At 42.4% G+C, this 224,634-nt stretch overlaps 1 protein-coding gene, 1 long non-coding RNA gene, 3 other non-coding genes and 4 pseudogenes across 7 annotated transcripts; 1 reads left to right on the top strand and 8 right to left on the bottom strand.

The window, feature by feature from the left end:
• Positions 1-3,257: 3,257 nt before the first annotated feature.
• Positions 3,258-7,226, bottom strand: LOC132344974 (large ribosomal subunit protein uL22-like; annotated as a pseudogene).
• A 559-nt stretch (positions 7,227-7,785) lies between these two features.
• Positions 7,786-7,859, bottom strand: TRNAG-GCC (transfer RNA glycine (anticodon GCC)). The gene has a single exon. It is a non-coding gene; the product is annotated as a tRNA-Gly (tRNA).
• Positions 7,860-16,097: 8,238 nt separating this feature from the next.
• Positions 16,098-30,571, bottom strand: LOC100139603 (eukaryotic translation initiation factor 4E type 2-like; annotated as a pseudogene).
• A 2,408-nt stretch (positions 30,572-32,979) lies between these two features.
• LOC132344975 (uncharacterized) lies at positions 32,980-52,677 on the bottom strand. The gene is made up of 2 exons (XR_009494075.1): positions 48,928-52,677; positions 32,980-45,013 (listed from the first exon to the last, which is right to left on the bottom strand). It is a non-coding gene; the product is annotated as an uncharacterized lncRNA (long non-coding RNA).
• On the bottom strand, positions 44,836-44,918 carry MIR101-1 (microRNA mir-101-1). The gene has a single exon (NR_031123.1). It is a non-coding gene; the product is annotated as a microRNA mir-101-1 (primary transcript).
• Positions 52,678-52,996: 319 nt separating the features above from the next.
• Positions 52,997-224,316, top strand: AK4 (adenylate kinase 4). Of its 3 annotated transcripts, none has more exons than XM_059884469.1 (5): positions 52,997-53,095; positions 188,595-188,714; positions 213,878-214,050; positions 216,847-216,965; positions 218,251-224,316. In XM_059884469.1, the coding sequence occupies exons 2-5, from the start codon at positions 188,606-188,608 to the stop codon at positions 218,363-218,365; spliced, it is 516 nt and encodes a 171-aa protein (XP_059740452.1). In that variant the 5' UTR covers positions 52,997-53,095; positions 188,595-188,605; the 3' UTR covers positions 218,366-224,316.
• LOC100848757 (large ribosomal subunit protein uL30-like) lies at positions 135,760-136,497 on the bottom strand (annotated as a pseudogene).
• On the bottom strand, positions 145,609-145,681 carry TRNAE-UUC (transfer RNA glutamic acid (anticodon UUC)). The gene has a single exon. It is a non-coding gene; the product is annotated as a tRNA-Glu (tRNA).
• LOC783339 (large ribosomal subunit protein eL19-like) lies at positions 148,158-149,014 on the bottom strand (annotated as a pseudogene).
• Positions 224,317-224,634: the final 318 nt, after the last annotated feature.

Genomic DNA, 224,634 nt, shown 5'->3' with positions numbered 1-224,634 from the left:
TCTCTTCTCTGTGTCCATGATTCTATTTCTGTTTCACAGATAGGTTCGTTTGTGTCATATTTTAGATTCCACATATTGAAACGTAAAATATCATGTATGAAACGAGATGCCAGTCCAGGTTCGATGCACGATACTGGACACTTGGGGCTAGTGCACTGGGATGACCCAAAGGGATGGTATGGGGAGGGAGGAGGGAGGAGGGTTCAGGATGGGGAACACATGTATACCTGTGGTGGATTCATTTTGATATTTGGCAAAACTAATACAATTATGTAAAGTTTAAAAATTAAATAAAATAAAAAAAATAAAATGATATCATATGGCATTTGTCTTTCTCTGTTGGACTTCACTCTGTGTGGCAATCTCTGGTCCGTCCAGGTTGCTGCAAATGGCATTCTTTTGTTCTTTTCATGGCTGAGTAGTACTCCACTGTATATGTACACCACATCTTCTTTATCCACTCATCTGCCAATGGACATTTCGGTTGTTTCCATGTCTTGGCCATTGTGAACAGTGCTGCTATGAACAGAGGGGATGCATATATCTTTTGGAATTAAAGTTTTGTCTGGCTATATCCCCGGGAGTGCACTGCATCCCTGAGTTCTAACCAGAGCCTCGCCTATGCCACCATGGAGCAGCAAGCCAATTACTGTTAACAAGGACCCCTTTTCTATATATTGGCTCTATGGCCTGAGGAACCCCTAAGGACCAGTCAGCTTCCACTTCATGGGTACCATGTCTACTATACTTTATATTTTTCATATGAAGACACTGAAACCAAGAGAACTTGAGATACTTATCCAAGACTGTGTAGTTAGTGTAAGAGCTAAAGCTCAAAAGCTCAGCATCCTGACTTAAGATTACTTTGTTTCCCACACACTGAAGGAGTACATCTGTGTCTTATCACTGTAACAGGTGGACATGGAAAATAGGAGTAACATAACGTTAGACTGTAATAAAGGGGACTCATGGGAGGGAGAGTACATAGTAGCAGATGGCTCTAAGTATTAAGGCACCATAGGGAATGGCAAGACATTTGTCATCCCGCTGTCTCATCGTGCCAAGCTCCAGCACTGAAGATGTTTTTGCCGTGTTTTTCCAAGCAGGGCCTTTTCCAAAACAATTCAGTGTGATGACTACTCAAGCACATTTTAATGTGTTTGCTAATGAATTTCCTTGGTATTGGAAAGTAATACCATTTTTCTTTTGTAATATCTCCTTTCCATTCCCCCAAAGGAATTCACATTTTCTTTTTCTTAAGTTACAGAAAGTCCATACTAGTGAAGCAATAGAGATTGTTCTGATCCATAAAACCATGAAGCACCATTAACCATTAATATAGTCCTTTCAGTAAACCCGCAGGGATTTCCGGAATCATGGTGGGCAAGTTTGTACGTGACTCTGCAGTTTAGGATTTCCATTGTCTTTCGGGGTTAACTAAACTGATTAGTAGGTAGTAAGTGATAAGGCATAAGGCTGGGATGTGGGATGAGGAAAAGAAAGAATTAAAGGAGTCAGAATGAGTTACCCAAAATAGAAACTTACTTTGTAAGGGTTGGTGGCTCTTTACCTGAGTGATCTGAAGATGGTAATCACTATTTTATTGCTTTCATTATCTTTTTAATTTCTGAATTTTTAAATAGAAGTCACCTGCTCTCTTGAGCTACGTTTGGTGAAATTAAGAATGCTGTCACAAAAATTTTTAAGAAAGGACTGGAAGTTGGAAAGTAATGGTTTATAAATGTTCTCCAGTCTATGATGAGGGATGAGGCCTCGAGTAACTTGGTCACCTTAGTCAGGAGTGGGTTGAGATGACTCCCTAAGAAGGAGGAGAAACAACCTTGCAAATTAATCCTGCATTAACACAGTCATTGGGGGAAATTTAATATAACATGTAATCTATCACTTCAATGCTTTATATTAAAGGAAAAATGGAGGGGTGCAGTCCATTCTTAAGCTGGTGGGGAAAGATGTTTTTGGATAGAAGAACTTTTCATAAATATCAGATCACGTTAAGTCTGGTGGATGCTTTTTTTTCCCTTCATCAGAAATGAAAAAGCAGGAACTTCCCTGGTAGTCCTTCTCACTTTCTCACTTCTGTCACTATAGGTTAGTTCTGCCTGCTCTTGGATTTCATATAAATGAATCACACCACACACTATATTATTTTAGGTCTGGTTGCTTTCATTCAGTGTACTTCTAGAGTCATTCATGTTTTCGCATGTATCAGTAGCTCATTCCTTTTATTGCTGAATATTTATTAAAAAGCAGAGACACTACTTTGACAACAAAGGTCCATCTAGTCAAAGCTATGGTTTTTCCAGTAGTCATGTATGAATGTGAGAGTTGGACAATAAAGAAAGCTGAGCACCGAAGAACTGATGCTTTTGAACTGTGGTGTTGAAGAAGACTCTTGAGAGTCCCTTGGACTGCAAGGAGGTCCAACCAGTCCATCCTAAAGGAAATCAGTCCTGAATCCTCATTGGAAGGACTGATGCTGAAGCTGAAACTCCAATACTTTGGCCACCTGATGGGAAGAGCTGACTCATTTGAAAAGATCCTGATGCTGGGAAAGATTGAAGGCGGGAGAAGGGGACAAGAGAGGATGAGATAGTTGGATGGCATCACCGACTCGATGGTCATGAGTTTGAGTAAACTCCGGGAGTTGGTGATGGACAGAGAGGCCTGGAGTGCTGCAGTCCATGGGGTTGCAAAGAGTTACACATGACTGAGCAACTGAACTGAACTGATTCCTTTGTATGATTATATCACAACGTGATTATCCATTTCCCGTTGATGGGTATTTGAATTGTTTTCTATTTTTTAAGCTATCATGAGTACAATTGTTATGAACATTCTCATCCAAGGCTTTTTGTAGACATATCCTTTCATTTCTCTGGGGTATATAAGGAGAAGTCAAATTGCTGGTCACATGGTAACTTTATGTTTAATTATTTGAGAAACTGCAGAGTATTTTCCAAAGCAGCTGCATCATTTTACATCCCCACTGGCAATGCACACAAGTTTCAATTTCTCCATATTTTTGGCAACATTTGTTACTGTCTATATTTTTGATTGAAGCCACCCTAGGAGTTGTGAAGTTATATCTCTTTGTGGCTTTGGTTTGCATTTCCCTAATGACTAATGACACTGAGCATCTTTTCAAGAGCTTATTGGCCATTTGTTACACCTGCTTTGGAGAAATGTCTGTTGTCCTCATCAATTCAGAATGTTATAACAGAATACCATAGACTGAGTAGTTTATAAACAACAGAAGTTTATTTCTCATAATTAAGGAAATTGGGAGATTCAAGATCAGGGCACAGGCAGATTTGGTGTCTGATGAAAGCATACTTCCTGGTTCAGAGAAGGCAGTCTTTTCAGGTGTTCTTACATGGCAGAAGGGGGAAGGGACCTCTCTGGGGTTTCTTCTACAAGGGTACTAATTCCAGTCATGAGGGCTCTGCTGCAATAACCTAAAATCACCTCTCAAAGACCCTACCTCCTAATACCACTACATTGGGGGAATAGGTATCAACGTATGAATTTAAAGGGAATATAAATATTTAGTCTGTAGCATCTATTCAAATCTTTTGCCCATTTTTAATTTGGTTATGAGTCCTAACTGACTTTAACAGTGGTTAAATTTAGCTGAGGAAGTCTGTTGTATCAGGGGCACCTCTTTCAATTAAAACTAGCAGAAAATACAGCCTATACCTAGCTTAAATATAAACAGAATTTGTCGTATCACAGAACTGACAGATCTTGGGGGCAATTTTGGCTTCAAGAATGGCCTGATCCAGTGGGGGAAAAATGACAACAAAACCGCATTTCTCCCTATTCATCTCCTGGCTCTGTTTGTGCTATGTGAGCACCATCCTTGGACAGACTCTTCAATAATAGCAGCAGTGCGGCTCCAGCAGCTCCAGTCTACTTTCCCCCAGGTTTAGATGAATTGGGAATGAGTGCTTGCTTTTCTCCCAGTAGCTTTGGCAAAAGACTAGTTGGTCCTGACTACAAATGAATCAGTAGAAGTAGCCAGGGGAATAGGTACACGCATAGTTCTAGGAGGAGTCACAGGCTCCATTCTTGAAGCCAGAGTTAGAGTCCAACCAAAGCTCATGGACTGCAGTGAGGGAGGGGAAGTTCACCAGAGAGGAATTAGAATACTCTTTACCAAATTAGAATACTCTTTACCAGCATCCACTTTCCTCTTCTTTACTAAAAGAAGGGGAAAATAAATGTTGATATGTCACAAACTAGCAAATGCTCATTACAGTGCTTCCTGGGACTTCCCTGGTAGTCTGGTGGTTAAGATTCCACGCTTCCAATACAAGGGGTGCAAGTTCGATCCCTGGTCTGGGAATAAGATCACACATGTCTTGTGGTATAGCCAAAAGATTCAAATAAAACAAACAAACAACATATCATACAGTGCTTCCCCACCATGGTCATGGTCTGACTGAAAGTTGACATGATTTTATCAAAGCAACTAAGCCAAGAGATGTGTCTACAAGATAAACTTTTTTCTTTTCTTGGCCGCACTGCTTGGCTTGCAGGATCTTAGTTTCCAACCAGGGATCAAACCTTTACCTCCTGCAATGGAAATGCACAGTCCTAACTATTGGACCACCAGGAAATCCCCTGTTATTAATATTAATAGAGGCATATTTATAAAGGCAAGAGAACAGTTAGTAGTAAAATCATGGAAAAAAATTACAATGTTTGGAGTTGGAAGACCTGGTTTGAAATTCTAGCTTTGATATTTGCTAAGCACTATGATCTTGGAAAAACCACTTAACCTTCCACACCACATTTTTCTAAGCTTAAAATATGATTCTGACATCACAGGGTGGCTCCAGATATACAAACACATGGCAGCACCTGGCACGTAAAGGGGATTTACTCTTTTTCACCGGCCCTCCATGTGACCCCAGCCCAGGGTCACTTCTTTCCCAGTGAGTGTTTGCTTTCCTGAGGGATTTTAGAGATTTCCCAGAACATCTTTGGATTCATTGCCTGATTGAGCCCTAAACTGCAAACTCAGCTCCATGATTAGAGTATGATTCACTCAACTCTGAGAATGGTTTCTGGTTGGAATGTCATTGGAGTACAATGAGCTAGATCCAAATGGTGGCCTCTGAGTATAGCCTACCGTGGAAGACAGGGATGCTCTTCTTAGCTGGAGGCCTAGGAAATGTCAGACTCCCATGGTTTGATTTCCAGCAACAGAAAGGAGTGCCTCCTTCCTCCTCTCTGAATGCATGCTGCCTCTTCGGATTCTAGTTTGGTAACTGAGCAGTAGGAGCCTCATTACTCCCAACTGGGTTAAGAGTTTGGAACTTGTCTGTTGGTAACTCCAGAATTTCTATATAAGAAATGCTTAGGGACAGCAGTCCTGACTGAAGTGAGTATCTACAGGAATTGCTTTTGAAATCATTTGCATTTTAATGAGTGGAGAGTTTTACTTGGACTGCATACTATTTAAGATGGCTTTTGGTAGGGCTGATGGCAATTACCTGGAAACTTTGGTTATCCCTTGACACCACCATGGACTGTACTCTTTCCTCATCTCCATGATGCTGTACCTGACTTATGTAGGGAGTGGAGCTATTGCAAAATTTCCTCATGGGCATTTTTGTTCTGCCTCTGTAAGTCTGAATTCTCTAGAAAGCAGACCGACATGAAGATGGCGTTAGAAGTAAAAGCAATTTATTGGGAAACTTTGTGCTTGATTGTATATATTCCCTCTCACCAAAATCACATATATACTGACCTTCCCCTGTCTCTTTGGAGTGGTCTCTCAGAGTTAATCTGAGGTGCTGTCTCCTGGGTTGCAGTCCTATTTTTGCCCCAAATAAAACTGAATTCACACACACACAAAAGAAGTAAAAGAATTTAAGAAAAGAATGGCATGATATATTTAAAGTGATGAAAGGGAAGAACCTCCAACCAAGAATACTCTACCCAGCAAGACTCCCCTTCAGATTTGACAGGGAAATCAAAAGCTTTCCAGACAAGCAAAAGTTCAGAGAATTCAGCACTATCAAACCAGCTTTACAATAAATGCTAAAAGAACTTCTCTAGGCAGGAAACACAAGAGAAGGAAAATACCTACACAAAATTAACCCCAAACACCTAAGAAAATAGTAATAAGATCATAAATATCAATAATTACCTTAAATATAAATGGATTAAATGCACAGCAAGAGACACAGGCTGGCTAGGCCGATGAAAATGTGCATGTATGCACTTCCACTTACCACATCGCTCTACTTAACCCCTCAAATTGCATGTAATTATTTATATTGCTAGGTTAATCATGTTCCCATTATGGCTCGCAACTGTAATTATCTTTTATTTTTTATCTATTGATTATGAAACTGATAAACATCTTTTTCTATTGTGATTATGTAACTATTAGTCACTTAATACCATTGTATTATGATTGGTCAACAAAAAATAAAAGAATTCTATATCACTAAAACTATCATTTAATAGAAAAACCTGTAATCACTTTTTTTTTTTTTTTTTGCTAACACTTGAAATACATTTACTAATTAAGACAACCAACACTTTTACTTTTATTTGCATTTATTTTTTGCGGCATTTATTCCTGGACCATAAGTTTTTGTTTCTTCAGTTTCTTCTGGGATTCTTTTTCTTCTGTGCAACCTCCTCTTCTGGTTTAGGAATAATCTGTTCTTCTTCAGGAAGGATCATCTCAGTGTGGCAGGGAGAGCTCATGCAGGGGTTGATCTGACCATGAGCTCTGTAAGTCCTGCGCCGCATCCTGGGGGCTTTGTTCACTTGGATGTGCTCAATGACCAGGGGATCTACATCTAAGCCCTTAAGTTCAGCATCAGTCTCTGCATTGTTGAGCATGCGTAGTAAAAATTCAGCACTCTTTTTGGGCCACCGACCCTGCATCCAGCCCCGCTGTTTGGCCCGTGCACACCTACCATCTCCACCGTTGTAACGACGGAATGGCACACGGAATGGCACACGGAATGGCACACGTTGCTTCTTTAAAGTGACATCCTTCAGATACTTGGTGGCTTTTCGGATATGCATACCCTTTATGGCCTGGGCAGTTTCCGAGTGTTCTTAAAGTGAACACGAAGATTTGAACCTCTTGATTTGCATGATTTTGTGGGGTTTTCTGGGTCAAGTGAATAGCGCACCATTTTTAGGGGTCACCTCAGGCCGCTTACTGGAAAAAAAGCTGTCATCACTTTTTAAAATCCAGAAGTAAAAGCTACTTGTTGGGGGGTAATGTCGGGGAAAGGCAAAAGGAGGAGGGGTAGGAGTGAGCAGGGAAAGACTTTAAACCATGATGCAGGGCTGATCCTGGTGCAAGGAGGAGAAGGAAGCGTGCTTTAGTAGGTAGAGCTTCAGACTGTGGTGTAGCTCTGGAAATCTCACAGGCAGCCTAACAGGGAGCCTGGCACCAGGATTGCCCTTCAAGCAGTCCCATACTGCACGGCCATGGTCACACCCATCTTTACCAGGCTCAGTCACTGGCTGACAACTCAGTGGGAAAACACGTTGCATTCTGGATGCTGGGGTAGATGTAGAAGGTGCTACAGCTGGAGGCTGTCAGCTCTCTGTGCTCCCTGAAGCATGTTCCTTTTTCCTTTTTTAAAAAATAGATGTCTTTTAAAAAGTATATTTATTTATTTATTTGGCTGCAGTTGTGGCACACAGGATCTCCAATTTTTGTTGAAGAATGCAGAGTCTTCAGTTGTGGCAGGGGAACTCTTTGCTGTGACCGGTGGGATCTAGCTCCCTGACCAGGGATTGAACCTGGGCCTGCTGTATTGGCAGTGCAGAGTCTTAAACCACTAGACCACCAGGGAAGTCCCAGCACACTCTTGAAGAGAGGTCTGAGCTGTAGCTTTTACAGTGGCCACAAGCCCTCACCTCCAGCTGGCCATTCTGCTCGTGCCTATATACACACTTAGAGGAGGGAGGTGGCGTGTTGCTGTGCTCCACAGAACTGCCTTAGCTTCCTTCCTGATTCCCTTGGCTGAACCATCAGTAAGTCATCCTCTACCTTAGATTTCTTCTCTTTGAAAGATTCCCTGTGCCTGGAATGCTTCTGCTGCACTCACCCTAATAACCAGCTCTGGCATCTCCTTCACGTCTCTGTCCCCATTTCAGTGAATTCTTCTCTGACCATCTAATAGAATAGCAACCCCCTCACAATCCTTATTTCCCTTCCTGGCTTTATTTTTTTTTTTTCATAGCACTTATCATGCACTATCGAAAAAGTCTGTTTGTATATTTATCCTCTGTCTTCTTTGATTAAAAATAATTGATGTCAGCTCAGCAAATTGTATTTGCTGCACCATCTCTAGTGCCTACAATGGTGACTGCACATAGCAAATGTCATTCAGTATGTGACAAAGGAAGGGAAAGAAAGAGGAAGATAGGAAAAAACTGATAGACCCACATGAATGTTCTAAAACTTAGTAAATACCTCTAAACCTTTCTCTTTTTGATGCAGACTTTGTATCTAAGAAGCTCGTCTAACTTCTCTGTGCATGTCAAGCATCTAACTTCCTGAAAGTGAAGAAATTTGCAAAAGTGGGTCACTTAAAGGTGGAATTTTAAATTAAAGACAGGTACTGCTTTCCTCGGAGAAGGCAATGGCACCCCACTCCAGTACTTTTGCCTGGAAAATCCTATGGACGGAGAAGCCTGGTAGGCTGCAGTCCATGGCGTCGCTAAGAGTCGGACACGCCTGAGCGACTTCACTTTCACTTTTCACTTTCATGCATTGGAGAAGGAAATGGCAACCCACTCCAGTGTTCTTGCCTGGAGAATCCCAGGGACGGGAAGCCTGGTGGGCTGCCGTCTATGGGGTCGCACAGAGTCGGACACGACTGAAGCGACTTGGCAGCAGCAGCAGCACTGCTTTCCTATATCAGGCACCATGTTACATACCTTCACATACATTATCGCATTTATTGCTCCCACTCCCAACAACACTTTTGAAATAGGCCTAAGTCATGCCTATTTTACAAGCAAACAGACTGAAGTCCAAAGAAGGTATTTCATGTCACACACACAACAGGAAGTACGGAATTTAAATCCAGATTTGTTTAACAGCAACAAATGAGAAACAGTCTTTAGTGCTAAACAAGAGGAGAGTGACCAAATTCCCAAAGCATTTGACAGTAGAAATAAGAATAAAATTAAAGGGTTATATTATAGAGAATAGAGTAAAGAATCATTTTTACTAGACATGGGCTTTAACTTTCACTATCAGAGTTACCTAGCCCAAGAGAGACACTCAGTTCAGCTCAGTCACTCAGTCGTGTCCAACTCTTTGTGACTCCATGAACCACAGCATGCCAGGCCTCCCTGTCCATCACCAACTGCCAGAGTCCACCCAAACTCATGTCCATTGAGTGGGTGATGCCATCCAACCATCTCATCCTCTGTCGTCCCCTTCTCCTCCTGCCCTCAATCTTTCCCAGCATCAGAGTCTTTTCAAATGAGTCAGCTCTTCACATCAGGTGGTCAAAGCATTGGACTTTCAGCTTTATCAGTCTTCCCAATGAACACTCAGGACTGATCTCCTTTAGGATGGACTGGTTGGATCTCCTTGCTGTCCAAGGGCTCTCAAGAGTCTTCTCCAACACCACAGTTCAAAAGCATCAAACCTTCAGCTCTCAGCTTTCTTTATAGTCCAACTCTCACATCCATACATGACCACTGGAAAAACTATAGCCTTGACTAGATGGACCTTTGTTGACAAAGTAATGTCTCTGCTTTTGAATATGCTGTCTAAGTTGGTCATAACTTTCCTTCCAAGGAGTAAGCATCTTTTAATTTCATGGTTGCAATTACCATCTGCAGTGATTTTAGAGCCCCCCCCCAAATAAAGTCATCCACTGTTCCCCCATCTATTTCCCATAAAGTGATGGGACCAGATGCCATGATCTTCGTTTTCTGAATGTTGAGCTTTAAGCCAACTTTTTCACTCTCCTCTTTCACTTTCATCAAGAGGCTTTGTAGTTCCTCTTCACTTTCTGCCATAAGGGTGGTGTCATCTGCATATCTGAGGTTATTGATATTTCTCCCAGCAATCTTGATTCCAGCTTGTACTTCCTCCAGCCCAGCATTTCTTTTTTTTTTTTTTTTTTAATTTTTTATTCCTTTATTTCTCATGTGTTCCCCATCCTGAACCCTCTTCCCTCCTCCCTCCCCATACCATCCCTCTGGGTCGTCCCAGTGCACCAGCCCCAAGCATCCAGCATCGTGCATTGAACCTGGACTGGCATCTCGTTTCATACATGACATTTCACATGTTTCGATGCCATTCTCCCAAATCTTCCCACCCTCTCCCTCTCCCACAGAGTCCATAAGCCTGTTCTATACATCAGTGTCTCTTTTGCTGTCTCGTATACAGGGTTGTCGTTACCATCTTTCTAAATTCCATATATATGCGTTAGTATACTGTATTGGTGTTTTTCCTTCTGGCTTACTTCACTCTGTATAATAGGCTCCAGTTTCATCCACCTCATTAGAACTGATTCAAATGTATTCTTTTTAATGGCTGAGTAATACTCCATTGTGTATATGTACCACAGCTTTCCTATCCATTCATCTGCTGATGGACATCTAGGTTGCTTCCATGTCCTGGCTATTATAAACAGTGCTGCGATGAACATTGGGGTACACGTGTCTCTCTCCCTTCTGGTTTCCTCAGTGTGTATGCCCAGCAGTGGGATTGCTGGATCATAAGGCAGTTCTATTTCCAGTTTTCCAAGCATTTCTCATGATGTACTCTGCATATAAGTTAAATAAGCAGGGTGACAATATACAGCCTTGACGGACTCCTTTTCCTATTTGGAACCAGTCTGTTGTTCCATGTCCAGTTCTAACTGTTGCTTCCTGACCTGCATACAGGTTTCTCAAGAGGCAGGTCAGGTGGTCTGGTATTCCCATCTCCTTCAGAATTTTCCATAGTTTCTTGTGATCCACACAGTCAAAGGCTTTGGCATAGTCAATAAAGCAGAAATAGATGTTTTTCTGGAACTCTTGTGCTTTTTTGATGATCCAGCAGATGTTGGCAATTTGATCTCTGGTTCCTCTGCCTTTTCTAAAACCAGCTTGAACATCTGGAAGTTCATGGTTCATGTGTTGTTGAAGCCTGGCTTGGAGAATTTTGAGCATTACTTTACTAGCATGTGAGATGCGTACAATTGTGTGGTAGTTTGAGCATTCTTTGGCATTGCCTTTCTTTGGGATTGGAATGAAAACCGACCTTTTCCAGTCCCGTGGCCACTGCTGAGTTTTCCAAATTTGCTGACATATTGAGTACAGCACTTTGACAGCATCATCTTCCAGGATTTGAAATAGCTCAATTGGAATTCTATCACCTCCACTTGCTTTGTTGATAGTGATGCTTCCTAAGAGAGACACTATCTTCTTACAATGGGGATTTGTTTTTTCTTTATGAAGCCTATTATGGATTGAACATTTGTGTCCCCCCTAAATTTATTTACCTAAGCCCTAACTCCCCAATGTGATGGTATAATGAGCTGGGGCCTTTGGAAAGTAATTACTTTTAGATGAAATCACAAGGGTGGCCTGGAGAAGGAAATGGCAACCCACTCCAGTTTTCTTGCCTGGAGAATCCCATGGACAGAGGAGCCTGGAGGGCCACAGTCCATGGGGTCTAAAGAGTTGGACACGACTTAGCGACTAACCACCACCATCATGAGGGTAGAGACTCCATGGTGGGATTAATGCCCTTATAAAAAGAGTGAGAGACGTCAGTGCACCGCCTCCACCGCATGAGGATACAGCGACAAGGTGGATGACTGAAGCCACAAAACGACCTCGCATCAGTTACTGAATTGGCTGTCACCATGATCTAGGACTTGTTAGCCTTCAGAACTGTGAGAAATAAATTTTTCTTGTTTAAGCCACCCAGTCTATGACATCTAGTTATAACTGCCCTAACAGACTAAGACAAAGTCTCAGAAACATATAGCCTCCAGAACCACCATCAGTTCAGTTCAGTTCATTTCAGTCTCTCAGTCGTGTCCGACTCTTTGTGACCCCATGAATCGCAGCATGCCAGGCCTCCCTGTCCATCACCAACTCCCGGAGTTCACTCAGACTCATGTCCATTGAGTCAGTGATGCCATCCAGCCATCTCATCCTCTGTCGTCCCCTTCTCCTCCTGCCCCCAATCCCTCCCAGCATCAGAGTCTTTTCCAATGAGTCAACTCTTCGCATGAGGTGGCCAAAGTACTGGAGTTTCAGCTTTAGCATCATTCCTTCCAAAGAAATCCCAGGGCTGATCTCCTTCAGAATGCTGCTGCTGCTGCTGCTGCTGCTACTAAGTCGCTTCCGTCGTGTCTGACTCTGTGCGACCCCATAGACAGCAGCCCATCAGGATCCCCCGTCCCTGGGATTCTCCAGGCAAGAACACTGGAGGGGGTTGCCATTTCCTTCTCCAATGCATGAAAGTGAAAAGTGAAAGTGAAGTCGCTCAGGCGTGTCCGACTCTTAGCGACCCCCTGGACTGCAGCCCACCAGGCTCCTCCATCCGTGGGATTTTCAAGGCAAGAGTACTGGAGTGGGGTGCCATCGCCTTCTCCTCCTTCAGAATAGGGCCCAGTAATTCCACTCCTGGGTATTTATGTGAAGAAAATGAAAACACTAATTTGAAAAGATATCTGCACCCCTATGTTTCATTACAGCATTATTTTCAATAGCTAAGATTTGGAAACAACCTAAGTGACCATCAATAGATGAATGGATAAAGATGTGGCATATATGTGCAATGGAATATTACTTAACGATAGAAAGGAATGAAATCTTGCAACATGGATAGACCTAGAGGCTATTATGCTAAGTGAAATAAGTCAGACAGAAAAAGACAAGCACTGTAGATTTCACTTACATGTAGAATCTGAAAAACAAATGAACAAATGTAATATAACACAAACAGACTCATATATACAGAGAACAAACAGGTGGTAGCCAGAGCGGTGAGGGGAAGAGAGAAATAGGCGAGGGAGACTAGAAGGTGTGAACTTGCAGTTAAAAATAAATGAGTCACAGATATGAAATGCTCAGTATGGGGAATAAAGTCAATAATTATGTAATATCTTTGTATGGTGACGGATGAAAACTAGACTTATCATAGTGATCAGTTTGAAATGTATAGAAATATTGAATCACTATGTTGCATACCAGGAACTAAGTGTTTTAGGATGATTATACTTCAAAAAGAAACAGACCAAAAACTCATAGAAAAAGAGATCAGATTTGTGGTTACCAGAGATGGGGATGGGGAGGACTGGATGAAAGTAGTTAAAAAATACAAACTTCCAGTTACAAGACAAATAAGTACTAAGGATGTAATTACAACATGATAAGTGTAATTAACATGGCTGTACATTATAAATGAAAGCGGTTAGAGTAAATCCTGAGTTCTCACCACAAGGAAAAAAATTTTTTTCTATTTTTTAAAGCTATATCTATATGATATAACGGATGTTCACTAAACTTATTGTGGTATCATTTCATGATGTATGTAAGTCAAATCATCATGCTGTATACCTTAAATGTACATAGTGCTATATATAAATTATAACTCAATTAGACTGGAAGGGAAAAGAAAAATACATAGCCACACAGCATCAGAAAATCTCCTTTAGGAGGGAAGCCTGTCCTCACAGTAAAAGGGCAACTAATGAAAATAGAAGGGACTTCCCTGGTGGTCAGTGGTTAAGAATCCAGCTGCCAATGCAGGCGACACGGGTTTGATTCCTGGTCTGGGCAGATTCCACATGCCGCAGAGCAACTAAACCCATGCACCACAACTATATGCTCTAGAGCCCACACACCACAACTATTGAAGCTGGAACACCCTGCAGCCCATGCTCCACAAGAGAAGCCACCACAGTGAGAAGCCCATGCACCACAACTGCAGAGCGGTTCCCGCTTGCCACAGCTAGAGAAAGCCTGCACGGAGCAATGAAGACCAGGCATAGCCAAAGATAAATACATAAAAAGAAAAGAGAAGGAACAATGGACGTTCCAGATTAGAGACATGACAACCAAATGCAATACATTGTCTGAAAATGGATGCTGGCTTGGGAAAATAAAATAGCTATAAAGGACATTAAAGGCTTCCCACGTGGTGCTAGCGGTAAAGAACGTGCCTGCCAATGAAGGGGACACAACAGATGCAGAATCAATCCCTGGGTCGGAAAGATCCCCTGAAGCAGGGCATGACAACCCACTCCAGTATTCTTGCCAGGAGAATCCCCATGGACAGAGAAGCCTGGTAGGCTACAGTCCATAGGGTAGGACACAACTGAAGTAACTGAGCATGCAAGTGACTGAGCACACACACATGAAGGATGCTATTGAGACAATTAATGGAATTTGCCTATTGGATCATACATTATGTAACAGTATTACATCAATATTGACTTCTTGTTCTGATCATTTTGTTGTGGTTATATAAATCATTTTTTCAGAAAATCTTCTGAAATATTTAGGGGTCTCTTAACATATGATATCTCTAATTTACTCCCGAAGTTTCTGGAAAAAAAATCATACCTACATACTATAGAAAAAGAGAGGGGGAGGAGTGGGGAAGAGAGACAGAATGATAAAACAAATGGGTCAAATTATAAACAATTGGTAATGCTGTGTATAGGGCTTACAGGTGTTCCATGTATCATTCACTCAAACTTCTAAATTTGAAAATGCATATCAAAATTTTAAGTTACAAAATGTGCTTTTAATCTCAAACAAGACTCTCTCTGGATGTTAATCAGGGGGCTAGTGAAACACTTCAGGTAATTACCATAGATTTTTTCTTTAAAGCATTTGAATTATTTTACAAGTCAAAATGAGAAACTCAAAAGACAGTTGCGGAAATGCATAGCACTAATTTCTTTTGGAAATATAATCTACCCTTTTTCTCTAAGTGCTCATAAGATATGCCTGAGTTCTGGTCATTTTGTTAGAAGTGATGGTTTGCAATGAGTCCTTTTGCAAAACAGAACATTTTATGATTCCAATTTCGTAAATGGAAATAAAATGTATGCAAAGAATAAAGACTGAAAGAAACAACCATGAATCTACTCAAAATAATTTGAAATGACTTGGCCTCATTTTCTTAATCTTGATGTTAATTTTTTAAGCATTCCATACAGGATGCCTGAATAACAGCAGGGTTTTTTAGGGAGAAGACAGTGGGTATTTTGCTTTTATAAAAATATTTATAAATTAGAAATCGCATGTGGCTATTGTCTCTTCAGTTTCTTCATTTATCAGTTTTCTAAATCATCTTTTTCCACTCGCTATTTCTCTGCATTAAACTGTCCACCAGTGGTTACTGAGCACCATTTGGTGTTCAGTTCAATTCAGTCGCTCAGTCGTGTCCAACTGTTTGTGACCCCATGAATCGCAGCACGCCAGGCCTCCCTGTCTATCACCAACTTCCGGAGTTCACTCAAACTCACATCCAACGAGTCGGTGATGCCATCCAGCCATCTCATCCTCTGTTGTCCCCTTCTCCTCCTGCCCCCAATCCCCCCCAGCATCCGAGTCTTTTCCAATGAGTCAACTCTTCGCATGAGGTCGCCAAAGTACTGGAGTTTCAGCTTTAGCATCATTCCTTCCAAAGAAATCCCAGGGCTGATCTCCTTCAGAATGGACTGGTTGGATCTCCTTGCAGTCCAAGGGACTCTCAAGAGTCTTCTCCAACACCACAGTTCAAAAGCATCAATTCTTCGGCGCTCAGCCTTCTTCACAGTCCAACTCTCACATCCATACATGACCACAGGAAAAACCATAGCCTTGACTACACGGACCTTTGTTGGCAAAGTAATGTCTCTGCTTTTGAATATGCCATCTAGGTTGGTCATAACTTTCCTTCCAAGGAGTAAGCGTCTTTTAATTTCACGGCTGCAGTCACCATCTGCAGAGATTTTGGAGCCCCCAAAAATAAAGTCTGACACTGTTTCCACTGTTTCCCCATCTATTTCCCATGAAGTGATGGGACCAGATGCCATGATCTTCGTTTTCTGAATGTTGAGCTTTAAGCCAACTTTTTCACTCTCCACTTTCACTTTCATCAAGAGGCTCTTTAGTTCTTCTTCACTTTCTGCCATAAGGGTGGTGTCATCTGCATATCTCAGGTTATTGATATTTCTCCCGGCAATCTTGATTTCCAGCTTGTGCTTCTTCCAGTCCAGCGTTTCTCATGATATACTCTGCATATAAGTTAAATAAGCAGGGTGACAATATACAGCCTTGACGGACTCCTTTTCCTATTTGGAACCAGTCTGTTGTTCCATGTCCTGTTCTAACTGTTGCTTCCTGACCTGCATATAGGTTTCTCAAGAGGCAGGTCAGGTGGTCTGGTATTCCCATCTCTTTCAGAATTTTCCACAGTTTCTTGTGATCCACACAGTCAAAGGCTTTGGCATAGTCAATAAAGCAGAAATAGATGTTTTTCTGGAACTCTCTTGCTTTTTCCATGATCCAGCGGATGTTGGCAATTTGATCTCTGGTTCCTCTGCCTTTTCTAAAACCAGCTTGAACATCTGAAAGTTCACGGTTCACGTATTGCTGAAGCCTGGCTTGGAGAATTTTGAGCATTACTTTACTAGCATGTGAGATGAGTGCGATTGTGCGTTAGTTTGAGCATTCTTTGGCATTGCCTTTCTTTGGGATTGGAATGAAAACTAAATAAAAGAAGATGGGGACATGGGTCTCTGTAGAGACCACTAGTTGCCTGTTCAACATTCATTTCTTTCTCGAAAACAGACTACACCTTCATTATTCGGTGAATTAGTGTACTCAGCTATAAAATATTTCCCAGGATTCCTTGCATATGTGGTGCCCAATGAGATATAAACAGAAGCTGTCTGTTTTCCCTTTTCCCTTCATCTTTTCCTCCACCTTGCCTGGAACAAAGATATGATGGGTGGACTTCCAGATGCCATTTTATAAACAAAAGGACAAGGTTCACATCCTGGGGATGGCAGAAAGTGAAAGTGTTAGTCAGTCAGTCATGTCCGGCTCTTTGTGCCTGTGGGGCTTCAGCCCACCAGGCTCCTCTGTCCATGGAATTCTCCAGGCAAGAATACTAGAGTGGGTAGCCATTCCCTTCTCCAGGGGATCTTCCCGACCAAGGGATCAAACTCCAGTCTCCTGCATTGCAGGCTGATTCTTTACCGTCTGAGGCTTCCTTGGCTCAGACGGTACTTTCCTTTTACCTCAGGAAAGAGGTAAAAGAAGCTAGGACCATAATGCTCCCTTAGGGTCCACGTCATCAGTCCCAGCTGACCTTCTCTGAACTCCTTTTAAGTAAGAGAAAAATCAACATATATCTTATTGAAGCCATCATTACTCTGAATCTCTGCAACTAGCAGTTGGATACAAGTTTTAAATTATATAACCCCTGATTTTAAGAGACAATTCAGGAGAGAAGACTAGCACACATAAAACACTTAGAAAACACACGAAGCAGCATGGTATTAAGACACAGCTTAAGTGTAAGAGTGAGAGCTTTAGAATCTATCTGTCATCCCTGCAGTTCTAGCCTCAGCTGAGCATTTTAGGATGTGTGACTCTGGGAAAATTATCTAATCTCTCTGAATCTTGGTTTCCTCTTTTATAAAATTAGAATGACAATAACTACCTTGTGTATTCAGTGCATTCTGAAGGAGATCAGCCCTGGGATTTCTTTGGAGGGAATGATGCTGAAGCTGAAACTCCAGTACTTTGGCCACCTCATGCGAAGAGTTGACTCATTGGAAAAGACTCTGATGCTGGCAGGGATTGGGGGAAGGAGGAGAAGGGGATGACAGATGGCTGGATGGCATCACTGACTCGATGGACGTGAGCGTGCTGCAATTCATGGGGTCACAAAGAGTCGGACACGACTGAGCGATTGAACTGAACTGACCTTGTGTAGTTGTAATGAGGAATAGAGATAAAGGGACTGTCACTTAATAGGTGCTCAATAAAAGATGGTAGTAATTTATAAGCTATACAAACTCACAATAGAATGAAATATATATAGGTTGAAATTGTCAAGAAAACCTTAGCGAATAAGTTGGGTTTTGGCGGCAGTGAAGGGACTGAAATGTTCAGGATGGATAAAGGGGAAAGGTACTCCACACAAGTCAAGGAAGGGCATGACTAAAGACATAGGGATTGCTGAATATAGCATACTTGAGAGTTACAAGGAAATCAGTATACCTGGTACTGTTGCATTAAGGAAGGTAGAGCAGTGTTGATAGGGTAAGATCAGGACAGGACAGATGGGGTGAGATACCAGGTTGAAAGCCAAAGAAGAGATATGTGACTTGCTATGAAAGGGCATAGGAGAATCCATAAGTTTCATACAAAAAGAATGATTAGAACAGACACAATAAAATCTCATCACACTAAGGTGTTCAGTTCTCCTGAGTGATTTTCTTTTAGAACAAGTGACAAGGAAATGAGCCTGAGTGCCAAATGGAAGATAAGTACCTAGCCCCAAAAGTGGCCATTAATTTAATGGAAAAACTGCCTAATAGCAAACATCAGTCTAGTTGTTAGAAAGGTGCTATGGGGTAGCTTGAGTCCACACAAGCTTTCTTCCTGTAGTTTTTGTTTAAAATGAAGACTTTTTATAAGACTTTTGGTATTTGGCAAAGGCATTTTTCACTAAAATATTTAATCAAGCCAATCAGACAAAATATGTTTCTCTGTACAAACCATAAGATACCAGCAGACACTCACCCATTTTGCTTCTAATGGTGACTTTTTCACTATCTCATTTTGAAAAGTCTACTTAGGAGTGCCATTTGTTTCCATCAGATATTTCAGCACTTTCTCAAAATAAAAGTTAAGAGATTCATTAACCAGTCCTTCCACTCTTTGGCTTTCACAGAATCACATTATACGATATAAAGTTAAATTATTACTGTTTTTCCTATATGTTAAGATGTAAACTAAACCAGCTGACAGACTTCTTGTAGGCCAGTACTTCCCAGATGAAACCCACCCACAAGTTCCAATTCGAAATTCTTCTCTTCTTTCTCGTAAGTTGAAATAGAATATGTAATAAGAACTAAAAACAAATGGGTATAAAGCTTGGCTGAGTAATCACATCTCTGAGATGTCATGGAAAAGGCATGAACTTGGAGTGAAAAAGACAACACTGAGTCCTGACTCAACAAGAAGATTGGAGAAGCTGAGCAATTTAGATTTCCTGAATCTCAGTTGGGTCTCCTGTAAAATAAGGATTATAACCCCTTCCTACTCCAAGAAGCCCTTCCTTGGGAGGACTGCATAAAATAATCATGTAAAAGTGATCTGTAAGGCTTAAAGAGTTGTATCAATAAAAATGTGATATTTTCAGTAAATACTTAAGAGTGTCTATTCACTATGTTCCTATATTCATGGAGCACCCCAATCATACCCTTTCAAAGGGTGGACCCAAGCAGTTATATATGAAATACATGTAACAGTGATAATTTAAAAACAAAATGAAAAAGTTCTAGGGATGGATAGTGGTAATATGTATGTACATTCAAACATCCGTATGTACTCAGGAATTCCCTGGTGGTCCCGTGGTTAGATGCTATGCTCTCACTGCCTGGATCCCAATTTGATCTCTGGTTGGGAATTAAGATCCCACAAGCCAAGTGGCACTGCCAAAAAAAGTGTGTATGTACTTTTGTCTCCTCGTAGGTTTATTCTAGGTGTTTTATTCTTTTTGCTACAGTGGTGGATGAGATTGTTTCTTTAATTTCTCTTTCTTATTTTTCATTATTAGTGTATAGGAATGCAAGGGATTTCTGTGTATTGATTTTGTATCCTACAACTTTACTAAATTAATTGATTAACTCTAGTAATTTTCTGATCGTATCTTTAAGGTTTTTCACGTATAGTATCATGTCAGCTGCAAATACAGTTCTATTACTTCTTTTCCCATCTGGATTCCTCTTCTTAAAAAAAAATGTGCATGTAGTTAATGCCACTGAATTTGGTACATTTAAAATGTAAAATTGTACATTTAAAATGTAAAATGGTAAATTTTATGTGATGTATATTTTTCCACAAAACAAAATTTTTTAAAAAACAACTAAGAGCTAACACATATTGAGGACTTAGGACCTTTCTTAAATCCTTAACAAGGATTGTTTTATTTTATCCTCATAATAACATCATGCAGTAAGTGGCAGAGCTACCCACATTTTACAGAGAAGCAAACAGAGACACAGAAAAGCCAAGAAACTAACACACATCTACATGGCTAGTAAGTGGTAGAGCTCTATTTGAATCTGGACAGACTCCAGAACCCTGCCACCACTACCAAGCCTTTTTCCCTCCACCAATCAGAGGAGAGCTCGGGTCACAAAGTCTGAGGCCCGTGGCTTAGCAGACTCTTGCTTGGGAATCTGACATAAGAGATACTGAAATTCTGATCAGATAGTGGTTGGCTCTGGACTCATTTGATAAAAACCTGAGGTCTTTGGCTCCAAGGCATGTCAAAGGCTCACATGAACCAGTTATAAGGGAACAGGAAACCAGGAATAGGCAAAAGGAAAGACAATCTAAAGAAAACAAGAGCCCAGGGAGGGGAGATGGGGTGTGCTGGACACCCCTTTCCAGTTCCTACGTGTGTCTTGTGCTTTGTATCTTTGTGATTGCTCTGTATGCTTATCAACAAACCTCTTTTACTTAAGCTGCTCCAATGAGCTGTATAATTTGCAATCTAATGAGCTCTAATTATTCTAATAGAGTATTTCAAGAGGGAAGAGAAGGTGCATATGCAAAAAATCTAGAGCATAGTTCTTTATAATAATTAAACATTGCAAAAAACAAAGCCACCCAATAACTAGGAAATAATAAATTATACTATGTCCATTCAGTGAAATATTATATAATCATGAAAATGCATAGACAGAAAAACTGCATCTAAGCAAAATAATCACAATAGGAAAATATGTGAGGATGAGATGGCTAGATAGCATTACCAACTCAATGGACATGAACCTGAGCAAACTCCGAGACAGTGAAGACAGGGAAGCCTGGCATGTTGCAGTCCATGGGGTCGCAAACAGTCAGACACAACCTTAGCGACTGAATAACAACAACAAAACATGTGAAAAGCTGTGAATGCAGGAAAGAACAGTATGTGTGTGTGAGTGTGTATGTGTGTTCTATATTGTTCAAAAACTGCATTAAATTTTTGAGAAAAGCTTGAGGGCTCTTAAAAACCTACTTTTTTAAAATATTTGCTAGAGGACTTCTCTGGTGATGGAGTGAATAAAAATCCACTTGCCAATGCAGGGGACACAGGCTCGACCCCTGGTCTGGGAGATTCCACATGTCATTCAGCAACATGCCACAGAACAACTAAGCCTGCGTGCCGCAGCTGCTGAGCCTGTGCTCGAGAGCCCTTGAGCTACCACACCCTGGTCTGGGAGGTTCCACATGTCATACAGCAACATGCCACAGAACAACTAAGCCTGCGTGCCGCAGCTGCTGAGCCTGTGCTTGAGAGCCCTTGAGCTGTACTACTGAGGCGCATGTGGCTGGAGCCTGTGCTTCACAACGAGAAGCCACGGAAGTGAGAAGTCCAGGCGCCACAACTAGAGAAAGCCTGTGGGCAGCAATGAAGATACAGCACAACCATAATACAAAATAAATACATTATTTAAAAATTTGGTGGCTTCTCTGGTGGCTCAAACGGTAAAGAATCTGCCTGCAATGCAGGAGACCCAGGTTCCATCCCTGGGTCAGAAGTTCCCCTGGAGAAGGGAATGGCTGCCCACTCCAGTATTCTTGCCTGGAGAATTCCATGGACAGAGGAGCTTGGCAGTCTACAGTCCACGGGGTCTCTAAGAGTAGGACACGACTGAGCAACCATCATACACCAGGTATCAGAAGTAGAAATAATTTTAGGCATTTAGCACAACTCTTCATTTCTCCAGAATCTGAGCACCTGCCGTGATGAGGAGTCGTCTGCTCTCCAGCTCAGTGGTTGCTTACCTTCTGCCTGAACACTTCTGGGGACAGAGGTGCCAAAGTTTCTCCTCTCTTTGGTTGGCTTATTACAAAGCTCTCCTTTATGTTATGCCTGCAGTTTCTTCCCCTTAGTTTGAGTTGTCTCTATTGGGGTCAAATCTGTTGCTTCTTTTTTACCCTCTGGCATGTCTACTATCACTGCAGTAGACAATTCCTCTCAAAGTACAATCAGCTCTCGTCGCAGACCCTGCTCCCTCTCCTTTCACTGGCAAATACTTGGATTTCACCTTGGAGCGCTGTGGACCACACAAGTTTCTCTCCAGGTAGAAAACTGTTGTCCCAGGAGAAAAAGCACACACGCATGAACAGAAAACTGGAGAGAAAAGAGCCCTGGAGGAAAGTGAAGGCCAACTACAAATGGAAAAACCCAGCAAAGGGGTCATGGGAAAAGAGCCAAAGTAGAGACCTACTTCCAGTCCCCCAGTGACCTTCTTCCCTTGATTTCTAGAACATGTGATGATATACCCAAAGCTGTGTCATATCTCATCATATCAGAGGCCCATGGAGTTAAAATAAATGGGAAAAAAACCTTTCAAGCTAGTCTGAAAAAATAGATCATTTGAACATATTGACTATTTAACCCCTCATTTAAATCTCCTAGGCGGAGTATCTCTGTGAAGACTGCAGGTAAGATTCTGCCTAATAGAGATATAACCCTTTGTTCCAGCCAACATAGAGTCAGTAAGTTTTTGATAGAAAAAGTTAACTTTTAAATACTTCAATGACAAAGAGAAAAGGGAAACAGGAGCAGCTCTAGAAAATATAAGAGATTAAAAAACCTTGGGGGAGACATGGATTGGGGTTAGAAGATGCAAATCATGATATATAAGATGAGGACTTCCCAGGTGGCTCAGTGGTAAAGAATCTGCCTGCCAATGCAGGAGATGCAGATTCAATCCTTGGGTTGGGAAGATCCTCTGGAGGAGGAAATGACAACCCACTCCAGTATTCCTGCCTGGGAAAATTCCATGGACAGAGGAGTCTGGTGGGCTACAGTCTATGAGGTCATAAAGAGTCGGACACGACTGAGTAGACAGACATATATATAACTGAATCTCTTTGCTGCACAGCAGAAATTAACACAACACTGTATATCAACTATACTTCAATTTTTAAGAAGAGATTCAAAAAGCTTAAACAAATGAGACCAAAAAAGGCAAAAAGAAGAAAAGGACAATGTACACAAACACTTGGTCTGATAAGACCCTCACTCATTAAACATTCTACACATGTGCACCCATCCATGCACACAAATCTCTGCTCTCTTCGGAATGTCCACGGTAAATCTCAGTTTATATAAAAGTGAAGACCTCCCTGGGATCTAAATAAACCTCAGGAAGTGGACTGTGTTTCCTATTTTAGCCAAAGTTACTCCTGTATTTGTCTGAGCCCTCCACAAACAGTGATAATTAGAGAGTATTCAGAAGTTGGAAAGTAAGAAGAAAGTGATCTACACACAATAAGGAAATGCCTGTCACTCTCATATCTTTCTCTGAGACCAGGTGGCTGAGGACCCTCCGAGCCTTCAAGGATATGGTTTAAAGAAAGACTTAACTCAAGAACTGCAATCCTCACTCACAAGAATCAGATAAAAGCTACTTTCAGGTTGATATAGGACTCTGATTCATTACTTATTTGAATTCTAGGTGCTCTGATGAAAGGTCATTTTAAAAGCGTGTCTGCATTAACCTTTAAGAGGTTTCTGTCTGGGCATCCTGGATCATCCTGGTATTTAAATCCTGGGTTTAACAGGTGATGGGGACTGAAAGGTTTACCAGCCACTACAGTCAGGCACAGCCACACACACGAAGCCATTCATCAAGGCCACCTTCTCTTCAGATGTCCCACTTTCAGGATCACAGAATTTACCATACTAAATGTTAACCCATTTCCCTTCCCCAAAGAGGGGCATGCAAGAACCCACAGAAATAGTCTGGACACACAGGCCCTGCTCATCTGGGAAAATAATTACAGTCACGGTCTTTGGCTCCAGTTCCCACCCTTGGAACATGCATTATAATCTAACTCCTAAATCGAACTAGATTCTGCTCCAGTTTAGCATCCTTCCCAACTGCCTCAGTCAAACTGGTGCAGCCCCTGGATGGAGTACTAAGTACAGCTGTGGCTCAGAAGAACGAGAGCACCACAGGAGGGAAGGAGGGAGGGAGGGCAGAAGCAGAAACTAGACAAAATCAGAAACACATTTTAGAACGGTGGGCTTGGGGGGAGAGGGGAAATACATTAACAATATGTCCCAGTAATTTCACGGCAGAGCTAGAAGAGAGCACTTAGAGCTATCCCAGCACTCTCCAACAGAAAGCATTCCCTGGATGCACAGACGTCCACAACACTGACAAGCCTCAGGTGGCAGTTCTGGCTCGAACTTGTGGTCACAATGTCACAGCATGAGAAGAACACAACAGAATGCCCAAGAGGCATCTAGGCGGCAGAGAGCAAAACAAAAGGCTGAACTCCCCTCCACAGAACCCCATTAAAAGACAAAGTGTATCTATTACAAAGTCACATTTTCCATTTTTCTGCTTTATAAAGTCAGCAATGCTGGAGGGTAGGAATGAGTGCAAAAGTGTTGGAGCATGAGGCTCACGGATATCCCTTAGTGAGCAAAGGGAAGGACTGGCTGGAGAATTCCCACCCGTTTTAAACACACAGATGTCCAGTTTGGGGCTGTGGATGCTAGGTCACTTGCAGTCTTATTCTACATTGAAATAATGTCTTTCTGAAACCACACAGAGAGTGCAGGCGCCCACAGAGTTCCTCCACAACCGTGAACTAGTCCCCTAGCAAAGCCAGGATGAGATTCTGCCAGCAACAGGATGCCATACCCTTCCATAACAAAATAATTCACTTGCCACCATTTTTATCTGCATCATCCTCCAGATACGACTAACTCCTTCTTTGAGAAAGTTACTGTGGCCTGTCAGATTCCAGGGAGCTACCATGCTGCTGTAAAACCTTCAGGACTGCTCTATACAGGCAAAGGCATTGATACTCTGTTCAGAGCCTTGTGAGTGGGTGGGATGGCCAGGGATCCTCCTGGAGTACCAGAAAGCGGAGCTGGGCCGCAAGGGATGTTCTCAGATCTAGGACAACAGCCTTCCTCTTGCTGATGCTCTGACTTCTGCCCCATTCTGATGTTTCCTCCTCATCATGTTTCCATGTGCTGTTTTCTTCTTTCCGATTGTGATCCCCACTGTCATCACCTTCCAAAGCCTTGAACGTGTTCACTTTCTTGCAGCTGTCATTACCACGGCCTCACAGTGAGGCCATCACTTTTACATGATATTACTTTTACATGGTGATACTCAAGGTCACATCGTGGGTATGTGAACTGTGGAGCAGGGCCCTGTGCTCCTTCAATGTTCTGTTGTTGTCATTTTGAAATTCCTAATAATTTTCTGAGTAAGGGAGTCCACTCATGTAACCAGTCCTGAAAATGTTTCAAGAGCTTCATGTGAAACCTCTCCATTTAGCCATTCTTTTTAAATTTTGTTTGTTTATTTTTGGCTGTGCTGGGTCTTCACTGCTGCGTGTGGGCTTCTCACTGCAGTGGCTGCTCCCGTTGCTGAGCACAGGCTCTCGGCGTGCAGGTTCAGTAGTTGTGGCACATGGGCTTAGTTGCCCCAGAAGTAGGTGCAGTCTTCCCAGACCAGGACTGAACCCACGTTCCCTGCATTAGCACGTGGAATTTTAACCACTGGACCACCAGAGAAGTCTGGGCCTTCTTTTAAGAGAACTCAATTTGGGGTCTTTCAGCCATCCTAGTTGTTGTTCTCAGGCTTTTGTCCCCAGAACACACCACAGACTCTGAAAGTGAAAGTCGCTCAGCTGTGTCTGACTCTTGGGAACCCCATGGACTGTAGACCACTGTGACCCGCCAGGCTCCTCTGTCCATGGAGTTCTCCAGGCAAGAATACAGGAGAGGGTTGCCATTCTCTTCTCCAGGGGATCATCCCAACCCAGGGATCGAACTCAGGTCTCCCACATTGCAGGCAGATTCTTTACCATCTGAGCCACCAGGGAAGGCCAACCACAGACTCTGCATATGACTCAGTTAGTGAGGAATATAGGGATACCTCAAAGACCTTTGTTATAAACAAGATCGTATGCCTATTTGCAGTAACAGCAGTTTCTGTTTACTATGTCACTGGCATTATGTTAAGGACATTATATGTATTATGTAATCCTCACACCAACTTTCTAGTTAAGAGACAGATTTATCCCTAGTTTGCAGATAAGAAAACTGTGGCTTAGAGAGGTGACATAACTTGCCGAAGACCATACAGTTATAGGAGGCAGAGAACTCAAACCCAGGTCTGACAGACCCTTTTATAGTAACTCTACTAGGGCATTTCCCAAGTTCTTGGAGACATTCATCACTTGGGAGGCTAGAGGCAGCACACATGGACCTAGTAACTAATTCTGATCATATTTTGCTCTATGGTGACTCAGCTGGGAACGTCTCTTTGGATGCTTGCAAGCTATTCCCACATGGCCATCTCCTTTTCCAAGTTCATGGCTTTCATTAGGCTCTTTCCACTAAGCTTAGCCTCTATATTAGTTTCCAACTGCTGCTGTAACAAATTATCACAAATTCAGTGGGCTTAAAACAATACAAATATATTGAATTGGCCAAAAAATTTCATTCTGGTTATTTTTATTTTTTCATAAGATGGTAAGTTATCCTACAGTTCTGGAGCTCAGAAGTCTTCAGGGCCTTCCAGGGCTAAGATGAAGGTGCTGGCAGAGATGCGTTCATTCTGGGGGCTCAAGGGGAGAATCCTTCCTTGCTTCTCCCATCTTCGGGTGGCTGCCTGCGTTCCTTGGCTTGTGGCCATATTACCCCAGTCTCTGCTTCTGTTGTCCTGTCTTCTGCTCTGACTGTGACTGTTCTGCCTCCCTCTTATAAGAACCCTGTGATTACACTGGTCACCTGGATAATGCACAATAATCTCCTGACTTTTAAGTCAGCAGGAGAGTAACCTTAACCCCATCTGCAATTTTTAATTCTCCTTTGCCATGTAACATATTCACAGCTTCCAGAAATTCAGACATGGACATTTTTGAGGGTCCATTAGTACGTCTACCACAGACTCCCAACACACACACACCCCTACCTAGTTCCTCTTGTAAACTGGACTCCAAGGTCTTCCCCTTCCTATGGATCCTGTCCACCTTCCTAGGCATTCTGGTTCTTCTATGTTCAGTCAATAAACATTTACCAAGCACGTAATACAGACAAGGCATTTTGCTCAGGGCAGGGGAGACCAAGAAAAAAAGATATTGTTGCTGCCTGAAAGGTGCTCATTTTAGTGAAGCTGACTGGAAAATCATGAAACAAAATGTGGCAATTACAGGGATAAAAAAGAAGCATGGGGTGAAGGGGCACTCAGGACTTAGGGTCTGGGGTGGAGAGAGATATGTAAAGATATATCTTATGATTCCTATTCTTATCAAGATTCACAAAATGAAATAACAGTAGGTAGGATTCATCATGAAAAATGAGGATGTGTAATCTGGTCTCAGGCATCATGTCAGTGCCCGGCGATTCCAGGCAGGGCTGGGCTGTCCAGAAGCTGAGAGGCGCAGGAGCACACAGATCTCCCTCTGTGCTTCTGAAGGCCTCGCTTCAGCCTGGGGTCAGTGGCGGCCAGCAGGAATTACTCACTACCAAGGTGAGCGGGACCTCTTCCCAGTGGAACAAGCTTCTTACAGTCTTCAAGTGGGATGGGCTCATCCCAGGGTGGGTGATGCTCTCATTTCCTCAGGCTCTGCCTGATCTAAGCAAAGGTCTTATTTTGGGAAAGTTGAAATGGGGGAAAAAAAATGTTAAATATACAGAGATGTAGTTTAGCTCCCCTCTGCATCTCAAATGTGGAGTCAAAAGAGCAAGAACTTGTAAGCTTTCAAGGATTTATGTTAGTTTTAGATACTGTTTCAAAGCCCAGGACCCCGGATGTGCCTGGACTGACCTTTGTTCTTACTTGATGGCCACTTTGTAACTGTTACCATAAGAAACTGGAAGTTATCATGGGAGTCTGTAGTTCCCGCCCACAGACATTTCACAGGAAGCTGCTGGCTTTGTTTCCAGCTCTATACTGAACTCTGCTGTCCCCTTTCAGAAACACAAACAAGTGTGTGTTTGTTTTCATTTTCCTGTTTAACCTGCACAGTCATGGCAAACCGAGGTCTCTCAGTTTTTTAAAAAATAACATACACACAGGGAAATTTCCTTTCTAGTGGCACGTAGCTTAAATGCTACTTAGATGAAACTGAGTTCATGTAAAATCAAGAGACTTTGTGAAATTGCTAGTATTTGTATCGGGCTTCACAGTTGGCCAGAGGTGTTCTTGGCCATTGAATTTTGCTCCTTAAAAACCCTGTGAAACCCTGTCCCCGATGGGGTCCCGTTAAGCCTTAAGGACCTTTCAAATCCAGAGTCCCTTCTGAGCAGATGACTAAACAGGGACTTTTTATGTTTTACTCTGTTGAATAAAATACATTTGCCCATCATCTACAAACTGTACCCTCTGCTGAGTCCCACACCTGAGAACACAGCCATTGGCTCACCCTGAATGCCTCCGGTGACGTGGGCGTCACCTCACAAGGCATCTCTGCTTGTTTCTGACGGATGGCACACAGACATTGACAGATTCCCCTAGGATGTCCACAAGAGGGCCTGGAGGGGTTTGGTGTGGGCCCGGTTCAGGTTCTTTATATTGGAAATGGCCAACCAGCCATTTAGATCTTCCAGATAACATGAACGACAGGGGTCACACAGAAAAGGTGGTCCTTCTGCCCAAGACCTGCTCTTTATCCCCATCACGGATGGACTGAGTCAGCAGGAAGTGGCACACACTGTAACTTCAGCTACAGATTTTAATTAAACACACACACACACAATCTAAGTGAATTTTCAAAAAATTAATTAAACTTAAGTTTGAAAAATTCTTAATGTATGGACTTTAGGTGATAAATAAAAACAAAAATATGTATCATGATTTGGATGAATATCCAGGGGATTATCAGATCAGATCAGATCAGTCGCTCAGTCATGTCTGACTCTGCGACCCCATGAATCGCAGCACGCCAGGCCTCTTTGTAGAAAAAAGCCAATTCCAAAAAGTTACATACAATACGAATCTAATCATAGAAAGTATCCAAAATGACATTTTAGAAGGGAAGCTAGGTTAGAGATAGGACAGGGTGTGGGTGGGTGGTCAGCAGGCTTTGACTCTGAGCTGGGTAGTGTGGAGACCACTGTCTCTGCCCACTGGTCAAGGGCAGAGTGAGTTTCAGGTCAGATGATCTTCACTGAGCCAACCCACAGAAAAGCCTTGACTTCCAGGGCAATTTCTCAGTTTACTGTACACCCTAAAGACACCAAGTGAAGCTTAAGTTTTTCAAATGGGGAGTATGACATTAAAACACAGGTACTTGCTTGGGGAAAAAGAATATTTGTGGCAGCTTAGGGCTGCAGACTCAACTGGATTCCCAAGTGACAGCAAAGACTGATGATCACCTGTAAAGCATCGCATCTGTTCTGTGAGAAGTCACCCAAGAAGGCTTGGGAAGTGAAGCCTGAGAAAGAGCAGGCCCTGCTTGGTCTAGTGAAGCTTGGTCTGAGCCGGTGACTGTTCACAGTTAGTGGGTCAATGGCAAGGGCAGAGATGGACAAGACAGAGTGAGAGAGTAGTGAAAAGAGAAGGAGCAACGGCGTGCAAGGGCAAGGTTTGCAGCTGATCAGTGTTTGGCCTCTGCCCGAAAGATTGTGAGGCTCTGAGCCAGGCTCTGAGTCTCTCTGAATTTGATTCCTATTTGTAAAACAGAACATTGAGCCCCTACCTAGCCTTTGTTACCAGGTTGGTGGGAAGAACAAATGGAATAATGTAAGTAAAAAGCATTTTATGAACACTTGGATTCTCTGCAAAGATCAGTCATGAGATCTGGCAAGATTCTTACTAGTGGCCCCTAAATTTCTGGACCTATGATTTGGCAAGTAAATTAATTCAGTCCGAAGGCTGCTGGGTCCATGGGCCTGAAGTGAGCATCACTTAAGTGATCAGGTCTTGACAGCAGCGGCTGCACTAACTATGGATTTCTGTATGGGGTAACATCATTGGAGGAGGAAGCATGACAGGCCACATCTAAGCTGAACTCTAACAACTTCAGCTGGCTCCTCACTTTGCTGCTAGGGCTGATCCTTGGCCCAAAGACAGGATCAGCCTATGTCTTGGCTGATGACTTAGGCTTCAGCCTTTAATAGTGAGTGAAAGCTCATCTAATTTGTAAGGCTTTTTCCCTCAATTCCCACTTAAGTAATTTGGTAAGTCAGTAAGTCTCGAAATGCTGGCCAGGAAAGGGGAGCTCATCAGAGAGGATGGCAGTCTACTGAGAGACCCTCTGGGAGGGAGGCAGTTAGGGCTCACTTGAAAATCTTCTCTGAGAAGTGGCAGAGTGTGGCAGAAAGCATGTTGGCTCAGAGCTCAGGGAGCTGTATGAATAACCAAGCTTTATCCTGAGTCTGTTTGCTCCCCAGTCAAATGGTAGCAACAAGCTCTCCCTTGGTGGTCCAATGGTTAAGAATTGCTTTGCAATGCAAGTGTGCGGATTCAATCTCTTCTGAGGGACCTAGGATCCCACATGTCAGAGTAACTAAGCCCGAGCAGCCACAACTGCATGTTGCAACAAAGACACGATGCAGCTAAATTTAAAAATATATTTGTTTACAAACAGTAGTAACAACAGTCCTCACAGAATTGTCCTAAGGACTGAAAGAAAGAAACAGATCTGGAACAACTGGCAGAGAGTAGGAACACAATAATTTAGATCTTTTCCTTTTTCAAAAGACAGGAAGAAGATATCACAAGCCCTTTAAAATATCTTCCTGCGCATGTTTTTCAGAGAGAAAGAAACTAGGAACCTTGGTTAGCTAAGCCTACTCTCTTTGTAGCTCCTGGAAATGTATCTTATCAAGTTTGGGATTTGGTTCAGACAGATTCCTATTCATGCTCTGCTAATTAATGGAGCTAATGTGATCACAAGCTATGTGAGCCTAAGGATGTTAATCTCCCCTAATCTCTGTCAAGCGCAACACAGAGTTTCATAATACCTATGACCATGGCTGTTTTGAAAGTTAAATAGGAAGTATCTGCAAAGTGACTAGCACCATGTCTTCTTGTTGTTGCTGTTTAGTCATTGAGTTGCGTCTGGCTCTTTTGCAACCCCATGGACTGTGTAACTCACCAGGCTTCTCTGTCTGTGGGATTTTCCAGGTAAGAATATTAGAGTGGGCTGTCATTTCCTTCTCCATGGGATCTTCCCGACCCAGGGATGGAACCCGAGTCTCCTCGATGGCAGGCGGTTTCGCTACCAGTGAGCCACTAGGGAAGCCCAGAACAGTGTCTTATGCACAGTCAAATGCAACGAATAGTTGTTCTTATTATAACTGTCTTAGGTGTGGCAGAAGTGTCAGAGAAACAGTGGAGAGAGTATCGACAGACATCACAATTACTTTTCATAATCACCAATAAAATTCTTAGTCCCATCTGTGCAATGCTTTCTTCCCACTTGAGTTCAACAATAGTTCATATTCAAAGACTTCAGGGGTGTGAATGAGTCAACTGGGTGATGCGGCTGCCAGAAAACACCAGACGTCATCCCGACACCTCACGTGGAGCACTGGAGAACACGATTCAGTTGGGTCTGAACAAAGCCAGAGAGCATGCCAAAGGGAGCAAGTGCAATGGGGAAATGGCTAGAAGGATGCTCTGAGAAAGGTCTGAGAAACTGGGACAAGAGAAACCTAAGGCGGAGTACAAGTAAACTACTATCTGAATGGCATGGCTGATGTGTGAAATGATGATTTCATTTATTCTGTCATTCCCTGGAAAGCAGAATGCAGACCAATGGGGAGAAATTACCTGGAGGTTCACTTCAGCTCAGTACAAAGACTTTGCTGACAATGCGGCCATCCAATGACAATACATCTGTCCATCAATGGAACAGGTTGTCCTGTGAAGGAGGACCTGAGTCCACAAACTGGTGTCTTGGAGGGGAGAGCTAGGGAGGCTGGCCAGGACATCTCCCAGGCCCTTCCCAACTCTGAAATTCTATCTCATGAGAAGCCCACAACGGCTTCAACAGCAGCCATCTTGTGTTAGCGAGCATTCATCAAAGGACAAAGCTTGTCCTCCACTCTTTTATAAAACTTGGGGGCACAATAGGGTACAATAAAAGGATGTCTGATTTACTTTAACAGTAGCTATAGTTACTACTGCAAATGTATCTATTTAACAAACACACACCGCTTATCTGCTCTAAGGAGGGTACTGGAAGCCAATCCGACCTCCTCTTTTGTGTGTTACAATTTTCATTCCATCAATGTAGCGGAGATAGGAAGCTACTACCACTAACATTTAAAAACTGATTTTGAAGTAAAAAGGAATAACTGCTTCCAATTTAAGCACATCATTTAATATCACAAAACCCAGTTTGTGATGACAGTGATATTTACCTCTAAGGGCTGTTCATGAAACAGGTATTTGAGCACTACATACTATATATACAGTATATACCAAGCCTGGTTCTACTAGCTGGGGACTTCTATCATTGAGCTCAAGAGACACACCGCCTGCATGGAAATTACATCCTAGTGGGGGAGAAGTAGCAATAAGTAAAGAAAGTTGAAGTATGCTAGTGAGCAGACTATGCAAAAGCAGTACATGAAAATAAGCCAGGAATTCCCTGTGGTCTAGTGGTTAGGACTCCATGCTTCCCCTGGGGCCTGGGTTTGATCTCTGGTTGGGGTATTAAGATCCTGCAAACCTTGCAGCCCACAAAAATGTTATTAAAAAAAAAACTATGCACCAATATAAAATATAGAGATTTTAAAAAACATTTCTTTTTATTTTAAAATTTAAAAAACAAAAGAAAGCAGACATAGGGATACGGAGAAGGAGGTGGTTTCTGTTAAAGGATTAAGTAAGAGAATGAGGGTAAAAATTACTGCATGGACAGGTGATGCAGAAAGTCTTTAATCAATGTTAGCTTTTTATTACCATGGGGGCTTCTGAATTCTCAGGACTCAGAATTACATGTGCATCATTCCACTCCTGAATTATTGAATAGGTAATGTGTATTCAAAATCAAAACCAAAAGGTCCCAACAGTGTTTACAGGTAGAAGAAAGGAATCAATGAAAATATTATGACTTTGGGGTTCTAGCACTGCCTCACTTGTACAAGGATGCTGATATGAATCTGCAGTAAATATAAGGATGCAGAAGCTGAGGCTTGAACAAGTTAACTCAGGTAAGTGACCACATTTTTCTAAGCCTTAGTTCCCCTGCCCCCGCCCCCATTTGACCAGGGCTGTTGGAACAGTTAGCATGTAAACACTAACTGAATACATATGCAGAACATAATACATATGTAGAATACTGGGCACACAGCAGGTACAGTTAGCTTACATTATTACCACTGTCCAAACTCATTTGAATTTTCAGAGATTTTCAGTGTGTTCACAATGAAAAAAACAAAGCATGTTCCTCAGGAGGGAACATTCCACAATCGTGTGTTGCGAGGAGTTGGACGAAGGTCACTTGTTATGAGCACAAACCAGGGAAACATAAGGAAGTGTTCAACTGATTAAATGCTCAGTACAGGGCTCAGCCTTGCTAACTCCTTGGCTCAGTCTTCAGGATTCCAGAAGATGCAAACAAAGACACACTGATTCACTCAAAACAGTTCTTCGTACAAATCTGAGGATGTAGCCAAAAATCAGTCCATCAGGATTTATGAAGTGTGCTCCCTCCACAGAGCCTGCAAGTCGAGGAGATCCACAAGCTCCCTTTAATCGGCCCTCTCTTCCCAGAGACCGCTGCAGCACCGTCCTTCTGCTGTTACCACTCTGATGGAGAGTCTTGGGAAATGAGAATTTAATTTGTTCTGTGCTGAACTTTTTCTCATGGGGCAACTTTACAAGGAACGAGCTCTCTCTGCTCTCCCAGAGGGGAAAAGCGTCCCCATCAGTCCCACTTCCTCAAGTTCTGAAATAAATGAAAGCTTTGGGGTATTAATTGACAACAGGGCCTTTTCTGCTAGTCACCCCAAGATAAGGGCAGCTGTTTCTAGAATCGAAGTCCCTCGTTAACTGTAGATATCACAGTAACCCGCCTCTCTGCTGTTAGGGGGCTTGTGTCCAGCAATCTGCCCCTTCCAGAGGTAACTATGACCACCTGGCACTTCAAAATGACTACAGATGCCTCAAGGGACAAAGCTTGTTGGCTTGGCTGGGTCTAAGTCAGTGCTTCTCAAACTATCCATGGTGGAGAACCACGTTTGACCTTATTTCTAATCCATCATGGACTAATACTTTCATAAAACACAATGAAAATGAATTGCTAGAAAATTGTTTATTAAAGACATAAAATGCAAGCCAATGCTTTTATTACTAGAGTAATCAGACCTAAAGTTACTCTGTCAAATTGCTATAAAAACTTTAAATGTTAACTCACCATTTCTGTATCTGGTCTAGTCACTGTTCAACCATGAACATTTACTTGAAACAAAACACAATACCAACCAACCCCTTTTCCCTATGAAATAAGATGATGTATTTAACACAGTGGTTGGCACATAGTAATTGCTCACTGAATATTAGCTATTACTTTCGCTATTCTCTCTAGGCTGGTGAGAAGAAGGGGAAACATTACCCAAGAGACTGAGATGCACATTCGAATTCCTCCTCTTTTCCTACTGACCCTGGACAAGTGTCTTCACCATTCTGGGCTTTAGTTTCCAAAATTTGCAATACATAGTGAGATGATCTAGAATCTCACATCTTGACCAACAACTTATGAACTGAACTGAAACCCAGATAGAAAAAAAAATTGGGGTCCCAGTACACACTCATAAGGGCTTCCCAGGTGGCTCAGTGGTAAAGAATCTGCCTGCCAATGCAGGAGACTCAGGCTCAATCCCTGGTCCAAGAAGATCCCATAGAGAAGGAAACAGCAACTCACTCCAATATTCTTGCCTGGAAACTCCATGGACAGAGAAGCCTGGTGGGCTACTGTCCATGGGGTTGCAGAGTCAGACACGACTTAGTGACGGAACACCCCTCCACACTCACAAACATACACTGAAGCAGGCAACGGCAAGGTTTCATGGAGTAATATTACTTTACCACAAGCTATGCACTGCTATTTTCTATTGTTTTATATTTATTGATTTTAAATAATTTTTAAAGATTATTTTAAAAATCTTTATTGAATTTGTTACAACATTGTTTGTTATGTGCTTTTTGGCCTCGAGGCATGTGGGACCTTAGCTCTCTGACCAGGGATCAAACTTGTATCCGCTGCACTGGAAGGCAAAGTATTAACCACTGAACAACTAGGGAAGTCCCTCGTTTTATTTTTTAAATGCTGGTCAACACACATTTCTCCAGTACTCTTGCCTGGAAAAGCCCATGGACCAAGGAGCCTGGTTGGCTGCAGTCCATGGGGTCTCGAAGAGTCAGACATGACTGAGAGACTTCACTTTCACTTTCATGCATTGGAGAAGGAAATGGCAACCCACTCCAGTGTTCTTGCCTGGAGAATCCCAGGGATGGGAAGCCTGGTGGGCTGCTGTCTATGGGGTCGCACAGAGTCAGACACGACTGAAGCAACTTAGCAGCAGCAGCATCAACACACATTTAATCGATTTCAAACCCACGGTGTTTGAAAAATGGTGGAGTAAATGAGCTCCTGGGTTCCTATCCTCAACAGTACACTGATTGGGCTAACAACTAGGAAGAAGGTCCCTGTCAGTCTATGACTTGGTCTATAGGTAGGATGAGTACGCTTAAAGGCAGGTGCATCTGCAAGTTTTTGTTTTTTAAGCCAGCTGGTTCTGCACTGAGATATTCTTAGTCAATCTATCAGGCACAAAGAAGAACGGTCAAAGATGTGGACTCATACCACTGGGTAATTACTTAACATACTGGTAACACGGAGTTAACTTCCATCTACCCTCATGCTCGGCACCTTCAGGCAAATGTGCTAGGAGGTGGGTTACTGGGAAATGTCCTTACTGGATTCTGCTTTTTGGAGAAGAGAGAGGAGACAGTAGTGGGAGCTAACAGGCTGTTGGAAGTGTTAGGACTGAACTAATATACCCAACTCCTTCAACATGGTATAAGTGGCAGTGAGGGGGCTTATTAGGGAAAGAAATATCAACATGCAAACTTCTATCTAAAGGGGCACTTTATAGCCCTTTCATCCTTTTAATGAATAATTTTAACTATTTTGATTTTCAAATCAGTGAACATGAAACTTTTATGTCCAGTATCTTCCACTTTTGTGCTCTGAAAACCTCCCCCTTCCTTGTGAGTAGTAAGGGCCTCAAATTAACCTCTTACCAAGTTGAGCCACCAAGCATTTCATTTTGATGAAGATTTCAATAATCAGTACAAAGCTCTGTACCTTCTCCAGCTAAGGGGAGGCCTAAAGCTCCAGGGGGTGGGCTGGAAGAGTCAGCCCACTACCTTCCCATGCCCCGGCCTCACCTCTTCTCCTTGAGCTTCCTTTCTTGGTTGGTTCCTTTCATGACTCCTGACAGTGAACCTGAGAGCAGGTTCTGCTCAAATGACATCTTTCCAATAAGCTCTGCATCAAATGGGGCTCAGAAGTTTCAGAAAGGGTTCCCACATGGACCACCCCACCTTGCTGGGGGTGGGTTTTCTGACTGGCCAGAAGCTTATCCTTTGGGATACCATCCACAGCCTGGTTCACTCCTGGGACCCACTCATAGGATGTGGGGGTGGCTCTCCTGCAGGGCATTAGCCAGAAAACGTAAGTCCCAAGCTGCCTTCTTTATTTTGGTTGCACTGGATTTTCACTACGGTGTGAGGGCCTTCTCTAGTTGCAGCATGCAGGTTTCTCTAGTTATGGTGCTCAGGGTCAGTTGCCCTACAGATGTGGGATCCTAGTTCCCTGACAAGGGACTGAAACCCACATCCCTTGCATTGAAAGGCAGATTCTTAACCCCTGGATCACCAGAGGTCTTCCCAGCCACAACAGACTCACGTGCACTGATCATGGAGTCCAAGAAATTCACACCCTTGTGCCACCCAGTTTGCATCTCTCCTTTCCTCCTCCTCCCCCCACCCCTTCTCTCAGCTTTGCAGAGTCTGGGTGTGGGGAGCTCTTTATGGCACAGCTGGTGGCTCACCAACTTTCAGACAAAAGATGAGCTCCAAGGGCAACTCTGCTCTGAACGAGGCTCTCTCCCGCTCCTGGTCCTCTGTTTACAGGGATGGGTGTGAGCGATCAGGGCCATCTGAGAGCCGCTTCTGTCAAATGGCACCTTAAAGTTTCACAGAAAAATGCTTGTCACAGAGCTGCAGTTCTCTGTTCACAGAAAAGTGGGGATTTTAAACACGTTTTTAACTGTGGACTCTTCTCACTCACTCTTAGAAAACAGGAAGGACCCCACTTGGCAAATCATACCACATTAGGTTTCTACTGAGTCACATAGCAGGTTCTGGGCCAGGCACTGTGAACACAGCAATAGATACAGCCATGGTCCCTGCCCTCAAGGAACTCACAATCTAATGACATGTAACACACACACACACACATACCCTACATGTGCATTTATGTAGTTCAGCTCTAACAAGTACACTGAAAGAAACATACAGAGTGCCACAGGACTGGACACAGATGGGACTGTCAGGAAGGGTTCTCTGAGGAATTAACTAATCAGAGACTAAAGGACAAAAGATAACCAGGTGAAGTGAATGGTAAGGGTGCCTCAGGCAGAAGGAAATGTACCACGGTTGGAAAGAAGCTTGATTCCCCAGACAAAGGATGGGCCAGTCAACTGGGTACAAGACATGGGACCAGAGAGGTAGGTGGAAACCAATTTATATATAAGGAATTCAAGCTGAGAATGTTCCAGGCACACACTCTCATACTTGGCATTCCCTTCCAATAGGAATCTTCAGTAACGGAGCTTGCTAAGGCCAACAGTCTTGATTTCAACAGCATCAAGGAAGCCACTGGAGGAATTTAAAACATGTCATGATCAAATTTTTTTTAAAGAGGCCATTATAGGTAACAGCAGCCATAGTGGATGGGGGAAGGTGCTGTGACATATGCTGGCTTCCTTTTCAAAGGCTCATTTACTAATCTACACTCGAGCAAAGAAGGTAGGATTAATATCTATTAGCTTAGTTTCTCACAGTTTTGTTCTAGATTCATACCCCTACTCTACTACTTACTAGCTTTGTGTGCTGAAGATCTTCTGTGAGCTTCCTCAGGTTCTTCAAATATGAAAAGTGGAGAACTCTTTTACTTTGAAGATTTGAATCCGGATGAAACTGGAGCCTTGGTATACGCACATTCAACATACACTGACTCATCCTAAGCAAATAATCCTGACAACTTTAAAAAAAGGAAGTCCTCTTCTAGCCTATTAGACCTAATTACTTACACAAAGTTCTATATATATAAACCATACAAGACTGCTTAAAATGCATTTACTAAAATGTGGCAAATTTTATAGTATTAATTTTGCAGGAACCAGTGAATGATAAAAAATGAGGAAGATTTATGTTGACATAATTCTATACATTATGTAGTAGACATGCTAATTAGATGCCCATGATGCCCTCCCCATATAAAGGGTGTTTATATTCCCAATGACATAACTTCCCAGAAATCTAGTGTATCAATCTAACTTTGAGAATGTCTGCCTTCCCAGAGGATCTAAACCTCTGTATTAAAAATACTGTGATAGCTGGAAAGGTGTCAGCAATGTACCCCTGCATCTCAGTCTGATGCCGATGACAGACACTGAGAGCAGACCACAGGTAGACATGACAGGCGGTTACAGCATCCCTTTCTGTGGAACACTGGGGCTTGGGGCTTCCCTGATAGCTCAGTTGGTAAAGAATCTGCCTGCAATGCAGGAGACCCTGGTTCGATTCCTGGGTTGGGAAGATCCACTGGAGAAGGGATAGGCTACCCACTCCAGTATTCTGGCCTGGAGAATTCCATGAACTGTATGGAGTCCATGGGGTTGCAAAGAGTTGGACATGACTGAGTGGCTTTCACTTTCTTTTCTATGGAACCCAGATGTGGCCTCTAAAGTCTTCTCAGCAAAGTGTTCTAGGCGGTACCCCCACTGACCCTAAGATACTCCTGGTCCAAAGATACTCAAAGTGGGGGGAAAAAAAGCAAGCAATGGGAGTCTAAATAATATGTCTGGAATTTCATTTACAAAGAGACTGGCAGAAAATGAAAATGATTTCTCACCACACTGGATCTGTCCTCTACAGCTTCCCACTTTTCAGCATCACTATCCATCTCCTCATAATCTCATGAAAAATAAAAATACAGTAACAGTCCAAATGCATAAAACAAGGCATCATCAGCTTACTTTAATCCATTTCAATTATGTGAATTGTTTCAATATATATTACATTAGGGGCATTCATTACAATGCAAACCCCCTTCAACCAATTTAAGTATAAGAAACTCCAGTGGAGAATGTTCCAGGCACACACTCTCATACTTGTCGTTCCCTCCCGACAAGAATCTTCACATCATGTTTTGAATATGGAAGAATAAAACAAAGTGGTTTTTGATGTCTCTATTACTCCTGTAATTGCTGAATTAAAAACCTGTGTAGTAAAAGACTCTTACGGTAATGGTGAAAATCAACTCTTTGGTGAGGATTAACTGTAAATATGAATCCAGTGTTATAAGGGAGCAATTTTTCGGGGGGAAAAAACTCTGCATGAAATATAACACAAGAATCTTGCTGCCTCAATAAACAATTGATTTGGAAGAAGTCAGTTTAATGGTAGTACAACAGATGTGCGGTGCCTTTACAGTTGGTTGGTTATTCAGAGAAGCTCAGAATGGATTATATGAGGCACAGCAAAATACCTGAAACTGGCATGGCAGAGGTAAGAGCTAACTCTCTGCTCCAACTTTGGATGATATAATCAAGGGTTGGGGTCTACACTGGATCTGGTGGAGGCCATTCTTACCATCAAAATCTGATTTCCAGAGCATGAATCCAAGTGAGAGCTTTGTGAGGATGTGGATGCAGTCCACAAATGATGCCTTTTACTGAAGGCTAATAACACATGCAATCACTTAGGGAAGGGTTTTACTGTCTACTTTTAGTCTCTTATGATTTTACTTCTCTTATTTTCAAATTTAAACACATAATAACAAATAGGAAAAATATTTCATGATGGAAAGCAAGCTATAGAATGCTCCTTTTAATCAGGCTAAGAAGAGCTGAATGACAAGTCCAGTTAGGATTTTATTAAAACTTTATTTTAAAATATTAACTCTATTCTTTTCAGACACTACTTCTACATCTTGAGAATAAGAAATAATGCCTAAATGTTTCTTTGGTCATCAAAATGATCATACACACACACACAAAATGCATACAATACAAACTATAAACACACACATAAAATTTCATCTTTACCATGACTCCAAAGCAGACGACAACTGAGGCAACTGGAGCACAGAAAGATCCGGTGAATGCCACTGCTGGGCGTACACCGTGAGGAAACCAGACTTTAGAGAGACACGTGTACCCCAGTGTTCACTGCAGCATTATTTACAATAGCTAGGACATGGAAGCAACCTGGATGTCCGTTGGCAGATGAATGGATAGGTTGTGGTATATACACACAATGGAACATTACTCAGTTATAAAAAGGAACGCATCTGAGTCAGTTCTAATGAGGTAGATGAACCTGAAGCCTATTACACAGAGTGAAGTAGGTCAGAAAGATAAATACTGTGTATTAATGCATATATATGGAATTTGCAAAGATGATACTGATGATCCTACATGCAGGGCAATAAAGGAGAGACAGATGTAGAGAACAGACTTTTGGACTCAGTGGGAGAAGACGAGGGTGGGATGAGAGAATAGCACTGAAACACGTACATTAACATATGTAACATACATGACTAGTGCAAGTTCGATGCATGAAGCAAAGTACCCAAAGCTGGTGGTCTGGGACAATCCAGAGGGATAGGGTGCAGAGGGAACTGGAAGGGGTTCAGGATGGGGCGGGCGGTGACACATGTATACCTATGACCAATTCATGTTGATGTATGGCAAAAACCGTCACATTATTATAATTATCCTCCTATAATTAAATTTTAAAAAGTGATCTGAAGTAGACAGTGACAATGGTTATATGAATTTATGAATATACTAAAAACCACTTCATTGTATACTTTAATGGTGGATTTTATGGCATATGAATTTCATTTCAATAAGTATATTTTCCTGAGTCTGGGTGAACTCCGGGAGTTGGTGATGGACAGGGAGGCCTGGCGTGCTGCGATTCATGGGGCTGCAAAGAGTCGGACACGACTGAGCGACTGAACTAAACTCAACTGAAAAGAACTGAAACGTAAAAAAGAGAAAAAAGAAAAGGTGTGGTGAGTTGCTCAATTTCACCAGAAAAGACATAAAAGCCAGCAAGAGGTGCACCCTCATCTGCCTACTTGCTGAGGCCTTTTTCTCACTCTGCTTTCAGCACTCTGTTATACTTCCTTTTCTTTATATTTTACAAAATTTTAAAGCTATGCTATGTCAGAAACTCTGGAAATATGTCTAACAGTCTACAGATTAGAGAACTTTAAATGCATAAAGACATGGGAATTACATTTTAATTGCTTATTTGAAACAGCAATTATCTTCACACTGAAGACTGTCTAAAGAAGAAAGCAATCAACTCAGTCCTGTCATTGGCTGCAACAGTGCTATTACGTAGGCTTTTTTTTTTTTTTTTGGTGGTGGTGGTGGTAAAACTGACATAAAATTTACCATTTTAGCCATTTTAATGTGTACAGTTCTGTAGTATTAATAAGTGCATTCACATTGTGCAACCACCACCATTCATCTCAGAATTTCTTCATTTTCCCCAGTAACTCCGTTAAACATAAATTTCCCATTTGCCCCTTCCTCCAGGCCCAGGCAACCATCATTTCCCTGGCTTTATGAATCTGACTGCTCTAGGAATCTCACGTAAGAAGAGCCATACCCTATTTGTCCTTCGGGGTCTGGCTCATTTCACGTAGCTACCATCAAGGCTCACCCATGTTGTAAGTGTCAGAACCTCCTTCCTTAATAACATTGAATAATATTCTGTTGTACATACACACATTTTACTTATCCATATGTTCGTCAACAAACACTTGGGTTGCCTCTACCTTTTGGCGATTGTGCATGCTGCTGTGAACACAGGTGCAAAAATGTCTGATTCCATTCATTTGGGTGCATAACTGGAAGCAGAAATGCTGCATCATACGCTACTTCTATGTGTAATTCCAGGGTTCCCATTCTCACACCTCAACTGAAGAATACAATGAAAACACCAACCAAACACACTTTGTATCTATGTTTCAAATAAAGCAGCAGAAAAACACCATTAGACTTCTCTTGCATCACTTCTTGCCTAACCTGTTGGGAACACCCTGCATCTATGAACTGCCCCTAAATGCCAAGGACTTCTCGGGTAGGCCCTCTGTAGTTCACATCTCAGGCTGAGCTCAGGCTTTCCTGTTGACAGGAAATAGGACCCAGTAAGGTTCAGTCTGTAGAAATGCAGGAGTGATTCCAAACTACACCCAACACTCAGCTCCGTAACAGCCCATGGGTGTGGACCCTGGGGTCAAGGTCCGCTAAGTATAAAATCTGAATTTTTCTAAAACCAGTAATGGGAAAACAGGAAGATCAAGGAAGGTGGTGAAATCCCCACTAAGGCCAATGATTGCACAACACATCACTCCCTGAAGCACTTTTTTCCACCTGCTATAACACTAAAAATTGGGAGTGCTTTGTTACTTGAGAATTCACCAATCCCAGAACTTTCCTTTCTTAGAAGTTCTTCCAGGGTTTCTGTCAGAAATTCCTTTTCTGTTTAAGGGAGCAGGACACTCCAAGGAATTTCAGAACTGGTAGTATAACACACAATCGGGCAGAACTGTCCCTCCCTGTAACTAATCAAAACCACAGTCAGTGTGCAGTCTGAAGAAACCCTGAGTGTATGCAGACGTGGAGGTCGAGGGTCAGACGGTGGTCAATGCCACATGGAAAGCAATTCAGGGTCAATCAGGTGTGGCTCAAGGGGTTCCTCCAAAAACAGCGCCTCTGGTTGGGGAAGAGGAGGGTCAGAGGACTGTGTGGACCAGCAAAGGAGCATGGTGACCAGCAATGTCTGACTGTAGGGTGGGCAGGAAATGGAAGCTCTTAGGCCTCTCTACTCGCTCCCAGTCACCTTTCTTCTAGCCTCTGTCCCACTGAAGGACTTGATAATAAAACAGGCTTAAGACATCAACTTGGCTATGCTGCATACTGGGTAGTTTCTGTACATTAAAGAGTCACATATATAATTTTTCCTTCCCTGGCTCTTCTTGACCTGTGGTAGCAGGTCTTAACCTCAGCAGACTCTATATTCTCTCTTTGCCCACTGCTTTGGTTTCTATACTAGGCAGTTATCCACGGAGTGGGAAGGTTAACAGGTACAGATGTGAGCCTAGGAAGATATTAAGAGGTTTCTGTTTAGGACACTGAAGCTAAACTACATGAAATTACCTGAGCCTTACAACAGACTATGACGTAACTAACACATAATCAGGTCATGTACTCTGATCCTTGTCTGCTGCTGTTCCACGTGTACAGCTTCCTTGAGAGTCTTCAGGGAGAGGGATATGAGAAAATCTAGGTTCTCCAATAACCCCACCTCGCACCCCAGAAGTACTCCAGGATCCAGGCTGAAGATGTGAGCTCTGTTCAATGTCCTAGTCTTTTGTGCCCACCCGACGCTGGGCTGATATTCAGACCTTCACAGCCCTGAAACTGACATATTCTAGATGACACTGCAGGGTACTCCTTAATTATTTGATATAAGTAAAATTATTTACATTTTATTTTCATGTAAAGATGACAGCAGAGGCTTCCCAGGTGGCTCAGTGGTAAAGAATCCACCTGCCAATACAAGAGATTGGCAGGAGACAGGAGTTTGATCCCTGGGTCAGGAAGATTCCTCTGAAGTAGGAAATGGCAACTCCAGTACTTTTGCCTGGAAAATTCCATGGTCAGAGGAGCCTAGCAGGCTACAGTCCAAAGGGTTGCAGAGAGTCAGGCATGACTGAGCACACACGCCCACAAACGCAAAGGTGACAGCAGCCATAACATGCGCGTTCAACACGTATTTTCTGAATCAGAGTAGATCTTAAAAATTCCTTAAAGACAAAGATGGGATTTTATTCATGCTATAATGTGAATACCATTCAACACGTAGGACTTTTTTCTCCGTTTAAGCTAAATTTCATTTTGAACATCCAATACTGACGACATCAAGCTAATTTGATTAGGTAACTTTTATGTCTATAAAAGTGGCACAAATGTCTCTGATACTAATCCACACTCAGCACTTACCTAGCATCAGTCTCTTAAATGTTCCAGAGATCTTAATGATATGTCCAATCAGTACCACAGAACAGACTACTACCCAACTCCTCCTCAGCCTCGTATCATGAAACAAGGCAAAGACAGATGGACTACCCCCTGGCTCTAGGGAAGGACCAATGCAGGGACAGGGTAGCGGGCTTCTGGGTCCCGCCACTGTTTCACAGGCCATCCTTCGTCTTCTGTCTTCCTCCCCAGGCACGGTGCGGCTCTTCTGATGGAAGGCAAGATGGCTGCCATCCTTCAGTTATCACAGTACTGTACCTTTAGAATGGACAGCATCAGCACTGTGATAACTGAGCCAGGGCAGCCTGTCAGTCTCTGCGTCGGCCGGCAGCATCCTTTCCGGGTGGCTGCAGGACTCCCTCTGAAGGCTCCCCAGGAAGTGAAGGACTAAAAGATCCCCTTCTGGAAGGTGGGGAAGCAGAAGAAAAAACAGGGTCACAGCCCAGTAACTGGTGAGGCTGAAATAGTAAAAGGGCCGGCTAAATTATATTAAGATGAATGATGAACATGTGATTTATACATATTAATAATGAACAACCACGAATACATCAAACATGCTTTCTGGCTCTATGTGACAGCGTTACCTCTACTGAGCATGGATTCACTGATTCCATTTTCCTGACCTCAATCATTCATGCAATAAAAACTTACTGAAGGTCTACTATGTTTCCAGACATCTTCTGGATGTCCAGGAATTGAAGGTAAATAAGAAACAGTCCTTACCCTCAAAGTGCTCATAATCCAACATGGCAATAATACTTCACATCTATTGAACATGTAGTAATTTTCTATGTGCATTCTGCTTTGGTTTTCACAAGAACCCTATGGGATTGTCAATGAATCACTCATTAATTCATCACAAAAGGATTCTGGAATAGGTTAGACTTCATTACCCCATTTTACAGAAAGAGAATAAAAACCTAAGAGAGGTTAGGGACTTCCCTAGCAGTCAAGTAGTTAAGAATGGGCACATTCATTGCAGGGAGCACAGGTTCAATCCTCAGTCAGGAAACTTAAGATCTCACATGCTGTGCAAGAAAGCCAAAAAAGAAAAAAAAAAAAACCCGAAAACTGAAGAGAGGTTAGGTGATTTACCTGATCACACCACTGGTTACACTGAACCTGAGTTCAAACCCATGTCAAACGATGGAAGCTGGTGCTTTTTTCTCTGCCCTAACCCAGCCATTCAACTCCATCAAGTGGGTGTTCAGTTTACACAATTTACGCAAACAGAAAGATTCTGAAAACGTCTACTTTCAGGTTAAAATTTTTAGTTTTCTCAGTGTCTCAGGTCATGAAGCAGGAGCTTGTGGGAGTTTATGATTTAAGAAGAAATACGCATCAGCCCCCCACCCCCTCCCGCAGAAAGACTTCTATTGTTCTTGCTTTGAGTGCTAAGAATGTACTCAAATTGATGACACTAATGATTACATATTTATATCACACCTACAGGGTGTTTTTCACTATAGTTAATGTCAATTCTACAGTTATGGTGAAAGATTGCTAACATCCTTTGGAATGCCTTCTAAAAAAATCAACATATACACATCACTTGCTTTGAAACTACCTATTACCTTTAAGACGTACCCTGAAGTCATCTTCAGGGATGATGTATTTTTAATAAGAAGTACAAAAAGATTCTCAAACTGGAATTCAAGCTTCAGAATAGTCAACTCATTAAAGCCATGATTCACTCATTTTTTTTCCATGTCAGTCATTAAGTTCTCAAGTTATTTCACTATGAGTGGAACTTGACAGATGTTTGAAAAATAACTGTGTTTTCAATTAGGCATTTGCTTGGTTTCAAAGACTCCATTATATGCAAATTAGATATCAGCACTGTACTTCAAATAAGTCAAAGAGATGAATCAACTCTTTAGATCAGCAGAGGTCAGAAAACAGTAGAGTACAGTGAGCCAGTTCAACTGCTAACTTTATACACTATGAAACCGACTATATTTTCAGAAAAGGAATATCCAATGAAATAATCCACCTGCATACAAATTAAAACAACTCTCTAAAGTGCAGAAATATCTAAAAGTTAAAGAAGTCATTGCCTAGGTCTTAGCCAGCTGACGCAATACAGAGTTGAAACAGGAGAGGGCAACGAAGATTAAAAAAAAAAACCTGGATTCCCTTACCCTAAGGTTACTGGAAATAGTTGCATATTTTCACCCAAATTATAAATATCTGTTACATGAACAAAAATATTGTGATTATTTGAGAATAAAATTTTAGATAGCTGATACATCAAAGAAGATAAAAAGATTACCACCTAATATTTCCCAGCCACAGTTCTGGTGCTGTCGGCTTTGGAAAACATGAATACTTCCTCTGAGATACTGGAGGGTAGGTAAAGATGGGAACGCACAAATAACTCTGATATACTTAGTAGTTACTGGACCATTCTTTGCAAACAGAGTGGTAGTGCAACTGAAAGTCTAAATATGAAGTCGACAAGTATAAACTTAAAAGTCTATAACGGACTGCAAAGTTGAAATTCACTCTATTAGTCATGACCAAAAATTAGACAACTAAAGATTTTTGGTGCAAAAAGTAAAGAGTATTTCCTATTTCCTTATTTTTCCTCTCATTTCTTTTTCACCTAAATTGGGTGGAAGGGGCAGGGATACAGCAGGGAGCCAAGGGATCAAATAATAATAAAAAGCAAACTACCATTAAACTGTGAATCATTAAATTAATATTTTCTCAGAATAATTCTAAAGCAGTTTCAAGGAAGCAAAAGTATGAGTTTTCAAAATTGTATTTTATAAATACTAATAAACACTTAAAAATGTTTTATTTCTCTTGGAAGTTATTTCTTCTACATGTGCATTTAAAAAAGCTAAATCTACCAAAAACATTTGTCAATAGATACTTCTTTAAAAAAATTGAATTATTTTAATTTTAAAACAAGTGATGGCAGGTGCTCATGTTACAGTACAGAAGTTTACTGCACAGTAAGAGGGAGAAAGGAAAAGTAAAACGCGTTCCCCCAAAGATCAACCTGGTTTTAAACTCAGTTCTTCTATGCTGAAAATGATACAACTGAGAACAATTTCTTCATGATGAATGCACCATTACCATCTAGAAAGTACTACTGGCAAACTGGTATACTAAAAACACGGTTTTAGACCTCACGGAACACAAAAAATATGTCATGTCTCATATCAACGGAATGAAAATGAAAACACGATGATTTTGAACTTTTAAGTATCTGATTATATATTAAATAAGTGAAGGTACCATGAAACGAGCTGCTGGCATGCAAAATATTTGACAATACTTAAAAACTAAAATAGTTCAAATAGATTGCTTAATTTAAATCCACCCGTCTTTTACTGATTGTTTTCCTTCCCCAACTTGAAAACTACCATCCAACTTGGTGACATTACAAAATGTGCAAATTTGACCCAACTGTCAAGATGTAAAAATGTACTGTCAACAGAAGATGCCAAATGTCAACTACTGCTTTGTCTGGAGGAGAGAGAACGTATATTTGTGTTTCATGGCAAAGCTTTGCTGTTAAGAGTGTTTAAAAACTAAAGTGGTGTCAAGATTAGTAGGAAACCTGGAATGAGGAGGCTACATATTTTTTTTTCTTTCTTTAGGAGAAATAAATCAGCTAAAACGTCAAGGAAAAGCCAAGGACAACTGCCTGGTGCCAAGTCAGCCCCAATTCTCACAGAGAAGCATTAACTGGGACTAATTACAGAGGGGGTGACATTGTTTTAGCCATTCCAAGCACTGGACTCCAAACAGTCACGCTCCATAACCTCAGCAGGTCACGTAGAAAAAAGCTAACACAGAAGCTCTATATTCGGTAATGTTGAGACAGAAAGAGGAATGAAATGATAGGGATTTTAGCCCCCAAAGTTCCAGGAGACTAAGAATCTATAAGCAGCTGGACCATCCTGCTTAATGTTTGATAGAATATAGTATTCTATTCTATGGGTCTTTCCCCTTTACACATGTACTCAGCATACACACTTGTAGTCCAACTATCAACTTAATTCACTTTTGGATTTTGCTTAAGATTTAATTTTTGCCCCAGATTTTGGATTTCAGTCTGCTCACAAGTCAGCTTTACTTCATTTCACCTTTGTTATCATATTTTTTTAGAATAACTAGTTAGAAATATACCAGCTAACTTCAACATGATCCACCCCTAGCTAACCATCTCTAAAAACTCTGGTCATCTTCTATTAATCTGTGATTTAGCAGATTCAGCACTGCATTTAGCAATGCTGGGTCTTACTTCTCAAATTCCCGTAACTGACAGCTGAAGGGGGGCCATACCAAAGGCATGCACTGACCTCCACTTCTAGAGCCTTGGGCTGGTGCGGAAACACAAGCACAGTCCTCTCCTGCAGAGTCCACCACTCAGAGCTTCTATTCCTACATCTGGAAAAGGAACACATTTCTACTTGTAACACACGGAAAAGGAACACGTTTCTACTTGTGACACAGGGGTACTGCACTCATTATGACGTGCTGGATCTTAAACTGTGATTTACTTTGGTTCTGTTTACATCTGATTTCCTCAAGTCTACCGTCCTGTTCCTGAAGTCAGAGACTGTTCTCTTCATGTCCCTTCACAAAATTAATCACAGTCCTTCCCACAAAGTGCAAGCTCAACAAATACTTGACTGATTCATGGACAAACTTCTTCATTTTTCAGGGATTCTCTAAATAGGTTATCAACAAAAGTATATACTGAACTCCTCGGTCTATATGTCAACAGGCAAGGTACTTGAAAGTTTGTCATCTGTAAAATGAGGGGATAGTACTAAACGCCCAAGTCCCTTGCAGTGTCTTTACTGAACCTCAATAGATAAAACCAAACTCCAAAGATATCAACATTCCATTCAGGTCAACATTATACTTTTTTTGAGAAAAGGGGTCAGCAACTTTGTGAGCTTGATTCCCACCAGTGGAGCTATGATGCGGGGGCAGAAAGTAAAAGCAGAGAAAGAGAAAATTTTTAAAAAGTGCGTGGCATCACTAAGATGTCACCAGGTGTCACAACTGTAGCACCGAGTGCCACACATGCTTCCCTGGTATAGTTTTGTATTCCCAGAAACCTTTTACAAAAGCAGGTCTGGCCCAATATGTGGGTCTCTACATTTTCTCATGATACCCCTAACCAGCGCTTCCAATACCCTGGACATTTTTACAGACCTTCCTGAGCGGGGCATGCCTCCTGCAGAGAAATCTGCAGGGCCGCCACTATTATACTGTACTTGTACTATTTAACACTTTCTTGTACTATAATAGTAACTCTTGGGGGTCCCCAAATCCACATGAAAAATAGCAGGGCAAAGTAAATGGTTGACTAACATGAAATAACTGTATTTCCTGCAGTCACCTCTTTGGAAATTAAAACCAAGAAAAAAAGGAGTGATATCATGGACCAGTGCTGTCCCAGATAAGCAAAAAGCAAGTCATGTTTGCAACCTTAGATACTCCAGTAGTCACATTAAAAAAAAAAAACTAAAATATAAACAGGTTAAATGACATTAACAACATATTCTCTTAACACAATACACCCAAAGTATTTTCATTGGAACATGTAAACAATATAAACATTATTAATGAGACATTTTACTTTTTTGTACTAAGTCTTAGAAATCCAGGGCATATTTACACTTAACACATCTCAATTCAAACACTAAAATTTCATCAGAAATAATCTGTAGATTTCATAAAATTCACAGCTTAAAAAGTAGACACATACGCCCAACTTCCAAACATAATGAACTTTTCCAAAAAACTGAACACCAATTTTTAATTTAAAAACCAGTTCCTTATCACCCTAGCCAGATTTCAGGTGCTTGACAGCCACACGTAGCTAGTGGCTACTGTACTAATACAGTTACAGAAGATCCTGTCACCTGGATTTTTTAAAATCAGAACCCTTCACCCAGCAAATCACTCTACAGCACTCACTGGTTACTCAAATGATGTCAGGTATTTTCTGCCCTCCTAATCTTTAAGTTGTTAATACGCCAGTGATGATCACTTATTAAGAAGCCCCTTCTAAAGAATGAACAACTCTTTCAGCTCTGAGAATTCAGGGAAAAATAAAAATGGAAACATCATGATTCAAAGATACCAAGTTAACTTTCAAGGTAAAGGTGGAAAATCCTGCCATCATTATTTCTTTGTCCAGGATATTAGTCACCCTGTAAAAGTTACAGGCCTTGTTTATAGTAAGCCTCTCAACTTCCATACTCACCGCAGCTGTCACTGCATCCTCAGATTCCTTTCCTTCAAGTGTTCCCTCCTACCCCCCACCAACCTCCTCTCTCTCCAGTAAAATCCCTGAAACACATTCTAGGAGCCCCTCTTTAATTCATTCCAAAAAGTACTTGTTACTGTTGACATACTGAAACACATGAATAATTCAATAAATGAATCTCAAACTATTCAATTAATCATTCATCGGCTTAGGTACTCAACTTATCTTGGGAAAAGCTTTTCTGAATACACATGGAAAGTATCGCCAGACCCTTCCCCAAAGGAACCAATTACAAACACTGCAGCTTTCTCTCTGCGTGTCAAAGTTCAGTGTTTCTCCTGCAGCTGACTTAAAAGTTGATCTTCTAAAAGGAGCTGGATTCCTAAGGTAGTTCTATTTTGAGCCTTCTTCCTGTTCTGAAGCTAAAGTTGGAAGGGCTTAGGTGGTGATGTCATGGAAGGGAGACTGCTGGCTTTCATTGAAGGGTCTCCTCCAGCAACTCTGGGGGATGCTCATAAAGGGGACCTAAGGGAGAATGTACACCTCTCATCGCTTTCTCCCCCTCCTTTTTGAGTCCCAGCTATTCATTAGCCAGCAAGAAAACAAGTTCAAATAAGCGTGCAAACATATTTACATATTTTAATTGTTAAGCATCTCAAAAATGGAAAGACTGAGAATGAAAATGTCTCACACGAGGGAAAAGGGGTGACATCTCTTTTTCCACACCTCCATCCCCACCTAAATATCTATCATAGGACTACAGGCAAAAATGGGGAGCAGCTAATAAGAAGAATAAAGAGATTATAAATGCTGGAGGGTTGAAGAGGAAACTGCTGTTGGGGATACTCAGGACAGAAAGAAGACCCCTGGGTCCCTTCTCTTCCACCGTTTCCTCCTCCCTTTTGGAATGGTTAGATTTAGGGCAGGGTGTGCCTTCTGCTTGGGAGGCGTATTTGGCTCCGGAGAACCAAGAGGGGCCAGGGTGGGGCCCAGAGAAAGAGAGCCAGAAACTGGTTACTCAGGCCAGATTCTAGACTAAGCTCTTAGCGAAAGAATAGAGGTGGCAGATTCCATCGTAAGACCCACTGGGGAACGAAGAACGCACACTAAACCCAAGGAGATCACTTCTTTCTGTCTAAACCCAGCAGTTAGTTGCTGGTTGTGAGCTGCAGGTCCAGAGGCAAGAAAAAAATCCCGATACATCTGTAGACAACTTGCAAGGGTGGGTGGGGGGATGGATGTGGCCAGCGCAATCGGCAGGTGAAAGCAGCACTTTCTGGCCAATTCTGGGACAGGAGGGCTGGTTAACAGCTTTGGGAAAGCTGGTCGGTTTTTCAGCTCACCTCTCCTCCAAAGCGAGGAATAAGCACAGGTGTGGTCCTTCTCCAAGAAGGTGGCAGCTGGCCTGCGGGTAGCTGAGGGAAAAGATTCTTCGGAAGGGGTAAGGCAGGGGTTACGCCCATGGGGTCAGCTACGGCCGGGAGCAGGCGATCTTCGCCAAGTCCCCTCCCCCTTCTTGAAAAGCGACCGAGACCGGCATAAATTACAGCCACGCACCCCTCCTTCCCCAATAATGCTTCTAATAAAAGGAACAGCCTCTCATGCCTACACACAAAAAAAACAACTGCAAGCTCTGGTTGATGGAAATAAACAGGTGAGCCCCGAGAGGAAGCGGGAAAAGATCGGGGATGCGAGCACGAACGTGCGGAGAAATCAAGGCTTCCCCGCCCTCCCCGCACACCCCTCCCCTCTCGCCCCGGAGAATCTGCGTGGCAGGTTGTAAGCTAAAAATGCCACTCAGACAGACCCCCTCATCTCCCCGCCCCGCGCCCACTTTCCCTCCTACCCCAGGGTCCGGCGTCCCGGCCTCGTGGTAGCGACCAGTGCCCGCGCCGCGCGGGGCTCACCCTCGCCCCGGACCGCCGCCGCGGGGACTCCGGTCTTCCTCTCTCCTCCCTCCCTCCTCCTCCTCCTCCGCCTCCTCCTCGCAGACTCCTCCCGCCGGATCCTTCATGTAAACAACATCCAGGCTCTATTTACAGTCGCCGCCGGACGGCAAGGGACCCACGCCAGCTGCCTGGAAGCAGGCGGGGGTGGGGGAAAAGCGAGTGCGCAACATTTACACACACCCGCCCCGCCCCTCCGCGCCACTGCCCCGCCAGGGGGCCGGAGCGGGACACCGGGGGTCTCCCCGCGCCCTCGTTCAACCTGCGCCGGTCTTGACACCCCAGCGAGAGCCAGAGGTAAACCGCGGAAATGCCGTTGGGCGAGGTCGCCCCCCGCCCGCCCCGCAGGGGAAGAAAAAAAACCAAAAACATCCCAACCACAACAAAACCAGCCCAGCAACACCCCAAGTCCGTGCGGGGTCCCAGCCCGCCCCGAGCCTCCGCCCCGGCGCCCCGCCGCCTACCCCGAGGTGGCGAGCTGCGTGCAGTCCCCCGCGGAGGCTGCAGGGCGGGCGCCGGGCAGCGGCGCGCCCTCAGCCCCAGCCGCCGCCGCCTGGCCCGCCCCCCGCGCGGCCGCTGAGCCGGCCGAGCCCCGCGGCGGCGTGTGCGTGTGAGGGTGCGCGCGTCGCGGAGGGCCTCGCCGGAACCGCTCTCCTAGCCCCCCGGCTTCCCGTGCCCTCGGGCGGGCGGGCTCGGGCGCAGCGAGACCCGGCCAGGAGCTGCCCGGCCAGCGCTCCACCGCGCCGCAGGGGCGCGCACACGAACGTAGACACTCGGCGCACCGAGCCCCGCGCGACCGCACGTCTCCCGCCGGCGCCCGGCTCGGCGCGCGCCCCGCCGCCCCCGCGCCCGGCACGCCGCCCCCACACCCACCTGCGCCCCCGGGGGGGTCCTGGACCCCCCCTTTCCTTTGTTCTTCCCGCTATTTGCATGAGGATTATCTAATGACGCAGCAAGGATACAACGTGCTCGCCACAACGTGACCGTCGCCATTTTTCTGTTTTTATTCTATCTCTGCCATGTGATAGATGAGGGGGGGTGGGGGTTGGAAAAGAGAGAGACTGGATTTAAAAAAAAAAAAAAAACTTCCGGGTCTCTTGACCGGGAAGGGAGAAAAACAAAAGGGAGACGAGACACAACTCCACGGGAAGGATGTTTGTGTTTGTGTGTGTGTTTGAGTGTGCACGCGTTTGAGCGCCCTTCCTTCTGTTCGGAGAAGGGAGGCTCCCGGGGCGGGTCCGGAGCATCCTCCCACCTAGGGAGCCCTCTGACATCGGTTGGTCCAGATCGACCCCTCTAGCCTTGGCGATTGCGGGTCGCGGTCCCACACCCTCAGCCAACGCTCTGCGAAGCTGTCAGCTTGGTCCATTCTGGCAGCCTCCACTTGCTGGTCCACCCCAGAGCTCGCGCTCTCGCTCCCAGGCGGGTGTACCTTTCTGGGTTAGGTGCAAAGAAGTCTCACTAACATGAAGGAAGAAACGATCAAATTTAAAGGCTACCGTATTTCCCAAGTTTTAAAATAGTTTGCATCCCTGCTGTTGTGCACAACAACCGCGTGGCAACACTAGGCAGAATCTAATATCAGTTTGAATCTTTCCTTCCTCTCTTTCTTTACCCCCTTTTCTCTCTCATCCCGAAGCGGAACACACCCTTGTGTGGTGTTCCGAGGGGTTTGTCAGGAGGGGACCGACCTTTCCTCGTGGATTGACTTATTTAGAAAGAAAATCTTAATAAATGGTTGTTCGGGGTCACGGAGCATTGTTTAAGAAGACGGTTGCATGGAGCAAGGTGGATTCGCGTTACACTCATGTCATTCACATTCAGAGGGCGTGATAGTTCATTCTCTCCCAAGTCTCGTGTTCACGGGCTGCTGAAAAAAAGTATTTTGGAACTCTGCCACATTTTTCAGTGAGATAGAGAATTTTGTGCTTTTGTTTACTATTGTATTTCCTTTGGGCACTTTCACTTTTGTTTCTCTGGAGTTTTCCTTTCTGGTTTCTTGTACTGTTCTCAATTCAGAGCAGAAATGGACTAGAGCGGACAGGGTTCCTCACTTCTCAGGCAAAGACACTGAGGCTCTGAGTAGTGACGGGAGTTGCTCCAGGTCACACATTTAATTCGAATAATTGAGCCCTGCTCACCTGATGTATCCGTTAGGGGGGTGGCGACGGAGAGTGGGGGAGGGGGGAGTTGACGACGTAGAGCAGCAGTTCTGCTTTGTGAAATTCGTATCCTAGATATTAAAGATGGAGAACACTTACCAGATCATTCACGTCTTAGGACTGCTGTGAACTGATTGCTTCTTCAAAACCCCTTTTCTTGTTCCTTGACTCCTGTTTATCTGTTCATTCAGGTTCTGCTTCACCTTTTCATGGGAGAGTTTGCTATCTCACTGAACAACCTTACATGATTGCTATGAATTCACTTTATTAGAATCACAGAGATGACCACTCCTTTGGGCACCCACTGTGTCCTTTTTATATTTATTTCGTGATTCCTTTCACATTTACTGTACAGGACAGCTGATGTACTTCTCTGAGCAAGAGGGTCAGGACCATGCTCCTATTATATCTCCCATGTTTAGCACCCTGTCTGGCAATGATTGAGCATATAAAGGTCTGAAGAGGATTTTTTCCATAATTACATCCTGACCATTTCTAGGAAATTCCTTCCGTGTTTTTGGTGAAAGCAGAACACTGGAGGTGCTTTTTGATGCTTACACCTCCACGGACCATTTTTGGGCAAGCAAATCATTTGCTATCTAAATTTTTTAATTTAGTTATTAAAAAAAATTATTTATTTGGCTGCACTGGTTCTCTTTGCTGCGGAAGCTGTCCTCTAGGTGTGGCAAACGGGGACTTCTCTCTAGTTGTGGTGTGCTGGCTTCTCATTGCAGAGCCATGGGGCTCTACGGCCCTGGGACTTCAGTAGCTGCTGCATGTGGGCTCAGTACTTGTGGCTCCCAGGCTCCAGAGAAGGGCTCAATACTTGCGGTACAGGGGTTTAGGTGCTCCGAGGCATTTGCGATCTTCTCAGATCAGGGATTGTACCTGTATTGGCAGGCAGGCTCATTACCACTGAGTCACCAGGGAAGCCCTCAATTAAAAAAAAAAAATCAACTCTTATCTCCCCTCTTTTTAACGTATTTGGTTCCTCATCGTCAGATTCTATCCAATTAATACAGTTAATTATGCCAACACTTTGAATTTTGCTTTCATAGACTGCAAATGTTGGTGAAGTTCAAACTGATTTTACCCTGCTCAGCCTGGAATTAAATGATCAGAGGCAGCATTCTTTATGAGACTCTGATTCTTCCTGGAACCCAGTGAACTAAGTGAAGAGGCTGGGTTGAGCACACTGAAGAGGGCTGCTCAAAGATGTCAGTACCTGGACAAAAAGTGCATATTTGCAACTTTAAAGGATTGGAGAATAGTTAGTGTATGTAATTATACTTACAGCTTGCAGGAAGGTCCAGACTGTCACAACCGAGCTCAGACGAATCTAGACTGATGAGGTTCCTTTGCATATCTGAATATGAACTGCACGTGTTCATCTGGACAAGACAGAGAAGTTGGTATTACTGACTGTAACAGCTAAAGTTCGTATGTTTCAATGGGTGCTTCTGTATTTAGAATGGCTAACCAACAAAGGCCTACTGTATAGCACATGAAACTCTGCTCAATGTTATGTAGTAGCCTGAATGGGAGGAAAGTTTGGGGGAGGATGGATACGGGTATATGTATGGCTGAATCCCTTTGCTGTTCACCTGAAACTGTCACAACATTGTTTATCACCTATGTGTGCCTGTGTGCTCAGTTGTGATCAACTCTTTGTGGCGCCATAGACTGTATCTGCCAGGCTCCTCTGTCCATGGCATTCTCCATGCAAGAATACTGGAGTAGGTTACCATTTCCTCTTCCAGGAGATCTCCCCCACCTAGGGATTTAACCTATGTCTCAGGTGGATTCTTTACATACTGGGTCACCTGGGAATCCCTTCATTGGGTATACCCCAATACAAAATAAAAAGTTTTAAAAAATAATAAAGTTTATATGTTTCATCCCAGATAATATGTATGATAATAATTTTAAGGGCAACAGTATCAACTTCTAGCAAGGTGAAGGTAAAGCCTAATTACATGTAAAGGCACATGCTCACTTAAATACAAAGTTAAACAGGAAAAAGGAGCACAGCTCAAAAACATAAGAAATACCTCTATATCTCTTGTCTTCCATATCCATATGTTCACATCATTATACTCTTCATCAAACTTAAATCCTCTGGGATAACTACATAGCTGCTGATTAAAGAGAGCTCTTATAGGCACTCCAACAATTTTCTTTCATTTCTCTAAATACACACTTGAAAAATGGCAGTTCTTGGTTTGTGAGATGAACTTTGGAATCGGGTACTAATCTCAGCTCTGCCAATCTATTAACTGTGTCATCCTGGGTAAATTATTCATCAGTTTTGATTCTCTATTTGTTTACATATAAAATGACAATTACAACACCTACCTCAAAGAGGAGTTTTAAGATTAAAATTTAATCAAATTGTAATATATGCAAAGACCTCACATGGTACTTGGAACAGAATTTTTAATAACAAGTATCTGTAATAATTTTGTTACTGTATTTGTATTTACCCGATACACTTTTTAGAATTATTCCATCCCTTTTGGCTTCTTGCTCTTGGCCCTTCAACAAACCTGCTATTGATGAAAGTCCTCTGACTATGAAGGTAAATAAGCCCGCTTTCAGGTTCACACGTCAGCCTTGGAAAAGATCCGTATGCCAGTAACTATCCTGATACTGGAGAACTGAAGACAAATACTTGGTTCATACCACTTTATGATGATCTACCTGAGAAATATTTAATTAAGATCTAATTTATTAATATCCAGGCAATGACAATACTTGTGGAAGCAGTTAGGAAGATGCCAAAAAGCAAAAACAAAAACCCAAGACAAAAACATCTCAAAAGAAAACTCCACACATCTTCACATAAATGAGGAAGATTACATTTAAAACTCCATCTAATCAGCATCAGATTTTGAAAAGCTTTCTGCAGATTTTGAAAAGCTTTCTGGTCCAGTAGAAAAGGCAGTCTTCTTTTGCATTCATGTGAAAAATATGCCAGGTTGTACCTTTGAAGTAATGTTAGACAAATGTAGTTAATAGGAAGCACTTCAGGTTGTTAATTAATTAGATCACTCTAATCAAGAACTATTTTCTGAGAAACTTATTCCCAGCCTTGGGTCAGATGCTAAAGAAACAAATATGGTGAAGATAGACTTTGCCCTTAAGAAAGTCATCCAACAAGTGTTTGTTGATTACCTATGAGATAATCAATGGTGAGCAAGACATGAGCTAACTAGTGGGAGACTGATATATATATATATACATATCTTTCCAGCCTCCTCAAGAAGGATGTGACAGATACAGGGTTTGAGAACAATAAAATATATATTCCCTTCCCCACTTCGAAAGGTGTTTTTTATTCCTTGAAACAAAGAGTAGCTCTTGAAAGAATACATTGGTCTCTGTAGTCCATGAAAACCTGGAAATCTCGCTAGCATTAGGGAGAATTGTGAAGTGAGCAAAGTTATTTTCAGTTCTCAAACCCAGGCTATTTCAACAGCTTTCTGGTCTCTCAGTTCCTATCTTTCTGAACTATTTTGTTATTCAAAGGACTACTATAATGGTGATTCTAAAATATAAATCCAATTATATTATTCCCATGCTGAAAATTTTTCTTGGCCTCCTATTATCCGCCAAGCATGGCACACAGAATTCTTTAAGATCTTGTTCCGTCAAGCCTTCTAGCCTCATCCTCTCTAAGACCCACATGTAGGGGTACCAGATGTAGTAAATAAAAATACCGTCTGCCAAGTTAAATTTAAATTTCAGATAAACAACAATTTTTGGTATAAATGTGTCTCCAATATTGCAAAAGACACACTTACCTGAAAATATTCATTGTCTATCTGAAATCCAGGTTTCAGTGGGGCATCCTGTGTTTAATTTGGCAGCCCGCCCTACTCATGCCAGACAGATGAATTAACTTGCTGTTCCACACTGGTCTCTTCATGCCTTCATCAGTTCTTGAGATCTTCTCCATCCTGCCCCTTATCCACATGATATTCTGCTGCTGCTTCTTGAAAAGCCAGTTGTGGGCTCTGGAATTCTGCAAGTATGAGCTTAGAATCCAGCAGTATGCTGTGGATGGGCCTGGCCACCTGTGTGCCTTGTTTAATATCTGGGCTTTTGTCCCAGTTCCTCTTCATCTTTTCCATTCTCCCTCCTGAAACTGGAGTTCTGCCCTGAACCCCAGTTTACTTGGCTAGGACCCACACATGGTTTTTCAACCTTGCCAATTTTCTCCCTGGGGCTGTGGGGCTAGATCCTTTCTCCCAGCTGCTGGCTGGACTCCTGACTAAACTAGATGGATCACTGAAACCTGTCTCAGATGCTGTCGCCTTCCTGTCTTGCCTACTACAAAGGCTGAATAAGAGCCTCAAATAAGATGAAGTTTGTGAAAGTGCTTTGTAAATTATGAAGTCTCTAGGATGGTAATTTAGATTGGAGACGACTTGCAAGCTCTTTACCTGGTCCTACACAGGAAAACTTCTCTCTAAAGTGCTCTGGATTTCCTTTGTGTCTGCTCATGCCTGGTGATATATAACGCTGAATACGATGTGGAAATTTTCCAAATGTCCTCTAATTTTGATGAGTGCATTCAACCACTCTGGGTATTATATTATAAATGAATCTAGAGCAGTGGCTTTAATTTTTAAAAATTTAATTTTATAATCCAAGATGCACTTCTTCATAACAGAAGCCAAAGTCTCATGAACTGTGTCATACTTGGAATGTGTGTACTGAACTCTGGTATTTTCTGCTCTATTTCATTTTTTAAAAAATTGGTTGTGTGTGTTGTCAGTCACTTTAGTTGTGTCCAACTCTTTGTGAACCCATGGATTGTGGCCTACCAGGCTCCTCTGTCCATGGGATTTTCCCAGCAAGAATACTGGAGTGTACTGCTATGCCCACCTCCAGGGGATCTTCCTGACCCAGGGATGGAACCCATGTCTCCTGCATCTCCTGCATTGCAGGTGGGTTCTTTGCTGCTGAGCCACCAGGGAAGCCAAAAATTGATTAACCCACCATATTAATTCCATAACCCACTAATAGGTTGTGACTTGCATTTTGCTAAGCACTGATCTGCACAAGTCACTGAGGTTTCATGTATTATCCAACTGACCAGGACAGCTGTCAAATGTCTACCTCATTTGGTGCAGTCTCCAATAGGAAAACCTTGCCCACAAAAGGAGTTGAGGTGACCTCACTGAGGTAAGTCAGAGTTGCCCCTTTTTATAAGATCAGTAAGCAAAGTACTGCAGCTGGATTTTTTAACCTTCCTGGGGTTAATATACAAAATTTCTGGCAAGGCCAATTATAAAGAGGGATAGCTCAAAATTATTTCAAATGGCAACAACATTCATCTTCAAATAAAAGGATATTGTTCGGGGGTGGGTGGGTGTGTGTAATTCTTTCTCAAACTAAAAAAAAAATATTTCTGGTTGGGCAAAAGAGACTGTTACATGTCTGAGATTCCACACTGATTTTTACAGTTAAATGTAAATGAGCACTCTCCCTCTCTACTATGATTTTTAACTCTGCTGCTGCTGCTGCTGCTAAGTTGCTTCAGTCGTGTCCGACTCTGTGCGACCCCATAGATGGCAGCCCACAAGGCTCCTGCGTCTATGGGATTCTCCAGGCAAGAGTACCGGAGAGGGTTGCCATTTCCTTCTCCAATGCATGAAAGTGAAAAGTCAAAGTGAAGTCGCTCAGTTGTGTCCGAATGGTGAGCAGGTTAATCTGATGTTCAGAAACTGCACAACAGTAGATTCCAGAGAAAATAAATACAATGTATAGAAAGGAAGTATTGTTCAAATGGTGTAGAAGGAGACAGTTTACCTAAGGAATTCTTATGATATAGGTAGTCAACCCAGCTGCTAGAATTTAGAACTTTGTCCCACCTACCCACCCTCTTCTTTTACTAAGATTGCCTCTTTCATGCTTGTTTATGGTAGGGTTTTATTTTTGTCTGTCTTATTGGCCTTGAAAATACCAGATCAATGGTGGCACAAAAACTGGATGGGAGAGATTTTAAGAGAGAACCGGAGAAGAGGAATTGGAGAAGGAAATGGCAACCCACTCCAGTGTTCTTGCCTGGAGAATCCCAGGGACGGGGGAGCCTGGTGGGCTGCTGTCTATGGGGTCACACAGAGTCAGACACGACTGAAGTGACTTAGCAGCAGCAGCAGCAGCAGTATAGACAATGGCAACCCACTCCAGTACTCTTGCCTGGAGAATCCCATAGACAGAGGAGCCTGGTAGGCTGCAGTCCACGGGTTGCTGAGGGTCAGACACGACTGAGCGACTTCACTTTCACTTTTCACTTTCATGCATTGGAGAAGGAAATGGCAACCCATTCCAGTGTTCTTGCCTGGAGAATCCCAGGGACAGCGGAGCCTGGTGAGCTGCCGTCTCTGGGGTCGCACAGAGTCGGACACGACTGAAGTGACTTAGCAGCAGCAGTAGCAGCAGTGTAGACAAGTGTTTGTCCACAAAAGCTTGGTTTAGTTGCTAAGTCGTGTCCAACTCTTGCGACCCCATGGACTGTAGCCTGCCAGGCTCCTCTGTCTATGGGATTCTCCAGGCGAGAAAACTGGAGTGGGTTGCCATTTCCTTCTTCATACAAAAGCTTACAGAGAAGTAATTTGGTAATCAAATAAGGGAAATCAGGTCAAGGGGTGGTTTTTACTTGCTTGTCTTCAAAGTGCTTGAAACAATTCATACACTGATGGAAACGATCCAGTAGAGGGAAAGTTCATGACGTAGGTTGGAGGGAGGATTTGCTGGCCTGGTATTCTAGAGTCCCCTAGGGGAGGGCGAGAATGTATAAGTGGAAGCTTTTATATAGGATCTCTGAGTGTGCTATGAGGGCAGGGTCTAACCTGGTACACCTTTGTGGACATGTGGATTCTGACTCCAGTTTTCTCAAAAAAGAAGCACAGTCACGAGCTGAGTGTGAAGATAGGGGGAAAGAGGCAAGAGTGTAAAACATTCCAGTTAGCAGAAAGCGAACGTATGACTGTAGGGTGCAGGAGAGTGAGCAGATCAGGGAGTCGGCAGATGTTAGCTGGGAAACAGTAAGGGCTTCTTAAGTGACAAGCTTTGGAGGAGGCAGTGGCAACCCATTCCAGTATTCTTGCCTGGAGAATCCCATGGACAGAGGAGCCTGGTGGGCTATAGTCCATAGGGTCCCACAGAGTCAGACATGACTAAAGCAACTTAGCACACACAAGTGACAAGCTTAAAGTGAGACCAGTGTGGGTGGAAAGTTGAATTTGAACAAGGTTGTGATTTTCCCAATGAGTGTGACAGAATTAAGGTGACTGAGGGAGTTTGGGGAATTTTAGGCTGAGTGAAGAGGGAATGGAGGACCTCGAGTGGTAAGGGACAATGAAAAAAATGGTGCCTAGGATGCTCCTCCCTCTGGTCTTTGCATGACTGGCTTCCTCTTGTGGTTCAGCCACTCTCTGATGTCACCTTTTAACTCTCTTCTGAGTACTTTAAGAATTTTCTTTTTATGCATAACTTGGAAACACTGCAAATTAGGTTCCCGACCACCTTAATAACCGGAATATCACAAAAAGGTAGTATCAGCATAAAATAAGTGACATGAATTTTTCAGTTTCCCAGTACATATAAAAATAATGTTAACACTATACTTCAACCTAGGGCTTCCCTCATAGTCAGTTGGTAAAGAATCTGCCTGCAATGCAGGAGACCCGGGTTCAATTCCTGGGTCAGGAAGATCCCCTGGAGAAGGAAATGGCAACCCACTCCAGTATTCTTGCCTGGAGAATCCCACGGACCGAGGAGCCCGTCAGGCTACAGTCCATAAGGGTTGCAAGAGTAGGACACGACCACCACCATACTGTAACCTGTTAAGTGTGCAGTGGCATTGTGTCTTAAAAAATGTACAGACCTTAATTTAAAAGTACTTTAGTTCTTTTAAAAAAAAAAAAAAAAAGCTAACCATCATCTGAATCTTCAATGAGTTGTAATCTTTTTTCCTGTGGAGAGTCTTGCCTCAGTGTTGATGGTTGCTGAATGTTGAGATGACTGTGGCAATTTCTTAAATAAAGCAACAATGAAGTTTGCCAAATTGATTGACTCTTTCCTTCACAAAATATTTTTCTGTAGCATGCAGTGCTGTTTGATAGCATTTTACTCACAGTAGAACTTCTTTCAAACTTGGAGTCAGTTCTCTCAAACTCTTCCACTGCTTCATCAATTAAGTTTATTTAATATTCTAAATCCTTTGTTGTCATTTAAACAGTCTTCTCAGCATCTTCACCAGGAGTAGATTCCATCCCAAGAAATCACTGTCAAGCTTCCCTGGTGGCTCAGTGGTGAAAAAAAAAAAAAAAAAAATCCACTTGCCAATGCACGAGACACGGATTTGATCGCTGATTCCAGGAAGATGCCACATGCCTTGGAGCAGCTAAGCCCGTGTATACTACAGCTGTTGAGCCTGTGCTCTAGAGCCTGGGAGCTGCAACTAGTGAGCCCACGTGTCACAACTACTGAAACCTTCACGTCCTGGAGCCCAGGCTGTGCAACAAGAGCAGCCGCTGCAATGAGGAACCCGAGCACCACAGCTAGAGAAAGCCCTTGGGCAGCAATGAAGACCCAGCACAGCCAAGAATCAAATACATAATGAAATAAAATTGTTTTAGAAAGAAATCACTTTCTTCCCTCATTCATAAGAAGCAACTCTTCACCCACTAAAATTTTAAATTGATGTTACAGCAATTTAGTCGCATTGTCAGGCTGCATTTCTAATTCTGCTTCTCTTGCAGTTTTCATCACATCTGCAATTACTTCCTCCACGGAAGTCTTGAACTCCTCAAAGTCATCCATGACTGTTGGAATCAACTTCGTCTAAACTCCTGTTAATGCTGATATTTTGACCTTTCCCCATGAATCACAAATATTCTTAATGGCGTCTAGAATGTTGAATTCTTTCCAGAAGGTTTTCAATTGATTTTGCCCAGATCCATCAGAGGAATACTATTTATCACATCTATAGCCTTATAAAATGTGTTTCTTAATAAAACTTGGAAGTCAGAATTACTGTACTCCTTGACCCATAGGCTGTAGGATGGATGTTAGCAGGCATGAAAACATTTATCTCATTGAATGTTTCTATCAGAGCTCTGGGTGACCAGGTGCATTGTTAATAAATATTAATATTTTGAAAGGAACCTTTTTTTTTTTTTCTGAAACATAGGTCTTAAGAGTAGATCTCAACACTGGGCTTAAAATATTCAGTAAATCATTTTGTCAGCAGGTGTGCTATCATCCAGGTTTTGTTGTTCCATTGATACAGCCCAGGAAGAGTAGATTTAGCATAGTTCTTAAGGACCCTTGGGTTTTCAGAATGGTAAATGAACATTGGCTTTAACTTAAAGTCACCAGCTACATCAGCCCCTAATAACAAGTGTCTTTGAAACTTTGAAGCCAAACATTGACTTCTCCTCACTAACCGTGAAAGTCCTGGGTGATATCTTTTCCCTAGAGAAGGCTGTTTTGTCTACATTAAAAATCTATTGTTTAGTGTGGTGGTGGTTTAGTCGCTAAGTTGTGTCCGACTCTTATGACCCCATGGACTGTAGCCTGCTAGGCTCCTTTGTCTGTGGGATTCTCCAGGCAAGAATACTGGAGTGGATTGCCATTTCCTACTCCAGGGAATCTTCCCGAACCAGGAATTGAACCCAGGCTTCTTGCATCACAGGCAGATTCTTTACCAACCGATCTACAAGGGAAGCCCTAGATTGTTTAGTGTGGCTACTTTCATTAATTATTTAGCTGGATCTTCTACATAACTTGCTGTAGCTTCTGAGCCTCAGCACTTGCTGCTTCCCTTTGCACTTTCATGTTATGGAGATGGCTTCTTTCCTTCAACTTCATGAACCAACCTCTACTAACTTCAAACATTCCTTCTGTAGTTTCCTCGCCTCTCTCAGCCTTCATAGAATCGAACAGAGTTGGGGCTTTGCTCTGGATTAGGCTTGCTTCCCTGGTGGCTCGAAGGGTAAAGCATCTGCCTGCAACGTGCAAGACCCAGGTTCGATCACTGGGTTGGGAAGATACCCTGGAGAAGGAAATGGTAACCCACTCCGGTACTCTTGCCTGGAAAATCCCATGGATGGAGAAGCCTGTAGGCTACAGTCTATGGTAGGCTACAGTCTATGGGGTCACAAAGAGTCGGACATGACTGAGCGACTTCAGTCACTCACTAAGAGGATGTGGACCACTGAAACTGTCTTCATATCAGCAATAAGGATGTTTTGCTTTCTTATGATTCCTGTGTTTGTTGGAGTGGCACTTTTAACTTCCTTCAAGAGCCTTTCCTTTGCATTCACAACTTGGCCAACTGTTTGGTGCAAGAGGCCTAGTTTTTAGCCATTCCCAGGTTTCAACATGCCTTCCTCATTAAGCTTAATCATTTCTAGCTTTTGGTCTAAAGTGAGAAATGTATGACTCTTCCTTTTACTTGAGCAGTTAGAGACCATTGTAGGGTTAGTAATTGGCCTAATTTCAATATTGTTGTGTCCCAGGGAATAGGGAGGCCTATTCTTTGGAAGGAATGATGCTAAAGCTGAAACTCCAGTACTTTGCCACCTCATGCGAAGAGTTGACTCATTGGAAAAGACCCTGGGATGGGGTTGGGAGCAGGAGGAAAAGGGGACGACAGAGGATGAGATGGCTGGATGGCATCACGGACTCGATGGACGTGAGTCTCAGTGAACTCCGGGAGTTGGTGATGGACAGGGAGGCCTGGCGTGCTGCGATTCATGGGGTCGCAAAGAGTTGGACACGACTGAGCAACTGAACTGAACTGAACTGAAGGTGAGAAAGAGAAATAGAGGAAAAGCTGGTCAGTGGAGCCATCAGAACACATACGTTTAAGTTTGCCATCCTATATAGGCACAGTTCACGGTGCCCCAAGACAATTACAGTAGTAACATCGAAGATCACTGACCACAGATCACCATAACAGATATAGTAATAATGACAAAATTTGAAATATTGCAAGAATTACTAAAATGTGACACAGAGAGATGAAATGAGAAAATGCTGTTGGAAAAAATGGTGCTGATAGACTTGCTTGACACAGAGTTGCCACAAATCTTTAATTGTAAAAAACGCAGTATTGGGACTTCCCTGGTGTTCCAGTGGTTAGATGCACACTTCCACTGCAGGGGGCACAGTTTTATCCCTGGTCAGAGACTACATGCTGCAATTAAGATTGAAGATTCCATGTGTAACAACTAAGATCTGGCACAGTCAAACAAATTTAAAAAAAGAAAAAGAAAATCAACATATAATTTAAAAAATACAGGACATGAAAAGTGCAGTAAAATGAGATAAGCTTATACTTTCTTTTATTAATCATCTACATATGTATCTATATAGTATCTATCTCTGTATCTCTATACCTATCTATAGCTCTACTTAGCTTTCTGTCATCTATTTATCTGTCTCTGTATCTATTCATCTATCTGTCTATCTATCAGCTGATGTATGATCTGTTTCATACAACTAGAATATAAGCCCCCAAAGAGTAAGGACTTTGCCCATAATGTTGATTATTTTATTGCCACAGCACTTACCTGGCACAGAAAAGACCAAAAAGTATATACTAGAAGAACAATGAATAGCTAGAATATGATTTTAAGGTCTTCGCCATCCCAGTCACGCTTTTCTACTTGTGTTCCTGTTTGTTAATTTTCTCCTTCTAACTTCTACCAAGACAAAGAAGATCCCCACCCACCGTAAGATTAGTACTGCTTGCTAGACCATCCACTTCTGGTCTCCTATGAGGCTTTCTGAGGGTGTAAACAGGAGAGCACAAGGAAAAATTTACAAGAGTTATGCAGAGCTATGCAGGCACTGCAGTGGTAAGCCCAAAAGTTTGTCTTGAAGACACAATAGCTTTCTGTTTTGTTTTGTTTAAAACAGGCTTATTTAGTTTAATTTAGATGCCATAAAATTCACCCATTTTAGTGTAAATCTTGTTGAGTTTTAGTGAGTTCATATAACTATTCAGCCATTGCCACAGTTCAATATTACAATACTTTCATTACCACAAAAAATTCCCTTCTTCCTATTTGCAATCCATCTCTGCTCCCACCTTCAGTCTTAGGCAACCACTGATCTTTCTGTTTCTATAGTATTGCATTTTCTAGAATTTTCATATAAATGGAATCATACAATATGTAGTCTTTTGGGCCTGCCTCCTTGCATTTAGTATAATGCTTTTATTGTGTGTAGTACACTACGCTATAGATATACAACATCTCACTTACTGACAGGCCATTTGGTAAACACTGTTTCCAGTTTGAGGGCTGTTGTGAATAACAGGGCTCTTTTGTGACCCCATGGAGTGTAGCCCACCAGGTTGCCCTGTCCATGGGATTTCCCAGGCAAGAATGCTGGAGGAGGTTGCCATTGCCTTCTCCAGGAGGTCTCCCTGACTAAGGTATCAAACCTGCGTCTCGTGCATTGGCAGGTGGATCCTTTACCCCTGAGCCACCAGGCTATAAATGGTTTCCCTGGTGATTCAGTGGTTGAGAATCCTCCTGCCAATGCAGGAGATACAGGTTTGATCCCTTGTCCAGAAAGATCCCATATGCCATGGAGCAAATAAGTCGGTGTGCCACAGTTACTAAACCTGTGCTCTGGAGCCCTTGAGCCGCAACTTCTGAGTTTCGTGCTGCAACTACTGAAGCTTGCATGCCTAAGGCCCGTGCTCCACAATGAGAGAAACCACTGCAATGAGATCATTGCACAGTGATCTAGAGAATACCCACCACTGCACAATGCAACTAGAGAATAGCCCATGCAGCAACGAAGACCCAGCACAGCCATAAATAAGTAAATAAAAATAAATCTTGTGGCTCAGTGTGGGAGACCTGGGTTCGATCCCTGGGTTGGAAAGATCCCATGGAGAAGGGAAAGGCTATCCACTCCAGTATTCTGGCCTGGAAAATTCCATGGAATGTATAGTCCATGGGGGTCACAAAGAGTCGGACATGACTGAGCAACTTTCACACACAAATCTTAAAATACTGCTATAAATATTTGCATACAAGTGTTTTTGTGGAGATGCATTTTCATTTCTCTGGGGTAGATACTTAGAAGTTGAATTGTTAGGTCAAATGATTAGTGCAAGTTTAACTTTTTAAAAGTGCCAAATAGTTTTCCAAAGTGGATGTCTTAATTTATAATCCCATTAGCAGTGTGTGTGTTTCTTCGAAACTTCACCAATATTTGGTCAGACTTTTTAATTTTAGCCATCCCATCAGGTATGTAGTGTCATGTCCTTTTGGTTTTAATTTGCATTTCTCTAAAGAGAGAGAGAGAGATTTAATAAAAACATATTTAAGGTTCCAAATGAACCAGCACCAATTACATGAAAGCTTAAAACAAAGTTATGAAGCAGTTTAATTTTTATTTTCTATTATTATAAAGTGATCAAAGACTTGAAGAGAATATACAAAGCTGTTAAACAGTATTTTATAAAAGTCCACAAAGTACAATAAGACAAATGTTTCAAATCATTTTTTTTTTCTATTTTGGACTTGTCAGAAAGTGTATCTTCAGGTTCTAGATCTAATTCAGCGTTTCATCTTCCTAAGAGAATCTTAGTAGAAGAATAGAAAGAGAAGAGCAAGAAATTTAGTGGCACATGGTAAACCCTTAAATTTTTTAAAAGATATAATCTTGAAACATATGAAGCTAGAGAAACAGTAAAATAAGCAATTTTAAATATAATCTTCCTTCTTTGCAGTGACTGAATTATAAATGGAATCAAACAGTATGTACTCATTTGTGTCCTGCTCAGTATAGTTTTGAGATTCATCAGTGTTAATATGAGTATCAATTTCTTGTTTTTCTGATTCTTATTGTGCTTTTAAAAACAAAAAAAAATTCACAATTTGTTTATCTTTTCTCCTATTGGCAACATTTTGTTTCCAGGTATTATTATTATGAATAAAGTTGCCATAAATATTGCTATAATGATTTTTTGTGTACATACATTTTCATTTCTCTTGAGTAGATGCTTGAAAGGGGAATTCCTGGACACAGAGTAGGTATATTCTTTACAGTAAACTCCCAAACAGTTTACCAAAGTGGTTGTACCATCTTACCCCCACTAGCAACGTACACAAGTTGTAGGAACTCCATCTCACTGCTAACACTTGATATTTGTCATTGTCTGAATATATAGCCATTCTAGTGGGTGAGAAATTGTATCTCATGGTTTTAATTTGCATTTCTCTGATGAATAATGAGGTGTTCATACAAATGTACATGGTATTTACATGAACACTGATAAAAACTGTTTTGTGTTTGTACTTGTGATTCATATATTTTCTTTTTTGAACTCTTTGTTTTGAAATCAAGTCTTTTCTGTATTTTTAAAAACTGGGTTTTCTTTTTCTTATTGATTTGGAGGAGTTCTTTAGTTGACTTCTGTTTGAGCTACACTATACCTGCTTTTGTTATTCTTATACAGTCAGTAAGCATTTGTAACGTGTAACTGCCCAGTGTTAGTATTGCTAAGGAGAATGAGGGAGAGAGAATGTTGGCGTGCAGGGGTGCAGAGGGGCAGACAGAGCTTTCCTTGGAGGCTTGAGAGTACACTGGATGGTCAAGAGGAGGCAAGCTGGTAGCGGGCAGGCTGAGTGAGTCATGGGAAGAGACCTACAGCCACTCTCTCGGAAGGAGTTCCCCAAAATGGGGAGGTGCTGGACTTTCACATAGCTCTGAGAACAGAGACTCAGATTAAACATATATCTATATATATGTGTATGTATCTCTATTATACATGTATATGTATTATATATATAGTATAGCCAGAATAAATATACATATATATATAGCCAGAGGCTGGTGTACTTGGATGCTTATGTGTCAAAGACACAATTCAGGCCCTTAAAAAAGATTTTTTTTTTGCTTTATTGAAGTATAGATGATTTAAATGGTATGTTAATTTCTGTTGTACAGCAAAGTGATTCAGCTATTCATATATATATATATAATATATGTATTATTTTTCCTATTATTTTCTATTATGGTTTGTTACAAGATATCAACTATAGTTCCCTGTGCTATACAGTAGGAACTTGTTTTTTATCAGGCCTTTTTATAAATGACCTAGAAAACTAATATGTGACCCAACTTCTGCCTCCCTGTGAACTCCCCAAGGAGGGCAACAAATTCTTTTCAGAGTTTTTTAGAAGAGAGAAAATTTAACTGTGATGCTATAGAACATTGGCGCCTCTGTTGTGTTCTCGGTTCTCCTCTCAGAAGTTGCTTGCTTGGGTTACAGGTACAATTAGCAAGCTAAGTCTTTCATGTATGGATAGATAAAAAGCTAGTGGAGGTGATGGAATTCCAGTTGAGCTATTTCAAACCCTGAAAGGTGATGCTATGAAAGTGCTGCACTCAATATGCCAGCAAATTTGGAAAACTCAGCAGTGGCCACAGGACTGGAAAAGGTCAGTTTTCATTCCAGTCCCAAAGAAAGGCAATGCCAAAGAATGCTCAAACTACCACACAATTGCACTCATCTCACGTACTAGCAAAGTAATGCTCAAAATTTTCCAAGCCAGGCTTCAGCAATACGTGAACCGTGAACTTCCAGATGTTCAAGCTGGTTTTAGAAAAAGCAGAGGAACCAGGGATCAAATTGCCAACATCTGCTGGATCATGGAAAAAGCAAGAGAGTTCCAAAAAAAAACATCTATTACTGCTTTATTGACTTTGCCAAAGCCTTTGACTGTGTGGATCACAAGAAACTGTGGAAAATTCTGAAAGAGATGGGAATACCAGACCACCTGACCTGCCTCTTGAGAAACCTGTATGCAGGTCAGGAAGCAACAGTTAGAACTGGACATAGAACAACAGACTGGTTCCAAATAGGAAAAGGCGTACATCAAGGCTGTATATTGTCACCCTGTTTATTTAACTTCTATGCAGAGTACATCATGATAAATGCTGGACTGGATGAAGCACAAGCTGGAATCAAGATTGCTGGGAGAAATACCAATAACTTCAGATATGCAGATGACACCACCCTTATGGCAAAAAGCGAAGAACTAAAAGAGCCTCTTGATGAAAGTGAAAGAAGAGAGTGAAAAAGTTGGCTTAAAACTCAACATTCAGAAAAGTAAGATCATAGCATCTGGTCCCATCTCTTCATGGGAAATAGATGGAGAAACAATGGAGACAGTGAGAGACTTTATTTTTGGGGGCTCCAAAATCACTGCAGATGGTGACTGCAGCCATGAAATTAAAAGACACTTGCTCCTTGGAAGAAAAGTTATGACCAATGTAGACAGCATATCAAGACGCAGAGACATTACTTTGCCAACAAAGGTCCATCTAGTCAAAGCTTTGGTTTTTCCAGTAGTAATGTCTGGATGTGAGAGTTGGACTATAAGGAAAGCTGAGTGCCGAAGAACTGATGCTTTTGAACTGCAGTGTTGGAGAAGACTCTTGAGAGTCCCTTGGACTGCAAGGAGATGCAACCAGTCCATCCTAGAGGAAATCAGTCCTGAATATTCATCGCAAGGACTGATGCTGAAGCTGAAACTCCAATACTTTGGCCACCTGATGTGAAGAACTGACTCATTGGAAAAGACCCTGATGCTGGAAATGATTGAAGGCAGGAGGGAAAGGGGACGACAGGGGATGAGATGGTTGGATGGCATCACCAACTCATGGACATGAGTTTGAGTAAGCTCCAGGAATTGGTGATGAACAGGAAAGCTTGGCGTACTGTAGTCCATGGGGTTGCAAAGAGTCAGACATGACTGAGCAACTGAGATGTTCAGTCACTCAGTCGTGTCCAACTCTTTGCGACCCCATGAATCACAGCACGCCAGGCCTCCCTGTCCATCACCAACTGCCAGAGTTCACTCAGACTCACGTCCATCGAGTCAGTGATGCCATCCAGCCATCTCATCCTCTGTCATCCCCTTCTCCTCCTGCACCCAATCCCTCCCAGCATCAGAGTCTTTTCCAATAAGTCAACGTTTTGCATGAGGTGGCCAAAGGACTGGAGTTTCAGCTTTAGCATCATTCCTTCCAAAGAAATCCCAGGGCTGATCTCCTTAAGAATGGACTGGTTGGATCTCCTTGCAGTCCAAGGGACTCTCAAGAGTCTTCTCTAACACCACCGTTCAAAAGCATCAATTCTTCAGCGCTCAGCCTTCTTCACAGTCCAACTCTCACATCCATACATGACCACAGGAAAAACCATAGCCTTGACTAGACGGACCTTTGTTGGCAAAGTAATGTCTCTGCTTTTGAATATGCCATCTAGGTTGGTCATAACTTTCCTTCCAAGGAGTAAGCATCTTTTAATTTCATGGCTGCAGTCACCATCTGTAGTGATTTTGGAGCCCAGAAAAATAAAGTCTGACACTGTTTCCACTGTTTCCCCATCTATTTCCCATGAAGTGATGGGACTGGATGCCATGATCTTTGTTTTCTGAACGTTGAGCTTTAAGCCAACTTCACTCTCCACTTTCACTTTCATCAAGAGGCTTTTTAGTTCCTCTTCACTTTCTGCCATAAGGATGGTGTCATCTGCATATCTGAGGTTATTGATATTTCTCCTGGCAATCTTGATTGCAATCAATCTTCCAGTCCAGCGTTTCTCATGATGTACTCTGCATAGAAGTTAAATAAGCAGGGTGACAATATACAGCCTTGATGGACTTCTTTTCCTATTTGGAACCAGTCTGTTGTTCTATGTCCAGTTCCAGCTGTTGCTTCCTGACCTGCATACAGATTTCTCAAGAGGCAGGTCAGGTGGTCTGGTATTCCCATCTCTTTCAGAATTTTCCACAGTTTCTTGTGATCCACACAGTCAAAGGCTTTGGCATAGTCAATAAAGCAGAAATAGATGTTTTTCTGGAACTCTCTTGCTTTTCCCATGATCTAGCAGATGTTGGCAATTTGATCTCTGGTTCTTCTGCCTTTTCCAAAACCAGCTTGAACATCAGGAAGTTCACGGTTCACATATTGCTGAAGCCTGGCTTGGAGAATTTTGAGCATTACTTTACTAGCATGTGAGATGAGTGCAATTGTGCAGTAGCTTGAGCATTCTTTGGCATTGCCTTTCTTTGGGATTGGAATGAAAACTGACCTTTTCCAGTCCTGTGGCCACTGCTGAGTTTTCCAAATTTGCTGGCATATTGAGTGCAGCACTTTCACAGCATCATCTTTCAGGATTTGGAATAGCTCAACTGGAATTCCATCACCTCCACTAGCTTTGTTCGTAGTGATGCTTTCTAAGGCCCACTTGACTTCACATTCCAGGATGTCTGGCTCTAGGTCAGTGATCACACCATGGTGATTATCTGGGTCGTGAAGATCTTTTTTGTACAGCTCTTCTGTGTATTCTTGCCACCTCTTCTTAGTATCTTCTGCTTCTGTTAGGTCCATACCATTTCTGTCCTTTATCGAGCCCGTCTTTGCATGAAATGTTCCCTTGGTATCTCTAATTTTCTTGAAGAGATCTCTAGTCTTTCCCATTCTATTGTTTTCCTCTATTTCTTTGCATTGATTGCTGAGGAAGGCTTTCTTATCTCTTCTTGCTGTTTTTTGGAACTCTGCATTCAGATGCTTATATCTTTCCTTTTCTCCTTTGCTTTTCGCCTCTCTTTTCACAGCTATTTGCTGAACTTAGAGACTTATTATTATTACCGGCTTTAATGTGACTGTGGCTTAAGTCTTATTATTTTTGGACTTCAGTCTTTGCTGTCATTATTAGATCTGCTGATCATCAGTCATTTCAGAGCCAAGACCAATAAAACACCAGAAACTGGAATACAAAGGACTGTATAATCAACTCTGTTATTCAGGGATTCATCAATCCAAGCCCCCAATTTAGAATTTATTAGAATTTCCCCATTGTATATGCATTCGAGTTTAACTCTGTTGTGTCAGTAGCAAAAGATTTGGCAAAGCAAAATGATAAGGTTGCAAGAAGAATGTTCACTCAACTAAAGAAAACAGTAGGATGAAACCATTGGGAACTCATTAGAGGTTTCTATGTACTTGAACAATTAGAAGCATGCACGTGTTACACAAAGGTATCACAATCTATTTTGTCGATTTAGTTTCCTCTCTGTCTCCTTCATTAGACAGCGCTTGGTTGAGGGCAGGAACAATGCTCGTACACAGAGTAGATACTTAGCAGGTGTTAGCAGGTTCTTCCATGTGGCATGGATGGCTCATGTGTTATTCAGACTCATGGATCCCTTTATGTGTTTATGTGTGTGTGTGTGTGTCTGTGTGTGTGTATAAAACTGTCTCTGTAGGGTTCATTGAGCTGTAGTTGGGAGTGCAAGAGGTTTGTCAGAGATAACATTTGTAAAAGATAACAGAGGGGAAGAAGCAGAACTGTGCAGGAAAAGCCTCAGAGCCTGATCTGAAAGTGTGTCGGATGACTGGCTGGGAAGCTCTAGAAACAAGACTGTCCCTTAGAAGAGGGCCCCATAGGGCAAAAACCACCAGGCTCCGTCTCCCACCATGCTGAAGTGGTTAGCCAGGGGCTGCTGAAAAGGAGCAGTATGTCCTTAGCTCACAAGATTATCCCAAGACAGATCCTGAAGATGCTAACTGGAGGCTGTCAGCTAACAGAACTCTATGCAACCAAGCAGCCTCTTCTTTCTTGAAGGGAGATCTGGGTGATGAACCTCTGTGCTTGCCGCAACATACCAAGATCATGACTCCCCACCAACTTTGCAAATTCAGATATGAGGCAATTGACCCTGTTCTCAGAACATCTCAGAACATCTCCCCACATTTCCTCTGACGAGGTGTATATTGGGAGACAGGGAGCTCCATTTTGCAAGGGTTCCCAGTGTCCCCGGTGTTGAGTTTACATTATGAGGGTCAGTCAACCAGTTGGAAGAGTCTATGAATTGCCACTGTGGTCCACCACCAGTAGGAAGTGCCAAATCCCAGCCAGGGCAGGGAAGATTTGAATGGCATAGAATCTCCGCAAATCCCCTGGCTGGCTGATCTGGTTTGCCCTGGTCATTTCAGTAGCCTCAGAATACCAAGGCCTCACATTTTATACAAGAATTTTATGGCCACACCAAGATAGGATTTTATTGTATCTTTATTTTCAAATATAAAAGTCAAATGTGGCTTTTGTAGAAAATTTACACAACCTATCCTAGGGACTAAAGCAAAAATCATTCATAATATCACCTCCCAAAGGCAATTATTAGCAATTTTGTGTTTTCTCTTTCAGTCACAAACATAAAACATTCCCCATCCCCTTGTTTGTCAAATGTCATGTACATTTCTCAAAGACAGACCATTCTTGCACAGTTTTTAACACATCCTGAGACTGGACTGAAAAGTTCCCAGCACTAGAGACAGATGGCAGAGTGGCTTAGAGGAAAGACTGTGGGCTGAAGGCGGTGGAGCAGTCAACTTCCAAAGCTGTATTTTACTTTGAGCTCCCTTTGAGGGTAGAACTGAGGGCCCAGGGGCCTCATCATGAAAGGGCTTCTTTCCTCTCTTTGGCATGGAGTCAGGTTGGGCCTGTGAATGTTTTACAGGTTTTGGAAAAACATGGGGGTAAGGCAAACTCAATGCTTTAGGTCCATGCATGTGTGTCTGACTGTCAGCCATGCCATCATGCAGAATGGCAGACTCACTCATCTAGCGCTTTTACTAAGTGCTTACTGTGTGATTGAACGTGTTTCTTGCCTTCAAAGAGTATAAAGTCTAGTGATGGAGACAGAAAAACTGACCTTAAAAATATATCCTGTTAACCACTAAGTAGGGAGAGGTACATGGTACCATGAGAAAATAAAGGAGAGGGTGTTTATCTGCACATAAGTGTCAGGTCTCCATGACTGTGAGAAAGAGGCAGTCCAGGATGAGACAAGACCATGTAAAGCACAAGAGTGGGATGCATGCTTGGGGAAGATAGTGATGCTTAGTGAGATCACAAACTGCCTGCGAAAGGGATGGGGGTCTGCTCTATTAGTTTCACTGAATTAATAAAGCAATGACTAGGAAGCATTCCATATTTTTTGCTCAATGAGGACCAGCAGTGGGACAGCCAGGGCACCAGGCATGTCATCCAGTTACATTGAGTGGCTGAAGGGCATGTCCCTGCTAGTTAGGGCCTGACAAAATGTGGTCCACTGGAGAAGGGAATAGCAAACCACTTCAGTATTCTTGCCTTGAGAACCCCATGGACAGTATGAAAAGGCAAAAAGATAGGACACTAAAAGATGAACCCCTCAGGTGGGTAGGTGCCCAATATTCTACTGGGGTAGAGTGGAGAAATAGCTACAGAAAGAATAGAGAGGCTGAGCCAAAGATGACATCACTGACTCACAGGATGAGTTTGAGCAAACTCAGGGAGAAAGTGATGGACAGAAAAGCCTGGCGTGCTGTAGTTCGTGGGGTTGCAAAGAGTCGGACACCATTTAGCGACTGAACAACAATAGCAGTAAGAAACTTCACTGGTGCTTCAGTGGCTAAGACTCAGGCTCCCAAGTCAGGGGGCTCAGGTTCACCCCCTGGTTAGGGAACTAGATGCCTCATGTCACAGTTAAAGACCCAGCATGGCACACCAAAGATCGAGGATCCCATGCACTACAACTAAGACCTGGCACACCCACATAAATAAATAATGTTTTTAAAAAACAACGACTGATTGCTTGTTTGGTGTTGAGCTGGGATGTTAAATAAGATGGAATCTTAAGTCAAATCTTATTGAAAATAAACCAGGAAACATTGACCGAGACCTAGCAGAATCTGTACTTCTGGGAGTTCTACTATGGCAGTTCTCAAAGTCCAACTCAAGCCAGTTATAATAGTCTTAGTAATACCAAATTCTTGGTCTTCCCGTCCAAGAGAAGCTACATCTGAAATAGAAAAATCAACCAAATAATTTAGCTTTTAATACCTTTTAAACAAACTCTTTCAAGAAGGTGTAATTTTAAAATGTTTCTAACTCATTGGAAAAGACTCTGATGCTGGGAGGGATTGGGAGCAGGAGAAGGGGACGACAGAGGATGAGATGGCTGGATGGCATCACCGACTCGATGGACATGAGTTTGAGTGAGCTCCGGGAGATGGTGATGCACAGGGAGGCCTGGCATGATGTGATTCGTGGGGTTGCCAAGAGTCGGACACGACTGAGCGACTGAACTGAACTGAATGCACATATATTGTTGCAAGCTGAATTGTGTTCTCCCCCAAGTTCATATATGGAATCTTTAACCCTCAGTACCCCAGAATGTGACTAGAATTGGAAATAGGGCCTTTAAAGAGGTGATTTATAAAGAAAAAGATGATTAAGTTAAAATAGGCTGTTAGAGTGGACCTTAATCTGATCTGACATGTGTCCCGTTTTTTAGTTTTCTTTTTGCTGTGCTGGGTCTTCACTGATGCATGTCATGGGCTTTGTCTAGTTGGGACGCTCAGGCTTCTCATTGCAGTGACTTCTCTTGTTGCCAAGCACAGGCTCTAGGGTGCTTGGGCTTCAGTAACTGCAGCATGTGGGCTCAGTAGTTGTGGCTCTCAGGCTCTAGAGCTCAGGCTCAGTAGTTCAGCACCCAGGCTTGGTTGTTCTGCGGCATGTAGGATCTTCCTGGACCAAGAAGCGAACCTGTGTCGCCTACTTTGGCAGATGGATTCTTCACCACTGGACCACTAGGGAAATCCTAACATGTGTCCTTTTAGTAAGAGGACATTTGGACACAAAAAGAAACAGTAGGAACATGACCTCACAGAGGAAGGACCATGTGGAGATCACAGCTTGAAGGCAGTCATCTGTAGACCAAGGAGAGGGGCCTCAGGAGAAACCAACACCTTGATCTTGAATTTTCAGCTTTTGTTAAGTCACTCGGTCTTTGGCATCTGTTAGAGCAGCCCTGGAAAACTATATTAGTATATATTATATATGTGTGTGTATATATACACACATATATATATATATATGATCTGGCAGATGTGTACCTGCATTTTAAAATATATTTTTGCTTTTTTGTGTGGTTAAGAGTACTTCATCCTGTACAAATCAGGAAACTTGCAGAATTTTTGAGCAGAGTAGTGACAGGATCAGATTTCTGTTCTAGAAAGAGAATTCTGATGTCAGAAAGGAGACCGGACTAGAAAGGAGCTGGAAATCTAATGAGGAGGTTGTGGTTCTCAACCACCACAATGAGAACCCTGAGCACCATAACCTGAAAACAGCCCCTGTTTGCCACAACTAGAGAGAAGCCCTCGCAGCAACAAAGATCCAACACAATCAAAAATAAATAAAAACCAAAATTATATATTTTTAAAAAGCTGGTGATTTGCTTAGGGCTTTATCCTCCTTTGGTTCTTGATTTACCCATCTGTAAAACGGAGAGGGGAAGAAAACTAATATTAAGAGTTACTCTGTCCTGTTAGGTATAAGACACTATATATTCATATACTCATTATCCTATTCAATACTCCAAATAAGTCTGTGAAATGTTACTCCACCTGTTTGACAGATGAGAAAAACTTAGTTTATCCAAGAAGGCAGGGTTTAAACTTGAGTCTAAAGTTTCATGGCCCGTGATTTCTAAGGTGCCTTCCAAGGCCAAAATGCTATAATTAGTGTGTCTGAAACATTTGTTTAAATCAACACTGATGACTTATCAAGCTGCACTAGTTAAGACAATAGATTCTCCAGTGATTACTAAGCGGGTCCGGAAGAACCACTCACCCTTCAGGCAAATGTGGTTTCTCACTGGAAGAGAATGTAGCACATAAAGGGTGGCCAACAATCAGTTTCTGCGCAGCAGATGGCATTTTCTTAGGTTGAAATTATAGAAATCTTGAATTTGGCAAATGCTCTAGGCATTGTGAATAACGAATACTCTGAATCTCTGATTGCTTTAGGAGTGGAACAGGGTTGTTAGATCCCCAGGTAAAGGGGCATCTTTCTTTATCGCTAATTTTTTAAATATTTATTTTTTATTTATTTAGCTGCGTCAGGTCTCAGGTGCAGCATGCGGAGTCTTCAGTCTTCCTGTGGCATGCAGAATCTTTAGCTGCAGTATGCAACTGTTCCCTGACCAGGGACTGAATCTAAGCCCCCTGAATTGGGAGCGCAGAGTCTTAAGCTGCTGGACCACCAGGGAAGTGCCAAAGGGGCATCTTTTGATGTTGCTGCTAAAAAGATCGCCTTCTATATTGACACAAAGCAAAGAAGAATAATCCAGGTCCCCCAATCCCGAGGCTAGTGCTCTTTCATTGTCCTCAAGTAGCTTATATGCAGGTTGGAAAAACATGTACAGTACATACCTGTTCATTCGTTCACTCAGTGACTCAGAAGCGCTTTGGGGGCACTTTTGATGTGTCAGCCCAGAGTTGTACATAGGGATATAAAAGTAAGGTTTCTTATGGGTTCGTTGTGTGCCTCCCAATTCGTATGTTGAAGCCGTAATCCCCGCACCTCAGAATGTAACTGTATTTGGACATAGGATCTTTAAGGAGGTGATTATGTTAAAATGGGGTCCTTGGGGACATGTATGACTGTTGTCCTACAAAGAAAGAAATTAGGGCACAGACATATAACAGACAGAGGGATGACCATGTGAAGATGCAAGGTGGTGGCCAACTGTAAACCAGGGAGAGAAGAAACCAACGTTGCTGACAATTTCATCTTGGTGTCCAGACTGGTGAGAAAATTAACTTCTGTTGCTTAAGCCCACTAGTGTGTGGTATTTTGTTACAGCCGCCCTGGTAGACTAATAGTCTCTCTGCTTTGAGGAACGTTCAAGGAAATGAAGAAAGCATTAAGCCACAGAGGGGTGCCCAGGAGGCATGGCGCCCAGAGGTGGGACTTCCGCTTCAGACTGCAGAGGGCGGGGGTCAGGAGACAGTGTCTAGACAAGCATCACTGCAGCGGAGTCCTCAAAGATTTGTAGGACGTAACCAGGAGTCAGTGTGAGCAGAAGGAGAGGGGACCACTGGAGACAAGAAAGAACACGGCACCTGTAGGGAACAGCAGGTCCTTCAAGATGGAACGATGGGAGAATATGTGAGTGTGATTGTGTGGTTCTGACACAAGCACACTAGGAGTTCAGAGACAGGAGGCATTACAACAAGGATAATATCTTATGTTTTTATAAGCACTTTACAGTCTGTAAAATACCTTCTCAGACCTTCTTTCTCAGTGGCAACAGGAGAGTTGAACCATTTTATACTCCTGGCAAACGAGGGTCAAGAGGCTGAATGGCTTGGCTACAGCCTTACAGGAAGTTAGTGGCAGAGTCAAGTCTAAAGTTCAGGGCCTTTTCCTCCCAAGTCCAGGTGGGGTGTCAGAGGGCCAAGCTGAGCTGTTTGCTTGCCTCTGACTTTGTTCATAGAGTTGCACACAGAGCAGCCTGGGGAAGGAGACACCCAGGTTCAGTGGGTCCTACGGAATGGGAAGAAAGTGGAGCAGAGCCCCACAACACTTAACATACCACCGCTGGGGGCAGAGAAGACAGCGCTGGCCTGTGCTTATTTTCTCACTCATCCTGTCCCTCCTGAAAGGGTGTCTAAGGTCCAGTGGAGACGAGGAATGACATGCCCATCACCTCTCCCTGCCCTGCTTGGCTCTCAAGCAGGACATTTTGTAACTCCAGGAACCCCATCTAGAGATGGACGGTGTGCAACATGGCAGGAAAATCCCCTTAGGATTGATGTGATAGGTGAAAGGAGACTCAAGAAGTGCTAGGTGTTTTACAAATACGAGGGAATATTTTTATCTGTTTGGGATGGCTTGTGTTTAGGCCCCTGAGAAGGGGAGAAGGAAAGGTTCTGAGCACTCATTTCTCTCCCACTCCTTGCCTGCTTTCCTGGAGTAATGCTGTAGGCATTCACCCCCACCCCTACCTCCCCCATCTCTTGGCTTTAACTGCTTTCCTGGTTCTGGCCTGAATATCAACTGTCAGTGCCTGGGTTTCTTTGGCAGAGGGCGCTCTCCAGAGGAAGCCAGGCGGCTTCCCAGGTGGCTCAGTGGTAAACAATCTGCCTGCCAGAACAGAAGACTCGGGTTCAATCCCTGGGTCAGGAAGACCCCCTGGAGGAGGGCATGGCCGCCCGCTCCAATATTCTTGGCTGGAGAATCCCGTGGACAGAGGAGTCTAGTGCGCCACAGTCCATGGGGTTGCAAAGAGTCAGACATGATGGAGCATACAAGCACAGGTTTCTCTAGACTCTGGTAACCTTGGTGCCCTTGCCTGCTGCAGACTGGGACTTCAGGGAGTTCATGCCCCCTGGGAACAGCTCTCTACTGTCCTCTAATGGAATCTGGTGGATAAGCACCCAGCTCCTTCCTCTTGTAGGGTAACTACACTGACTCCCAGAGTTCTCCAGCCAAATAAAGCACTGTTTGTCCATAGTAGCGACTTAATATCACAACAGTTGTGGGTGTCTGCTTCTTTCCTGTCTCAGTTCCCATTCCTCTACCAGTGTCTCTCAGAATTGCCTTTCAAACAGACCGCTTGCATTCCCATCTGTGTCCCATGGTCTGCTTCTGAGGAAACCCAAAAAAGGACAACCCTCCCTGTCGGACAAGTTTTTTGCTGCTTTGGACATTGTGAAAGGGGATGGAGAAGCAAAAAAGGCAGAGATGCAGACAAATCATTCATTCATTCAACATTCTTCATTTAGCAAATACATATTAAGCATTGATCTCATGCCAAGCACCGTGCTGGGGCCAGCTGGAAACCTCATCTCCTCAGGCTCTGAGGAACTGTCCTTTACTCACATCCCAGTCCGCAAACCCAGGCCAACACTATCTGGATTGGAGGTGGGAGTGGTACCAGGAGAGGCTTCATGTGAAGGGGATGGGGGCTCAAAAGTGGGAGGAGAACTTCTCCGGTGGTCCAGTGGCTAAGACTCTGCTCTCCCAAAGCAGGGGGCCCAGGTTCCATTGCTGGTCAGAGAAATAGATCCTGTATGCCACAACTAATAAATGAAAATACATACATATTTTTTTAAAAAGTGGGAGGAGGAGAAGACAGATTTTGGGAGCCTGTGCTGCAAGGAAGAAGATGATATGTGTAAATGAAGACCAGTGGGTGGGAATTAAAGTCACTTCCCCAGGGGGCAAAGGCTCTAGGTGAGTACGTATGTGTGGGCTTGGTGAGCACCCGATTCTTGGAGTCATGAACTGCCAGGGCCGGGAAGGGCCTCAGGGGTCACAGGCTGATCTTCCTCATTTTACCCCCTTGCAAACTGAGAACCGAAGAGGAGAAAATGGTTTCCTCCACCCTTCGTGCTGTAAGTGTTCTTTCTGTGGCGAGAAATGGGCTAGGTCAATGTTTCTTTTTTTCATTATAGCCCAGGAACCTTTTCAGGCATTTTTCCTAATCACCCCCTCCAATGAAATCTCAATATCACAGATAGTTGGCTATCTGCTGTATACTATAGGTTTGTTCATATGTTATATACATACAAAGAGCAACATTTTTTGGACTCCCAAGAACCAGTATTTGCCCCCATGGGGGCGATATTGCCCTTGTTGAGAATGCATGAGACAGAGACCAAATGTGACCAGGTTACCTAGGTCTGGAATTCAAGCTGAGACACTGGATTTGGTGCAGTAAGCAATAGGGAGTCAGTAGTTTCTTGAGTGGGGAGATAGAGTGAGGAAAGAGGTGGAGAACTTAGCCTATGTGGTAGTGTCCGTCAGACACTCTGTGCCAGGTGGTCTGCCAGCGCCGCAGATACTAGGAAGAAAAAGGCCAGGATTGATATATACACACTGCTACTTATAAAGTAAAGCTTCCCTGGTGGCTCAGATGGTAAAGAATCTGCCTGCAATGTAGGAGACCCGGGTTCAATCCCTGGGTTGGAAAGAGCCCCTGGAGAAGGCATTGGCTACCCGCTTCAGTATTCTTGCCTGGAGAATTCCATGGACAGGGGAGCCTGGTGGGCTACAGTCCATAGGATCGCAAAGTTGGACACAACTGAACAACTAAGTTCTATATATAAAATAGATGACTAATAAGGAACTGCTGTATAGCAAAGGGAACTCTATTCAATACTCTGTAATGGCCGATATGGGAGAAGAATCTAAAAAAGAGTGGACACATGTATATGTATAACTCATTCACTTTGTTTTACACCAGAAACCAGCACAACATTGTAAATCAACTATACACCAATAAAAATTTTAAAAAGAAAAAAAAAAGCCCATTATGGCCCTCATATGCCCCCCAAAGCTAGAGAAAGACAATGTTAAATATAAACACAGTAATTAATTTATTAGAATTGTAATGAATATTACAATCAGTTGTATTTTTGTTTTGTTTAACCAACATTGATATAGTCCTTGTTGTGTCCCAGAAACTATGCTAAGCACTATATTAATATTAGCTCATTTAATCCTAGGACAGAGGTATAGTTATTATACCCATTTTACAGATGGGAAAACTGAAGCAGAGAACGTGCCTTGCCTCAAGACACATGGCTTTTAAAGGTAGAGCTGAGATTCAAACCCAGTCTGGCTCCAGAGTCAGTGTTATAAATGACCATACTATAATCTGAAAAATATGGTACATATGTGTAACTATAATTCAGGTCAAACCAGACATCTTGTGATGTCAGTATAGATTGAAAGACTTCTAATGGAGCCAAAGGCTGAAAGTTGGAGATGGGTGGACTAGAAGACATTTAATATCTGCTTGACTCTAAAGTTCATTATCCCAATAGAATTTGAAAAACAGGGTGAGAGTTAAGACTCTCCCAACTTGGCTTGTGTAACCAGAACAAGTCAGTTGACCTCTGGCTCCCTTCTCAGCAATGAGTAGAAGAGGCACACACCTTTGCACCATATGCAGAAGAAAGATAACACTGGGCTGTGACTAAGTCACATACATGCGCCTTCAGTGAAGGACATGTGTGCCCTGGACTTAAAACTGGTGAGGCAACGAAGCCAAAAACATGTGCTTATGCTTTACTATTCAATCACCTCTAAAACTCTTCCTCCACTCTTTTGGCCATTTGAATGAGATTTTTAAATGATAATTTTAGCTTACATAGGACTCATATACCTCCCATAGTCTAAAGTTTCTTCCTTAATTAAAAGAAACTGTTTTCCCCGATAGTCTTATCCTACTGCTCTAGAAGGGAGTCCAAGATACCAGTTTGAAGGACAGTGAGCTAAACCCAGAAGAAATCCCTCTCTAAACCTATCTTCTTGTTGCTCTCCTGTCTTACTTATTGAACGCCTACTACATGCCAGGCACTGTGCTGAGGGGTGCAAATACAGAGGTCAACAATTCATAGTCTTACTCTTTGGGCACTCACAGATGTGTAGGGGAGACAGATAAGAATAGAAGTCATTGCATTGTAGGGGATGTGTTAACATATATATACATATACCACATGCTCCACAATGGTTTTTTAGATTTTATTTATTTATTTTTCGGTTGTGCAGCTTGTCATGTGGGATCTTAGCTCCCTGACCTGGGATTGAACCCGTGTCCCTGCAGTGAAAGCATGGAGTCTTAATCACTGGACCACCGGGGAAGTCCCTCCATGATGTTTTTATCCCATAGATTTTGCATTTGTTGTTCCCAGGGCTGGGAGTGTTTTCTGGGCATTTTGGCAGGCTTTTCCTATGGGGATAGAGCATAGAGCAAGCATCCCTAACGTAATAGAGAGACATCAGAGAAGGCTTCCTGGAGAAGAAAGTGTGTGTAGGTTGAGACTTACAGGACTGGCATTCAGATCGGATGTCATCATCTCTGATTAGTCTTCCTAACCTCATTGGCTGAGTGAGGTGTTCCTCTTTTGTACTCCTTAAACTCTGGCTCAAACCCTTATTCCAGCAAACATATTTGTAACTGCTGAATAGATAACACTTATCAATATCTTGTGGGCTTCCTAGGTGACTCAGTGGTGAAGAATCTTCCTGCCAATGCAGGAGACTCGGGTTCAATCCCTGGGTCAGGAAGATACCTTGGAGGAGGAAATGGTAACCCACTCCAGTATTCTTGCCTAGGAAATCCCATGGACAGAGGAGCCTGGTGGGCTATAGTCCACGGAGTCATAAAGAGTCGGACATGACCGAGCATGCATACAATGGGGCAATGGCAATATCTTGTAATTGCCTGTAGACTAGTTATCGTCTCTGTAGGACTGTGATCTCTCTGAGAGAAAGGGACATATAGATTTACTTTTATCTCCATCAGTGAGGAGAGGTCTTGCCATGGTAAGCCCTTAGTAAATGTTTGCAGATTCCAAGATGGATGGAGGTGTGGATGGATGGATGACCAGTAGGTAGATGGGAGCATGGAGGAGGGAGTAAATAACAGTGCTTGTATAGAGGTAAGTGAATAAGTTGGATGGAAGGATCAATAACATTTTCACAGAAGTGATGACTTTGAGTTAAGCCCTAAGAATAATCTAGTGTGGTGCTTTTCAAAATGTAGTGCATTTATGAATCACCTGGGGACCTTATTAGATGCAGTAACTAATTCAGCAGGTCTAGGGTGGGGGCACTTCATTTTGCATTCCTGAGAAGTTCCAGGTGATACTGCTGCTGGCCCTCAGACTGGACTCTGAGTACAAAGTATGCTTGGGGAGTATGGGTTTGGGGATGGAAATAAGACGGGAAGAAGAAAAGATGATCCAAGCAGGTGTACTGTTGGGAACTATGCTGGCTCTGCCATGGTAGAAGCAGGGACCCCAGTGCACAGGCTGGGGAGGAAAGTGGGGGAAAGGGATGGCATGGGACTGGTGAACACCCAGAACTGTTTTTGAGGATATTGTTACCAAAAACTGGGTTCACCTCTTGGTTGGTGTTGACCCAATGGACACACCTGAACCAAGAGGGAAGGGGGGAGGGCACAACTTTTAAAAGAGTGACATAGCCCCAGGACACAACATAAAGTGGCCTACAACAGTGGACAATGACAAATAGGCCCAAGATGGCAGACAAGTCAACTTCCACTAAACCTTGAGCCTCAGTATACACTCATCGCTCATTGGAACACATCAGTATGCTAAATAACACACCCACAAGTGCCATGACAGCTCCAAGGCTGACCATAAAGATCAAAAAGTGTGCAGAGGCCCAATTCCTAGGAATCGTTATCCCTTCCCCAAAATATCTGGAATACTCCTACCACTCATTAACCTATGAAATTGTTGTTATTGTTCAGTCGCTTAGTTGTGTCCATCTCTTGTGACTCTATGGACTTCAGCACACCAGGCTTCCCTGTCCTTCACTGTCTCCCAGAGTTTGCTCAAATTCATATCTATTGAGTCCATAATGCTAACTATCTTATCCTTTGCTCCCCCCTTCTCCTTTCGCCTTCAATCTTCCCCAGCATAAAAGATTACCCACCCCTATAAAAACTAACAATCCCATGCCCTGGGGCCACTCTAGCCTTCTGAGATAGCCCATACTCTGTGGAGTGTGTTTTTCTCTGAATAAATCTACCTCTTACTTTTCACCTTGTCTCTCATGGAATTCTTTCTTTGACAAGACCTCAAGAACCTGAAATTCATTAAGTCCTGAGACCAGGTATGATCTCAATTAAAAGTCTGTGGGTTCAAGTCCCAGTGTGAGTTATAAGGTTTCACAACCAAGCCAAAGATTAGAAGCAGGAAGGACTTATTATGACTTACAGGGAGTAAGAGAACACCAGGGATCTTCCCCAAGGTATTGTTGCCCCAACAGCAAAATGGCGAAGATTTAAGCATGTTCATGAAGGGGTTTGCACAGAGGAGAATTCAGAATAGAACTGGGGCAAAAGTCAACAGAATCCATGCTTTAGTTGATTAAAGTCAGGAGGGTCAACATCATTCCATCCTCCACCTGGGTGGTGGCCTTAGTTCCTGTTCCAAAATACATTCCTATGTATATCCTTTAAGGATCCAGAACCCTGCCCCAAGGCTACACTATTGTTTCTTGACTGCTCCTCCCTTGTTCCCTTGCTTCTCTTATGATCACTACTTACTGAGACCTGTTCAAGGGTGAGCATTATGACCAGGCTTAGATCCAAAACGGCTTAGGCCAAAACGGGTTCTCTCTCTTTTTAAAAGTTTTTAAAAATTAATTAATTAATTCAGTTCAGTTCAGTTGCTCAGTGGTGTCCGACTCTTTGAGACCCCATGGACTGCAGCACACCAAGCTTCCCTGTCCATCACCAACTCCTGGAGCTTGCTCAAACTCATGTCCATAGAGTTGGTAATGCCATCCTACCATCTCATCCTTTTTCATCCCCTTCTCCTCCTGCCTTCAATCTTTTCCAGCATCAGGGTCTTTTCCAATGAGTCAGTTCTTTGCATCAGGTGGCCAAAGTATTGGAGTTTCAGCTTCAACATCAGTCCTTCCAATGAATACTCAGGACTGATTTCCTTTAGGATGGACTGATTTGATCTCCTTGCAGTCCAGGGGACTCTCAAGAGTCTTCTCCAACACCACAGCTCAAAAGCATTGATTCTTCAGCTCTCAGCTTTCTTTATGGTCAAACTCTCACATCCATACATGACTACTGGAAAAACCATAGATTTGACTAGACGGATCTTGGTCAGCAAAGTGAGGTCTCTGCTTTTTAATATGCTGTCTAGGTTTGTAATAGCTTTTCTTCCAACGAGCAAGCATCTTCTAATTAATTAATTAATTTTTGGTTGCACTGGGTCTTTGTTGCTGCACACTGGGTTTCTTCAGTTGAGCAGCGGCTAATCTTCATTGCGGTGTGCAGCTTCTCATTGTGGTAGCTTCTCTTGTTCCAGGCATGGGCTCTAGGCGTGCAGGCTTGAGTAGTTGCAGCACACAGGCTCAGTAATTGTGGCTCGTGGGCTCTAGAGCACAGGATCAGAAGTTGTGACACATGGGTTTAGTTGTTCTGGGGCATGTGGAATCTTTCTGGACCAGGGATTCAACCCATGTGCCATGCACTGGCAGGCGGATTTCTATTTGCTGCTTCACCAGGGAAGTCCCAAGATGGGTTCTCTTATGTCAAGAAAGTGATGTCTGGTTCTCTTTCTTCTGGGATCCACTAACCTACCTGCTTACAGTATCGGAAAGTCACTGTTTCTTGGAGACGCAAGGAGGCTGGAAGCAATGACCATGATACCCAAAGCTGAGATGAGGGAAAGGCAGGCAGAGAAGGGAAGTAACGTTTCATAAATATCTTTGTATCTTTATCTGTATCCTGATCTATAGCCATACCTGCATCTATAAATCATACTCATTTTGTCCTCACGTCCATCTTGAGAAGATGCAGAAAATGGTGACACTTTTCTTTCCTTCCTTCCTTTCTCTCTCTTTCTTCCTCCCTCTTGCCCTCTATCCCTCCCTCTTCCTTTCTTAGTTCCTCTCTCCCTGACTCCTCTTTCTCTCCTCCCTTTGCTCTCTCTTCTTTATTGTTCTTTGTGTTTAAGTTGGTTATTCACTATAGCTGCTGCTGCTAAGTCACTTCAGCTGTGTCCGACTCTGTGCGACCCCAGAGATGGCAGCCCAGCATGCTGCTCTGTCCCTGGGATCCTCCAGGCAAGAATACAGGAGTGGGTTGCCATTTCCTTCTCCAATGCATGCATACATGCTAAGTCGCTTCAGTCATGTCCGACTCCATGTGACCCCACAGACAGCAGCCTACCAGGCCCCTCCGTCCACAGGATTCCCAGGCAAGAATACTGGAGTGGGTTGCCATTTCCTTCTCCAATTCACTATAGCATCTTTCTCTTAATGAAACATAGGTTGCAGATTCAATTCCCATTGTAAGTCACACAGAAAAACTATCTTTTTATTATCTCAGTTTATTCTATTGATCACAGGGGAAGAGAAGCATGAATCTTAAGCATTGAAAATAAACATTATAATATTTGAAAAAATATTGAATTAAACAAACAAAAAAAAAAATGGAGATTCAGAAAGCTTAGGTTACTTCTTCAGATTTTACAACTAGTGACAGAGTTGGGATTCCAGCAAGGGCTAAGTAGGATGTGAAGACCCAAACAAGTAGATGGAAGTTAAGGAACGAGCTCTCAGCACAGAGGGGAATTCACATATAAATAGGAAATCTGCAGTCCTCATGCAGTGGCAGAGGCTACATGAGTAAATCAGAAGACTGGAAGTGTGGGATCTGAGGATGGTGAGGGTGGGAGCCCAGTGCACTTAGTGGATTCAGGGAGTAGTGCAATTCCAGATTCCCTGACTCCGGGAAAGCAAGAGCTGAAGTTGGAGGAGCCGCTGCTGTCTGGGGGGCTAGAGGATTCCACGGCGAAACCTATGAGAGAAGAAGCCATGGCGGAGAGTGGGGAGGCCTGGTGAAGACAAGGGAGAGGGAATGAGGACTATTTTATTAACTTGGTTAACACAAGGATGGGAGAATCTAGAAGGGAAGTAAGAGCCTTACTTAACTTTATTTTTTTTTTTTGGCTGTACTGCACGGCATGTGGATCTTAGTTCTCTGACTAGGGGTTGAACCTGTGCCCCCTTCAGTGGGATTCTGGAGTCTTAACCACTAAATTGCCAGGGAAGTTGCCCCAACTTAACTTCTAACAGTGTTCTTGTCTTTTGTCAAAATTGTTGAGTGAGTCCTGCCCCAAGGCCACAGGTACGAGACCTTGTATCAAGGCCACAAAAAGCAGAGTCCAGAACCAAGGTCACCTCCGAAGCAGACTGAGTCCCTTTGTAACTGTTGCCAAAAGCCCTCTGCTCATCACTAACAAGCTTCCTGACTCCAAATTAGGCAAAGATGCCCACTCCAGTACTCACCCTACAGTGAGTACAGCAGGAATTCTCTTTGTCTTGAGGCTGTAAAAATTGGCCACTAACCCACGAAAAGCATTGGCTCTCCCCTGGTCTGTCAGGAGGTCAGCCCCCTGTGCTTACAGTGCCCACATTATCTCTGCTCTTTGTTCTTAACAAGCTCACTCCCTTCTGAAATGCTCTATGTCTGGAAATTCTTTTCCAGCCTATGCTTGGACTACCTCAACAATAATAAAATCACAACCTTCTTAAGATGTGTATAGATTCTTTTCAGGCTGCACAGTGCAAGGCTCTCTCTACCCATTCATTCATTTAATGTTAAATAGACACTACCCATTGGAGTAGGAAATGGCAACCCACTCCGGTATTCTTGCCTGAAAATTCTATGGACAGAGGAGCCTGACAGGTTACAGTCCATGGGGTTGCAAATGGTCAAACACGGCAGAGTGTGCGTGCACACACGCACAAACACACAGACATTACCCACTTAGTCTCTTCTGGCAACTTTTAACTAAGAAACATTTAAAATATGTTTATTTAGAAATGAAATTGATTCACTTTATTTGTAATGAACTCTGTTATCCCAACCCACTCTGTAATGACCCATTTAGAACCTTTATCAGAAAAATGGAAGACGTATTTAGAAATCAATTATTTTTTTACATAGTTCTGTATACATTAGGGACAAGTAGGAATTTCCGAAGTGAACATAAAAATAAACTGCATTTCGTCAAACATCAAAATGACAGTGTTTAGAGTGTGACCCATGCACATGAGCCCTCCCAAGTAGGATATAGAACATGAGAAGTCATGGATGAAGAGACCAGGACGCTGGAGGAATCATATATGTGCATAAATCACAAGAATAATGATGGGAACAGTGTTGGGGAGGGTCACAGAGAATCAGGAGTTAAGGCAGGGACCCAGTGTTGGTAGATGACTGCAATCAGAAGGGTATTAGGCAGTGTAGTCTGATGATATGAGATTCACTGCTGAGGCTTATAGGGTTCTTGAAAGATCCTTTAATTCCTTTCACTCAGAGGCTGAAAATAGGAACCTGGTGACAAACAATTGGTGGCTCAGACTGTAAAGCGTCTGCCTACAGTTCGGGAGACCTGGGTTCAATTCCTGGGTCAGGAAGATTCCCTGGAGAAGGAAATGGCAACCCACTCCAGTACTCTTGCCTGGAAAATCCCGTGGACAGAGGATCCTGGTAGGCCACAGTCCACGGGGTCGCAAAGGGTCGGACACAACTGAGTGACTTCACTTAACCTTAACCTTATTTCATTTTATTTAACAGGTGTATAATGCTTATTATTATTATTTAGAAAGTTAATAATAGAGAGTTTGGCATTCAAACTCTTAGTTGCTGCATGTAGAATCTAGTTCCCTGACCAGGGATCGAACTCAGGTCTCGCATTGGCAGCACAGAGTCTCAGCCTGTGGACCATCAGAATAGTCCCTACAGTACTCATTATGAATCATGCATTGTTCTGAGAACTTTTACAAATACTAAACCAGTCCTATGAGACAGCTATTATATACTATTTTACAGACGAGGAAACTTAGACATACAGAGCTCTTAGGTTACTACTTGAACCTTAAGAAACATGTAAACCATTCAACTAAGCCCAAAGAAGTGGAAATATTTGTGCAAAGCCAAAGAGTAACAGGAAAGGATTAGAACTCCTCTCTTCTGAGCGTCAGCTTACCGCTTTTTAAGTACAGCATCTTGTCCACTGTTCACATGTAAGATTTTAGGAACAGTTGTGTCATTTCTTTGACAGCCTTTACAGTCCTTTGTAGCTCTACCAGACTTTCAAATACCATCTGTGCACCTACCCCATTGTACTGTGGATATTCAGTTTCTTGTCTTTTCCTACCAGACTTTTCGTACCAGCAACCACCAGTTGCTGCTGGTGGGCAGCAACTATGTCTTTCTCTTTTCTGAATGGGCAGCACTGAGCATAGCAACCAGCTAGTGTGAGATGCTCTGTAATATTTATTGAATAAGTGAAAGGATTAAAATCCCAGAAAACCCATCTAATTATTTCCTGCTCCCTTGCATTGGATTTATCTTTCTGCGGGAACCTGGAAGCGTTAGGATATCACCTGCCTTACCCGATGCCTCTCCGTCCCATCAATGTTTCATGACTGCAGATTGTGTGTTGTGTGTTCTTCTAGGCCTGGCACTATGCCAGGGAGGTAGCTCCCTGGTCTTCTGCAGAGCAGTCTTGATCTATTTTCCAGATATTTTGGTTCTTGGATCTTGTTTCCTTCACAGAAGCACCAGGAGTGTCTCATATTCATCTTGGCCTCAGCTTGTCAGACTTTGCCATGTCCTTGAGTGACGAAGTTACATATGTAAATGTAAGAATTAAGATAGAAAGTAAAATTAAATTTAAAAATTAAAATTAAATTTATTTTAAGTAAATTAACAATCTATCAGGTTTTGTTTTGTGTCTTAGGTACTTTGCATCCATTATTTCATTTAATCCTCAGAAAATTTCTATGGATGAGGTGTTATCATTCTCCTTTTGCAGATTTTGAAAATGGAAGTTCCAGGGACTTCCTTGGAAGTACATTGGTTAAGATGCAGCGTTTCCATTGCAGGGGGTGTGGGTTTGATCCCTGGTCAGGAAATTAAGATCCTGCACATCTCACAGGGGAGCAAAAAAATTGGGAAAAAAAAATGGAGGTTCCAAAGTGATGGATCCAAGATTATACATTCAGTAAATGGTGGTGCCCAGATATGTATGTGGCCAAAATTATGTTTTTTGTTATATTGTCTCAGGTGGCATATTGTCCCGGTGGTAAATAATTCACCTGCCAATGCAGAAGACATAAGAGATACGGGACATGGGTTTGATCCCTGGGTTGGGAATATCCTCCAGAGGAGGGCATGGCAACCCACTCCAGAATTATTGCCTGGAAAATGTCATGGACAGAGGAGACTGGTGTGCTACAGTCCATGGGGTTGCAAACAGTCAGATATGATTTAGTGACTGAGCATAGAAATGGTAAAGCCCAGATATATATGTGGCCAAAAACTATGTTCTTTCAGCATATTGTCTCAGGAGGCAAAAAATTAAAGCCTATTTCACGAAAACTGTTTGGGGAAGACCTGCCTGGCTACTTGCCTGTATTTTTGAACCTCTGTTTTTGGCTGCACCCTGTGGCATATGGGATCTTTCCTGAACCCGCGCCCTCTGCTGTGGAAGCCCAGAGTCTTAACCACTGGACTGCCAGGGAAGTCTGTACCAGTATTTCTTTCAGAAAGCCTCAGTGATGTGAGGGACGGTGAACTCTGGGTGAGTTGTCAGCTTTGGGGTGGGGGGACTTCTAGTAAAGCTAGCAGTGAGCTGGACCGCATTAGCCAACTTTGACAGCATACAGCATGAGTGTGCTTAGTTGCTCAGTCGTGTCCGACTCCTTGCAACCCGGTGGACAGTAGCCTGGCAGGCTCCTCTGTCCAGTCCATGGAATTTTCCAGGCAAGAATACTGGAGTGGGTTGCCATGCGCTTCTCCATGGGATCTTCCCAACCCAGGGATCGAACCCAGGTCGCTCGCATTACAGGTGAATTCTTTACCATCTGAGCCACCAGGGAAGCCCATACAGCATGAGAGTCTTGCTCTATTTGGTGAACAAGACAGACACATTCTCTGCCATCTGGAGTTCTCAACTGGGTAGTTTTCTTTGTTTATTTGTTCATTTGTTTGTTTTTCAGCTCTGGCCGTGACAATTAGATTAGGAATCTGACAAGCAAGAGAACATATAGAGAAGACAAGAATAGTAAGAAACATTCCTGTTGAATAGTTAAAAGCACTAAGAAGAGATAACAGAGAAGACCTACAGATTAGATATATTCTGAGTATGGCGAGCATAAACAAAGACAGCCAGAATTAAAAAAAAAAAAAAAAAAAGAACATCCTCATAATTAGCAATGGACCATTTCTAAAAATAGCAAGCGTCCCATTACTGGAGGCGTCCAAGTAGAGATTGTAATCATGTTTCAGTGACATCTTTTTAAAGAATATTTATTTATTTTTGGCCACACCAGGTCTTATTGGGACATGTGGGAGCTTCGATCTTAGTTGTGGCATATGGGATCTTTAAGTTGTGCCATGTGGGATCTAGTTCCTTGACCAGGGATTGAATCCAGGCCCCCTGAATTGGGAGCACAGAGTCTTAGCCATTAGACCACCAGGGAAGTCCCCAGTAACCAGTGTATCTGGGGCAAAGAGCGTGGAATCGGGAAGTTGATAGCCTGGTCATAAGTTCCTTAGCCTATTTCTACTTCTGTCAGCTGGAACAATGAAGCCCCTTCTTCCTAGGAATATTCCAGTGACAGAGCATATAGCTGATAATAAACCCTCAGAAAACGGTGTAAAGTGGTATTAGTGATAAGTGTATTGGTAGCAGTGGGAGATGGCCATTAAGCGCCGTCCAAGTGTACTGATTCTGTGGTTCCATGTTTATTCCAAGTGAAATTTTCCAAAACAATTTCTGAACGTCCATGATCCCACCCAAGCACCGTGGCTGGGAGAGAGCAGAAGAGGTAAGGGGCCAGAACCTCCTGTTGTGGGCTCTCAAGTGCCCCCGAAGCTGCCGACACAGTTCCTTTAGTGAGGTAACAGAGAAAAATGTCTGATTCTTTGGGAGGATGTACGTTTCCTTGCTGAACCAATAGTTCTTTTGCACTTTATCAATGGTCACGTGTGGCAGTTCTCTATGACATTTGCGTTTTAGGGAGAAACACCTTCAAAGTTGGAAGCAAAAAGAGAAGAGAAAGAGAGAAAAAAAAAAGGAAAGAAAGAAAAGATTTCTAATTGTGAAAATCAAAGTATGACCCAGTGAACACGCTCCTGTTATGAACAGCAAGGGCCCCAAGATCTTCCTGAATAAATAGGGCTCTCCCTGTAGGAAATGTGATCTGATTTTTCCTCTTCCTTTGCCATGAAAAAATTCCACTCCCACCGCTAGCAGCTCCTTTGGCTAAGAGCCAAGAGGCAATCAATCTGCCTTTTTTCTACTTTTCTCCTTCCCTAGAACACAGAGTTCTGATGGATGATTCCAGAGCTTGGGCTTCCACAGTCCTCAGCTCAGCAGGCTGGTCAATTAAAAAAAAAAAGATTTATGCAGCCTAGCCAGAGGGTTTTCGTCTCTTTTTTCTTTCTTCTCCAGGTGTACTGCTTTAACAAGCTAACCAGAGAGACTTCAGGAGAAGTCAAAGAGATCCTGCTTGTTGAACTGTGTTTTAGATTTAAAGCACCAGTTGAGTACTTTAAAGTGTGTGTATGTGTGTGTGCTGGGAAATTTGGGGTTTTCACTTTGAAGTACAAAGTAATGCCAACTTGAGGCAACAAATCAAACAGTACCACTGTGTAAAAGAGTCAACAATATCCCCTTCTGCTGAATCTGCCTTTCCCCCACCTCCCATCATAACAAATATGAACATTTTGGTACTTATCTCTTCATGTCCTTATCTATGCATATTATACACACACACTTATCTGTATACAAGTAGTTGAAAAAGTGTTAGTCGCTCAGTTGTGTCTGAGTCTTTTCAACCCCATGGACTGTAGCCCATGGAATTCTCCAGGCAAGAATACTGGGGTGGGTAGTTAGTCCCAGCCCAGGGATCAAACTTGGGTCTCCTGCATTGCAGGCAGATTCTGTACTGTCTGAGCCACCAGGGAATCTTATGTATGTATGTATGTCTATATATAAATATATATCCACATATTTAGGGATTTTTGTCATATTCTTTCAAAATGGGACTTATAAACTCATAAAAATCACTTGTTTTTTCTTACCTCTATTTCATTCAAACCCCTCCAGGAAATACATATAGACTTAATGTTATTTTTATACATAATATCCATAGTTTGGATAAACCATATTTTATTTATATATTCTCCTATAATAAATGCCCAAGTGGTTTCTAGTGTTTTTGTCTTGTGCCACTTCAAATAACATTTTGTGTAAAATATTCATATATCTATCTTCTTACTTATTCATACTTTAAGTAGAAGAGACTTTGAATTTCTGGGTTCACCTGAGGATTTTAGATATTACTAGACAGAAGGATTCAGTGCCTAGCAAAACACATAGCCCTTTGGCGACAGCTTTTTCCTCTTTGTTGGGAAAGAAGCCTGGAAAAATAATGTCCCTTTCTCTTCCTTCCCCACACCATTATTCTCCTGCAGTAGAATGGGCAGGGATAATATGTCCTTTGTAATTCAGCAAGGAATAAGAATTACCCATTTGCAGGGCTATTAGAGGATACAAGAGAAGCCCAAATTAAACAACCGCATATTCCTCCAGTAAGTCTTTTGTTCCTTTTTTCTCCTTCATGAAAAGGCAGAGCATATGAAAGAGGAGGCAGGGAAAGATTGTGCATTTCTGGGCTTTAATAGGCAAATAGTTAAATGATGGCACCTGCAAAACCATTGGCTTATTCCTCGTTCAGGGTCTGAATATGTCTTTCTTCTCTTTGCAGACCAGAGGAGAGAGGGAGTGAGATGAATGAGATGAATCACAATCAAAGTCCTCTTTCACTATTATTTTTGAGTTTTCTCATCTCAGACACATCAGAGCTCAAGGTTGGAAGGGGCTTTAGGTCATCTGCTCTGTTCTTCACATTGTATGTGGGCTCATCTTTTCCTAGTTTCTGCATTTCTCCTTAACACAATTGTGTTATTTCTTTCTTCCTCCCTTGGCCCTTCAACAGTATACTTACTGAAAGCTTCCTGTGGGCTAGACCCCAAGCTAGGCTCTGGGGACAAAGAGGAAAGACACTGACCCTAGCTTCAAAGAGCTCACAAATAAGGAGAAGAAAAACCAGTAGGCTTAAAACTGTAAAGGAATGACAGAGATAGGTGCAAGTAGGGCAACACAGAACACAGAGGAGAAGCACTTAGCATAGCTGTAATAGCTCGGAAGATGGGCAGTGACAAGAGGTTGGTAAGCTTAAGTTTATGGAATAGAAGTTTGCCAGTGTAAGCAGATAGGAATGACATTCTTGACGTAAGAGAATAAATTTTGACCTAAGATATTTGGTGATCTAAGCCTAACCTTAATGCTTACTCTTGAACAGGTCTCAGTAATCAAAGATCTTAAGGGAACAAAGGCATGCAGGAACAGAGAAAAGGCAGTCAAACAATGCAATGATAAAGCAGAGTCCTGGAAACTGCCTGGCAGTCTAGTGGTTAAGACTCTGTGCTTTCAATGCAGGGGTTGTGTGTTCAATCCCTGGTGAGGGAATTAAGATCCCACATGTGGCATGGCCAAAAAAAGAAAAAGCAGAGTCCTAGTTTCTCCTTAAGGAAGGGCTATACATAATAATATATCTTTGAGTTCTGCAGGAACTAAGACCCCCACCCAGATGGAGGAGGAAATGATGACGTTGACTCTCTTAACTTCAATCAACTAAAGACTTGGACTTTGTGGACCTTTGCCCCAATTCTATGCTGACCTTTCCTCTGCTCAGGTCCCTTAATATGCATGTACCTTTAGCTTAAAACTTCCCCAGTTCTGCTGTGTGGGGAGACACTCCTTTGGGAAAGATCCCTGGTGTTCACCTTACTTGCTGTAAGTAATAATAAATTCTTCCTTGTAATAATAAAGCCTTCCTGGTGGTCCAGTGGTTAAGAATCTGCCTGCCAATGCAGGGGACATGGGTTTGATTCCTGGTCTGGGGAGATTCCACATGCTGTGGAGCAACTAAAGCCTGTGCACCACAACTACTGAGCTTACACTCTAAAGCCCACGCTCCACAGAAAGAGAAGTCACAGCAATGAGAAGCCCTCACACCAGAATTAGAGAGTAGCCCCTGTTCCCCCAAACTAGAGAAAGCCTGAGTGCGGCAACAAAGACACAGGAAAGCCAAAAATAAATTTAAAAATATAAACAGATAAATCTTTGAGGGAAAAATTCCTTCCTTTTCTGGATATTTGGCTTGGTTGTTTCCATTGGCTTGACACCCACCAAGAGGCCAACCCAGTTTCTGGGTTCAAGAAAAGAAAGATATACATCTCACCCATCTCAGTTTACTTTGGTGCTTTACAATGGGATGTGAAAATATCCAAGCAAAGGGGCAGTTTAAAATATCGGTGAAGGTGACTCTACCTACTGGGTATCACTTCCTTTTCAAATCAGATGATTTCTAATATTGGTTTTCAGCAAAACTGAAGGAGAACCTAATCAAGTTGATAGTCAATAGGTCATTAACATTTTTTGATGAAATGTAACTATGTGATTCTTGATATGAAACCAAGCAGGACCCTGTGGGGTTCTCCTGGGTACAAACATTTTCCATGGCCCCCATTTCTTGTTTGTAGGAAAGAGGCTTCATTCAGACTCTTTGACCTTCCCTGAGTTCCAAAGGGCAGGTTCAAACAGTTGCTAGTCAGGAAAGGGAGTGACTACAGAAACAAGGGAGAAGTAGTCAAGAAATAATAGCGTATCGTTGGCCCAGAACTCTGGTTCTCCTTCTATCTTTGCTGTATCTTCAAAGATGTATAACAACATCCTGAGCTCTTCTGCAGTGACTAAGGCCCTCACCCAGGTTGAGGACCATAACTTCAGGCTGAGTACAAGATTCCTAGAACACTGCCCTGTTACCTCACCGCCAGCCAATTAGAAGAAGAAAGTCTGCACACAGTGGAAGATAACAAAGACTCTGACAACCTCCCCCACAGATGAAAGTGAAAGTGAAAGTGTTAGTCACTCAGTCGTGTCGACTCTGTGACCCCATGAACTGTCCCCAACCAGGCTCCTCTGTCCATGGGATTCTCCAGGCAAGAATATCAGAGTGGCTTGCCGTTACCTCCTCCAGGGAATCTTCCTGACCCAGGGATCAAACCCAGGTCTCCTGCATTGCAGGCAGAATCTTTACCAATTAAGCCACCAGAGAAGCCCCCTAGATAATTCTCCCTTTAAAAACTTTCATAGTTGGGCTTCCTTGGCAGCTCAGTGGTTAAGAATTAGATGGGTTCCATCCCTGGCGCAGGAAGATCCCACATGCTGAGGAGCAACTGAGCCTGTGCACCAAAATTATTGAGCCTGTGTTCTAGAGTCTGGGAACCGCAACTACTGAGCCCATGTGCCACAACTGCTGAAGCCCACTTACTCTAGAGCCTGTGTTGCTGTGAGAAGTCCTTGCTTTGCAACTTAGAGTAACACCTGTGGAGAAGACTCTTGAGAGTCCCTTGGACTGCAAGGAGATCCAATCAGTCCATCTTAAAGGAGATCAGTCCTGGGTGTTCATTGGAAGGACTGATGTTGAAGCTGAAACTCCAATACTTTGGCCATCTGATTCGAAGAGCTGACTCATTTGAAAAGACCCTGATGCTGGGAAAGATTGAGGGCAGGAGGAGAAGGGGATGACAGAGGATGAGATGGTTGGATGGCATAACCGACACAATGGACATGGGTTTGGGTGGACTCCGGGAGTTGGTGATGAACAAGGAGGCCTGGCGTGCTGCGGTTCATGGGGTTGCAAAGAGTCGGACACGACTGGGCGACTGAACTGAACTGAACTGAACTGCTTGGTGCAACTAGAGAAAATCCTGAGCAAAGTAATGAAGACTTACTCAAAAGTAAATAAGTTATTAAATAAAGTTGTATATATATATAAAACTTTCATGGTTGAGCAGAATCTTTGAATTTGGTTTTAGAACACAAATTTGCTTTATCCCCAAGTTGCCATCCTCCTGAATAAAGCAGCCTTTCCTTTCCAACTAACACTTGTCTCTTGAGCACTGGCTTTGGAGAACGAAACCTGAGTTTGGTAACATATACAACTCAGGAATTCAAAGAACTGAGCGACATGCTCAGTGACACCCACTCCCATCTACCTATTTATCTGTCTATATTTTAATATTTATTTGGCTGTGCCAGGTCTTAGTTGCAGCACATGGGTCTTTGTTGCAACATGTGGAATCTAGTTTCCTGACCAGAGATTGAACTCAGGCCTCCTGCATTGAAAGCCTGGAGTCTTAGCTACTGAACCACCAGAAAAGTCCACCCATCTATATTAGGAATAAAATTGGAATGCAGTCTTTATTCTACCAATACCAACCAATTCTACCCTGGATTTATGAACTAACTGAAAACACAAAAATTGAACTAGCTCATTGAAAGATGGATTTCCAAAACAATTTTCTTTTAATATGTAATGATTGTTTATCAAAATTTCAACACACTTTTTTTTAATCAGTGAAATTGGCTTATTTTTGTTTAACAAGATATTTATGGCTTTTCTTGAACTGGTTATTTTATTAAGATAGAACATCAGACATGAAAAATTTTAAAAGACCCATATGGAAGGGTGATCAACAAATGACTTTCATGTATAAAATAAATCGCAGTAGAATACAATTTTGAGGGAGAAATGAAAAAGAGAAATGAGTCCAAGGACAGAAGGGAATAAAGCAAAATTTCTAGCCATTATACACCTGTTCATGTATTTTTTAAAACAGATTATCTGGATACAAACTCACTTTTGGTTTTAAATTCTATGGGTTATATCTTCAAAAGTGACTCAGCCCTTCCTCTCAGTCCCTCTTCCTCTAACTTGGGTTAGAAGAGGCCAGTTAGGTCTCAAAATGGAAGTAAACCCTCTGCCCAGGTGCCCCACCCAGACTCCATCTGCTACTAGAGGGACAGGACCTGTTGGATGCCCGAAAACCTGGTACCCAGCTAACAGTAAAGAAAAAAATAGGTTGGTAGTATTAAAGAAGAATAAATTTTGAGAAACTATTTTGAAAAGAATGGTAAGATTGAAACCACAGAAGCTATGGAAGACAAGCAGAGTGAAAAAGAGGATGTGGCAACTTCATAAGTCCTGGAGAGAACTTAAGCCATAGTGGTAACTTCACTGGAGTCAGCTAATAGAAGTGGTGGGAGCACGGATAGTTATGAAGGGCATAATGGTAGATACACAGATTTGCAGGTGATGGTGGCAGCTGTGGAAGACGGTAGTAGATGGGACTATGGACCAGGACGTGGAAACCAAGGTGGAGGATAGAATGGTGGCAAAGAAAGAGAAAATTTTGGCAATGTTAGCTATTGTGGTGATGGGAACTATGATTTGGGAAATTATAATGGACAATGGCAATGAAATTATAGACCAATGAAGGGGGGCAGCCTCAATGACACTGGATCTGGATCTGGATCTGGGGGTAGAAGTAGTGGATATGGTAGTAAAGGTTCTAAAAGTCTGGCATAAAAGGGCTACATTTTAGCAGGAGAGAGAACAAGGAGTTATCAGGAAAGTTGCAGAGTACTCTGAGACAAGGTACTAGAGGAACTACAAAAATCTGCCATAAAAGGAAAGATGAATGATGCCCTTCCATAGTCACAAAAGTTACTTGAGCTTAAATAGGAGACACTGCTTGTTTAGGGTTGTCATAGTCAGTTGGCAATACACTACACTAACTGACACTACATTATATTAATGACTAATGTAATGTAGTGTCAATTAGATGTACATTCTTGAGCTCTTTTAACAGTCACAGCTTTTCCCTTTTCTTTTTATTGCATCAGGCACGTGGCCCCGACTTCCAAATTGTGGAAGCAGTACCAGAAATTTTTTTTTTAATTTAAGGAAATTTTAACTACATCCCTACCAAAGAAAGGTAATGAAATGTTTTTAAAATGTCAATATTTATAATACTGAGAAAATTATAGCCTTTGCAATTATTTCAACTCGTGGTAAACCATTCTAGATGTCAACATGGAAAGGTACAAGGGGCACAAAAATATTTAAAGACCACAGGTACAGAGATAAGAGTACACAGGCTTTGCTGGGAGGAGAGACTGTCAGGTGTGTGTCCTTGGGCAAGTGACTTTACCTCTGTTCAGCTTTCTCCTCTATGTAGGCAACCGTAACAGGGATTTGATAACAGCATACCTCATAGGAGGATTAAGTGAGGTAAGATACATAAAAGAGCATCAAATGCGGTAGATAATAAATAATACTTCCTTCCTCCTCACAGCAGCACTGCAGGAAGGTATTGATTGATTCATTTAACAGTTTTTTTAGCTCCCATGTGTCAGTCCCTATTCCAGGTATTCTAGGACCTGCAGACACTAAGGTAAACAAAGTCCCTTGGACATGGATAAGAGTGCGCTCTTGGAGCCAGATTGTCTGGATTTGAATCTACTCTTTACCAGCTGTGTAATCATTGACAACTTAATTTGTCTTGGTTTCATGACCTGCAAAACATGGATCATAATAGTACCTCAAAGGGTCATTGTTTTGAATCACAAAGAGCTGACAATGTGCCTGGCACATGGTGAACCCCTCAGTAAATGTTAGCTGTTAATGTGATTCTCCACACGAAGTTTGCAGGCTCATGTAGAGAGAAGGGGGGTGAGAATACTGGTCTGCATTTTATAGATAAAGAAACTGAGGGTCAGAGAGGTTAAGTAAACCACCTAAGTCAAATAGATAGCAGGGTGGAGGTGAGACTTCGTCCTCTGTTCCATCAGACTTCAAAGCCTACGTGCTCAGCTATTTCTGTCTGACTGACTGAACTCTTTCATGGCCTGTCTCCTCTGGGACATTCCCCTTTGCAAATTCCATTGGTGTGGGCAGGAGTTTTAAAGAGTTTTCAATGGAGGACTTAGAAAAATCCAAGAACACAACTTGTAAACCTCCAGAGCTCTTCATTATCAGATCTGTCCACTGCAAAGTCTAGCTTCCGTCCCTTTGGATAAAAGAGCATCAAACAAGTCCTAAGGAAGAAATTCAGAGTAAGTGTTAGGAAACATGCCATTCATGGTGGTGGTAATTGCCTGAGATGTGATACTGGTCTCAACTACTGGTCTTCTGCTTGTCTGTTTTAAATTTTAAAATGGTGCCATGTTCCAGGCACTTTCCAACATAATGAGGATATCAAGTCACATACAACAGTCTCTGCCTCTTCACAGTACTTGGAGTACTGTAGGGGAAACCAGAAATCCTTGCACAAAGTGCTGTCTCCTATGATAATGATGATGGGAAAGCCAACAGCAGGACTCCTGAGAAGGAGTGAACGATAGGGCCAGGTGAGACTTCAGAGGAGGCAGCATGTAAACTGGATCTCGAGGCATGATTAGGTTGAGGAAGGGGAAGCATTATAGAATATTCTGGGATCTGAATAAAGATCTAAAGACAAGGAAGGAGAGTTAGATTAAAGTGGATGAGACACATGGTGCAGGAAGATTCTCTTGGTGGCAAGGGAAGAGGATGCAGCACCATGATGGCAGGGCCTGCTCTGATGTCTCAGATGTTGCTTGATACATGGCTCAATTCAGTTCAGTTCAGTCGCTCAGTTGTATCCGACTCTTTGCGACTCCATGGACTGCAGCACACCAGGCCTCCCTGTCCATCACCAGCTCCAAAAGCTTGCTCAAACTCATGTCCATCAAATTGGTGATGCCATCCAACCATCTCATTCTCTGTCATCCCCTTCTCCTCCTGCCTTCAATCTTTCCCAGCATGAGGGTTTTTTCCAAGGAGTCAGTTCTTCGCATCAAATGGTCCAAGTATTGGAATTTCAGCTTCAGCATCAGTCCTTCCAATGAACATTCAGGATTGATTTTCTTTAGGATGGACTGACTGAATCTCCTTGCAGTCTAAGGGACTCTCAAGAGTCTTCTCCAACACCACAGTTCAAAACCATCAATTCTTCGGCACTCAGCTTTCTTTATAGTCCAACTCTCACATTCATGCATGACTACTGGAAAAACCATAGTTTGACTAGATGGACCTTTGTTGGCCAAATAATGTCTCTGCTCTTTATTATGCTGTCTAGGTTGGTCATAGCTTTTCTTCCAAGGAGCAAGTGTCTTTTAATTTCATGGCTGCAATCACCGTCTGCAGTGATTTTGGAGCCCAGAAAAATAAAGTCTCTCACTGTTTCCTTTGTTTCCCCATCTATTTGCCATGAAGTGATGGGACTGGATGCCATGATTTTAGTTTTCTGAATGTTGAGTTTTAAGTCAACTTTTTCACTCTTCTCTTTCACTTTCATCAGGAAGCTCTTTAATTCTTCTTCACTTTCTGCCATAAGTGTAGTGTCATCTACATATCTGAGGTTATTGATATTTCTCCCAGCAATCTTGATTACAGCTTGTGTTTCATACAGCCTGGCATTTCTCATGATGTACTCTGTATATAAGTTAAAAAAGCAGGATAGCAATATACAGCCTTGACGGACTCCTTTCTCTATTTGGAACCAGTCTATTGTTCCATGTCCAGTTCTAACTGTTGCTTCTTGACCTGCATACAGGTGTCTCAAGAGGCAGGTCAGGTGGCCTGATATTCCTATCTCTTTAAGAATTTTCCACAGTTTGTTGTGATCTATGCAGTCAAAGGCTTTGGCATAGTCAATAAAGGAGAAATAGACGTTTTTCTGGAACTCTTTGCTTTTTAGATGATCCAATGGATGTTGGCAATTTGATCTCTAGTTCCTCTGCCTTTTCTAAATTCACCTTGAATATCTGGAAGTTCACAGTTCATGTATTGTTGAAGCCTGGCTTGGAGAATTTTGAGCATTACTTTGCTAGCATGTAAGATGATTGCAATTGTGTGGTAGTTTGAACATTCTTTGGCATTGCCTTTCTTTGGGATTGGAATGAAAACTGACCTTTCTAGTCCTGTGGCCACTGCTGAGTTTTCCACATAGGCTGCCATATTGAGTGTAGCACTTTCACAGCATCATCTTTTAGGATTTGAAATAGTTCAACTGGAATTCTATCTATCATCTCCATTAGCTTTGTTCATAGTGATGTTTCCTAAGGCCCACTTGACTTCACATTCCAGGATGTCTCGCTTGGGTGGGTGATCACACCATTGTGGTTATCTGGGTCATGAAGATCTCTTTTGTATAGTTTTTCTGTGTATTCTTGCCACCTATTCTTAATATCTTCTACTTCTGTTAGGTCCATACCATTTCTGTCCTTTATTGTGCCCATCTTTGCATGAAAAGTCCCCTTGGTATCTCTAATTTTCTTGAAGAAATTTCTATTCTTTCCCATTCTATTATTTTCCTCTATTTCTTTGCATTTATCTCTGAGGAAGGCTTTCATATCTTTCCTTGCTATTCTTTGGAACTCTGCATTCAAATGGATATATGTTTCCTTTTCTCCTTTGCCTTTAGCTTCTCTTCCTTTCTCAGCTATTTGTAAGGCCTCCTCAGACAATCATTTTGCCTTTTTGCATTTCTTTTTCTTGAGAATGGTCTTAATCACTCCTGTACAGTGTCATGAACCTCTGTCCATAGTTCTTCAGGCCCTCTGTTTATTAGATCTAATCTCTTGAACCTATTTGTTACCTCCACTGTATAGTCATAAGGGACTTGATTTAGGTCATACCTGAATGGTCAAGTGGTTTTCCATTTTCTTCAACTGAAGTCTGAATTTGCCAGTAAGGAGTTTATGATCTGAGTCACAGTCAGCTCCCAGTCTTGTTTTTGCTGACTGTGTAGAGCTTCTCCATCTTTGGCTGCAAAGAATATAATCAATCTGATTTTGGTATTGACCATCTGGTGATGTCCATGTGTAGAGTCTTCCCTTGTGTTGTTGGAAGAGGGTGTTTGCTATGACTAGTGCATTCTCTTGGCAAAACTCTGTTAGGCTTTGCCCTACTTCATTTTGTACTCCAAGGCCAAATTTGCCTGTTACTCCAGGTATCTCTTTACTTCCTACTTTTCATTCCAGTCCCCTATAATGAAAAGGACACTTTTTTGGGTGTTAGTTCTAGAAGGTCTTGTAGGTCTTCATAGAACTATTCAACGTCAGCTTCTTCAGCATTACCTGGTTGGGGCATGGACTTGGATTACTGTGATACTGAATGGTTTGCCTTGCAAAAGAAGAGAGATCATTCTGTCATTTTTGAGATTGCAACCAAGTACTGCGTTTCATATTTTTGTTGACTATGAGGGCTACTCCATTTCTTCTAAGGGATTCTTGCCCATAGTAGTAGATATAATGGTCATCTGAGTTAAATTTGCCCATTCCAGTCAATTTTAATTCACTGATTCCTAAAATGTTGATGTTTACTCTTTCCATCTCCTGTTTGACCACTTCCAATTTGCCTTGATTCATGGACCTAACATTCCAGGTTCCTATGCAATATTGTTCTTTACAGTATTGGACTTTACTTCCACCATCAGTCACATCCACAACTGGTTGTTGTTTTTGCTTTGGTTCTGTCTCTTCATTCTTTCTGGAGTTATTTCTCCATTCTTGCCTAGTAGCACATTGGGTACCTACTGACCTAGGGAGTTCATCTTTCAGTGTCCTATCTTTTTGCCTTTCCATACTGTTCATGGGGTTCTCAAGGCAAGAATACTGAGGTGGTTTGCCATTCTTTTCTCCAGTGGACCACATTTTGTCAGAACTCTCCACCACGACCTGTCTATCTTCGATAGCCCTACATGGCATAACTCATAGTTTCGTTGAGTTAGGCAAGGCTGTGGTCCATGTGATCAGTTTGATTAGTTTTCTGTGATTGTGGTTTTCATTCTGTCTGCTCTCTGAGGGATAAGGATAAGAGGCTTATGGAAGCTTCCTGATGTCAGAGACTGACTATATGGGAAACTGGGTCTTGTTCTGTTGGATGGGGCTATGCTCAGTAAATCTTTAATCCAATTTTCTGTTGATGGGCAGGGCTGTGTTCCCTCCCTGTTGTTCGACCTGAGAGCAAACTATGGTGGTAATGAAGAAAATGGTGACCTCCTTCAAAAGGTCCCATGCACTCAGTGCTGCTCAGTGACCATGACCCTGCAGCAGGCCACTGCTGACCCTTGCCTCTGCCAGAAACTCCTGGACACTCACAGGCAAGTCTGGGTCAGACTTGTGGGGTGACTTGTGACTCTTGTGGGGTCACTGCTCCTTTTTGCTGGGTCCCAGTGCACACAAAGTTTTGTTTGTGCCCGCTAAGAGTCTGTTTTCCCGGTCCTGTGTAAGTTCTGGCAGCTCTATGGTGGGGTTAAAGATGACCTCCTCCAAGAGGGCTTATGCCACACCCAGGTCTGCTGCACCCAGAGCCCCTGCCCCTGTGGCAGGCCATTGCTGACCCATGCCTTCACAGGAGACACTCAAACAGTCAAAGACATGTCTGGCTCCATCTCTGTGGGGTCTCCTAGTGAACACAAGATTTTGTTTGAGCCTTCTGAGCATCTCTGATGTTTGGGGTTTGATTTTATATGTGATTTTGCCCCTCCGACTGTCTTGCTGGGGCTTCTCCTTTGCTGTTGGATGTGGGGTATCTCTTTTTTTGGTGGGATCCAACATTCTCCTGTCAATGGTTGTTCCGCAACGAGTTGTAATTTTGGAGTTCTCGCAGAAGATGAGCGCATGTCCTTCTACTCCACCACCTTGGAGTGGTATTACATGGCTAGTGCGCATTAATTACCTATTAGTTAACTGAATGCTAAAACACTGTACCTACTTCAAGAGATTCTGACTCAGTTGATCAGGGGAGAACCACGACACATATGTTTTAAGAATTCCCCAGGTGATTCTAATGTACTTCCCAGTTTAGTAACAAACTGAATGAATGACCTGAACCAGTGGAGATGAGAAAATTTGTGTTTGTAGTTTTCTGTGAGTCAGAAGTCTTACTCCTTGAAAACACCCTGGGTGAAGGTACAGTGGTATTTTTCTGTCTTATAGAAGGGGGAAATGTAAGCTTTCAAAGATTTGTTTAAAAAATAAGCCTGGCTGACTATTGAGCCTGTGCTCTGGAGCCTGGGAAGTGAAACTACGTGAACCACAACTACTGAAGCCTGAGTGCCCTGGCGTCCGTGCTCTATAGCTGTATAAGCCACCACAGTGAAAAGTCTGTGCACCACAACTAGAGTAGTCCCTGCTCACTGCAGCTAGAGAAAAGACCCATCACAGCCAAAAATAAATAAATGAAAAAAAAAAACAAAAAAAAAACAGCCTGGCTGATATGGTAAAACATTCATGGAATCTAGATATGTAGCTGGGTGTATATGATTTTTCAATTTAGATGCTTTCAATTTTTTTCTTAATAAAATATTGGAAAAATTAGCCTGAACCAGAGTAAAAAAGCATGCTAATTGAGTGAGTGTCACTCAGTCCAGCATTTTATGAGGAGGCAGAGAAGCCTCCCAGGTAGGAAGGCAGTGGTGCTGGGATGGTGTGTTGGTCCACTTGGCTGGAGCAGAAGCAGGGAGCTCTGCTAAATGAACTCAGGAATGTTGATTTGACTGGTTTCAAGTGACTTTAGGTAATTGATGTGATGTCTCTGTACCTCATCTGCTACATGAGAGTCATATTAATAGCTCTTGTATGTACCAAACTCACAGAGCTGTTATGAGGGACAAATAATGTACATGGTATAAATCTAGTGGTTTTCAAAGACAGATACAAAGACTTTCCAAGGGATCTGATGGGCACAGGGAATGTTAAGGGAATCAGTTTCCAGATCTTGATTTCCGTCTATAATCCACCAGAAAGGATTTCTCTGAGGAAATGACAAGTGTTATGTCAGTTTTCTGTTCCCCACTCCCCTTTCATAATCACAGTTATCCCATCTATAAAATAAAAAGATATTGTTGTCCCCAGCTTATTATGTTACCTTGCACTGGATAAAAACCTCCAGGGCTCCAAAGAGATTAAATTACTAGGGTAGCCTGAAAGTGAAAGTGTTAATTGCACAGTCGTGTCCAACTCTTTGGCTCCTCTGTCCATGGGATTTCTTGTCCAGGCAAGAATACTGGAGTGGGCAGCAATTCCCTTTTCCAAGGAGTACTTCCTGACCCAGGGATTGAACCTGGGCCTCCTACATTACAGGCAGATTCTTTACTATCTCAGCCACCAGGGAGCAGTGGCTTAAGGACAGGTTGCTGCTGCTGCTAAGTCACTTCAGTCATGTCCAACTCTGTGTGACCCCATAGACGGCAGCCCACCAGGATCCCCCGTCCCTAGGATTCTCCAGGCAAGAACACTGGAGTGGGTTGCCATTTCCTTCTCCAATGCATGAAAGTGAAAAGTGAAAGTGAAGTCGCTCAGTCGTGTCCGACCCTCAGTGACCCCATGGACTGCAGCCTACCAGGCCCCTCCATCCATGGGATTTTCCAGGCAAGAGTACTGGAGTGGGTTGCCACTGCCTTCTCCGAACATGATGGCAATTATTATTTAATAACCTCAGCCTTCCTATCCCCTGACTATTGTTAAAGAATTTATCACTTCTGACAGAGTCTTGTGACAGCAAATAAATGGGGGAGGAGGGTAGAGGCACATTGATAAAAAAAAATATCAACATTAAACGGGATTTTTTTCTTTTTAAAAACAGGTCATTTTTAATTGAAGTTTAGTTGATTTGCAATGTATTAATTACTACTGTACAGCAAAGTAATTCAGTTATACATATATATATGCATTCTTTTTTCATATTCTTTTCCATTATGGCTTGTCATAGGATATTTTTTATATTTACTTTTTAACTGGAGTATAATTGCTTTACAATATTGTGTTAGTTTCTGTTACAACAATGTGAATTAGCTATATGTATGCATATATCCCCTCCCTTTTGAGCCTCCCTCGCACGCCCACATCTCACCCCTCCAGGTGGATTATTTCATCTAAGAACAAATTCTCAGCAAGATCGCGTCTCTCTCATTTTGAGTTCAGAAGAGAGATGGTTGTCATGAGGATGCGTTTCAATATGTTTATTTGGATAGAAAAATATAGTCAGATCTTTTCTGACTGGAAAAAAAAGTCTTATTTGGCTGGTTGGTTTGACTGTGAGGGCTGACTTTGCCAGTTAGCTGTTAGGCAGATATTTCCATAAATCAAATGAGCTAAAAATACAGCAATTACTTTATTTAAGAGAGAAAAATTCCTTGTAAATTTTATTCCTAATAAAATTCAAAAACTTTATTACCTAAGATATTTTGAAATTAATAGTACTTTCATTTTCTAAACCTTTCTGAACATACCAGGTTAATCAGAATGCCTCTAGGTGGAGAAGTAACAGATCTGATTTAATAATTGCTTGATAATTCTTGAGAAAGCCTTTTTGACAAACTTCCCAGAAATCTAGAAAGTGAATGGCTCGCCTAACTGGATAGCAAACACTTTTGCAAGTCAGGTATTTTCTAATTTTTTCCTTGCAACAGAATTGAGAAACTAATTGAGTTTCAGCTAATAGACAACTAAAAAATGCATTTCAGTGATAGATCATTCTGTGGTTCTTGAAATATACCTTGGAAGGAGTTCAAAGAATTAAATGATATTGCTGCAACAAAACTTTTATTTCCATCCACTGATACGTGTGGAAAGCTTTCTTAACACTTATATCTATAAAATGGAAAATAGAGTGGAATTAATGGTGAGCGCTATCTCAGTCTAGCAATAATATTTATATGAGCTAATTGTTAAAAGTATAATTTATCTTAGTAAGAGAGGCTTTTATAATAAAATATTAATTTTATTAGTATAGCAGAGTTGATGTTCCTCACTCATAGCCCCCTAACCCTCCCATGAGATGACCTGCAGATGATTCCTATGCATGCAGGTGGCTGTGTTTTTCTGCTGGAGAGACACCTCAGGAGTGACCTTCTACCTATGAAAACAAGTTGGTGAACTAATACCCCGGAACAATTCTGAGGTGTGTCTACATAGTCATTCAAAAAGTCTCTACGAGAATGAGCTCCAGTTGCCCCTCAAGGTGACTCACTAATTCATATATACTCTGTTGACTTCTTTCTCTTTCCCTTTTTCACTTCCCTCACTCACCATGCTTTATAGGGCCACCTTTCAAAAAAAAGACTTATACCCAATTCCTTTACTCAGGAGATCTGGGAGAATCCCAAGTTAATAAGTTAGATTCTAAGAATGTAACAGTGAGCTTTCATTATATGCAGTTTATTGTATGTATTAAATTGTATGAAAATAGTAATGTAAGCTATACAAGGACAGAGATTTTTTTTCAGTTTTATTCAATGATGTATCACAAACATTTAGAACAGCGCTTGAATCATACTGTTTAATGAATAGTAGTAGTAGCTAATATTTACTGACTGCTTGCTATGTACTTAAGGTGATACATAATTTTTTTCAGAAAGCATTTGATCACCAAAAATATCTTATGATATAGGTATTATTATTATTTCCCTTTTGATTTAAAGGAATTCAGTTCAGTTCAGTTCAGTCCAGTCACTGAGTCAAGTCCAACTCTTTGTGACACCGTGGACTGCAGCATGCCAGGCTTTCCTGTCCATCACCAACTCCCAGCCTGCTCAAACTCATGTCCATTGAGTCAATGATGCCATCCAACCCTCTCATCCTCTGTCGTCCTCTTCTCCTCCGCCTTCAATCTTTCCCAAGATCAGGGTCTTTTCCAATGAGTCAGTTCTTTGCATCAGGTGGCCAAAGTATTGGAGCTTCAGCTTCAGCATCAGTCCTTCCAATGAACACCTAGGACTGATATCCTTCAGAATGGACTGGTTGGATCTCCTTGCAGTCCAAGGGACTCTCAAGAGTCTTCTCCAACACCACAGTTCAAAAGCATCAATTCTTTGGTGCTCAGCTTTCTTTATTGTCCAACTCTCACATCCATACATGACTACTAGAAAAACCGTAGCTTGACTGTACAGACCTTTGTTGGCAACGTAATGTCTCTGCTTTTAAACATGTTGTCTTGGTTTGTCATAGCTTTTCTACCAAGGAGCAAGCATCTTTTAATTTCATGGCTGCAATCACCATCTGCAGTGATTTTGGAGGCCAAGAAAATAAAGTGTCACTGTTTCCTTTGTTTCCCCACCTATTTGTCATGAAGTGATGGGACTGGATGCCATGATCTTCGTTTTTTGAATGTTGAGTTTTAAGCCAACTTTTTCACTCTCCTCTTTCACTTTCATCAAGAGGCTCTTCAGTTCCTCTTCACTTCCTGCCATAAGGGTGGTGTCATCTGCCTATCTGAGGTTATTGTTACTTCTCCCGGCAATCTTAATTACAGCTTGTGCTTCATCCAGCCCAGCATTTCTCATGATGTACTCTGCATATAAGTTAAATAAGCAGGGTAACAATATACAGCCTTGACGTACTCCTTTCCCAATTTGGAACCAGTCTGTTTTTCCAAGTCTGATTCTAACTGTTGCTTCTTGACCTGCATATAGATTTCTCAAGAGGCAGGTAAGGTGGTCTGGTATTCCCAACTCTTTAAGAATTTTTCATAGTTTGCTCTGATCCACACAGTCAAAGGCTTTAGCCTAGTTAATGAAGCAGAAGTAGATCTTTTTCTGGAGTTCTCTTGCTTTTTCAATGATCCAATGGATGTTGGCAATTTGATCTCTGGTTCCTCTGCCTTTTCTAAATTCAGCTAGAACATCTGGAAATTCATGGTTCACATACTGTTGAAGCCTAGCTTGGAGAATTTTGAGCGTTACTTTGCTAGTGTGTGAGATGAGTGCAATTGTGTGGTAGTTTGAACATTCTTTGCCATTGCCTTTCTTTGGTATTGGAATGAAAACTGACATTTTCCAGTCCTGTGGCCACTGCTGAGTTTTCCAAATTTGCTGGCATATTGAGTGCAGCACTTTCATAGCATCTTTTAGGATTTGAAATAGTTCAGCTGAAATTTCATCACCACCACTAGCTTTGTTCGTAGTGGTGCTTCCTAAGGCCCACTTGACTTTGTAGTCCAGGATGTCTGGCTCTAGATGGGTGATCACACCATCGTGGTTATCTGAGTCATGAAGATCTCTTTTTGTATAGTTCTTCTGTGTTATAGTTCTTCTATTCTTGCCATCTCTTCTTAATCTCTTCTACTTTTGTTCAGTTCAGTTCAGTCACTCAGTCATGTCTGACTCTTTGCGACCCCATGAATCGCAGCACGCCAGGCCTCCCTGTCCATCACCAACTCCCAGAGTTCACTCAGACTCACGTCCATCGAGTCAGTGATGCCATCCAGCCATCTCATCCTCTGTCGTCCCCTTCTCCTCCTGCCCCCAATCCCTCCCAGCATCAGAGTCTTTTCCAATGAGTCAACTCTTTACATGAGGTGGCCAAAGTCCTGGAGTTTCAGCTTCAGCATCATTCCCTCCAAAGAAATCCCAGCTTCTGTTAAGTCCATACAATTTCTGTCCTTAATTGTGCCCATCTTTGCATGAAAAGTTCCCTTGGTAGCTCTAATTTTCTTGAAGAGAAAATAAAGGAATCAAGGTTAGACAAATGGATCCACATCACCCAGGTTGCAAATTGTGGATCTTTGTGTCTAATTAAGGTCCCTTTGATACTGGATCTCTTTCTTTCCAATTTTTTGTTTTGGCTTTGTTTTATTTTGTTGTTGTTGCTGTTATATGTCTGGCTTCTTCATTAGTGGTAAATTGTATTAAAGGTAGCGACCATATTCAACTCTGTAGCCCCATCACCTAGCCTGGAAGATGGAATAAAGTAGGAACCCAGTTATGTTTGTTGAATAAATAAAGTGAATCGTGGCTGATTTATACATATCTATGGTGAGGAAGAAAGGAAAAAGATGTTTTCTGGATCCAACTGGAGAAAAACCTTGAGTATAACCTGAGATATGGTCTATTTTAAGACAAAGCATTTTTAGGATGCTGCCATTTAAAACACCTCTGAGACTTTTTTTGAGGGAAGGTCACACCCCATGGCATGGGGAACTTCTTCAACCAGGGATGGAACCTGCCCCCCTGCAGTGGAAGCAAGGAGTCTTAACCATTAGACCACTGGCAAAGTCCTGCCCTGAGATTGTTGACTCTACGACCAATTCAGCTTGGACTCTATTTTGGCTAGTATTTTAAGATATCTTCCTTGGTGAATTTTCCTTCATCTAAGAATTTAACTCATATCTCTTTCTTTCATTTATAAGTTTTCTGGCAGAGGTATTTAAACCATTTCTGAATCTGAATTCCTTGTATATGATAAACTATAATCAGTGAAAAGGGGTCTCTTTTAACCATCATTATACTGAGTGACTGGTATGCAGTTGGCATTCAATAAATGCTTGTTACATGAATGAATGAGGCAGAAGTAGAGAGTGGAAATCATCTTGTTTCCAGTAATCATCCATGAACAATTGAAAAAAATATATCTTCAAGGCTTTATGTAAATACTGGGTTTGTGAAAAAAGCAACGTCAGTTTTAGATAATATGAAATTTTAGCAAAATGAATCATAATTCAACTATGATGTGAAAATTGTAACTTCTAAAATTTTTCTATGACTAAAATTGATATTGATTATGAGTCTGTCAGGATGCTTTAACTTCAGACAATAGAAAATATAATTCAAGTTGACCTAAACAATAAAGAGTTTATTGACTAATACATTAGAGCACATCCAAAAGTAGGGAAGAATTTAGGGTTGCTCTAGAGGCTAAATTATATCATCAAGGACCAAGTTCTTTTCATCCTTCTGCTCTGCCATTCATGCTGTTGGCTTCAAACTAATGCTGGTCCATCACATGACTGTGGGTGGCTCTCAACAATAGTTGGGTTACAAAGAAATCTTGTTTTTAAGAAAGATAGACTGGCTCCCATTGCTGACTCTGAACCAGAAACTTCCATAAAACACTCACTCATGGTTGCTCAGAATCAGCTGCTTATTATTCTATTTCTTTATTTGTCCATACCGGGTCTTAGTTGTGGCACGTGGGGTCTTTGGTTCTCACATGGGCTCCCTAGTCGTGGCGAAGGAGCTCCAGAAGTGCCTGGGCTCAGTAGCTGCAGTGTGAAGGCTTAGTTTCTCCCTGGCGTGTGGGATCTTAGTTACCCAACCCGGGACAGAATCTGCGTCCACTGCATTGCAAGGTGGGTTCTTAACCACTGGACCACCAGGGAAGTCCCCATTCTTGAATTAATTGATGGTGGGGGCAATTGAAATGTCTTTGGACCAATCAGGTATGTCACTTGAGTCAGGGTCAGTTTCCCTAGCTTCACTGCTAGTCCTCAATTAGAGAGGGCACAGCTACGAGGGAGTCAAACATAATGCCCAACCACAAAACATCTGTCGCTAGGGTTGCCTTCATTTTTTTTGGAGAGTGGGACTTTGGAAGTGCCATGACTTTGAGGAAGCATCCTGGTCTGGTTGTCATCCCTCCACATCAGCATTCACTGAGACACTGTTGTTTACCTCTGGTTTTCAATCACAACTGAGCTGCCCATTCTCTCCTTCTCTTGCACGGCCCTCGTGTGTAAATGGAACTACTTTGTTGAGGCATATTGGGAACTGTGTGGAGCATTAATATTTTCTTGTCTGTCTGGCTAGTCAGGGATTTTAAACTCAGTGCCTTTAGGGGAAAGTCAGTACAGTAGACCAAGTATAAGATCATAGAGAGTGAGGACTGGAGAACCCAGAAAGGGCATGCTCTACTCAGAGTCATTCAGAATCAAATTGTTTAAAACCCTTGTCCTTGGGACTTCCTTGGTGGTCCAGTGGCTGAATCCATGCTTCCAATGCAGGGAGCCTGGGTCCCATCCCTGAACAGGAACTAGATCCTACATACTGCAGCTAAAGATCTGGGGTATGCCACAATTAAGACCCAGGGCTGCCAAATAGCTCAAGGCTGGGGCACTGGGATGACCCAGAGGGATGGGATGCAGAGGGAGGTGGGAGGGGGGTTCAGGATGGGGAACATATGTACACCCGTGGCGGATTCATGTCAATGTATGGCAAAACCGCTACAATATTGTAAAGTAATTAGCCTCCAATTAAAATGAATAAACTTATAAAAATAAATAAATGAATGAATAAAATAATAAAATACAAACCTGGCACTAACCAAACAGAACATGCTTGTGGAACAGATTCATTCTGTGATGCACTTCATTGTGAAGTTTTGTCACCTTTCTAGGTCCTACCTGGGGCTTCTCAGGTGGCTCAGTTGCAAAGAATCTTCCTGCAGATTCAGGACATGCAGTTTCGATCCCTGGGTCAGGAAGATCCCCTGGAGGAGGAAATGGCAACCCTCTCCAGTATTCTTGCCTGGAGAATCCCATGGACAGAGGAGCCTGGTGGGCTACAGTCCATGGGGTCGCAAAGGGTTAGACAGAACTGAGTGACTGAGCACGCATGCATGAACACAGGTCCTACTTGGGGAAGGGGCGACACACTTCCCTGCATTTGGATCTTCTCCATCTCTCTTTTTCCTTACATCCTCCCTGCTGGGCTCAGTCCTGGGAAGTAAACAGATAGGCAGTTTCCCTTCTTTCTAGGAAATCATTTTCACTTAAATTCTCCTCTGACTCTCATCTTCCTAACCCAGGGGATTTTTCCTAGTTTAGAATATAGAATGTAGTAGAAAGCTTTCAACCATTTGCAGACTCCCAAATCAACTGCATTTTTTTCTACTCCTTCTGAGATCCCTGCCCCAAACTCAAAGCCAAGAAAAGACTCTTGATTTCTCTCTTTCTGCTACTTCACCTTTCTTTCTTTTTTGTCTTAAATTGTATTCACTTTTGGCTGCACCGGGTCTTCACTGCTGTGCGCAGGCTTTCTCTAGTTGTGGTGGGCAGGGGCTCCTCTTGTTGCAGTGTTCAGGCTTCTCATTGCAGCGGCTTCTCTTGTTGCAGAGCACAGCTCTAGGGCGGGCAGGCTCAGTCGCTGCGAAGCACAGGCTCTAGAGCGTGAACTCAGTAGTTGCGGCGCACAGGCATAACTACCCTGCTGCACGTGGGATCCTCCCATACCAGAGATCGAACCCATGTCCCCTGTATTGGCGGTGGATTCTTAACCATTGGACAACCATGGAAATCCTACATTACCTTTCTTAAGGTGATGGGCATAACATTCCTCAGCTGTTGCATGAAGAAGGAAAGGGATCATAGTAAAATGTTATCCTGCTATGGAAGAAATACACTGTACAGAACAAGAGAGTGTCATCAGACTACATGCAGAATGTCTTATTTGTTGCTATGTATCTCATTTTAGAATATATCCATCCACAGAAGATGCCAGGGATTCTGAATCACATTATGTAAGTATAATCAATAACACTTTCTATACAGCATTCAGCATCCAAGGCTGAGGATGTAGCAGTCAAGATAGATTAGCTTCTGTGTGCACATGTGTGCTCATTATGGTAGCTCTTCTTGTTACAGAGCTTGGGCTCTAGGGCACATGGTCTTCGATAGTTGTGGCTTCTGGGCTTAGTTGCTTTGAGGCATATGGAATCTCCCTGGACCAGGGATCTAATCCATGCCCCCTGCATTGGCAGGGGGATTCTTTTTTTTTTTTTTTTAATAATTGAAGGATAATTGCTTTACAGAATTTTGTTGTTTTCTGTCAAACCTCAACATGAATCAACCATAGGTATACATACATCCCCTCCCTTTTGAACCTCCCTCCCATCTGGCAGGAGGATTCTTAACCACAGAAACACCAGAGAAGTCCTATTTTTCAGTTTTTAAAGGTTTAAGTCCAAACTGTTTTCCATAGTTACTGTACCAATTTACATTTCACCAACAGTGTAGGAGGGTTTCCTTTTCTCCACACCCTTTCCAGTTTTTACTATTTGTAGACTTTTTGATCATAGCCACTCTGACCATTGTGAGGTGATACCTCATTGTAGCTTTGATTTGCATTTCTTTAACAATTAGCGATGCTGAGCATCTTTACATGGACCTGTTGACCATTTGTATGTCTTCTTTGGAGAAATGTCTATTTAAGTCTGCTGATTCTTTTTTTTTAATTGGGATGCTTGTTTTTCAATACTGAGTTATATGAGCTATTTGTATATTTTGGAGATTAGTCCCTTGTCAGTAGCATCTTTTGCAACTATTTTCTCCCAGTCTATAGGTAAGACACCCCTTTTAAATTACACCCTTTTCCTGCCCTTTTGGTTTGTCTCTCCGCTGTGTCCATAGTGACCTGTCAAATAGATGGGGGCCCATGACCCTGGCTGGAGATCTGGAAGCCAAGTTTGGGACTGATGTGGTGCAGAGGCTGTGGTGGTGGGACAGGGAGAGCAGCTGGAACTTGATTCCCAAGCTGGTAGGCAGGCCTGTGGTCATGAGATGGAGAGCCAAGTGGAAATGCCACCTGAGAGCCAGATCCGCAGTGAGTCAAGCTCCCGTCAAAGGGTTCTGGCAACAAGATGTGAGACACAGCAATGATCTGGCAACAGGTTGGCAGTGGGAGGCTGACAGGCAGGTTCAGGAGGGAAGATGTAAGTTAAAACCTGTGGTAATACCTGAGACAGAGGGCCTAGTGGGAGAAACCTTTCATAGGACCCAGTTGATATTACCTGGCTGTTGAGGGAGTGAAGTCAGGTTGAAGACAAGTGACTTTCTCCTTGCTGTTAGCATCTCTCTATTCTAGCATCCAGAGAAGCAATCTGGTGAAGATTGCTCCTGACATAGTCGTAGGACCCTCTTCACTCAAGTACTAGGGAGACTGGGTAGGGTGTAGTGGTTATATGCTTTGATCCATGATACCTGGGTTCAAATCCCAGCTCTGGCTCAATGACACTGGGGGATAAACTACCTAACCTCTTAGTGTCTCAGTTTCTTCATCTATAAAATAAAAAGATAACACTATTACTCCACACATCTTTGAATTTGCATAGCACAATGATTAAAGAACGCTGGTTCTAGAGTCAGGATGCTTGATTTATGTCCTTAAATCATCTACTTATGTCTATAGGATGTCAGGCAACTTGCCAGATGTCTTGCTTCAGGTTTAAGATCTATAAAGCGGATACAAAATAATAGACTACCTATGGCATACGGCTGTGGCAAGCATTAATATTGTATATAATATAATAATATATTAACAATTTTATATATATATATATTATATATAATATATAGATAAGATTGAAGGCAAAAGGAGAAGGGGGAGGCAGAGGATGAAGTGGTTAAATAGCATCACTGACTCAATCGACGTGAATTTGAGCAAACTCTGGGAGATAGTAGAGGACAGAGGAACCTGGCATGCTGCAGTCCATGAGGTCACAAAGAGTCGGACATGACTTAGCGACTGAACAACACCAACAAAATATATTTATATATACACATATATGAAGAGAGAGAGAGAAAAACAGTGGTACATAGCAAGTACTCAGTAAATGTTTATTATAGTCTATACTGCCCATCTTGGCATGAAATGTTCCCTTGGTATCTCTAATTTTCTTGGAGAGATCTCTAGTCTTTCCCATTCTGTTGTTTTCCTCTACTACTTTGCATTGATCGCTGAGGAAGGCTTTCTTATCTCTCCTTGCTATTCTTTGGAACTCTGCACTCAGATGCTTATATCTTTCCTTTTCTCTTTTGCTTTTCACTTCTCTTCCTTTCACAGCTATTTGTAAGGCCTCCCCAGACAGCCATTTGCTTTTTTGCATTTCTTTTCCATGGGGATGGTCTTGCTCCCTGTCTCCTGTACAATGTCACGAACCTCCATCCATAGTTCATCAGGCACTCTAGCAGATCTAGTCCCTTAAATCTATTTCTCACTTCCACTGTATAATCATAAGGGATTTGATTTAGGTCATACCTGAATGGTCTAGTGGTTTTCCCTACTTTCTTCAATTTAAGTCTGAATTTGGCAATAAGGAGTTCATGATTTGAGCCACAGTCAGCTCCCGGTCTTGTTTTTGCTGACTGTATAGAGCTTCTCCATCTTTGGCTGCAAAGAATATAATCAATCTGATTTTGGTGTTGACCATCTGGTGATGTCCATGTGTAGAGTCTTCTCTTGTGTTGTTGGAAGAGGGTGTTTGTTATGACCAGTGCGTTCTCTTGGCAAAACTCTACTAGCCTTTGCCCTGCTTCATTCTGTACTCCAAGGCCAAATTGCCTGTTACTTTAGGTGTTTCTTGACTTCCTACTTTTGCATTCCAGTCCCCTGTAATGAAAAGGACATCTTTTTTGGGTGTTAGTTCTAAAAGGTCTTGTAGGTCTTCATAGAACCGTTCAAATTCAGCTTCTTCAGCGTTACTGGTTGGGGCATAGGCTTGGATTACCGTAATACTGAATGGTTTGCTTTGGAAATGAACAGAGATCATTCTGTTGTTTTTTAGATTGCATCCAAATACTGCAATACAGACTCTTTTGTTGACCATGATGGCTACTCCATTTCTTCTAAGGGATTCTTGCCCACAGTAGTAGATATAATGGTCATCTGAGTTAAATTCACCCATTCCAGTCCATTTCAGTTCGCTGATTCCTAGAATGTCGACATTCACTCTTGCCATCTCCTGTTTGACCACTTCCAATTTGCCTTGATTCATGGAACTGACATTCCAAGTTCCTATGCAATATTGCTCTTTACAGCATCAGACCTTGCTTCTATCACCAGTCACATCCACAAGTGGGTATTGTTTTTGCTTTGGCTCCATCCCTTTATTCTTTCTGGAGTTATTTCTCCACTGATCTCCAGTAGCATATTGGGCACTTACCAACAGAAGATATTAAAAAGAGGTGGCAAGAATACACAGAAGAACTGTACAAAAAAGATCTTCATGACCCAGATAATCATGATGGTATGATCACTCACCTAGGGCCAGACATCCTGGAATGTGAAGTCAAGTGGGCCTTAGAAAGCCTCACTATGAACAAAGCTAGTGGAGGTGATGGCATTCCAGTTGAGCTATTTCAAATCCTGTGAAAAGGCTGCACTCAATATGCCAGCAAATTTGGAAAACTCAGCAGTGGCCACAGGACTGGAAAAGGTCAGTTTTCATTCCAATCCCAAAGAAAGGCAATGCCAAAGAATGCTCAAACTACCTCACAATTGCAGTCATCTCACACGCTAGTAAAGTAATGCTCAAAATTCTCCAAGCCAGGCTTCAACAATACATGAACCGTGAACTTCCAGATGTTCAAGCTGGTTTTAGAAAAGGCAGAGGAACCAGAGATCAAATTGCCAACATCCACTGGATCAAAATAGGAAAAGGAGTACGCCAAGGCTGTATATTGTCACCCTGCTTATTTAACTTATGTGCAGAGTACATCATGAGAAACGCGGGGCTGGAAGAAGCGCAAGGTGGAATCAAGATTGCCAGGAGAAATATCAATAACCTCATATATGCAGCCGACACCACCCTTATGGCAGAAAGTGAAGAGGCACTAAAAATCCTCTTGATGAAAGTGAAAGAGGAGAGTGAAAAAGTTGGCTTAAAGCTCAACATTCAGAAAATGAAGATCATGGCATCTGGTCCCATCACTTCATGGGAAATAGATGTGGAAACAGTGTCAGACTTTATTTTTCTGGGCTCCAAAATCACTGCAGATGGTGATTGCAGCCATGAAATTAAAAGACACTTACTCCTTGGAAGGAAAGTTATGACCAACCTGCTGCTAAGTCGCTTCAGTCGTGTCCAACTCTGTGCGACCCCATAGACGGCAGCCCACCAGGCTCTGCTGTCCCTGGGATTCTCCAGGCAAGAACATTGGAGTGGGCTGCCATTTCCCTCTCCAATACATGAAAGTGAAAAGTGAAAGTGAAGTCGCTCAGTCGTGTCCAACTTTAGCGACTCCATGGACTGCAGCCTACCAGGCTCCTCCATCCATGGGATTTTTCAGGCAAGAGTACTGGAGTGGGGTGCCATTACCTTCTCCGATGACCAACCTAGATAGCATATTAAAAAGCAGAAACATTACTTTGCCAACAAAGGTCTGTCTAGGCAAGGCTATGGTTTTTCCAGTTATCATGTATGGATGTGAGAGTTCGACTATGAAGAAAGCTGAGCGCCAAAGAATTGATGCTTTTGAACTGTGGTGTTGGAGAAGACTCTTGAGAGTCCCTTGGACTGCAAGGAGATCCAACCAGTCCATCCTAAAGGAGATCAGTCCTGGGTGTTCATTGGAAGGACTGATGCTGAGGCTGAAACTCCAACACTTTGGCCACCTCATGCGAAGAGCTAACTCATTGGAAAAGTGGGAGGAATTGGGAGCAGGAGGAGAAGGTGGCTTCTCTTAATGCAGCTCCCAGGCTCTAGAGCCCGGGCTCAGTAGTTGTGGCACACAGGCTTAGTAGCTCTGAGGCATGTGGGATTATCCCAGACCAGTTTGGGAACAACTTTTTTTTTTTTTTTTTATCTGAGAGCAACCTTGTAAAACAGATAATGCTGCCTCTTTTCAATAACTGTTAAGATGTTATAGTTTAATAACCATGTGAACTAGTAAAATTTGGAAATGACTCACTTGTAACAATGTGCTGCTGTTACACATAATGCCATGTTAGTCCTCCCTGTTTATTCTTCTCTCAATACAACCTTTTGGTGTCCTAAGTTTTTCATGAGTCCCGGCAGGGAGAAAGGAGACAGGCAATCTGGGGCTAATATCTTGTTCCTTTTTCCATTATTTTACATCTTTCTTTTCTGAAACTTGCTGTATCCAAGTCGCTAGCATTCCTTCTTTCTGTCCCTGTGGACTTTACCCACTCTGCATTCAGCCATGAGTCAGTCATTTGATAATATTTGCCCTCCAAGTCTGGACTCTATACCTAACTGTGCGGAGGCCCTGACATACAAGATGAAGTCACTATGTAAACAGATGTACTGGGGGGCCCTGGAGAAAGAGAACTTCTCTTGGCATAAGAGAAGCCATTTTGGCCTGAGCCATTTTTTGATCTAAGCCTAGATACAAAGCTCATCCCTGAACAAGTTGTGGTAAAATTGATAATCTTAAGGAGACAAAGGAATGCAGGAACAGAGAAAAAGCAGTCAAACAACAGTGTAGGGATAAAGTAGAGTCCTAGCTCCTCCTTAAGGGCTATACATAATAATGTCTGAGTTCTGGAGGAACTAAGGCCCCCCTAGCCAGGTTCTGGACAGAATGGTGCTGACCCTCTGGACTTCAACCAACTAAGACTTGAACTCCGTGGACCTTTGCCCCATTTCTCCTCTACTCAAGCCTCTTCTTGAATATGCATGTAGCCTTAGCTTAAAGCGTCTCCATTTTGTTGTGTGGAGAGACACTCCTTTGGGGAAGATCCCTAGTGTTCTCCTTACTTGCTGCAAGCTATAAATTTTTCCTTTTCCTGATCTCTGACTTGGTTATGAAAGGTTGTTGTTGAATCACGCGAATACACCGGGATTCTTGGCCCCCGGAGGAGAAGAATTCAATCCGGGGCCAGAGACGAGGCTTGATCGCTCAGAGCTTTTGTGTAATAAAGTTTTATTAAAGTATAAAGGAGATAGAGAAAGCTTCTGACATAGGCATCAGAAGAGGGCAGAAAGAGTACCCGCTTGCTAGTGTTAACAATGAGGTTATATAATCCAAAGAATGTCTGGAGGGTGTAAAGACCTCATCAGACCTACTCTCATAATTTATTTTATTTATTTATTTATTTTATTTTTTTAAAATTAATTTTATTTTATTTTTAAACCTTACATAATTGTATTAGTTTTACATATAATTTTACATTATAATTTACATTTTAAGATAACACTGTCCTCAGGCAAGATACATCCTTGTAAAGACCAGGTCTACTCCCTTAATTAACATTTTAAGATAACAGAAGTTTGAATCCAAAGACTGTCCTTAGGCAGGATACATTATTAGTATATAATCCTAAGGAATGTGGAGAAAGAAAAAAAAGTTTGTCCTTTCTTCCTCCTTGAGAATTCCAGACCCCTCTCTCCTTGGGGACCCCTAGATTTCCTATCAACCTGCCTAGGAAATGACTCTCTCAGTTATACCTATTGGTTTGACATCCACCATGAGGCAAACTCAATTTTCATATAACAACTATGTTCAAAGAGCCTACAGTCTTCATCAAATACAATAGAAGGAAGCCTGAATGATGATAGAAAGACAGTGATGGAGAGTGATAGTGTGAAGAACGGGGGGTGGGGGGGGGACATAGGGGTTAATGTTTGAAATGGGATTGGCATCATATCTGTGAACTATGGTTGAAGTCACATCATTAAAAAAAATCCTGGTGAGTTATACTAAATTACATTTCAAGGGTACACTTTGAAGTATGTGAAAGCGTTCCTGATGAAGCTAAAGATAATTGGATATGGAGATGGAGCTGATTCTAGGTGGTACATGGACCTGGCTTTGGATAATAATAAACTAAAGGTTAAGAAAGTGTTCCCTTTCTATTTTGAGCTGTATGTTTGTAGACAGTCTCATTTAGATCCTCCATGTCTTTTTATCTTTTGGCTAACACTTGGTAAACAACATCTTTTTTTTCTTTAAACAAAGATTTTTTTTTTAAATAAAGATTAAACTCAGAAACTCAACAAGTAGATTTGAGCAATTTGGTAACTTACTTTTATTTTTCTTGCATTTATTTTAGTGTATCCTTTGTATTTATGGTTAGTGAGTTATATATAGTTTCCTTTTCAAATAAATTATTTAAACAAATCGAGTCGATGTAAAGAAACATGATAAGCAGATTACAGCCAAGATGTTAGAAGACTATGGCAAAACTGTGAAAGTAGTGTGGAAATGACTGAAGTTTAGTAAATAAGAGCACTGTGCCTGGAATGAGAATATCTGGGTTTGGACCCCACCATGTCACCAGCTAGTTCTGTGATCTTGGGCAGTTCACCTCACCTCTCAGGACCTTGGTTTTTCTCATTTGTAAAATAGGAATGAGAATCTCTGCTCAAGCTTCTTTGCAAGCTTGTGAGAATCTGATGAAGGAAGTGTAAAGTATGAACAAACGTAGTCTTTATATTATGGAAAGTTGCAGAGAGGCCACACAGCTTGATAGTGAGCGTGTTAGGATGGAGGGGGGTGGTGAGATTTGCCAACTTTTACAGATTACTTACTATGGGCACAGGGCTATCTATCTATCTAAATCTTTTTTTTTTTTTTTTTGCCTCACCATGTGGCATGCAGGATCCTCCCCCACGAGGGATTGAACTTGTGCCTCCTGCAGTGGAAACATGGAGTTTTAACCACTGGACCACCAGGGAAGTCCAGTGCTGTATATTTTTGAAAGTAGAAAAATAAATTCAATTTGGTTTCAGCCCTCAGAGTTTACAGTTTGTCTACAGACTAACACATAGATGTGAATTATTTTGAAGACTGTCATATATATTACAAATGGACTTAAAACCCTAGGCAAAAGAAATAGAAGAAGCCAATTACAAGAATGTTTGTGTTAAGAACAGCTACCATTATGGAATATCTTGCAAGGGCCAGGAAGCCTGCTAGGTACTTTGTCATCAGTTCAGTTCAGTTGCTCAGTTGTATCCAACTTTTTGTGACCCCATGAACTGCTGCACGCCAGTCTTCTCTGGCCATCACCAAGTCCCAGAGCTTGCTCAAACTCATATATATAGAGTTGGTGATGCCATTCAACCATCTCATCCTCTGTCGTCCCCTTCTTCTATATTCAATCTTTCCCAGCATCAGGATATTTTCCAATGCTGCTGCTGCTGCTAAGTCGCTTCAGTCATGTCCAACTCTGTGCGACCCCAGAGACGGCAGCCCACCAGGTTCCCCCGTCCCTGGGATTCTCCAGGCAAGAATACTGGAGTGGGTTGCCATTTCCTTCTCCAATGCATGAAAGTGAAAAGTGAAAGTGAAGTCGCTCAGTCGTGTCTGACTCCTAGCGACCCCATGGACTGCAGCCTACCAGGCTCCTCCGTCCATGGGATTTTCCAGGCAAGAGTACTAGAGTGGGTTGCCATTGCCTTCTTCGATTTTCCAACGAGTCAGTTCTTTCCATCAGGTAGCCAACATATTGTATCTTCAGCTCCAGCATCAGTCCTTCCAATGAATATTCAGACTGATTTCCTTTAGGATTGACTGGTTTGATCTCTTTGCTGTCCAAATTATGGCTTGATCTCCAACACCACAGTTCAAAAGCATCAGTTCTTCGGTGCTCAGCTTTCTTTATGGTCCAACTCTCACGTCCATACATGACTATGGGAAAAACCATAGCTTTGACTATATGGACCTTTGTTGGCAACATAATTTCTCTGCTTTTTAGTATACTGTCTAGGTTGGTCATAGCTTTTCTTCCAAGGAGCAAATGTCTTTTAATTTCATGGGTGCAGTCACCATCTGCAGTGATTTTGGAGCCCAAGAAATAAAATCTGTCACTGTTTCCATTGTTTCCCCATCTATTTGCTATGAAGTGATGGGACTGGGTGCCATGATCTTCATTTTTTGAATGCTGAATTTTAAGTCAGCTTTTATTACTAGCTCATAATCCAGGAACTGAGATCAGAGAGGCTATACAATTCTTCCATGGTTAATCATGATGATGTTAATGAATAAATACTTATTATATGCCCAGTCCTGTGCTAATTCTCACATACATTATCTCATTTAAGCCTTATCACCACCTGTGAGATAAGTACTATTTCCCTTTTACAGATAAGCAAACTAAGGCTCACAGACATCAAGAGCTTGAAGAGTTGGTGAATGGTGCTGCTGCAATTGAATCCTAGGGTATTTGACTCCCAAACCCATGTCTTCCAGTTCTACTGCTTCCAATCAGCAGCTGAGTTGTGGGACCTGAGGATGGCTATATACACGAAAGGTCCATTGGGGCTCTTGTGAAATGTCAGGTTCTAATCTCAGCCAGGCTTCTCTTAAGTTTACCTATGTCACAACTCCTTTTTTGTTTCATAATATATGTTCATGTGGGTGGCTAGCAGAGTTGCCTGACACCATAAGGTGATGTTGGTGAAGACATTTCAAAACTACGCAAAAGAACTGGGACATAGCAAGGTAAACTATCTACATCTAGTTTGTGGGGGCTAGAAGTTGTCTTTCCTGTGGCAACTTACAGAATCAATTCTTGGTAAATACAAAGGGACCTCTGGCACCAGCTAAATCCAATCTCATTTTAGAAAGAGGTTAAGGGCCAAAGATCCCACAGCAGGTGGAGGAATCCAGACCACATATGTCTGAATACTGATTTCCTAAGAGCAGTGGTTTTCAAAGTGAGCTCTCAAGATAGGCAGCCCCAGCTCTACTTGGGGACTAGTTAGAAATGTCCACCTCATACCCACAGAATCAGAGACTTTGGGGGTAGGGATCAGCAGTCAGTTTTGACAAGCCTTCCACGTCATTCTGATGCATGCTCAGGTTGGAGAAGGACTGCAGAGTGTCTGCTATATATTATAGGGCACATGGCAGGAAGAAGAGGGGAGATTTGTCATCCCCTCCAAAGCCCCAGAGGCTCTTTCCCCTCTTTGCTTCCAGAAGAAGGGTAAAAGGGCTCTATATAACAACTCTCTGATGTTCACAGAACTTTGAGATAGTTTTTAAATTTTAATTTATTTTTGGCTGCACTGGGTCTCCTTTACCTTGCTGGGGCTTTCTTTAGTTGCGGAGAGCAGGAGTTACTCTTAGTTGCAGTGCTGGGCTCAGATGGGCTTAGTTTCCAGGGCATGTGGCATCTTCCCCCATCCAGGATCGAACCTGTGACTCCCTGCATTAGGCTGATTCTTAAACACTGGAGCACCAGGGAAATTACTGAGGTAGTTTTGACAGGGGAAGGGGACTTTGGAACAAATACTGACCTGGGGTTGGCGGTGCGGGGGTTGGCAGCCTGGGGGTGCTCCTGGGTAAGGAGAGACTAGGCTCTGTCTGGCTATCAGTGTGTGGAGGAGAAGGGCTGGGACCTGGGATCCCACGCCAGTCTCTCTCACCCCCTCCCCAGCCCCCCAACACAGACAGAGCAGCCAGGAAGCTAGAGTAGGCTCTTCTCCACACTGTCCCTCCGGAACTGGTGAGCCACGTGTGGGGGTGCTCAGAATCCTGCAGGGGATTTCTGCAATGGCAGGAGACAGAAGGCCTGTGGAAAGATGGCAGAGGTGTACGGAAGGCACCTGTGTGCTCCTGCTGACGATTTTTTTTTTCCTTTATGCTGAAGGGTCGATAATATCTGAGATGAGGAAATAATGGAAATTGATTCGCACTTTAGCAGCTGCATCACATATGGACGGCCGGAAGCTGGAGACTTGTGGGCAGGCGGTTATCACACTAAGTCTGAGTGGAATATCAAGGCTCTGTGTGGGGCGGGAACAGATTTAAAGAGAATATGGATTGGGATATTGGGATGCGCTGGGAAGGCTAGGGAGAAGATAGCATCCATTGGGACTGAGTTGTTAATTTAGTGCCAACGTCGTGGCTTCTTCAGTTCTGGAACCAGTGTATGAGATCCTGAGGGCAGGATCATTCCTAACTCCCCCTCCCCTCTCCCTTTTCCTTCTAACTCAAGAACCCTGCGCTTTGGAGTCGTGCAATTGAGAGTTCAAAAGTCCCGCTGAAATGTAACTTCCACAGGGTAGGAGTCCATCTCTGGTTCGCAGCTATATGCTGAGGGACTAGAGTGTCTGGCACACAGTAGGCGCTCAATAAACCTTTGTTGAATGACTGACTCAATGAATGAAGGGCCGTACTCCAAGCCTCCTTTTTCGTCCATCGTGCATGCCCTACCTGGAACTGTTACTGCTTCACGGAAATCGCCTAGCTCCGAAACTGACGCACAGTAGGCACTCAACAAGTTGTATTTTTCCTTCCTTTCCACAGGAGACCGGCTCCCTAACCTACCGCAAAAGAGGGGTTTCTGGCGCGTGCGTCTTCTCCACGCTCCTTCTGCCCCGCGGGCCCCACGGCGTCTCGGGGAGCAAGGTCGCGGAGGGGACGGGTGGGAGCGGAGCGGCAGGACTGGGGCGGGGTGGGGAGCGCAGGCTGCCGGCTAGCGCGGAGCCGGTCTCCCGGCTTACGTAAGGCGCGAGCCCCGCGCGGCCGGCCGGGGCTCCGAGTGGGGGCGGGCGGAGGCGGCGCCGCCCAGCGGGATCTGGGCTAGAAGCCTCGCAGAGGGCCGCGTCCCGGCCAAGGTGTGTGTTTATTTGACTTCTCCGGGTGGAGAGGCGCCGGACTCTGGCTCCACGGCGACGAGAGCATCCCTCAGACCTCTGCGGAGGCGGCCGCTGCCACTCCCGGGGATGTGACAGCCGCCGGGGAGAGGCGGAGGCGCGGACCAAACGCTGCCCACGTGCGGGGACCCGGGTTGGGGCTCAGCCCCCAGGCCGCCGCGGCGTGGGGCTACTGGAGGCGCACTTGGAGTCACCGCCTGTTCCGGCTGTCTCACTCGGTGGAGATTGGCGTGGGGATGCCCGACCCCTTCCTCGGACTGGGCGTGGGGCACGAGATATAGGAAAGGATCGAGGTGGGCCTGGCCGGGCTGACCCCACTCCAAGCTCCCGAGGGCTACCCCCGCCAGGGGCGGGCGCTCGGGAGTTCTCCGGGATCGCAGAGTGGGGGCGTTGAGGGCGGGGAGGTGTAGCGTGGCGCTTACTCCGCCCTCGAGCCGCCCAGGCGCGGGGCGGAGAGGAGGGGTTGTCTCAAAGTCTCTCCTTCCCCTGCAGGGGCGGCGGCGAATCTCCGCGCGAGCCCAGGGTGTCAGAGGCAGGGGCAGAAGAAACAAAGTTCCCGGGGCTTCTCCGAGGCCGCTGTCCCGGTTGTCAGTTCGGCCTCCCCCTCCTCTCCGAGGCAATGGCTTCCAAACTCCTGCGTGCGGTCATCCTTGGGCCGCCGGGCTCGGGCAAGGGCACCGTGTGCCAGAGGATAGCCCAGAACTTTGGCCTTCAGCATCTCTCCAGCGGCCACTTCTTGCGGGAGAACATCAAGGCCAACACGGGTGAGAGGGAGCGGGGGCGAGTGAGCGGACGCGGGATCCGGTGAGGCTGGGAGGCGAAGGGCCAGCCAGGGGCTGAGTCTCTTCGGTCCCCGGGCGCCCTTCCCCCGCCCGCATGTGGTAGTGCAGGCTCCTACGTGCCGGGGCGCATGCAGCTGGTGGCCCGCGGCCGTGCGGCTTAACCGCGCCCGGGAGGAGGCCGAGGCTAGCTGGGCGGAGGGTAGGAGGGGCGCGAGCCCCACTCCCACCCCGCCACGGGCTGCTCTTGCCTTGGCGAAAAGCGGGTCACCAACCAGCAGATCGCGGCAGCTGAAAACCCGGAGCTTCTCTCTCGCCCGGCTTCCTTAAAACCAAGCCATCCCACCGCTTGGCCGTCTCCCACCCAGTTCACCGCGTCCCTGGTGATCCGTAGCATCCCCTCCTCTCGCCAGAGCCCCCCGGGCCGAGCGCCGCCCACCTGTGGGAGTCGGGCCCTGCCGCGCGCTGGGGAACCTGTGGCGCCGCGGGGCTCGCAGCCGCGCGCAGCTCCAGCCCCTCCACGCCTCCCGGGGCCTCTGGGCAGAGCCCTGGGTGGCTTTGAAAGGCCTGTCTGTTCCCTGCCGCCTTCTAAGGTAAACTCTCACCAGTAACTTCCCCTCCTCTTCAAGCCGGGGCCTGACCCTTAGGAGACTAGGAGATTTGATCTGACAAATTACAGTTTGAATCCAGCCTCCTTGGAAATGGCTTCTTGAGAACGCCTCCCTTGGCTTGCCTGGTTAATTTGGGGCTACAGGTCGCCTGCTCTCCTTAGCCTGTCAGTGCGGCCCTTCTCCCCTCTCCTCCCACCCCGCGTTCACACGAGTTCATAATGACTTGGCATTAAAAGGCGAGAGGTAGGTAGTTGTGGTGCTGCTGCGAGGTAGTTGGCCCTTCTGGGATGCAGAATTAGCAACTCATTTATGAAAACTTGTTATTGCAAACGGGGTGCTTCCCTCTGTCTTCTGTTTTCATCTGTTCCTAGGTGGTTATAGCCTATTACGGTATCTTCTTTACAGAAGCACAGATTAGTTTGACAGAGGTGGGTGGAGGACGGTGCTTGGAAAACGGAAAGCCTGAAAGAGGCGGGGAATTAAGAAGTATCTCAAAGGCAGAATTTTACTCCTTATTTCTTAAAGCAGGTTTTAAGAGCAAACTTTTATTTTGGTTTTCAATAATGCTGTTCCCCACCCTTCAACATTCAGAAGGCTGCGTCCTGTATACCTGATTGCACCTGGAATTTTCTCTTGCAGGTATTGTTACCACAACTGGGTCTATTTTAATTTTAATAACACATTCAAATGCAGTTTACTCCTTTCCTGTTTGGAATGCAGTTTGGGTGGGGGGAGAACTGTGAGAGGGTAGGCTGGCTCTAGGTGGCCAGGTGGGTTTTGTGGTCAGGTGGGGCTTCTCAGTGGGTATAATGAGGTAAGGAAACTGCTAGGTGGGATTGAGCCCATTTTTCTGCCTTCTCTGTACCTGACTCGGTAACTTGCCTCCTTCTGGCATGAAGGCTTTGCACCATCCATCCTGGGACTGAATTAGTGGCTCTTTCCTTTTAAAAAAGATGGTTTACTTATTTATTTTTTTGGCTGTGCTGGGTCTTCCTTGCTGCTTGGGCTTTTCTCTAGTTGCAGAGTGGGGGCTACTCTCTAGGTGCGGCACTCAGGCCTCTCATCCTGGCTTCTCAAGTTGCAGAGCACTGGCTCTAGGGCACGTGGGCTTCAGGTAGTTGCCATTCCCTGGCTCTAGAGCACTGTGAATAGTTGTGGTATGTGGGTTTAGTTTCTCCTTGCCTTTTAGAATTCTCTCTTCAATTCAGGGATTGAACCCATGTCTCCTGCACTGGCAGGAGAATTATCCATCACTGAGCCACCAGGGAAGCCCACTCTGCTTTTTTGAAGAGAATGTGATGGGAAGTCGCTTGTTTCTGCACTTTTTTAGGGGGTTTGAAAACTTTTCCACTTGTTGTTTTCCCTTATTTTGTTCATTTTAATTTTCCTTTGTTCAGAATTTTAGTCTCCGTTCTCTTTCAAGTGCCTTCATTTCTCTGCCAGTGTTTCTCCCTGGAGTAAAAAGTGACTCTGCAATGTTTAAATTATCTTTTTCTGTTGGGAATCAAGTAGTTTATGCATGAATCAAGTAAAACTTAATCAAGAATGGACTTCCCTGGCCATCCAATGGTTAAGACTCTGTGCCTCCAGTGTAGGGGATGCAAGTTCGATCCCTGGTCAGGGAACTAGGATCCACTGTGCTGTGGGCCAAAAAACCCCCCAAAAACAAAAGCACTATCAGGGAAAGAAGAAGAGGACAAATAAAGGACAATGACTGTTTTGAAAGTGGCTTGTTTCTAGTGGACTTGGAGGGTGCTCTTGGGTTATTTTTCTCAGAAGATATGAGTCTTAACAGTCTCGTTGCCTGGTAAATAAGAAACCATTCCACAGCATTTATTTTTCTGTTACTTGCTGTTTGCTTTTCACTAATTTCCTGGCAGAGAAGCACAATGACCGCTCCGTAGGTGCCCCTTTATAGTTGAAGGTTTGCAGGAGATGCTGAAGTGCAGCAAAATCCCAGGAAGTAAAACCTTGGTAAGAATTTGAATTGGAAAGTAGCTCAGGCCATCTGCTGCAACCTGCAGGGTTGGGGCATACTCCTGTCCACATGGTTTTCCTGCCGTTACTGCCTGGTGAAAAGGTGCTGTTCCAGGAAAGGAGTGGCTACTTATTACATTTGGGCAATTTTCCCTCACCTGCCCTGGCAAAATTCATCTCTTTGCACATAGCTTGTGAATTCTATTGCTGCTGTCACATACACTTCTGATGCAGTGCAGCTAATGTATTCTGATTTATCCAGTAGATACCTCCTGAATACCTGCTGTATGTCAGTGATCTAGGTGCTGGGGGCTATAGCAGTATTTTTTTCTACCTTCACCATAGTCCAGTTGCCACTGAGAGACTTAAAGGATGGATCTGACAAATGCCTAATGAATAAAAGGAGTTCAACAAGTCTGATGAAGACACCGTCATAAATTCTATCTACATCTTTCCCAGAAGAGTCAAACAGCCTTTAGTGATTAAGTCCATTCTGCTTAATTAGCTCTGATTTGTGATAAAAGTTTGTGTTTACTATGGATCTCAGATGAGCTTTGTGATATCTGTCACCTGTTGGCTCTGCCTGGTCTGCCGGAAGCTCTGCAGGCTGAGACTTATCAAATACCTTATTTGAAGATCCACCCCCAAATTTTTGGCTTACTTTTTTTTTTTAGCACACTGAATGAGTAAATAGATGGGAGAGTTCTCTTAAGTTGCCAGAAGCTGGGACACTGTCATAAAAAATATTAGCTTTTGTGTGTGTGTTTGCATACATATGCATGAATGTCACACACACACACACACACACACACACACAGCTGGTACTCAATAGAGTTCCATTAAAATTTGGGACTTCCCTGGTAGTCCAGTGGCTAATGTTAATGCCAAGTTCATGTGCCGGATTGTGCAGTGAAGCTAAACTGAAACGTCAGAGTTTGGAGCGAAGAAAGGTGTATTGCAAGTCCATGATAGGAGGTGGCCTATGCCCTGAAAATCCTGAGGCTTCCTAAAGGGTTTTTGCAAAGCATTTTTAAAGGGCAGGTGAGTGTCTCAGGGTACAGGATCAGCCAGTGTACAGTTCTCTGATTGCCTGATGGTGAGGTAGCAGAGTGGTGTTACAGGGGTTAAACTTATTTGTCCTTAGGCTCCAGGAGGCCTGGGGCTATGTGCTCATGGTCACCAAATAGTTCTTCCGTTTGGTGGAGTAGGGTTTCACATCAGCAAAGCAACTCAGGAAATTTGCATCAAATACTATTATCTAGGAGAAGGCAATGGCACTCCACTCCAGTATTCTTGCCTGGCAAATCCCATGGACAGAGGATCCTGGTAGGCTACAGTCCATGGGGTCGTGAAGAGTCAGACACGACTGAGAGACTTCACTTTCACTTTTCACTTTCATGCATTGGAGAAGGAAACGGCAACCCACTCCAGGGTTCTTGCCTGGAGAATCCCAAGCACGGCGGAGCCTGGTGGGCTGCCGTCTGTGGGGTCGCACGGAGTTGGACACAACTGAAGCGACTTAGCAGCAGCAGCAGGTACTTCAGAGAGGAGCTAAAGCAGAGGATATAGAAGAAGGCCTGTGGTTATACTAAGACTGTGATCCCATCTCAGAGGGCCTGGGTTTGATCCCTGATCAGGGATTTAGAGCATGAATGTGTGTTAGTAACTCAGTTGTGTCCGTCTCTTTGTGACCCCATGGGCTATAGCCCACCAGGCTCTTCTGTGCGTGGAATTCTCTAGGCAAAAATACTGAAGAGGATTGCCATTCCCTTTTTTTTTTTTGCCATTCCCTTCTACAGGGCATCTTCCTGACCCAGGATCGAACCCGAGTCTCCCACATTGCAGGCGGATTCTTTATGGTGTGAGCCACAAGAGTCCAAATGCTGAAACTGAAAAAAAAAAAGAAAAAGAAAAAGAAAAAATCCCACATGTCTCAACTAAAAAGCCTCAACAAAGACCTGGCACAGCCAAATAAGAAAATACATACCAAAAACCACTATTCCCCAAACCTTGGGACTGAACTTGGGCAGTTCAGTGGTTGAAACTCCATGCTCCCACTTCCCCTGCAGGGGTGCAGGTTCAGTCCCTGGTCGGAAATGGAAGTCCCTCATGCTGCATGGTGTGGCCCAAAACAAACACCGCCCCCATTTATATTTAGTGATACCTTCATTTGTTGAGTGATCAGTGAATGAAACCTCCCTCTGAAAGGTGTGAGACTCCTGTTTTAAGGTTTGTACTGGATCTACTATCTAAAGTGCAGGGAAATTGGAAAGTTTCCATTTGGAAGCATCCTGGACTTGAGAGAAAAGATGTTCAATAACAAACCTGTTTCTGCTCTTAATTAATATTAACTGCAGCTCTTGCTGAGGTTTGCAGATGGAATTGGCATTTCAAATTAGTCTATGGGCTGAGCCTCTCCTGAAAAGATGATCTAGTTCAGAAGGTTCAGGTTTTTTTTTTTTTTTTTTTAATGCTCATTAAGTATAAATGTGTGTCTTTTCTTATGTAAGAATGAAAACGTCTGACAATTGGAGAAGTTGTATTAAAGAGACTAATGTTCACCAATGTATTTAGAACAACATTAAATATTAATAGTTCATGTTTTTGGAGATCATACAAAGTCTTGGCTTAGTCTGCTATTTCTAGAGTATGGGATATTCCATATTTTTTCCCTCGTTTGGTGAGACTCAGGATGTAGGTCAAGGACCTGACAAGTTTGGAGGCATCTCTCCTGTCTGCAGGTCCACTTGTACACCCCCCTGTTTTTCTCATTTCTTTGAGGGTTTTCACACATACTTCAAGAGAACTGTTTGACTTGAATAAGGTCCCATGACAATAAGACTGACTTTCACACATGCATAGTTGAATCTGAGCCTCTTTTCAGTGTGGTCATTTTTTAATGGAAATCCACTTAAAAAAAGTATTTATTTGGCTGTGCCAGGTCTTATTTGCAGCACACAGGATCTTCAGTCTTCACTGCGGCATGCATGATCTAGTTCCCTGGCCAGGGATTGAACCTGGGCACCCTGCATTGGGAGCATGGAGCGTTAGCCATTGGACCACCAGGGAAGTCCTGGTCATTTTTTAAAAGTAGTTTTTTTTTGACCAAAATCATGCCGTGTAGAAAATTTGAAAAATGCGAAGCTGTGAAAGAAACTGAAAAGGCGAGTGAAAATTACCCACTATTCCACACTGACACTAGGAAATTCTAACAAGTTATTTTTTTCCTGTATATTTGCCCTGCTGTCCCCAACAAACTAACTTGGCGTCCCACTTGGATATTGTGAGCATTTTCCTGTGTTCTTACCACTTCTTCAAAACCATTTAAAGTTTCTATATTATAGTCCATTCAGCAGATAAAAGTGAAAGTGTTAGTTGCTCAGTCTTGTCTGACTCTTTGTGACCCTGTGTACTGCAGCCCACCAGGCTCCTCTGTCCATGGGATTCTCCAGGGAAGATGGCTGGAGTGGGTTGCCATTCCATTCTCCAGGGGATCTTCCCAAGCCAGGATTCGAATCTGCATCTCCTGCATTGGCAGGGGGACTCTACTGTTGCGCCACCCTGGTGCTGCTTTATTCATGTACTTTTTTGCTTACTAAATATTTTATTTAATATAGACATAGATACACATACTTTTGTGTATATTTGTATTTTTCAACATCCCCACCCCCACCCCCACACCCCCTCATTGGTACTGCTACACTTGCAGGATCTTAGTTCCCTGGCTAGGGATTGAATCCGGGCTCTCAACAGTGAAAGTGTGAAGTGCTAACCACTGGACTGCCAGGGAATTCCCTATACTTGTGTATTTAAACGCTTTCTTTGGTTTTCTTTTTTCTTTTCTTTCTTTCTTTTCAGCTTGAAAGCAGTCTCTATTAAGTGAGCAGATTACAAAAATAGTGGTAAATACCTTAATTCATCCTTCTAATAAGGCTGTTGATCTGGTCTTCCTTGCTGCCAGCATCTCCACCTTCTACAAAATGGGTAGTCCTTTTCTTCATTCCGCCTCATGGAGAAGACGGTTTGAAGGGCCATAGGAAGTTGTTTACTTCTTGGAAACATTTTTCAGCAGTGTAGATCTTATGAAACAGATTCTGCATGTAGATGATGCCATATTTGCCAAGAGATTGAGCATCATGTTATCTGTCAGGGCAATTCTGTTGATTTTGCCATAACCATACTTGTAGATCAGTTCATTTGTTGACTTCAGGTTTGGGTAACACCTTATGCAATGTATGGTTCCACAATTCTCAGCATGTTACTTGAAGCCTTGCTGAGCTTTACAAAGGTGCCTTGGAAGATCTGATGGCGATGGAGAAGCTGCAACGCCTTTTAAACCTTTGGGCTCACACCAGTGATACCTCTGATCCTGATGATAAATGCCAATTTGGGTTCCTCAGCACAGAGAAGTTGCCAGCTTTTCTTGTCATCCTACCGTTCAAATTTCAGTTCTGTACATCTGCCTGTATTCCTTGTGATACTGCTTAGCGTTTTCATAGATTAACTTCCTCCTTACCTTTTAAAGCATCTTTTGGGCAAAGTTCTTTCTCAGGCATTTTATCTTAAGCTCTGCAAAATTCTTTTGCCTTTTTCTTAAGGATTTCTGGCACAGCAGGAACCTTCTTTTTCTTCTTTTCTGCACTCTCCATGGTTCCATCCAGGAAAGAGGCCTTTCATTGATTTTCTGATTGTATAAATAGTTCACGTTAAGTTACCCAAGGTTTAGAAATGCAAGAAAGATGAGGAAGTAAAAAATTTGTATTTGCACTAACACTAACTAGGAGGAAATAATAACTTAATATTTTTTATGTGCAGAATATCTTCCCGACAGTTTTTTAAGAATATATTATGTGTTACTGTTTTGAAAATGGCTTGTTTTATTTCACAGTGTATCATTTAATATTTTCCAGTGGCATTACAACCTGTTCTTCGATGTGAGTTTAATGCTTTGTACTATTTCAATGTAATTTTTATTACACTCTTGATTTTTTGAAAAAGGTGATACATGTAGAGGGCTTCCTAGGTGGTGCAGTGGTAAAGAATCTGTTGCCAATACAGGAGACGCAAGAGACTTGGGTTTGATCCCTGGGTTGGGAAGATCTCCTGAAGCAGGAAATGGCAACCCATTCCAGCACTCTTGCCTGGAAAATCCTGTGGACACAGGAGCCTGGAGGGCTGCAGTCCATGGGGTTGCAAAGAGGTGGACATGACTCAGTGACTGAGCACACACATAATACATGCAGGTGGTAAAATGTTCAGATACACTAGGAATGGTGTGGAAAATCTCTCCCATCCCTGACCTCTGGTTCCCCAGTTCCTTTCCACAGGGATACGTACTTTTTACTTTTCTTGGATTTCATCCTAAAAATATGTGTGTGTGTGTGTGTGTGTGTATATATGTATGTTTAGTGGTACCTCTTTAAAAAATGTACATGTATATCAATACTTTGTTTTGCCCTTCTTTCTTTTTTAAATATTTATTTATTTGATGTGCCATGTCACCCGGGCTTCTCTGGTATCTCAGTCGGTAAAGAATCCTCATGCAATGCAGGAGACCTGGATTTGATCTCTGGTTTGGGAAGATCCCGGAGAAGGCAGTGGCACCCCACTCCAGTACTCTTGCCTGGAAAATCCCATGGACGGAGGAGCCTGGTAGGCTGCAGTCCATGGGGTCACTAAGAGTCGGACGCGACTAGGTGACTTCACTTTCACTTTTCACTTTCATGCATTGGAGAAGGAAATGGCAACCCACTCCAGTGTTCTTGCCTGGAGAATCCCAGGGACGGGGGAGCCTGGTAGGCTACCATCTATGGGGTCACACAGAGTCGAACACAACGGAAGTGACTTAGCATAGCATAGCACCGGGAAGATCCCCTGGAGGAGGGCATGGGAATCCACTCCAATATTCTTGCCTGGAGAATCCCATGGACAGAGGAGACTGGCAGGCTGTAATCCATGAGGTTGCAAAAAGTCAGGCAAGACTGCGCAACTAACACACACAGCACACGTCTTAATTACGGCACACAAGATCTTTACTTGTGACATGGGAACTCTTAGTTGTGACAGGTGGGCTCTAGTTCCCTGACCGGGGATAGAACCCAGGCCCCCTGCGTTAGGAGCACAGGTACAGCCACTGGACCATTAGGGAAGTCCCTGTCCTTTTTTTTTTTTCCCTGTCCTTTTTAAAAAAACTTAGCATTATAGCTTGGACATTGGTTTCTACTAGTGTTTATCAACCTACCATATTCTTTTAAAAAATTGGCTGCATACTCCTATCATACAGCTATACCATTGTTTCCTTAACTGACCCATTCTCAACTCTTTGGGTCTCAGGACCTTTTAGTACATTTAAAAGACATTGAGAACCCCAAAGAGTCTTTGTTTATACAGGTTCTACCTATAGTTATTAACTGTACTAGAAATCAAAACTAAGAAAGTTTAAAAATATTTATTAATTTGTTAAAAGTAAGAGTAACTGGGCTTCTCTGGTCTCAGATGGTAAAAGAATCTGCCTGCAATGCAGGAGACCTGGGTTTGATCCCTGGGTCAGGAAGATCTCCTGGAGAAGGAAATGGCAACCAACTACAGTATTCTTGCCTGGAGAATCCCTTAGGACAGAGGAGCCTGGTGAGCTACAGTCCATGGGGTCTTGAAGAGTCAGACACGATTGAGTGACTAACACACACAAGAGTAATAAACCCATGTTAACCTATTTCTATTAAAAAAGAACTGTTTTCTAGAACAAACTCCAAAGAAGAGTAGCATATTTGCAAATCTCTGTAATGTTTGGTTTAATAGAAGAAAGCTAGATTCTCACATCTGGTTTCTTACTCAGTTTGCCGTGTTGTCAGATGAAAGTATTGGAAGAGAATCTGGCTTTACACAAATATATGGTTAGAGAAAGAGGGGATTCACAGACACTGGGAAAGGTCTTATGGACCCTCAGAGATCCTTGGACCACACTTTGAGAATGGTGATTTAACTGTGGGTTATTTGCAGTCTTTCAGTATACAAAAATACGCTTTGCTGACTGTCCCTTGATTATATCTTTCAACAAAGGCTTGAGTGCCAGGCAGTACTGGCTTATGGGATACAAAGAGGTGAGTCAAGGTCTGTTTCCTGAAGGAGCTGTAAATTTATTGGGAGAGGCAGTGAGGCAAACAAGTATGCAGTGGATGAAAGGCTGCAAGGTGTGTGTTTGTAGGTCCTGGGCACATAGGGAAGAGGCAGCCTACCCAGCATTTAGGAGGAAATGGGGTTAAAGGAAGAGGCTTCCTAGGTGGCACTAGTGGTAAAGAACCCGCCTGCCATTGCAGGAGACATAAGAGACTCGTGTTCAGCCATAAGAGCTTTATAGTATCTGGTCTTACATTTAGTTCTTTAATCCATTTTGAGTTTATTTTTGTGTATGCTGTTAAAGTGTAGAAGGAAATGGCAACCCATTCCAGCACTCTTGCCTGGAAAATCACGTGGATGGAGGAGCCTGGTGGGCAACACCCCGTGGGGTCGCAAAGAGTTGGACACAACTGAGCGACTAACACACACACATATGGTGTTAAAGGGGGCTTCCTTGGTAGCTCAGATGGTAAAGAATCTGTCTGCCGTGCTGAAGACCTGGGTTCAACCCCTGGGTCAGGAAGATCCTCTGGAGGAAGAAACGACATCCCACTCCACTGTTTTTGCCTGGAGAATTCCATGGACAGAGGAGCCTGGGAAGCTACAGTCTGTGGGATTGCACAGAGTCATACATGACTGAATCAACTTATCATGCTTGCATGGAGTTAAGGAAAGCTTTTCGGAGGATATTTCTGAGCTGAATTTTGACAAGTCAGTTTAACTAAGAGGTGAGGAGAGGTGGATGTTTACATGGAATACCTGGAATTCCTCCTCCAGGGCTTATTTGAAGTCCATGGGATCCTTGCTTTTGTGACTTGATCACACCTTGTATATTATCATTTTAGACCTCATTCACCCTGTAAATATTGTTGTTCAGCCGCTAAGTCATGTCCAACTCTTTGTGACCCCATGGACTGCAGCACACCAGGCTTCCTTGTCCTTCACTGTCTCCTGCAGTTTGCTCAAATTCATGTTCATTGAGTCAGTGATGCTGTCTAACCATCTTATCCTCTGCTGCCCCCTTGTCCTTTTGCTTTCAATCTTTCCCAGCTCAGGGTCTTTTCTAGCAAGTCTACTCTTCACATCAGGTGGTCAAAGTATTGAAGCTTCAGCATCAGTCCTTTCAATGAATATTCAGGATTGAGTTCCTGTAAGATTAATTGGTTTGATCTCCTTGCAGTCCAAGGGACTTTCAAGGGTCTTCTCCAACACCACAATTTGAAAGCACCAATTCTTCAGCGCTCAGCCTTCTTTATGGTCAAACTCTCACATCCATTCATGACTGCTGGAAAAACCATTGCTTTGACTATACGGACCTTTGTCGGCAAAGTGATATCTCTGCTTTTTATTTTATTTTATTTTTTTCTGCTTTTTAATACACTAAGTTTGTCCTAGCTTTCCTTCCAAGGAGCAAGCATCTTTTCTTTTCAAGGCTGCAGTCACTGTTCACAGTGATTTTGGAGCTCAAGAAAAGAAAATCGGTCCTTTCTTCCACTTTTTCCACTTCTATTTGCCATGAAGTGATGGGATTAGATGCCATGATCTTTGTTTTTTGAATGTTGAGTTTCAAGCCAGCTTTTTCAATCTCCTGTTTTACCCTTTTTTATTATGCATATTATCATTCTATTATACATATTCTTTTAATTATACATATTATCAAAGGAAAGGGTTATTATTCTTGCTTCATATCACCTTTTCCAGTTTCCATTACTGTGCTTACCTTTAAGATCCATACACATATGGTACCAGGAAACTTTTAATCTTCTGTTTCTAACTTCCTGAAACTCAATTCCTGGGTCAGTGACGGCAACTGATCTTGAAACTAGAGTAAATTGGCTCTAGACGATTAGCTATAAATACAATCATTATTGAAGGGCATGAAGAATTGCACATTTAACAATCTACCAAGTAAATTATTAAATCATTTCATATTATGCTAGTCTTCTCTTTAGCACTGTGTGTGGTCCATGTTGTGAAAAGACTTAAGACTTGGAAATTGTTTTTTTTTTTTTTTTAAGTTTTAGCATGCTTTCACAGTGAATCAGATATATCAACTGTGTATTGTCTTTTTAGTGAACTAGATATATGTACAAATATATATTTTTAAAATATATTTTAAATCAGGTAATAGAGGCTTTAGATTACTCTGCCTTTTCCCCTCCATCACTTGATGTTTGGTTCTGATTGGCCTTTAAGACATAGTACAAAAGGTCTCATTTGTAGACCTTCATGCAGGCCCAATTAGATGGCTGATGTTATATTTTAACAGCCTCACTTCCAAGTTCCAAGGGTTCTTGTACTGGTTAAACGACAGGTCTGGCAGCAAGCATCTCTTCCTTGGCCAGAGAGCCTGATAGTATTGAAATAATGCAAAGTCACTCCTGCTCATCAAATTCCCAAGAAGCTAGAAATCAACTGTTTTCCATTCTAAAGCATTTTTTAATTGACCAGCAACCTGTGAGCCTGGCACTTTGTAATTCTTGTGACTTGATCATTGTAACTGACATTTGCAGTGGGTCAAGCACGCACATTCTCTGTGCAGCACGCTCAGTTGCTCAGTCATGTCTGACTCTTCGAGACCCCATGGACTGTAGCCCGCCAGGCTCCTCCGTCCATGGGATTCTCCAGGCAAGAATGCTGGAGTGGGTTGCCCTGCCCTCCTCCAGGGGATCTTCCCAACCCAGGGATCAAACCCAGGTCCTGTATTACAGACAGATTCTTTACTGTCTGAGCCACCAGGGAAGCCCATGCACGTTGTCTAGTCCACACACAAATCTGGAGCAGTTGTAAGTAATATCTCCTTTTATAAATAAAGAAATGGCATCAGATAGGTTGAGCTACTTGCCTTACATCAGACAGTCAAATAGAGAAGCTAGCATTCAAACTTGAGACTGCATGGCTGGGGTTTAAACTTTCCATTGTGTCCTGCTGCCTTGCAGGTGCTCCAGTAGCTAGTGAATATCTACTTTGTCTTAGAAATGTCACATTGGGCAGGAGTGGCAGGGAATCTGCAGCTTAGCTCTCCACAAGTCCACTGAGATTGAGCAGACCCTTTAATGGTGAGCTGGAGATACATGGTTTGTTGCTGTTACCACTCTGTCCCTAAAACATAAAAAAAAAAAATTCTAAAATAGGAAACACCGACTTCCTCTTTTCTCCCATAAAAATGGGCCAAAAGAGGTCTAAAATAGAAACCATATGTATTTGTGAGTAGGCAGAAATTGTTTCTCATCATAATGGTAAGACTTCTGGAATAATACTTGTACTTTTTAACTTATTATAGTCCCTTAAAAAATGTTTCTGTGCCTGAGTTAGGTAGGGGGAGGTATGCACAAGTGTCTTTGAGGCGTTTACTGTCAAGGATTCAAGGTCGAGGTTCCATGTTACATTCTCATGAGTCATGGTGGGTGTATGTGGGTGAAGTGTTGAGGTCATGAACATCGTTGAGGGAGGGTGTTATTCAGATATAACTTTCTCCCTTTCTCCCATAATGCTTTTCACACTTAAGTTAATCTCTCATAGTCTGTTTGCAGCCCCATCATTTCTATGAAGCTTTTCCACAGCTGTTGTAGCTATATGTCATTTTCTAATCTGGAATTTCTCCCATACCCATCTGTACCTCTAACACGGCATTCATGATCACCTCCCTGTAAGATGATCCATTTCATAACTTAAGTTACAGTCTTTCACCATCTGAAGAGTAAATTCATTAGCTTTAGTTTAGCTCAACAGAAGTTTTGAAATCCTACTAGGGCAGGAAAGAAAAACAACTGAGATAACTGTACACCTTATTTGTTATGTAAGTACTATGAAGCAAATATAATAGTGCAGTGACAGAGTGACTGGGAAGACGACTTCAGAATGTGAAGTCGGAGGAGGCCTGTCTGAACAGATGATGTATAAGCTGAGCTCTGAACGTGAGCGTGGCAGCCAGGTATGTGAAGACTTGGGCAGAAGGATGAACATGTGACAAATTGTAATATAGGAGTGAGCTTTCCATCAGTGGAGAAGAGAGGAGACAGGTGTCTCAGGAGTATCATGAGTGCAGAGGAGACGGCAGAAGTGGCTGGAAAGGTGTAGGGTGGCCAGAAATTAGGACTTCATTATAACTGGATGCAAGGCAATGGAGGTTTTTTTTTTTTTTTTTTTTTTTTTAGCTTTATTGAGATATAGCTTTCATATAGTAAAGTTTATCCTTTTATAGTGCATAAGTCAGTGCTTTTTTTTAATAGAGTTGTGCAACCATCATGCATGTATGCTCAGTTGTGTCTGACCCTTTGCGACCCCATGGACTGTAGCCTGCCAGGATACTCTGTCCATGGGATTATCCAGACCAGAATACTGGAGTGGGTTGCTGTTTCCCCCTCCAGGGGATCTTTCCCACCCGGTGTCCTGCATCTTCCTGCTTTGGCAAGTGGATTCTATACCACTGGGCCACCTGGGAAGCCCTGTGCAACCACTATATAATTACAAAACATTTTCACTACCCCAGAAAGCAACCCTGCACCTATTAGCAGTCATTCCCCATTCCCCTCCTCCCTCTAGCTCCTAGTAATCACTAACCTACTTTTTGTTTATATGGATTTGCCTTTTTTGATCTTTCATATAAGTTGACTCATATAATACATAATTTTCTTTTGCAGCTGACTGTTTTAACTTTGCATGCTTTTGAGATTCAACTATATGGTAATATGTGTCAGTACTTCATTTCTTTTGCCTAATAGTACTCTATTAGATGGCTATACCACACTTTATTTTTTCATTCTTTAATGGACACTTGGGTCATTTCCTGCTATGAACATCACTATACACATTTTTGTGTGGACATGTTTTCATCTCCCTTGGGTGTATACCTAGAAGTCAAATTGCTAAGTCATGTGGTAACACTGTTTAACATTTAGAGGAACTGCCAAACTATTTTCTAAAGCAGCTTCATCATTTACACATACCCATCACCAAAGAATGAGTTTTCCAATGACTGTTTCCTTGTCAAGTCTCGTTATTGTCTTTTTCTTTTAGCCTCCCCAGTGGGTGTGAAGTGGTATCTCATTGTGGTTTTGAATTGCATTTCCCTAAAAACAGGCAATGCCAAAGAATGCTCAAACTACCGCACAATTGCACTCATCTCACATGCTAGTAAAGTAATGCTCAAAATTCCTCAAGCCAGGCTTCAGCAATACACGAACCGTGAACTTCCAGATGTTCAAGTTGGTTTTAGAAAAGGCAGAGGAACCAGAGATCAAATTGCCAACATCCACTGGATCATCGAAAAAGCAAGAGAGTTCCAGAAAAACATCTATTTCTGCTTTATTGACTATGCCAAAGCCTTTGACTGTGTGGATCACAAGAAACTGTGGAAAATTCTGAAAAAGATGGGAATATCAGACCACCTGACCTGCCTCTTGAGAAACCTATATGCAGGTCAGAAGCAACAGTTAGAACTGGACATGGAACAACAGACTGGTTCCAAATAGGAAAAGGAGTACGTCAAGGCTGTATATTGTCACCCTGCTTATTTAACTTGTATGCAGAGTACATCATGAGAAATGCTGGGCTGGAAGAAGCACAAGCTGGAATCAAGATTGCCGGGAGAAATATCAATAACTTCAGATATGCAGATGACACCACCCTTATGGCAGAAAGTGAAGAGGAACTAAAAAGCCTCTTGATGAAAGTGAAAGTGGAGAGTGAAAAAGTTGGCTTAAAGCTCCACATTCAGAAAACGAAGATCATGGTATCTGGTCCCATCACTTCATGGGAAATAGATGGGGAAACAGTGGAAACGGTGTCAGACTTTATTTTTGAGGGCTCCAAAATCACTGCAGATGGTGACTGCAGCCATGAAATTAAAAGATGCTTACTCCTTGGAAGGAAAGTTATGACCAACCTAGATAGCATGTTCAAAAGCAGAGATATTACTTTGCCAACAAAGGTCCATCTAGTCAAGGCTATGGTTTTTCCAGTAGTCATGTATGGATGTGAGAGTTGGACTATAAAGAAAGCTGAGTGCTGAAGGCTTGATGGTTTTGAACTGTGGTGTTGGAGAAGACTCTTGAGAGTCCCTTGGACTGCAAGGAGATCCAAGCAGTCCATCCTAAAGGAGACCAGTCCTGTTCATTGGAAGGACTGATGCTGAGGCTGAAACTCCAATACTTTGACCACCTTGTGCGAAGAATTGACTCATTGGAAAAGACCCTGATGCTGGGATGGAAAAGACCCTGATGCTGGGAGGGATTGGGGGCAGGAGATGACAGAGGATGAGATGGCTAGATGGCATCACCGACTTGATGCACATGAGTTGGGTGAACTCCGGGAGTTGGTGATGGACAGGGAGGCCTGGCGTGCTGCGATTCATAGAGTCGCAGAGTCGGATATGATTGAGCAACTGAACTGAAGGACTAATGATGTCGAACATTTTTTTCCCATGTCCTTTTGACCATTTGTATGTTTTCTTTGGAGAGAAATGTCTATTTAAATCCTTTGACTGTTTTAAGATTGGCTCATTTGTCCTTTATTGTTGAATTCTTTATATATTTTGGATATAAGTCCCTTATTAGATATATAATTTGCATATATTGTCTCCCAGTCTGTGAATTGTCTGTTTATATTTTTTTGACCATGTTGCACGGCTTGTGGGACTTTAGTTCCTCAACCAGGGATTGAACCTGGGCCCTTGGCAGTGAAAGTGCCGAGTTCTAACCACTGGACCACTAGGGAATTCCCTGTGAATTGTCTTTTTACTCTCTTCAGGGTGTCTATGGAAAGTTTTTAATTTTGATGAAGTCCAATTATCTGTTTTTTTTTTTCTTCTTTTGCTGTTTGTGTTTTTAGTGATGTGGCTAAGACACCTTCACCTAATCTAAGGTGAAGCCATTGTTTTTAAATAGGAAATTGACAGTTTGATTCACATTTTTGATAGGTCATTCAGGCTGTTTGTAAACTGGCTTGGATGGTTCTAGAGTGAAACTTCCAAGGTCAGTTAAGAGGTTGTTATGGTATCAGACAAATGGTTAGACTTTAAACTTCAGTAAGCACTTGTTATGGAGAAGGCAATGGCACCCCATTCCACTACTCTTGCCTGGAAAATTCCATGGATGGAGGAGCCTGGTGGGCTGCCGTCTTCACTTTCACTTTTCACTTTCCTGCATTGGAGAAGGAATTGGCAACCCACTCCAGTGTTCTTGCCTGGAGAATCCCAGGGATGGGGGAGCCTCGTGGGTTGCCGTCTATGGGGTCGCACAGAGTCGGACACGACTGAAGCGACTTAGCAGCAGCAGTAGCAGCAGCAGCAAGCACTTGTTAAATCAAGATATTCCAATGGCATCTTGTTATTAGGAATAAAAAAATGGTCTCCACCTTTAAGAAATTCACAAGGTAAAACATACAGCCAATTAATTGTTTTATCAGGGAGATTATACTGAATACTATAAAAAGGCATGAAAATTTTATTATAAGAACAGTGGAGGGAGTTCATTTTTTTATCACCAGTATCTAACACAGGCAGTGTGTAATAGTTGTTTGTTACACTTTGGGATGACAGAGTAACTGAAAGCTATGGGAGAGATGGCATTACAGCTGGGCCTTTACAGATGGGTTAGGTACTGGCAGGTGGAAAAATGGGAGCAGGGTGTTTTGTTTAACTTTTCAGTTTTTCATCACACCATGCAGCATGTGGGATGTTAGTTCCCTGATGGGGAATTGAACCCATATCCCCTCCATTGGAAGAGCAGAGTGTTAACCACTAGACCTCCAGGGAAGTCCTGAGAAGGGTGTTTTTGAAGGATCATGTCTGGGAGTAGGTGACTAAAATTAAGGGTATTTTGATTAAAACCTAGAGTTGGGGATTATAGGCAATAGGCTGGAAATATTCCTGGTGGAGGCGGGAGATGGGCTGTCTGTATAATCCCAGGTGGAGTTTGTAAATAGGAAAACTATGGGGAGTGCCTTCCTCAAATTCCTTTAGTGGTGTGACTGTGACCAGTGGACTGGTGGGAAGGAAGTGGAGCACAGCCAGGGTCGTGTCACCACGGTTTAGACCATAGTGGGAAGTTTAGAAGTAGTTTAGAAATAGTGGGAAGAAGTGTTTGGGAGAAGTTGAAGTGGTGACATTAGATGTGACTGTATGGGAATGGTGGGCAAGGCCAGATCCAAATGCAGCCCTTTGAAGTTTGAAACCAGCGATTGTCAGGGACAGCGGTCCCATTTAACAGAGGGGTGCAGTCCATACCTGTGGGAAGTTCCAGTTGACATGAACCCTTGTGGGTTTGGTGTAGCAAGTGGCTGGCACTGAAGCTGGCCCCATGGCATAGTGGAAATACTGTTGAGCTTTGGAGTCATGCATACCTCGGGCTCAACGTCTTACTGACTTTGTAAATTTGGGGGAAGTTAATGAACCTGATTTCCTCCTTTGTAAGAATCCTATTTCACAGAGCTTTGGGGAGGGTCAGAGGAGGTTATTTATGTCAAATACCTGGCAAATAAGAGGAGTCTCTGGTTTGTTCTCCTCCTCTCTGGAGTTATATATTTTCATTTCATTTAAAATCTTCCTCAGTGAATGTGGTGCTTTGAATGGAATCAGTGACATAATCCAGTGGTGTTTAGGGGATGTGTTTGGGTGTGTGTGTGAGTGTGTGTGAGTGTATGTGTGTGTTCACCACTCAACCATTCTCTGTTCTGCAGAGGTTGTAAGCATTTGCTCCTTGTTTTAATTGTGTTGTCCTATTTTCCTTTGAATTTGTCTTATTTCTGTTTTTTTTTTTTAATTTATTTATTTGGCTGATTGGGTGTTTGTTGTGGTACTCAGAAGCTTTGGTTGTGGCGTCTAATTGTGTGACAGGGGCTCCTGAGCTCTTGGACTAAAGTAGTTACGGCCTGCGGGCTTAGTTGCTCTGAGATGTGCTGGATATGGATCAGGGATCAAACCCACGTACCTTGCATTGCAAGGGCAGATTCTTAACCACTGGACCATAAGGGAAACCCCTTGTTTCCACTCTTATCCAAACGAAGCTACTTATGTGTGTACCTCTTTTGGAAGGCAGGGAAAATTTCTTTTTAAAAATTGTGTCATCATTAAAAGGACAGTTTTCTTTCTTTCTTCTTTCTTTTTTTAAAGGCAGAATAAGGTTTGTTTTTATTGAATGTGTGATTTATGCAATTGCTGAGGCTACTATGTACAGAGAAGAGGGGGAGAACTTTATTTCTTGGTCGTTTCCTCCTTGGGTAGAATCTTGATGATTTCCTCCTTGGCCTGAAGCTGCTCTTATTGGTGCTTGAGGTCTTCCTTGGTCTTAGACCTACAGGTCTTAGCCTGGTCTGCCAGAAGCTTCTTGCGAGCTTTGTCTGCCTTCACCTTGTAGATATATTCCATGATATATATATATATATATATATATATATATTCCATGGATATATATCCAGCTTGTGGATATAATCCACTTGTTTTTGAGCATGTTACCCTTCACCTTCAGGTACAGGCTGCGATACACGTGGTGGTTAGTCTTCCTAGATTCATGGTATCTTCTGAGCAGCCAGCGCAGTTCTCATCCTCTGCTTTCAGGTTACTTTTCGGGCGTTCGAGCGTTGGCAGTACCCTTTCACTTATCTATGCCCATATGCCTGCCCTTCCAGCGAGCCAAGGTGTTTTTCCACCATTGAGTCCAAGAAGTCATAGGCTTCCAGGTGATCAGCCCATCTTTGATTGGCTTCTGGATCTGCTGATGGAAATTGGCCTTGGTGACTTGATTAGTCTCCTTGGGGTCCAACCAGACCATTTTGCCACAGCAGAGGGACCCTGGGGGCAAGCCTCTTCTGAAGCCTCAACATACTCATGGCTGTGGCCACAGCAGTGAAAGGAAAATGACAGTTTTCTTAACTTTACCTCTTTATCTGATAGGTTAGATTTTCTCAAGGTCTTCTAATAAACAGAGTAACTGACATAACTGAAATTCAACTTTTGCTTTGCTTGGTTTTCCTAAATTTTAACACAGATGCTTCTGTATTTTTCTTCTACATGACCCCTATAGGTCTTGGTAAAAATAGCCAATGTAGTTTGTAGGAGAGCTATAAAATTTTGATTGCATGTATGAGTAGTTTCCCAGTTTTCTTAAATGGTAACTATAAATACCATCTCAGGACATAATTTAGTTTTTCAAAGAGGGAGATTGACTTTCAACTTGCATTACTTCATTGGCTTAGCTTTAAAAAAAAAATCAAGAATGCAGCTTGGAATAAGATGAAAGTGCAAAACCTTTTCATTGAACTCAGTTTTGTTTCAGTTTTCTAGGGTTCTTAGGAGCTAAACACTATGCATAACAATGATTGTGTTAAGTTTAATTATTTGTTCCATTTCTTAACATCTTAGAATTGGAAGGGATTTTAAGTCCTTCTGTCCAAGTGGCCATTCTGTGTCAGATCCCTTCTACAGCTGCTGACAGCCAACTTGCCTCCTCTGGAGGCAGGCTCTTTCATTGCTGGACAGGTCTAATTGTTGGAAGATTTTTTTTTCCCCCTCATACTGAGATGAAAGCCAACTCCTTGAAACTGTCATCTATAAACTGTCATCCACTTATCCAACTTCAGTCTTTTGTTGTCACATAAATTAAATCCACTAGCTCTTCAGATAATTGAAAATAGTTGCTAGGCACCACTTCTCTGACTTAAGTTGTCTTTTTTTTCCCCCCAAGAAAAATAGCCCTTGTTCCCCCAGCCATTCTTCCCATGATATCATTTCTAGGTTCTTTTGCAGCCTGATTTCACTATGGCCCTTTTAATCTGCAGTGGCCATCCCTCCTGACAGCTAGCTAAATGTGGCAGGATCATTGCACCTAAGTTACCAGAAAGCCAGGTTCACCTCTTGGTGGATGTTGAGCCAATAGACACAACCAAGCCAAAGTACGGTAGAGTGAAGGACTTATTATTACTTGCAGCAAGTACTTTGTGATCTTTCTCAAAGCAGCATACCCAAACAGCAAAATCAGGGAAGTTTAAGCTAAGGCTACATGCATATTCATGAAGGGGCTTGAGCCAGGAGAGTTCAGCCTAGAACTGGGGCAAAGGTCAACAATTTAAGTCTTGGTTGATTGAAGTCTGGAGGGCAGCATCCTTATCCTGTCTTCCATCTGGGTTGGGGTCTTAGTTCCTACAGAACTGAAAGATATATTATTATGTGTATCTTTTGAGGAGTAACTAGGACTCTTACTTTATCACTGAACTGTTGTTTGACTGCCTTTTCTCTATTCTAGCATTCCTTTGTTCCCTAAAGATCATTATTATTGAGACCTGTTCAAAGGCAAGCATCCTGATCAGGGTTAGATCACAAAATGTTCTTAGGCCAAAATGTGTTCTCATGTCAAGAAAGCCATTCCTGGTTCTCTTTCTCCGGGGACCTCCTACCCTATCTGCTTACAGTTATAGTGGATTTACTTCTATATTCTACTTCCTAAATGAATACATTATTTGGGAGTATTTCTGAACATCGTCCTGCAATGCAGTGTAGCTCATGTAGCCTCATAAAGCTGACAGTATTTGAAGATTAGCGCGAAGACCTAAGTTCAGACACCAGCTACTCCAGACTATTCAGCTCTGTAGTGCTGTCCTTGAGTGAGCATTCAGAGATCTTGCTTTCTTGGTTCCCTCTGAGAATTAGGGACAAATTAGAAAGATTCCAGGAGAAATTCCGGATGGAATTAATCAGCCTAAATATTGCAGGACACAGATCAGCAATGAACAACTCATGACTGAATTTACCCAGATTGTCATTAATTATAGCTTATTTGGATTGTTTCCTACATATTATTTTATGAAACCCAGAATTGTAGCAACTTAGGTTACCAAAGGCGAGATGAGACCAAATCAATTGAAAAATCAGAGCTTGTAGCAAAGTTTTATTGCAGGGTCAAGCAAGGAGACCAGTGGCTTATGCTCAAAACCCCGTGAACTCCCTGATGGCTTTTGAGGAAGAGTTTCTATAGATAAAATTTGGGGTGAGGGTTACAGGATGTGTGACTTTTCTTCTGATTTATTGGTGGTGAGGTAACAGAGTGGTGCTCCAAAATTACCACCCCCTCCCTGAGTGGAGTCTTAGTTCCTACAGAAGAACTCAAACATACTCTTATGTATTCCCTTGAGGAGGAACCAGGATGCTGCTTTAATCACTGTACTGTTTCTTGTTTCTTCCTCCTTTGTTTCTGCATCCCTTATTTCCCTGATTGGTAGCTGTTTGAATCTGCCCTTTAGATCTCTGGGAAGGTTTAGGAAGGAGGCTGAAGCCTTTATCCTTTAAATAAGAAATGGAGGTGACTTCACTGGGCTTCCCTTGTGGCTCAGCTGGTAAATAATCTGCCTGCAACGCAGGAGACCTGGGTTCAATCCCTGGGTTGGTAAGATCCCCTGGAAAAGGGAAAGGCTACCCACTCCAGTATTCTGGCCTGGAGAATTCCATGGACTGTATAGTTCATGGGGTCAGAAAGAGTTGGACATGACTCAGCGACTTTCACTTTCACTGGGGGTTTAGTGGCTAAGATTCTGAGCTCCCAATGCAGGGTGCCCAGGTTTGATCCCTGGTCAGGGAACTAGATCCCACATGCTGCAACTAAAGATCCCACAGGATGCAATGAAGATCAAAGATCCTGTGTGCTGCAACTAACCAAATTAATAAATAAAAGAAATAGTGGACCCAGAAAGACTTTGTGTCCAGCGGGGCCCCACAGGATCCTGATCAGTTTCACCCATGCCAGATACTTTAGTGATGGAAAGCTCTGAGAGTTGCCTTTAATAAGAGTTTGTGCTATGACCCACATAGCTGGGTTTGGAGTCTGACTTGGCCATGAACTGTAGGAATTTGGGCAAAGCATCAATGGCTAACCTTTTTGTGTTTATTCATTTATAAATGAGAGTCATGATAGAGCTGCCTCATCAAGTTTCCTTGTGTGAAATAAGTTAATATGTTTTGGCAGGGCTGAGGCTAAGTTTAAAAGAGCGAGCAAGGCACCCTCCTTAAGTAAAAAATTTAAAGGGCTGCCAAAAAAATCAGTCATCAAGATAAATAGTTTAATGGAGTAAAATAAGCCAAATGTCAACATTTTAAAAATTATTGTTTTAAAGATCTGTTTTTATTTATTAATGGCTGGTGCTGGGTCTTCGTTGCTGCATGTGGGCTTTCTTTAGTTGCTGCGAGCAGGGGGCCACTCTCCAGTTGCGGTGCTCAGGCTTCTCACGGTAGTGGCTCCTCTTGCGGAGCGTGGGCTCTAGGGCTCATGGCCTTCAGGAGTTTCAGCACGTGGGCTCAGCAGTTGTGGCTTCCAGGCTCTGGAGCCCAGGCTCAATAGTTGTGTTGCATGGGCCCAGTTGCTCCTTGTCATGTGGGATCCTCCTGGATCAGGGACTGAACCTGTGACCCCTGTATTGGCAGGCAAATTCTTCACCATTGAGCTACCAGGGAAGTGCCAAAATACCAACGTTTTAAATAGAGACCAAATCTGAAAGGACTGAGGTTGGGGTGAAGTGAGTAACAGTGAGTTGTACAAGTGCAGGATTGGATCCTGTCTTTATTTAAAATTTTTATAATTCTTCATCATGGATTTTTTTGCCTTGAGAAGTGAAATATTTCCTGCCGTTATCAGTAAACAAAGGATGTCACAGTCATCAGCAATTGCAGACACCACGGATGGTGAGCTGGTGAGCCCTGTGGAACCAGGAAGAAGAGAATACCTGCCATCTAGCAGCCATCAGACTGTAGCTGCTCCTTATGTTGAGCACTGAAGAAACTCAGGATGGGACGACACAGGATATAGGCCCCAGATAGATTCCTTCATATCAAAGGAATGATTTCAGTGAGCCAGGACTTTTGTATTTTTCTATACATAGGAAAGTGCAAAATTCCTTAACTTGGGATATCTGGTTTTCTTTAATCAATGATAATCATTTGATGTTCAAACTACCTGCCCTTTGTTTTAAAACTCTACCTGGCTCCTCCCCTCACCTCCTTAGTGGTTCTCCAGGGTTACTTGAGATGCTGTCTCCTAGACTTGAAATACTAAAAATTCTCTTAACTTTTAAGTTGTGAATATCTTTTAAATCCATAGCCTTAATTTTGATATTTTAAAACATTGGATAATATTTAAAAATATTATTTATCCTGGTTACTAGAGCTTGTTTTCTTTTATATCCTCTCCAATTTTTGGCCCAAAGTGAGTGCCTCACTAATCTCACTCCGGTTGCAGACAGATGTGTTGTGTGTTGTTTGTAATTATCACAGGGATGTTAGTCTTGTGAAGGAAATGCGTTCTAAAAGCCTCATGTAAGGATTTCTTTGCCCAGCATAGATGTTTCTGTTAGGTTATCTCAGAGTGCCAGTCCAAATCTTATCAAGGTCAGCTTTAGGTTTTGAAACGTTGTGTTTCAAATACTGCTAAAGTTCACAGCTAGAGAATTAAAAATGCATGTACTGAGCTTATGTCTAGAAGAATCTAGCCAAACCAAATAGCACTGCAACATTGCTTCTCCTCGATGGTGGGGATTGTGAAAGATGGACACAGATGGTGGCTGAGCCAGAGCTGGAACTACTGTTAGTTGGCAAGAGATATTCTAAGTGACAGAAGCCAGACCACACTGGGGATTAGGAAGTGGTGTTTCTAGAAGTTAAATTATGATCATAGAATCTTTCTTTAATTCTGGTTCTTCTCCAGTTTGCCTTTAGTTATACAGACCTGATTATAAGCATGGAAATCTTTTTCATAGTTAATGACCAGTGAAAGGCAAAAAAAAAACAACTACAGAATCTGATGTTTTAAAGCTTTCTTCTCGAAAGTCCAGGTGTCACCCCGGCAAGGCAAATTGTTAGGGTACTACTCTGTTGCAGTGGTCTTTTCCTCTTTCCTTCATTCCTTTCTTCTACAGATTCATCCAGTGTTGCTTTCCGGACAAAGTAAGAGACGTAGTTCTTCTTAAAAGGTGGTCCAGTGGATAAGAATCTGCCTGCCTATGTAGGGGACATAGGTTTGATCCCTGGTCTGGGAAGATGCCACATGCCTCAACTACTGTGCCCAAGTGCCCTTGAGCCCATGCTCTGCAACAAGAGAAGCCAGTGAAGTGAGAAGCCCGAGTAGTAGTGCCACCTGCTGCAACTAGAGAAAGCCCGTGCACAGCAATGGAGACCTCGTGTACCCCCCTCAGAAAAAGTCACGGAAACGGGATGTAGTTGATGCTTTGCATACAATATGTAAAGCTAAATAAACTAGTAACCACCATAGCAGTTGTCATTGGCTTTCATTAGGTTTAAATTTACCTGCAGGTTTTATCATTTTGGTTTTAGATTCCAAAAAGGTGGAATCCAATTGTTGTAGTAGAATGAATTAAAAACATAACTTCATTTTGTTGACTGCTGCCAGACAATGCTGCCTTGCCATGGCAAGGTGGATCTACTGCATGAATTTGATCACTTATAGAGACTCCAGGTGTTTTTTGGCTTAGGGTTAGAAAAAGAAAAAAAGAATGGGAAATTCTTGTCTTGAGTGTATGTCACCTTCTTTGTACCAGTTTTTAGAGAACCGCTGTGGCAGCTGCTAAACTATACATGTCTGCTTTGTTTTCCTTCTTTCATTTAGCAGGTGGGAAAAGTGAGAAAGTTTAAAACTGAGTGTAACATTGTATATCTGGTGGAGCATTCAAATCTCATGTATATGCATATCTAGCAGAAAAAGATGTAGAGACTTGAGTGTAGAATAAGTGTAGAGGTTGAAATCACTAGTATATTAGTGGCACTTTGATTTATAAGGGGGACATCCTCAGATATCCAGGAACTCTTCTTGAAATAGAGGCAACTCTGGGAATAATTATCTTAGCCTGAAAGCCATCCCTTGCTTTAATGTGCAAAGTTTAATGTTTCCCGTTGGGTAATTTATCAGCTCGTTTTCAAATTAGTTAGTGAGGTAAGACTTCTAGAGCCAGAGGATGAAATCCAATGCTTTCTTCTCTTGATTACTTCTGCTTTTGGGCAAGTTCAGACTAAGGTCTAAACAGATTTGCAAACCGCAAATCCTGGTCGTTAGCGTTGAGTCATTGCGATGGTGACCTGGGGGTGACTGTGACACGCTGTCACAGTCAGGGTGCTGGGTGACACTGGGGAACAGTCTGTGGCACTTGACCAGTACTCCAGCATTATCTGTTGAATTTGGAGGACTCAGGTTCCCATCCTGTGCCCTTGATAGCTCAGTTGGTAAAGAATCCACCTGCAATTCAGGAGACCCCAGTTCAATCCCTGGGTTGAGAAGATCCGCTGGAGAAGGGAAAGGCTACCCACTCCAGTATTCTGGCCTAGAGAATTCCATGGGCTGTATAGTTCATGGGGTCATAAAGAGTCAGACACGACTCGGCGACTTTCACTTTTAAATTCCCATCACCTGCTCAGTGGGTACACAGCGCTTCACTCCACCACCTACAGTTCTGACCATTCTCTAATCGCTCTTTGTTTAAGATTAGACTCAGTTTATTTGAAAAAAATATTTATTTATCTGGCTGCAGCAAGTTTGAGTTGCAGCAGGGATCTTCTGTCTTCTTTGTAGCATGCAGGATCTTTAGTTGCAGCATGTGAACACTTAGTTGGAGCATATGGGATCTAGTTCCCTGACCAGGGATTGAACCTGGGTCCCCTGAATTGGTAGCATGGTGTCTTAGCCACTGGACTGCCAGGAAGTCCCAGTATTTCATTCTTTTTAATGGCTTAGTAATATTCTGTGTGTGTGTGTGTGTGTGTGTGTGTATGTGTATGTATATGTATCACCCACATTTTCTTTATCCGTTCATCTACTGATGGACATTTAGGTTGTTTCCATATCTTGGCTGTTGAACTGCAGTGAAGTTTGTTGGTGTCTAGTTGCTGCGTCATCTCCTACTTTTTTCGCAACCCCATGGACTGTAGCCTGACAGCCTTCTCTGTCCATGGCATTTTTCAGGCAAGAATACTGGGTGTGGGTTGCTATTTCCTTCTCCAGGGGACCTTCTCAACCAAGGGATCAAACCCGCATATCTTGTGTCTCTTGCATTGGCAGGCAGATTCTTTACCACCAAGCCCACTGGGAAGTCCCACAGTGTACGAAAAGCTACACAAATCTTTTCAAGTTGGTGTTTTCATTTTCTTTGGATAAATACCCTGAGTGGAATTGCTGGATCATATGGTAATTCTTTTCTTTTCTTTTATTTATTTATTTTTGGCTGTGCTGAGTCTTCATTGCTGAGCACTGGCTTTCTCTGCTTGGGAAAGTGGGGGCTACTCTATAGTTGTGGTGTGTGGGTTTCTCCTTGTCTTGGCTTCTCTTGTTGTGGAGCGTGGAATTAGCTGCTCTGTGGCATGTAGAATCTTCCCAGACCAGGTTTCGAACCTGTGTCCCCTGCATTAGCAGATGGATTCTCTACCACTGGACCACCCAGGGAAGTCCCAGGTGATTCTATTTTTGATTTTTTGCAGAACCTCTGTACTGTTTTTTATATGGTTGCCCTCTGGTATTATTATTATTGTTGTCCCTGCTGGTGTTAAAGGATGATGGCATATCTGCCTTCTCAGTGGACCATATACCCCACTGGGAGCCCTAGAGGGAAAGAGAGGTGCCATCAGCTGTTTCCCTCATTTTCTTTTCCTTTGTTTGCAGGACTGTCTGCTACCAGCCCTGGGAGGCTGGTGAACGTGCACATCATCAGTGTTCTTGGAGTAGTTCTCCATCAGAGTATTGCCAGAAAGCTATGGCAGAGGGAGGGAGACGAGGGAGAGAGAGAGGACCCTTCCCCCCACCCCCACCGTGGGCAGCAGTAGCAATCCCTCCTGTTTGAGCAGATGGCTCTGGAGGAAACAGCAGCTTCCCTTGTGCAGATCTGCAGCCAAGATCCTGCACAGAGAGGCAGCTGACAAGGTGCCTGGCACAGCCAGATCCATATCCAGGCCTTCTGCAATGGGAAGGAATTCCTTTTATCTTCTTTAAAAGTGAAAATCCCCTCTGTCCTCTGCATGGAGCTAATAGTTGGGTTGTGGTCAGGTCACAAGGGAGGCAGGGAACATCTAGACAGCTTGTGAGATACAATGTATGATCCTGCTCCTTGGGGCTGGAAGTGCCTGTATCGTGGATGCCAAGGCAGACTTGCGGCACTTGAGGAGATGGCTGAACACTCTGGGTCTAAAACTCAGCCTTGATTTTGGCAAACCTCACAGATTACTTGCCTTTTCCCATTTGTTCCCTTGCCCAGATTCTGTTGCCTTCATCCCAGTCTGCTTTTTCTCCTGCTGCTTATGTAAGGCGGCATGTGGTCCTTCACCAGATGTTCACGGTGCGTCTCTAAATGCATGTGTTCCTATTCTGGGCCAAGAAAATATTCCAAAATTTTTTTGGCTTAATGAAATTTACAGTGTCTTTTTCCTTTCATGATTTATTTAAAAGTCTTAAAATGAAGTCACTGTGTAGTTTTATTCTTTGAATTGGTATGTGGGGGGTCACATAATTAATCTGCTGATGGGATGAGAAAGCTTAAGGATATTCTTTGTGCTTAGACATTCGATCACCTTCTTTCTCAGTTATGCGAGCCCCTCCCCTACCCAAAGTCGTGGCTTTTGTCCATGCATATTTTTATCTTGACTATTATAGAAAACACACCCATTGCCAACACATTTCTGGACCTAGGGTACAAAATTAGACTAAGTGAATGTAAATATCCAGTCTGGCTAGAGAGGTAAAAAGAAAAGAGGCCTAACAAAGCATTTGCCCTTATTCCCAGGCACATGGATCAGGCCTGAGTTCTGGTCCAGACCCCACTTGTCATAGAATGGGTATAGTGGTCAACACCTTAGTGGTGCGTGAAGGCAGGGAGACTCTCCTTCGTCTCACCTGTCCTCACTTCAAAAGTAGAGTCTAGGTGGGTGAAAGGATCCTGCTGTGGTTTCAGATGTGCTAAGTAGCCTGAAAGCCCAAGTCAAAAGCCAGGAATACTTATACCTGCACTCATCTCACATGCTAGCCAAGTAATGCTCAAAATTCTCTAAGCCAGGCCTCAACAGTACACGAACCCAGAACTACCAGATGTTCAAACTGGATTTAGAAAAGGCAGAGGAACCAGACATCAAATTGACAACATCCATTGGATCATAGAAAAGCAAGAGAGTTCGAGAAAAACATCTAATTCTGCTTCACTGACTACGCTAAAGCCTTTGACTGTGTGGATCACAACAAACTGGAAAATTCTTAAAGAGATAATACCAGACCATCTTACCTGTCTCCTGAGAAATCTGTATGCAGGTCAAGAAGCAATAGTTAGAACCTGACATGGAACAATGGACTGCTTCCAAATTGGGAAAGGAGTACGTAAAGGCTGTATATTGTCACCGTTCTTGTTTAACTTATATGCAGAGTACATCATGCAAAGTGCTGGGCTGCATGAAGCACAAGCTGGAATCAAGATTGCTGGGAGAAATATCAACCTCAGATATGCTGATGACACCACCTTTATGGCAGAAAGCGAAGAGGAACTAAAGAGCCCCTTGATAAAAGTGAAAGAGGAGAGTGAAAAAGCTGGTTTAAAACTCAACATTCAAAAAACGGAGATTATGGCATCCAGTCCCACCACTTCATGGCAAATAGATTGGGAAATAATGGAAACAGTGGCAGACTTTATTTTTTTGGGCTCCAAAATCACTGCAGATGGTGATTGCAGCCATGAAATTAAGATACTTGCTCCTTGGAAGAAAAGCTATGACCAACCTAGACAGCATATTAACAAGCAGAGACATTACTTTGCAGACAGAGGTCTGTCTAGTCAAAGCTACGGTTTTTCCAGTAGTCATGTATGTGGATGTGAGAGTTGGACCATAGAGAAAGAAAGCTGAGCACAGAAGAATTGATGCTTTTGAACTGTGGTGTTGGAGAAGACTCCTGAGAGTCCCTTGGACTGCAAGGAGATCAATCCAGTCAATCCTAAGGGAAATCAACTCTGAACATTCACTGGAAGGATTGACGCTGAAGCTCCAATACTTTGGCCACCTGTAGTTGGTGATGGACAGGGAAGCCTGGCGTGCTGCCGTCCTTGGGGTTGCAAAGAGTTGGACACGACTGAGCGAATGAGCTGAACTGAGGTATACAAAATTGAAATTCTGCCTCTGAGATTACAGAGAAGAGTTCACCTCCCTCATGCAAATGAGAAAACTTGAGGCTGCAATCAGTGAAGGACATTGATGTGTTCAGGCCATGGGCAGTGACTTGAAGGCAAACTTAAGAGAGTCAAGACTCCAGCTTCCCACTCTTGTCGTAATTCATTGCATCATGTTGGCTCTTTGCTTCATTATGAAGCCAGTTCTGTGTTTTTAAAAGGATATATTGTCTCTTGATTAAAACTATAGATATTAGTAATAAATCAACTGAATGATCTCATTTAAATGTGGAATCTAAGAAACAAACAAAACAAAAAAACCTTGAGCTCATAGATACAGAGAACAGATTGGTGATTGCCAGAGGTGGGGGTTTAGCCTATCAAAAAGTTCAAACTAAAGTATGAGAGCCCTTGGGATGCACATATAGTGTGGTGGTTATATTTAAAATATTTTATTACGTATTTGAAAATTGCCAAGAGAATAGATTTTTTTCCCCCTCAAAAGTAATTCATTTGTTTATTGGATTTCTGTTTTATCTTCTTTTTTTTTTGGGTCATGTTTTGCAGCATGTGGAATTTTAGTTACCAGCCAGGGATTGAACCCATGCCCCCTGCATTGAGAACACAGAGTCTTAACCACTGGACTGCCAGGGACGTCCCTGGTTTTCTATTTTGAATATAGAAATATTTATGTGTGTACACACTAATGAGAATGGATCTTAAATATTCTCTTCATAAGAAAAGAGTTTGTGACTATGCATGTTGACAGATGTTAACTGGGTTTATTGTGGCAATCATTTCTCAATATATACAAATATCAAATCATTATGTTGTAGACCAGAAACTAATGTTATGTAAGTTAGAGCTCAATAGAAAAAAAAGAAATCACACTATAAATTCTTTCATTTTAATCTCAGAATTAGTGGTAAAGAGAAACATTTGTACTTTATATTTGGGTTCAAATCTAAAAAGAAGAAATAATTTTTTTTGCTATTAACCTCCTTTTAACCTTGAGAGTAGTGATTGATCATATAAATCACAAGTAATTTTCAAATATTTAGTCAAATAATTTTCACCACAATTTCCTTTGGTTAAAACACCAATAATATAATGACCTTGTGCTGTGCTAAGTTGCAGCCTGCCAGGTTCCTCTGTCCATGAGATTCTTCAGGCAAGAATACTGGAGTGGGTTGCCATGCCCTCTCCAGGAGATCTTCCCGACCCAGGGACTGAACCCATGTCTCCTGCGGCTTCCTCTTTGTAGGCAGATTCTTATTGCTGAGCCACCGGGGAGGCCCCAGTAATGACCCCATGATGAGCTAAACATTTTATCCTGAGACTAAATAGCAGAGGAAAGGTTTGGAAGACAGGAGTGCTTTGTGTGAAGTTAGGAGAGATGTGGTCAGTGATTTGATCCCAGGGGGAACTTAGTCTGATGATGTCCAAAGGAACAAAGAGTGGATAGAATAAAGTCTTCATAGTTTCAAAATTTGCATTGTCTTACATTAAATAGGTTATGCTGTGTTGCTTGTGCGATCTTAGTTGCCTGACCAGGGATTGAACCTGAGGCCTCAGCAATCAAAGTGTGGAGTCCTAACCACCGAACCACCAGGCAATTTCCTCTGGTCTTATTTAGTCTTGCTTTACAATTCCTAATATCTTGTGATTTATCAGGAAACCATTGGGTAGAACCTAACTTGTGACACATAGACACCCAGAAGAGGAGATAGCTCAGAGAGGCAGCAGGTTTTTGATAGTGGAGCCTAGTACAAACTCTGATTTGGGGTGACTTCCAAGCAAGCACCTGCGTGTTAGTTTGGAAATGATAAGTTGTTTCCTTAACACTAAACTCTCCGCTTATTCTGTTAGATATTTTGGAGTTGCACTCTCAGAATCTTTAAGAGGTGACTCATGCACCTCTTGTGGGTGTTGGAGAATGTCAGGTGGCTTCGGGAGGGGCAGGCATCCACTTGCAGGAACAGATCCTTTGTTGTGAAGAGCTCGTTTGGGATCCAAAGACAACCTGTGGTGATGATCTTTCTGCACCAGCCTGAATAGACTGAAGCAATCATCGTGAGACCCATTAACAAACTACACTGTGTCCATTTATAATGGTTTGCTTACTAATCCAGTAATTTATTTTATTCAATTATTCAAGGCTTGCCAAAGAATTAGAAAAGATAATATTTAAAGAAAATATTTCTCTACATAATTCTTACTATGATTAAGAAGGTCTTTCTAAACCTTAATTGCCCTAAAGTGTTGACTTTATCAGGACTGCTGAACAATATGATAGATATAAGATATTGTGGGTGTAGTGATAATAACGGAGAAGGCGATGGCACCCCACTCCAGTACTCTTCCCTGGAATATCCCATGGACAGAGGAGCCTGGTGGGCTGCAGTCCATGGGGTCGCTAAGAGTCGGACACGACTGAGCGATTTCACTTTCACGCATTGGAGAAGGAAATGGCAACCCACTCCAGTGTTCTTGCCTGGAGAATCCCAGGGACGGGGGAGCCTGGTGGCCTGCCGTCTATGGGGTTGCACAGAGTTGGACACGACTGAAGTGACTTAGCAGCAGCAGTGATAATAAAGTTCATCTAATCTGTAGGACCTTAGTGGTAGAAGGATGGAGATTTTAAAGATAGGGTAGCTCTTGATCTCAAGTAGAGTGGCTCTTGCTGTTGTTAAGTCCCTAAGTGTTGTCCAACTCTGCGATCCTGTGGACTGTAACCTGCCAAGCTCCTCTGCCCATGACATATTTCCAGGTGAGAATACTGGAGTGGGTTACCATTTCCTCCTCCAGGGTATCTTCCCGACCCAAGGATTGAACCTGTGTCTCCTGCATTGCCAGGCAGATTGTTTACTACTGAGCTACCTGGGAATCCCGTAATGTGTGGCCTCAAGGGGATTATAATCTGGTGTGGAGGATTTCTGAGCAGCCTCCAATGAGCACAATGATTGACGTGTAGGTAGATGTGCAACCGCATATAGTGGTACAGGCTGTGAAACTGCATAGGGAGCGGGAGGGTGCTTGGCTGGGGAGTGTTGGGGGTGGGCTTACAGTCCAGCTTGGGTTCTGTCCACCGAGCTGTGTTCCCTGGCTTACAGCTGAGTCAGCTTTGAGAAATGGGCATCTTCCAAAGGCAATGTCTTTTTTCCTAATGTCTGAAGACACATCATGTACAAGCTTCAGCCCAGGTGCTGGTGGAGGACAGCAGAGAGCATTATTCCTTTGAAGGGAGTAGGAAGTACATGGCTGTGAGGTGCTGGTACATGAAGTCCTTGAAAGGTGACTCTTCAGGCAACCTCTGTCAGCCCTTCAAAGCTCAGTTCTAGGGAGGCACGTGTTCTGGGACCTAAGGTCAGAGGGCGGTGGCCACCTGTGTGTCCCTGTGTGTCTCAGGCACATGCCTGTCAGCACTGTCTTTCTCTCCGGTCTCGCCCTTTCCCCCACTGAGTCTGTGGACTGCTTGAGGGAAGACGTTGAGGGAAGGATCTGTGTGGGAGGTCAGGGTTGAGGAATAGTTCCAGGTGGATCAGAAAGATTTTGATTGCCATCCTGAGGAGTTTCCACATCATCCTGTAGGCCAGGGAATGCATTCTTGGTGTTTGAGAAAGAAGCGACTTGTGCCAACTATGTTTTCTTTTTTTTTGGAAAGCCTCTCTGAGAGTTGTGTAGACATGGATCAGAGGAGAGAAGGGGCCATGTGGAGAGTTTGGAGGTATAGGGTTGCAGTGTGCTTAAGAGCTTGGTAGGAAATAGCTGCACAGAAATAGTTGCTGTAAGTTTTTATTTAGTTGAAGACATGTATTTCCCACAGGGCATACAATCACCATTAAGGTATGTATATCCTACACACACACAGACACACACAGACACACACACAGACACACAGACACACACACAGACACACACACACACACAGACACACACACACACGCTTCCCAGGTGCCGCTAGTGGTGAGGAACCTGCCTGCCTAATGCAGGGGACATAAGAGGCATGGGTTTGATCCCTGGGTCAGGAAGATCCCCTGGAGGAGGGCATGGCAACCAACTTCAGTACTCTTGCCTGGAGAATCCCATAGATAGAGGAACTGGCAGGCTACGGTCCATAGGGTCTCAAAGAGTCAGACAAGACTGAAGTGACTTAGCATGCATGCGTATATGACAGAAATGCATGCTCCTGTCCCTTTTGTTAGGGATTTGCTTCACCCTTCCAGGAGAATGAACTCTAACATCCAAAGTGCCATTATTCAAGGAAATGCTCTCAAACGCTGAGAGACAGTGTAGTAAAGTGGTTAAGGAAATGGAGGCTACTTGAGTTTGAGTCCTGGCTCTGTTACTTATTATTAGCTGAGTTACTTTCGGAGAATTACTTACTCTTTCTGTATTTCAGTTTCAGATCAGATCAGATTAGATCAGTTGCTCAGTCGTGTCTGACTCTTTGCGACCCCATGAATCGCAGCACACCAGGCCTCCCTGTCCATCACCAACTCCCGGAATTCACTGAGACTCATACTTGTTTGCAAAATGGGGGAAATACTAGCATTGACCTCATAGATATTTGTGAGGATTAAATGGGTTCATGTGTATAAACTGCTTAGGATGACACCTGGCATGTAGGAACATATATTGATTATCTCTGTGTCCTTGAATGGAATTTGCAAAGTGGCATTCTTCCATGTCCTTTATACATACATATTAATCACATACAATTTTTAGCACATTCCTATGTGGTAATATTTCCATTTTATAGATGAAGAAGTGGATGTACAAACATACAAAGTGACCAAGTTGTAAAACCTTTAAGTGGGGTGCCAGAATGTGAACCGAGGCAGTCTAGTTTTAAAGTACGTGTTCTTGACTGTGACATTAGGTTCAGAATTGCCTTCACAGCCACAAATAGCAGGTGTCAGGGAGTGATTTAGTCTTTTTGGTGTGAAGGGAGGGAAAGCCTGGCTTTGAGCAAGGCCACTTGACAGATGGATCCTGGACATCTGAAATGAGTCGTTTAAGTGCCTAAGTTTCTTAAATTCAGAAGTTTCTCCCGTAATTTCTGCCTCCTCAGCCTTTGATATCAATTTCTTAACCAAACTTTTTTCTCTTTAAAAACTTATTTTACTATTAGGAGAAGTTTATCAACGTGGTATCAAGGATTAACAGTGCATAGAATAAAGTTTTTCTTTATCTTATTTTTTCCAAGTAACCGCTTCAGTACCAAAATGTTCTTCCAAGTGAGTGGGCAGGGGATTAAGAACTTCTATGCAGAATCACAAAGCTATAGTTCATTTTTGAATATTCCTTGTAGTGTGCCCTGACCTGCCTCTTGAGAAACCTGTACGCAGGTCAGGAAGCAACAGTTAGAACTGGATATGGAACAACAGACTGGTTCCAAATTGGGAAAGGAGTACATCAAGGCTGTATATTGTCACCCTGTTTATTTAATTTATATGCAGAGTATATCATGAGAAATGCTGGGCTGGATGAAGCACTAGCTGGAGTCAAGATTGCTGGGAGAAATATCAATAACCTCAGATATACAGATGATACCACCCTTATGGCAGAAAGTGAAGAAGAACTAAAGAGCCTCTTGATGAAAGTGAAAGAGGAGAGTGAAAAAGTTGGCTTAAAGCTCAACATTCAAAAACCCAAGATCATGGCATCTGGTCCCATTACTTCATGGGAAATAGATGGGGAAACATTGTCAGACTTTATTTTTTGGGGGCTCCAAACTCACTGCAGATGGTGATTGCAGCCATGAAATGAAAAGACACTTACTCCTTGGAAGGAAAGTTATGACCAACCTAGACAGTATATTAAAAAGCAGAGACATTACTTTGTCAACTAAGATCCGTAAGGCTATGGTTTTTCTAGTAGTCATGTATGGATGTGAGAGTTGGAATATAAGGAAAGCTGAGTGCAGAAGAATTGATGCTTTTGAACTGTGGTGTTGCAGACTCTTGAGAGTCCCTTGGCCTGCAAGGAGATCCAACCAGTCCATCCTAAAGGAGATCCGTCCCTGGTGTTCATTGGAAGGACTGATGCTGAGGCTGAAACTCCAATACTTTGGCCACCTGATGCGAGGAGCTGACTCATTTGAAAAGACCCTGATGCTGGGAAAGATTGAGGGCAGGAGGGGAAGGGGACGACAGAGGATGAGATGGTTGGATGGCATCACTGACTCAATGGGCAAGAGTTTGGGTAAACTCTGGCAGTTGGTGATGGACAGGGAGGCCTGGCGTGCTGTATTTCATGGAGTCGCAAAGAATCAGACACGACTGAGCAACTGAACTGAACTGTAGTGTTTGTGTATGGGAGAGCGAGAGACAGAGAAAGTTGGCCTTCTCAGTGATGTCCTGAGGGATCACTGTGAAGGGATGATACTGAGAGGGGGCAATGGTTTATCCTACTTTAGGCATTCTTAAGGGGGTATCAAGCTCTTTTACAGTGGTCTCTTTCACTGTTTTCTTTTTTTTTTTCTTTCACTGTTTTCTAACTTGAACAATGAAGAGAACATGGAATTGTTACGTGTTTCTGGTGATTTAGCCAGGCATCTTGGCAATTTGCTGCTTTGTGGACATTTGTGTAGCTCTGTCTTCTGTATTCAGTTTGCCATCGCTTTATAGGCAGTCAGACAAAAGGAAGATAAACACGGTGTGTATGATGTAAAGGATAACAACTGTGTATCCACCACTCAACCTAAGACATAAAACGTCACAAGTACCTTGGAAGCCCCTCTATGTTCTTTCTCTATGACCCCAGCTGCTACCCTGCCTCTTGTAGTTATCCTTTTGCTTTCCCATACACGTTTGCCATAGTTGTATGGGCCCCTCAACACATCTATGGTAAAAGTGTATGACAAAATAAGAGGATAATTAATTACAAGCTGCAGGGTCTCTCAGTGGGGCTTCCCTGGTGGCTCAGGCAGTAAAGAATCTGCCTGCAATGTGGGAGACTAGGGTTTGATCCCTGGGCAGGAAGATCCCTTGGAGAAGGAAATGGCAACCCAGTCCAGTATTCTTGCCAGGGAAATCTCATGGACAGAGGAGCCTGGTGGGCTACAGTCCATGGATTTGCAAAGAGTCAGACACGATTTGGCGACTAACTCACACACACATGGGTCCGTCCATAATACTTTGAATAATACAGTGTAATTTAATGTTTTAGACTTTTATATAAATGGGCAGATTTTAGAACAACAAAAAATATTTTTATCTCTTGGTCATGCCAGTGAAATACAGGAGACTATTCTTATAACTTGATTTTGTTTTCAAGTAGGCCAAGTTGTCAACTTGATCCCTGACCAAACCATCAGTGACCTATAACAACTTGTGGTCCTTGTGGCTCCTATAACAAACAATGGTCCTTTCATTGTTTCCCTGACATGTAGTGAAATGAGCCATGCCTGGCACAGACTAGTTGCTCAGTAAAATTTCTGAATGAATTGTAATAGCAAGGTCAGTGAACTTCACTTGTTACAACTTCCATGTAGTTTGTTTTTGACATCTCTTTGCAACATGTGGGAGCTGAATGTGGGAGTCCTAGCTGGGAAAGCTATATCCCAATGTAAATTCATAATCTAGCTTACAGATTAGTGGTTGAAGTGTTTACACATCTGTCTGGTTCTGTCAGAAGTAGCTACACCTATTATGAAAGGTGCAGTTAGCCCTGATCCTCTAGGGACTGAAAAGAGTTGGGGGGACTGGTTGGTCTTCAAGTGTGTATCAAACATTTGCTTTGTATCAGGTGCTGTTCCTGGGGCATTAGAGACAGTGGTGTACCAGACAGACACGATCCTCTGTTGTATGCTGGGGAGGACTGACATGAGAAATAAAATGCAGATGTGATGAGTGCTGTAAGGAGGGAGGACAGGATGCCATGGGACCATGTACTGGGGGCCTAGCTTGTTTTGGAGACAGGACCTGGGACTGGAGAGTACAGATGATGTGGGATGGCCACATGTGGGTGATGGGAGAAAGTCTTCAAGGCCACTGAGGCAGGCAGGGGCCAGATCTTGGAGGCACTTGAAAGCCACTGCAGTAGAATCCCTTTGAAGTGTTTTGGTTTTTTTTTACTTCCCCACACATTTAAAGATTTTTTTTTATTTTTGATTGCTCTGGGTTTTCATTCATTTGCAAGGGCTTTTCTCTGCCTGCGGTGAGCAAGGGCTACTCTTCGTTGAGGTGCTCAGGCTTCTCATTGTGTTGACTTCTCTTGTGTGGAGCGTGAGTTCTAGGGCAAGTGGGTTCAGTAGTTGCAGCACTCGGGCTCCATAGTTGTGGCTCCTGGGCTCTAGGGCACAGGTACTCGGGCTTCGCTGTCCAGAGCATGTGGACTCTTCGCGGATCAGTGATGAAAACTTGTGTCCCCTGCACTGGCAGGTGGAGTCTCATCCACTAAGCCACCAGGGAAGCCCTGGAGTGTATTTAACAGGGATGTGATGTACTCAGATGTACAATTTGTACCAATCCAGCTGTAGGGTAGAAAAGTGTCATGAGATGGTGGGATGTGGAGGAGCTTAGTGTTAGGAGGAAGCTATTCAATATCATTGTAATGCAAGCCTATGCCCCAACCAGTAATGCTGAAGAAGCTGAAGTTGAACGGTTCTATGAAGACCTACAAGACCTTTTAGAACTAACACCCAAAAAAGATGTACTTTTCATTATGGGGGACTGGAATGCAAAAGTAGGAAGTCAAGAAACACCTGGAGTAACAGGCAAATTTGGCCTTGGAATACAGAATGAAGCAGAGCAAAGGCTAATAGAGCTTTGCCAAGAGAACGCACTGGTCATAGCAAACACCGTCTTCCAACAACATAAGAGAAGACTCAACACATGGACATCACCAGATGGTCAACACTGAAATCAGATTGATTATATTCTTTACAGCCAAAGATGTAGAAGCTCTATACAGTCAACAAAAACAAGACCGGGAGCTGACTGTGGCTCAAATCATGAACTCCTTATTGCCAAATTCAGACTTAAATTGAAGAAAGTAGGGAAAACTACTAGACCATTCAGTTATGACCTAAATCAAATCCCTTATGATTATATAGTGGAAGTGAGAAATAGATTTAAGGGACTAGATCTAATAGACAGAGTGCCTGATGAACTATGGACGGAGGTTTGTGACATTGGACAGGAGACAGGGATCAAGACCATCCCCATGGAAAAGAAATGCAAAAAAGCAAAATGGCTGTCTGGGGAGGCCTTACAAATAGCTGTGAAAAGAAGAGAAGCGAAAAGCAAAGGAGAAAAGGCAAGATATAAGCATCTGAATGCAGAGTTCCAAAGAATAGTAAGGAGAGATAAGAAAGCCTTCCTCAGTGATCAATGCTAAGAAATAGAGGAAAACAACAGAATGGGAAAGACTAGAGATCTCTTCAAGAAAATTAGAGATACCAAGGGAACTTTTCATGCAAAGATGGGCTTAATAAAGGACAGAAATGGTATGGACCTAACAGAAGCAGAAGCTATTAAGAAGAGATGGCAAAAATACACAGAAGAACTGTACAAAAAAGATCTTCACGACCCAGATAATCACCATGGTGTGATCACTGACCTAGAGCCAGACATCCTGGAATGTGAAGTCAAGTGGGCCTTAGAAAGCATCACTACGAACAAAGCTAGTGGAGGTGATGGAATTCCAGTTGAGCTATTCCAAATCCTGAAAGATGATGCTGTGAAAGTGCTGCACTCAATATGCCAGCAAATTTGGAAAACTCAGCAGTGGCCACAGGACTGGAAAAGGTCAGTTTTCGTTCCAATCCCAAAGAAAGGCAATGCCAAAGAATGCTCAAACTACTGCACAGTTGCATTCATCTCACACGCTAGTAAAGTAATGCTGAAAATTCTCCAAGCCAGGCTTCAGCAATACGTGAACTGTGAACTTCCTGATGTTCAAGCTGGTTTTAGAAAAGGCAGAGGAACCAGAGATCAAATTGCCAACATCCGCTGGATCATGGAAAAAGCAAGAGAGTTCCAGAAAAACATCTATTTCTGCTTTATTGACTATGCCAAAGCCTTTGACTGTGTGGATCACAGTAAACTGGAAAAATCTGAAAGAGATGGGAATACCAGACCACCTGACCTGCCTCTTGAGAAACCTTTATACAGGTCAGGAAGCAACGGTTAGAACTGGACATAGAACAACAGACTGGTTCCAAATAGGAAAAGGAGTACGTCAAGGCTGTATATTGTCACCCTGCTTATTTAACTTCTATGCAGAGTACATCATGAGAAACGCGGGGCTGGAAGAAGCACAAGCTGGAATCAAGATTGCTGGGAGAAATATCAATAACTTCAGATATGCAGATGACACCACCCCTATGGCAGAAAGTGAAAACGAACTAAAAAGCCTCTTGATGAAAGTGAAGAAGGAGAATGAAAAAGTTGGCTAAAACTCAACATTCAGAAAACAAAGATCATGGCATCTGGTCCCATCACTTCATGGGAATTAGATGGGGAAACAGTGGAAACAGTGTCTGACTTCATTTTTCTGGGCTCCAAAATCACTGCAGATGGTGATTGCAGCCATGAAATTAAAAGACGTTACTCCTTGAAAGAAATGTTATGACCAACCTAGATAGTATATTGAAAAGCAGAGACATTACTTTGCCAACAAAGGTCCGTTTAGTCAAGGCTATGGTTTTTCTAGTAGTCATGTATGGATGTGAGAGTCGCACAGTGAAGAAAGATGAGCACCGAAGAATTGATGCTTTTGAACTGTGGTGTTGGAGAAGACTCTTGAGAGTCCCTTGGACTGCAAGAAGATCCATCCAGTCCATTTTAAAGGAGATCCGTCCTGGGTGTTCATTGGAAGAACTGATGTTGACGCTGAAACTCCAATACCTTGGCCACCTTATGCAAAGAAGTGACTCGTTGAAAAAGACCCTAATGCTAGGAAGGATTGGGGGCAGGAGGAGAAGGGGACAACAGAGGATGAGATGGCTGGATAGCATCACCGACTCGATGGACATGGGTTTGGGTAGACTCTGGGAGTTGGTGATGGATAGGGAGGCTGGCATGGTGCGATTCATAGGGTCACGAAGAGTCGGACCCAACTGAGCTGAATATTAAATCCTATCTTTTGAAGCCTTTCTGTAAAGGGGAATAAAATTGGTTTGAGATTTGCAACCAGGGCAAGATGATAATTTGGAATTTTATTAGTATAATTATGAGCCTTGTGTTCGAAACTGTTTATTTTCCAAAGTGAGATTTAAGGTTAAATGTAGCATCCTCCTTTGGTGAAACCACACCCTTTCACTTCCACGTGCTTGGAATTTTTAAGAAGAACCAAGTGCTCTGGTTATTTTTAAATGGTTCCCTTTCCCCTCACCCTGCCAGAAGCCTGGGGGATTTTTCTGTGATACTTATTGTGGCAACCAGGTAGAGCGTCTGGAGGAAAATCTCATAATATTATGGGGTTCCCCCTGATTGGGACCTCCCTGAGTTTTTGTCCACATAGAGCCTTCAGCAGCTTTTCAATTACAGTTCATGTTTTCCTTCCTGGCACTGGCTGTGAGTTTGTGTCCAGTTAAGCTGTGGCCCCATGCATTTACCCAACTGTCTCTCTATCCTTGGGGACAGTGGTTTGCCTGGTGTCCTCCCGTCTCTCATAGAATCAAGAAGAATTGTTGATTTTTCAGTCTGTGCAGTTTTCCAGTTGAATACAGTTTTCAATAGTTATATTTGTTCACGAGTCTGTCCCTCTCCTCTCATTCTTCGAGGTGGTCTCATGTTTGTAACTCTTGTGCTTGCGTGGTACCTGGCATGTAGCAGTAGTTGTTGTTTAGTCACTGAGTTTTGTCCAACTCTTGCGACCCCATGGACTGTAGCCCTTCAGGCTCCTCTGTCCATGGGATTTCCCAGGCAAGAATACTGGTTTGGGTTGCCATTTCCTTCTCCAAGGGATCTTCCTGACCCAGTGATTGAACCTGCGTCTCCTGCATTGGCAGGCAGATTCTTTACCACTGAGCCACCAGGGAAGCCCAAAGTGATTGCTGACTAATTTTTTTTTTGCCTGACAGTGTAAAATTCCATGAAATTTTGCTGTTGAACACTTTGCGGGGGCTAGGACCTGATCCCAGTGTTTAGGTTCTAAGCTGTGGTACAGGCCTCCTCTGAAGTTGGTACAGAGCCTGGTACGTAGTAGATTCTGAATAAATATGGACTGAGTGAATATTAAGTGGATTCAGAGTATTTAAGCCCACAAAATCAGCTACATTCCATATTCTCCAATTTTCCCTTAGTGAACAGTGTTTACCATCCCCTCCCCTATCTCAGAAATCTTTCTTCCACATTTTGGATCTTTATGCATTTGTTTCTTTTTGGAAATCATTTAGTCTCTGGAATGTTTGAGCTGGCAGTCGTGAATATTTAGGGTGGCTATAGAATGGATTTTGTGCTGACTACAAATCTGTGTGTGTGTTTCTATAGTTTTTCTAAAGAAATGTTATTTTCTTAGTAACTCTCCTAGTTATTTAGACTAAGATATTTTCTTTTTAATTAAGATAATTCACAATGTGTGTCCAAAATCCCCCCTTTAGCAGTGGACAGTATTTTCCATATTTGCTGCCCTGAATACAATGACCCATGTGAATATGGACAACTTTAATGTGAAAGAATTGAAGCCAATAAAAATTCTTCCATATCTTGGAAGCATGAATTTTGAAGAAGTGACCAATTTAATAAGTACACTAAGTTCTGTGATATCTTAAATTTTTAAAATTTTTTATTAAAAAAATTTATATTAATATACATTTATTCATTTAATATATTTTAATATATTTATTTATATATTATCTTAAATATATAACCTAATACATGTGTGCTCAGTCACTCAGTCATGTCCAACTTGTTGTGACCTCATGGACTGTAATTCACCAGACTCCTCTTTCCATGGAGTTTTCCAGGCAAGAATATTGGAGTGGGTTGCTGTTTTCTGCTCCAGGGATCTTCTTGACCCAGGGATCAAACCTCTGTCTCCTGCATCTCCTGAATTGGCAGGCAGATTCTTTACCACTGAGCCACCTGGGAAGTCCCATACAACTTAATAGATAACATTAAATTCTGAAAATGTATTTGTTGTCTGATTTGATCAGAAATTGAAAAAATATATTTCTCAAGGTAACCAAGGCCATATCTGTTTTAATTTATATTTAATAGTAATTAAATGAAATAGGTTTTTTAGCTGCATTGCCACAAATTTTATATTTTAAAAGAGTGGAACATTGTTATAATACATTTAACATTGAGGATGGTGATATATGTCTGTGCACATACATAGATAATTTTGTAATACATACCATTTTTTATTCTGACAATTAATCTTTCCCTTTCTTAAGACAGTTTTTCCAAATGTGGCCTTAATCAGTGTTGTTGTTGCAGGAAAGGGGACCCCCTTCCAGGACTCTTCTCTAACACTCAGAAATGAATTGTCCAAGGAGACACATGTGCTGACAAAGCAAGAGATTTTACTGGGGAAGGGTACCCGGGTGGAGAGCAGTAGGGTAAGGGAACCCAAGGAGAACAGCTCTGTCACAGGGCTCGCAGTCTTGGGTTTGATGGTAATGGGATTAGTTTCCAGGTTGTCTTTAGCCAATCATTCTGACTCAGTCTTTCCTGGTGGTGCACGCCTTGTTCAGTCAAGATGGACACCAGAGAGAAGGATTCTGGGAGGTGGTCAGACATGTCGTGTCTCCTTTTGATCTTTCCCGAACTCTTCTGGTTGGTGGTGGCTTATTAGCTCCCTATTCCTTACAGGACCTCCTGCCATAAAACAACGTATGCAAATGGTTACTATGGTGCCTGGCCAGGGTGGGTGGTTTCAATCAGTGTGCTTCCCCTAACAACTCCCCCCTGAGAGACTTCATACTCAAGATTCTTCTTGGGAATTGGGGCGGAGGTCTTTCTTCTGTAACTTATTCCTGCTGTGCATGGGCATAGGCCTGCCTAGCAGAGCAGAAGTCTCTCTTTACCTGATCTAATTCAAGGTATTTTTTGCCTGAAACCAGCATTCACACTTGTAATAACAGCAATTTAATTTGAAACTGTTGGCCCATCTCAGAAATGAAATGGACAGGGGCCAAACAGGAGACCTAACAGGATGGTCGTTACTGGTCCCCAGAAACAGGAGGAAACATTTAGGGTGAGGGCTGCAGGGTTTGTGACTTTTTTTTTTTTTTTTTGATTGGTTGGTGATGAGGCAACAGAGCTGTGCTCCAGGAATCTTGTGTTTAGTCTGAAGGTACCATCCTCCACCTGGATGGGGGCTCCAGTTTTGTAGTAGAACTCAAAGACATTGTTATGCATATTTCTTTGAGTAGGAACCTGGACCCTCTCTGGAGGCTGTACAACCATTTGATTGTTTCTCCTCTGTTTCTGTATCCCCTCCCTTCCCTGATTAGCAATTGTTTGAATCCACACTTTGGAACACAGGGAAGGTCAAGGAGGCTGAACAAAGCCTATATCCTACAGACAAGAAATGGAGAACACAGAACAGATCTGTACTCCAGAGCCCCACAGAGTTCTGCTCAGTTTTAATTTAGGGAACTAGCCAACTATGACTGTGATAACTTCCTGTCAAAATGGGGCATAGGACTGCCTCAGCTTGGAGAATTGACACTGAATGGGAAATATTCCTGAGCTCCAAGTTCTAGATCTGAGTCTTGTATGATTAAAATCTCAATCCCTTGGTCTGCCATTTTGGTGTAACAGACCCAATTAGAAGTATTTGGAGGAGTGATAAATTGGAATTTTAATAGACAAAATAAATCTCATTTCTTTTTAGAAGAATAGGCCTGAAACCCAGTCTGGACCTGGCACTTTAGGGAGACTTGTAGCCAGGCAGCCAGTTACCTAGTTTTATAAAAAACTAAGCTTGCAGTTACTAGCTTCCAGCAGACATTGTTTTGAGAATGGTGGCATCCAAGCCTGACACAACTCAGAAAACTCAAGTGTTTAACAATACAAGGTCTAGTCTGAAAGTACACCCATAACATCACCTAGTTATTTCCCAGAATATCTGAACCAGCTACTCTCTTTTGACTTTTAATTGTAACATTTTCCTTAATAGCCAAAGCAGATGTCACCATTAATGACGTCAGTGTTTCTCTAGGTATGAGAAGATGCAAGAATTGGAACTCATAAAATATTCTCCTGAAAAGATCTAACTATCTGAAGGCCTGTTCTGTCGGTTTTCCCAGAGCACAGAGTACCTCATTCCTGATTTTCACCCTGAAGTCCTTTCAGGAGAGTTGAAGATCAGCAGTTGCAGTGACCATGATTTAATCTTTGTAGACGTAGGTGGAATGTCAGTTTTCAGTTTGCAGAGCCCATTTTTGCTCATAAACTTGACCATGATTTTGAGGAGGGCATTTCATGACCATTCTATCCCATGGTGCTTTCCATTCTCAGGTTTGGCAAAGATTTTGTAGACAGGCCACTCAATGTGCTGTTACTGGACTAGGCCATACAACAGTATCCAAAATTCTCTGGACCACCTGTCTTACTAGCCTCTTGGTCCAGGAAAACATTTCCTGTTGTTGCTTCTTCCCATATCTAGAGTTACACTGTTATCATCATCAATCTCATATGGACTATATATTATTCTATCAGAGGCCTCAAACACACATTTGGCAGTGTAAGAAACAGCAATTTTGTAAAACAGGTGAAGTACAAATAACATAGCCAGCAGTATTAGTAAAGTCACAAGTAAGACTTACGAGCTTCCATTAGATGTAGCTCAGTATATCCCAGGTCATCTGACTTAGTCTACTCTGTAGAACCTTTATCTTCCAGGGAAATTATATATTGGCACTGTCTATAAGGCACATAGCCCAGTTTTCTAGTGCTACTAGACTGATTATCCTTAGTATGATTTAATTGTTCCCAACATAGAGGAGACTTTAAACCTAAATTACCATAGCCCAGTGTTATCTATATAAATCCATCCCATAATTGTGGGAGATTTTTTCCTCCTTTGCTGAAACTTTGCTTGCTGCTCTGACTGAACTTGAGCAATAGAAGAAAGCTCAAATTTATGGCCAGAGTAGAGCAGGCATTATTAATTGGCCCAGTGAGGGGATCCCATCTAGTAATATCACAATGACCTGAATATGACTATAATTTTTTTTTTAAGTAAATTTTCTCAGGGCCAACCAGTTAGAGTCTTGTAGTAGAGAAATTTACCAAGATAACTCAGAACTAGACACAGGTAATTGGCCACAAACCCAACAACTGGACTGATTTCTAAAACTAGCATAGTATCAGGTCTATGATAGAAAAGCATTTGATTTGTATGTAAAGGTCTAAGAAGTCAAGAAAGTATTATAAATGATCATACGAATCAGGTCCAGCATCTTGGGCAAGCTGTCTACCTCTGATGTCATTGTCTTCTCATCCTGGTATAGTGTAGTTTCTCCTCTGTTTGAGCATCATTTTAAGGTGAGATCAGTTCAGCTGTCTTCTCTATAGACAATCCAGTGTAGGGGCCTTTGGAAGTGGGAATTAATCTAAGAGTTAATTTCCCTTCAGTTTTATTTTGCATGAGCTAGTTAAGAGTACCTGATAAAAAGTCCTTCTATCAACATTGGATATAGTCCCTTAAATTATGTCTTTTTCCAGTCCTGGTTGCAGGTCATGAGGCAGTATCAGATCTTCATCCAAAGACAGATTGCTGAGATAAGCTTCAGAAACAAATTTAGGGTGTTCTTTAAGAATTCAATTAAATTTTACATTAATATCACATAACAGCAAAGAACTATCCAAGAAATGAGTCTTATTAGATGCAGACCTCCATTAACAAACTGGGATTTAACATTTATTGAAACGTCTTTTTCTCCATAAAATTACCCTCATTTTTATCAAATATAACCAAATTAAGGCTAGTTTATTTGCAAAATAGGCCTGTTCTCACTAATTTTGGTCTGATGATTTATATAACCATAATTGATCATAGACTTTTTATTTTGCTGAAACATTTGTAGAGTCTCAGACTGAACTTTTAAAATGAAACAGGACTGGGAAACTCACACCAAAGGCTTATCACAGATTTTGCCTAACAAATCTAGGTGAATTCTTCCCTTTTTAAGGTCTCCAAAATTCCTTGAGATTTTTGTACCTGTTAGTGGGTTAACCTTTCTAACTCATTTGATAAACTTACTGGAAACCCAAGAGTTTCCAATTTCTGGAGGAGTCAGATAGAAAATATAATTGTTTTGTTTATAATGTATAATTTTACCAAAGTATTGTCATAATTAGTTTGAGAGGAAGGTTTTCCCTACTCCTGGAAAACATATGATTCAAACCTGTAATTTTTCAGACAGAAACCATAAAAGTTATAAACATATTCACTGGTTCATTCAGTCCTTTGTTAACTTCTGTGAAGTCATCAGGTTTTTCATTAGAATACCAGGACATATCAGAATGTTAAGAGCTCAATATAATTTCTAGGATATCTATATTAATAATATTTATCATACATTATAACATGAGAGAATTTAGTACTCACTTGATAATATTTTTCATGTAATTTAACCAACCAAATAAACACAGTTTAATATCTTTCTTTGGGATGTTTCAGGGGTCCTCTGAAGCACCCCAAATTTAGCTAGAGGTCAAAGGAACTTCAAAAGAATTCGATTTAGCTTCTGGTTTCCTCAGTGTGTATGCCCAGCAGTGGGATTGCTGGATCATAAGGCAGTTCTATTTCCAGTTTTTTAAGGAATCTCCACACTGTTCTCCATAGTGGCTGTACTAGTTTGCATTCCCACCAACAGTGTAAGAGGGTTCCCTTTTCTCCACACCCTCTCCAGCATTTATTGCTTGTAGACTTTTGGATCGCAGCCATTCTGACTGGCGTGAAATGGTACCTCATAGTGGTTTTGATTTGCATTTCTCTGATAATGAGTGATGTTGAGCATCTTTTCATGTGTTTGTTAGCCATCTGTATGTCTTCTTTGGAGAAATGTCTATTTAGTTCTTTGGCCCATTTTTTGATTGGGTCATTTATTTTTCTGGAGTTGAGCTGTAGGAGTTTGTGTACCCCAATGTTCATCGCAGCACTGTTTATAACAGCCAGGACATGGAAGCAACCTAGATGTCCATCAGCAGATGAATGGATAAGAAAGCTATGGTACATATACACAATGGAGTATTACTCAGCCATTAAAAAGAATACATTTGAATCAGTTCTAATGAGGTGGATGAAACTGGAGCCTATTATACAGAGTGAAGTAAGCCAGAAAGAAAAACACCAATACAGTATACTAACACATATATATGGAATTTAGAAAGATGGTAACAATAACCCTGTGTATGAGACAGCAAAAGAGACACTGATGTATAGAACAGTCTTATGGACTCTGTGGGAGAGGGAGAGGGTGGGAAGATTTGGGAGAATGGCATTGAAACATGTATAATATCATGTATGAAATGAGTCGCCAGTCCAGGTTCGATGCACGATACTGGATGCTTGGGGCTGGTGCACTGGGACGACCCAGAGGGATGGTATGGGGAGGGAGGAGGGAGGAGGGTTCAGGATGGGGAACACATGTATACCTGTGGCAGATTCATTTTGATATTTGGCAAAACTAATACAATATTGTAAAGTTTAAAAATAAAATAAAATTAAAAAAAAAGAATTCGATTTAGGAAGTTTTGTCAAAAAAATCAATTAAAAGGGTTTAGAACATTTGGTCAGATTTAGTGTTGATGGGTGTATCATTTAGCTTGTTGATATGTCACAATGGTGTATATACCTCAAGGTCTAGTGAAAGTCAATTCCACCATCTTGGACCTGCTGCTGCTGCTGCTGCTGCTGCTAAGTCACTTTAGTCATGTCCGACTCTGTGCGACCCCGTAGATGGCAGCCCACTAGGCTCCTCTGTCCCTGGGATTCTCCAGGCAAGAATACTGGAGTGGGTTGCCATTTCCTTCTCCAATGCATGAAAGTGAAAAGTGAAAGTGAAGTTGCTTAGTTGTGCCTGACTCTTAGCGACCCCATGGACTACAGCCTACCAGGCTCCTCAGTCCATGGGATTTTCCAGGCAAGAGTACTGGAGTGGGGTGCCATTGCCTTCTCCGATCTTGGACCTAGTTGGCTCTAACCAATTTTCCCATGGCTGTGTCATTCCTAACAAAATCCATTTATCTAACTAACTGTAATCCAATTTTTAAAAAATCCTGATCATTCGTCTCTTTTTAGTATTTTTTTATACCTTTTTTTTTTAACTGAAAACACACTTCCTACTTTCCTTTAGCAACCATGAACTAACTTTTATATTAGCATTTTATAGATTGGTGAGCATAAATACTAGTGATAATTTCTAACACCCTTGCTTTCTTAAAACATTTTAGGATGGCACCAAACATTATTCATTTATAGTCCCCAACTCTTTAGTTTTTCTGTAAAAAGAAATCAGTTAGTAGTAAATGTTTCAAAATCTTATTTTATTTGGAAGTGACCTAACTATTCAATAGACTTCCAACACTTAGTTTAGCACAACCCTTAGAAATTCAAGTTACCCCAATCTTGAGAGACTATTTTAAACAGATATTCCTAAAGCATAATTATTATTAATAGAGCTTATCTAAAAGCTAATATCTCATTTACATTTTTTTAGAAGTTTCTTCACTCGAGGTAATTTCCTTGTTGACAAACTTGTAACAGGTAAGATAATATTTAACTTATATTAAACCTAGGTACAATGAAAACATTCTACTTAATGTTAATTATTCTAAGACATGTATGTATTAGATAGATCAACAAACAAACATTAATATCAGGTATTTAATACTGAATATTTACCAGTTCACATGAACCTGGAATTTATTGTTTAATTTATAATTATTTTATTTGTAAGTGCTTACCTTTCTTTAAGCCAATTAAAAAGAGCTCATTTACAAATTAATCTCAAAAATATTATCCAGAGACAAAGACATACTGAGACATATTTAAACAGACACAACACAAGATCTAGCTTCATTTTCTAATTTTAGTCATGAATTAGATATTACAATATAAAATGTAGTAGTTTATAAAAAACAGTTGGAATAAATAAAATTTTTAAAGCCTTTTTCCCATTTTTCCTCAGTCTCAGGAGTTAGAGATGGTCTAGATAAGTGTTCCTGAGAGCCCTGGTCCCAAGGCACAGGGAAAGAAAATCAAGTTCTAACAAAATGGTGGCAGGCCTAAACCAAATGGTGGCCAGACAAAGCAAAATGGCTGTCAAAAATCACAACACAGAACACAGAGTTAAAACACACATATAAACCTGGCAGTCCTCATCAGACACTCCCTTAAATATAAGAATACAGTCTCTCAGAAAACCTCCTATAGACATAGAACTTCAAATCCAAGTACTAACAGAGTAAAGGAAAATATCTCAGGTCTTCAAAGATTTCAAAGGGAGGAAAGGAAGCCAGGTTGAAAGAAGGGGGAGGAGGCGAGAGAGGGGGGCAAAAGGAGTGGTCTTACAGATGTCTCCTGCCACCTGCAGATACCCAGGTATTATGGGACTTTACCCTGAGCCTCTAGAGAAGGGAAGAATGAAACTCAGTCCTACCAGAAACCAGACAGAACAGAACCAGAATTAGAGTTCTCTGCCAAGAGGAGGTGATCAGTCTCCAATCCTCAGCTCAGGCTGAGGCCCTTTGACCAGATTCCTGTGTACAGGACCAGGAAACTAGAAAAAAGGGGAAGGATAGGAAGGGTTAAGGAGAGGAAAGAGAGAGGGAAAGGGAGAGAGTTCAATAAAGTCTCTTGTTCCTTACCAGTTGGGGTACTCTGGTCAATTGTCTGCGTCAGGAGGAGACCAGGGACAACAGGGTCCCGGTTGCGGCTGCTGAGTCTGGTCCATTGGCAGAAAAGCTGGCCCGTGAGTACCCCGAGTGGTCAGGATGTCAGTCGCAGTGAAGATGAGTCCCACCAGAGTTGCCATTTGTCATAGGAAGGGGGACCCCTTCCAGGGCCCAAAACTGGGCTCTTATCTAACACTCAGAAATGAATTGTCCAAGGAGACACATGTGCTGACAAAGCAAGAGATTTTATTGGGAAGGGCACCTGGGTGGAGAGCAGAAGGGTAAGGGAACCCAGGAGAACAGCTCTGTCACAGGGCTTGCAGTCTCGGGTTTTATGGTGATGGGATTGGTTTCTGGGTTGTCTATAGCCAATCATTCTGACTCAGAGTCCTTCCTGGTGGTGCACACCTTGTTCAGCCAAATGGACACCAGAGAGAAGGATTCTGGGAGGTGGTTGGACAGGTGGTGTCTCCTTTTGACCTTTTCTGAACTCTTCCGGTTGGTGGTGGCTTATTAGTTCCGTGTTCTTTACCAGGACCTCCTGCAGTAAAACAACTTATGCAAATAGTTACTATGGTGCCTAGCCAGGGTGGGCAGTTTCAATCAGTGTGCTTCCCTTAACAGTGTTATGGTCAATCTCATAAACACATAATTGGGTGTCCCTTTTTTTTTGGTTGTTGTGACACTTAAAAACTGCAAAGCTATTGACCTTCATTCATAAAAGTTTATTTTTAAAACCTTCCTGGTGGTTTATGGTTTATTATTTTGGTGAGCATGTGTGTGCATGTGTATGTACAAAGGATGCAAAAACTGTAAGAGAGCATATGTGTATCTACAGCTTTTCTTTGAAATACTGCTTGAGAAATAGGCTCAGGTCTATGTTTTAGCCAAACATGCTGCATTAGCGTTTAATGATACTGCTTTCTCTTCCAAGCGAACTGACAAGGGCAGATGAAGGTCCTGTTTTCTGGAATGGGCCTGTATTCTGACCAGTGTTTTATTTCAGATTGCTGTTGTAGGGAGGTCTTCATTCAGATGCAAATTCGTTGTTAAGTTCATTTTCCTCTGGCTGCTGTTGGCTTTTCCTGGTTTTTCACAGGGCCGGGGAAGGGGATTGAGAAACTCAGAGGAAGTTTGATTTTGTAACAGATTAGAGGGCATGTTGTCTGTCCTGTTCCAGAGAAGAGCCAAGGATGCCAAAAATACTTGGGAAGGGATGCTGCCTTTAGAGCTTTCTCTTCATTAGTAAATTGGATTAAGATGGTTCTGGAAGTCTTCCACAGAGTTATTTTGAACTTGAGTTGCACAGTCGATGATGGGTCAGCTCAAGGTACTCTCTCAAGGGCCAGAATGTCATCTAATGTTGTTTCTGCAGGCCTGTCTGTGCTGGATTATTATCACAGCCTCCTTTGCTTTCATCACGCCAACCCCATCCAAATTTCATAGCCGTGGGCACGTGACTTGTGTCACGTGACAAAAGGCCCTGCACTTAGTGCAATGCTCTGCTGTTACCATCTTGTAATTTTTAATTTTTGAACCAGGAGGCTCCATATTTTCATTTTGTCCTGGGCCCTTGGTAATTGCTTTCAGCTATGAGAATGCCATTTTTGAAGCTACCTGTTTCCTTTAATCCTTCAAAGCCTATGCTCCTTTTCTGGCCTGTCTAGTGCTCTCTGTGTCATGATGTGCTTATTTTCAGATGTTACTAATTGAAGTTCCTCCAGGTATGCCAAGCAGCTCCATGCCTCTGCAACATTGGCTCCTAGTATTTCCTTCTCATTTTCCCTCGTGTACATGGCTCTTCTCTATTCACAGTTTGAAATGCTGAGGAAATGAGACTGAGCTGTGAAACCCTATGTGGTCATCTCACCTAGTTAGTACTGATCTCACTTTGTCGCATATCTCCTTTGAAAAAGTTGATACCTGGCAAGGTTGGACATTGGAGTAATGGTTCTGTAATAACTGTAAGGCAGATCAGATTGATTCTTGCCTGGGGAAGAGACTCTATAATCTTCAATGTATTCATTCATTCATGCAACAAATTTTAATGGAGTATCTATGCATGCCAGACCATATTGTAAGCACTCAGGATATGGCAGTGAGCAAAGTATTATTATTTTTTCCAGTGAGCTAATTATATTCTAATCTGGAGGGGCAGAAAGTGAATTCACCGATACATCAGTATATAATATGTAAAGCCTGTAGTTTTGGAAAAGAATGCACAGTAGGATAAGAGAGTAGAGGGGGATTGGGACTTGGATGTTTGTACTTGTGCTGTTTGGATAGGGTGGGAAACCTATCTGAGGTGATACTCAATCAGAGACCTGAATGCTGAGAGGACTTGACCTTTTGAAATTCTGGTGGAAAGAGTATTCCTGACAGAGGGAAGAACAAATGCAGAGGTCCTGCAGTGGACACATGCTTGTGATCTTCAGGAAAGTGCACGGAGACTCTTGTGTCTGGACTAGGATGGGTAGTGAGGAGAGAAGTGGGAGATGGGGTCAGAGAGCTTGGAGACCAAGGGGAGGACTTGGCTTATACTCTCAATGACATGGGAAGTCATAGGAGGGGCATAATGGGCTTTAAAGGGGTCACTCTGTATTTATGCACAGGAGTCACGTCACATGCTGCTGAGAAGTCGAGCAAGCAAAGAATTGAGAATTGGCTGCTTAGGTAGTCTAATTATTCTTTAGATTGACACATATGTGCAAGAACCCAAAAGCATTCTTGTTTTGTAGCCAGTCAAGGATTGGTATGGGTAAAGGACTTGCTTTGACCTCAGCTATGGGATCCTTTATCAGTTCTCTCCTCTTCATTATATAAAGATTTCTTAGGCTTTGGAGTTTGTCTCACTGCTTCCTTCCCCTTTTCTCCACTTTCTGATAAGCCACGAGCTCTTGTTAACTACCAGGGCAGTCCAGGGCCTTCAGTGTGTGTTTCATAGTGGCACAGACTGTTCTGCAGGACCGCAGCTTGTTCCAGTTTGTTCAGCAGTTAGTGTTGTGCTGTTATGTTTTGATCAGCTGTCCTGGATGTGAGAGACATGTGGAAGTATAATGCTAAGATTTCGTGTTCAGCTAGGTGTAGAGAATGGGAGAGGAACTTCCTTGGCAGTCCAGCGACTGACTCCACACTCCCAATGCAGGGAGCCCAGGTTCAAGCCCTGGTCAGGGAACTGCTGCTGCTGCTAAGTCACATCAGTCGTGTCCGACTCTGTGTGACCCCATAGATGGCAGTCCACCAGGCTCCCCCGTCCCTAGGATTCTCCAGGCAAAAACACTGTATTGGGTTGCTATTTCCTTCTCCAATGCATTAAAGTGAAAAGTGAAAAGTGAAGGGGCTCAGTCATGTCCAACTCTTTGCGACTCCATGGACTGCAGCCCACCAGGCTCCTCCATCCATGGGATTTTCCAGGCAAGAGTACTGGAGTGGGCTGCCATTTCCTTCTCTGAGTCAGGGAATTAGATCCCATTATTTGACAAAGCCAAATAAATAAATATTAAAAAAACCCAACAACAACAAGCGAAATCAAGAAAATCAAGACAATTGGTGCTTAATCTTAGATGATATCTGAGGAGAGTACAGTAGAGTCCCCCTGTCTGTGGGGAATGCCTTCCAGGATCCCCAGTTGATGCCTGAAACCAAAGTACTGAACACTATATATACTATGTTTTTTCCCTATACATACATACATACCTAGGATAAAGTAATTTAATGGTAATTAATACATTAGGCACAGTAGGAGATTAATAGCAATAACTAATAATAAGATATCAAACCAATAAATCCTAAAGGAAATCAGTCTTGAATATTCGTTGGAAGGACTGATGCTGAAACTGAAGCTACAATACTTTGGCCACCTCATGTGAAGAACTGACTTGTTAGAAAAGACCCTGATGTTGGCAAAGATTGAAGGCAAGAAGAGAAGGGGACGACAATTAGATGATTGGATGGCATCAGCGACTCGATGGACATGAGTTTGAGCAAGCTCTGGGAATTGGTGATGGACAGGGAGGCCTGGTGTGCTGCAGTCCATGGGGTCGTAAAGAGTCAGACACGACTGAGCAGCTGAACTGAACTGAATAAGATAGAACAGTTGTAACAACATACTCTAGTAAAAGTTAGGTGAACGTGACCTCTCAGATTTAGTGCTTTTTGCATCTTAACTATGCCCTTATGCACTGTGTTCATTACTCCTGAAGTTTGAGGTGAAATCAGTTGCTTATTTCTGGACTTTTCCATTTAATATTTTTCAGACTGTGATTGACTTTGGATAATTGAATCCAAGGAATCTGTTACTGATGAGGCAGGAAGCATCCAAGACAAGAACAGAGTGGGAGGGTAATGTGATTTTGGACAGGATAAGTTTGAGGTGTCAACGGAGGTACATTTTGAGCCATTTAGGAGATAATCAGAGGTCTTAGAGCTATCATTTTGGACACTGTTCTTCATTAAATTACTGAATTCAAATGTACCACAGTACCGTAAGTCTTCCATCTGTAGGGACCTGAAACATGAATTAAGCCCAATCCAGTTTTCAAAATCCCTCTATAATATCCCTTCTCTGAGTCTCCATTCAAATATTTCCTCAGGCGACTTTTCCTGTCCATTTGCAATTCCCACTAGTACTAATTCTAAGCCCTGGGGGATTAAGTAAGATAATGCCTTTTCCATCTGTCCAGAATCAGATTATGGGTCAGTTGTTATCATGTCCTTCTCTGGGTCTTCTCTTTTCCCTACAAGACAGTTCCTCCTCATTAACCGTTTCCTCATGTTCATATCTTGGTCTCTCACCTTGGAAGATGTATATTTGTTGTTCGCGTGTACCTTTAAGTTTGGTGGACGAGACTGAGAACAGGGCTCTGAGGTTAGCCTGACCATCACAGAGTAAGTGTTTCAGTTGCTCTGAGCATTCTGTCTGACAGTGATTTTTCAGATGTACACGTGTTTCTTACAGATATTACCCAAGAAAACTGAAAGTATATATTCACATACAAACTTGTACCTGAATGTATATTGCAGCATTATTCAAAATAGTCCCCAAGTGAAAACAACCCCAGTGCCTGATAACTGATGTATGTATAAACAACATGTGATATGTCCACACAATAGAATCATAATATTCAGCTTTGAAAATGAAGTACTGATATGGTACAACATGGATGAACCTTGAAAACATGCTAAGTAAAGGAACCAGACACAAAAAAACTACATCGTGTACACTTCCATTTATGTGAAATGTGCAGTACAGGCAAACTATAAAGACCAAAAGTAGATTAGTAGTTTCCAGTACCTAGAGGGAGGAGGGGATGGGAGTGTGACCGCTAGTAGGTATGGGGTTTCTTCCTGGGATAATAGAAATGTTCTGAAATTAGGTAGTGGTGATGCTTGCACAACATGGAGAGGGTATTAGATCAGATCAGATCAGTCGCTCAGTCGCGTCCGACTCTTTGCGACCCCATGAATCACAGCACGCCAGGCCTCCCTGTCCATCACCAACTCCCAGAGTTCACTCAGACTCACGTCCATCGAGTCAGTGATGCCATCCAGCCATCTCATCCTCTGTCGTCCCCTTCTCCTCCTGCCCCCAATCCCTCCCAGCATCAGAGTCTTTTCCAATGAGTCAACTCTTCACACGAGGTGACCAAAGTACTGGAGTTTCAGCTTTAGCATCATTCCTTCCAAAGAAATCCCAGGGCTGATCTCCTTCAGAATGGACTGGTTGGATCTCCTTGCAGTCCAAGGGACTCTCCAGAGTCTTCTCCAACACCACAGTTCAAAAGCATCAATTCTTCGGCGCTCAGCCTTCTTCACAGTCCAACTCTCACATCCACACATGACCACAGGAAAAACCATAGCCTTGACTAGATGGACCTTTGTTGGCAAAGTAATGTCTTTGCTTTTGAATATGCCATCTAGGTTGGTCATAACTTTCCTTCCAAGGAGTAAGCGTCTTTTAATTTCATGGATGCAGTCACCAGCTGTAGTGATTTTGGAGCCCAGAAACATAAAGTCTGACCCTGTTTCCACTGTTTCCGCATCTATTTCCCATGAAGTGGTGGGACCGGATGCCATGATCTTCGTTTTCTGAATGTGGAGCTTTAAGTCAACTTTTTCACTCTCCTCTTTCACTTTCATCAAGAGGCTTTCTTCACTTTCTGCCATAAGGGTGGTGTCATCTGCATATCTGAGGTTATTGATATTTCCCCCAGCAATCTTGATTCCAGCTTGTGCTTCTTCCAGTCCAGCGTTTCTCATGATGTACTCTGCATAGAAGTTAAATAAGCAGGGTGACAATATACAGCCTTGACGAACTCCTTTTCCTATTTGGAACCAGTCTGTTGTTCCATGTCCAGTTCTAACTGTTGCTTCCTGACCTGCATACAAATTTCTCAAGAGGCAGATCAGGTGGTCTGGTATTCCCATCTCTTTCAGAATTTCCCACAGTTTCTTGTGATCCACACAGTCAAAGGCTTTGACGTAGTCAATAAAGCAGAAATAGATGTTTTTCTGGAACTCTCTTGCTTTTTCCATGATCCAGCGGATGTTGGCAATTTGATCTCTGGTTCCTCTGCGTTTTCTAAAACCAGCTTGAACATCAGGAAGTTCACGGTTCACATATTGCTGAAACCTGGCTTGGAGAATTTTGAGCATTACTTTACTAGCGTGTGAGGTGAGTGCAATTGTGCGGTAGTCTGAGCATTCTTTGGCATTGCCTTTCTTTGGGATTGGAATGAAAACTGACCTTTTCCAGTCCTGTGGCCACTGCTGAGTTTTCCAAATTTGCTGGCATATTGAGTGCAGCACTTTCACAGCATCATCTTTCAGGATTTGGAATAGCTCAACTGGAATTCCATCACCTCCACTAGCTTTGTTCGTAGTGATGCTTTCTAAGGCCCACTTGACTTCACATTCCAGGATGTCTGGCTCTAGGTCAGTGATCACACCATGGTGATTATCTGGGTCGTGAAGATCTTTTTTGTACAGTTCTTCTGTGTATTCTTGCCACCTCTTCTTAATATCTTCTGCTTCTGTTAGATCCATACCATTTCTGTCCTTTATCAAGCTCATCTTTGCATGAAATGTTCCTTTGGTATCTCTGATTTTCTCGAAGAGATCCCTAGTCTTTCCCATTCTGTTGTTTTCCTCTATTTCTTCGCATTGATCGCTGAAGAAGGCTTTCTTATCTCTTCTTGCTAAAGCCACTCAATTGCACAGTTTTAAATGGTGAATGTTACGGTGTGTGACTTGTTATGTTATGGTATGTGACTTGTATCTCAATAAAGCTGTCATAAAAAAAAAATACAAGTTTTACCTCCTATCTAAAGGTGAGGATCCTATGAAGAATCATTGAAATAACACAAATAAAATGTTTAAAGCACAGCACCTGCTAGTTTGTATTCCCAGTTAAAGATTCTTATTGTTGCTCTCAGGTAAAGTCATACTGCTTGAATATTGGTAAGCTGCAACTTTCAGTCGCTGCTACATTTGTAGAATATTACCTGTTAAGTAGTACGCAGTCAATAAATCCTTACTGAATGAATGTGTTTTGCTCACATTCATGTTTAGCCACTCATATGTTCTTTCTCTTGCAGTGCGTTTCTGAATCCCCATCACTGGGCCTAACAGTGGGCTCTCTGCCCTGTGGTAGTCATCCAGTGACAGGGAACTCTTCACAGCCCATGTTTCAGTGTGGAAGGTGAAGCTAGCAGTGTAGATTCAGACTGTGGAAGGAAGGTCTCTACCTTATTAAATTCAAGCAGAAGGTGGGGGCAATTGGTTTTTAACCTTTTTTCCCCCAGTAATATAATTCTGCCCTGTGTTTTTATAAGAACTGAATTGGCCTGTCAAGAATGTGTTTCTAATGGTTCATGATCAGATGGCTAGAGAGCTGAGGACTTCATCTGGATTAAAAAAAAATCAGTTTCTAGAAATTTAACAGATGTTCTCCTGAACCCAACTGACAATTTCCACGTATAACAAATTGTTATTTTAAATTATGATAGGAGCATTTTTTTCTTTGGAAAAAAAATTGAAATTCATGTCTTTTCACGAACTTGGCATTCCACTAAAAACACTTGAGTTGCTTCTACAACTGCGTCAGCAAGGTGCCATCTGCTTAACTGAGGCTCATGAAGGAAACCCATTGTTGTTTGTATCATCCAGCCCTTTTTCTAGAAGAGTAGTGGACAATTTTCCCTTTGGTGTCTGAGGAATGGTTGAGTCTCTCAGCTTCCTTTAGTTTTCCCTGTACCGTGAATTGTGAAGTTGATCCTTTTTCCTTGTTACCGGAAACTGGTGGGGGGGCTTAGGTCCAGAGTGCGGCTCACTGCTAGCAAGAGGCTGGACTTCGCTCCTCTCCTGGTCTTTACTATGTGCCGCTCTCCCTCTAGACTCCGGCTTTATTTCCTACTCTGATTTTCCCTTTGCCCTAATTTATATCTCCTTTCATTTTTATTTCTGTCTGTGTGTATCTTCAAGAGATGCTCTTCTAATTCTTTGGCAGACAACTGAGAGACAGGGTCACCATTATTGAAGCCAATTTTAAAAATATGACTCTTTAAAAACCTTTCCCCCCAGGACATCAGGCAGGAATGGAAGAAAAAGCAAAACTGTCAGGAGAGAGTTGGTAAGCATTCCCCCCCCCCCGCCCCGCCCCCAGAAGCTTTTCTGAGTGTTTCTTTTTCCTGTCTTTTTAATAGAAGTTGGTGATATGGCAAAGCAATACATAGAGAAAGGCCTTTTGGTTCCCGATCATGTGATCACACGCCTCATGCTGTTGGAGTTGGAGAACAGGCGCGGCGAGCACTGGCTACTTGACGGTGAGTTGAACCTGGGGGTCCACCGGGCTCCTTATTCTGCTAGTAGTGGGTCATGGTCTCCTTGAACACTTCCATAATTTCTTACAGATTGCAAAGTGCCTTTTTTCCCCAGTCATTTCTTTAGACATATTCCAATTTGGCAACATAATTAAAACACCCATGTGGGTGAAGCCTTTTAATTCCTTTGTCTGCAGACTACCATCCCTAAAGCCATCAACTTGAAGCAAACCTTAATTGAATTCCCAGTATTGTTCCAGTTTTGATGGTACTTTTTGTTTCCATGACTAAGTCATCATAAGTATGACTCATCTTAAATCAGAGGTTCTTTCATTCAAAATAAGCCACGTAAGTTAAAAGCATTTGTTATCATTTTTTACCTGTCAGATTTAAAAAAGAGAGAAAATCTGAAAATCTTTTTTTATTGAAGGTGTAAGAAATAAGTATTCTTGAGAATAAAATGGGTAACCTTTGGAGGGCAATTTAGTAGTCTTTAGCAATTCCCTGCTTCATTTCTTGCCTAAAAATATATATTCAAGGATGTTTATTTTCAGCAGTCTTTGCAAGACACTCGTTGTTGTTCAGTCCCTCCACTCTTTGTAACCGCATGGACTGCAGCACGCCAGGCTTCCTGGTCCTTCACTATCTCCCGGAGTTTGCTCAAACTCATGTCCATTGAGTTGGTGATGCCATCCAACCATCTCGTCCTCCGTCATCCCCTTCTCCTCCTGCCTTCCATCTTTCCCAACATCAGGGTCTTTTCTAATGAGTCAGCTGTTCGATCAGGTGGCCAAAAGTATTGGAGCTTCAGCTTCAGCTTCAGCATCAGTCCTTCCAATGAATATAAAGGGCTGATTTCCTTTAAGATTAAGTGGTTTGATCTTGCTGTCCAAGGGACTCAAGAGTCTTCTCCAGCACAGCACAGTTCAAAAGCATCAATTCTACGGTGCCCAGCCTTTTTTATGGTCCAACTGTCACATCCATACATGACTATTGGAAAAGCAATTGCTTTGACCTTTGTTACAAGACACTGGTAACAACCTAAGTATTTATCTTGTGCTCAGTCCCTCAGTCAGAGCACGTCCAGCTCTGCAGCCCCATGGACTGTAGCCCACCAGGCTCCTTTGTCCATGGGATTTCTCAGGCAAAAATACTGGAGTAGGTTGCCATTTCCTTTTCCATGGATCTTTCTGACCCAGGGATTGAACCCAAGTCTCTTGTATCTCCTGTATTGGCCGACGGATTCTTTACCACTAGTGCCACCTGGGAAGCCAAGTATCTTAGCCTAGGGTTGCTTTAAATTTTGGTATGCCTATTAACCAAATATCTAGATCTATGTATTGATATAGATAGTGCTCTAAGATAAACTGCCACGTGAAGAAAACTAGTTGCAATATAGCATATATCATATACTATTATCTCTGTAAAAATGGAGGGATATAATATTACTGTATGTACTTATACACACATATATAAGCTGTCTTAGGAAGGATATAAAAAACTGATAACATGGTTGGCTCTGGATAAGGATTAGGGTTGGGAGATAGATTTATGTTTCATTGTATATACCCTTTGCAATTGTTTGATTTTTAATATCTAAGTAATACATAGGCCTAATTTTTCAAAAAACAGGCAAATATCATATGAGATCACTTACATATGGACTCTTAAAAAAATCAACCTTATTTATAAAACAGAAATAGATCCACAGACATAGAAAATAAACTTATGGTTACCTAAGGGGCTAACAGTTGAGAGGAGATAAAGTAGGAGTTTAAGATTAACATATACACATTATTATATATAAAATGGGCTTCCCAGGTGGCTCAGTGGTAAAGAATCTGCCTGCCAATGCAGGAAATGCAGGAGACATGGGTTTGATCCCTGGATCAGGAAGCTCCTCTGAAGTAGGAAGGAAATGGCAACCCACTCTAATATTCTTGCCTGGAAAATTCCATGGACAAAGGAGCCTGGTGGGTTATAATCCATGGGGTCACAAAGACTTGGATGTGACTGACCATATATATTAATATATATAAAATAGGTAAACAACATAGATGTACTGTGTAGCATTGGGAACTATATTCAATATCTTATACCTATGATGGAAAAGTGGAGAAGGCAATGGCATCCCACTCCAGTACTCTTGCCTGGAAAATCTCATGGACGGGGGTGCCTGGTAGGCTGCAGTCCATGGGGTCGTGAAGAGTCGGACATGACTGAGTGACTTCACTTTCACTTTTCACTTTCCTGCATTGGAGAAGGAAATGGCAACCTACTCCAGTGTTTTTGCCTGGAGAATCCCAGGGACGGCGGAGCCTGATGGGCTGCTGTCTATGGGGTCGCACAGAGTTGAATATGACTGAAGCGACTTAGCAGCAGCATAATGGAAAAGTGTGAAAAATAATATATATATATATTCAATTATGTATATATATGGAGAAGGCAATGGCAACCCACTCCAGTACTCTTGCCTGGAAAACCCCATGGACAGAGAAGCCTGGTAGGCTGCAGTCCATGGGGTCACTAAGAGTCGGACACGACTGAGCGACTTCACTTTCCCTTCTCACTTTCATGCATTGGAGAAGGAAATGGCAACCTACTCCAGTGTTTTTGCCTGGAGAATCCCAGGGATGAGGGAGCCTGGTGGGCTGTCGTCTATGGGGTCACACAGAGTCAGACAAGACTGAAGTGACTTAGCAGCATGTATATAAATAACTGATTCACTTTAGTGTATACTTGAAACAGCATTGTAAATTAACTTCAATTTTATAACAATGGTTTGAAAAAAGAACAGCTCTGTGGTTCCTATGATATGTTACCTAGGAAAATGCATACAGATGCTCATACATGAACTACTACAGTTTTGTACTTCAGGAAGCTGGAATTAAGAATCATCTACTTTAAGTAGATGATTCTTTAAGCCCAGTATAAATCTTTTGATTTATTAATTGAAAAAAAAAATAGACTATAGATTCCTTGGCAGTGAAAATAGAAACTTGATGAATATATTGCTTTCTAGAAATGAAAGGATAGTGAGATTTATGTATAAGAAACTTCTTTCCATTGCAGAGTAGTTTTCCTTTAGTTCACTCAGTGTATTCTTTCCTGTCTTACTTTGGAGAACCAAAGCCTCAGCAAGTTGTGATAATGTGAATTTCAATGTTTGTTAGCTGCAGAGAAGCCAGAGTGAATTGTCCTACGTTTTAACTATCAGATTGCCTATTTCTCCTAAAGTCTGGAGCTGTGAATCTCCAAAATGACTAATATGTTGTAGAGTAGTTATTCTGTATCAGTGTTTCTCAAAGTGTATAGTGTTAGTAATGGCTTGATGGGAAAACACTGTAGTTTACAAAATGTAAGTTTAAATATTAAAGATTGCTTGAATTTATTGAGTACTCACTGTGTGCCAAGTAGTGATCTGAGCTTTAGATATTTATCTCATTCAGTCCCTACAGTGACCATATGAAGGTAGAGATTGTTATTTCCATTTAATAGATGAAAAAATGGAGGCACAGTAGGGTTCACTTACCTATTCAAAGTTAGTAAATCCAGAGGTAACCAACTTCTTAGGACTTTAATGAACTTTTACTATGATAGTGTGATTTAACTCTTCATAGAAAGCGATATCATGAGGCATTTTCTGAATTTATTTAACCCTAGAATCTCCTACCCTATTGAGAACCTGTGTGTTTGGTTCTATGGCCCATTCTTTGTGAACTCTACTGTTCAACATCTATTCTTCAGTGTGGAGGTGTTCTGAAAAGTTGACTATGGCGTAGATCCTATCTTTCTAGAATGCCTTCTATTAAAAATATTGGGAACTGTATTCTCGTGGGGCTACAGGGAACCAACAGACTGAACTGAAAACTTCTGTCAAGAGAGAGGCTATAATGGTCTGTGGAAAGTATATGTTTGTTTATTAGTAATGAATAAAGCTCCTACTGTGAGTCAGGAACTATTAGGTGCTGTTGATAAAATGACAAGACACTTTCTCTATTAAGGGACTTATATCACAGTAGGGGAGTCAGATGTGTAAAAAATTATGACCGTGTAATGAAATCAGTACCCATGTGGGTACACTGAGGACCCAAAGGAGAAAATTATCTCTTCTCATGGTAGAAAGTGGGATTGGCAACTTTATGGTAAAAGAGATGACTGGAGTGAGGTCCTGTAGGTTGATGAATGGGGTTGGAAGGAGGATTTTTTCATCAAAGGGGTAATGTGAACTGGGTAAGAGAGGAATGACTTAGCCTAGTGTTTTCCTGTGCCTGCAGACAGAGGCATAGGAAATCCTGGGGTGATGGACTTTGATTCTATACAGAGATGGTGGAACTGGAAATTGTTGGTGATATGGACCACTGAAAACTTGTGCATGTGTTCTCAGTCGCTTCAGTCGTGTCTGACTCTTTGTGACCCTATGGACTGTAGCCCACCAGGCTTCTCTGTTCATGGGATTCTCCAGGCATGAATGTGGGAGTGGGTTGCCATGCCCTCCTCCAGGGGATCTTCCCAATCCAGGCATTGAACTCACTTGTCTTGCATCTCCTGCATTGGCAGATGGGTTCTTTACCATTAGTGCCACCTGGGAACCTCACTGAAGACTTAAAAAGGGGAATAGCTTGATCAAATCTGTTGGTGTTTCAGAAAGACTATTCTGTTAGCAGCAGAGCAATTAGATGCTGGGGTAGGGGAGGAGGTGGTGACCTGAAGCTGGGGAAGAGATTGTTAGCACAATTGGACCAAGAGGTATTGAAGGCCTGAATTTAAGCATCAACAGTGACATGGCCAGGAGGCATCATTCCTGAAAGATTGCCTTGATGAGGGAAAAAAAATTGACAGGAGTGTTGACTGATGTTAGGCACTATAGACCTGGGGTTCTCTATGATTGCCTTCCTAGCTTTTGGAGTTTCTTGGCTATCAGTACCTTACCTATGCTTCTCCAGTTATGTTAATTTCTCCAGACTCTAAATATTTAACTCACAAAAATTAGCCCCCAACTCCTTCTTTCTTATGTTGGTATTTTCCATGACTGATAACTTGAACTTTGCCACCACTTAACAGTAATTTACATTTCTCTAGTTTAAATTCTTTAATTGTAAGTTTTCTCACCTTATAAAATGAGCTTGTATAGTTTTAAGTAAACTTAACTGTTAAAAAAAGGATCAAGTGTCTTAAACTCCTTTGGGAAGGTGGTTAGTGTAATCACCACTAATCCCAGTAGTACCAGTGCTTTCAAATCCCAGCTCTGCCATTTACTGGCAGAGGGTAAATGTCAGTGACCTTGGGCACAGTACCTTATTAGCTCTCTGCATTTTACTCCTCATGGAAAACAGAGATTACAGAAAGGATGAAGTAAGTGAATATATGTAAAGGGCTTAGCAGAATTCGTGCGGTTATAGAAAGTACTATATGAGATTTTGTGATTTGTTGTACATGAGGTGTAGGTCGGGAATTTTTTTGTTTTTTTGGTGATTATGTGAAGCATTAAGTTCAAAAATAGTTTAAAACATCTTCAGCTACACGAAGTTAAAAAGTCAGTTTCAGTTGTGAAATGTTTTATGTATCTTTTCACTGCTTTGCTTTTGCCATAACTTTTCCTCTCAGTGAATGAATAAGTGAAATTCTTTTATATCATAGGCCTGTTTTTAGTAAAGTACGTCAGTCTCCTCACTGATTTAGTTTATAGCTTTCTCCTTGAAAACCCATCTGGTCACGGTTTTGGTTGTGATTTTCCTTTAAAGCTCTGGAAGAAATCCTTTTGGCAAAGTGGGGACCGTCAGGAATGCTAAGTTCTATGTTCAGCTTGCAACCCGTTATGTTCCAGGGCATGTGCTCTGCGGAGGACGTGCCGGTTCAGTGTGCTAAAGGTGATTGAATGTGGAAAGGTCAGGAGAAGAATTTTGGATGACAGATGACTCATCATCTTGGTCCATATGGCTGTGGAGAGGCATCCTGCAAACAGTGGGTGGAAAACGAGCAGTGCAGATGCATGCCAAGGAAACACCAGGGTGGCTGTGAATGGGCTTGGTGAGTGCTCTGTGGCTTGGTCAGCCGTGTACTTGCTAAAAACAGTCCAGTACCATCTTGTCTTCACAGTGTGCTTTTTAGTTGGATAAGAAACACTCTTTTTTGTATTAATATGTGTATACAGGTGTGGCTTTCCCCCTCTTTTCTTTGTCTTTCTTTAGTTTCCTTAGACGTTCCATGAGTGAGAGCAGTTTTATAAAAATAATTTTCATATTTTCTAAGATATTCAGCCAGTGGAATGTCACGTATAAGTCTTCTAGTTTTGCTGTGAAACTCTGGTTTTGATTTTGCTTTTTTCTTTAAGATGTTTATGGCTTACTAGGTGATATTAAGGTGAAATAGTAACTAAGGCACAGTAACCAACCCTTACAAATAACCAGCTCAAATACAAATTCTTCATTTAAAAAGAAAAAAAGCTGGCTGTGAGATGAGGCCCGTTGGGAGGTGTGTTAGGTAATAGATTTCTTTCCCCCTATTTCTAAACATGGCTGCCAAAACCTGTGCATTTAAACAGTAAAATGCTCTCAGGCTCAGTCCTAATTTATCTCAAGTTGTAACAGAATTGTCTGCCAGATGACTTTAGGTGTAGGTATCGAAATATTTTGTATTTGCTGTCAAAGTTTGGTTTCATGGAAAAAATCTTCAATTTTGGAATTGTAAGTGGAATATAATTTAAACCTTTTTATTGGAGATAAAGATACCTTTACAAGGAGAGTCATCGTTCGGTCATGTTCCATTTGTATATTCCATTTGATTTTGTTCTGAGCACTAATGGGTGCTCTCTGTGGGTAATTCTGGGATTTTTTTTTTTTTTTTTAGCAGAAGTCAGAGCCACCTGAATGTGTGCAGTGTTTGTATGTGTTTGCTCTGACCTTATCCAACTTTGTATTTTTTTTTCTGATTCAGACCTTTGAAGGGTGTGACATCCCGCTGGGCAACATATGCCTACAGAGAAAAAGCCAACAATCACATATCTTCTGAATCACATCTTTCAAGAAAATGCCAAGGGCAATTTTTTTTTTCTGTTGCCCTTGGGAATGTAGGGTATGTCAAAAATAAAACATGTAGTACATTTTTTGGAAGGTCACTGAAGACATTCTCTGTGAAGAAAAAAGAATCAGGCTTTCTCCTTGTATGTGTATGAGTGCATGTATTCAAGAGGGTAATACCCACTTACCTTCAGATGTTTAGTCCTTGGGCTTCCCTGATAGCTCACTTGGTAAAGAATCCACCTGCAATGCAGGAGACCCCAGATCAATTCCTGGGTTGGGAAGATCCCCTGCAGAAGGGATAGGCTACCCACTCCAGTGTTCTTGGGCTTCCCTTGTGGCTCAGCTGGTAAAGAATTGCCTGCAGTGTAAGAGACCTGGCTTCAATCCCTGGGTTGGGAAGCTCCTCTAGAGAAGGGAAAGGCTACCCACTCCAGTATTCTGGCCTGGAGAATTCCATGGACTGTATAGTCCATGGGGTCACAAAGAACCTCTGTATCTTCAATCACTATTAGGGCAGTATGTATGCTCTCCCAACCTTGAACAGAAGGTGTGAAGCAATTGGCGTGACTGCTGAAGAGTGGAGAGTCACAGACTTGAAGGAACTCTGCTGGGCACGGTGGTGGTTCTCAGGCCTGCCAAGCATGGATTGAACAGTCATAATCTCTGGCATCTCACCAGGCTCATCCTTCTTGACATACTCATGTGTATAGGAATGAATATGAAAATGAAAAAGATACATGTATATGTACAGAAATCAATATAGTTGTTAGACATTAGCATTTCAATACTAAACTGCAGAGAAACCTAAAGTGTTAAGTCTTTGTGAGGGTCTTTGGTTTAATTAACAGTGTAAGAACTTGTTTTTTTTGTTGTTGTTATTGTTAACTTTTTATTTTATATTGGAGTACAGTGGTTAGCAATGTTGTGTTAACTTCGGGTATACAGCAAAGTGATTCAGTTATACATGTACGTGTATCTTTTTCAAATTTTCTCATTTAAGTTGTTACATAAAATACTGAGCAGAGTTCTCTATAGAGTAGGACCTTGTTGGCTATCTATTTTAAATATAGCAATGTGTATGTGTCTGTAAACTCTCTAGCTATCTCTTCCCCGTTGGTAACCATAAATTCAAAGAATTTGATTTTTATTCCACGACCCTTCCTTGTTCAGTGTCTTTGGTGTCTGTATGAGCTCAGAGTATCTGAAAAACACTGTAAGACTCTGGATCTCTTATTCATTTCATTGGATTCTCTCCTGAGACTCTGTCTCTGTGTCTATTTCTGGTGTGTTTCTTCTAATTGATCTGACTGTTGCCTCAGGATGAGGAACAATCTTAACATAGTAGACAATCCTGACTTTGTTTATTCCATTTGTGTTTTCAGGGAATGATTAGATTTTAACATGGAAGCATTAAGGACCATACGGAAAACAAACATTTGAACACATCCTAGGAAAACTTGGTTCAGAGATCAAGAAGCAAATTGAGTATGCATTATTTGTGTATCTCATCAATCCATCTGAGGAGGGAATAGCATTACTTCCTGACCTTACAGTCCAGGAGGAGCAAATGCTACTTAAATAATCATAGTGTAGGATCTTGAGAACACCAGTGAACTAGGTAGGAGGGGAGAGCTAGCACAGAGGAGAAAGTGACTGGCTCTCTTGAGGCCGAGGGAGGCCTCCAGGAGGAGGGGACACAAAATTTTGAAACTGGGAGTAAAGCACAATCTAGACAGAGAAGATCATGCACGAGAGGTATAGAGGTATGAAACAACGTATGTGTTCTGAAAGCTACAAGTAGTTGGATAATTTGAGAGCCAAAAATTATGAGCAGATGAGGCTGTAAAAGTGGGTGGGGGCAAAAGTTAAACACTTCTTGAAAGGCAAAACAAGGACTTGAATAATTGTCAAAGTTAATATTAAAAATGAGTTGGAAGGAAGTTAAAAATAAAAATTTAAAACTGAGTTTGGAAGAGTGAATAATTTATTTTTAACTTTCCTTCCAACTAACATTTAAAAATCAGCTAAATTAAAAAATTTTTAGAGGGAGGATGAAGGGGAGGTTCAAAAGGGAGGTTCAATATATATATATACATAATATGTATATTTATAGCTGATTCACATTGTTGTACAGCAGAAAACAACACAACATTGTAAAGCAGTTGTTGTTGGTTTGACTCCTATAGACCTCTGCAGGCCAGGACTCCCTGTCCCTTACCATCTCCTGGAGTTTGCTGGAGTGGGGTGCCATTGCCTTCTCTGTATAGTTCGCTAGTTTAAGTAATAAATAAAACAATTATTGTACACTTACTTTGAACGTGGAAGAAGCATGGATTTGAGAGTCAGGTCTGAATAAGTAGTTTGTAGTCTCCTCTTTCCTGGATTCTTTTTTCTCATCTGTACAATAGGAGTATGTATGGCATAGGTTTGCAAGGATTGACTAACAAATGTAAAACTTGTAGTAGAGTTCTGGAACATAGTAGGTGGTCAGGTGGTAGATATGTGTTCTTATTTTCAGTGTAAAGATAATTTAATTGATTATTATTAATGGCAACATATGTAGGCAAACACTGATATAGATGTTAGAACTTAAAGTGTTGAGAAAATTAACAAAAATATTGTCATTCCATTAAGGATCAGCATATTTACCCCTCATTATACACCTGGGGAAAGCCTAAGTAAATGAAATCACTCATCTTCCGTTAAACCTTGTCTAGTAATCTAAAACAAAACAGTATAAAAAGCTGTTGCTTTTCCTATTACTAACAAGAAAACTCAGATTTTGGAAAGATGAACAAACTGATTAGGATTAAAAATAGAAGGTGGTGTTGAAAAAAGCAGACAGTTCATTTTATTATTTTTTTTTCAGGGCTGCACTGTGTACCTTGCAGGATCTTAGTTCCCCAAACAGGCCCTCGGCAGTAAAAGCACCAAGTCCCAACTACCGGACCAACAGGGAATTCCCACAGATGATTTAATTTTACTTTTTTCACATTGTTCTTGTAGAAATTATTCATGACCACTATAAAACATTCAGGCCATATGAAAAAACGCAAAGTAAAAGCAACAAATTTTGCCTGAAATCCCAGTAGCCAGAAATAACAAGGGTTAGCAGTTGCAGACCACCATTCTAGACACCTCTCCATGCACATAATGCAGGTAAAACTCTGTAAGAATAACACCATACTTTACATACTTTAAAAAAAAGGCATTCAGTTTTACTCAAATTGAACTATAGCAAAAGCTAAAGTGAACCCTCAGGAATTAATACTGAATTTCAGATAAAAACCTTCTTCATCACAAGGGATATTAATTCCCATGGAAGCCTGTTAAGATTATGAAAAGATGAGATTGACATATTTGTTTTTTTTTAATCTCACATTTCAAATTTAAACAATATACTTCCATTTTTTCCCATCTCCTCTCCCTTTCCTCCCAATTTTGTTAGCATTTAATGTGAAAATGTATTATAAACTTCTCTAACTTCCCATTTTTCAGTTTTACAGTTAAGAAATTTTAATGAATTCTGTGCACTCATTTTTCCCCCATACCACTCCTCTGTTTATTTTATTTTGATTAATCTTAGTTATATCACTGAATATACTAGAAACTGTTGAATTATACACTTTAAACAAGTGACTTGTATATGAATGAAACTGAACTACTTTTTAAAAATTTTTATTGGAATATATAGTTGATTTAAGATGTTTCTGCTATGCAGCAAAGTGAAACAGTTATACATATGTCCACTGTTTCGAAAATTCTTTTCCCACGTAGGTCATTACAGAGTATTGAGTAGAGTTCCCTGTGCTATACAGTAGGTTGTTATTAGTAATCCATTTTATATATAGTAGTGTGTATATGTGGAGAAGGCGATGGCACCCCACTCCAGTACTCTTGCCTGGAAAATCCCCTGGATGGAGGATCCTGGTAGGCTGCAGTCCTTGGGGTCGCTAAGAATCAGACATGACTGAGTGACTTCACTTTCACTTTTCACTTTCCTGCACTGGAGAAGGAAATGGCAACCCACTTCAGTGTTCTTCCCTGGAGAATCCCAGGGATGGGGGAGCCTGGTGGGCTGCCGTCTATGGGGAGACACAGAGTCGGACATGACTGAAGTGACTTAGCAGCAGCAGCAGCAGCAGTATGTATATATCAATCCCAATCTCCCAACTTATTCCTCCCCCGCTACGCTTCCCCCTGGTAACCATAACTTTGTTCTCTACATCTGTGACTCTATTTCTGTTTTGTAAATAAGTTTATTTGCATTATTTTTAACACAGCTTTCCCATTCATCACGTGGTTTACTGGATTTTATTGAATGCCTCTCTTCTCTCCCTCTCTTCCCTTCTCCACTGCCATCCTGGCAGAACAGCTCCCGAGGTGCTATATTCCGTGAATTTTCATGTTTGAAAATATCTCCTTGTTGTCTAATGTTTTAGCTGACTGTGATATTCTGAAGTGGTCCTTGTGTCCTTTGCAGTCGAGTTTCATTGTCTTCTGGCCTGGTTTATTGCTCTGTAGAAGCCCAAGGCCAGTTTGACTGTTTTACCTTTTGTGAATACGGTTTCTTTTCTGGTATAGACTTTCTGAAGAATTATTTCTTCCTCAGTTCAGTTCAGTCGCTCAGTCGTGTCTGACTCCTTGCAACCCCATGAATCACAGCACGCCAGGCCTCCCTGTCCATCACCAACTCCCGGAGTTCACTCAAACTCAAGTCCATCGAGTCGGTGACGTCATCCAGCCATCTCATCCTCTGTTGTCCTGTTCTCCTCCAGCCCCCAATCCCTCCCAGCATCAGGGTCTTTTCCAATGAGTCAACTCTTCTCATGAGGTGGCCAAAGTATTGGAATTTCAGCTTCAGCATCAGTCCTTCCAATGAACACCCAGGACTAATCTCCTTTAGGATGGACTGGTTGGATCTTCTTGCAGTCCAAGGGACTCTCAAGAGTCTTCTCCAACACCACAGTTCAAAAGCATCAATTCTTCAGCGCTCAGCTTTCTTCACAGTCCAACTCTCACATCCATACATGACCATATGAAAAACCATAGCCTTGACTAGACGGACCTTTGTTGGCAAAGTGATGTCTCTGCTTTTCAATATGCTATCTAGGTTGGTCATAACTTTCCTTCTAAGGAGTAAGCGTCTTTTAATTTCATGGCTGCAATCACCATCTGCAGTGATTTTAGAGCCCAAAAAAATAAAGTCTGACACTGTTTCCACTGCTTCCCCATCTATTTCCCATGAAGTGATGGGAACAGATGCCATGATCTTTGTTTTCTGAATGTTGAAATTTAAGCCAACTTTTTCACTCTCCTCTTTCACTTTTATCAAGACGCTTTTTAGTTCGTCTTCACTTTCTGCCATAAGGGTGGTGTCATCTGCATATCTGAGGTTATTGATATTTCTCCTGGCAATCTTGATTCCAGCTTGTGCTTCTTCCAGCCCAGCGTTTCTCATGATGTACTCTGCATAGAAGTTAAATAAGCAGGGTGACAATATACAGCCTTGATGGACTCCTTTTCCTATTTGGAACCAGTCTGTTGTTCCATGTCCTCTTCTAATTGTTGCTTCCTGACCTGCATATAGGTTTCTCAAGAGGCAGGTCAGGTGGTCTGGTATTCCCATCTCTTTCAGAATTTTCCACAGTTTTTTGTGATCCACACAGTCAAAGGCTTTGGCATAGTCAATAAAGCAGAAATAGATGTTTTTCTGGAACTCTTGCTTTTTCCATGACCCAGCGGATGTTGGCAATTTGATCTCTGGTTCCTCTGCCTTTTCTAAAACCAGCTTGAACATCAGGAAGTTCACGGTTCACATATTGCTGAAGCCTGGCTTGGAGAATTTTGAGCATTACTTTACTAGCATGTGAGATGAGTGCAATTGTGCGGTAGTTTGAGCATTCTTTGGCATTGCCTTTCTTTGGGATTGGAACGAAAACTGACCTTTTCCAGTCCTGTGGCCACTGCTGAGTTTTCCAAATTTGCTGGCATATTGAGTGCAGTACTTTCACAGCATCATCTTTCAGGATTTGGAATAGCTCAACTGGAATTCCATCACCTCCACTAGCTTTGTTCATAGTGATGCTATCTAAGGCCCACTTGACTTCACATTCCAGGATGTCTGGCTCTAGGTGAGTGATCACACCATTGTGATTATCTTGGTTGTGAAGCTCTTTTTTGTACAGTTCTTCTGTGTATTCTTGCCACCTCTTCTTAATATCTTCTGCTTCTGTTAGATCCATACCATTTCTGTCCTTTATCGAGCCCATCTTTGCATGAAATGTTCCCTTGGTATCTCTGATTTTCTTGAAGAGATCTCTAGTCTTTCCCATGCTGTTGTTTTCCTCTATTTCTTTGCATTGATCACTGAGGAAGGCTTTCTTATCTCTCCTTACTATTCTTTGGAACTCTGCATTCAGATGCTTATATCTTTCTTTTTCTCCTTTGCTTTTCACTTCTCTTCTTTTCATAACTATTTGTAAGGCCTCCTCAGACAGCCATTTTGCTTTTTTGCATTTCTTTTCCATGGGGATGGTCTTGATCCCTGTCTCCTATACAGTGTCACGAACCTCCATCCATAGTTCGTCAGGCACTCTGTTTATCAGATCTAGTCCCTTAAATCTATTTCTCACTTCCACTGTATAATCATAAGGGATTTGATTTAGGTCATACATGAATGGTCTAGTGGTTTTCCCCATTTCTCCAATTTAAGTCTGAATTTGGCAATAAGGAGTTCATGATCTGAGCCACAGTCAGCTCCTGGTCTTGCTTTTGCTGACTGTATAGAGCTTCTCCATCTTTGGCTGCAAAGATTATAATCAATCTGATTTCGGTGTTGACCATCTGGTGATGTCCATGTGTAGAGCCTTCTCTTGTGTTGTTGGAAGAGGGTGTTTGCTATGACCAGTGCATTCTCTTGGCAAAAGTCTATTAGCCTTTGCCCTGCTTCATTCCGTATCCCAAGGCCAAATTTGCCTGTTACTCCAGGTGTTTCTTGACTTCCTACTTTTGCATTCCTGTTCCCTATAATGAAAAGTACATCTTTTTTGGGTGTTAGTTCTAAAAGGTCTTGTAGGTCTTCATAGAACTGTTCAACTTCAGCTTCTTCAGCATTGCTGGTTGGGGCATAGGCTTGGATTACGGTGATATTGAATGGTTTGCCTTGGAAACGAACAGAGATCATTCTGTTGTTTTTGAGATTGTATCCAAGTACTGCATTTTGGACTCTTGTTGACCATGATGGCTACTCTGTTTCTTCTAAGGGATTCCTGTCCACAGTAGTAGATATAATAGTCATCTGAGTTAAATTCACCCATTCCAGTCCATTTTAGTTCTCTGATTCCTAAAATGTCGATGTTCTCTCTTGCCATCTCCTGTTTGACCACTTCCAATTTGCCTTGATTCATGGACCTGCATTCGAGGTTCCTATGCAATATTGCTCTTTACAGCATCAGACCTTGCTTCTATCACCAGTCGCATACACAACTGGGTATTGTTTTTGCTTTGGCTCCATCTCTTCATTCTTTCCGGAGTTATTTCTCTACCGGTCTCCAGTAGCATATTGGGCACCCACCAACCTGGGGAGTTCCTCTTTCAGTATCCTATCATTTTGCCTTTTCATATTGTTCATGGGGTTCTCAAAGCAAGAATACTGAAGTGGTTTGCCATTCCCTTCTCCAGTAGACCACATTCTGTCAGACTTTCCACCATGACCCGCCCGTCTTGGGTGACCCCACAGGCATGGCTTAGTTTCATTGGGTTAGACAAGGCTGTGGTCCATGTGATCAGATTGGCTAATTTTCTGTGATTATGGTTTCAGTGTGTCTGCCCTCTGATGCCTTCTTGCAACACGTACCATCTTACTTGGGTTTCTCTTACCTTGGATGTGGGGTATCTCTTCACAACTGCTTCAGCAAAGCAGCCGCTGTTCCTTACCTTGGACGAGGAGTAGCTCCTCACCGCCCCCACTCCTGACCTTGAACATGGAGTAGCTCCTTTCGGCCCTCCTGCGCTCACGCAGCCGCTGCTCCTTGGACGTGGGGTTGCTCCCTTCGGCAGCCCCCTTCGGCCGCCATGGCTGACCTTAGATGTGGGGTAGCTCGTCTTGGCTGCTGCCCCTGACTTCGGGCATGCGGTAGCTCCTCCCAGCTGCCGCTCCTGACATCGGACAGCGTGGGTAGCTCTTCGCTGCCGCTCCTGTGCCGACTCAGCCTGGCACTCTCAGTCGCCGCCCCAACCTTGGGCGAGGGGTAGCTCCTCTCGGTGGCGCTTCTGCGCGGTCCGTCGCAGCCGGCGCGGTTCTTTATTTTCTTTATTTTTTCATACTTAAGTAAATAGAATCTCTCAATATAGATTTTGTTTTTCTCTTATATATAGTGTGTCCTTTTGATCTCCAGTTCAGTTCTTTCCTTTCTGGAAAGCTCTCCTGTATTATGGGCATCCCTGGTGGCTTGGTGGTAAAGAATCTACCTGCCAAACAGGAAACGTGAGTTTGCTCCCTGGATCAGGAAGATCCCCTGGAGAAGGAAATGGCAACCCACTCCAGTATTCTTGCCTGAGAAACCTCATGGACAGAGGAGCCTGGTGGGCTACAGTCCATGGGGTCACAAAGAGTTGAATATGACTTAACAACTAAACAACACAATTCCGGTATTATACCTTTTTGTTGGTCCATCTGTTCAGTTTTTCTGTTGTATTGGATGCTATATTCTTTGTCTTTATTGTGTTTTGTTTAATTTTTCTTGCTGCCATATTTCCTTTTGCCTTCATACCTGTTTAGAGCAGAGGAGAACAAATCTGCTTATATTCCATAACTATCTTATAATTTCTCAACCTTTTGGTTCCGTGCATGCTATGCTCCAGGGACTTTGTATTCAATATGCCCTCGCCCTGCAATACCCTGCCCTCCACCCTCCCCATCCATGTGCATTGCTGCATTCACATCTCTACTCAGATATCCCCTCCTCGGAGAATTCTTCGTGTACCATCCCATCCTGTCTATCCACGTCTCTCTTCCTTCTTACCTTATAATCATGTGGTGTTAGATATATATCTGTATTTCAGTGCTTCATACTTCCTTAGCCCCCGCCCCGGGTGTACGGCTCAGAAAGCAGAGATTATATTTGTGTTGTTCATGGTTGTATTGCCAGTGCCGCCCACTGTGTTTGCCCATAGAAAAGCTTAATAAGTATCTGTCCGATTATAGAAAGTCTGGCCTGCACCCTACAGATAAGCCTGTGTAGGGGATACTTGGGGCAAAAATGTGGGCTGTGGTGAAATAATTTACAAATTCCTTTTGTTTCAACTGAGACACAATGGGACCAATTTTTCCCTAATTTCCCTCATTCCCTAGAGAATGAGGAAGCAGAATTCTTAAACAGAAGAGCCTTTGAGCAAAAGTTTTGCAGATGCAGCACCTTCCTCAGTGCGATGTACATCTTCCCTTACTGGGAAGAGGGCTTAGTGCTTTTAGAATAGCTTGTTTAAGCACAGGGATTTCAAGTTAGTCATTGTCAGCTACGTCCTTAAACAGGACAGATCCTTCCACTGATGCCAGAAGATGTCCATGCCATCTGGGAATTTCCCCACGAATGCCTGCCTACTAGGAATTCTTTAATTTCAATAAGCCATTTCCAAGATCCAAACTTGTGATTCAAAACCAAATTTTCTGTATCCTGTATTTATCAGTAGATCACTCAGTAATGATTATAGCCTATCTAGGTTTTTAAATCATTTACTACTAACCTATAAGCTCTTTGAGAGCAGTACCCACTTCTTACAAATCTCTAAAACCCGAGGGTATATAACAGGAGTCCAAGTGTCCCTGGAAGATCTCAGTGAGCAGGAAGCATGCCCTCGAGCACTCCTGGCGCAGAGGGAACTGTGAGCTCATAGAGTGATAAGAGGTAGCATAAGCCCCCTTTGCCAACATCTGGAGCACAGCTGCTTCTTAATCTTTTCACCATCTGTTAATACAAATTGGCTGAAATAGAATATGGAGGTCTCAGATATGCATACAAATTAATATTGTGTAAACAGATAAGATACAAGAGAGAAAAGTCCTTCACAAAACAGATTTTGATGGTGCTTAGTTTTAAGTTAATACTAAAGGGGTGGTGTGAATGCCCCACTGGATTAGGGGAAACCATGGAAGAATAACTGACTGCTTTCAGCTTTAATCCTTCTGTGATTAATTGTAATGAAGAGTCTGTAACCTGGTTCTTATTTTCCCAACAACTGGGAAGAGATGGGTGGTTAGAAGCCTCCATGCTGGCCCCAGATCTTACTGGAGGTAGGAAGGGGCCCTGAGGTTGCTTGACCTTTTTGCAAGCTGCTGATCCCAGGCGGATGTTGGAAGTTGCCCTTCAGAAGTGCCCTTTTATTTCCATTAAGTGGCGGGCTTTCTTTTCTGCCTGGGAATGTGGTGGTGGACTCTGGCTCTGTGCCTTTCCTCTGGAGTGAATGCACTCCAAATTAGAAAAACAGAAATGTCCTAGTTCCTCTAGTCCTCTGCTGCCTCGGCTTGTTGCTGTGACCCCTCCTGCTCCAGCTGCCCTCCCCCAGGCTCTTGGCGTGGCTGAGAGGGGCTGGGGTCAAGGCGCAGTGGCCAGCACTGCTGGGAACATATTACCAGTCCGGAATTTAGTGACATCTCCCTGCACCTAGTACATCTTTTGGGGAGGTCTAAAAAACAATCTGTGAGGCACTGTAAGCAGTGATGTCACACGATTGCTTCTGGGAGACATTTAACTGCATAACATTTCTGCTTTCAGCATGGATGGGCTGTTTGAACAGGACAGTGCAGCTTTTCCAGGCCGGGTTTTGAGATGAGATAATCCCATTGGGTTTTGAGATGAGGAAATCCCATTGGGTTTCCTGGATGGTGCAGTGGTAAAGAATCCACCTGCCAGTGCAGCAGACGCAAGAGACAGGGGTTCAATCCCTGGGTTGGAAAGATCTCCTGGAAAAGGAAATGGCAATCTACTCTAGCATTCTTGCTGGAGAATCCCACGGATAGAGGAGCCTGGTGGGCTGCAGTCCATGGGTTCACAAAGAGTTGAACGTGACTGAGTGACTGAGGACGCACTCACGCAAGGATCCCATGAGGCCGGTTTTTCGTTCTCTTGATCAGAAACCAGGCAGCAGAACAGTCTCATGTGTAGTTAGAGGGAGGAAAGCAAGCTTTCTGTGCTTGAATATGATGCTTATTTTATTTGATCTGTTGGACTTTCTGGTTTCCTCAATAATGGAATATATTCACTTGGAATAGCCTGATAAGGAGCTGGAATGCTGATAGTCATTTAAAAGCATGTCTTTGAGGATTACTTTTAGTAAAAAATAAAACCGTACCACAGCTGCTGTTCTAAGTGGAAAAATTATTAATGCTGCCACCTGTTGACAGAACTTGAGTGTGCATCAGTCCACTTGGTCAGTAATCCCTGCCTGCCTGGAATACCATATCCACGTGGGACTGTATCCTGGGCCTTTCAGGAATACACACAGCCCCAGCCCTCAGGGATCTTGTAATTTTAATAGGCACCATGAGCCAGCATATTTAAAGAATAATGAATATCCATAGCTAGAGTGGCAAGTTCTCCTTGGGCCTGCCTAGTCTAAATCACTTAATTATGTGTTTAAAGACTTTATGTATGCATTGAAATACTTTCACATTCAGAATAACCATTCCTATTTAGATTCAGCTTTTCTCTTACAAGACTTCCAAGGGATCATGGTTTAACATTCTCTACATTTGTTAATTATTTGTTTCCTTTCAAATCCTAATATCTTAGCAATTCAAAATACTGAGTTGAATCTCATATGAAGAGTAGCTTTCTAGAAGAGAGTTTGGATGAGTGGATATCAAATGATAACTAAATGTATTCTAAAGTAAGTGCCCACATTTACCCCACCTCCCAAGTCAACATGACCATCTCATGTTCTGATACAGGGACATCTTGCTTGACAGGTTTCAGATAGTCTTCATTCTACCCCTCTGACTTCATGTTCTTTTTTAAAAATGTGTATGGATGCATAATGATGTTCTTTTAAAAATGGCTTGAAACGTTCTGGTCATGTTGCACCTCTTCTGACATTGTCTTCTGAGAATTACAAATGAATTACTTTAAGGATTTGCTCAGCCCACCTTGGAGACACTGATGTAAATCAATTCAAGGGATTCTGGAGCTACCATGCTGCCTTTTAGAATACTATTTCCTGTTTTATGGCCTGAAGCCTTTTATTTATTTATCCACTCCATTCATTTATGTGTTTGGCTGCATTGGCCCTTCTAAGTTGCAGCCTGTGGGATCTTTTGTTGCGATGAGCAGGCTTCTCTTTATTTGTCATGTGGGGGCTTCAGAGCGCGCCGGCTCAGTAGTTGCCCTGTGGCTTGTGGGATCTAGTTCCCCGATCCGGGATCAGACCTGCATAGCCCAGAAAAACAGGCTGAGAAGGCTCAAGTTTGAAAGTGACCTAAAGGGTGATATTGGAGAGAATTGTAACCAGGCATGTTGACTGTTTTCATTGTTGCCATTGGACTAAATCTCAGGAGCTTGAATGATGGAGCCATCGTTACACAAAATGCTCAGGACCATGTAATATTAAGGCTTCGTTTCAATGCTCCCAAAAGTATTAAGTGCATATATTAAAATTTTTCACTTATCACAGGGAAATTTAAAATTGATTCATAAAAAAATCATCTTTTTCAATAGATCAAAGGATATGGAAATTTGTAAAGTATAACATTTTACTTCTTAAATGCCATTTTTCCTATAATGAAATTTTGTGTGCTTCCTGTGGGGCTTTTTGATCAACTAATACTCAAGTCATTTTTGGGGTCTGTATATACTAGCTACAGATTTTCTATGCAGTAAGCATGGTTTATATATAAATTGTAAATTTATAAAACAACAAAAACAACCATGCATTCACTGCATTGGGAGGCAGATCCTTAACCACTGGACCACCAGCGAAGTCCCTGTCCTGAAGCCTTAAAGTTAGGATCTGTAGGTTGAAGGATATTCGTATTTTAATCATCTCTAGACAGATGAACACTGCTCCCCTACTCCATGGAGCCTTTGTTCTTGTGGCTAACTAGAGTGACAGACAGGACTTGAGACCTGGGCTGTCAGCTGTGGCCGAGTTGAGCTCCCTGGTGCCTGGGTGGGGACCAGAATGCAGAGTCTGTGTGCTGAGCTGTAACTATGGCCAAGTGCAAAGAGCAACCAGCAACCCCCAAAGTGTTAGAAAATCTCAGAAGAGGAATTAAATATGGGTCTGAATGTGAGAGCCCAGTAGGTTGGCACTATCCAACATGTTTTTGAAATCTGTTCCTGGTGAATCCAGCTTATTTTGTACACGATTCCATTTCCCACCAATTCCTCTAGAGGCCCTCAAAAAACTCAGAAACAGTTCTAGGGGAGCTGAGCAGACTGCCTTCTACCCTCATTAGACAAGGAAAGTTTAACCAAGATGTGAGTTTTTATTTGTTGGGGGAACTGCTCTTCTTAGAGCTGCCTCTTCTTTCCTAGGGCTTTTTTCAGCTCTACCCAAAGGATAAAGAACAATATTTTCTTGTCAGGGTAGTAGCTAAGTGTTGCTGGAAAATGAGGCCCCAGGGACTGTGACTGAGAATTCAGGTCTGTAAGTGATCTCTAAAATTCTGTACACACTCCTCAATTAAAGTGTTGCTTACATCTTCAATATAAGGGCGTGTGTGCGTGTGCTCAGTTATGTCTGACTCTTTGCAACCCCATGGATTAGTAGCCTGCCCAGGCTCCTCTGTCCATGGGATTTTCCAAGCAAGAATACTGGAGTGGGTTGCCATTCCTACTCCAGGGGATCTTCCCAACCCAGGGACTGAACCTGTGTCTCTTGTGTCTCCTGCATTAGCAGACAAATTCTGTACTGTCTGAGCCACCAGGGAAGTCCACACTCACATGCTATGAAACCCCAATTCAGAAAGTCGGTTTGTTTTTGAAAATCAAAAGAGAAGTTGCTTAATGCATTGATTTTAAAGTCATCAAGCCATTCCATAACAGAAAGAGGGCTACATATTTAGTTTACAGAGCTCAAGAGAGTCATATAATTTCATGAAATTATTTACAAATAAGGAAGACTAATTAAAGAAGTATGCCACTGTGTGCCAGGCAGTGCTACCTTCCAGGGCTAAGGCCAAGGTGTCCACCCTGTACTTGGTCTTAGGCAGATATGATTTGATCTTTTACTTCCTCAAATACCAGGTAGTAATAATCTGATCTAACAGAAATTGTGAGAGTTGAAAAAAATCTAGTTAGCAGTTTATTTAAAGGCAATGTATATTTTTTCTATTTTGAAAACACTTTATCTCAGTTCCTATTGCAGAAGCACCATGAACATACTTCCAATCATCATTTCCCAGCAGGTGGGTGCCTTTATGTGAAGGGGATGCTTAGCCAGAGAGTCAGTGTGGGAGGATGGAGAGGATATAGCTGGGTGGCTATTGGCACAGGAGCCTAGACTGCAAGGTTAGAAGTACCTATTTCTCTGCTGAAGCCAGCCTGAATACTGGATGACAAGAGGCCAGCAAATGAGGATGGGAAAACAGTCTCTTTTGATGCTATCTCTAGTACTGGAAAGGCTCTTGTGCCTGGTGGGAGCATGTGTTTACCTTGGGTTAGGCTCATGATAGCTGATGAACTGAGACGTGCTCTGCAAGATAGGTCTGTCCTCGCCTCTGCTTGAACTTGCACTTTCCTTGTCATAAGAACAAAGTTGAAATGTGCCCTGGGTTTGGTTCTCTCTGTTCCTGTGTCCCTTTGCAAAGAGATACCACTTAATCTCTTACGAGATTCTGTAATAAGCAACATCAAATTTAAGAAAAGAAAGTTGGGCCATTGGGTAATTTCCTTTACTGGAGAAATTAGAAAAGAAGCCCCAGGGAAAGCCTAGAATAAACTATCTGTTGTGAAACTCCAGTTTTGTTTTCCCAGTCCACTGCAGAACAGTTCTCTTGCCAAATACAATAGAAACAAATTACTAGAAAAACTGAAAGGAAAAAACCACCAAGTTCAAGCCCAAATTTTAGATTCAACAGCTTTAAAATTACTCTGTGGAAATCCTATAAAATTCCTAAATGTTTTTTCTCATTTCTGTACTTACTGTGATGAAGGCTTACACTGGACTGCAGACCAGTTATTGAGTTTAGTAAGATATAGGTAATGGATAATTTCTCATGGAACTTGCAAAATACTGTAAGCAAGTTCATCAGGGCATAAACTTTGCAAATAATTCAAGGCCCTGTACTAAGTTGCTCATCAGTGTTAATATTTTAGGAGCAAAAGCGTAAAGAATGATCAAGACAGAAAAGTCCCATTTCTCGGAGAGTGAGTGAGAAAGGGATAGAAAATAAACATGAATACTCGGAAATTATTCATAGTAATAAGTAATAGAAAAATTGAATAGAATAGAATAAGATAACGAGAGGGAAGTGGGACTATTTTAAATATACTAGTGTAAGAAGTCTCCCCGAGGAAGTTTTATTTATGCAAATATCTCAAATGATAAACAGTCATGTTCAGGGAATTGTAGGAAGAACATTCTAGGCCGAGGACAGCCAGTGCAAAGGCCCTGAGGCAGAGGTATCTTTGATACAAAGGTAGTGAGGCCTGAGGAGAGCAATACTGAATGCAAGTTGATGTGGCCAAAGTCAACTGTAGGGAAGTGTAGATAAGGAAAATGGTGTCATGGGCAGCCCAGAGATGAAGCTGTGCAAAGAGGTGAGTTGGATTATAGCTACAGAACATGCAGGAACAAGGAATCAGGAATCTCATCCGTGACTTAGCTCAGACTCCTGGTAATAGAATATGCAAAAGATGATGGATGAGGAGCCTGGGAGGAATGGGCTTTGGAGAAAAGGGCCTGGCCTTATAGACGGGCAATAAGGAAGGCTTTGAAGGGAGCATTGGAGAGAGTTTTCTGCAGAGGTTGTTACCTGGAGCAGGGGCATAGAGACAACTTTGGGTGGGTTTTGTCATATTCAACTGAACAAACACTCTGATATCACCTTGGCATTCATACAACTTGGGGATTGTAACACAGGATGTGGCATGCTCATGTTTGAATAACTGACTTCCTATAATAGGAAAAGGAGTTCTTTGATGGTTAAGTGTTTTAGGGCCAGGAAGACCCATCTTTTCAAAATTCTCCTGTTACTTCTAATGATAAAAGGGTAGAGATGGGATGGTGTCCTTTTTGAAGGGATTTAAAAGTTTCTCTTCTGAATATTGCATCTTCTATTATACTTTCTTTCCTGTTCTTCATCCATCTGGCTCTTTTACCTAACTAAGACTTAAAGGACATTTTTTTTTTAAGTGATATTGGATACAGTCAGGTTTTTAACAACAGATCAAACTGACAAACTGTTTAGAAACAAGATACTACTGTGTAGTTCTATCCCAGCCAAACCTGGAGTGAAATTTAAAGCAGGTCAATGCCTAGAGGGGGAATTGTTCAGTGGCTAAGTCATGTCCAGCCTTTTGCAACCCCATGGACTGCAGCATACCGGGCTTCTCTATCCTTCACTATCTCCTGGAGTTTGCTTAAATTCGTGTCCATTAAATCAATGATGTTATCAAACCATCTCATACTCTGCCATCCTGTTCTCCTTTTGCCTTCAGTCTGAACCAGCATCAGGGTCTTTTCCAATAAGTCAGCTCTTCATTTCAGGTGGCCAAAGTGTTAAAGATTCAGCATCAGTCCTTCCAATGAATATTCAGGGTTGATTTCCTTTAGGATTGACTGGTTTGTTCTCCTTGCAGTCCAAGGGACTCTGAAGAGTCTTCTCTAGCATCACAATTCAAGAGCGTCTATTCTTTGGCACTCAGCGTTCTTTGAGAGCGGTCCAACTCTCATATCCATACATTACTACTGGAAAAACCATAGCTTTGACATAGCTTTGTTGGCCAAGTGATGTCTCTGTTTTTTTAATACACTGTCTAGGTTTGTCATAGCTTTTATTTCAAGGAAAAAGTGTCTTTTAATTTCATGGCTGCACTCACCATTTGCAGTGATTTTGGAGCCCAAGAAAATAAAATCTGTCATTGAGGGTGAAAGAGGAGAGTAAAAAAGCTGACTTAAAACTCAACATTAAAAACACTAAGATCATGGCATCTGGTCCCATCACTTCATGACAAATAGAAGGGGAAAAGTGGATGGGGAAAACATATATATAATTTGGGATCAGCTAACTGCAAAAAAGAAAGTAATACCTGTGAGTCCAAATTTCAGTTGCAGTTTATTTCCCCACGTTTAGCAAAGTAGGGTGAATTTATAAGTTTTGCAGTATCCATATGGTTTCAAAAGCATCAGTTCTTTCTGAGACTGGAATTCTGCCCATCTTACTGTTAAGGTGCAGGCTCAAATGAAGGTCTGAGTGAAAGGTTGTACTTTAATTGATTTGGATTTTAAAAATGTGTATGTGTGTGTGTGTGTGTGTATGTGTATTTAGTGGTAACCTAAGAATAATATACTCATAAGCTATTATAAGGGCTTCCCAGGTGGTGCTAGTGGTAAAGGGCCTGACAGCCAATGCAGAGGATGTAAGGGACGTGGGTTCAATCCCTGGGTCAGGAAGATCCCCTGGAGGAGGGCATGGCAACCCACTCCAGTATTCTTGCCTAGAGAATCCCGTGGACAGAGGGGCCTGGCGGACTGTGGTCCATAGGTTGCAAAGAGTTGGACACACCTGAAGTTAGTACATACACACACACAAGCTATTACAACTAGAAGGACACAAATATAAATTTGTCCCTTTGGTTCTTTAACAGAACAGGAAATGGAGGTGTTACAACTTGCCCAAGGTCACACAGGTAGTTAAGAGCAGAGCTTACACCAGAGCTGGGACTAGTCTAGGTTTTAGTACTTTTTGCTTTTATCATGTGACTCCTTAATGTTTTATATTCCAAATGCTGAAGCTAGGTTATAAAGTAGCATATTTTCTGCTCATATTCAATTTATTGAAGTCAATATAAATTCCTGACTTTTAAAGTTCCTTTCTGGGTAGTATTTGTGCAGATTTGATTATTCTGTCTCTGAAAATAATTCCAACAGCTAATTAGAATTGGGAAGTGTCTTGCATATGATGTATTTTGTTTTGGCATTTAGGTTTTCCTCGAACATTAGTTCAGGCTGAAGCCTTGGACAGACTATGTGACCTGGATCTAGTGATCACTTTGAACATTCCATTCGAAACGCTCAAAGATCGTCTCAGCCGACGTTGGATTCATCCTCCCAGTGGAAGGGTATATAACCTGGACTTCAACCCACCTCATGTACATGTAAGAGTATACAAAGTACTTTCACACGTTGACAAGGAGGTAAAACATTTCAGTTGAAAAGTGGGGGGACAATATGAATAGGCTATTCCAAAAAGAGCAAATATACATAGCCAACAAATATTTTAAAATTATCATTCACTTGTAACGAAGGAATGTAAATTAACACTTTTATTGCTGGTTAGGATCTGGGAACACGGTACTGTTATCTGTATTAGGTATATGAAATGTTAATCATCTTTTAGAGAAGCAACTTAACAACGTACATTAAAAATTTTAAATACGTATTTCATTCACCCCACTTCTGGGAGTACAGTCTATGAAAATGTAAGCACTAGCAGGTAAGGTCATGTACACAGGGAGACTTATTTTGGTGCTGTTTGTAATGGGAAAAATAAAACTTGAAAACATTACAAACGTTCATCTCTAGGGGTGGCTTAATAAATTTGGCAATAATCACATTTTGGAATATGATGTAGTCAGTAGAAAGAAAGTTGAGTTAGTACTATATTCATTGGGAAGATTTCCCAGAGAAGGAAATGGCAATCCACTCCAGTATTCTTGCCTGGAGAGTTCCATGGACAGAGGAGCCTGGTGGGCTACAGTCCATAGTGTTGCAAAGTGCTGGGTGCAACGGAGGGACTAGTGCTTTACTTACTATATTCTTTGGCCTCGAGTAATATTTTCCCCTGAGTGTTGTTAAGTGACAAATGCGAACAGCAGAATGATTCCGTTTTTGTAAAACCATGACCACCCTTATTTATGCATATCTGTTTACATGGTGATAAGTGCTCTCTAGCTTCATAAAAGTAGGGATAAAGATACAAAGGATCTATCCTGGGCTGCCAGTGTTTGGGGCTGGGGCAGAGTAAGGCACAGGGTTAGAGTGAGTGGGGTCATGTGAGAAGTGAGCATGAGGATGTACAGGGATGAGAGAGAGCCAAAGGCAAAGAAGATTGCCCTTTAAAAGAACTTCACAATATAATAACTATGTGTCTGCATAAAGTTAAGTACATGTAAAGGTATATGGTTAAAGAAACTTTTGGTAAACTCGTTTAAAGAGTTACTGTTCCTCCTGGTAAAGGCATGAATTAGTTCAGTCTGATCATTCTTATTTGCTAATATATAGTATTACTTGTCCCTATCTAAATGTGAAAGGTGTGGCTATTGTGTCTTACTGGTTTAATGTTTATGGACTGGGATAGACTTGAATATAGTCAATAACAACTATAGAAAACTACTTCACGGGGTTATGGATGGATACCATCTAGTTCCTTAAGTCATCATTAGGTTCTTATAAGCCCTTTTCATTTAGGTTAAGCAGTAGTCTCCTTTTGAAGTCTTCTTTTAAAAATGTACGTTATTCTGGAATTCCTTTGTAGAGCCCTTCCATTATTCCATCCCAAAAAACAAGTATGGGGGGAAAATGGATAAGGAGGAAAAGAGGGTTCTGAGTTGGCATTGGAATCTAACACAAATACATCATATTTTGGCCCTCCTTAGACTTGCTGATGTGGAGATTCTTGTAGAATTTGAGTTGCTTTCCAAAGCCTGGGTACCCCTAAAAGAGCACTGCAGTTGCAATGCTATTTCCAAAGACAGCAGTGGAAGTGCCAGTTTGGGCCAAGTCAACCAGCTGCTGTGACCAAGCTTCCCTGGGAGAGATGCTGTTGTCCTAGCATCCTTCTGCTCTTTCTGGAAGCAGTGTTGTATTTCTGGGTGCTCTAAAGTCCTGGAAATGATTCCTGAGCTTTGCAGCAATAAGTAAAATAAAGGAGAGGAATGAGTGATGGATCTCCTTCTCCCACCCCTCATCTCTCCTGTTCCATCAGGGTAACAGCCCTGTATTATACACATGATACTTAGGTGGCTCACCAGTAAATTCTAAGTGTAAGTTATATACTTAAGGCTTTGTGCTGTATTGGAATTTTAGTGCATTTCAAACTTAGAGCCAATTCTGGATTATCCAGTTGAATGCCTGAGCCTTCTGCTCTATGCCTGAGTTCTGCTCTATTCTGCCTTTTGACAGATTGATTTCCTGTGACTATCTGCCTTGGTAGTCCAATAGCCATGGACATGGGAGGTGAAATTCTGAGGTGTCCATTTTGCTTTTGTATGCAGATATAGCTCCCGGGGAAGTCAAAGTACACCAAAAAATCAGATTTTCTAAAATTACAGTTTTTCAGTTGCCAGAATGTTTGTTTGTGGTTATCATGGGTATATGATTCATGCCTATTTTGTTCTAACTTTAGATGTCATTATTTGATTTGCTAAAATAACCTGAGTAAGTTTAATCTTAGAAGAACTACGTGATAGAATTTGAAAGTAGCAAAAACAGGCCTGACATACCTTCTCTTTGATGAGTGTTTTTCCTAAGGAAGCCATTTGGTTCTTTGAGACATTCATTTTCCATTTTAAGAACTCAAGCTTTAGAAAGAAGCTAGTTTTAGGAATATTTAGAGGACCAGAGTGACATTGTCTAGTGGCTGTTTTGTTGTTGGGCAAAGTGGGATGGAATTTTGAACTATGAATTAAAGGTGTCATTTATCAAGCAGTGGAATATGTTTGGAAATATCAGAAGTCTTAAAGATTTCATGTTTCATCTCTTATGAAAAAAGCTTAACATACTTACTAATGCTGTTTGCTTTTCAACCACCTTCATCGTTTTTATTGTCCCCTGGGGCTAACTCATCAGGTGGTGGGAATCAAAGGTGAATGTACAGTTTTGCCCAGGAAAGTTTTTACGTATGGAATGGCTTAAGTGTTGGCCACACTAGCTGCTTTCTCTGGTGTCTGTAGGGCATGGATGACGTCACTGGTGAGCCACTGGTCCAGCAGGAGGATGACAAACCTGAAGCAGTTGCTGCCAGACTAAGGCAGTACAAGGATGTGGCAAAACCCGTCATCGAGTTGTACAAGTGAGTGTGCTTCCGTGTTTCCACGCCACTTGGCCAGCTGAAACGGTGTGGCTCCTCACGGGAAGGACAGTGGGTTGCAGTGGGGTGGTGTTTCTTTAAGCTTGACAAACCTGAAAGGCCAAATACCTCTCAGATGAAGTCAGATGAAATGCTGGTGTGTACATGGGCAAGAATGCCTGATGTTTTTATGCTTAAACTCTTATAAGGACCACAGCCTGATCATCTCTGTGCGATTATCAATTTGCATCTAGACATTTTCATTGTCTTAAGGGACTGAAATAATGGTTTACATTTTGATACTCCCACATGTAAATATATGACTTGGATAGAAGATTAGAAGGGACTTTTTGGCTTAGATATGTCTGGAGGGAGTTTAATAAAAACTAAAGCTATAAACTACAGGTTGCAAATTCAGGTAACTACAGGGGCCAGGCAGGTGATGGAAATGAGTGTCAAACCTGGTGGGAGGCATGTCAAGCTGGGCAATTGAGTGACAGTTGAATTAGACAGCTCCTCTGTTGCTCGAGCCAATTATCACCATGGAAGCACTCAGGCTAAGTGTGGCCAGTGAGCCTGTTTTTCAAAAGAAGCAGAAGTCAGGCTTTCTCTGCAGAAGAAAATCCCATATTTTATAATATATTGGCCAAAAAATTAAAAAAAAAAATTCTTGGCTATGTTGCACAGTTTGTGGCATCTCATTTCCCATCCAAGGATTGAACCTGGACCCCTGGCAGTAACAGCAGCGAGTCCTAACGTCTGGACCACCAGGCAATTCCCTAAAAAATTTTTAATAACTTGGACGCCAAACAAAGCCCATGTATGAACTGCATTCAGGACAGCAGTGTGCAGCCTCTGCTCTAATCATTGTCTGATCTTGTAGCCCCCAAATAATTTAGCCAGCCTTCAGATATGAAGTTCTTGACCATTTATTAGGATACATCTTGTGTTTCATGATCTATAACAAAGGTTTTAGAGTAGCAAGGTTTGTCACTGATTTGCTTTTCACTGTGTGTATTGAGGCAGATTTGGGGTTGTCCCTATAATGTTATCATGTTTTTAAAGGAGAAGAAAAGGTGGCATGACATCAAGCTTGCCAGAATTGCAGAGGATAGGACTTTATTTAGTTGTACCGAACTGGGGGTGTTGATACATTGGTTTTGGGACTCAGTGATGTGTGACATAGACCAGGAGATTGCGTTTACATTGTACCCAGGATCTTCATCTGCGCTGATATCATGTCAAAAGGAAACCTAAAATGCCCTGTATGTCGGACTTTGTTTTTCAGGAGCCGAGGAGTGCTCCACCAGTTTTCAGGAACCGAGACTAACAAAATCTGGCCCTATGTTTACACGCTTTTCTCGAACAAGATCACACCTGTTCAGTCCAAAGAAGCCTACTGAGCCTGCGCAGTGGAAGAACCAGGAAGATATGGTCATTTGTTCAACTGTATGTGTAGTGTTGGTGCCATGCCCCAGTTAGCAGCTAGCTGAGATAGCTTGCAGTGTCTTTTCTAGTTTAAATGGTGAACAGACATGAAAACTAATGAATAGAATGAGTTAATGACGAGGCTCTTCTCTGCCTTTCTAAAAGAGGGGCCACCTACACGTGTTTAAGATGTCCCTGCACATGTCTCAAGTTCTTTATAAGAAAGGAAGCAACACAGGCTGGATTCCAAGCGGTGTATCACCCAAGCTCTAGTTGATTTTCCACAGCCAGGTTGTTGCCATAATAGCTTTTTCACACATGACGGTGGTGCTCCCTGGCTCTCTCCAGCCCCTAAAGGCTGTTGAAACATAGCACCAGGAGGCCTGAGAATGCCAGGGGCTCTAGCTGCTTTTGTCCCTGCTTCTCTGGCATGTGCCCTCCTGGTGACAGTGGGATTGAAACAGTAGCTCTCAGTGATTGCTTCTCTGGCCTTGAGTGACTGTCCACAGTTCACTTTTTCCTATTAGGAATGACGCCTTCTCTGTATCCGTGCTCCATTGAATCTCTTTTTCATACATCCTAGAATGAAAGGACTTGGCTTCTACCACTTTTATTAGACATCTGTTTTCTCCCTCCCTAGACTATTAAGTAATATTGTTCCTGCTTTTATCCCTCTCAGATTCCTGTCTGAGAGCTGAGAGCTGCGGGACGATGTTCAGTCTCTCTATGCACCAGGAGCTGAACCGCGTGGAGGGTCTACTTAAACTGTTCGTCTGACTCTCATGAGTTGACACCGCTCCTTTCTTTTATTGTGGCAAAATAAAACCCTAAGAGTCTTTGGGGAACTCTCAAAAACTGGGAAAGATTCACCTCCATAAATGTTAAAAGATTGTATCTTATGTATAGAAGTAAATAAGACCATATGGAATTACTGGACTGAAAGAATAGTTTAGCTTATAATGAAGACAGAAAAATATATATTTTGAAAATGCTGCTAAATATTGATGCTGACAGTGTTTTTCTCGTGTGAGTGACCCAAGCATATTATAAATAGTTGGTAAAGGGAATGGAGCCTGTGGGGTCAAGGAAAATGTTGCACTACCTGTGCCTAGACTCATGATGACAGCTTTATGATTATGGGATTTGATAAAATTGTAATTTTTTATTCTATTCCAAAGATGCTTTCTATAGGATGGCCATTAGGTCTAGAAATATAGATCACACTATTTTGTCATTCATTAGAATGTAGCATCAATAAACCATTTATTAAGGATTTGCCTCGTTTCCAGACTTGGTGGCCACTAATGCTCGCCCTCCTCTGGGAAAGACAATGAAATTTATTCCTGTTGCCTTAAAAATAGATATCCTCTTCATGCATCGTGATTGTACCAGCAAGGGTCCTTTAGTATTTCCAGGAGTGACTTCTGTCTAACTCCTGATACTGCTGAGAAAACAAAAGCCTTTCAGCATAGGTGATGTTGGAACACATTATTTATTTTCTGAAGATGTCACAGTGAATTTCCAGTCATTCACTGACCCATGGATTCTGAATGGTAGCCATGCATCTTCTCTACAAATACTGCCCCTACTCTGGCCAGTCCCTCTCGCTTTGTCCCTTCATGTGAATGTTCTTTGGCTACCTTAGTGGAAACACAGACCAGTTTCCTCCTCATCCTCTGAATCCAAGTGAAGTAAGATTATTTACTTTCTAGGTTTATGCAGTTAAAATGCCCAGTTCAGATTTGTGAAACATCGGTGCATGATAGTGACTTTTGAAAAGAGTTGTGTTTGAATGCCAGTTGATGGGGATAGGGTAAAAACCAGACATGCAGATACAGCTCAGGTTTCCAGGGGAACCAGGCATAGAGAAAAACAAGTCTTATTTGAGAAAAATTGCACAATTTAGAGTAGTTTTGCCATGGAGACAATTTCCATAAAGTAGGAAAAGTAGAAAGTTAAGGTTATTATAGGGATCATTCAGGAGAGGAAAGTGTGTGCTTTTTTGGAAGCAGAAAAATCTTCAAAACTTTCCTCCCTTCTGTTGATGTTTAGCAGATGCTCCAATGAAATCATGGCCTTTGGAGTTTTGGGAAGAAGTATGGGAAATGGCCTAGGTGATCCCTGACTCGATACTCTGCTCCTTCATCCTCCCCTCCCTTCTCCCTTCCAGCAAAATAGACACTTAAAGCCAGTGTCAGTGTTGCTCAATGCCTCTCAATAGTGTGTGCTATTTCTGAGGTTGCCCGCAGTAGAGGGCAGTCACCTTTGCTGGGTGAGACCATAATGAAAGCCAAACACTGTTCCCACGGGCTTTTGAAAGATGATGCTTGTTTGATGATGTTCGATAGCCTAAAAAAAATGTTTCTGGTTTTCTTCAACAAAGTCTAGCTTTTCCTTCAATGATTTTACACTAAAATAAATAAAATTTTCTTGAAAATATTTTGACCAAGATAAAATTAAAGGGACCTATTTAGTTTTCCTTCTACTGCCACACATGAGGTTCCATCGAAGCTAGGCACAAAGAGTAGTTTGGGTGGTTTCTAAAATTCTTACATATCCCCTCCTTCTCTGATTCTAGCCAGCTCTGCGTTCATTTTGCTTTCTCTTATCCCCACCAGCTTCCTGCTTATTGAGAACTTGAAAACACTGCTGTGTTTCATATACTCTAACACTAAAGCAAGCATATAATAGGTACCATATATTGAAGGCCTGCTGAGTGTCATATGTGTACAGTTTTAGGACATTTGCAGACATCTCATTTAATCTTGCCAGCATCCTTTGAGACAGGCATGATCCCATGCTTATAAACAAAGCGAGGGTCGGCAGAGTAAAGCATCGTGCCCTGGCTTCTCCCAACGCGCAGTGTAGACACACTTGAACGCGGGCTTCCTGGCTCTGCTCCTAGATGTTGACTACCTGCATCCTGTCCCAAGCAACACAGGGCTCTGAGCTTGCTTGTATTTCCAAGTGGCCTCACATCCAGAATGGCAGGGTTCACTCTGGTGACATCCACCTCTGTGTGAGAGTGTTCCTTTTCCTTTTTCCCTTTTGCTTAAGCAAAGGAAGCTGCTAGAGGAGAGTCTGAGCCCTTGATCATCCATAATTGCTCACTTATAAGTAAATTGAGGGCTTCCCTGGTAAAGAATCTACCTGCTTTGTGGGAGACCTGGGTTCGATCTCTGGGTTGGGAAGATTCCCTGGAGAAGGGAACGGCTACCCACTCCAGTATTCTGGTCTGGAGAATTCCATGGACTGTATAGTCCACGGGGGTCGCAAAGAGTGGGACATGACTGAGCGACTTTTACTTTTGTACATAAGTAAAATGAAAGGCTGTCAAAGTAGACCTGGCTTGGGTCCAGGCTACTCTGTGGCGGCGGCAAGCTCATGGTCCTCCTTTGTTCTCTCGGTGTCCATGGTTTTGTGTCCCTGAAGGGACCCTGATGCTTGCGCCACCCCAGCCATGGTGCTCACACACTCCCCTAGACTCCTGGGAGCCCTCCAGACACTATTCAATACTTTGTTTCCCTGACATCAGAACAAATGACTGCCTTGCCTCCACCCCCAAACAAGGCCCCCATAGTAACTGATCTTTCCTACAGTGCTAGCTGGTGAGCAGGTGGTGATTGAGCTCCTAATCCAGGGTCATCCTAGACTGCAATGTCATCCTCCCTGTGTGACGTTGCATCATTAACATCGTCCTGAAGGCCAAGCCCACGTCTTTGCCTGCCTTCTGATGTGGTGGCGCTGCTTATCACTCACAATTCTGGCAGGAATGGCTTCCCACCTCACCTGCCTTCTCCAGGGTGACTCTCAATACCTTCTGATAGCTCAGTTCACATGAGTTCCAGCTTCATCCAGGGTGTGCCCCTCTCTTTGGTAGGGAAGGGGAAAAGGTAAGAATAGGCACAGGCAATGGAGGATTCTTGGGAAGCAGGTGATGCTGTGGCCTCTCCTGCCATTTCTAGGTTGAGTTTTTTTCTTTTCTGGCCATACCATGAAGCATGCAGAACTTACCCAACCAGGAATCGAACCTGTGCCCTCTGAAGTGGAAGTGCGGAGTCTTAACCACTGGACTGCCAGGGAAGCCCTATAGGTTGTTGACAGGATAAATTTTGATAGAAAGATGCCTATGTAAACCCATAAATAGAGTTTTTATACTTTTTAAATCACTGGAAACTGAGTTCAGTATCTGATTTCGGTTATTTGTTTAAAGAAGTTTTAACTACCCGCTTGTGGTGTGTGTTGGGAGCAGGAAGGGAGGGAGAAGTCTTTGCTTAAATCATAAAGACAGCAAATTTCCAAGTATGTTCAGGTATCAAAAGGGCTTGGTAGTCACTGTTTATTGGTGCTATGTGCACTCCATCCATTATCTAGTTAAATCCTCAACAATTAGCCTAAGTAATAGTATTATCTCAATTATCTTGCCTCCTTGTGTTTTAAAACTGAAATGCTCGTTTACTTAACCTTTTCCTATATGGGGATTAATCAGGAAATTCAAAAAGGCTTTTTAAATATGTTTCTCTAGTTTGAGCTCCCTATTCTCATGGATAGGTAAAACAATGTATTTGCTCCCACCTGGAATCTTTGCTTTTGGCTCTAGTGCCAAGACAGGAAGTGGGCATCAGCGGGTCCTGGCGGTAGCCGCACACTGCATATGCAGAGGACGGTGTTTCGTCTGTCCTCTGCTGGGTCACGGGATGTCTGGAGGCATTCATATCTACCTGATGGATTTCATGTGTTGCTTTTCACTTAATAGACAATATCTTTTCTTGCTGCAGTAATTTTGCCAGAAAGGCAATTCGTAAGATAGAGTCATGTCTATAGTATGAATTGCGTTCTATTCCCCTCCATCTTCAGCAACTTCCTTGTCTGTTCGGTGTTTCAGAAGAGGAACCCAGTAACAGACGCCTTTTAATGTGGGAATGTGGTCTGGTCATAAGGTCCCTTTCCTTATATAACTGACCCAGTCTGGTTTGCAGATGCAACGTGTGCAAGACCCAGATGACGGGGAACTGTGAAGCCATATTTCAACTGTGAGGAAAATTTGCTTCCTGCGTCTGTTGAGACATAATTACAGTTGCTGATAAATGCCATACCTTATCTTTCTTTTAACAAATTGCACAGTTCTTGCCAAAATAAATGTCATTATCTGTATGCTTCAGGAAATTCCCTAAATTGGTGTGTGTGAGTGAGTGTGAGAGAAAGAAAGGTAGTGTGTGTTTTGGGAAGGGTAGTGTTGGATATATTCATTCCTTCTTTGGTGATAATTAGGCTATTCTAGAAAGCACAGTGTCATTCTTGAAATAAAAGATTTCCTGTTTAAACACATGTCAAAAGAGCATTGCACCTTGAAGATTCTCACTGGGGTTGATGTGTCTAATATCACTTCATGAAACCTTTCTCTTGAGACAGAAATGTGCTAAATAAGGACAAAGTTTTTTGTTTCATTTAGAGAAGAATAAAGGGAAGAAAAATGAAAACTCAATCTTTATGTCAGCTCCAAGGTGTCAGGGCATAGAGGGCTTTCCTAGTTTTATGAGAATTTGTACTACTGATTTTTATAGATTCTTGTTTTTGAGATGAGTAGATCTTGGGAAATTGTTGCATTACAATGGCATTTCACTGTGATTCCTCTCAAGCTCAAATCAGTTCTCTAACCTAATGACAACTTGCCTCTGGTTTACTCTCCTGTGAAATGTCAGCTCCATTTTCCCAGAAGTTGTGTGTTTACGATGAGTCAGTGCTTTTCCTCAGTGTGAAAGTTATCAGCCCTCTTGATTTTGGTGTATGTGCTTAATTCAAAGTATCTAAACCTGTAGTCTAATCTGTACATGCTCTGTTAATTGTGTTATTGATGATTTTATCTGGCTTGAAGATCGATTCAAACTTTTTAATCTGATAGAAATAAAGTTTTTTCTGCTTATAACTAGTGAATTCATTTAACATTTCTATATAGCCTTTTATACTTGGCAGTACACACCTTCACAAATGCTCTCATTTATGCCACTCTGCAACCTTCCCATTATCAACAGTGTTTTCTCCACTTTGAAGATGGGGAAAACAGAGAATATAGTGTTCCCTGGATAATGTGATAGTTGGTGGCAGAGCAAGACCCCAAATCCAAGATTTATGACCCCCCCAGTCTCATTTTCTGCTACACTATGTTGCCTCACTTTGTTTACCTTCAAACTCCTTTATTTTCCAGTACTTTACTTTTTACCTATTTCCATGGACATTCTTTATT

This window comes from Bos taurus, chromosome 3 (assembly GCF_002263795.3).
Source record: "Bos taurus isolate L1 Dominette 01449 registration number 42190680 breed Hereford chromosome 3, ARS-UCD2.0, whole genome shotgun sequence".
NCBI classification, from domain to species: Eukaryota; Metazoa; Chordata; class Mammalia; order Artiodactyla; family Bovidae; genus Bos; species Bos taurus.
The sequence above is the reverse complement of the archived record's forward strand: the minus strand, read 5'-3'. Positions and strand labels throughout refer to the sequence as shown.

Excerpts from the sequence above, each read along its gene's own strand:
- AK4 (XM_059884469.1), top strand. The coding sequence starts at position 188,606 with ATGGCAAAGCAATACATAGAGAAAGGCCTTTTGGTTCCCGATCATGTG. Across the intron at positions 188,715-213,877 it reads CGAGCACTGGCTACTTGACG|GTTTTCCTCGAACATTAGTT; the intron begins GTGAGTTGAACC and ends TTTGGCATTTAG. Across the intron at positions 216,966-218,250 it reads CCCGTCATCGAGTTGTACAA|GAGCCGAGGAGTGCTCCACC; the intron begins GTGAGTGTGCTT and ends TTTGTTTTTCAG.